The sequence below is a fragment of the Saccostrea cucullata genome, unplaced genomic scaffold, assembly GCF_032062105.1.
Source record: "Saccostrea cucullata isolate Sc308-1 unplaced genomic scaffold, CSIRO_AGI_Scuc_v1 ctg837, whole genome shotgun sequence".
NCBI lineage: Eukaryota > Metazoa > Mollusca > Bivalvia > Ostreida > Ostreidae > Saccostrea > Saccostrea cuccullata.
Window position 1 is genome coordinate 3,285 of NW_026929710.1, and position 271,182 is coordinate 274,466.

Sequence of the window (271,182 nt, forward strand, 5' to 3'; positions counted from 1 at the left end):
CGCAGGTAACCACACCCAGGCAGGAACGTGTGACCCCCCCCCCCCCCCCCCTTCAGCACCTCATGCGATTCAGAACTTGCTGTAAAAACTGCTGCTACAATTGCTGGATGAAAAAATCAGCATAAAAGTGCATAAATTGTTCGCAAGAGACTGAGGAGCTGGTATTTGTCACGACATTCGTACACTGGAAATCCACCAGCGCTTAGACGTCGCATAGGACATATGGATTACTTTAGACGGTATGCCCCAAATATTTGGAGTCGTCGACCATGACATAAACTTCACTTTTCTACTTGCAACACATGATATCTTTAATTATTATAAAAACCCTCTTAAATCACTTTTGAAAACATAAGGATTAAACTGAAAACTTAGATTATTATACCCGCACTTTCTAAAGAAAGTTCGGGTATATTGTTGTTACTCATGTCCGTCCGTCCGTCCGTCCGTCCGTCTGTCACACTTTTCTTCCCTGAACTCCTCCTACATTTTACACGGTAGCTTAATCATCTTTTAAGAGATGGTTGGTGGTGTCATGGAGATGTGCAGTAAGGTTTCGGAATTTTGATTTTGCCCCGGGGGATCAAATGGCGGTCGAAAATGACGTTTTTTATGCAAAAAGCCCCATCTTCCCTGAACTCCTCTCACATTTTACTTAGCAGCCTAATCATCTTTTGTGGGATGATTAGTGGTGTCATGTAGATGTGCAGTAAGGTTTCAGAATTTTGATTTTGCCCCGGGGGGTCAAATGGGGGTCGAAAAATGACGTTTTTTGTGCAAAAAGTCCCGTCTTCCCTGAACTCCTTCTACATTTTACTCAGCAGCCAAATCACCTTTTGGGGGATGATTAGTGGTGTCATGTAGATGTGCAGTAACGTTTCGGAATTTTGATTTTGCCCCGGGGGATCAAATGGGGGTCGAAAAATGACGTTTTTTATGCAAAAAGCCCCATCTTCCCTGAACTCCTCTTACATTTTACTTAGCAGCCTAATCATCTTTTGTTGGATGATTAGTGGAGTCATGTAGATGTGCAGTAAGGTTTCGGAATTTTGATTTTGCCCCGGGGGGTCAAATGGGGGTCGAAAAATGACGTTTTTTGTGCAAAAAGTCCCGTCTTCCCTGAACTCCTTCTACATTTTACTCAGCAGCCAAATCACCTTTTGGGGGATGATTGGTGGTGTCATGTAGATGTGCAGTAAGGTTTCGGAATTTTGATTTTGCCCCGGGGGATCAAATGGGGGTCGAAAAATGACGTTTTTTATGCAAAAAGCCCCATTTTCCCTGAACTCCTCTTACATTTTACTTAGCTGCCTAATCATCTTTTGTGGGATGATTAGTGGTGTCATGTAGATGTGCAGTAAGGTTTCGGAATTTTGTTTTTGCCCCGGGGGGTCAAATGGGGGTCGAAAAATGACGTTTTTTTGTGCAAAAAGTCCCATCTTCCCTGAACTCCTTCTACATTTTACTCAGCAGCCAAATCACCTTTTGGGGGATGGTTGGTGGTGTCATGTAGATGTGCAGTAAGGTTTCGGAATTTTAATTTTCCCCCGGGGGGTCAAATGGGGGTCGAAAAATGACGTTTTTTATGTAAAAAGCCCCATCTTCCCTGAACTCCTCTTACATTTTACTTAGCAGCCTAATCATCTTTTGTGGGATGATTAGTGGTGACATGTAGATGTGCAGTAAGGTTTCTGAATTTTGATTTTGCCCCGGGGGGTCAAATGGGGGTCGAAAAATGACGTTTTTTGTGCAAAAAGTCCCGTCTTCCCTGAACTCCTTCTACATTTTACTCAGCAGCCTAATCACCTTTTGGGGGATGGTTGGTGGTGTCATGTAGATGTGCAGTAAGGTTTCGGAATTTTGATTTTGCCCCAGGGGATCAAATGGGGTCGAAAAATGACGTTTTTTATGCAAAAAGCCCCATCTTCCCTGAACTCCTCCTACATTTTACTTAGCAGCCTAATCATTTTTTGGGGGATGATTAGTGGTGTCATGTAGATGTGCAGTAAGGTTTCGGAAGTTTGATTTTGCCCCGGGGGGTCAAATGGGGGTCGAAAAATGACGTTTTTTATACAAAAAGCCCTGTTTTCCCTGAACTTCTCTTACATTTTACTCAGCAGCCTAATCATCTTTAAGAAGATGGTTGGTGGGGTCATGTAGATGTGCAGTAAGGTTTCAGAATTTTGATTTTGCCCCGGGGGTCAAATGGGGGTCGAAAATTGATGTTTTTTTATGCTAAAAGACCTGTCTCCTCTGAACTCCTCTTTCATTTTACTCAGCAGCTTAATCACCTTTTGTGAGATGGTTGGTGGTGTCATGTACATGTGCAGTAAGGTTTCGGAATTAAGATTTTGCCCCAGGGGATCAAATGGGGGTCGAAAAATAACGTTTTTCATACAAAGAGCCCTGTTTTCCCTGAACTCCTCTTACATTTTACTCAGCAGCCTAATCATCTTTTGGGGGATGGTTGGTGGGGTCATGTAGATGTGCAGTAAGGTTTTGGAATTTAGATTTTGCCCCGGGGGGTCAAATGTGGGTCGAAAAATGACGTTTTTTGTGCAAAAAGCCCTGTCTTCCTTGAAGTCTTCCTTAAATGTTACTCAGAAGTCTAATCATCTTTTAGGAGAGTTAAATATTTTGAAAATTATGTAAAACATCAACGTCAAGGGGTAACAAGATGTGTTTGTGAAATACTATGCGCCTGGCGTCAACAAAGTTCGAAAAAGATATTTTTAGCATAAAGGTCACAGTCAAGGTCACGAGATCATTTACCCTGATGTCATTTGAAAGAACTTTATTAGAGGAGTATGCATACTAATTATGAAGTCTCTATTTCTTATGATTCAAAAGTTATGACAAACAGTTGAAAAACATATTTTTAGCATATAGGTCACAGTTAAGGTCACAAGGTCATTGACCTTGATGTCATTTGAAAGAACTTTATTAGAGGAGTATGCATACCAAATATGAAGTCTCTATCTCTTACGGTTCAAAAGTTTTGGCCAAGGTTAAAGTTGACAACAGACAAACAGATAAACAGACAAACAGACAAACAGACAGGACAAAAACAATATGCGCCCTGAAAAAATTCGGGCACATAAGAAAACATCGCATGCTGGGAAACACCTTGAATTCTTATGAGTAATTTATGTACATGTCAAATGTGAGAGTCATATCTCATCTCAATCAAAAGTTATAAGCAAATGCAACATTTTTGAAAAGTAGGTTAGGCTTGATCACTTCAAGGTCAAGGTCACAGTGTTAAAGTCATGATTTATTTGGAAAGGTCTTATCACAGGTAATAATATACATGCATTATGATATGAATGCCCTAACTTTTCTCTTTCAAAATGATGAATTTATAACCATTTTATTTTTTTTGCAAGTTGGTCAAACTTCTAGGTCACATGTAAAAAAAAACCATGCCATTCTCACAGGTAAATATACTAATACATAAGTTTAATATGAATGTCTCTTCTCATTCACTAGATATGACCGTGATAACCAAGGTTAAATTTATTGAGACAGATGGACTGAGTCTGACATACAAATGTACATATTTCTATATGAATTGGGTAAAATTGGCCCAGTGGTTCTAGAGAAGTTAAAAATGTAAAAAGTTATCAGACAAACAGATGGACAACACGTCACGACAGACATTATATGCTAAGGAAACCAAAAAAGCTCAAATGAGTGTTTTGAAAGGGTTACAATATGGTTGGAGTATTTGAAAAGCTGTTTTTTTTTCCTGCAGAGATATGCATGACCAACATATTCATGTTTTATATTTTCTTTAGTGATTTGTTTGTTTGTTGTGAATACATCTTCCCTCTTATGGAGACACCACCAAATAATAATGAAGATAAGATGTGTTTGTGAAACACTGATGTCCCAGTATGGAAGCCTATGGCGAAGGTTGAAGTTTCTCAAATATATGTCAAAATCAAAGGTCAAGGTCAAAGGGTTCAAATTGTTAGTATCAGAAGAAAGTCTTGTCACAAGGAATGCACATGTGAAATAAAGAAATCCCTAGTAATTCCTGTTCAAAAGTTAATTGCCAAGGTTAATTTTTTTGTTTAAGTGGTTCAAACTCTAGGGTCAAGGTCAAACATATTTATACCTGTTGACAGTTCACAATGAATACAATATGTCATGATAAGTATGAAAGCCCTAGCACCTACTGATCAAAATTTAGGCAGAGTTTAAAGTTTGGTATTTTTTTTGTAAAAATGTGTATCCCATGTCAAGCGATCAGAGATAAAATTAATGGTACCCAAATAAAAGGTCTTATTAAATTGTCACAAGAAATAAACCTATAAAATGTGGAAGCTATTTGTATAGCCCATCCCACTTAAAACTTATGGGCAAGCTAGCTAGGATTTAATTTCTGCAGACTTATAGACAGACATACTATAAACACAAGAAACAAAATATGTATAATAATTAGTCAAATGGAAAAAAATATACTATTTAACTGGAATCACAAAATACATTGTTATTTCAGGGACAGGAAGTGGGTAGGAAGATTGGAATCCCCCCCCCCCTATGGTATTTGCTTTATTTAAACAAGACTATATACTGTAGCAAGTAAAAAATGACTCTTGACATCCTCTCCCTATAAACTTAGAAAACATTGACCTCACTATCATTGTTTTTTTATTTGTTTATTTGTTTTCATTTTTTTTCTCCGGCTTGTCACGAAATTCTGGGCTGGAATTTTTTGACTGAGATGTGAACCCCCCTCCCTACTCCCGAAAAAATTTCTGGACCCGCACCAGTATTGGCAGTAACTGAATGTCACATCGACAACGGGAGATAACTTCACAATATGAAATTCGTCTAGTGTGGCACGCGATGATCTTTGGCCCTTTTTAAACTTTAACCTAATCGTTTGGGTGTATTTTACCCCCCACTATACTAAAACTTCTACTTACCGACTCCCTGTGTCTCGTCAACTTCATGAAATATAAATCCAATTACCGGTATAACACAAAATGAATATTAATCCAATGCACACCAGACTGCAGCCATGTGCCATTTTGGCGAACCTTCGTCGATTCCATCACCTTATCAGATGAAGTGGGTATCGGCCGAGGTGTGCCAAATGGTGTTTAATCTATAAATATGATAATGGGTGACGCAACGTGATGTGATGAAGAAATTTACATGTTCACATGTATAGTACAAGAACAAATTTTAAATTAATTCATAACAAACGATATTAAATTTTAACAAACCTTTTCCATCTAGCCTATTCCAAAAAGTATGTGCTGTGTGATTGTGGTGTCGAGGGGGGGGGGGGGGGGTAGTAAATTTAAAAAAGTCCTATTAAGAGCATAACATATATCAAAATCTAATTTCAGACGCGGATCCAGAAATTTTTTTCCGGGTGGGGGGGTCCACCTCAGTCAAAAAAAAATCCTATCCCAGAAATTGACAATCAAAAAAAAAAACCTAAAGTAAATCTCACCCAAACGTCAAAAACCTATATCGTGGGGGGTGGGGTGGGGGTAGTGGTGACTTCTATTGCCGCAAATGTTTAACTTTTCATACCTATTTTACACATATTCGTGTTTACCAGGGGGGGGGGGGTGGATCTGCATTTTCCAAGGGGGGTCCATTGTAACTTTTTCCTTGTTTTAGTATATACATTTTTTAACCTTGTAAATTCCAGTGGGGGGGGGGTCCTGACCCCCCCCCCCCCCCCCCCCCCCCCCGACAGATCCGTGCATGAATTTACATCATTAATAAAATTCAGACTGGTATATAATGAATTAAGCATGTATAAAATAAATATAAGAGGTTCTGGATTATAGGTCACAGGGTCTGAGAATTTCATACTCAATTTGATGAATACATGTAAATTATAGAATTATTTTGACTATTTCTTTGGAAAGCCGCCCAATATGTAGGAGCGTGTATTTAGAGGCAAACACCTTATGGCGGGTATTACTGTCTCATGACAGCATCTAGTCATGTTATATATTATTAAAACTTTAAAAATATGATGAAAATATCTCTGATTTCTTTTAAGTGGTAATTTACTCCAAGAACATCATTTCTTTTTAATGACTTTTTAATACAGAATCAATCGTTTGTTCTTCTTTCTTACTAGCACTTCGATTGATTTTAACCCACTTTCTTCAGAAGCGCTTGGTTTTTCATATTAAAAGAACGCATGGGTGCTAATGGCTATTAGTCTTTAGCTCTTCACCCAAATTTCTGTTTCATCTTTGAACAGCAACAAAACAGTTTATCGTTATGTTGTTGATTCCTTTATTACTCAACAGCTTAAAGTCCTTATGCATAAAAAAATCATCAATGTTGAATACTGTTTATAACATTCTTTCTGTCAGTTATATTTCTGTTCCGTTTTCTAGGATAAACCTCTTCCAACTCTGCAAATCGTCGAGATATTGACAGTCTAATTTCGGAAATCTTTTATGTTTCTTTTCTTTGTTTTTTTTTTTTTTGCATCTTTGAACTGCCTTGATCAAAAGTTGAGAAATATTGTGAGATGGAAGCTTGGAGGGTGGAAGTTCAAGTAGTTGATTGTTCATAGGGCTGGGCAATAATATCGATATTTCAATATATTGCAATACAATGACAAAAAATATCGGATCGCAATACGATTTTGTAATATCGATATATTGGCAATATGCTTAGAGTAAGGAATTTTGTCATTAAATATAAAAATGGATTTATAAAAGTTTGTAATTAAACCAAACAGGAAGTCAAAAGTTGTTTGTGGGAACATTTCAGAGCATAACTTAAATGAATTCAACAAGATTTTTTTTCTGTGTTAGTTACTTATCATAGTTATGTACATTCTGCATGTAAATTAAAGTAAATATAGTAAGAAAATGCCATTTTTATAACATTGAAAATATTGCAATACATATCGCAATACAGTTAAAATATCGCAATATATCGCAATACGAAATCTCAGGCCAATACCCAGCCCTAATTGTTCATCATTATTATCTGGATTTGTTTTCCATCAGTTTTCTCCCTAGGAGAAGGTTAATTCCCGCTCTTTGAAGTCCCACTACATCCAGGCCCGCTGTTTTCCAAGTTCTGTTGATTTTGCTTTCCGATGATCTTCCTCAGTGCGCCGTACTTCACCTTGAACCATGGTGCGTCTCTCTGATGCTGCTGCTTTTGACTACTGCTGGAAGTGTGAAATTCCCACGCTCTGTCGCCATGGCCAGTGCTTGTGTTTCCTATCATACCTCGTGAGTATAGCATACTTGATCCACTGATGTTTTGCGGACCACTTTCTTCATGTTCTTGTCTGGATTCCTGCTCCTGCAATCCTGTCATCTGCTGAGTCACTAACGTCATTACCAAGCGGCATTTTGCTACCTTGAATTCTTCCACCACGGAGGAGACTGATATGCGTAACTGGGTTGAGTTGCTTTAGAGTCCAATCGATGTAAATGATGTTTGAACTCCTAGCCATCTCCTCAGATACCCACTAAGTTTCCTTTCCTTGGCTTCGACTGTAGTAGTTACATTTTCATAAATGAGGAGCAGCCACATAAGTCTTAGTAGGATCTCGTGCTGGTAGATCCATGCCTTATATTTTCCAGGTACGCCGCTTCCATTGACCCGTTTTTACCAAGCAAGGAGCTTCTTCTTTGTGTCCTCGATGCTATCTTTTTCTGTGAGGGATTCATTAAACCAGTACTTCCCCAAGCATTTAATGGGGTTTCCTACTATTGATGGGATATCCTCTCCTTGAATTTGCATCTTGATTTGCCTGTTGATAACCCCTTTCTTTAAAACGAGACATCTGGATTTCTATGGCTTTCTCCAATGCTGATAGGACCCATTTCCCCTGTATATGGGTCGTAGTTGTCACAGTGACATCATCCATAAAGCCTCTGATTAGTGGCTGATAAACCTCCTAGTCTATCCTTGGTCCACTTTTTTTCTCTTTCTGCAGTCCTGGTCAGTATCCCAATACCCATTACAAACAGGAATGAGGATGGGGCAGATTGTACATCCTATGACTATCCTTTTCTCTACTCGACAGTGAACCGGATATGCATTCCCCGAAATAGCTCTTGACAATCCCCTGAACTTTCTCTGGTATATGGTACCGCTTCATCTCCAACTCCATCAGCTTGTGGGGCACAGATCCATACGTGTTGGCTAGGTCTACCCACACTGCTGCAATTTTTTTAATTGCCGTTTTTGGCCTCCTTGATGAGTTGACTTATGATACTTGTGTTTTCTACGCACCCGGAGTACCCAGGTATGCCTGCTTTCGGAATAGATGGATCTATGTATCTTTTCTCCACCGTATATCCTGATATTCGTTTGCTATTATACTGACATGAACATTTTCACCTCCACCTTTAGCAATGATATTGTCCTAAACTGGTTGATTTTCCTCGAATTCTTCTCTTTCGATAGAAAACATCCCTCTGCCTCTTTCCAGCATTCTGGTATCGTTCCTTTTCTTCAAATTACTCGAAAAAGTTGCCACAATCTTCTCAGTAACTTTAATTTGGGCACCTCTTATACACTATGTATACACTGTAGTAGCCAATTTGGTCGCGGAACTGAGCCTGATCTTGCTCTTTTGTCCACCTCTTTGAATTCCTTCCACGTAGGCTCTTTTACATTTATCTCAACCTCTGGTCGATCCACTGTCACCTTATTAGGACACTGATCCAGTTTTTGGCATCAGTGATAAGGATAAGTGTTTTAAATGATTTCAAACCATAATCATGTACAGCTAGTATAGAAAAGTCATTGTACAATGTATACGGATATCTTCTATAAATCTGCTTAACAAAAGAGCGGCCACAATTAAACAAACTGGCAGCAAATTTATATAATGAAAATTGAAGTTTGTACAATGTACATGTATAAGCTTCATTGTTTTAAATTGGTTTACAAAATAGACTACAGTTTTATAAAGTAACATATAGAGAAATACTTTAAAATTTTATCTAAAGAATATAGTACAATATACCTCTCCCAAGATATTCTCAGTTTAAAATCATAGTACTACAATAAGATTTTGTCACACGAAAAATAGCATAAATTAATTGACACCAGTTGTCATGTATATAAAATTGAGCTCAGAGATCCCATATATTCTCTTGTTGTAAGGTTCAAAAGAATACTTCATGTTAAAATTGATGCATTTACCTATGTGTTTATATTTCATTGCACATCATTGCACATCTAGGTTTGATAATCAATAAAATTAAAATCTAACATCACAATGAATATCTAACTTGCATGCTAAAAATAGATTATTCAGATAAAGGCAACACCCGACAAACATGGCTGTCCATGCCACCAAAATATATCCATTAGGCTCTCCTCAAAATCACAATGAAATGTGTGGAACTCATGAATTACCAATTGACATGATATGTGAGGACTGTGATGAATTCATTTGTGGTGATTGTGCAAAATCTAATCATAGAGATCATGCCTGGAAGACTATATCCACGGCTGCCATCGAAAGGAGAAAAGGTTTACATAAATTTCTGAAAAAGATTAAGGAAGAAGATCTACATAACGTTGATGAGAAGCTAAAGAAGATTCCACAACAGATCACAGAAAATAAACAACTGTGTGACTCTGAAATTGAAAAGCTTCAGAAACATTATGATGAGATAATGGCCAGGCTAACAAAAATAAAAAATCACCATGAAAACACGATGAAAAACAATTTAGTTAAAAAGAATGATCAACTGAATCATGTGAAATCTGAATTAGAGAAGAAAAAGAGGGGAATTTTGGACACATTGAAATTTGTGGAGGAGAACAACACCACCATGTCAGATTACAGCTTGATTGACAACCACAGAGAACTGATAAAATTGTTGTCTGAATTAGCGGTTCACATGACAAAACATGAATATTCAGTGAGATTCACTAGAGGTGAAATTAATGAAGAATTTCTTGAATCTTTGGTTGGAAAGACATTGGACTTGGATAATATTGGTGCAACTCAAGAAAATAAATTTCAGCATGGAGAAAAAAGAATACTTTCTCTGGAGAAATTCAGTGAGGACCAATGTTACATATATGAACTTAATTCAAAATACATAGAAAAAGTCAATCAGCAAGGCACAAAAGAACATAGATTTAGTACTAATGCTAAAATAAATGACATATGTGTGACTGATAATAGAGATGTTTATTTCACTGACATCAGTAACAATTCTATCCGCTGTCTGTCACCATCAGGATCTGTCTCTACAGTCCTCAGTACAAATCCATTGGGACCAGTCGGAATCTGTCAGTCAATAGACGGCGGACTACTGCTCACCTTGAGAGACTTAGAATCAGATCTTTATAAATTAGATTCAAACAGCAGACGTTTGATGAGACACATCACAGTGACAGGTGACGTCATCCATGAGTATGAGTACCAGGAGGACGGTAAGACCAGACTGTTTACATTGCCAGTCAGAGTCGCACAGAACAATAACAGTGATATCTGTGTTGTGAACAGTACAAGTTTGACTTCAGGTGAACTAGTGATTATGTCTCCCTCTGGTCGTATGAAGTCTGTCTACCGTGGACAAAACCTGGCAGAGGACTTTAGGCCAGGTAATGCAGAGTGTGATTGACTCTGTAACATCCTTGTTCCTGATATTAACAACAACCAGATCCATTTACTGAGTCCTGAAGGGTTGTTCCTGAAGTTTTTGCTGACAGAGGATGAAATTGAATATCCATGCTCACTGTCCCTATACAGGTCTACACTGTGGGTGGGATACTTGAAAGGACATGTCAAAGTGTTTCGGTATAGAATATAGATTAACAATAATTATGTTAAATTACGTCTAACAAAAATTAACAAAAATTATAAACCCTTACAAGTAGGGTGCATGCACTTGTTATCAATATCTTTTCATTGTACTCAATACATTTTAATTTTGAATAAATTCTTAAATTATCAGATTATGCCACAAATGTGATTAAGTTTACTATACGAGGGGTCATCAAAAAGCTCGCGAACCTCTATATTTTCGAAACCGCAATTCAGATCAGAATGAAATTTGGCACACAAAGAGTCATACACATGTTCTACAAATAGCATATGAAACGAAATGTTTTCCTCATTGTTTTGACGTAACAATGATAAATGACGTCAATATATAGATCACTTGTGACAAAAAATGGTTGACTCAATCTTATTCGAGAAACGAACGGCCGTAAAGTTAAACGTATATCTTGAAAATTCCTTAAGTTTGCAGTAGTCTACAGTTTTTGTAGACTAAAGACTTGGCAGAAGTTTATCCATTAATTAGATTGGTTGTTTTAGATAAGGAATGGAGAATCTGATTTTTAAAAATGATGTTTGTTCTGATGCCCCGTGAAAGATTAACGAGACCATCGTTACTTTTATCGAGTTATTCCCCTTTGAAAGGGTCAAGAAGTTTACACGCACGTGAGAATTTTACAAAAAATAGAAATAATAGCAAAAAAAAAAACCCAAAAGAATATATACTGTCATCAACATGATTTTGCATGTTCCTTGCATTGCTATATTAAATATAACGGCGATCTTCACACTCTAAATCGTTGAATTGTGAACAATTTTAAACTAGTGTACACTTTATATTGAAAATATCTGGGAGGTCAACATTACAGCTACATCGTAAAAATTTCAAGTCATTACCGCTACATTTTTTTGTCGAAAACAACTCATTACCGCTACATATGGAATCAGACCGATCATTACCGCTACATTTTTTAGTCGAAAACAACTCATTACCGCTACAGTGGAATCAGCCAGGTATGGAGGTACGGAAAATAAGTTTTAAGTAGGTCAAACTCCAAGTTCAAGGTCAGAGGGTCAAAATTCCTAATATCAAAGGTCTTGTCACAAGGATTAAAAATGAATAATATGAAAGCACTAGCCTTTCTCCTCAAAATTTATGGTCAAGGTTTGGTTTTTTTAAAAAGTACGTCAAACTCAAAGGTCAAGGTCAAAGGGTCAAGGTTCTTGGTATTAAATGAAGGGTCTTCTCACAAGGATTACATACATGTATGTGAAGTATGAGAAAACTAGCCCTTAGCATTCAAAAGTTTATAATGGCCAAGGTTAAAGTTTTTACATTAGTACGGAAATCTCCGAGGTCAAGCTCAAAAGGTCAAGGTAATTGGTATCCAATCAAAGGAATTGCACAAAGAATACATATGTGAAGTATGGAACTCCTAGCCCTAACACTTCAAAAGATATGGCCAAGGTTAAAAAATTTAAAAAGTAGGTCAAACTCCAAGGTCAAAAGATCAAAGTTTTTGATATCAAATGAAAGGTCTTGTCACAAGGATTAAATACTGTAAGTCGTTTTAATTCCACGGTGTTAAAATTTCACGATATCTCAAAAAGTACCAATTGCGATGGTTTTAATTTCATGCTGCAAAAAATTAATTCAAAATTCCGTATAAGCATTTAAACGCTTTAAAAACAAATAATACAATTTACGATGGGTTTAATTTGGCGGAAAATTAACAAATCGCGAACATAGCGAAATTAAAACCATCCTGAATATTTGCCACTCTACAGTATGTAAAGTATGAAAGCACTAGTCCTTACCCTTTAAAAGTTAAGGTCAAGGTTTTTCTGTTTAAAAGTACATCAAACTCCAAGGTCAAGGTCAAAGGGTCAAGGTAATTGGTATCTTATGAAGTGCCTTATCACAAGGATTACATATGTGAAGTATCAAAGCACTAGCCTTACCGTTCAAAAATTATGGCAAGATTAACGTTTTTAAATATAGAAATTCCAAGGTCAAGGTTAAAAAGTCAAGTTAATTGGTATTCAATGTAAGGTCTTGCCACAAAAAATACATATATAAATTATAAAAGTCCTGGTATTTATTGTTCAAAAGATATGGCCAAAGTAAAAGTAAAAGGAGGGCTTGGACTTCCGTGTTCTACGGGCCCGTAGAAGTGATTATATATTATAGCCTCTTATTTATTACGATGGTATATATGTAATGATAAAACTTTTGTTGAATTGCCACAGATAAACACAATTGTACATTCAAAAGAAAATGTAAACCGTAAAAAATACCATCGCATACAAAAACTGGCACCCGATGTTACTTTTTGCTTAATTATAAACAAGATTTGTTAGTGAAACACTGATGCTACTGCATGGCAACATAGCGAAGATTAATCTTTTCTTAAATGCAAATCAAATATTCTGCCTGGTACTCAAAGTAAGGTCTTCTCACAAGAAATACAATTGTGAAATATGAAAGCCCTAGCTAGCACCCCCTGTTAAAACGTTATGGCCAAGGATAAATTTTTGAAAGGTAGATCAAACTTAAGGGTCAAGGTCTAAGGGTCAAAGTTGCTGGTTTCTAAAGGAAGATCTTATTACAAGGATTATATATGTGAAGTATGAAAGACTTAGCCCTAAGTGTTCAAAAGGTATGGTCAAGGTTATACTTAAAAAAATCGGTTTGTTTTTAAAAAGGAGGTAAAACTCGAAGATTAAGGTCAAAGGTGCAAAATTTTTGGTATCCAATGAAAGGTCTTTTGACAAGGATTACATATGTGAAGAAGGAAAGCTCTATCCCTCATGCAACGTTCAAAAATTATAGTCCAGGTTAAAGTTTTTTTTTTTTTAACGGGGCCTGGACACAGTTTCAACTGATTTTTTTAAACCAATCTTTATGTTTACAATTTCTACCTAAGGCATTATCTATCGATTAGCAAAAATTTGAACATCATTTGTTGATTAACAAACAAGATACAGGACTTAAAGTTCTTCATGATGTCAACAAGGCTCGTGCCTTGTTTTTGTTTACAAGGAATACACATTTGAAATATGAAAGTCATAGCTCTATTAAATCAAAAGTTATGGACAAAAGTTTTTTTCGGACAAACAGACAAAAAGACAGAAAGACATACAGAAAGACAGACGAACACGACAAAACCTATATACCCCCGATCCATCGATTACAGGGGCATTAAAATTTGAGGTGAAATATAGTAAATATTTTTCATGCAACCCATTTTGTAAGTCGGAATTAAGAGTTGTGGTCCCCTGTTTTCGATGTCTTTGTGAGTAAGATGTCATTTTTTATGGAATATTGTGACAAATATGAACACTCTATCATATGTCATTCAAAATTTATCATCAAAGTTGATTTTTTTAAAATTAGATCAAACAGGAAGGTAAAGGTCAAGGGGGTCAGAAATATTTGCATTCTTTGAAAATATCTTGTACAGGTATTGTACACGTCAAATATAAAATCCGTATGTCTTCTCAATAAAAGGAATAAATGATATATAAGGAAAAAATAACAATAGTAGGTCAAACGTCAAGGTTCATAATCAGGAGTAAAAAATCATATGTGCAATGTATTTAAAAATGTCTTGTCACCGGTAGTCATTTTTAAATATGAAAGCCATATCTCTTTTTATACAAAAGTTCTGGCCAATTTAAAGTAATGTTTTTGAAAAGTAGGTCAAACTTCAAGGTCACTGGGTAAAAAATCATGGTGTAGATAGAAATATACTGTCACAGGTAATACAATCTGTTAAGTCCTAACTCTTCTCATTCAAAAGATATGACCAAGGTTAAAGTTTTTTTTTGTGACAGACGGACAGACTGATGGACGAACAGACGAATGAGATTTAATGTTCCCTCGCTTTCGCGAAAGCAGGGACAATAAGATAGTAGGGGTGATTAGGTCTGTTGAACAACAGTTTAGAAATAGCTTTTAATTCTCAGTTGTAATTGTTCCTGATTTCTGTCATTTGGTTCCAAATTTTTTTATGCGCCCGAATTTATTCGGGGCGTATATTGTTTTTGTCCTGTCTGTCTGTTTGTTGTCAACTTTAACCTTCGCAATAACGTTTGAACCGTTCGAGATAGAGACTTCATATTTGGAATGCATACCCCACTAATTGAATACTTTCAACTGACATCAAAGACAATGACCTTGTGACCTTGAATGTGACCTATATGCTAAAAATAGATTTTTCGAACTTTCGCTATAACGTTTGAACCATAGGAGATAGAGACTTTATCTTTGGTATGCATACTTCACTGATTAAGTGCTTTCTAACGACACCAAAGTCAATGACTTTGTGACCTTGCCTGTAACCTATATGCTAAAAATAGCTTTTTGGAACTACTAAGTATGTTGCCGCCGGGCGCATAGTGTTTCACAAACACATCTTGTTTTACGTCTAGTGTTGTTTTAAGTTGTACTTTTCGTAAGACTGTTCACCCAGATCTTATAACTATTATAAGAATAAACTACACATATCTGTTGGGCACACACACACACACATCTAGGATCAGGGGTGTGAGGGCTGGACCCACTTTCTTTCAAACATAACGTTTTACTTTTGAAAATGTTCATTGAAAAGCCTGTTGTCCCCCACGTGTGATGCAGCATAGTCAATTATTAGTAAGAGTAATGTAGTAGTTTGTGAATAAATTCGTTACTAACAGAACTTGGAGCTTAACCCACCCACCCCCTTCCCCGCACGAAATCTGTTTGAAAAGTTTGAAAATTCGCTTTTTTATGGCTTGACATGTTTTCCAAGTAAGTTGAAATATGTTCTTTTGACACCCCCCCTCCCCAAAAAATTGTTAAAAACGTCCCTGCATGTATATGTTTTTAAGGACAGATGATACAAACAAATTTTTTCTTTAAAAAAGATTTAATATCATGTCACAAGTTTAGAAAAGTGGATGGTTCTTAGAATTTATTCTCCGAAGAGCTGAAAAATGAAATAGACTTGGAAAATATTAGAAATATTTCAATAAAAAACAAATATAGACAATTCTACCACGGTTATTGAAAACTTCAAAGGAAGCCGCCGGACATTATTCTCCAATAAATCACGAACGTCATCAAAAAATTATCAGATCAGAAACACGTATCAAATCTGAACAATTCAAATGCATGTTTGGCTGTAGAATGAAATACTTGTTTAGACCGCATCGATGTGTCGTCTTTTGCAGTAAAAACACTGTAAATAGCATTAAGTTGCTGATGAATGTCGGTTTTTATAGCTAAGCGGGGCTATTCCACGGACCTCCCTACACATTAAACAACGTGATTTTAGCAGTAAAACAAGAACATTATTTTGTTTTTGTATATTCATTTTAACTGATCAATACATATTACGAACAAATTTGTAATTTAAAAAGACTATTTTTAATGCAACGAAAGCTCAAATCGTCTGCATTCCATATATAGGTAAGTCAACAAAATTTCTCTCTGGTGTTAAATAGAACAGCGTAATCGAGACATGGTGACCTAATTCGTTTCTCTATAGAGGAAACAATCAGCCGTATTTATCGCCCTTGGTAGAATAGAAATAAAGTCCTTGTTGTCGTGAATGATGCAGAATAGCCTCCTCGGTCTCGAAATGTTGTTTGAAATATAAAAGCCTCGGCTAACGCCTCGGCTTTTATCTTTCAAACAACATTTCTCGACCTCGGAGGTTATTCTGCAACATTCACGAAAACGCGGACTTTATTTCTTAAATATAGACATTCAGTAAAGGTTTACAGGTGAAAACAAATTTCAGAATATGTTATCTTGGCGCTAAAAGTGTAATATAAACTTTAGAAAAATATACCAAGCCAGGTGAATTTTAAGAGGAAGATAAAAATTACAAAAAATTAGCAATATCACATAGGCTGATTTTTACCATTTAGCAATTCCTAATAAAATTCACCTGGCTTGGTATATTTTCTTAAGTTTATATTACACTTTTAGCAATGTTAACATATTCTGAAATTTGTTTTCACCTGTAAACCTTTAAATAATTAATTAGTCAAATTAGTTGCAAGATGGCTTTTAGATCTAGTGGATATCCACTTTAAAACTGGAAAAAAGGAAAATATATTCATTTTATTATTCTCTATTACGCACAATATATGGTACACTGTATATGAAGGATACTGGATACAGCAGTACGTTACTGTCGTTATAAAAACGTATATCTAATATTAATGAAATGGCTTTATTACAATGAATATCAAATAAAATCTAAAACAGATTTTAAAAAAGGCTAAAAAATACAAAATTACAAATTAACGAAATTCATTTATTTTAAATATATAATTCTGCCTTTAGTTATCATTTCTCAAAAATTAATTCTTGAAAAAGTTTCTTGATTTTGGTCTACTTGACTTCTACCAAATTTTATAATAAAATAAAAATTTTAACTTAAGCTTAAGATATTTCATGATTCCGGGCCTACGAGTCTTAAAGTCATATTAGACCATGCTTCTAGACAGTTACTAGACATGAAAAAAAAACGGTGGTAGGTGGACGGAAAATGCGGAGATGTTCACCACTAACAAAGTCATCGACTCCATCAAAAAAAGTTTTAGGAGCAAGTCCATTCTCAAGTAACTATAAGCCCTACCTGAACCAAACTTGCATGGATGATGCATTTAGGGATGGACACTACCAGACATGCTTCGGATGCTGGATCTGAACTATATTTTCCAAATGAGTGAGCAGGTTCAAGTTTTTGGAGCAGGTCCATTCCCAAGGAACTATAAGCCCTACCCGGACCAAACTTGCATGGATGATGCATCTAGGGATGGACACTAGGGATGGACACTACCAGACTTGCTTTGGATGCTGGATGCTGGATCTGACCTACATTTTCCAGATGAATGACCAGGTTAAAATTTTGGAGCAGGTCCATTCCCATGGAACTATGAGCCCTACTTGGACCAAACTTCAATGGTTGATGCATCTAGGGATGGACCCTTTCAGACTTGCGTCGGATGCTGGATCTTACCTACATTTTCATTCCCAAGTAACTATAAGACCTTTCCGGACCAAACTTGCATGGATGATGCATCTAGAGATGGCCACTACCAGACTTGCTTCGGATGCTGGATCTGACCTATATTTTCATTCCCAAGTAACTATAAGCCCTACCTGAACCAAACTTGCATGGATTATGTGTCTAGGGATAGACACTACCAGACTTGCTTCGGATGCTGGATCTGACCTATATTTTCCATAAAAGAGACCAGGTTAAAGTTTTGGGAACAGGTCAATCTCAATGAACTTGAAGTCCTTGAAATCTGCAGTATTTACAAAGTTATGAATATTTGTTTACACTATACATGTTTTTCATGCTACAGGCGTAGAAATGTATATATATGCCATGTAAGGGGATAAATACTAAATATTAAGAAAATATGGTGTGAGATTTGCATTACATAATTTATTGCATCGGTTTTTGATTTCGGTGAACGGTGTTGCCATAGTTTCTAAAAATAGAACATTCTGTGAAATTCCTTTAAAATGCTACTCCTCCAGTTTGGTCTGATTTCAATATAACTTGGCACAGATGTAGACTATACTAAGATACGTATAATTCTAATTATTGCTGCCTGTTGCAAAGTTTTAAATCCAAGTGCTATTTTTCTTTGTTATATCTACAGTAGTCCTCATCAGACGTTCTCTTTCTAAATTGGTAGGTGCCCCTGTAGGGTGGAAATGTAACTATGAATATTACCACTCCTGACTTATTGAAAAGCCTATCAAGATAGGAGTTACCTTTAGTTAATTTCTTGTCACGTATATACCAGGATTTAATGCTAAATTAGTTACAGTATGTTTTATGTATATTTTAATTTAAACATATCTTTTTTTCAGGGTGTAAAGAAAGCTGTCAAGAAAGCATCAAAGCCAGTTTAAAAAGGGCAAGTAATAGACTGAGGTTCCAGAGAATGATCTTTGTACTAGACTTGATATCAACTGCTTTATAATAAACGTGCTTATTTTAAATCTGTGGTTCTTGGTTGTTTTATTCAATACTATGCGTTGCATAGTTGTTTCCTGGACAATGAAAAACTCAGAATCAGTTTCTGAATGATGGAGAAATGAGATTTAGAAATGATTACCGGGGGTATTTCCTTAAATCCGTTGGGGAACTGCAGTTGCAAATGCAACGTCTTAAGCGAAATTCAAATTCATTTCAACAATAGATGTTATAAAGTTCTATCGACAAATGTAACTTAATTAACCTTAAGAAGGGATTTTGAAATGGAGGTCATATTCGTAGGCAAGGCAGTGTGTTAAAACTGTGAATATATAAGGGTTTCTTTAAAAGTATGTTTGCCTTTTCCCAATTCAGGGTAAACTAAATAGGTTGGTAGGTAGGTTGGAATTTTTTTCTTCCAAGTTAAAAAAAGTTGAGTCGGACCATTTTTAGCTCTACTGGTCAGAGACCAACTTCCGCAGGACTTTGCGTGGCTCCCACTGTTGAAAGTTTACTACAGATGGCATTGTGTCAAACACTGACCTCAACAGGAATGAGCTTAACCTTTCTCCACAGTTCTGCTCAGGTTAATTCATCCAGGCCCCCTGTTTCCCAAGTTCTGTTGATTTTGCTTTCCGTTGATCGTTCTTCAGTGCGCCGTACTTCACATTGAACCATGGTGCGTCTCTCTGATGCTGCTGCTTTTGACTACTGCTGTAAGTGTGACATTCCCACGCCCTGTCGCCCATGGCCAGTGCTTGTGTTTCCAATCATATCTCGTGAGCATAGCATACTCTCTGCTTGACGTTTTGCGGACCACTTTCTTCATGTTTTTGTCTGGATCCCTGCTCCTGCAACCCTGTCATCTGCTGAGTCACGTAACGTCATTATCAAGCGGCATTTTGCTATACCTTGAATTCTTCCATCACAGAGGAAACTGGTATGCTTAACTGGGCTGGGTTGCTGTAGAGTCCAATCGATCTCCTCAAATACCCACTAATTTTCCTTTCCATAGCTTTCCATGGCTTCGACTGTAGTAGTTACAATATCATATATAAGGAGCAGCCACTTAAGTCTTAGTAGGTCCTCATGCTGGTAGATCTATGTCTCATATTTTCCAGGTACTCCGCTTCCATCGACCCTTTTTAACCAAGCTCCTTCGTGTCTTCAATGCTATCAGTATCTTTATCTGTGAGGGATGCATTATAAACCATTTCCCCGAGCATATCATCGGGTTTCCTTCTATTGATAATAAGATCTCTCCTTGAATTTGCATCTTGACTTGCATATTGATACACCCCTTCCTCAAACCGAGACATCTGGCCCGGGGGCCATAAAACTTAGCTCACTCTTGATCTCAGGCTCACTTTTTCTCAAGGGAATATATAGTGGAAAAAGAGACTGAGATCAAAAGTGTGCTCGTCTAAGTTTTATGACCCCCAGGCCTGAATTTCTTTGGCTTTTTCCAATGCTGATAGGAGTCGGCTTGCCTATATATGGGTCGTTGTTGTCACAGTGAGATCATCCATAAAGTCTCTGATTGGTGGCTAATAAATCCCCGAGTTTATCCTTGACCCTCTTGTTTCTATTTCTGCAGTCTTGATCACCATCCCCAATCCTTTACAAACAGGATAGGAGAGATTGTACATCTTGTGACTAGCCCTTCTCTGCTCTATGTCAGGATGTGGTGTAGTCATCGACAGTGAATCGTATCTGCATTCAACCGAAGTAGTTCTTGACAATCCCCTGAACATTCTGGTATATGGTACCGCTCCATCACCTACTCAATAAGCTTGTGGGGCACAGATCCATACACGTTGGCTAGGTCTACCCAAACTGTTGCAATTTTTTTTTTGCCGTCTTTGGCCTCCTTGATGAGCTGACTTATGACTTGTGTGTTCTACGCATCCGGAGTACCTAGGTATGCCTGCCTTCTAAATAGATGGATCTATGCATCTGTTCTCTACCATGTACCCTGATATTCGCTTTTCTAACAGTGACATGAACATTTTTACCTTCATACTTAGCAAAGATATCGTCCTAAACTGGTTGATTGTCCCTGTGTTCTTCTCTTTCGGTACAAAACATCCCTCTGCCTCTTTCCAACATACTGGTATCGTTCTTTTTCTCCAAATTACTGTGAATACTCGAAAAAGTTGCCACAATCTTTTCAGTAACTTTGAGCACCTCTTATACACTATGTATGGTATCCCATTTGGTCGGGACACTGAGCCTGATCTTGCCTTCTTGACCACTTCTTCCAATTCCTTCCATGTAGGTTCCTTAACATCCATTTCAACCTCTGATGAATCCACCATCACCTCATTAAGGCAGTGACCGATTGGTTCTTCTTTCCATGGGTCAGAGTGAGTATCATTTAAATACTCCTCCACTTCTTCCTTTGATCTTTCTTCGCCTAGAAGCTCCTTTGTAATGGGTTCTTCACAAACCTTGCCCTGCTCTTCTCTCTTTTCTGCTTCCTCTGTCTCAACATTGCTCCGCTCATCGTATAGCCTTGATAGCTCTAACCTGATGTCATCCAACAACTGTGCTATTCCTGTTTTTTCCCAGTCCTTCACCCTTCTAAACTGTTCAGTTCGTTTATTTCTTGCCGACATATTCTAATCCTTTGCTCTTGCCTATTTAGGATCTGCTCTTTATTATTTCTTGCCTTTCCTTCCACCTTTCCGAATGTTGCACACCATGTTGTAAGTACCTCTATTTTTCTCTCTACATTCCCCTGCATTGTTGACTCAAGGATCATGCTGACAGCTTCATTGAATTCGAAGCCACTCCACACCGCGTCATCATCTCTCGGTCATGATTGACTTGGCCTCTTTGTCCTTGCCGTTTCTTTGTGTCTGCTGCTCTGGCTATTTCGAAGACCGAGTTCCTCCATCAGGTCGCCGCTGCTGTCCTGGGACGACTCAGACACGGAGAGGTTCCTGGCTCTGTGTGTTGTGGCCAGGATCATCTTGCGTCTCACCAGTTCGGTGCGCTGTGTCTGGGTTGTCACACTATCACATAACTTCTTGCTTGGTGTACCTTCAGTCCTCCAATGTTCTTGCAGACTTAACCATATGTACATCTGGCTTCAGCCTTTCCTCTATCTAATGTTAGTAATGCACCATTCTTCTTACAGTTCATGGGTTGTTCCTTGTCGTAACCGTTCGAGCCTCTCACCCCCTCCCCTCCTGGGAGGCTCTGGGGGTGTTGATCATTTCGTTCCGTCGTAGGTAATTTCGGTGTCCCCTCACAGGGACTGTACAAAGGGAAGCTGCCCCTTGGAACCCGTATCAACACTATTCCTGCATGTCAGTCACCTGTCTCTCCAGTGTCACCGGTCTTCTCCAGTCTCAACCCAGGCTTTCCTGCCAGTCACTGGTTTCCCAGATTAATAGTATTAACTTACAGAAGATAGTTTTCTGCTAATGTACATGACTTATAACTGTCGCACTTAACGTACAATATTTTCAATACCGGGTATATGGATGCTGATCAGATAAAACTGTTGCTTGTTTTTTTAACTTCTAAAATAAAACAATTTCTCGGATTATCAAGAAAATTGTGGTAAAATCTGTCAAGAATTGTTGTCATATCAGTGATTTTACAAAATGTTGTTATATACCCCCCGCTTGAATTAAAAGCGGGAGGTACATGTAAGCTATATAAGCAAATACGTACCCCACGTCTGAAGGGTGTCTATTGCAATTCCACAAGATAATTGTCACAATTAAGCCTTGGAGCTCCTTTTAATTCAAAAGAACTTACAACTAGGACGAAAATTTTATAGTTGATTGTAATATCTTGCATAACTATTGATTCTATTACAAACTGGCCGAATATATAGATATCTTTTTAAATTCTTTTTAAAAGAAATATATCAATTTTAATATTAACGTTAAAGAGAAAGTTATTTGCAAAATTAGATATTGCTCTTGGTTGTGATTTCGTTTGTAAAACGGGACCATGAACGCTTACGTCCAAAACAAAGGCTTTTAGTGTAGATTCAAAACGATTTTATCAATAATATGTACATGGCATGCATAAGTTAAATTACAGGTGTAAAATTACAAGATACATGTATGAATATTCGATTTACTAGCTTCCTTATTTTTTTAATTCGCTACTTTATAAAATTTTGCTTGTTTCCTTGTCCCTGATAACATGCTTTATGTTAAATTAAAATTCCAACAATCTTTACTAATTAAAAGTACATAGAAATTTCTTTGAAATCATGTACTTTCACAACACTACTCCTCCTACAGTTTTTTGTCCGATTTCAATCTAATTCCATTTTACATAAATGTAATTGAAATAGAATCATAGTTTATAATTTTAAAAAATGGATTCAATATCTAATTATTGTTTGCATTTCATTTTAAAACTTTGTACAAAACTTTTTTTTTACAATAAAAGGGAGATCACTCTTGAAGAACATTAAATAATTTTTTAACTATGATAAACGTGTTTGAATTCTAGGTGTGACTCTCATTTATAACAATCATATAAAAAGTGGAATGCGTCAATCAGTTGAAATCATCGCTGGATGATTAATATTGATCGGGTTCGAGATTCATTCATCGATCATTCGGAACTCTCTAGACTTTACCTTCGTCACATTGTCTCCTTCTTTTACCGTCGGTTACCCGCCATGTCGGAAAGCGATTCAGACGAGGGGATCAAAAATTCCACCTGGGTCCCTTACAGAGACCGAGATGAGTGGAAAGACATCTCCCCAATCCCCCAGGACGACGGCCCCGGGCCCGTGGTGCAGATTGCGTACTCTGACGAATGTAAGTAAAGTGTTATTTTATCTGAAACATGGTCGCGGGTCGTCACCTGGGAATAGCGGCGTTTGTTGTGGTTGATGTACATGTATGGAATCCTCTTGGCTTACGTCCAGTGGCTAAGAATAGTTTAATAGGGATTGTTTTTGATTTACTTTAGACTTATCTAATGAAAAGTCAAATAAAAATTGAACATGATTTAATACTGGCTACTGCTGTAATATACCTTATTTATTTGCAGAAGGCAAAAAGGAAGGGGGAGGGGGGGGGGGGGCTATTGTTTCTACTCTACAAGCTAACCATTTCCATTTGTCAGTGTCCATAGCATATCCTTGGTTACTTTCCAAAGGGAAAATTGTGGACAATAAAAAAGCTTTTCAAATTAATATAAATATAATTTCAAGAAAAAAAAATCATCCTATTTTTACTATACTGGTGGTTTTATTCATGGCAGTTAGGTCAATGTACAGTGTTAATTTTAATTTGTTGTAGTTTATGAAACATGATTAAGTAATAAGTTGAATAGGAAAGGTTATAATCTTGATTTAGTAGCAATCCAAATCCCAATTATCAGCCAATACCTGGATACCTGACTTCATTTATTATGTATATTCTGGTAACGTATCTGTGATTAATTGAGGAGTACTCTGTGGTATTATTGGAAGGATGGTGAACTTCTTCCTCTTGGTTTCAATTTCCATTTAGTTCAGTTCTCAGCTTATAATTGATTTAACATGTTAAATTGATCTTTAACAATGAAGTCATCAACTAACATGTTTTGAACCTTATGGTTAATTTTCCATAAGCTTGGTGAGATGAGAGTGTTTTTATTCTATGTGTTCTATATAAAAACAGTGGAGGCTTTATCAAAGTTAAACATACAGATCTGGTTGAACTTTCATCATTGCTTGTACAGTGTTCAAATTCTGCATTAGCTTAAATACTATGTAATATAAAATGCTATTTATTTTTTCCATGGGCGACTTTTTAGGTCACCTGAGTAAACTCAGGTGACCTATTGCTATCACTTTTCGTCCGTCGTCGTTCGTCGTCCGTCGTGCGTCGTGCGTTAACATTTGAACATTTTCAGCTTCTTCTCTGAAACCACTGAACCAATTTCAACCAAATTTGACATATAGCATCTACGGGTGAAGGGGAACAAAAATTGTGAATTTCATGGGCCCTGCCCCCCTGGGGCCTGGGGGGTGGGGCAAAAACCACTAAAATTAATGCAATCTTTAAAAATCTTCTTCTTTACTCCTGGACATCAAGCAGTTAAACTGTTTGCATGATTGTAATCAGCATTGAGTCCTCTACCAAAATTGTGAAATTCATGGCCCCGGGGTCAGGGGTTCTGTTGTTAGGGTGGGGCTAAATAAGTATATCGTGAAATTTCATGAATTCTTTGAAAATCTTCTTCTCTGCTCCTGGGTATTGAATTAACTAACTAAGTGCATAGTTATGATGAGCAAGAGTGCCTCTACCAAAATTGTGAATTTTATGGCCCCAGGGTCAGGGGTTCTGGTGTTAGGGTGGGGCTCTATAGATTATATAGTGAAAATACATGAATTCTTTGAAAATCTTCTTTTCTGCTCCTAGGTATCAAATAAACTAACTAAGTGCAAAGTTATGATGAGCAAGAGTGCCTCTACCAAAATTGTGAATTTTATGGCCCCAGGGTCAGGGGCTCTGGTGTAAGGGTGGGGCTCTATAGATTATATAGTGAAAATACATGAATTCTTTGAAAATCTTTTTCTCTGCTCCTGGGTATTAAATAAACTAACTAAGTGCATAGTTATGATGAGCAAGAGTGTCTCTACCAAAATTGTGAATTTTATGGCCCCAGGGTCAGGGGTTCTGGTGTGAGGGTGGGGCTCTATAGATTTTATAGTGAAAATACATGAATTCTTTGAAAATCTTCTTCTCTGCTCCTGGGTATTAAATAAACTAAATAAGTGCATAGCTATGATGAGCAAGAGTGCCTCTACCAAAATTGTGAATTTTATGGCCCCAGGGTCAGGGGTTCTGGTGTTAGGGGGGGGGGGGGGGGCTCTATAGATTATATAGTGAAAATACATGAATTCTTTGAAAATATTCTTCTCTTCTCCTGGGTATTAAATAAACTAAATAAGTGCATAGTTATGATGAGCAAGAGTGCCTCTACCAAAAATTGTGAATTTTATGGCCCCAGGGTCAGGGGTTCTGGTGTTAGGGGGTGGGTTCTATAGATAATATAGTGAAAATACATGAATTCTTTGAAAATCTTTTTCTCTGCTCCTGGGTATTGAATTAACTAACTAAGTGCATAGCTATGATGAGCAAGAGTGCTTCTACCAAAATTGTGAATTCGATGTCCCCAGGGTCAGGGGTTCTGGTGTTAGGGTGGGGCTCTATAGATTATATAGTGAAAATACATGAATTCTTTGAAAATCTTCTTTTCTGTTCCTGGGTAATAAATAAACTAAATAAGTGCATAGTTATGATGAGCAAGAGTGCCTCTACCAAAATTGTGAATTTTATGGCCCCATGGTCAGGGGTTCTGGTGTAAGGGGGGGGGGGGGGCTCTATAGATTATATAGTGAAAATACATGAATTCTTTGAAAATCTTCTTCTCTGTTTTGGGGTATTAAATAACTAAATAAGTGCATAGTTATGATGAGCAAGAGTGCCTGATTGTAATCAGCATTGAGTCCTCTACCAAAATTGTGAAATTCATGGCCCCGGGGTCAGGGGTTCTGTTGTTAGGGTGGGGCTAAATAAGTATATAGTGAAATTTCATGAATTCTTTGAAAATCTTCTTCTCTGCTCCTGGGTATTGAATTAACTAACTAAGTGCATAGTTATGATGAGCAAGAGTGCCTCTACCAAAATTGTGAATTTTATGGCCCCAGGGTCAGGGGTTCTGGTGTTAGGGTGGGGCTCTGTTGATTATACAGTGAAAATACACTAAATCTTTGAAAGTTTTCTTCTCTGCTCCTAAGTATTAAGCAGATGAACTACCTATGTAGTTATGATGAGCAAGGGTCCTGATCTTCCAGAATTGTGAATTTCAAGGCCCCAGGGTCAGGGGTACCATAAAGGAGGGGGGGGACTGTACTTATATACTGAAACTGGATGAATTGTTTGAAATCTGCTCTCTGGTATTTATCAAATATTTTTGAAAAGCAAGGGTGCCTTTTCAACAATTTTTGCAATGTGTGGATCTTGGCCTAAGGGTCAGGGGTTCATATGTGATTGGGGCATTACTGATCATGCTGAATATTACTGATTACTTGAAATGCATTTTTTGTTCCCCTACCCTGCCTATGGGTATTAAGTAAACAAACTAAGCAACTGCTAAGTGTGTTATGATGATCAATGGTGCCTATTTCAAAATTGTGAATGCCATAGCATCTGGATTAAAACATGAATCAAATTCAATCACTGGAAAGTTGTTGCATAATGCTCAGGTGACCTATAAGGCCCATGGGCCTCTTGTTGTGTATAGAGATGGGATTTGTGTAATGCAATCAATTCCAGATTTTTAAAGTCACAGTAATCAGCAGTCTCTGCAAACATTATTTTTTTCTGAATGCACAAGATCAAACCAAACTTTGCAAGAGAAAAATCCTTACTAATGTAAGAAAGTGAAACACTTGAAAATGCAAAACCAAGAAGATCCTACGGTCCATGTAATTTCAATCACACTTGTTCATGTAGTTAACTTTGTGCAATATTTTTCATAAAACAAACGTTTTTAGGACTCCATATGGTTCAAGATAGTAAACTTAAATTTGAACCTGGAGACATCAGTTGAAAAATTCCAGTTTGGTGTAAAAAATGATGTATCGGGCTCAGCACTGTACATGTGAGATCCAATGGTCAGGTGTTTTTTCTGGAAAACTGTTATTAACATTAAAATCCAATGTTTTCTTAGTAAGAAGGGAGCTTCAAGGGCATCAAAGTCACTTGGATTGTGGTAATGCAGTTAACACTAAACAGAGTTTTTATTACTGATAACCATGTTAACTGTAAATAATTTCCTTTTTCAGTTCAAGATGTGTACGACTACTTCCGGGCCATCATTGCGAAGGAAGAAGTCAGTGATCGCGCACTGGAGTTGACGAAAGACGCAGCACGGCTGAATGCCGCTAATTATACTGTATGGTAAGTTAGACCATAGTAGCTACCACTCCAAGATTAAGTTTTCAATGCTGCTGACTAAATGGTAAATTTTGAATGCAGCCATAATGTAAAATATGATATGTTGTACTTGTAAGTGATGGAGATTTCCAGTTATACTGTCTGATCTGACATTGAAGAATGGTACTACTGTTTGGTAATGTTTAGTACAAAGTATGTTGTGTAGTTTTTGAATGCTGCTTATTCATACAACATACTACTTGAAAAATACCACTTTTATGCTGCAAAAAAGAAATCTGAAAAAAGTTAATGCTGTCAAATACAGATATTCCCCACTAGTGATCGGTTCATGATGATTGAAATCAAACATTTTCTTCTCCTTTACAAATGTTAAAAATGAAGTTTAAGAACTCTGTAGATATACTGGTATGTTGTAAACACAAGGGACTTAGGTTGTAGGACTGTTTTTCTTCAATTGGCAAGGGTTTTTTTTCTCTCGCAAGGGGAAATTTGTGATAAGAATGCAGGAATCTTGTATATTTATACACCTTTGATATTTTCTGTTTGTACGTCATTTAAAATGCCATTAGCATGTTAACTTAGTACACATGTCAGTATGGTATTCGGTGCCTAAAAATATTCGAAATACTTTTCCCCCTTACCATAAATATCACTGTTGGTGAAAAAAAGAATCAGTATGAAGGTAATAGATTTATATTACATGTATGTGACAACAGATCAGCAGACTTTTATTGTACTTAACTCCTTTATGGAGAGGACTCCCATTTCCTGATGAAAGTCTTGAAATATTGCCAGGAACTGGAGAGAAAATTCAATACCTTTCTGAAAATCAATTTTCTTCTTATGCTTCTCATAATTAAAGTGTCTTTGCTTGTGAAATTGCTCAAGTAAAGCTAAATCTCCCGTTTTTCTCCGTTAAATGATTTTTTGGGTGTATTGATGCTGTGTTGATGTAAGGTGCAATGTCCTTGTGACTCACTGTGAATTTACCAATAAATGGAAAGAAGAAATAAGTGGTCTTGCCAAAAAAGAGATTTAAAAATTTAATTTTTGAGCTGTTTACAATGTCAAAAGGTGACACGTTTTGGAATTAATGTGTGTGAAATCCTGGCACATGTCTGCAGTGTTTATATTATTTTGTTAAAGGTCATTGTTTGATTTTGATTAAAAAAAAAAGCACCTCTATGTGAATAGCCAAGTTCTTTTTGTGTGTAGATTAAAGAAAAAACATATTTCATGACGAGAAGAGATTAGCTTGGGTAGCTAGTAAGATATCAATGTATAAACTGAATCCTCAACCCAACCCTACATCTTTCAAGACTGGTTATAAGATTTTTTTTCTGAACTTTCAACTTCAGAAATCTGTTTATTTATTCATTCTTAGTTTCATACATTCTCTCAGTGACTTGCCTGTCTTGAAAAAATTCATAGACTATTGGACTTTTGGGAGAAGCACTGACTTTTACAGTTGACTGTTTACTTGAACATTTAAACCTGTATCATCTACAGAGGTACATAATTGATAATAGATAAGAAAACCTTTCTAGTGGTCATAGGTATGGTGTTAGGGGCACTGACAGGTGAAGGCCAGGAGTTAATGGTAGTTGTTTTCTTCAAGGACACCTTATCTGTGCTTTGAAATAGCCCATGATTTTTGTTGAATTAAATGGTGAGCTAAATATTTATATTGTAAAAGAGCTTCCGTACACTGTCTTAGTGTTAGAATAATTTGTCAACTGCTAAAGTCAGCGCTCCTCGCAAAAGTCCATTAGTAATTTAAACGTACCATATCAGGGACATCACTTCAACACGACATTCATATTATTCCAGATTTATTTGGATTTTTACCTGTACTTCTTTAGAATCCTATTCCTATATATATATAATATTGTATACTTGACATAAAAGGTCACAAAGGGGAGTCTTTGAATCAGACTGTTATTATTTATCTAGCAGAGTCAGGACAATTAAAAAGTATGTCTCTCATGACCATGATTACATCCAAGTTGATATACACATTTTATATAATTTTTTGTAACATTGATTTTGATTACTGCACATACATATAAACAGTTGAAACTTGAGTTGTACATTTCATGTAATGTGTAATTTTGTCATGTTTTTATATTCCAAGGAAAACACATTGACAGTTTTGCTTTAACAAAGAAATTACTTTTCTAAAAGTGATGTACACATTGTTCATTGGAGGATACTGTATCTAAATTTACTTTAAAAAGTGGGCTTCATATTTTAGCGACTTTGGTACAGACGATATATACACTAATTCAAGAATTCCGCTAAGAAATCATGTATTTTATTAATCATGTTAATATAATATTAACATGATTAAGAAAATATTTTGTGAAGTGTGTAGGGCTAATTTATGAATACCCCAACAATTTTATACGCAGTGATTGCAGTAAATATTGAAAACACCAATTTATGTACACACGTATAGTATAAAGTCATTATTTAGTGTTAAGAAATGATTAGAAACATTTAGAGCAACTGAATAGCTTAGTTTTGACATGCAGTTTGAAATGCATCAAGGCAATCTATTTCAGTCCAAATACTTTTCAGACTATTTACAGAATTTTTTGATTGCTTACATCTTCAATATCTTCTACAGGCATTACAGGAGAATTCTCTTGAAAGAGCTGAAGAAAGACTTGAAAGAGGAATTAAAATACATCACAGATATGATTGTCTCCCACCCCAAAAACTACCAAGTCTGGTGAGTATCAACTATGAATTCTGGTTAAAGCTGCTCAGCTTTATTCCTTTAGGGGAAAAAATTACAGATGGATGGGAGGTTATGATATATTTTGCAGCCCTAATATGTAATAACCCTTTGGTAAGAGACAGATAAATCTCCTGGATTACAGTAAATTTTAGAAAACATTTCTCCTGGGTGAAAGAAAATAAACTTTTATCATATGTTGATGTTTATAATACAGTGAAATGTCTCATTGCTTTTGTTAGGCACCATCGTCGAGTGATTGTAGAATGGCTTCAGGACCCATCACAAGAACTCGAGTTCACCGCCCAAATCCTGAAAAAGGATGCCAAGAATTACCATACCTGGCAACACAGGTGATTAATCGTGCCTTCTGATTGGTAGAATGTAGTTTTGACCCCTTGATCTCTATGCTAATGGTTTATGGTCCTCCTATGACCTTTAAATGTGAATAACCTATTTGACCTTTTTAACCTTTGACCTTACAGACAGTGGGTGTTACGTGAGTTTGCATTGTGGGACAGAGAGCTGGATTACGTGGACTCGCTCCTACAGGAGGATCTTAGAAACAACTCGGCCTGGAATCAACGATACTTTGTCATCAACAACACGACCGGGTTTACTGAAGACGTGGTTAATAAGGAGGTCAGGTGAGCTTTCTAGGGAGGACTGTGTCAAGGTCACACTGACAATAAAATAAATAGGACAGCCGCCAGCTTCTCTCTTAAAAACTGGACAGAATTCTACATCGTCCTTTGTCATGATTGTTGTATACATATAATTTTATTGGCATGCCACTCAATTTAAAGAAAAGTACTTTGGAATATTTCCATAATTAGTGACAGGATAGAGGCATTCATGTATTGATCTGGATCCAAAATTGTGTATAAATTACTGAAGCAGTTCTGCATATTTTTCCTGATGAAACAAAAGTTGCAACATATTCTCTGTTTTGTAGGTACACACAAGAGTTTATCAAGAAGGCCCCTAACAATGAAAGTTCTTGGAACTATTTGAAAGGGTAAGACAGATGTCATTGAACATGTAAATATTTTGCTCAGCTATTGCTTTGTTACTTTAAAGCTTTAAATTCTGCTCAGTTTTATATCTATGTTATAAATAAACAGTGATTGGGAAGGGCTTGCGCCACGCGCCATAGTCGCATTGAAGTGAAAAATGGCGCATTAAATCAATCAATCATGGCGCCTAGGTGCGCATTCAATTTTTAGCGATGTTATTTGGAAATATTTTGTGTACGACTTTCTTTCTTGTTTTACTTTCGTTTTAAATGCAGTCAATTTAAAACAACAAATCTTATTGGTTGAAACCTGTCAAAAAGTACTTCCGGTTAAACGAAGCACTTACATGAGGTACAATACTTCATTCATTTGTATGGTAAGGCCGTTCCCTTTCCAAAACTGTCGTAATTTTAACACAAAATACGGGTCAGTTATATTCTAAGAAAGTTCCTTTAAATTTACTGCATTTCATACGTTAAAAATCGGATTCGGTTAATTAAAAATGCGTTTTCTCTCGTATTTCATATTTGTTTGTCACTTTGTTATTTCTTAAAATGGCCCTTCAGATTATATTGATGGCCCATTCATTTTCGAAATGGCCCATCAAAAATGTTGACAGTTGTGCCATAGTCCCATTGACCATTTTGGCCTTCCCAATCACTGAATAAAAATGAAAGGGAGGATAGATCTTTGTACATTATATGAAAAAGTCCACTGTAAACTGAAAGTTTTCATTGTATTCCTTAAGGCTGTTGATGGAAGTTTAGAGATCTCCATACCTGATTATTTATCTGAGTTGTTTAATGTAGGGTTCTGATGGACTTTGAGCTGTATAAGTACCCCGGCCAACTGGAGTTCTGTCAGCAGCTCTGTGATGACCGCTACAGATCTCCATACCTGATTATTTATCTGAGTTGTTTATTGTAGGGTACTGATGGACTTTGAGCTGATGACCGCTACAGATCTCCGTACCTGATTGCCTGTATGATTGACACATATGAAGAGATGCTGGAGCAGAACTGTGGAGAGCAGAGGGAGGTTCTGGAGAAAGCTGTGTCGGTATGTTAATCATCTATTGGTGTATCAATGTAGTAATGTGTTTATGCTCTGCTGAAATGTAAGTGTGTGTATATCTGTGATGTATCTGTATCTACAATGTTTACCTTTTTACATTGACCGTTTCATTGTTGTCCTCTGAGTCTGTACATGATATTTTAAACCTTAGGGGTCATGTGCCACCCCTCCCCCCCCCCCATTCTCCCTAAATTTACAAGCTCACAATACTTTATAGCCCACAATTTTATCTCCACTTTGGGGAGAAATCTTCAACCCTTTTGCATGTTAATCTCAAAAAAGTAAACTTTGCTGTCCACAATCTTTCAATTCTCTGTCAGACACAATTTTCTGAAGTGTTAAATTTTTCTCTTTCCAGCTGTGCCGGTCATTAGCGGAGGAGTACGACACTATTCGATCACAATACTGGGACTACCTCTCCCGCGTGTTGTCCAATAAATACGGCAGTGAAGACGTCACCGCGCAAGAGGCGTCATGATAATCCGAGTCATGACAGTGTTTTGTCATGACAACCAGAGACATTATAGCAAGGGAAAGATTAAAGAGTTTTTAGGATTAGTTTTATACAAATGTACATTGATGAACAAACACTTCTCCTCCCAGTCTGCTAATAGGAAAACTTCATCTCTGCCCCTCTGCTAGATTAATAATTGTTACTTCTAAGGTGATGACCATTTGATTCTGAGGGCTGTGGGTGCTGGCAGATTTGGAAATAAATAATCCATCCTCGAAATATTGAAAATGAGTAACCTGTCATCAACTTGACAAGAAAATAATGTGTCCCTGACCATTGCTATCCCCCCCCCCCTTCCCAAGTAGAGTTTTGGACTTGGATGTTTCTTTTTCTTTGCTTGACAAGCTTTTTTTTAGTGAAGTAGAAAAAAAATAATCTGTCCTTGATCTTATTTGAAATAAATAATCTGTCCTTCATTGACATGAAGGTAAAAAATCTGACTCGGAAAAAAAAAATAGCCTAGCGCCCAACCCAGAATCAAATGGTCATCTCTTAAGATACAATTTATTTTATATACATATTTGTTGTATTTTTACGAAGAAGGGAGGGCATGTAGTTTCCGTTATTTCTTCACAACCGTTGCACATACTGAAATGAAATTTGGTATAAGTTTATGTAAATATTAGGTCAAATACTGATAAACCGTTTTTGATTGAGTTATGCCCCTTGTACTTAGAAAAATTCCACTTATTTGCAGTTTGTTCATTTTCTTTCAGAGGTTGCAATGAAATGAAATTTAGTATACAGATATATCAGATAAATATCTAGGTCAAGTTCTGTTGTGGGTACGATTGCGTCCTTTTTGTTAGAGTTATGCCCCTTGCACTTTGAAAAATTCCACTTATTTGCAGTTTCCGTTCATTTTCTTTGCAGAGGTTGCACATATTGAAATGAAATTTAGCATACAGATATATCAGATAAATATCTAGGTCAAGTTTTGTTTTGGGTACGATCGCATCCTTTTTGTTAGAGTTATGCCCCTTGGACTTAGAAAAATTTCACTTAATTGCGGTTTCCATTCATTTTCTTTGCAGAGGTTGCACATATTGAAATGAAATTTAGTATACAGATTTTTCAGCTGAATATCTAAGCAAAAAAATGTTTTGGGTAGGATCGCACCATTTTAGACAGAGTTATGCCCTTTTGTACTTAGAAAAATTCCAATTTGGGGGGAGGGGGGCATAAGTGTTTTACAAACATCTCTTGTTATTTTTGAATTAACTACAAGGTTAAAGATGAATGTTGGTGTGATGAGACCTATACTGTAGTCAGATTTAAATTGCTCAATAGCAATAAATAATTTACCTGTAAGGAAATGAATATCATGATTAATAATTCTAATAATGTATGGGTAATGATGAAATTCTTTTCATAGATTTACAGAGTATTAGGAATTATTGTAAATTGATTCAGGTTTCAGAAAAATCATAGTGCTTTAGAGGTGCTAAGTTTAATGTTACATGTGATGTAACTTTGTCTTCTCAATAGATGCGTATTCTCCTACAAAGCTGTATGTGTAGAATTTTAGTATAAACATCTGTATCTTGCAATGTAAATGAACTTTCTATGTTGGAATGACCATGATGGAAAATGTGTAATTCAGTGATCAAATTAGCAAGATTAATGGTGATCATTTTATATATTAATTGTGTACATTTCAGAATTTACCAAGAAAGACTTCTATGCTAGGTGGTACATGTGCATAATAATTTTTTTTCAGAATTTTTGCTAAGGTATTTTAATTGTGATTTTATGCTCTATGTACATTCCACCCATCCAACTGCCCATTAAAATAACTGTGTACAAATGTTCTACATTGTTTAATACCCCATGCAAGCTAATTTTGTACAGCATAATAGCACAATAAATAAAGCTCCTTGGAACCATACAATATGTTGCTTGTCATTTGTTTTGAAATGTTATTGTTATTTATAAATTTATTTTAACGAAAGGCCTTAACCATGGAACCAGATTAGTGCCATAATCTTGAAGCCTAATTAGTGTCTTTATAATTATGGTGCCTAACAGATGTACTTGGTGTTTTGATACCTAACAATGGTGCGATGGCCCTAACTCTTGGAGCTTAATGACCTAACAGGTGCCCTATAAACTATGGAGCCTAATGTCCTAACTATGGAGCTTAATGTCATAGCAGGTGCCCTATAAACTATGGAGCCTAATGTCCTAACTATAGAGTTTAATGTCCTAGCAGGTGCCCTAACTACATGTGTATGGAGTCTAATGTCCTAACAGGTGCCCTATAAACTATGGAGCCTAAGGTGCCCTATTCAGGCTAATGCCCTAACTATGCAGCCTAATGCCCTAACTATGTAGATTAATGTCCTAACTATGCAGCCTAATGCCCTAACAGGTGCCCTAACTATGGAGCCTAATGCCCTTACAGGTTCTCTAATCATGCTGCCTAATGTCCTTACAGGTGCCCTAATCATGGAGCCTAATGTCCTTACAGGTGCCCTAATCATGGAGCCTAATACCATTAAAGGTGCCCTAATCTTGGAGCCTAATGCCCTAACAGGTGCCCTAACTATGGAGCCTAATGCCCTAACAGGTGCCCTAACTATGGAGCTTAATGCCCTAACAGGTGCCCTAACTATGGAGATTAATGTCCTAACTATGCAGCCTAATGCCCTAACAGGTACCCTAACTATGGAGATTAATGTCCTAACTATGCAGCCTAATGCCCTAACAGGTGCCCTAATCATGGAGCCTAATGTCTTAATAGGTGCCCTATCTATGGAGCCTAATGCCCTTACAGGTGCCCTAATCATGTAGCCAAATGCCCTAACAGGAGTCCTAATCATGGAGCCTAAGGTCTAACAGGTGCCCTAAGTATGCAGCCTAATGCCCTAACAGGTGCCCTAACTATGCAACCTAATGCCCTTACAGGTGCCCTAACTATTCAGCTTAATGCCCTAACTATGGAGCATGAATGATGCCCTAACAGGTGCCCTAATCATGGAGCCTAATGCCCTAACTATTGAGCTTAATGCCCTAATAGGTGCTCTAACTATGGAGCCTAATGCCCTAACAGGTGCCCTAATCATGCAGCCTAATGCCCTAACAGGTGCCCTAATCATGGAGCCAAATGTCCTTACAGGTGCCCTAATCATGGAGCCTAATCTCCTTACAGGTGCCCTAACTATGCAGCCTAATGCCCTAACAGGTGTCCTAATCATGGAGCTTAAGGTCTTAACAGGTGCCCTATCTATGGAGCCTAATGCCCTTACAAGTGCCCTAATCATGCAGCCTAATGCCCTTACAGGTGCCCTAATCTTGGAGCCTAATACCCTAACATGTTCCCTTACTATGCAGCCTTGTTACAACGCACTTTGGAAAATTGGATTTACGCACTTTGAAAAAAATTTTCAAAGTGCGTTAAATTTGGGAATACATCAACGCACTCTGAAAAAATAACATTTCTTTTCAAAGTGCGTTGAAATCGACCATATTAACGCACTTTGAAAAAATGTGTTAGGCTAGGTCAATATTCATGCAAATCTTAGTTATGATAAATAATTGAACCTGTTTGATAACTCTCCATTGATGATAAGCTCACTTCAGGATTTGAAAGTGAGCGATTTTGATTTTTCCTTGCTTTGAAAATTCTTTCTCTCTAAAATGTTTTACTGTACTTATTTTTTTTTTTCCAGTTTGCATGAATTTTATTTAATTAAACTAAAATTTATTGAAAGTTTTCAACGTTATACCAGTTATGCAAATACATACATTTGGTGTAGCATAGAAATCGGTGCCGGAAGGGCGGCTTAGGCACACGTACAAATGTTTAACAAAGGTATACATAATATAGGCATTGAAAATTGGGTGTTACCTTGGGGGCTTGGGGGTTCCACTTTCAATTTGCTACCGACGGCTATGTACAGTATATATAAGGAAAAAAAGTTAAAGCTGACAGACCTTCTTCTCGTCTTCTCCTTGTTCTCATTGAGGTTAATTATAAATGTGTACATGTAAATTAAAAAATAGTTTTTCGAAAGATATAATTACATGTATATATTACAAATTGATTCTCTCAGTTACTAAAATCTTATTCAAGAATTTTTGGTTTTATACATTATAACGCACTTCAAAGTGCGTTGAGTGTGTCCCAAATTTAACGTACATTGGTACAATTATAAATTTGTAATACATAATAATACATTTGTGATGTCTTTTAAATACAAACAAAATGTTTTCAACCTGAAAAAAGGAGACATTCCGGGATTTTAAAGTTGCTTACCGCACTTGGTTCAACAACTATGGCTGAATTTTGGGGATTTCCCGTGTGTTTGTAGGTTAGAAAAACAACAAGCCACGAAACTCGAGGACTTAGGATTATGGTTCTAATTTACCTATAATAAGGCCTAGAATTTTTGCATTGAAAGTCAACAAGGAATGAAATAAGTAAGTGTAATATGTTTTTGTGTAATGTATTTGTTGCGAATCGCAGAATGACTTTTTTTTCCTACTTTCGATTTAACTGATGATGAATAGGCGTTTCGAGGGGAAGTAAAACTTAAAGGTTTGATTAAAAATATAGAATTTGAGATTAAATTCACAACTTATCATGTTGATTTTTTAAATAAAAATAACATTTTAAATTTATTTGCAAGTCTAATCTCGGCAAGATTCGTAGAGACTTTTTGGTCTGGGGTAGTACATGCATGTTGTTGTACATTGTTCAAGTTCGACTGAATTTTTAGTCTCTACGAATCTTGCTCAGATTATTGCTTATATTGAGAGTTTTACTAAATACTTTTTGTTTTCGTTCCTGGTTATGTGTGTATGTGTCTTTGTATAAATAATGCATTGAACACAATTTTATTTGTAGAGAGTCCTTCAACAGTGGAGTTAGATAAATTTCTGCAGAATGTCAATGTATAGAGTGAGGGTGTGTTCTTATTGTCCTTCGGAAACCATTTTCTACTGCACCAGCTGTGGCAAGGATCTGTGTCGTCCGTGTAAGGGGAAACATATGATAGACCTAGACTGTTACAACCATGACGTGGTTCTATATCGTGAGAGGTACGGCTACTTCATCTACCCCGAATACTGTGAGATACACAAGGACAAGATCTACAACAGGTGGTGCGATGATTGTAACTTTCCTTTTTGTGATGTGTGTTATGTAGAGAAAGGAGGCGAACATAGTGGTCATGACGTTCAGGATCTGGACACGGTGTATAAAAAATATCGAGAGGAATACAGGAAGATTATAGCTGAAATCAGATGCGAGGTCCTGCCAAACAACCGTGCCATTCTGGCCGGAATAGAGCCAGACATAGCAGCGTGTGAGACTGAAATCGCAAACCTGGAGGAAAAAATGAAAGAGAAAGCAGAGAGGTTGAAGAAAATGATTGATGAAGTTTTAGCCAAGGATTGCCCCAAGAAGTTACAGCAGCTGGAGAAAGAGTTGATTGATAGATTAAACCGTCAGTGTGAGGATATGGAGAAACATATTGCCTACCTCCGAGATTTAGTCTACAAGTACGAACACTCCGCTAACAAACCTGCCGAGTTCCTATGTTTTCTCAGAGACAATCCCCTCACGGACATAAAGGACATTCCAGACAGCTGTACAGAACTTCCCATCCTGAAATATAATGAAGAGGTCACCAAAGAGGATGTTATTAAATTACTGGGGGAAATTAAAATTACGGAAGTCGGAATCAGGCAGGCCCAGAACGAGCACATGCTAAAGATGATACCAGAGGTCATTTTACTGCGATCATTCATGATCGAGGGTGTTAAGTCAACACGCCACATTTCAGGTGTGACGTCCAGGAAAATCTGGGTCAGTGATAGAAATAACCTCATCTTGGCTGACGAGTCAGGGAAAACACTGCATCAAGTGAAAGATAAGATTGATCGAGAATCGGGAGCACATACTGCCAGGGAGGAAGAAGAAGAGCTGATCTACATCGATAAAAAATTAAACGTAAAGAAACTGTCCAAAGACAACAAAACAGAAAACATCGTTGTCAAGAGGGAGGATAATTGGGAGCCACTGAGTGTCTTCTGTACGCTGGAGAAAGGGGATATCTTGGTGGCCATGATGATCCACTCTCTAGCCCAGGCCAAAGTGGTGTGTTATGACAAAGATGGGAAGGAGGAACAGACGATCCAATATGATGACAAGAGTGATGCCTTGTATAACATCCCACGATTTATCACAGAGAACCACAATGGAGATGTGGTGGTGTCCAACCACATGGAAGCCAGCGGTACCGTGGTAGTCACAGACAGCAGCGGAAAACACCGCTTCTCCTTCACGGGTCCGCCCAAAGAATCCGGATTCAGACCGGGGGGGATATGTGTAGATGGATTGGGGAACATCCTGGTGTGCGATGAACATACGAACTCCGTTCAGCTGATAGACAAAAATGGCCAATTCCAGCGGTATCTGCTGACGGAAAACGATGGGATTGTAAAACCTCGTAGTCTGGGTTACTGCAACAAAGACCACGTGGTTCTGGTGGGCTCAGCCTCCAGTGGTAAAATTACAGTCCACCGACACCTCAACAGGCAGGATTATCTGGCAGGTAAATCTCAGGGACCATCTGTGACATTAATTTAATAATTCTAGTCCTTCCTTAAGTTACAGTGTTAGAAAACTCAAAATATCTAAATATGTGTATCCTGCACATCATTACATGTACTAAATGTATGCTTTGGAAATATACAAAGTAACTTTGCTTGCAGCTGCTTCCATTTTATACATGGTATACCTATCACAAGTCATTTAAGACAAATATTTATTGGCTAAGAAAAATTTTATTTATAAATGGTTCATCATATTAATGACATGGATCAGGATGTACCAGTAATAAGAATTTACAAATCAATGCATGATTTAAACTGAAAAAAAACCCAGAGAAATGTCTTCGTTTCGTTTTAGTACCTTTACTCTCAGAAGAAGAACTTGAAAGGAAGAAGAAAAAGAAGAAGAAGAAGAAGCCTGAGACAGATACTGCTCTATGAGAGGTGTTCAGCAGAATGGATGGTGTTCAGGGGTCGGGGAAGTTGTTCTGGAATTTTAGTGGGATAATGTCTCAGCATGGGAGTACATATATTTCAAGTCAAAGACATGTAAAGCTAAGATACAAGACATTGATATACATGTACATATCATATACATTATGTTGTAAGAAAACTCAAGGAATTGATACTACAAAAAAGCACTAGTTTAATCTGTAGATGTATGTGTTATCTTATGTTATGTCAAAATGTACAGTCAAACCTTGTTACCTCTAACTTTGAGATATCCAAACGTTCAAGATACATGTACCTTAATATAAGTGGAAATTTTAGCGAGAGACAAATTTAGCGATTTGACCTTAAAAATGGGTACTTTAATTAATCTTAGCAAGATTAGATGTAATTTTAGTGATTTTAAAATGCCCACTATAGAAGCTATTACAAAAATAAAATGCAATTAATTTTTAGCGATATTTAATTTTAGCGATCTCAAAACCCTTGCTAATAATGCCAAAATTAAATCCTCGCTAACATTTCTGCTTATACGATATTGTATTATTGAGTATAAAATTCTTTAAGAAGAGTGGGTTGACAAACTTTACTTTCAATTCACTTCTGTATTCGATATCAGATGCATTCCAGGTGGCAGGTACCAAGTTCAACTATATTACTTCTTTTAAACAGAAGAACTACACTGTACATGTATGTGATTTATTTCTGTTTTAATTTTGTGAACTGTAGTATGAATGGACATGAATTAAACTTGTTTGTGGATTATTCTGTGTATTAAAAAAATTATACTGCATTACTGAGCATATATGTTGTATATATTATTATAGATATATTGATTGTGTGAGTTTGTTTGAAAGTGTTTTTGCCAAATATTGTACAGGCCATTTGACATGAAACAAAGTTTCACAGCCATGTACATTGTATTTTAAGATTTGTGTTGGTGTTGAAGGGCTTGTAGTCATAAGCATCAAAGAAATCATATATGTTTATACGACATTGTTGATTAAGTATTGCTTGTGATAATGAATTGTTTATACCGGTGAATTTTTACATTGATTTACAAACATGCCAAATTTTCTCTGTCTATGATATGTCATGTCATGTCTTTATTATAATTTTACGAAACACACATTCTGCTGTTTTAATAACCAAAACTAGTATGATATAATTCAGCAATGTGTTATACATGTATTTATGCACGTTGGTGATTATAATAAAGATGGTTGGATTTATTCAAATATTTTACTTTAATTGTCAGCTAGTAAAAAGATTTTTTTTCTGAACCCATTCAAGGAGAAATGATTAACCACACTAGAGGTTTGCTATCATATGTATCAAGCTCTGGTCCAAATTTTGCAGCATAAGGTCAATCAGGCTATTATAGCATATACTATAGAAGTGGAACACATTATGATGTTTTTAATTTCACTATGTGTTCACGATTAAAAATTTTTGGTGAACTTTAAATCATGGTGATTTTTATTATACCCCTCATAAACCGCTGCACAGAATTTCGTCAAACTTTGCAGATATTTAGGACATAATGTGTAGATGTGCATATTACCAGGAAATTCCGATTCCAATATTTTTTTTTTTTTTGAATTTCCGCACTTTTTAACTTAGACATTTGGCCATACCTGGAATATAGAGATGAACAGTTTGTCAGCGTAACTCCTCATAAACCGCTGCACAGAATTTCGTCAAACTTTGGAGATATTTAGGACACAATGTGTAGATGTGCATATTGCCAGGAAATTCTGATTCCTTTATTTTTCTGGGAATTTTGGCACTTTTCAAATTAGATTTTTGGCCATACCTTGAATATACAGATGAACATTTTGTCAGCGCGACCCCTCATAAACCGCTGCACAGAATTTCGTCAAACTTTGCAGGTATTTAGGACACAATGTGTAGATGTGCATATTACAAGGAAATTCCGATTCCATTATTTTTTCCGGGAATATCCACACTTTTTAACTTAGGCATTTGGCCATACCTGAAATATAGAGATGATCAGTTTGTCAGCGCAACTCCTCATAAACCGCTGCACAGAATTTCATCAAACTTTGCAGATATTTAGGACACAATGTGTAGATGTGCATATTACCAGGAAATTCTGATTCCTTTATTTTTTCCGGGAATTTTTGCACTTTTTAACTTAGGCATTTGGCCATACCTTGAATATGGAGATGAACAGTTTTTCAGCGCAACTCCTCATAAACCGCTGCACAGAATTTCGTCAAACTTTGCAGGTATTTAGGACACAATGTGTAGATGTGCATATTACCAGGAAATTCTGATTCCAATATTTTTTTTTTTGGATTTTCCGCACTTTTTAACTTAGGCATTTGGCCATACCTTGAATATAGAGATGAACAGTTTGTCAGCGCAACTCCTCATAAACCGCTGCACAGAATTTCATCAAACTTTGCAGGTATTTAGGACACAATGTGTAGATGTGCATATTACCAGGAAATTCCGATTCCTTTATTTTTCTGGGAATTTCGGCACTTTTCAAATTAGATTTTTGGCCATACCTTGAATATAGAGATGAACAGTTTGTCAGCGCGACCCCTCATAAACCGCTGCACAGAATTTCGTCAGACTTTGCAGATATTTAGGACACAATGTATAGATGTGCATTTTACCAGGAAATTCCAATTCCTTTATTTTTCTGGGAATTTCGGCACTTTACAACTTAGATTTTTGGGGATATCTTGAATATAGCGATGAACAGTTTGTCAGCGCAACTCCTCATAAACCGCTGCACAGAATTTCATCAAACTTTGCAGATATTCAGGACACAATTTAGATGTGCATATTACCGGGAAATTCCGATTCTTTCATTGTTTCCGGGATTTTCAGCACTTTGAGTTTTGGGGGAGCGTGGGGTATGTGAGCTTGCTCACTTTTTCTTTCATTTCACTTCATTTTTACCTAAAACAGGCACAGAACCTGACTATTTATAAAACAATTCTCCATGAAATTAAAATTAAAACTACCCTGATAGTTAACTTTTCAACAAACCATGAAATTTTTTACGACTTCGATCTACAGTATTTGTGCTAGGCAGCCAGTGATGCTTGGTATCACTATGGGAGCCTTTATATAAATACATAACTTTGATGTATATAGGACTGCGCGGTAGAATACATAGTAGGAATTATTTGCATTTTCAATACTCTTGGAATACTTAAATGTGCATTTTCTTGACTTAATTTAATAATTTATCGTAAAAATATAACATTTATACGCCCCCCCCCCCCCCCCATAGCTGCAGATCTGTAGCGTTATGGTTTTATAGATGTATAAATTTGTCTTTGACCACAACGCTACAGATCCCGTAATACAAAAAGTGCAATTTATGGCCCAATATTTTTGCGCACTTTTGAGGAGAATTTCTCCACTTCCTAGCATCGGTCAATCAACTACCTTTCATTCCCTAGTTCTTGACACATTCTGTAGCCAGTATGTATATTTTATTAGGTCTCCTGAGTTTTGGGTGACCTATTGCTATCCGTTTTCGTCCGTCGTTGTGCGACGTTTGTCGTCCATCGTGTGTTAACATTTGAACATTTTCAGCTTCTTCTCTGAAAACACTAAACCAATTTCAACCAAATTTGGTACACAACATCTATGGGTGAAGGGGAACAAAAATTGTGAATTTTACGGTCCCCGCCCCCCCCCCTCCCCCCTGGGGCCTGAGGGGTGGGGCCAAAATTACTAAAATTAATGAACTGTTTAAAAATCTTCTTCTTTACTCTTTAAGCAGGCAAACTGTTGGTGTGAATGTAATGAGCATTGAGTGCTCTACCAAAATTATGAAATTCATGACTATGGAGCGCCAAATTCACAAAAATGAGCAAAACATAGTTTCACAGTCGATAAACAAGGTTTATCGCTTGTAAACTATAGATTACGGACTATAAACTATAGTTAACAACGTTAATCTATATTTTACATTTGTAAACCAAAGTTAACGCGACAATCTATGTTTCACAACCGTAGAACTATACTTAACACCGAAAACAATCATTTGCGATTGCAAAACATAGATTATCTGATACAGTTTCACGATTTTTAAACTATAGTTTACAAACCGTTAACTATAGTTAACGATCTGATAAATATAGTTTCACAGTTTGTGAAGCTATGATTAACAACTCCTAACCATAGTTTACGATTGTAAACTATATTTTACAAACGTGAATATATGTTTATCAACAAAATCTATTGTTAACGCTTATTACAGACAGATAAACTTAGATTAGCATTCGTAAACAATAGTTAACAACCGTTAAATATAGTTTTACATATGAAAACTATACTTAACGAATCGTTAACTATAGTTTACGGTTTATAAACTATAGTTTACAGTCGATAAACCTTAAGTTTATCAATTGTGAAACTAGATTTAGCTCAGCCTCCAGTGGTAAAATAACAGTCCATCGACATCTCAACAGACAGGATTATCTGGCAGGTAAATCTCACAGATCTTCTGTGACACTTTAATATTTATTAATAATAATTCTAGTCTCTTCTTAAGTTACAGTCGTAAGAAAACTCAAAATATTTAAATACATGTATGATGTGTATCTTGTACATCATTACATATCAATGCCTGATTTAAATTGATAAAAACCTTAGAAATGCTTTTGTTTCTATTACAGTTCCTTTACTATCAGAAGAAGAACTTGAAAGGAAGAAGAAGAAAAAGAAGAAGAAGAAGCCTGAGACAGATACTGCAGAATGAGAAGTGTTCAGCAGAATGAATGAATGGTGTTCAGGGGTCGAGGAAGTTCCAGCTTAGGATATTTCTGCATAATGTTGTTCTGAAGATTTAGTGCAAGAATGTTTCTGGGTGGGAGTACATACATTTCAAGTCATGTAAAGCCAAGATACAAGACATTGATATACATGTACATATCATATACATAATATATACGTTGTAGGAAAACTCAAGGAATTGATACTACAAAAACACTAGTTTAATCTGTAGATGCATGTGTTGAGTGTGAAGTACTAGTACTTTACTTTTATATGAAATATATTTTATTACAAGACTTTCAATTAATAAATGCAATTTGTACAGACCATATGTACATACTTGAATGTCATCTGAATTTTTTTTGTCTATTGAATGGCAGGATTCCAAATTAGATTTTTTTATATGGCAAGTATTCATTGTTCTGTATTGGATTAGTGGAAATTGAGTTCTATTGTCATGATTTGTAGTCTGATTTCTTTAATATACAACTTAGTGGGAACTTATATCAAAATGTTTCCAGTCCATAGACTAAAAGGATATACTATAGTCCATGAATAATTAATGATGATGTTTGTATTGATTTTGATTCTTCAGGTTTGTATGATTGATTGATTGTTTAGGTTTTATGCCAAATTAGTTATATTTCAGCCATGATTCAGCAGACAGATGAATATTGTCTGCAAGACGTTTTTTTTTAATAAATATTATTACAACCATATTGTTAGTGATTGTGTCCATATGTTGGGTCAAAATGTACAGTCAAACATTGTTATCTCTAAATCTGAGATATCCAAATGTTCATGATACCGTATGAGTGGAAATTTTAGCATGAGACAAATTTAGCAATTTGTCCTTAAAAATGGGTACTTTAATCTTAGCAAGATGTAATTTTAACAATTTTAAAATGCTCACTATAGAAGCTATTACAAATGAAATGCAAGTAGATATTTTATTTTTGTGATCTTAACACCCTCGCTTGCGAAAATTAAATTCTCTCTAACATTTCTGCTTATACATGTATGGTATTGAGGAAAAAATTCTATAAGAATGAGTGGTCTGGACTTCCAATTCACTTCAAGATATCCTTTTGTATTTGAGATATCAGTTGCATTCCAGGTACCAAGTTCAACTGTACACATTACTTCTGTTTATACAGAACTATACTGTACGTATGTAAGTGAATCATTTTTGTTTTAACTTGTGAACTGTAGTATGAATGGACATGAAGTTTTTTGTAGATTTTTCTCTGTATTCAAACATTTATTTTGTATTATTGAGCATATATGTTGTATATATTATTATAGATATATTGATTGACTGTGAGTAACAGCTTGTCTGAAAGTGTATGGCCAAATATTATACAGACCATTAGACATGAAACAAAGTTTAATCGCAGCCATGTACATTGTATTTCGAGATTTGTGTACGTGTTGAAGGACTTGAAGTCATAAGCATCAAAGAAACCATAGTTTATACGACATTGTTAATCATTGCTTGTGATAATGAATTGTTTATACCGGTGAGTTTTTACATTGATTTACAAACATACCAAATTTTCTCTGTCTATGATATGTCATGTCTTCATTATAATTTTACAAAACACACATTCTGCTGTTTTAATAACCAAAACTAGTATGATATAATTCAGCAATGTGTTATATTTATGTTTGGTGATTATAATAAAGATGGTTGGATTTATTCAAATATTTTGCTTTAATTGTCAGGTAGTAAAAAGATTTTTTTTTTCTGAATCCATTCAAGGAGAATTGATTAATCACTTGAGTTTTGCTGTCATCTGTATCAAGCTCTGGTCCAAATTTGCAGCATAAAGTCAATCAGGCTAATTGGCATCCAACATATACTATAGAAGTGGAACACATATACTATAGAAGTGGAACACATTATGATGTTTTCAATTTCACTATGTTCACGATTAACAATTTTCGGTGAACTTTAACTCATGGTGATTTTTATTTCACTTCATTTTTACCTAAAAACAGGCACAGAACATGAATATTTATAAAACAATTCTCCATGAAATTAAAACTACCCTGATAGTTAACTTTTTGACAAACCATGAAATTTTTGACGACTTCTACAGTATTTGTGCCAGGCAGCCAGTGATGCTTGGTATGATCACTATGGGAGCCTTAATATAAATACACAACTTTGATGTACATATAGTACTTCGCGGTAGAATACGTAGTAGGAATTAAGTATTTGCATTTTCAATACTCTTGGAATGCTAAATTGTGCATTTTCCTGACTTATTTAATTAAAATCAATGAAATAATTTATCGTAAAAATATAACATTTGTACGCCCCACCCAGCTGCAGATCTGTATAGCGTTATGGTTTTATATGTAGTTATACAAGTCATGTATTTGTCGTTGACCATAACGCTACAGATCCCGTAAAACAAAAACGTGCAATTTACGGCGCAATATTTTTGCGCACTTTTGGGGAGATTTTCTCCACTTCCTATCACTGGTCAATCAACTACCTTTCACTCCCTAGTTCTTGACACATTCTGTAGCCAATATGTATTTTTTTTTATCTACCTTCCAACCATTTAAAGTTGTCTCTGCAGGTAATAAACTCGCTTGAAGTGAATTTTTAGCAATCTAACAAATAATTTTAATCAAGCGAATATATCACTTGTAGAGACGACTATGAAGGGTTGGGAGATAGATAAAATATACTGATTAGTTAAATAATGTGCCTCAAATTAGAGAGTGAAAAGAAGTTAATTGATCGATATGCTGGAAAGTGGAGAAACTCTCCCCAAAATAGCGCAAAAAATATTGCGCCGTAAATTGCACTTTTTTTTCAATTATATAGGATCTGTACATGGTCAAAGACAAATATATAAAACCATAACGCTACAGATCTGCAGCTAGCCCCCCCCCCCCCTGCATGCATTTAACATTCAGTGTCACAAACGGTTCTTAAATGTACATCTTTAAAGTACAACAGGTCACATGCACCCAGTGAAGTGCGGATAATAACCCCAACCCCCCACCCCCCTAAATTCTCAAATAGATCTCAAAATTATATCTCAAAAAATATAAATTTTCCCCGTCAAAGCACACCTACGAGGGGTGATCAAAAAGTTCGCAAACTAATTGAATAACTTCCATACAAGAAACAATATTTGGTTTTAATGTATATATAAGAAAAATTATACAATCTATATTTATATCTTTCTCATTTTTCCTGGTTCAAATGATTATCTCATGTGTACAGTGTAGAATACACCTGTATGTCTACGTTTCAGTGTATTTTAAATAAATTTAAAGTCCGACTTGACAACCTGTTACCTAATATGCACACCAAAAACTAGGTCATTCAGGCAGGCAACCAATCTCTACCCAGAGTTATCGTTCCACTTAGCGAAGCGAACGACAACTCTGGGTAGAGATTGGTAGGCAACACCCGACAAACATGGCTGCTAGTGCCTCAAAAAAATACCCACTGGGCTCTCCTCAAGAACACATTGTAATGTGTGAATCTCACGATTCACCCATTGATATGATATGTGAGGACTGTGTTGAAATTATTTGTTCTGAGTGTGCCAAAAAAGATCATAACAATCATAATTGGAAAACTCTAACCACGGCAGCAACCCAAAGGAGGAGGGGTCTATTTAAATTTCTGAAGAAGATCAAGGAAGAGGATCTGCCTGGGATTGATGAGAAGAAACAGAAGATATCAAAACAGATCAAAGAAAATAAAGAACTGTGTGACTCTGAGATTAAAAAGCTACAGAAACATTGTGAAGATATTATAAACAGGCTGACAGAAATCAAAGAACACCGTGAAAAAATACTACGAGACAATTTGGTTAAAAAGAATGATCAACTGAACCATGTGAATTTTGAGTTAGAGAAGAAAAAGAAAGGAATTGTTGACACAGTGGAATTCATGGAGGAGAACAACAGCACCATGTCAGATTACAGTTTGATTGACAACCACAGAGAACTAAATAGAATGCTGTCTGAATTGGAGGTTCATTTGACAAACTGTGAATATTCAGCGAGGTTCATTAGAGGTGAAATCAATGAAGACGTACTTAAATCTTTGGTTGGAAAAACTTTTGATTTGGATGATATTGGCTTAACTCAAATAAACTCATTTCAATATGGAGATAAACCAATATCTGTTTTGAAGGCTTTCAGTGAAGACCAATGCTACATCAAAGAATATCAACCTAAATATACTGAAAAAGTCAACACACAAGGTACAAAAGAACATAAATTTAGTATTTTCCCTAATGACATGTGTGTGACTGATAATGGCGGTGTTTATTTCTCTAACTATATTGACAAGTCCGTCAGCCGTCTCTCACCATCAGGATCTGTATCTACAGTCATCAGTACAGATCCACTGGTACCAGCAGGAATCTGTCAGTCAGTGGACGGTGGACTACTGGTCACCTTGACAGACAAGAAATCAGATCGTTACAAATTAGAGTCACACAGCAGGCGTCTGGTGAGACACATCACAGTGACAGGTGATGTCATCCATGAGTATGAGTACCAGGAGGACGGTCACACCAGACTGTTTACATGGCCAATCAGAGTCAAACAGAACAGTAACAGTGATATCTGTGTTGTAAACTGGACAAGTACCACTACAGGTGAACTAGTGATTATGTCTCCCTCTGGTCATATGAAGTCTGTCTACCGTGGACAGAATCTGACAAAGGACTTCTGTCCAACTGATGTAGTGTGCGACTCCCTTTGTAACATCCTTATTACTGACATGAACAATAAACAAATCCATCTGCTGAGTCCTGATGGGAAGTTCCTGAAGTTCTTACTGACAGACAATGAAGTGAGCTGTCCAATCAGATTATCAGTGTACAAGTCCACACTGTGGGTGGGATATAGGGAAGGACTTGTCAAAGTGTTTCAATATAGAATGTAAATATAAAATACCTTTAAATTACTTGAAATTAGAAGTTATTTGAAATCATGTCTTGAAAAAATCATCTAACTGTATAAAATTAAACAACACCTTTTCTTCTTTCTTTTGATATTAAATCAATGCTCATACCTGTATGAATATTCATTGCAATCACTTCCCATAATACACATTGTTAGATACTCGTGACATTACACAATGCTGGTCTTAAATTGTACAGGTTAAAATCAATACCTCACATCTTGAAAGAGGCCTTAAGAGGGTACATAAAACAGAAAATGAATCATCTTTTTAATGGTTTAATTACAATTTACAAACAATCTTCATTAAAGTTTGAAAGTCTTGTAATTTTAAATTTTAAAATAAATGTACATCATTACATGTACCATTTTTGGCAAATTCACAACATAGTACCGGTAAAATACTTGCAATTGGTTTCCATCATGATACAAAATCACCTTGTTCAATTCAAACACTATTGATCTGGGTGGTGGATATCTCCAAAAACATGGACATGATAAACACAGATAAAATTTTCATATGCATGATTACAAGCATTTCCCTGACCAGCCTTTCTATAAATCCACAGAAGACCCATGACATTGACATAATTAACAACCTAAAATGTCGCACATGAACGGGTCAGGTCTTCTTCTTATGATTTCTCATTCACTTCACCCCACAGAACGGGAATACTGTCCTGAACACATTGACTTTGTTGGTGTGTCTGTATGTTGTATGATTTTAACAGTCATTATTTCACCCCATGACCATCATACGTGGCGCGATGCTCATTGACATCAGCTCTTGGAAGAGTAGCTTACAGGCGTACGGAATACGAATCTGTGAGATCTGAAAGGACAGCATCAAAATGAAAGTAAAAATCACAAAATGAAAGTAAAATCACAAAATGACAGCATAAACAAAATCAAAGAATTTACCGGTATTTTGTAAAACATACACAGGATACATTCATTCTTTTTCCTTATGGTACAATGACAGAAACATTTTGTATTTTTACAAAATATTTTACACAAAATTATACGTTCAGAACTTGACAGTTTTGTAATTTACAGCCAGCACATGAAAAATCTTAATTACATCTTGAATTTGTTCCCCCTTAGACCTCACAATCAGACAACCATCGTTTCTTTTACAAGTCTACATCTAAAGTGTCTGTGTATATATCCTTACCTGTGTCTTGTTTTTGCAGCCTCTGCATTCAAACGTTTGGTTCCTTAGGTTTGCTATAGCAATGAGGCCACAGAAGTTACACACATGTACTCTGTAGGGATCTGAAGCCTCAAAGAGTCGCTCTCGCAGGAACTGGGCGGCACCGTGGGCGATCTGACAGTCACGCTCCATTTCACCAAATCGTAATCCTCCATCTCTGGAAAAATTAATAAATGATTATTCTGTAGTTCCAGTATAGAAGAACTCTATAATGCTACAACAAAATACATGTATATGTATGTACATGAAGAATACTGATCTATTGATAAAAGTTCCTGTTAATATCACCAACAAAAAATTACACTAACTTGCATTTTATTATGCATACATGTGACTGCAAAAATCTATGAATTGTCTGCAGATGGCAAACAGTCATTAATGTACAGATAGAAAACCATGCATGCAAGAAAATGGTTGAACTCCAAAATACAGCTCAAGTGAGCTAGTAGTACTGGAAGGTCTAAGATTAGTTCTAGATGGCTGTTTATACCTAGCTCTGCCTTCCATGGGTTGTCTGTTCAGGATCTGTAGCGGCCCTCGAGCCCGGGAGTGGATCTTGTCGTCCACCATATGCTTCAGTCTCTGGTAATAAGTGGGACCCAGGAAAATCTGAGCATTTAGCTTCCTTCCTGTGAATCCATTGTACAGCACCTGGGAAAATCAGAAAAATCTCGATAATTACAACCTTACCAAGGACTTCAAACCAGGGATAAGAAACAATGCACAAGTATGTGTCACAGATCTGCTGGAAAACTATGAAATTTAATTAATTTTTATCACCACCATCCAATGAATCGATAAAGTTTAAGTAACATTAATACTATGTCATCAACTGACTAGTTTATATTGTCAAGTAAAAATTTCTAGTAATAAGCTATATCCCATGACCTAGTTTTCTGGAAGCGACATTTCTACTGACCTCGTTCCCTCGTAAGTGGTAGCCGTACTGATGTAGGAGGTTGGAGACTTTCTGTACATTGACGGCATCGTTGAATGGCGTGGCATCACCTATCTCCCCCTTGTTAGCCGCCACTTTCCCCTGCAGACACTCGATCAAGTGACCGATGGTCATACGACTGGGAACAGCGTGGGGGTTAATGATGATATCTGGAGTGATTCCCTCACAGGTAAACGGCATGTCCTAAAGTAAAAACTTAGAGTCAATTATACAAGTTTTGGAGAAGTAATACACACACACAATTTTGTGAATTTTCAAACTGCACGAAGATCATCCAAAATTGCGGTTTGCAGTGTATTTTTTTTTCAATAAATTGAATAATCATCATTAAGTTTGAATAAATTTTCAAAAGGAAAAGTTGAGCTATCACTATTATTAATAACCCCCTTATTTTGTGGTAAGTTTACCTCCTGTCTGTATGTGATCCCACACGTTCCCTTCTGTCCGTGACGACTGGCAAACTTGTCCCCAATCTGTGGCGTCTTCACTGTCCGTACCCTGATTTTGCAGAACTTGTAACCTTCCTGATTCAGAGTTATCATCACCTTAATAATAAATGAGATGCATGTAAACGTGAACACATCAGCCACACACACAGAATCTGCTACCACACAGCTAAAACCAATTTTCACTTCCCCCATTCACAGAAACAAGATCTTTATTATTTAAGGGTAAATGATCAATCATTTCATTATGGTAGAAATATTTTAAGAAATTTAACTGTAAAGTTAATGTACATTTTATTAAAATAAACTTTTAACAGAAATTTTACCTGCTATTCTGTGAAACACTGGTGTAAATGAAATGTAACTTTTTACATACTCACTAGTACATGTATCAAGTTCCCACTATCTGTAATGTAGTTACCTGGTCTATGATTCCCGTTTCACTTCTCCTCATGAACACACTGGCGTCTCGTTTTGTGAATCTCTTTGTTGTTCCCTCCAACTGTAATGTAAATGTACATTTAATATACTCAAATAAACTTTAATTAACATTTTCCAATAATACCATAATTTCATTTCAAAAAACAATAAGTATTAATATTTTGCATACTAAACTACAACCTATCCCATGTTTTCTTGCCAAGAGGCAAACTTTCCATAATTTTGCCTACAGTCAAGATGTATTCCCAAATATTTTACCTCATCTTCATTGGCAGGAAGTGTCAATGTCTTTCCTATCAACACGTCATCTCCTGAGACTCGTATTCCAGGGGAGATTATTCCATCCTCATCAAGTTTGTCATAAACTGCTTGTCTCATACCTGCAAAATTAATATCAAGATTTGTAAAATGCTATTCATGTGCCTCATATTTTAAGTGTATTAAAGTAGAACCTACAACCAAAATATACATTGACTTGGTTACAATATTTGGCAGAATAGTCTACTTTTTCAAAATTTTTCACTTGGGACTTCTTTTTCTCGAACAACATTTCAAGTACAAACAAATTGTCTAAACTGAAAGTTCCAAACGCGTTTTCTTCATGTATTACAAACTCAAATGCCGTCCACCTTAGAATATCTCTGAAGATTTCTATGGCCCCATAAAGTCCAAAATAACGATGTTTGACTTTACAAGTACATCTGCAGAAATATTTCAGAGTGTTGATAGATCATCTATATGTACCAACCTTGGACACTCTCTCGCGTTGGTTTCTCAAATATCTCCTCCTGATCTAAGCCTTTCTTGGATTCTGAGTCTTTATAGGAACGGAAGAAAAATGATCTACAATAAAGTGAGACTATTTACAATCATGCATCCTTCAATGCACAAACAGGTCAACTACCATGACATAAGCTGAATGATATAGAAGCTAATACAATGGCTTCCACAACACATCTACTTGTAAATCATGTTTGTGAATAACTCTATGACCTGAAGAACACACAAAAGCCATTAACAATATACATGTATCTACATCATTTATCAGCTGTTTATGATAGCCTCAGTTACCTGAAGAAGCCTCTCTCAATGGCCGAGGCATTAATGATGACAGAATCTTCCTGATTATATCCTGTGTACGACGCAATGGCCACGATAGAATTAATACCTACAAACACACAAACATCACATATAAAATGACTATATACGATGTAGATTAGACTGTTGTATAATGCACACTGTAAAATATGCTTACAGAAAACTTGCTCTTAATAAATTTTATTTACCCAAGGTTTGAAACATGTTGTGAAACAAATGAATAAAATCAATCAAATTTTGCACAAATCAGAGTTTTTTCGTCCTTGGGATGGCATTATAACCGTGTTTTACTTACTGTACGTGTTAAGATGTCACCTACCTGCGGGCAGCTCTCGGAATCGTAGATATTCCATAGATCGGGTGGTGACTAGCGGTTTCTGGGGGTAGAGGAGTCCGTGAGCCAGGGTGTCCATTCTGACGTGGAAGTTAGTGATGTAGACACCCATGGCTTGTTTACCCATAGCAGACTGGTAAGTGTTACGAGGAGACTGAAATAGCAAGCAGACTGAAACCTGCAGCACTATCATAAACTACAGCATATGATACGCTTTTAAAAGTAATTTAATCTTCCAAAGGAAATCGGACAGGTTTTTACATAAATCCCCCCCCCCCCTTTTCTCCTACACTGCACAAATCAGATCAAAGTTAATTGAGATTTATTTGTAGTAAAACTAAATCAACATCTGAACCTCTTCAATCTTGTTAATGTTAAACATCTATCATTTCCTAAAACCTGATTCACAGTTACACCAAATCTTTTCTATTTTCCCACCATTTTTTAAGACTAACAAGAATGTCCACTGACCTGGTTATGATCCGGGAATGGGATGATGGAGGCGCAGACTCCCAGGATCATGGCCGGGTGGATCTCACAGTGGGTGTAGGTAGAACAGTACTGGACGTCCTTGTCCGAGAGGTCATCAGGGGTCATGGCCAACATGATGGACTCCTCCTCTAGAGGGTCAATGTACTCTACAACACCACTGGCCACCAGGTCCTGCCAGCTACAACAGAGAGATGTACATATAGAAAACCTACAGAGACTTATACTCCACAACACCACTGGCCACCAGGTCCTGCCAGCTGTAATAAAGAAATGTACATGTAGCAAACTTTCGGACAGCTTTTTGTTGGACAAGACAGAAGTTGATGAAAGCAGGTCTTGGCCTTTTATCAGTTAAATACAGAAAGCTTATAGACAGCTACAGCACCATAACTAGCAAGTTTCTGGTCAACCACGACCTGTTCAACTTGCATATATATAAGGAACTTTATATATTGAATTTTGCTTTTTAAAAGAACATTGCACCTAAAAACCTTAGCATATTACTAGCAAGTACAAATGTTCAGTAATACAACTAGCTCCTAAGTGCCATTTTAAAAGCTGCTGAATTTCAAAGATCAATATCCTACTAGTGATGGGGAATCGGAAAAAAATCAGAATCGATTATCGGTAATAATCGGCTGGGCATAATCGATTAATAATCGATTATAATCGAAATTTTAAACTCTAATGAAATTAATATAGAAAAGTTAAAACTTATTCAGATTTCTGTCAGACTTTTACAAAAAATCATTTACTTACATAAAATATTCAAAAATATTAATTGAAATTTCTTTTTTAAAATGTGGAAAACAATATTTTGTTTACTTTGAACAATATTGGACTAATGAATCAGAAGGGAAATTTATTTTTTTAGAAAGTCCATGCAATGGGTATTTTACTGGTATTAGTCCTACCTATCATTTAATACATGTATTTATTTCTAAAAATTAGTTTTAATTAGTTAAAATTGCAAGTTTTAAAAGTAGTTATCCAGATGTAAAACATATTTCTGATTATGATTACGTTTAAAGATAGACTAGGCTAATTATGTTTTCCTTTGTATTGTTAAACCTTGCAATATCACCGTTTCCTGGTATTAGTCTTACCCCAAAAATCATGGCGGTAAAAGTATCAACAAGACACAGAATCCTTCCATGTTTTCAACTTTCATCACTACTTTTATGCTCTTTGCACTTGGATTTGGTAATAAAATTAAAGTATGACAATTTTATTTTTTGTTAGCGATGTCGGCGACATTTATTATATAATCGATTAGTAGCATCGAAGAGCTTCTAACGACCGACAATCGATCGTTGGCGACAATCGTTACATCACCATATCCTACATTAATGATCCGCTGAATCCTTTGTTTTTTTAGGTACCCCTCACCTGTAATTGTTATACTCTCTTTGTTTGAGTTGTTTTATATGGCTCTGTTTTAGCAGTAGTTTCTGATTCTCTACAATCAGCAGAGGACGACAAATACGACCAGCGTCTGTGTAGATACGGATCTCTCTGTCCCTGATATCTCGAATCATAGACACCTGAAAACAAAACAAGAACGTGAAAAGTGTTTATCTTTTGAATTCTGTCAGCACCGCACAGTATCAATTCCATATTAACATGTGGAATATTTTGTGTGATTTTCAAAGATTTCATGATGACCATATTCTGTAACATGGTTAAACTGAAGGGTTAATAGCAAACCCTGAAAGTTTCTACTTGTTATACATGTTATATATCTAAAAGACCCTAATGGTCTGAATTTCATGTACACTCGGACCCTTACTGATTTGATCACAATCTACAAATACTGTATAATGCCATCATCTATTAGGCATTTAAAAAGCATGCTCTATCAAATGATTAATCAATAAAATTGAATCATGCCAATTTCTAACAGGATATGACACTTTGTAATACATGTCTCTCAATAGGATTTCTGCAGTCTTTACCTCTGAGACAATGATGTCCATTTCTCGGCGGAGTTTACGGAGAGTGTTCATGAGCTGTTCTGGATCTCGATGAATGCCGACCCAACAACCGTTCACAAAAATTTTGGTTGCGCTACAAAATTATCAAATTAATACACTAAACAGGTCAGGTAACACAAATCTAACAAACAATTCTATATACAACTAGCATACAGTCTTGCAAATAAAAATCTATCTTTAAGAATGAAAAAAAAAACACTGGCAATTATAATACACAACATTTTGTCAACAAGTCCTTATGTATAACACTTTTCAATGACTACTGTCCAAATTACCAATGGAACCTGCTCTATAAATAGACCCAGTTACACTTCAGTGCCTCGTGGTCACTGGGTGCCACCCTATAGAACCACTTACTCCTGAATGGCTGAGGGAGCCACCTCCTCCAGATTCTCCATGCTCCACTCCTCCAAGAATTCCAGGATAGGAGAGGGCTGGGAACCCACAGAAATGTAGGCCATCAGGGCCAAGTTCTTCACCAGGCCTACAGCACTTCCCTACAATAGAGACAAAATCAAGATCAAAATGTACACATAAATGTAGAAAAAACCTACAGCATTTCCCCCAAAACATAGAAAAATCAGGATTAGTATGCAAGTTTAGAATAAAATTTTGAAGTTTTATAAATGAATATATGCGAAAACAAGCAATTAAGAAATTTCATTAAGCATCATGTAGTTAAATAAGAACAAATTCATGGTATTTTTTTTGTTTTTGAACTTTCATGTATGTCATTGGTACATCCATAACTTTATAAAGCCATACTGAAAAGTTTTAAAATTATCTCTTTCTACATTCTGACCATTTTCTGAATGTTTATTTTATCAGAATACTGACCTCTGGGGTCTCGGCAGGACAGATCATCCCCCACTGTGTGTTGTGTAGCTGTCGAGGTCGAGCTAGCTTTCCATCTCGACCGATCGGTGAGTTTAGTCTCCTCAGATGAGATAGAGTGGAGGCAAATGTTAATCTGTTTAACACCTGAAACAATACACAAGATTAAATGATTTTATATTTCTTTAGCTACTGCAATCCTGATTTTATTTCTAAAATGCAGATGATATTACAAAGTCAACATCATTCTTGTACATGTACATTTTGACGATAGATATACGACTCATGACCCCCATTTCTATACCTTAACATACCCCAAGACTGACTGTGGATAAGCAACTTAGACTTAACTACCCCCAACCTTCTGGCCTGATACTTCATCCATCCCCCCACTCCTTCCATTTTCCTGACCCTGGAGCTTACCTGTAAGACCCTTGCTCTGGCCTGGTGACCCTTCATTTAACCCCCTCCGCCCATTTTCCCAACCTTGGATTTTTCTTGCAAGACCGCTGCTCTGCTGCTCTGGCCTGGTAAGCCCCCCCCCCCCCACTCCCCCAATACCCTGACCCTGGATCTTACCTGTGAGACCCCCGCTCTGGCCTGGTGAGCCTTCTTCTGGTCCCCCCAGTTCCCGGTGGCCAGGGAATACTTCAGTCCATCTGTGATAATCCTAGTCTTTATTGCCAGCTCCAGATTGAAGTCTTTTCCTCTGTCAATGAACTTCTGGGCATATAACCTCACCTCCTTCATCAGATTACGGAACAACCTACAAATTACAGAAAAATTATTATAGGCTCATTTGTACATGTATTGATAAAGAAAACTTATAACCGACATTTGGGAATTATTTCAGACACAAGAAAACTACTTTACAGCAAGTATTATAAATACGGACATTTTGTTGTTTTTTTTTACTTAACACAGGTGTTTTAATCAACACTGCAGAAAGCTTTCTCTTACCCTCTGAACAAGAAAGCGAGAAGGGGACCAGCCAAATCCAGTCTCTTGTTACCATAGTGATCCCTGTCGTCCACTTCTCTACGACCAATGGCTGCCAGCAGCAATCGGTGAACCATGTAGCTGTAATTAGGTCAAATCATTACTGGACACACTCTCTTATAATTATATATCCTATGTGTACACAAGATTTCAAGTTTATTCTTCTTTGTATATCTATGTGTAACGATTTTGCAGTGCTCCAAGTCGCACTTACTTTTAGGTCGCTAAATGGCGACCTAAAACTTTTTTTGGTCGCCATTTCAGAATTTCTGATCGCCATTAACAAATTTTTCACTCGCCATGATGAAAACATGTGAATAACACAATTAAAACAATGAACAAACATCCACATGTGTTATGTTTTTATTAAATCAAAGATTATTGATTACTGTGACTAGAAATCTTTTGCTAGTTGAAGGATATATTTTTATTAAATACAACCACCCTTTGTATGGTACACAGAAGAACACACATAATCTGATTCTAAAATTAAAGTTTAATCAAAAGAAATAAAACTTTGACAGTTGTTTAGACAGGACTTTGCCAATTGTTTATCATGTTTACCTGTTTACTTACTACTAAGTATCTAGTATACCCATATCGCAGTCATTATCAATGCCGCCAAAACACTTAATTAATTGTGATGTGCAAGCCATTGACCAAATACTTTAATAATCAGGTCAGAGAAACTCTAGAAAGTTTACGACTTTTGGATGCCATTCTCTCAGAGACGTTATGTATACAGTGGAGCCTCATTTATCCGGACGCTTTGGTTCCTAGTCAATTTGTCCGGATATGTGAAGCATCCGGATACCTGAATCAGCAGCTAAACAAAACAATATAACATTTAAAAATTCCGTCCCGATGAAAAAGCGTCCGGATACTGAAGCATCCGGATATCTGGGGTCCGGATATCTGAAGGTCCACTGTATACGTTTCTGGTTCTATCAAACTTTACTATTACAGCATGCTATCATAACATTACGTGATCCAATTCCATACGATGCTTTGTAAAGTGTGTTAAAGTGTATATCTTCAAACATTGTATTGATAGAGAATCTTGAAAACGTAAATCTAGATCCCGATCATAAAAAAATGAACGTTGCCTGCCCAAATTTTCTAAGTCGCGAAAATGCGACTTTGTTTTAATTTCTAGTCGCAAATGCGACCGTTTTAGTCGCAACTTGGAGCACTGTTTTGGATGCAATAATTTCATAAATTTCACACAAATGTATGTATGCTTATACACATGTAGATTTTCATTCCAGTCATAAATTTAGTGACAACATATGTTCAATAAAATGACATCATCAATATTTATAAAGGGAAGATACATTTCTGCCTGTTGGCCTTACCCCAGGAAATACGCCTTCTTGGTCTCACAGAAGTCGCTCACTCCTACGTGAGGCAGCATCTCTTTCTGTAGAATTTCCCGGGCGTACTTGATACGTTTCTCCTTCGTGACACCTGGCCTTGCCCCCCTGGAGCCTATAAAGTTCAAGGCCACATTCTGTTCCTGGATCACAAAGGCCTCATCTAGGGAAGGTTTCACCTGTCAACAGATAACACAAAATTTATATACATTTATAATTCTTTTCTTTAAATCAAATATTTCTGGGAAATGATTTTACATTCTTTTTTCCTTCAAATTATATCAGCTTAGCTATTTCAACATTGTTTTCGTTGTTGAAATAAACCTAGTTATGAAAAAAATACTATGAATAAATTAAACTTCCAAAATTTTCCTGAACAAATCTTCTCTAAATTCTTATAAATTATTAAGCAGGCTACCAGAATTAAACCTTTTACTTACCATTTCCATCATTTCTGGATCATCAAAATCATAAATGATGTGTTCCAGGATGTCACGGTCAGACACAAAACCCAGGGCTCTGAACACGATGATGATCGGGATTTCTTGTTTGATATATGGCAAGATTCCAATGATTCTCTGTCCTATGGCACTTTTCTTGGCACCCTGAAATATGAAAATTGTGTCACATTGGAAGTACTGGTATATGTGTATTTGATTCTGTAAAAAGTAATTGAGAGGATCCATCATGGACAAATCGGCTATAAATTTAATGACAAATTACTGCATTTATATATGAATCTAAATATGCATGTTTTGGACAGATTCGAAAAATACATGAACATCAATATGCCTTGAATTTTACATTAAAATATACAATGTAGGCTAAAAATACTAAGCAATTGTCTCAATTTAAATCATTACAAGCCAGTATCCTACTTAATGATGGCCAAATTCCCTTCCCCACTATAGGGAATCATCTTGTTGGACTGCCCTCAGGGATTTATCAAGGCTGTTTTTACTACCGGAAAACGGTACCTTTCCCCTCTTGAAAAAGGTGCAAAAATTCCCCTTTTTCAGACAGAAAATTCTCCGATTAAAAGGAGAATATTTAAAACATCGTTCTGAAATTTTCCGTTTTTGTCCGATTGAAGTTTTACAGCTAATTTACCATCCTAGTCATTCAAACGCTTTTAAAAGAAAGAATATATTATTCAAGCTTTTATTTGATATTGATCGGTAAACATGTGCCAAGTCCATGATGTCTAAAGATACGCGTGCGATTGCAGAGTTAAAAAGAAAAGTGTAGATGAGTAAGATGGAGCTTATATCACTATGAATCGGAAGAATGGAGTAACAACAAAAACAATGTTAGTAGTGAAACATGAAAAACAGAATTGATTTGTGATAGATATTTAGAGAAAAAATTAAATAAAGTCCTGACCTGGTTAAATTTTTTTCGTGTGTGTTATTTAGTATTTTGCCTAAAAAGTGAAGTTTTTGTGGCCTTTGTAAAGGTCTACAAATGACCCTCAGAAGCTCTAAGAATGCAGGATTTTGCTCCATTTATTTAAAAATTTTCCGGGGGGGCATGCCCCCGGACCCCCCTATAATACTCGCGCCTCTGGCGCTCAGATCACGCCTGCGGCTCTCATTTTTCCCCTTTACATATAAAACGGTAGTAAAACAAAATAGCTAGATAAATCCCTGGCCCTTGTGTTTCACAAAGACCCCACCCCTGCCTCTAACCAGCAAATTGTTCCTAATCACACTGATGAAATATATTTACATTCCTTTATGTTATTTTCTAACTAAAGCATACCTTAGATACACTCTTTCCCCAAATTTGATTACCCCACCCCTTACAGCCATCATACCGACCTACGAGCTTACATAAATTACTTCCCCCCCCCCCACAAACACACACACCACCACCATAATCACTACGCATGTTGATCCACAGATGCACTAGATTTACATTTAAATGTTAACTCACCAAATGACCAATATCAAATTGTCCCTCATCACGCTGTTTATAATTTACACCTATCCCTAGTATACTTTGGCAGAACAGTGAAGACTAGATTAACACTTACCCCACCCCCTCTAGCCATCATGTTGACCCACAGGGTACTTGTGGGACGTGAGGAATGCTCCAAACAGGAACGGATCTCTGTCTTAAAGGCATACTTAGAGTCCTTTTGCTGGAAAACATACACTGTAAAAGGAAAACCATAAAAATTAGGAAATGTGCACATCAACAATATCATTTCATCACAATATTCTTTGCAATGTACACAGCTAAACTTTAGTACAGTACTTCAAACTTTGTTATCTCAAATACCATGCATATGCTAAAATAAGTTGGAAGTCTAAGCCACTTTCCTCTTTTGTATTTTAACCTCCAAACATTGAATCATTGATATTTCTTGGTTTTTATCAATCCAACAGAGTTTGAGATAACAAAGTTTGATTATAAATTATTCTTGACGTATTCAGACTCTGTTGTTCAGAATAACAGTCAGTCTTATTCTATACACATTTCAAATTTATACAGACTCTACCTGTGTTTGTAGCCATCTTTTCCTGAGCTATGAGGACTTTCTCTGACCCGTTGATGATGAAGTAACCCCCTGGGTCTAACGGACACTCGTTTAACTCCGTCAAGTCACGGTCGACAAGATTGTTCAGAAGGCAGTAGGTGGAGCGAAGCATGATGGGTATTTTGCCAATAAAGGTCTTTTGGTGCTGTGTTTCCACTGGATCCTCCCCTTCTTTGACTACTGTTTTAGTGATGTCCACGTACAATGGAGCCGAGTATCTGAATTAGAAAGTTTACAGTATATTAGAGCAATAATTGTAATAGCTAATGAAGATTCATCTCTATTTTTTACAATCTTGTAACTTTATTCACAAGAAATTAATCATTCATAAGATCAATTCGACATGTGCTTGATGTGTGTAATGTTGAAAAATATAGTGTACAATATTCCTAATTTTACCTGCACGGACATTTAACAATCCAATCAAAATAGAGAACCAACAATTATACAGCAATTCATACTTTATATCCATTGCTTAGTTATAAATATTTTTTGACTTACGTGAGGTTTCTGAGTCTAGCCTCGTTAGGCATCATGGGACTGGGAGCTCCGTCCTTCTCCCAGTGGGTAGGCTTAGACAGGTAAATCTGTTCAAACTTCAGCAGGTATCTCGGCTACAATAGAGTGTAGATCTATTAAATCTCATTCCAAAAGTGAATTTGCTCAAAGTCAAACATAAGCAGGGCCTTTATGATGTTGTTGATATTATAATATTTATTCCAGCAATTTTGCAGCCTCCTTCAGAAATATTTATCTTTTATTTTACAAACTTGATTACAAAACCTGAACATCATGTTGACTGGAGAGTCAAACTCAAATCAAGAGTTCAAACATCTTTATAAACCTAATTTTGTACTCTTCAGCAACTCAGATTTTGTTTCAGTGTTGAATATACAATACATGTACTTTTACAAATGGTGCCAGACTAACAAAATTCAAATATCATGTTGCTTGAAACCTCCTGTATTCCACTTTAATTTAAACATATAAACCACACTCACTGGAGCTTTCATGTTTGCAATAATGGATGTCAGAAAAAAATATTCTTATGCCGCAGCTGACCTAACTATATTCAGTCAATCACTGAATCAGTGAATGTGGGACAATAACGTTCTGATACATCTTACATATCTTGTCCCTGGCAAGAGTCAGTTATAGATACTTATTTTTCCATAACTTACCGGCGTTTCCACCATTCCTGACGTGTGTTGCGCCTCCGCTTGGAGATCTATCTGAGGCGAATCCTCCACGATTCGCTGAACGGACATCTGTATAAACTCGTCAAACGAGTCCAGCTGTTGTCGTACTAAACCTTTCTCATCAAAATAAGAACTGATGACGATCCAGCAAGCCTCCTGCCAGAGGTCCGCAGTGATTTCATCACCGTCGTCCTCAGCCTCATACATCATTTCTGTTATAAACAATATTCATGTAATGCTTTTATGTACATGATGTATGGAACTTTTCTTCACATAGTTCCCTTTCTGGATTAAAAGTTCAAGTCAATGGACATACATGACATAAATTATGGTTTTTTGATTAGTCTTTAGCAATGTTTAATTACCAATTTCATTTTACAGAGAGTACCTCGATCTACTTTTTGTAAGTTCTGGGCAATGGCTAAATCTCATAAATTGTTTGGATTGTAAATTAATACAACTGTGAACATATATAAAGTACGCTTCATGTTGAGTCTTAAAGTATTTTTCCTAATGAAATGTTTTGTTATTTTTGATGACATGTAGAAGAGACGCGCAGTTTTCGTTCACACCGGAAGTCGATTTTCAAAACATTACATTCCCGGCTGAAATCGTTCAAAATAATATTAAAACCTATTACCTTCCTCTTGGCTATACATTTTTGGTTTCTAGAGGGATCTAAAATTATTATCAATTGAGAAAACGTATTCGATTGCTGAATTTTAAGCCCGATTCATAGCGATTGTATTCCTCCTTTTTCCCTCTGTCTGTACTGTTCGCCCTTTCGAGCCAAACTGAATAATTCGGAACACCTCGGGCTCTAAATATCAAAACGTTTGGATGTTACGAAAACATTTCGCGAATCCATACGAAGCTACTAAATACCACAAACATTTATGAATAAAAAAAACTAACTAAAATCTTTGTTTACGTAAATTTAGTTATTAGTGTAACTGTTTTTCTTTTTAACTTTTACATAAAAAATATAAACATTGCAACATTGACGTATAATAAATTAGGCCAACATAATATGTATATGTCTCTGAATTCTCCAAATGACGGAATGTGGTAAATTATTATTTATCAGTCATAGTAGAACACACAAAACAAAGTTGAGAGAACTGCATAATTTAGATCTAATTAGACCTACAAAAAAAAAAACTAACAAGCAAAAAAAAAAAAAAAAAAAAAAAAAAGGAAAAATATGTCCGTTGTCAATCATGATAATCCTATTTCGTGTGTGTGTGTGTGTGTGTGGGGGGGGGGGGGGTCAAATTTTTCTGTACATTACCAATTTTTTTCCAAACACTACCACTTTCCACACTTTTTAACCTCAATGCCAATATTGATTTTAAGTCTATCTTAATTCATAGGCGTCGGAACCCCATTTCCAATTAATAAAACTGTACGTTGCAATTGTAAACTAACAAAACTGAGAATTTCTGCACATCCTTTAGAAACGCACTAAATTTTTGTAGAATATGATATGTATATAATATTTATTGTATAACTGAAATATTTCAAAATATGTATTTTGTTTATAATACATGTAATTGTCTGATGTGCCATATGGCATAAGGAAATAAAGAATTGAATTGAATAGTATAATATAACATGTAATAAACTTACAAACTTGTGATAAATAGATCCTATTATTTAGCTAATTGTTTTCGAAATTCTAAATATAAATCCTATATCTAAAAATTCTAATCCATGATAAATATATTTTCCTAAATGATTTACACCTTCGGGATTTGTACTACAAAATAGTTGTATTAGTTTGAAGACACTTGGTTTCCGGGAGTATGTTAATGTTTGATGAAATTTTCTCTTAAATCATGAAAAACTGGACAAATTAACAAAGTATTAAATTCATCTTCGATATCATTTAAATAACATAAATCACATTTCCATTTACTCCTTATTAAATTGCCATATCTTCCAGTTTCTATCTTTAAATTATGTGCTAAAAATCTTAAACATGTAATTGCTTTTCTGTATTTTACATAAATAGGTTTCCTTAAATAACATTGCAAACAAAAACAATCAACTAAATGCTTATATAACATGCATTTTGGTGATCTACATATTTCAGATATAGCCCTCTGTTTAAAAACATGACACAATTTATATAATATGGTATGTTACAACGCACTTTGAAAAATTACGCACTTTGAAAAAAAAATTCAAAGTGCGTTAAATTTGGGACCAAGCTAACGCACTTTGAAAAAAATAAATTCCTTTTCAAAGTGCGTTAATATCGACCATATTCATGATATTAACGCACTTTGAAAAAAAAATGTTAAGCTTGATCAATATTCTTACAAAGTATCGGTTTGATAAATAATTGACCCTGGTTGGATAATTATTTTTATCATAATGTTATTTAAGAACCTGAGATATTAATGTTTAAATATTTTAGGTTTTGATAAATGTTATTAAAATGAAATTGGTCATTTGGAAAAAAAAAATGGAGAGATGATTGTTTAATATCATTATTTTGATTCTTTTTAAAATTTCTAGTCTGTAATATGAAGATGTAGGAGAAGGGGGCTAAAAGTGTACGACTTAAAGCATAGCATTCATCCTAAGAAAAAAGGGACAATTTGATTTTTCAAAACTATGAAAATTCTTTCTCTCTCGTACGTTTTTCTGTTCATAAAAAATGTCGATCTAGTTTTCATCTGTTTAAGTTTCACAGTTTTAAACGTTATACCAGTTATGTAAATACATATAAACATGTTTGGGATATAGCATATACTAGTAGACATCGAAACCGGGCGAAGGGAAAGGGGAGGAGCCTAAGCCCCCCCCCCCCCACTTAATTTGGAAAGATGTATGATCATATAGGCATTGAAAATCCGGCTTAATATTTTTTGGGTTTATTATACTCCCCTCTCCCGTTTTATTTGTTACCGCATACTTTTTTCTTTACCTTACCATTATTTTTTAAACATTGTGTCCCCCTGAATTAATCTATTAGCAAATTAAAGCAATACAAATTTTCTTTACAGATACAAGATAAAATATGGAGATAACGAACAGTATTCAAGCAAAAAATTCTTTTTTAACAATGTAAATCGGAGGCAGAGAAAACACGGACATCCAAAAACTCCTGAGGCGGGATCAGGTGCCATGGAATAGTAAACATCCCTGTCAACCGGTCACTAAGCCATGTGAACTTTGTCATGGTATCGGGTAAGCGGAAAAAATCAGTAGAAAATTCAGTGTGTTAATAATGGTCTAACTAATTAATAAGTATGAAAAACGTCAGTCAGCATTTGACCTAATGATCTTAGGTTACTACTATCGGCTTTTTCAATAAAATATAGAAATATAAAACAGTGGTGTCTTTTATTTCAAGTTCAATGGGATATATATGTAGAATCGACATATGAAAGGAAGTAACTCTGACGCATCATTTGATAAATCTTAAAATCGAGTTGAAAGCCACAACATATGGTTTCGAATTCTTTTCTTGTATGTTTTTAATAAATTCTGCTTCATATGAATACAAAAATATATCTGTTTACAACGGGTGCAATTGGTACCCATGGGAATTCCAAAAGATTATTAAAAGACCTGCTTGATCTCCAAAAAAACTACAAAGATATTGTCAATAAGAAACAAAAGCTTCTTTTTAATGCCAACTTCAGAGTACTTCTGTGTACAATCAGGATGTTTTTAAAACAAAATGATTTTGCAAATGACCAATACTAGTAACAATATGAGTATATTAATGAGTTTTATTAATTAATAAATCACAGGGAATTTAGTATATGTGTTGAAAAGTCGTACGTTTTAATATTATTTCAAGTTTTCTAAGAGTTGCATTGAGTATCTAAGTATCTACACTGCACTTATCAAATATGTTGTTGTACATTAGGCCGGAATTAAAAAATATCAGTCTTTGTTTCCCCTAACCCGACCCTGAATTCTCAAGTTGGGTGGTAGGTAGGTAAACAATTTTATTTTCTGACAGCAGCTTTGAAAATACATTCTAAAATTTAATGGAAAATTACCTTTATAAATAAGAAAAGTACAAAAGAAAGCGATTTGTGAACAAAATGCTAAGTATCGTACATATGCCGTTTAAAAGCAAAATCCATGATTAATTAATTCACGACTGTTATTTAGTTGAACTTGCGAAATATCTTACGCCATTACATTTATATAAATTGAATAAAATAGACAAGATTCTCAAATATGCAAAGAACAGACATACGAGTACGTTTTTTCAAACCTTCCATCAGCCTTCAGAGCTTATAGACGATCAATGTACTTTTTTGAGGGCAATGAAATTTGCGGTGGTTCGTGAGCATTTTGCTTTGGAGTTAAGAAGTAAGTGGCTTATTTTAAATCGCAGGTTCAAATCCCAATGAGTAACGTTGAATACGGTCTTTCAAAAGGAACCACAAAACATATGTCCAATGTCGCAGAAGATGCTGGCTCAAAAAAGATCCTCCACTGCTTAATGGCAAAAAAAGGTGCTGAGTACGTCTAAATTTGGAGCAATGGGGGAAATGTTTAGATTTCGTCCTAACAAATCTCGAAGGGATTAAAAGCAAAGAAACAACCAAACTTCAAGGGCCTAATTAAAGAAAAATACACTGGACGTCTCAGGAAGCTGAATCATGATTTCAAAACTATTTGGAAAGAGTATGTTAACAATATTTAATTGAACCAAACCGAATCTACAAATGATATAAAAATGCTATATACAATGTCATAGTCTCGAAGTTTAACCACTTAATAAAGGCATGAAGAAAGGACATCTGAATTATATTTATCAGGATGAATAATATGCAGACATATTTACAACAACTCCTATGGTTCCATAATGGCATATAGTAAACATAGGAACATAGATGAACTGGTTATTAGATCAAAACTCAAATTAAATAAAATGCAGTGAAATTGAATGATGTGTTCACTAGGTGGGCCCCTCATCTACTCATGGGGCGGGCCTTACCATGTATTACGTACCATAAATTCAAAGACAGGTTTGTTTGTTTATTGTTTAACATCCCTTTCGAAAATATATTCACTCACATGGAGACGCCAAGACACCTCCGAAACACTCTTAATTAGTCATGGTAAATTTTATTATCGAATTGTTTCAAGAGTGAAGAATTCCAGTTAGCTAAAGGCATAAGATTGAGACGTCGCCATTGTTTTATGAAGAGCTAATGCCCTGTAATCACATCTGGACGTCATTTTGTTTCCAACAAATGCTTGAAAATCACAGTAGAACAATGTCGGCCGTTCTGATAAAAACTGATTTTGATGAAATTGTATTTTATAAAATTTGGTTAACAATAAAAAAAAATATTTGAATCATCTTATTTAAAAAAAAATTTCAGTCGGCCTGATTTAATTGGGTCGGTCGCGTTAGGGGAAACAAAGGTATTTTTTATTTTGGCCTTACAACTGAAGTTTCTCCTTCACTGCTATTAATATGGTATTTGAATTGAATTGAACATATTTTATTGACAAAGTCAAAAGGACAAGACACATGTTCTACAACTTCAATAGTCTTCTCCTTATACAGAATATCATAAAATTGTCATAACACAAGTACAATTATTTTCAGCAACAAAATAAGTATTAAGTAGTGTCAAAGACTGAAAATACTTTATATGCAAAATTTAATTCTGTAATCTATATAAAAATTTAAGATTTTTTAAAAACAAATCTACCACATTCTTATAAAATAGATAAATTTCTACATTTTTTGGATCAGAGAAAAAAAAAACAATTCATAGCATCAAATGGACATCTATAATGTACAAACTATACAAGTTGTTGAATGATAATAAATTACTCTTCAGAAATGTCTTGCTGTTGCATATTTTTTACAATGTTAATATTTTAGTGAGGAGGTAAGAAAGAGGCATTGTAGAACATTTACTGGAATCTGATATGTATCTTTGTTTGCAAGGATTTTTATGCAGTTTTGGAATCCAGTATAAGCATGCCAATTCAATTAAAATTCATTTTGATTTTTGGAAATAATAATAAATAAAGATATTTAAACCTGACATATGGTTATGAAGAATTTCCTCCTCAGAAAGGAAGCCATGGGGAAATTTGTTGGAAGGAAACTAGTATTGCCGGTGCAACGTTGCTTGGTTTTGTATGGTTTTTTATTGTTTAACTTCTCTCTCGAGAATTTTTCTCTGAATATGGAGACGCCGCCACTTCCCGGCGAAGAGCTTCAAATTTTGTCCTATACTCGGCACTCTGGGCCATTGAGCAGGGAGGGATCTTTGTTTCATGTTCATAACGTTGTGGAGCACTTCAGACTTTTCTGAATTATTATACCTACATTATACGGCGATTCTTACCTGTTGCCTTTACATGGTCTTCTCTTAGATCCTATAAAATGCTGGTACATTACATAAAGGTATGATTATATAATTTTTGGTTGTTACGCATCATTTGATTGGATAAAGAATAGTTTAAATCATATAAGCTGTGTTGTATGTGCTTTAATGACGCATCAATTCAATTCTTTACTTGGAGTATTTCGTGATGCCATATGGCACATCAGACAATTATACATATATTCAAATCTTTCAGTTATATTAAAAAATATTTACATACATAAAACGTATCAATCCGCTTGATGTTATATTCAAAATATGTTCAATTTGAAGTCATTTTTGAAGAGGAAATGGTCTTATTTTTTACACTTTGTGATGATAAATAAAATTAGAAGGAATGTATTTCATAGCGATCCAAGTTATACTAGTATAACCTGGTTTTAAGTTACTCTTTTTATAAACCCGCACTATGCGGTTTATAAAGCTTATAAAACTACCCCAACCCAGGCTACACAGTATAGCTTTGGGTAGCTATTAAATTCATTCCCTAAATAATTATATGAATTTAATTTTTATTCTTTGAACTTTTTCCTTGTACAATTCACTTCAACAGCTGTAAGTTTAAGGACAAGCAGAATTTTATTGGGTCACATGGAGATGTTATTTAGAAGTTAATTTGTAGATACAGAAATACCTTTACAAAGTACTCGTTCTCGGGAATGTCAATAAGTGGATATGGATAACACACAGAGCCCGTTAACATTTTTCCTCCAATAACACAGGGGATGCTTACTCCTCCAGGGCAGCTCATTCCACCTCTGATTTTTGAGGTCCAAGATAGTTCTACTCCTAGTTTGTATTGTTTCAATGGTCATTTGAGTTTGAGTACTGCTCGTTATCTCAATATTTTTTTTTGCACACTTTATCAAGAAGGCACTAAGCCTAAAACTGACAAAAATGTTATCAGAATAAAATAAACAAACAGTTGCACTTTGAGGTTTTTTATTGACAACTATGTAGCACACGATTCCGTGTAACATATTACAGGCTGTCCTTCTACAGATTCTAATCAGATTCTGTCATCACTTTTTTTTTTCATTTTCTTTATTGCTTTAAATTTTTATTTCATCCTGTGCTGACATAACGATAACTTTGGAATCATCATTTCGCGCCACTTGGACCACCACCGCCACCATCTCCACCACCGCCACCATCACCGTCACTGCCACCATCTCCACCACCGCCACCATCACCGTCACTGCCACCATCTCCACCACCGCCACCATCACCGTCACTGCCACCATCTCCACCACCGCCACCATCTCCATCACTGCCACCATCTCCACCACCGCCACCATCTCCATCACCATCATCGCAAGTGGAGTATTCTCTGCAGGAACAGCACTGAGGTAGCTCCAAGGTTTCCAGTTCAAATCGACACTTGTCCACACAGTAAACCCAAACATTAAAAATGCGGGATCGATCAGGCAGACAAGCACTCTTTACGCGACCATTCTTCGAGCAACCCCTGTAATTTAGGAATTTATTGTTTGATTACGTATACATAAATAACATTGCGTTGAAATATAATTTAAAATTATTAATTACTTAATGCCAAATAATAGTAAAGAAGCTACAGCAAAGCGGAGCACACCTTCGCCAAAGAGAACAAATCTAAGAGACCTATAGATTACAACATACCCGCGCAAAAGTGAAAACAAATGACAGTGTGTTAAAGGTAGCTCCGTAAAACGTTCTTATATTTTATCTTCTCACCAGCACACTCACTAACATCGTTTTGAAAGTATGTATGACACAAATTTTACTTACATTTTCTTTCCACAGTCTGCGTAAGTTATACATTGCCGATGAGGAAATACTACATAGCAAGACTTCCCACGTCTGACTATCCTTGTGACATATTTGAATTTATGCGGGCAAACGTTTTCCAGACCAAGAAATCTCCTAAAAAGATTTTTTTTTTCTGTTGAATTTCAGACAGCATTTTGAAGTTGTGTTATAAATACAGATCAAATAAAGTTTCTATTTATCAAAGTTTTTCAACAGCAATTTTCATTATTTAAGAAAGCTAAAATAGATTAAATTTCATTTTATTGCACTATACATGTAGCATTATAAGGTATAATACAAATAAAATCGCCTTGAAACTCACAGAAAATTTGTCTACCAAATGAGGAATTCTGTCTTTCTCGGCCAAACATAAAACTAATTTGGTTGATAAACTTTATACAATACCGGAGTGAGTAGTATTTACCTGTGTTTACAATCACGTGACTTTTTCTCTACAAACTCCATTATTCCTGGCCTTCGTTTCAACGCACGAAGAATTTTTCTCCTGAAATGTATGTAATGTTTTTTTTTTGTTTAAAGGCGAATGATCAATATTTTTAGCTCTACTAGTCAGAGACCAGAAGAGCTTATGCGTTAGTAAGGTGTCCGTCTGTCTGTCTGTCTGTCCGTCTGTTTGTAAACAATTTTTCAAACTGCTACTCCTCGTACAGTTTTGGTCTGATTTTAATATAATTTGGCAAAAAAGCAGACTGCATTAAGATACATAATTAAGTGCATCAGTTTTAGATTTCGCTGAACGGTGTTGCAATTGTTACTAAAAATAGAAATTTCTGTGAAATTCTTTTAAAACGCTTCTCTTCCTACAATTTTGGACTGATTTTAATATAATATGGCACACAAGTAGACTAGACTAAGATGCATATTTCTATTTATTGCTTCCTGTTGCAAAATTTTAAATCTAAGTGCTACTTTTTCTTTGTTATAGGTAAAGAGCAGTAGAGCTAAAGTCGCATAGGAGACTTCTGATTTGTTATCTTCAGTCAAAAGAAAAATCAAGAATAAGATAAGGAAATCAGTGGTGCAAATATATCCTTTGGATCCATTTATATATTTCTCTGCATCTTCACTTCCATCTTGATTTCAGTCTTTACCTTCAGTTGGTGTAATTACGGATTACAAAAATGTAACACAAAGGACTTAAACATCGCATAAAATCAAGAAATGGACCATTTAATTTAATGGCGCTTATTATAAACATTATAAATTAAAAAGAAGTACAATTACCACAAAGTTCAATACATCTGTTTTATTTAAAAAATAATATCTTTCTTTGGTTTTTCGTACGGAAATTAATGTCGTAGCAGGTTATGTAATTTTTTCTGCAATTGCTGCCACGTTAATTCCCGTACTAACAAACAAAGAAATTTTATTGTCTATATATACATTGTACATTTGTATTGAAAATCATTCAACGAAAAAAAATAAAATTTGCTAATTATTGTTCTAAGATGAATATGTCATTGTATGTAGAACTGATGGAACAGCCATTGTTCAAGAAAATTTCACACTTTGGCTTGCTCAGTGTTGTTCATGCACTGATTAATGACCATGATCTTCATAAGAAATAAAGGCAAAATATTCAGTTGATGTAAATATTTCTGAATATTTTACCAGAAGACCCCTAATTGTTTTCTTTAAAGAAATATTTTAAAGTGGCTTTTTACACTGTGATAGTTCAAACCATTTGCATAGCACACAATGAAACATTGTTCAGACTATTTTCTATATATAAAAAAACATAGATTGTTGCCAAGGAAATGACCTCTCACCTGATTTTCAAAGACTGACATTCATATCGTATACCCAGACAGGGCTTTGTGGGTTTCTTCGTCCAGCATTGTTTGTCCACGTCATATCTTCCTCTACCGAATTTTATTTCAGGTTTCGTCACTCTAGCATCGCAGAGAGTAGGACCAGAGAGGACTGTTATGATTAGGAACCAAAAGCACTGAAAAAGATTAATGTGAAACATAAAAGTACCATTGCAATATTACATGGATATATTTTGAATAAAAAAAGAGACGACAGTTTATTCTTGCAAGCCATTCTTCTTTGATTGAAAATTTAAATGAAACTTAAAGACAACGGTTAGGATACTTCGTGAAAATTATGGCATATGAATTTGCTATACTTTACATACACGTCAGGCTTGATTATTATAAAATGTATATTTATTCTAAAATATGCAAAGCTTTGGAAACTTTGGAAACTCGCTTGGCTTTTTGCACATTTTAGATTCATATTGTTACATTGTATTATAGTTTAACGAGACACGAAATGTGTTTAAAGTTTAGAAAGTTATTGTTTATTAAAAATAACTTTATTTATTTTATATCAATTCAAAAAATTACGCCATGTTTTACATTACAAACCTTTTCTTCAACTAAATAAAAAATCCTTCTTTCTACGTAATTTACTATAGAAATTTTATAATATTTTATTTTTGTATTTTTTAAGGACAGACGATACGTTCCTAAAATTAAAATATAATTTTTTCCGAGATTTAGTCATTGAAGTTATGCTGCTTCCACAAGCTAAGTTACAAATTAATGAGGTATTTTAGCAGGCTTTTCTGCAGGACACCAGATGATGGTGTTGCCTATATAATCTTTTTGGGGAAAATTTAAATTGCCAAAATAAGAAGTTTTAGCCTTGTTAATTTTTCAAAGACAATCAGAAACCAGTTTAGAAATCACGAGATAATCATGATTTTAAATATCTTTCATTATTTCAAATATTTCGATATATACACAAAACGGATTTCTGAGGAACGTATCGTCTGACTTTAATGTCAACATTGTACACCATAATCATATTCTAAAAGTGAACCAAATTTCAAATGATGAAAGATTTCAGCAAACAGAAGAATACGTCAATAAAAGTTTACCAACGTTTACCTTCATGAGGACAGGGCTTACAGTTCCTCGGAGGCCAATGACACTATGCATTTCATAGGTACGTTTTACATAAAAATATATATTTTAATAAATGTACTAAATTTTTATGCTTCAAATTTGTAAAACAGTCACGAATCAATTTTATCATTTTTACGGTTAAAACACATATTTACATAAAATTTCACGATTACACATTTCAGATAAAGAATATTACGACTTATAGGAAGTGATTTTCCATTTCATCTTTTTGTCTTTTTATGTTGTAATCTTATAACAAGTACACTTGCACTTTTTTATTTTAGATATATAGCAAAGAGTTTAACCATAAGATATTTGCTGAACAGATATTTACTCATTGATTATAAAATAATTTATACGAAACAGATATGGTAGACTCTGTCAGTCCATGACCTTTTATTTCGAGTTCATTTAGATAGATCCGGTCGAAATAAAAACAACATATTTATTGAAAAATAATTCTGAATTGTTTCTGCTGTGGATTATGCTTTATACGTGTGTTTAGATAGGTCTGCTTATAAAGGCAATCTGTTTAAAATCAGATCCTTTGATCCGCTCACATAGATCGCTACACAAGGATCTGAAGAAACCACATTCAGGGTCATCTCCTGGTGACCTTTGAATTATCCAATCAAATGTTCACTTTGGAGAATTGGAAAGTATCTCGGAATTCAGATACAGAGGTGATACACGTATGGAAAAATCGTGACCTAGTTTCTTTAGCCTGAAGATTTAGATGTACCCTTCGCTCTGCTCCTAATTTGTATTGCTTGAATGGACTTTTGAGCTTGAATGCTGTTCGTAAATATCTTACTATATATTTCACCCTGCAATGAACGACCAGTTCCTGTCTGTTTACAACTGTGTCTTTTTAAATAAGACACTGACTTTTACAGTTGACAGCTTACTTGGACATTTAAACCTGCGTCATGTACGGAGGTACAGAATTGAAAATGGATAGGAAAACATCCACTGAGGTGAAAGTTATTGTATTCGGGGCTTTGAAATAATTTATCAAACAAAAACTTATCATTGGCGGTAGAATAAAATTTATTTAGATACTTTATTCACGAGAATTAATATATCCTTTTATTTTCAATAACTTAGGAAATGAAATAAAGAAGATGCAACATTCCAGTAGGAAAATTTGGCAGGATTTAGTCAAGACTGGAATGGAGGGTGTTGAGGGTAGGAATGTTGCCGTTTGCCTCGTAGACAACGTAATACGATATTTGAAATAACCCTTTATTATGATTTTGTTCATTGTTGAGATCAATATTTTTTTCACACAAGAGCTCCCGTATTTTTCCTGGTGTAAAACTAAGCCTTCAACTGTAAAAGTCAAGAAATAAGAGCTAGGGAAATTCCATAATTGAATATAGTTTTGAAAAAAATGCGTTTAAGAACTATTAACATTAACATTATGATTAAAAATTATTAAGCGTAAGACTGTGATGACCCTGAATGGTTTCTTCAGATCCTTGTGCAGCGATCTATGTAAGCGGATCAAAGTATTTGATTTCGACATTTAGATATATCGACGATGTATTGTCAATTAACAATGGTAATTTCCATTCCTATGTCGATACGATATATCCTGGTGAGCTTGAGATAAAAGATACCACAGAGTCTGACACTTCTGTTTCATACTTGGATATTTTATTTGAAAAAGACGCTAATGGTAATCTAAAAACCAAACTATATGATAAACGTGACGACTTTAACTTTTCTATCGTCAAATTCCCTTACTTATGCAGCAATATACCTTCATCACCTGCATATGGAGTACATGTATATATCTCAGTTGATTCGATACGCAAGAGCATGCTCTACGTATGAACAATTTCTGAAACGAGGTAAATTATTGACAAACAAGTTGAAGAATCAAGAATATCAGCAGTCTTGTTTAAATTCATCATTGTAAGTCAGCAACCTTGTCATCAAATACGATTTATCATTGAGTCAATTGCTGACTGACGTTTTTCATACTAATTGCTAGTCCATTATTTATACACTGAATTGACGACGGATTTTTTCTGTTATTTCCTGATCATGACAAGGAGCACACGGCGGGTGTGACCGGTCGGCAGGGGATGCTCACTCCTCCATGGCACCTGATCCCAACTCTGTTGTTTTGGGGGTCTGTGTTTGCTCTGCTCTGCTCTAATTTTGTATTGTTTTATGGATTTTGAGATTGAATACTGTTCGTTATCTCCATATCCTTCCTTTAATCAGATTGCTTATAAAGAAACACAAATATTGCTAATGGAAAGTCCGGAAGATAATGAATTAGACCCTTCTCTTCAAAGACAACATAGATATTGTCACTGGTAGATTGAAGATGGCCTGACTTAAGATAACGAATAGTATTCAATCTCAGAGATTCATTCAATATATACTATCGTTATTCTCGATCATGACATTGGAGCACATGGCGGATGTGACCGGCCAATAGGATAAGCTAACTACTTCATGGTAACTGATCCCACCTCAGAAGATTTAGATGTACCCTTTGCTCTGCTCCTAATTTGTATTGCTTGAATGGACTTTTGAGCTTGAATGCTGTTCGTAAATATCTTATTATATTTCACCCTGCAATGCACTACCAGTTCCTGTACTCTACATGTACCTAGGCACCAGATTTCACCCCCAGGAATTTCTATACTCTAGTCTATTTACAGCTGTGTCTTTTTTAAATACATCTTATTAATGTATCAAAGTGACTGCTATTTTCATTTTATTCATTACGTGTTATGTCACGAGTAAGAGGAAAATTCCATAATTGAATATAGTTTTGAAAAAAATGCGTATTACTTTAAAGTTAATACTATTAACACCAACAGTATGATTAAAAAATATTAAGCGCAAGACTGCCTAGACTTGATTTGAAATAAAGGGGTCGATTCAAAAGTAATGTCACATATTCAATAAAATCTTTTGTAATTAAATGTAAATATCACACGCAAAATTTTAGACTGTTATAGCTGATATCAAATTTTATTTCTACCTCCACTTTTATTTGGTTATATAAGATATATATTTTTAAATCATTCAGGTGTTCACAAGTTTTATCTATCGTCCCACGAAAAGAATGTTACATGTTGTTTTTGGAGCACTTTTTCAGAGTTTATCTGTATATCGTTTAAAATCTCACTATTGCTCGTTTCATTTTCTTGATTGTTAATTCTCTAAAAGAGTCAAAATTGTTAAAAAAAATTTTTAGAAAAAAATTAGCAATAAATGATGGTTATTTAAAATTGATTACACGAGAGTTGTGACATTACTTTGAGATGACCTTAGTATAATGTGCAGAATATCTTAAAATCAATAAAATATGTGAATACCTGAGTAGGTGTTCGCACTATTGATATAATCAAAACTGAAATCAACTTGTAATTTTTCTCCTCTTGTAAAATATATCGGTAAAATCCCACTGACCCAGTGATTTATTTGCGATATATGTATCTCATAGAAGGTGAAAATGACATATATGCTAAAAATTAATTACAATTAATTTTATATTTATATTTTTTACTTTTATGCAAAATCGTCTATTAATTTTATTATTTAATGTATATATCTAAGACTAAGTTTTAATAGTGTTTAATACATGCAAGCCAGTTTTTGAGATAGTCCAATATTCGTTATTTTGCAAGAATGAGTTAATTGCGGGAAAAATCACGTAAGATTGTAACATTTTTTACCATATAGGTACATGTAACATAGATAATTCTTAAAATCATCGGGACAAACTCAGAATAGGACTGCGCTGAATAAAAGTGATTGGAAATATTTTTTAATACCATGACAAAAGTTGTATACCGCAAACTTGTGCACATGTGTAGATATTTTTCAAATATTATCCATTTCATTTGCTAATATTATTCTTTCCAAAAACTCAATATATTAGATACAGATTTTACTATTTACGTATACTTTTCCCTTTACGGATTTAAGTGTTCGCTTGATCATGATAACTACGGTACCACGGAGTTGACCGGTCTACAGGGGATGTTTAATTCTCTATGGCACCTGACCCCATCTCTGATGATTGAGAGGTCTTTGTTTGCTTTGATCCTGATTTGTATAGTTTGATTGGACTTTTGAGTTTGAATTATTTATATAAGAACATTAAATGGACATTGAGACAGTCTCGATCAGCTAAAAATTTTCAAATTTGGTTTTTTTTTTCTTTTATAAGTACAAATATTTAACCAAGGTCTATCTGGGACCTTATTCACAAAGCCTCCGTAATTTCCGCAGTCGCGGAGCGTTTACGGAAGGATTGCGGAAAGTTTACGGAAAGATTGCGGATGGTTTACGGCGTATTCACGAAGCTTCCGTAAACTTTGCGAAATTTACGGAAAGTTTCCGCAAGTGAAACACGCTGAACGGGCACCTGCATTGTACAAAAAAAGAGTCATGAACATATTAAAACTTTAATAGTTTTGAGCGTGTTTTGTTTATTTTTTTAATCAAATATGTTGCATACTCCAAATTAAAGAATCAAAACTTAAATGAGTAATATCCTTCTAAGAAAAAAAAGAATAAGAAAGTATTTTATCACGTGTTTATATTTTAATAGTGAACAAAAATAAAGCTTTCTAAAGGTTATTTATAACAATTAAAATCAAAATATTCATACTGTTGTGATTATTAGTTAACTAAATGCGTAGTCGGGGGGGGGGGTGTATTTTTTTTTTAATATACACTATTGAAACTGGTAATCATTTAAATAATAAATGAATAACCAGCAATTTACAAATAATGAATAAATAATAAACGTTTTCGGCGTAACATATATATTTGTACATAGGTTTAGATCTATAGATTCTCTTGATACCTCTTTTGTCCCGTGAACCTATTGTGACGTCATGACTAAGAAAATGACATCATTGAAATTCTGACAATTAACGCTGAAATTATGGAAGATAGAAAAAAGAAGCCGCGTTTTAGTGAGAAAGAAATTGAAATATTAGTTCAAGGAGTTAAAGAACGTTCAGATGTCATCAACTCAAAATTCAGTGACATGATCAGCAATACAAAGAAAAAGCAAGCGTGGGTGGAAATTTTGGAATCTGTAAATGCTGTCTCATTCTCAAAGAGAACTGTCGACGAAATTAAAAAGAAGTGGGATGATGTAAAGAGGGGTACAAAGAAGAGAGCTTCTGCCGTCCAGAAAGAACGTTGTAAAACGGGGAGTGGAAAATTGGAGATTATACCTTTAAGCCCAATGGAAGAAGATATTGTGTCTGTAATGGGAGAGGAGAGAATTTTTGGATTCAGCTCGTATGTAGACACCATGATTCCACCTGTAAGTAAGCCTAATTTCATTCCGTCATTTTTGGTATTTACTTTAATCTAAAACAATATATTTGTTTCGAGACTTTCAACAATTTTGAACGATGTTCACATACTAAATTTCAATATCTGCATATACACACATAAAATCATTTTTACAGTTTTTAAAAATAATGACTGTTTTATAAACTTGTACATAGTCTTAAAAGTTATTAATGTCATTTTGATTTTTTTGAGAGACAAGATATAAGGTGTGTATGTGTTGGGAGGGGGGGGGGGGTTACATGTCAATAAAGGAAAATATGTAATACTGGGGAAGCTTACAGGTTACATAACCTATATAGGTTACACGAATTGTCGCCTATAATCTCTTTATTAGTAGCAATTATAATAAGTCAGAATTTGAGTGTACATATCGGTGTTTTAATTTTTTCTCTGCGTTTTCTAATATACAATTCTAGTAACTTCCCCAGTCATACAGAGGGCGTGATTTCTACATTGATCCTTGTTTCCGCTTTTTTTTTTTAGCTCACCTGAGCCGAAGGCTCAAGTGAGCTTTTCTGATCACATTTTGTCCGTCGTCCGTCTGTCCGTCCGTCTGTCTGTCTGTCTGTCCGTCCGTCTGTAAACTTTTCACATTTTCGACTTCTTCTCAAGAACCACTGGGCCAATTTCGACCAAACTTGGTACAAAGCATCCTTGGGTGAAGGGGAATTTAAATTGTTAAAATGAAGGGACATATCTCCTCGCAAGGGGAGATAATCAAGAAAAGACAAAAATAGGGTTGGGTCATTAAAAAATCTTCTTCTCAAAAACCACATGGCCAGTAAAGCTGAAACTTATGTGAAAGCAGCCTGGGGTAGTGTTGATTCTAAATTGTTCAAATCATGACCCCCGGGGATAAGGCGGGGCCAAAATGGGGAATCAAAGTTTTACATAGAAATATAAAGGAAAAATCTTTGAAAATCTTCTTCTCAAGAACCACTGGGCCAGAAAAGCTGAATCTTATGTGGAAGCATCCTTGGGTAGCGTAGATTCTAAATTGTTCAAATCATGACCCCCAGGGGTAGGGCGGGGCCACAATGGGGAATCAAAGTTTTACATAGAAATATAAAGGAAAAATCTTTGAAAATCTTCTTCTAAATAACCACTGGGCCAGAAAAGCTGAATCTTATGTGGAAGCATCCTTGGGTAGTGTAGATTCTAAATTGTTCAAATCATGACACCCAGGGGTAGGGCGGGACCACAATGGGGAATCAATGTTTTACATAGAAATATATAGGAAAAATCTTTGAAAATCTTCTTCTCAAGAACCACTAAGCCAGAGAAGCTGAAACTTATTTGGAAGCATCCTGGGGTAGTGTTGATTCTAAATTGTTCAAACCATGACCCCAGGGGGTTGGGCGGGGCCACAATGGGGAATCAGTCTTTTACATAGAAATATAAAGGAAAAATCTTTTAAAATCTTCTTCTCAAGAACCACTGGGTCAAAAAAGCTGAAATGTATGTGGAAGCATTCTAGGGTAGTGTAGATTCTAAATTGTTCAAATCATGACCCCCAGGGGTAGGGCGGGGCCACAATGGGAAATCAAAGTTTTACACAGAAATATATAGGAAAAATCTTTGAAAATCTTCTTCTCAAGAACCACTGAGCCAGAGAAGCTGTAACTTATTTGGAAGCATCCTGGGATAGTGTAGATTCTAAATTGTTATAATCATGACCCCCGGGGGTTGGGCGGGACCACAATGTGGAATCAATGTTTTACATAGAAATATATAGAAAAAATCTGAAAATCAAAGCAGAAACTTACATGGAAGCATACTGGGGTAGTGTAGATTTCAAATTGTTTAAATTATGATCAGTGGGGTAGGGTGGGGTCAAAGCTTCTCAGGTGAGCGATGTGGCCCATGGGCCTCTTGTTAAAATATGCATCTACTAACGGTTAATTTATGTACCTTCATTCTGAGATGATACTGTAAATACAATTATAGGGATAGTATGCCCTTAAAACTTCTGTAGAAACATGAGTTATAAATCTTCATAAAAAATGCAGATTATAAATATTGATTTTATTATGAATTTCCCACCTATAAAATATTTATATATATAATTTTTTATGACATTATATAAGCAGAAAATATCAAGTTTATCATGTACCAAATTCCACTTAGACACCAAGCAAAGCTGTTTCTGGAGAGAGTCCACCACAAGAAGTGCAAGAGGTGCAGACGACTGCAGAGGGAGGCATCAGTGAAAAAGCACCAGAATCTGCTTTCTGTGCGAAGAAAATGAAAAGGCGGCCTTCTCAATATGAGGCTGATGAGAGGTGATTTTATTTACTAGTATTTGAATAAAACCTTGATTGCATTTTTCTGAGTAGCATCCCGTCCATTTTCGATAGCAATGAAGCAACGGCACTTGTTTCTTCAATATTTTTAGCCCATAGTATATTATAATTTTTTTATACAATGGGTTAATTTAAAAAATATTACAGAAACAAGCGCCTGTGCGATGGAAGTCAATAACAGTGTAATTGATGCAAATCACCTATGGGATCTTACGTTTTAAGTTTTCGTAGTTAAAAAAATAAATGTCTTCTCCAGAAAGTAATCTCATGTGCCCTGAAAAAAAAATATTATAGTTCTTTTCAAAACCTTCATTTATTTACAAAGTAAGTAAAATGCACTAGGCACAAGTTCCAAAGTTGCAATTTTTTTTTTTTTAACGATTAAAACTTCAGACTCCTGTGTACAAATATAGATGCTCTGAAATTGACACTGGCAATACCAGTCTAGAACAGGATATATACATATATATATATATACATGTACATGTACAATCGGAAGTTTAGAGTTTTATTGTTTAACCTGCACTTAAATGTACAAAAAGTTACAGTAAGTCGGGTTTTATGAAACCAAGACTATGACAGTTGAATTTCTAAAATTGTGATAAATACATAGCTTTTCTAATCTTCCTTCGTGGATCTGTCAGAAAACTCGGAAAATCGCGGCAATCTCGGATATATTTTTCGAGCTCTCCAGACTGAAGGGCCCGAATTGATGCTTTTGGTAAAAAAAAAAAAATAGTAACACAATGGAAATCTTTTAAATAGGTACTCATTGGCTCTTCTGACCTTTGATTTTTCACCTCGAAATTGAAAGCAAGGCAAAATACAGAATGTTGTTTTGAGTTAAAGAGTTATCGATTGTCGATGTGAAGCACACTCTTATAGATTTACTATTCTAAATTGTAACCCCCCCCCCCCCCCTCCATGCAACAATTTGTCTTTTTTTTAATTCTAATGCAGCAAATTAAAATTTGGTTCAGATATCTTCTTCTGTGTTTTATTATGCTATAGCGCTACCTCACCCATCTTTTTAAAAGATAAGCTTGTCTTGAGATAATTATACGTTAGTACGAGTTTTTGAGCATACTGAATGATTGTTCTTCGGTAGCTTGATACTACAGAGAGAACTAATCAAGATTCAGAGGGAATGGCTCGATGTGGAGAAAGAGAGACTCGGCATCGAGAGGGAGAGGCTTCAGATAGAGCGTCGACGCTTGGAGATGGATGAGCGGGCCAGGGGATTTTCCGCCACATGTAATAATTCAGAACGCAATGCATCGGAATTTCAACTCTTCAACGGTGCATTTATGCAAATATGAGGAATGTTAATGTGCATTTGATAAATCTTTTAATTCATATATCCACTGTTTTCTTTGATTTGCATGTACGTACAAAACATAAAGTTCCATTCATTATGAACAGCATATATGTAAGATGTAACTGGTAAATACAATGTATTTTTCCAGAAAAAAGAAATTAAACAAATGACAAATAAGTTCTAGACATCGTAGTTATATCTCTGTTTTCTTTTTGATCTACAAAGAAATGCAATAAAATTAAATAATACATACACTTGCTCCTATTTTAATCACTTTCTGCAACTTCTTTACATCTATTATCTCCTTCATGTTTATTTCACAATAAAAATAAAACTTTGGTGACTAAAATTCACCATTTTTTCACAGAATAAGAAGAGATCTCTGTAAACTTTCACCTAATTTCTAAAAAAAAAAAAAAGGTTCCGGTGTTTAATTAAGTTTGAAAAAGTGGGGGGTGCTCCTGAAATTTACATTCCGATATCTGTATATATGCCGAGCTTCTAAATATTGAAAACATTACCTATTACGCAAAGCTACCAATTCAAATACCCGGCCAGATCAAATGTCATCGCACAAATGAAATCAGTTTAATTTGTATTTTTTAAGTACCTAAAACCTGTCTCTTATCAACATTTGTCTAATCTCTTGTCCTGAGTGATCTTGTACATCGCCTGGCATGTCATCATCATCATCATTCTGCTCATCATCGTCCTGCTGGAACTCCACGGGGAGACCTCGATCTTCACAGATGTTGTGAAGCACTGCAGTAGCTGTGATTACTTGTACAGCTGTAGCTAGGCATATGGTTAACGGTCCACCTGTGTTACAGTTTTTTACACATGTTATACCGATTTGTCTTTACGTGAAGTCTAAAACTCTATTTCTGTCCTCATATGATGTCACAGATTATTCTATTTATTAAACACTGCTTGTGGTAGATAAATTTATCAATATGTAGATATACGGACCGAAAACTGTCCATATTTTTAAAAATTCTTTTCTATTTTCTAAAATTTATATTCATAAATTCATCCAATTTTTTTTCTTTTTTGGTGATAATTTACATGATTTTTTTTCGACCATGTTAATCATATGAGATAATATTTTTATCTTTCATGGCATCAGGCAGATAATTCCAAATGCAATAAAACATTCTGTATATTTTTCTTAAGTAAGGCCACACCAATAAAATTTTTTGTTCGTCGGACCCGCGCGCTCGTATTTAAACGAAACAAGACAAATAATATTATATAATTTAAAATTTCCCGCACCATTGGAATTTTGTGCTATTTTCTGTTCTATTTCCGCTCTATTTATCGTATTTTTCATCTGCTTACTCTGTAAATCAGAAAAAGATATAATTGTCCGCTCAAATTTCTTCACGCTCCGCCTAAAAAATTTATCTACAAAAAGTAATAATATTATTATTTAACCGCTAGCCCGCTCGTACTTTCTTTCATCAAATGTCCGACGAACAAGAAATTAAATTGGTGTGGCCTACATTAAACTCAGCTTGAAAATTGTTAAGTGCGTTTGTCATAACATTGTGTTGAGGGGACAGACAGCCAACAAGTCGTCAATTTAGAATACATGTAGGTACGTGTATGCTGGGAAGTTCAAAGATGTGACATGTGTCATGTTGTGAATTTTGAATTTACCGGGTGGCAGTAAATACAAAATTTACAACATGACAACTTGTAAATTTTGTATTTACTGACACCCGGTAAATTCAAAATTTACAACATGACACATGCATTAATATTTTATTTAGAAAATACCTCGAGAACAAAGATTATGTTATTCACGTAATACTATTGATGATGAATTTTATTTCTTTCTACAGTGTAGCTTGAATATACAAGCAAGGGAAAAACTTTTTTAAAAATATGTTAGATAATTGTTCCTCATTCTACATCAAATCACCTACACAGAAACTTGAATATATACTAAGTCCAAAACTTGAAGTTATAACGGCTGTTTGCACTTTTATAAAACTATCACTAGAATTGAGAAATAAAAGGTCCACATCGGTGCAACATTTAGGAATGAATTTCTATATGTATATATACCAGTATGCGTAAATACAGCAAAATCAAGGGGGGGGCAAATGTGCCCCCTCTCTTCAAATGGGGATTCGGTAGGGTGTGAGGGTGAGATATAGAGGGAGATAAAAGGTTAGCTATGAGTCTCACGTTTTGCTTTACGTTGGATATCCAATTTAACAATATCTTGATTCAAAGAGAAAGAGAAAAGCAATGATTAGACATATTGATATGGAAACATCCTCCAGGTCACGTAGACTCAAATTTGTTCAAATCACAATGGAAATTAGAAATGGATTGCTTTTTCATATTCATAATTATGTTGATTACAATATACATGTATATAAAATTTTCTTTACACTTAGAATATAATTTTATTCACGCCAGACAAGTGACTTTCCATATATTGTGTATAAAACGTGTTGTTATGACTATTATATAACCAAATTTTATGAGGAAAAACAAGCCTTTTAGAAAATCTCATGCATGCTTGTTATAAACTATAGTATACGAACCAAATTTGTGAATGCAAAGCCACCGACTCTTCCATCGTCCGAACGTATCTTCAATTCTCTGTCTAGCTCTTTTGTGCGCAACATTGAATGCCCTGTCAGCTGGTGTACTTGGAGCCCGAAGAGGAGTGATTAAATATTGTCTCAACGGGTAGGCCTGGTCGCCCAAAAGATGGCCAACATAGGGCTGATTTTTAAACCACTCTTTCAGCGAACAATTATTCCAAACATATGCGTCATGTGTGCTACCAGGCCATTGAACAACAATGTTTGTCAGTTTTTTCTTATGATCACAAACTCCCTGAACGTTAATTGCGTGGTACCCTTTTCTACACACATACGCGTCTTCCCTTTCCGATGGTGGTTTAATTTGGATAAGCGTTCCATCAACGCATCCCAATACATTTGGAATATTAAATTCGCACGAAAAACCCTGTTTGATTACAAGCTGTTCTGCTATTCTCTCAGGAAACTTGATGAATTCCCTTGCCCTATTTGATAAAGCTTTAGATGTTTTGTAGACTATTCTTGAAACAGTTGGCTGGCTTACCCCTGCAATGTCGGCGACTACCTGTTGTAGGGATCCAGTGGCAAAGTACCTCAGGGCCGTCAAAACTTGTAGAGAAGCCGGTATGCTCTTGGACCTCATAGTGGGTGGCTCCAAGTCCTCAGCCAACAAATCTATAATATCTAAAATACAATATCTTGGCATGCGGAATCTTACGATTAAGTCTTGATCGTCATACATATCCAAAGGATGTGTCCGGTCCCTGAAGACCCTTTCTCTTCTTAAATTTCTCTTGTTTAATCTTTGGAATATGACTTGGAACGCCATTTCGTAGTTTCTTGAATAACGGGTATGACGTAAAATATTACGTAACAATCGTTTTATACGTAACTTAAAAAACTGAGTACTCTTTATGTGCAAAAAAAAAAAGATTATAATAAATAAAAGTAGATCGGGAAGAAAGTTTAATCAATTGTATAATTTAATTATTATTTATGTGTTTCCATTTAAATGTTAAATTATTTATTCTTAAGTATAATTAATTTATTTTTATTTCATAAATATGGGCTTTGCCCTTTCCGCAACGTTTACGGATGGTCATGACGTCCCGTAATGTACCGCCGATTTTACGGAACGTTTACGCAAAGTTTGCGGGTGCGGTATTTACGGAGACGTCGTGAATAAGAATTTTTCCCCTGCGGGTCAATTCCGCAAAGTCTACGGGTCCGGTAAGTTTACGGAGGCTTTGTGAATAAGGTCCGGGACCTTATTCACAAAGCCTCCGTAATTTCCGCAGTCGCGGAGCGTTTACGGAAGGATTGCGGAAAGTTTACGGAAAGATTGCGGATGGTTTACGGCGTATTCACGAAGCTTCCGTAAACTTTGCGAAATTTACGGAAAGTTTCCGCAAGTGAAACACGCTGAACGGGCACCTGCATTGTACAAAAAAAGAGTCATGAACATATTAAAACTTTAATAGTTTTGAGCGTGTTTTGTTTATTTTTTTAATCAAATATGTTGCATACTCCAAATTAAAGAATCAAAACTTAAATGAGTAATATCCTTCTAAGAAAAAAAAGAATAAGAAAGTATTTTATCACGTGTTTATATTTTAATAGTGAACAAAAATAAAGCTTTCTAAAGGTTATTTATAACAATTAAAATCAAAATATTCATACTGTTGTGATTATTAGTTAACTAAATGCGTAGTCGGGGGGGGGGGTATTTTTTTTTTAATATACACTATTGAAACTGGTAATCATTTAAATAATAAATGAATAACCAGCAATTTACAAATAATGAATAAATAATAAACGTTTTCGGCGTAACATATATATTTGTACATAGGTTTAGATCTATAGATTCTCTTGATACCTCTTTTGTCCCGTGAACCTATTGTGACGTCATGACTAAGAAAATGACATCATTGAAATTCTGACAATTAACGCTGAAATTATGGAAGATAGAAAAAAGAAGCCGCGTTTTAGTGAGAAAGAAATTGAAATATTAGTTCAAGGAGTTAAAGAACGTTCAGATGTCATCAACTCAAAATTCAGTGACATGATCAGCAATACAAAGAAAAAGCAAGCGTGGGTGGAAATTTTGGAATCTGTAAATGCTGTCTCATTCTCAAAGAGAACTGTCGACGAAATTAAAAAGAAGTGGGATGATGTAAAGAGGGGTACAAAGAAGAGAGCTTCTGCCGTCCAGAAAGAACGTTGTAAAACGGGGAGTGGAAAATTGGAGATTATACCTTTAAGCCCAATGGAAGAAGATATTGTGTCTGTAATGGGAGAGGAGAGAATTTTTGGATTCAGCTCGTATGTAGACACCATGATTCCACCTGTAAGTAAGCCTAATTTCATTCCGTCATTTTTGGTATTTACTTTAATCTAAAACAATATATTTGTTTCGAGACTTTCAACAATTTTGAACGATGTTTACATACTAAATTTCAATATCTGCATATACACACATAAAATCATTTTTACAGTTTTTAAAAATAATGACTGTTTTATAAACTTGTACATAGTCTTAAAAGTTATTAAAGTCATTTTGATTTTTTTGAGAGACAAGATATAAGGTGTGTATGTGTTGGGAGGGGGGGGGGGGGGTTACATGTCAATAAAGGAAAATATGTAATACTGGGGAAGCTTACAGGTTACATAACCTATATAGGTTACACGAATTGTCGCCTATAATCTCTTTATTAGTAGCAATTATAATAAGTCAGAATTTGAGTGTACATATCGGTGTTTTAATTTTTTCTCTGCGTTTTCTAATATACAATTCTAGTAACTTCCCCAGTCATACAGAGGGCGTGATTTCTACATTGATCCTTGTTTCCGCTTTTTTTTTTAGCTCACCTGAGCCGAAGGCTCAAGTGAGCTTTTCTGATCACATTTTGTCCGTCGTCCGTCTGTCCGTCCGTCTGTCTGTCTGTCTGTCCGTCCGTCTGTAAACTTTTCACATTTTCGACTTCTTCTCAAGAACCACTGGGCCAATTTCGACCAAACTTGGTACAAAGCATCCTTGGGTGAAGGGGAATTTAAATTGTTAAAATGAAGGGACATATCTCCTCGCAAGGGGAGATAATCAAGAAAAGACAAAAATAGGGTTGGGTCATTAAAAAATCTTCTTCTCAAAAACCACATGGCCAGTAAAGCTGAAACTTATGTGAAAGCAGCCTGGGGTAGTGTAGATTCTAAATTGTTCAAATCATGACCCCCGGGGATAAGGCGGGGCCAAAATGGGGAATCAAAGTTTTACATAGAAATATAAAGGAAAAATCTTTGAAAATCTTCTTCTCAAGAACCACTGGGCCAGAAAAGCTGAATCTTATGTGGAAGCATCCTTGGGTAGCGTAGATTCTAAATTGTTCAAATCATGACCCCCAGGGGTAGGGCGGGGCCACAATGGGGAATCAAAGTTTTACATAGAAATATAAAGGAAAAATCTTTAAAAATCTTCTTCTCAAGAACCACTGGGCCAGAAAAGCTGAATCTTATGTGGAAGCATCCTTGGGTAGTGTAGATTCTAAATTGTTCAAATCATGACACCCAGGGGTAGGGCGGGACCACAATGGGGAATCAATGTTTTACATAGAAATATGTAGGAAAAATCTTTGAAAATCTTCTTCTCAAGAACCACTAAGCCAGAGAAGCTGAAACTTATTTGGAAGCATCCTGGGGTAGTGTTGATTCTAAATTGTTCAAACCATGACCCCAGGGGGTTGGGCGGGGCCACAATGTGGAATCAGTCTTTTACATAGAAATATAAAGGAAAAATCTTTTAAAATCTTCTTCTCAAGAACCACTGGGTCAAAAAAGCTGAAATGTATGTGGAAGCATTCTAGGGTAGTGTAGATTCTAAATTGTTCAAATCATGACCCCCAGGGGTAGGGCGGGGCCACAATGGGAAATCAAAGTTTTACACAGAAATATATAGGAAAAATCTTTGAAAATCTTCTTCTCAAGAACCACTGAGCCAGAGAAGCTGTAACTTATTTGGAAGCATCCTGGGATAGTGTAGATTCTAAATTGTTATAATCATGACCCCCGGGGGTTGGGCGGGACCACAATGTGGAATCAATGTTTTACATAGAAATATATAGAAAAAATCTGAAAATCAAAGCAGAAACTTACATGGAAGCATACTGGGGTAGTGTAGATTTCAAATTGTTTAAATTATGATCAGTGGGGTAGGGTGGGGTCAAAGCTTCTCAGGTGAGCGATGTGGCCCATGGGCCTCTTGTTAAAATATGCATCTACTAACGGTTAATTTATGTACCTTCATTCTGAGATGATACTGTAAATACAATTATAGGGATAGTATGCCCTTAAAACTTCTGTAGAAACATGAGTTATAAATCTTCATAAAAAATGCAGATTATAAATATTGATTTTATTATGAATTTCCCACCTATAAAATATTTATATATATAATTTTTTATGACATTATATAAGCAGAAAATATCAAGTTTATCATGTACCAAATTCCACTTAGACACCAAGCAAAGCTGTTTCTGGAGAGAGTCCACCACAAGAAGTGCAAGAGGTGCAGACGACTGCAGAGGGAGGCATCAGTGAAAAAGCACCAGAATCTGCTTTCTGTGCGAAGAAAATGAAAAGGCGGCCTTCTCAATATGAGGCTGATGAGAGGTGATTTTATTTACTAGTATTTGAATAAAACCTTGATTGCATTTTTCTGAGTAGCATCCCGTCCATTTTCGATAGCAATGAAGCAACGGCACTTGTTTCTTCAATATTTTTAGCCCATAGTATATTATAATTTTTTTATACAATGGGTTAATTTAAAAAATATTACAGGAACAAGCGCCTGTGCGATGGAAGTCAATAACAGTGTAATTGATGCAAATCACCTATGGGATCTTACGTTTTAAGTTTTCGTAGTTAAAAAAATAAATGTCTTCTCCAGAAAGTAATCTCATGTGCCCTGAAAAAAAAATATTATAGTTCTTTTCAAAACCTTCATTTATTTACAAAGTAAGTAAAATGCACTAGGCACAAGTTCCAAAGTTGCAATTTTTTTTTTTTTTTTAACGATTAAAACTTCAGACTCCTGTGTACAAATATAGATTCTCTGAAATTGAAACTGGCATTAACAGTCTAGAACAGGATATATACATATATATATATATACATGTACATGTACAATCGGAAGTTTAGAGTTTTATTGTTTAACCTGCACTTAAATGTACAAAAAGTTACAGTAAGTCGGGTTTTATGAAACCAAGACTATGACAGTTGAATTTCTAAAATTGTGATAAATACATAGCTTTTCTAATCTTCCTTCGTGGATCTGTCAGAAAACTCGGAAAATCGCGGCAATCTCGGATATATTTTTCGAGCTCTCCAGACTGAAGGGCCCGAATTGATGCTTTTGGTAAAAAAAAAAAAAAATAGTAACACAATGGAAATCTTTTAAATAGGTACTCATTGGCTCTTCTGACCTTTGATTTTTCACCTCGAAATTGAAAGCAAGGCAAAATACAGAATGTTGTTTTGAGTTAAAGAGTTATCGATTGTCGATGTGAAGCACACTCTTATAGATTTACTATTCTAAATTGTAACCCCCCCCCCCCTCCATGCAACAATTTGTCTTTTTTTTAATTCTAATGCAGCAAATTAAAATTTGGTTCAGATATCTTCTTCTGTGTTTTATTATGCTATAGCGCTACCTCACCCATCTTTTTAAAAGATAAGCTTGTCTTGAGATAATTATACGTTAGTACGAGTTTTTGAGCATACTGAATGATTGTTCTTCGGTAGCTTGATACTACAGAGAGAACTAATCAAGATTCAGAGGGAATGGCTCGATGTGGAGAAAGAGAGACTCGGCATCGAGAGGGAGAGGCTTCAGATAGAGCGTCGACGCTTGGAGATGGATGAGCGGGCCAGGGGATTTTCCGCCACATGTAATAATTCAGAACGCAATGCATCGGAATTTCAACTCTTCAACGGTGCATTTATGCAAATATGAGGAATGTTAATGTGCATTTGATAAATCTTTTAATTCATATATCCACTGTTTTCTTTGATTTGCATGTACGTACAAAACATAAAGTTCCATTCATTATGAACAGCATATATGTAAGATGTAACTGGTAAATACAATGTATTTTTCCAGAAAAAAGAAATTAAACAAATGACAAATGAGTTCTAGACATCGTAGTTATATCTCTGTTTTCTTTTTGATCTACAAAGAAATGCAATAAAATTAAATAATACATACACTTGCTCCTATTTTAATCACTTTCTGCAACTTCTTTACATCTATTATCTCCTTCATGTTTATTTCACAATAAAAATAAAACTTTGGTGACTAAAATTCACCATTTTTTCACAGAATAAGAAGAGATCTCTGTAAACTTTCACCTAATTTCTAAAAAAAAAAAGGTTCCGGTGTTTAATTAAGTTTGAAAAAGTGGGGGGTGCTCCTGAAATTTACATTCCGATATCTGTATATATGCCGAGCTTCTAAATATTGAAAACATTACCTATTACGCAAAGCTACCAATTCAAATACCCGGCCAGATCAAATGTCATCGCACAAATGAAATCAGTTTAATTTGTATTTTTTAAGTACCTAAAACCTGTCTCTTATCAACATTTGTCTAATCTCTTGTCCTGAGTGATCTTGTACATCGCCTGGCATGTCATTATCATCATCATTCTGCTCATCATCGTCCTGCTGGAACTCCACGGGGAGACCTCGATCTTCACAGATGTTGTGCAGCACTGCAGTAGCTGTGATTACTTGTACAGCTGTAGCTAGGCATATGGTTAACGGTCCACCTGTGTTACAGTTTTTTACACATGTTATACCGATTTGTCTTTACGTGAAGTCTAAAACTCTATTTCTGTCCTCATATGATGTCACAGATTATTCTATTTATTAAACACTGCTTATGGTAGATAAATTTATCAATATGTAGATATACGGACCGAAAACTGTCCATATTTTTAAAAATTCTTTTCTATTTTCTAAAATTTATATTCATAAATTCATCCAATTTTTTTTCTTTTTTGGTGATAATTTACATGATTTTTTTTCGACCATGTTAATCATATGAGATAATATTTTTATCTTTCATGGCATCAGGCAGATAATTCCAAATGCAATAAAACATTCTGTATATTTTTCTTAAGTAAGGCCACACCAATAAAATTTTTTGTTCGTCGGACCCGCGCGCTCGTATTTAAACGAAACAAGACAAATAATATTATATAATTTAAAATTTCCCGCACCATTGGAATTTTGTGCTATTTTCTGTTCTATTTCCGCTCTATTTATCGTATTTTTCATCTGCTTACTCTGTAAATCAGAAAAAGATATAATTGTCCGCTCAAATTTCTTCACGCTCCGCCTAAAAAATTTATCTACAAAAAGTAATAATATTATTATTTAACCGCTAGCCCGCTCGTACTTTCTTTCATCAAATGTCCGACGAACAAGAAATTAAATTGGTGTGGCCTACATTAAACTCAGCTTGAAAATTGTTAAGTGCGTTTGTCATAACATTGTGTTGAGGGGACAGACAGCCAACAAGTCGTCAATTTAGAATACATGTAGGTACGTGTATGCTGGGAAGTTCAAAGATGTGACATGTGTCATGTTGTGAATTTTGAATTTACCGGGTGGCAGTAAATACAAAATTTACAACATGACAACTTGTAAATTTTGTATTTACTGACACCCGGTAAATTCAAAATTTACAACATGACACATGCATTAATATTTTATTTAGAAAATACCTCGAGAACAAAGATTATGTTATTCACGTAATACTATTGATGATGAATTTTATTTCTTTCTACAGTGTAGCTTGAATATACAAGCAAGGGAAAAACTTTTTTAAAAATATGTTAGATAATTGTTCCTCATTCTACATCAAATCACCTACACAGAAACTTGAATATATACTAAGTCCAAAACTTGAAGTTATAACGGCTGTTTGCACTTTTATAAAACTATCACTAGAATTGAGAAATAAAAGGTCCACATCGGTGCAACATTTAGGAATGAATTTCTATATGTATATATACCAGTATGCGTAAATACAGCAAAATCAAGGGGGGGGCAAATGTGCCCCCTCTCTTCAAATGCGGATTCGGTAGGGTGTGAGGGTGAGATATAGAGGGAGATAAAAGGTTAGCTATGAGTCTCACGTTTTGCTTTACGTTGGATATCCAATTTAACAATATCTTGATTCAAAGAGAAAGAGAAAAGCAATGATTAGACATATTGATATGGAAACATCCTCCAGGTCACGTAGACTCAAATTTGTTCAAATCACAATGGAAATTAGAAATGGATTGCTTTTTCATATTCATAATTATGTTGATTACAATATACATGTATATAAAATTTTCTTTACACTTAGAATATAATTTTATTCACGCCAGACAAGTGACTTTCCATATATTGTGTATAAAACGTGTTGTTATGACTATTATATAACCAAATTTTATGAGGAAAAACAAGCCTTTTAGAAAATCTCATGCATGCTTGTTATAAACTATAGTATACGAACCAAATTTGTGAATGCAAAGCCACCGACTCTTCCATCGTCCGAACGTATCTTCAATTCTCTGTCTAGCTCTTTTGTGCGCAACATTGAATGCCCTGTCAGCTGGTGTACTTGGAGCCCGAAGAGGAGTGATTAAATATTGTCTCAACGGGTAGGCCTGGTCGCCCAAAAGATGGCCAACATAGGGCTGATTTTTAAACCACTCTTTCAGCGAACAATTATTCCAAACATATGCGTCATGTGTGCTACCAGGCCATTGAACAACAATGTTTGTCAGTTTTTTCTTATGATCACAAACTCCCTGAACGTTAATTGCGTGGTACCCTTTTCTACACACATACGCGTCTTCCCTTTCCGATGGTGGTTTAATTTGGATAAGCGTTCCATCAACGCATCCCAATACATTTGGAATATTAAATTCGCACGAAAAACCCTGTTTGATTACAAGCTGTTCTGCTATTCTCTCAGGAAACTTGATGAATTCCCTTGCCCTATTTGATAAAGCTTTAGATGTTTTGTAGACTATTCTTGAAACAGTTGGCTGGCTTACCCCTGCAATGTCGGCGACTACCTGTTGTAGGGATCCAGTGGCAAAGTACCTCAGGGCCGTCAAAACTTGTAGAGAAGCCGGTATGCTCTTGGACCTCATAGTGGGTGGCTCCAAGTCCTCAGCCAACAAATCTATAATATCTAAAATACAATATCTTGGCATGCGGAATCTTACGATTAAGTCTTGATCGTCATACATATCCAAAGGATGTGTCCGGTCCCTGAAGACCCTTTCTCTTCTTAAATTTCTCTTGTTTAATCTTTGGAATATGACTTGGAACGCCATTTCGTAGTTTCTTGAATAACGGGTATGACGTAAAATATTACGTAACAATCGTTTTATACGTAACTTAAAAAACTGAGTACTCTTTATATGCAAAAAAAAAAAAAGATTATAATAAATAAAAGTAGATCGGGAAGAAAGTTTAATCAATTGTATAATTTAATTATTATTTATGTGTTTCCATTTAAATGTTAAATTATTTATTCTTAAGTATAATTAATTTATTTTTATTTCATAAATATGGGCTTTGCCCTTTCCGCAACGTTTACGGATGGTCATGACGTCCCGTAATGTACCGCCGATTTTACGGAACGTTTACGCAAAGTTTGCGGGTGCGGTACTTACGGAGACGTCGTGAATAAGAATTTTTCCCCTGCGGGTCAATTCCGCAAAGTCTACGGGTCCGGTAAGTTTACGGAGGCTTTGTGAATAAGGTCCCTGATGTTCATCAAAAATTAACGTCAATTGTCGTAGATGGAAGACTGATATAGAGCTCCAAACCTTTGTTTTGTAAACAAGGTAAGTGTCATGTTTTTGTTTACATAGATTAATATACTACTTTGTGTTCGCTCAAAGCAGATAATTTCAATAAAGAAATTTAATTTAAAATTTATTTAAAATACGATTCTACAGTTTCTAATTATTTGCTGAATTTCATTTGTTATAAATATTATATTAACAAATGATGTTCAATTTTTGCAGTTCATTTGGATTTTATTTCATTTTAAATATGATATTAACAAATGATGTTCAACTTTTTGCAAATCAATAGATAGTGCCTTAGTTAGAAATTGTAAACCTTAACATTGGTTTTAAAAATCAGATGAAACTGTGTCTATTTTGCAGATACCACAATTTCTTAAATATATAACACTACAAATGAGGGACTTTTCTTAATGGTAGAAAATATTTCGTGACGAGACACATTTTTCTAAATGACTAATCCGATGTATTTTATTTTTGTTCTTTTTTAATTACCAAATTGAAAACAAAAAGATTATTTATCTTGATAATTTCTTTTTTATTATTTGTTTATTTATGCTCTGGTGATTTGAGAAAAGGTTTTGCCTATTTAAAATGAATAAGTCCCCTTAGTATACGAAAATCAATTGTAAAAGTACAAATAGTTTGAAAACAAAATATCAACATTAAAAATCTTGAAATGCTCAGTATAATAATAATAATTCAAACTATTTCCTAAATGTGTTTTATGAAAATAGAAACTGCATGTGTGTCAGAAAAAGTATGCCAAAACATTGTTTTTAGTTTTCTGTTAAATTTAGATATGATTGATATGATTTTTTCTCTCGCTTGTTATTGCAGATATATTGAAGACAGATAAACATGTTAGAGTATGGGACATTGAATATTATATTTGTATATTTTGTTGACAGTAAGTTTGTCAACAACACAAAAAAATCAATCAAACAATGAAAAAGAGAAAAATGGAGAAAAAATAAATAAATAAGAAGAGGAGGGAAAATGAATTTTTTTTAATATTAAAAAATATTTTAACTTTAGAAATAATTTGATTTATTGAAAAAGATGAAGTAAGATATTAAAGGCTTTGGCCTGTTTCACAAAGATTTGTTTCTATCCCTTCTCTCCGTTAACATTATCCATTCGTTTAATATTAAATATCCAGCCACCATATTCAGTTTCTTCCTAAGACATCTCTTTTCCTAGCTGTCCTAAAGTTAAGAATTAATTTGCGAAAATCTGAAGATAAAGACGAGGTTTTTGAGAAACAGATAGGCTAATTAATGAACTAAATGAATTAAAGACGAGGTTTTTGAGAAACAGATAGGCTAATTAATGAACTTAGGAAAATGTTCGTTTCTGAGATATAACTTAAGCCCAAGTTAGCTTTGTGAAATGGGTACCAGCTGGTCTATAGGTAGAGGGGGAGAACTCAAATTTATACACTGTAAAAATGGAACCCGAAGTTCAACTTCAAACTATCATTCCAATTAAACAAGAATTAGGGTCCCGAGAAGTATATATAAAATCTGATGTCTTAATGTCCTATAGAAAAAAAAATGCCCCAATTTTTAAGACACAAATCTTAGCAGAAACAACATTTTGATTTTCTCCTCAATCAAAGCATTGACGCTGAAAAAAAAAATCGATAAAAAATCTCACGTATGATTAGAATTATCTCTCTTGGAAAGAAATGACCATTGCATTATACAAAGGTATTTACACAAAGCAAAAAAAAATTTATTAAATCAGTCTTCATAACTGCAAGAGCAAGTAATGTAATCGTCAACACAGGTGCAATTCTGGCTAATTCTGTTAATATAAATTCTTTATTCAAAAACGAAAGTACTCCAGGAGATGCACCTTCTTTGTTGTTGCATAAAATCTAATTGGTAGCTTCTTTTGTCGCTAAAGTTAAAAATAGTAGTCTCGTTAAACCAGACGTTCAATCGGCTGACACCGTAAATCTCCGACAAGACGCTCTCGGCTGTCCCGGTGAATCTCTCTCTTACGGAGACAGCCAGGCGTCTGGTAAATCGAAACTATTTAAATAGTGTTGGGCTGCCATTTAAAAAAAGATTGAGCAGGTAAGTACTTCTTACTCTATATTTAATTCGTTTTTACAGTAATAGGACTATGCCTTGTGTATTAAATTCATAATGATTTTCTTTTTATTAAGATTATGAATATAATCATTATTATGCTTATTATTGTTTCCATTATTTATTTTAAAAACCAAATTATAAGGATCAATTTGCAATCTGGAGCATTTAAAAAAAACAAATTTTAAGGACCTATAATTTTTTTTACTCATTGTGTGTATTTTAAATCTCGTCAAAATCAAAGTTTCATTTAGTTTAGATTTCATTTATATTAATGAAATCTAGATTTTAACAAAGTAGAAGATATGACTCGGTGATATAAATAACTAGGGTACATGCAATACTAAAAACAGCAAAGGGGAATTCCAAATTCAGAGTAGGGAATTCACAATGTTTTCGTGTCTACTTGATCTGAAAATTTCATATTGACTCTTTCATACCTAAACGCTGGTTTTTTCTCATTGTGTATTTTTTTCCGAAAACTATTTTACATTTTTCATTTTTTTTGGGGGGGGGGGGGTGGATTATCAGTATTATTGTCTCGATATAGAGCATAGAATGAATTAATAAAGTAATAAATAAACCAGAGAGAAGGTGCTGTTATTATATCAAAACTTTCATGTTGAAGAGGAAAGCACAATTTAAATTCCCCCAATCCCGTTGACAACTTAATTCAATGAGAATACTTAATTCTCATTATGTAGGAACAATGCATAAAACGAATTGACACATTGAGTTTCATTCATGATAAGAATTCAGCTTAATATTTATTCATAATATTATCTCAAAATGAAGTCCACTGATGCAAATAATACCAGAAAAAGTTAATATATTTTGTCCTATTTTGTAAGATAGAAAAAATTCTTTTTTATTGCTTTCAAGAACATTAATCTAAATAGAAATAATTTTCAATTTAACCCTGATCATGTATATACAATGTATTATTAGGTATTTATATGGCTGGCACTTCTGGACCGGAAATGCCGGAGGACAAGGCAGATGAAGACGAGGCTGTGACCCAGTTTCTGATGAGTATTGGCCTTGACTGCCTCACAGAACTGTTCTCCAAACAAAAGATTACCATGGATATTTTAAAGGAGATGACTTCAGAGAATTTGAAGGAGGCTGGAGTACAGGAGTATGGTTACAGACACAAGATTATTAAAGAACTTAACAAAAGAAAAGGTATGTAAACATGCATTTAAGAAATAATTAATGGATCATTTCTAAGTTATTATCGGATATAGTAGTAAACACGGGTTAATCCATGTGATCAAATCTTATACAGCCAAAATGGCTTTAATTCAGATTCAATCAGTTAACAAATATTTGAGTAATATATTTTCAAACCCACGGCGATTTTTTTCGAATCTCAATGATAAGATGTGACTTTGTTAATCACGTTTACCACTAATGGTGTGAAAATATTTTGATCTATTATGACCTAATAATGAATTAATGGCCACATGAAAAATCCGTTTATTATACAAGTTTTACATTGTTTAATATATAAACGGAAACGTTTGTAAATGTTAATATTTCAGAACAATGATCACATGAATGATAATAATAATGATAATGTTTTAGGGACTTCGGCGTCTGTTCAAAGGTCAATATATCAACGAAAAAGAAAGGCAATCTTTGAACAGCATAATATGATACCCAGCAAGAAACACTGCAAACTTGGTAATAGTTTTTTTATTGATCTAAGAATGGCCCAAGGCTTTAAAATCTCGATCGTTTTTGTGCCTCTGTCTATTTATCTGCAAACAGATACATAGATTTATTTCATTAAAAGTCAGGCCAGTTTCTATGCATGATCCTGTTACAAAGTAATTTAATGTGAAAGGACACGAGTTTGATCAAATTTAAATTTAAGCAATTTCAGCTTAAGGTTATCCGATCCTCAGGTTCTGAAAATCAGGCATTGAGTAGTTGAAAATGCTCACAAGGATGTCTCTAAATGCTCAAATTAAAATGTACTCAAATTCTTTAAAATTCATCTTCAAATTTAATCATATTATATAGGGAAAATTGGTAAATCTCGAATAATTTTTCAGGCAATGCGATTTGAACTACCTACTGCATATTTTCTAATTGATAATTGATCAAGAAATACACTTAAGGAATAAAAATCATAGGCATCCGGGCTTTTAAAGAAAATTGCATGCATTTTCAATTATTTGGACTTTACTCTCTCCTACTTACTTCCATTGTTTCAGAATGCATAGAGTATGAAGTGTTTCCTTTCAAAGAAAACACTGCAAATCACATCTAATTTCACATAATGCATATAAACATTGGTAACTAAGGCTAAATTAAAAGAAATTTGATTTTTTTTAAATATGCAAGTTCTACTTCATTTTATGAGGTACAAATGTTAACCTTTTTAAATAACGTTTGTTAAAACTTTAAAGAGCATTGAATCATGCGTAGAGGCATAAAATGAAATTTGTTGCATGAAAAAAATTCAATTTCAAGCCTTATTTTAATACTTATTGCATTAAATTATAAATTAAAGAGTTATCCTTCCTGGCTGAGGATCGTATATCCTTAACACATTTAGATTGTGAATGTAGAGATGGGTCACATATTTAAATGAGGTATTTCTGCAGATATTCTTTCAGAGTAATTTAACTTTCAGATATGCTTATGCCCCTCACAATTTATTTTTTCCCCTTTATAATATGAATACTTTGGTAGGAAAGTATTTTCCATTTAAGCAGTTTTGTCAATGAATTTGTTGTTTGCCTTGAAATTATGCCCTTCAAACCTTTTTGAATATATGTATTTCGTCCGCTCAATAATTGCTGCTCAATGTTTGAAAAAAATATACACATTCAGTCCAGCTTTCTTATATGTTGACTGTAAGCAAAATCATTTTTCACATACATGCATGCTCAGACTAGTATTTTTCTGTTAAGTTGATGAACTTGATATATCAATAGATGATTAGAACATAAAAAGAGAGTTTTTTAAAATGATACTTGTATACATGTATATGACTTTATTAATTTATTTAGTATATTAATTTATTAATTTGCCTATACAGGGAACACTTTTTATCAAAAAACTGCGCCGTACCCGAAGAGAAAATCCGTGAAACCAGGAACACAAATACCACAAATCCATCAGACGGCAGCTTCGACACAGACATCCTTTCCTTCATCTCAAAATAATTTGTCAAGTACGAGGAATTCAAATAATCATGGGTTGATGCAAACCATGGCTACTCAAAACATCCCACAAACAGTTTCTTCCAACAGTTTGAGTAATACTAATTCAATATTTCCTGCCACTAGTAATAGTCAAATTGCTACAAGAAGTACCAACCAATCGATGCTGGTAAATATCCAACCAATATCAGCAGGTAATAGCCAAGGCACGAGTCAGTCAATTACATTACCCAACCAGTCCTCTGTCAGTCCATCAGCCACAACTTGTATCACTACCTCATCCTCCTCCTCAACATCGACTTGTTCAAGTTGTACAACAATGTCTTCATCTCCATGTGCTTCACACTTAACCCTTACATGTAAGTAATAAAACAACTGTTCGGTTAATCATACAGTCAAAATTTCAGACCAATGTGAACCAAACACGCCACAAAACATGAAGATAAAGATCGACAGGAGGTGCTCACTTATCCAAAACACCTTTTCCTACCTTTGATTTTAGAGGTTTAGGTTCGTTCTGCTTACAGTTTGTATTGTTTGTATGATTGTCTTTCGTTATCTTCACATTTTTGGAACAGATGACAATGATGACGCCATTACAGAGGACGAAAATAGGTTCTTGAGGTTTTTATTGTTGGCACAACTGGGTACTGAAGCTATGAGGATGGCATTTGACAATACTGTTCCACCACCCCACCTGGCTTCTCATCTACAGACTCATATACGCAAACTAAAGGAGAGATGTACTTCACAGCAGATGAAGGTCCTTTTCCCAAGTAAGGAATATAAAATTCAATTGAAATTTCCCAAATTTATTAGATAAGAATGTCATAATTTGCTTTTTTAAAGGACAGATTTAATGCAAAAACATGTATACTAATAATAAGCTTCTTTTTTCTGATCTGAGGACAGATTTTATGCAAATATACTCCGTAATAAGATTGATTGATTGTATATTGTTTAACGTCCCTCTCGAGAATTTTTCACTCATATAGAGACGCCACCACTTGCCGGTGGAGGGCTACAAATTTTGTCCTATGCTCGGCACTCAGGGCCTTTGAGCAGTGAGGGATCTTTTTCGTGCCAACACCTACTGCGACACGGGGCCTCGGTTTATACGGTCTCATCCGAAGGACCGGTCTCCACGTCCCGCAGTGGGATTTGAACCCGCGACGTAAGGATTGACTCCTTACTTCGCGACTCTAGAGCAGACGCTCTAACCACTGCGCCACACGGGCTCCGTAATAAGATATAAAGTTTAAAAAAATTTTATTTATAAATGTTTACTCAACAGAGCATTAATATTTCATTTCAGCCTATCTGGTATCGACGACAAACTTCGATACAACTTTGCTCTACACTCTTTTCCGTAATACAGTGAGTGTTAAGGCGCCCTCTAACGGTTGGGGAAAAGATCCTCGCCCTCACAGCACCTCTCTTACTGATGATATAGAGCGAGTAAGGATACACAGAAACTCCATCTGTCATGGGAAGACTTCAATGGATCAACTGACTTTCCAAAGGAAATGGTTTGATTTATCAGAGGTGAACGTTTAATTTATCTTCGACCTTATAAAGATAACCTTATGCAGTTTTCCTACAAGCCACGTGTTATATAAAATCCGTTGAATAAATCATTTTCTCAGTCAAGTAAATGTCACAAAAATTCAATACCATTTAACAGAAACATAGACGTATCTACTGTTTTCATGTACATGTATTATAAATTTGATAAAATACTTCTACATTATCTGGTGATCACTTGAAAATTGATTATTTTCTTTGACAATTTTTAGGCAATTTCTCGTTTGAGTAATGGAAAATTGAAAAAAGAAACTTCTTCTTTGGAGACGAGAAATTTTGATAAGAAAGCTAGGAAGAGTATCATGGATGACTTTGATCTCCTACAAAATAGAGTCTCAGAGTTAGAGCAGACTCATATACCAGCGCACATAAAAGGTACGTTCTCTTTCGTAAAATAAAAATACAGTCACAAAATTATTCAAGGTGGGAAATTAAGAAACCAGACCACATGGGGATAAATAGTAAACACTTTGTTATGATCCTTTTAGATAATGTTATATTTAAAAAAAAAAAGGATGCATCTGGAACATAAGTTGGGATCGAGGATTTGGAATGAAAACAATATTTTGAATATTTTCCTATTCTTTTTTTTTTTTTTTTTTTTTTTTTTATTTACAGATTCTAATACATACTTATACAATACAAATATACATTTTCTGTAAATTTTTTATAAGAGAGAGAGAGAGAGAGAGAGAGAGAGAGAGAGAGAGAGAGAGAGAGAGAGAGAGAGAGAGTAGAGCAAGAGAGAGAGGAGGGCGAGAAGGGATAGTAAGAAAAAAATTACAAAAACAGATTCTTCCAGGGTTTCCAGGCTTCGTCAAAAGTCAACTGATTATTGTTTTTATATGCAATATACTTGTTTATTTCATACATATATTTGATGGAGGATATCAGTCCATTCAAGGAGAGGTATTTACCACTACATCTCATTCTGTAGATAAAATATTTAATCTGAAGAGCAATGAGATATTTTATTTTGTCTAATTTTGCAAAAGATCCCAATATGAATTCTTTTTTCAAATATACAACATTAATATGAATCTTTCTAAAGCAATAACTATCAAAACTATTCAATAAGTCTTGTACTACTTCACATTCCCAGAAGATGTGTTCAATAGTTTCTGTCTCAGTTTCACAAAAAGAACACTTGTATGAATCTATTTTCTTAATTTTATGTAAAAAGGAATTTGTTGCTAATATTTTATGATTAATGCGGAACTGAAACCACTGAAGTTTTGTATCTTTTGTGAGCTTAAAAGGAAATGAAAAAACTTTTTCCCATTCACTATCATTCAAGTTAAAAATTCTATTCCAGCTAGTCTGACCTAAAGGCTTGATATCATTGCTTTTCAAAATTTCATATAAATTTCTTGATTTCTTCGCATTTAATAAACGGAATGTTTTTTGTGTAATATATGGCATATAAACAGTTGGCATAGAAATAATATTTTTGATTTTCATCCATTCTCTAATAGCAGCTATAAGTCCATTGTACTCAAGAAAGTTTGTATGGATTCCATATTTCAATTTAAACATATTTACATCCATAAAGGAACCGTCCTCTCTTAAGAGATCATTTACGAAAAATATATTATTTTCAAACCATTTCTTATAAAAAATTGGGTTTTTTTTTACCATTCAGAATATTTTTATTAAAAAATAGTGGTTCCATGGAGGCACTTGCTTCTAGTTCTGGTAATTTAAAAAAAAAATAGCCAGGCTTCTAAAACTTTTTTCCAAAACATATTTTTTACATCTTTAATTTTCTTGAGAATGTATTCTTCTCCACAAAAAACTGTTTTTTTTAAATCTAAAGTTAGATATGAATATTTACCTTGCAGTATGACATTTTTCATCCATACAAGTTTCAGAGACATAATAAACTCTTTAATACTAATCATCTTGAAACCGCCATCTTTAAGATCTTTAATACAAACTCCTTTTTTTAGTCTAAAATCTTTAATTTTCTTGAGAATGTATTCTTCTCCACAAAAAACTGTTTTTTTTAAATCTAAAGTTAGATATGAATATTTACCTTGCAGTATGACATTTTTCAATACAAGTTTCAGAGACATAATAAACTCTTTAATACTAATCATCTTGAAACCGCCATCTTTAAGATCTTTAATACAAACTCCTTTTTTTAGTCTAAAAGCATTACTCCCCATTACAAAAGAATAAAAGGTGTTTTCTAAATCTTTTATATATAAATCAGTGGGATTTGGAAGGGAGGCAAAAATATGATTCAATGTTGGCAATAAAAGTGTTTTCAAAACTGTTAATCGTCCTAGTGGTGTGAGATTCCTATGTTTCCAATGTCTTATCATTTTCTTTATGTTTTCTAACTTTGAACTGAGATTCCTCGAAAGTATCTTCTGCAAATCTATATCAAATTCAATACCAAGTAACCTAAAGTTTTTCTTTCCCCACTCAAGAGATTGATTTTTACATAAAACCTCATCACTACCTTTTTTGCTACCTATCCATATTACTTGTGTTTTATCGTAATTTATATGTAAGCCGGACATTTTTGCAAAATCTCTAAGGGTACCTAAACTTGATTGTAAAGATTTCTCACTGCCATCTAATATAAGAGAAGTGTCATCAGCGAGCATCGAGATTTTCTTTTCCCCATCAATAAAATATATACCTTTGATGTCTTTGTTGTTTCTTATCTTAATAGCAAGGATTTCAGCACATATCAAGAATAAGTATGGGGATAGTGGGTCTCCCTGTCGACACCCTCGATGCAAAGAGAATGTTTCAGATAAATTTCCTCCCTGATTTACTGCTGATGTAATGTTTGAATAAAATAAACTGACCCATTTCCTCATAGACTTTCCAAAATTAAAGAATTTAAGTGATTTTTGAATAAAAGCCCAAGAGACAGAATCAAATGCTTTTTCAAAGTCAACAAGAAGAAGAAGACCTGGTATTTTTTCTTCTTCTGTGTATTGCATAATGTCATAGATTAGTCTAATGTTTTCAGCTATATGCCTGCCCTGTATAAAGCCTGTTTGATCAGGATGTATAATTTTATCTAGAAACCTTCTAATTCTATTTGCTATTGAACCAGATGCAATTTTATAAACTGTGTTTAAAAGAGAGATAGGTCTCCAATTTTTTAACAAGTGTTTAGGTTTGTCACCCTTCGGTAAGCAGGTAATGATTCCATGTCTCTGAGTTACACTTAAGATATCATGATCATATGCATAATTAATTGATCGGACAACAAAAATGCCTATAAATTTCCAAAAGACCTTAAAAAATTCTGAGGTAAAGCCATCTGAGCCAGGTGATTTATTTGATTTCATCCTAAAAAGTGTTTCCCCTGCCTCCTTCATTGTAATTTGACCTTCTAATGACCTTGACTCTTCATTGGAAAGCTTTTCAATATCTGAAAAATTCATTTCCTCCTGAAGGTTAACATTTTCAATGACATCATCTACATTTCTATATAAATTTTCATAATATTGTTTGGTTGTTTTTAAGATATCTGACTGATTATAAACTGTCTCTCCATTTTCTAATTTAATTTTTGGAATAATTTTACTTATGAAATTTCTTGACTCGAGATTACAGAAATATTTTGTCGGTTTCTCCCCTTCTTCTATCCATCTTGCCCTTGACCTTATATATACACCAGCCATTTTTTCTTTTCTAATATCTTCCAACTCTTTCTTTTTTTCTTCAAGAGTTTCATTATTGCTTGTAGACCCCTGTGCCAATTCCTCCAGGGAACTTATTTCTTTTATAAGTTTTTCTTCTTTAAAAATTCTGGATTTTTTTTTAAAAGACGAATATGAAATACATTTCCCTCTAATTTCCATAAGAAGTGTTTCTAAAAATAACTGGTCATTGACTAAAAATACAATATTTTCATCTTCAATAGATTGCAAGTTATCTATATTGTATACTGGAACTGCATACTGCTCTTTAACCCTTTGTATCACCCCCTTAATTGAGTTTAAAAATTCTTCATCATATAAAAGAGAATTATTAAATTTCCATAATCCTTTGCCTTTCTTAAAATCATTGAACTTTAAACATAAAGTAATAATCGAGTGGTCGGACCTATAGCTAGGTTCTATAGAACTTGTTGTAACACTTGACAGTAAGTTCTCCGATACAAGAAAAAAATCTAATCTACTTTGCTTAATGGGACTTTTTTTTCTCCAAGTATATCTCAAAGCATCTGGATTATTTTGTCTATAAATATCAACTAAGTTGTTATCTTCCATAAGCTCTATAACCCTCTGTCTTGCATTAGGGTTATTTATATGTTTATAATTATAGTAGTCTAATTCAGGATTTAAAACAAGGTTAAAGTCACCACATAATATAACATTTTCACAATTAAAATCATTAATGTACTCATGTAATCTTTCATAAAAATCAGGGTTATCATTGTTTGGTCCATATATACAACATAAGAGAAACCTTTTTTCATCAGCAGTAAAATCTAAAAGAAGAAAATTACCATCCACGTCTCCTTTTTCCTTAGACATTTTAACCTCAAAATTATTATTGAATAGAATTGCTATACCTCTTGCATTTGATGAAAAAGAACTAAAGTAACAGTCAAAACCCCACATGCTTCTGATTTCATTTTCTATTTCAGTTGTAAAATGAGTGTCCTGAAGGCAGTAAATATTATAATTCATTCCTCTAAGATAATTAAAAACATCTCTTCGTTTGCTGATATCCCCCAATCCTTGACAATTAGCTGATAATATTTTCAAAGACATGATGGATAATTAAGAAATTTACCTCTGACGGAACCTGGAGCTTCTGTACGAATCTTGAATAAACACAGAATTGAGTTGTAAAGAGAAAGATAGAGTAGAAAGGAAAGAAGTAACAGAACAGGAAAAAGTTTGTAAAAAGCATTCAAACAGTTCAAAAATTGGCTAGCTCGAAAATTGTCAATGGGCCATATTCGCGTACAGGCAAAAAAGTCACAACCGGAATTTAATATTTTAAAGTAATAGCAAAAACTTCGACGTCAATGGACCTCAAAGTTCCGGAATAATCACATGGATGGAAATTAAAATTCCGGGTTGTCTAAATAACACTTTACACTATTTGATTTTTTCATCAAGATTGTCCAACAAGTCAAACTTCATTCGTTTATCGTTCACCAGTCCATAAACACTTCCATTAAAGTACCACGCATTGTCTATTTTTGGGTGGTCTTTTAATCGGTTTATGAGGATCCCATTCAGTCTCGTCACATCGTCTGTCAGCCAGATCTTCCCATCTGTATTTTCCTATTCAGTTGAATGGAATGCCTACTTATATTTCAAAACATCTACGTATTACACCTTTAATGGGCTAATATGTTTTTGATCAACAAATATTAATTGATTCGAAAATACATATTTATACTAAAAGATGGATTCTTTCATTCGTTAATATATATTGTTTGTCCAGAATACTTATATTCCCCAAAGTTTTCACTTCTATAAAAAATAAAAAAAGAGGGAGCTGGGTTGAAATTATTTTTTTTTCAATTTTATGTCGACGAGTGACAACTCCATGTTCAAACATTTATCAATATACAATATCTTAAACTTTGTGTTTGCAGAAAAGAAGAAGTCACATCAGTTTGATTTCAAATTAAAAATATCTATGTGAAGAAGAATCAAAATTTTACCACGATATTTATATATTCAACGTGAAAGTATCCATTTTAATATTTAATTTTTTCACAGTGAATTATCAAATATACACGAAAAAGAATGAATATATAGCAACCACAAGTCAAATTTTAAATTTAGTATATACCACTTGTGTTATATATCAAATCAAAGCTTATAAAAAATTGTTTAAGAAAAATATAATTTTGAAATTTTCTGGTCAAGCATTGTTACTAAAAATAGATTGCGAAATGTAAAGGTATTGTTCTAGTGTGTGACCACTTTTCTGAAGAAAATACCTAGTAGCATTGAGGTCAAAACTTAAGGTAATGTATTCAAAATATAATCTCTCTCTTCTTATTTCCTTTGCCCAGAATCCGAGTTATTAAAGTTCAATTGCATCAAACACCTAGATTGACTTGAATCATTAGATAGTGAGAGTCGTCTTCCAGTATAATTAATTGGGTTACATGGGACACGCAACGTTACGTTGACGTTATGCTTATAAAAAGACGTCAACAAATCCAATCAATAAAAATGATCACAAATTAATTTAAAACAAGATTTGTTTGTAAAACACTATACACCCGGCAACGACAAAATAAAAAAAAACTTTTTGGCACATATGTCACAGTCAAGGTCACAAGGCAATTGACCTTGGTGTCATTTGAGAGAACATGATTAGTAAAATATGGATACCAAAAATGAAGTATCTGTTTCTTGCGCTTCAAAAGTTATTGCAAAGGTTAACTAAAAACGAAAAAAACTATTTTTAACATACAGGTCACAGTCAAGGTCACTGGGTTTTTGTCTTTAATTACTAGACTGTATTTATCCTTTTGTAAAATTAATCTTTGTGTTGGGCACAATGCTTGCAATTACAAAATTCCGTGGCGGATCAAAGGGGGTCGTATCCGCCCCCTAAAATTGTCAAAGTTAGCGTAAATCATAGTTTCGTCGAGAAAATATAAAAATGTCTACTCGGTTAACCTCAATTTTTCCTACAAAATCTCTAGAATTCAGCTTAAACCAGATTACCCCTGCCGATTATGGGCGCCCCCTCTAACTTTAATTCCTGGATCCGCGCATGGGATTTATAGAGAGTTGGAGTGATAAATACTTATCATATAAGGAATCTAAAAATCATGAATTTTTTATATAAATTATCAAAAACAAAAAATTTGTATTTTAAATTCTTCATACGAATACATTTAATATGATGCGGAGAATTGGTAATGAACTGGTATTAACTGGGAGCGTGATGTAAATCTTAAATTATTCCGATATGTAAGTGGAGACTAATAATCTGAATAACTAAAAAAAACTAGAAGAATATAAGTCATAGATATGACCGCAGCATATGATAAATTCTGAAGAAAAGGAGGGGGAATTTAATTTAAAATTCCTTTGAACATTTAGTTAAACATGTAGATCATTCCTAATGTGTGTTAAAGGTTGTCCGAATTTTTTGTGAATTATTAAAGCTCTCTCTCTCTCTCTCTCTGATGTAAAACATTTGATTTGCCCCGCTTTTGAGAAAGCGATCGAGGTTTCTTCAAATCTTATTCGTCTGTCTGTTTGTCAGTCAGACTGTAAATCTGTTTGTATGTAACAAAAATTCAACCTTGGTCATCTCTTTAGAATTGGAACAGAGAAGAGATAGAATTGTATATTATTCATGTGTTTAAACTGTGACAAGACCTTTCTAAATACACTACAAGAAACCTATATATTGTCGCAAGCGTCAAAAATCGGCCGCAAACCCAATTAATTGTTCCTTTGATATAGTAATAAGAAACTGAAATTTGCATGATCTGTTTTTAAAATTCCTTACATTTATCTATTAAAATATCCTCCTGACATAAAACACGTGCATGCGACATTGCCGATTTTCCTTGAACCTTGACGTTTGACATACTTTTCAAAAATGCAATTTTCCCCTTATAACTTCTGATTGAGATTTATATAATGCTTTCATATTTAACATGTTCATTGATGTGATTTCTGACCCCCTTGATCTGGACCTGTATGTTTGACCTAATTTTCAAAAAATCAACTTAAGTTATAACATTTGGATGACATATTATAGGGCGTTCATATTTGGAACAATATGCCATAAATAATGTAATATTACCCACATAGAGACAAACAGCCGGTAAAACAAATTAAAGATTTTGTCTATACACGTACATGTATAGTACATCGGTACATGCAGCACTTTCATCCCCATGTATGTTCATTAAATTAGATGTCAATGTCTAAGACATTTGATATACACTTTAAATTTTTTTTCATCACGTAAATATTATAGGGCGTTCATATTTGGAACAATATGCCATAAATAATGTAATATTACCCACATAGAGACAAACAGCCGGTAAAACAAATTAAAGATTTTGTCTTTACACGTACATGTTTTATAGTACATCGGTACATGCAGCACTTTCATCCCCATGTATGTTCATTAAATTAGATGTCAATGTCTAAGACATTTGATATACACTTTAAATTATTTTTCATCACGTAAATGAAATTTTTCATGAGTGAATTCTTCAATACTGTTTTAATAACCAAAAAGTACAATCTGAAAAGAGTCAGAAATGAAAATTTTAAAATATCAGAAATGAAAACTAAAACATGTCGGCCATGAAAAGTTGAAATATCGAAAAATTTCCAATCGGCAATCCTCGGCTGACTCCGCTAGGTTCCATTCAAACCTCCGAGGTGCGATATATGAGCCGCCCGAGATGCTCCAAGTGAAAAATACCAGAAATGAAATGCAGCTGGGGGACCACAATTTTAATTTCTTTTTTTAAATTTTAGACCTCTTTGATGCATCAGTAATATTATTTTGCCTATTTGATTATTACAATTCATCCATCTACCTATCCATATGTTCATATTCTACATAGGCATCGAAACCGGGGGGTGGGGGTGGTAAGGGGGGGGGTATAGGGGTCTCAACTTCCCCCCCCTTTTTTTCAAAGATAGATATTTTTTAGGCATTGAAAATTGTGGTTTACCTTTTTTGTTGGTTTAGCCGCCCCCCCCCCCCCCCACCTTCAATCAGCCACCCCACTTTCAATTTGCGACGTTTATGCCCTAACATGCATGTAATTTATTGTTAGTGTTGTAATCAAAAATACTTAGAAATTTTAGAAATAGTATTTACCAGTCAAATATAATCTAAGTAAAATAATAAAATCTACACAACGTATTAGATTAAATGCATATGATCTATATCCATGGAAAACGAATCTAGAATATTTGTAGGCCTTATTGTCTCTTGAAAAAAATGAGCACCTGGCAAATACTATTTTTACATTTGTGTTGTATATAAAAATAATAAAAAACATATATATTAAGTTTCAATAAAATGCCAATGTAAGGATATAAACTGTATATCAATGGGAAAAAAAATCATATGAGACAAGCTGAATGAACATTATAAAAGAAGATATCCCACGTACCAAAAGTACAAAATTTTCTGTGACATGAATTTTGTAAACACGTTCTTCTGGAATTTAGCATATCATACAATAAACTTATTTATTCATGAACTCAATTGAATTTATTTACATTTCTTTTAATAAAAAAAATCAGAAGGCTATTGTATTTTTTTCTTTACACTAGATACTTATTTTCTTACATATTTATTTTTATTTCTTACTCATGATTTTAATTTTTTATTGCTTCAAAATTATAACGTCAATTTTACTTTATAGAAGTTTTCTTTTTCAGTCCTAATCATCGTTCCTTGTTTTATATTTTTGACATGTTTAATTAGTATTTTTCTTAGATAAAAAATTATTATATTTAAAATTACCCCTTCGGGTACCCCATTAAAAAGACATCGAGAGTTATCCCCCTCTGAATATTTCTATAGTTACAGTAAACAAACTACATTACAAAACAATTTCCAGGAATCGTGGAGGGCGTGAAAATGACGTCAAATATCATTCGCGCTGGCTATATGTTGTGTTGTTATTTGAAAGATCGCTTCTTAGCGCCGATGCAAGGAAAATAAATCTACACAGTTTCTTAAAGAGGAGAATATTCTCTTTCGATCTATTATTGTAACACATATGCAACCGGTTCGTCAAACGAGTGAAAAAACTCTCCGAAAAATGCTTACATTTGACTTTCCATAATCATAGCAATATACATATCTGGCTAGTCGTGTTTGGTATCATTATATTCAGAATAATCAACTGTATCTACCATTGTACAAAGAAATCCGAATATATCCTCTGTTGTCCTATAAACAGCGAAATAAAAGAATGCGGTTTTTATGACGCGCTAAAATCGTGACGTTTTATTTCAGAACATGCTTGAACATTTTATAGGAATTAAAACAAAAAACAGCGATAAAAAATTATAAAATTATAATTTTTAGATTGTTTAACAATTTATCTTTACAGTTCAATTAATTTTTTTGAAGTTAGAGACACGAAAGTATGTTAAATACGCTTTTTAAAACTGGTAGTTTTGTATACTGTCACATAGCGCAACGTAAAATGACTTGTGGTTGCTAGAATATATTTAAACATATTAAACCTTCTGAAAATGTGTAAATATTTCTTTTTCGTAACTTTTATTTAGAACGTCAAACTGAGGAGATAAAAGTGTGGGAGGAAGATGATGAAGTGTTCTGTGAGACTCGTGCCTTTAATGAGTTTGAAGAGATGATGAATATTCATAATATAGTCACCATTATAGGAGGACCAGGTACAGGAAAAACAGCAAAGGCACGCCATCTAGCGATCAAATACAAAAGCGAGGGATGGGAGATCATCCCGGTCATTTGTTTAGAGGATATCAAAAACTTTGGACATTTCAGTGTTAAACAGCTTTTTTTGTATGATGATCCAGCTGGTGTGTTTGGGTTTGATAGGTCAAGATACAATTCCTTAGTAGATTTTACAAAAATCATTAAGTCCTTATCAGAAAAATAAGCAAAATTCATTTTCACTTGCAGAAAAGCAGTGTTTAATGAAGGTAGAAAATTAGACCTGTATATTTTTCAAAATACGATTGATATCGAGAGCAAAGGAATGTCCCTTACAACAAATGATATGAAGAAAATGCTCACAATTCATTGTGAGAAAAGCAGAGTTGAAAAGTCTGTTTATCAATGCTTGTCATTTAAATCAGGATTTTTGATGTTTCCTTTGCTTTGCAAACTGTTTTCGAAAGAAGTCCAATATCAAAAAGATGGAGGACGATTTTTTGAAATGCCTAAGCAGTGTTTGGTTGCAGAGTTTGAGAAAATGAAGCTTCTAAATAAGACTCACTACGCTTCGTTAGCTCTTTGTGTGTTATCTCAGAACAAGCTTAACATACATGATTGGAAAGATACTGAAACATTAAATCTTATGGTCAAACAATTTAGGATAGAGGGATCCTTGTCTGAATTGCAAGTATGCGATGCTTTAAACGAAATGAATGGGACATATGTCATCAAAATTGATGAAATGTACTCTTTTGTTCATGACGCCATATTTGAAGTAATGGCATATATGTACGGGAGAGAATTTCCCGAAATGGTCATATCTAAGATGAATAGTGGATATATTTCTAGATGTGTGAGGCTGAAACCCGATGCACAATCAAATCTTAATTCATTTGTTATCATTCCAGAACAAAAATACCCTGTTCTTGCTAAAAGACTTTATGATGACATCAAGGATAAGCAATTTTATGATGTCTTCCAAAATAAATGTTTGAAAGAGCAATCTTTTTTACATGTCTTCATCAAATATCTGAATACAAAGTCAAACGACGATTTATATGAAAATTTTCTAAATAATATTGATTATGTCCCTCATCTCATCGCCACAGAATTTATTGATAAAATTGAGGAAGGACGAAAATACATTTTTGAAAGACTAATTGTCGGTGAAACATATGCACAGGTGATGACGGATTCCTTTATGGCTGAAGATGAAGAAATGCCTGAAAATATAACAACATTTAAAACGAAATATCAGATCCGGGCCCTTAACTGGGTAGTTGCTTACGGTCACGATGTTCTTTTTGAATTTCTTATGGATAGGATCTCTCTTAATGAGATAGCTAGGAAGGAAATGTCTTTGTTTTCCTCATATGAACAATCTCATCTTCTTGTTTTGAGTACTTTTAGTGCAGATTCACAAATTACAAAAAAACTAATTGGATACTTAGATTCCAACTGTATTGACCAAAGTCCTAGTGGTAAATTTGACCCTTTAAATATCCACATGTGTTATACACCTCTTACCGCCGCATGCGTAGGAGACAATTCTGAAACAATAGATGTCTTGCTTGATGCTGGGGCAGATATCAATAAACGTGATGACATGCCTGAGGGAGATACGCCGCTTACTTATGTTGCTAAACATGGAAATATAAAGATTGTTGAACATTTGATCATGAGGAATGCTAATATCGACAAGGTTAATGGTTGCAATAAATCACCCTTATATTGCGCGTCTTATTTTGGTCATGTCAGCACAGTTCGATACCTGGTTGCAAACAAGGCTAACGTTAATATATGTGATGCTTACAATCAGTCTCCCTTATTTGTTGCTGCCGAAAAGGGTTTCATCGAAATAGTAGACATCCTAGTGCAAAATGGAGCAGATGTTACTATTTGCGAAAATAATGAAAATAAAACAGCATTATATCAGTCTATCAGTAAAAATCACTTAGACATTTCAATGTTGCTTCTAAAATCGAGTGTTTATGACACATTACTGAATTCAAATACCATTGATTTGATATTAAGAGAAGGAGTAGATCTCAACGTTCTTGACAATGAGGGTAGAACAATGCTACAATGGGCTATAAAGAAAAAAGATATTGTAATTTGTAAGAACTTAATTGAACATGGAGCCAAAGTGGAAAGTCTCTTGGAAAATGAAATACATTCCCTTTGGTCACACGTCTTAATGTCTCACAATTTTGATGACTTGAAGTTTGTCGTGAAAAAGTTTGGTCAGCCCATGCGCTCTGATATTCCTTGGAAAGAATTTCATTTATCGAAAGCTTCAGCTGAAAATAATTTTGAAGTAGTTAGCGTTCTGCTAAACCTTAATTTCAGTTCTCCTTACGAAGGTCAGATATTGCAGGAACTCTTTACAATTGCAATACACAGAGGAAACATAGAATTTGTGAAAAAAGCTTTGGCAAGCCAGGTAGAAATTGTTAACAAATGCGAACCATCACTTTCCTTATTTGGTCCAAAGAATACAACACCATTGAATATAGCCATACAACATGGACACACTGATATTGTTAAATATTTGGTGGAAAATGGATCATATGTAAATATGCCCGATCAAACAAACAAACCATCATTTTACAGAACATTTGAGTGTAGAGAAAATGAAACTGTTGAAAAAATGGCGCAAAATAAAGTCAACATTAGTTTTCCTAAGGGATTTGAGGACGAAATGCCTTTACATTTTGCAATAAAAAACGGACACACAGAAATTGTCAAATATTTAGTTGAAAGAGGATCAGAGACAAACGCTCTTGATTTCAGAAGAAACACTCCACTTTTTTACGCATTAGAAAACGATAAAATCGAAATTGTTGAATTTCTTGTTGGACATGGGGCTGAAGTAAATGTTCCTGATTTTTTGAATGAGACGCCGTTATGTAAGGCATCAGAAAATGGACAAACTAAAATTGTTGAATTTCTTGTCGGACATGGGGCAGGGGTTAATTTTTTTAATTTTTGGAAAGAGACCCCCTTAAGTAAGGCATCAGAAAACGGGCACACTGAAATTGTTGAATTTCTTGTCGGAAACGGGGGAGAGGTAAATGCTTCTGATTTTAGGAAAGAGACGCCCATATGTAAGGCATCAAAAAACGGGCACACCAACATTTTTAGATATCTAGTCGAACATGGAGCAAATGTGAATATTGATATTTCTGAAGGGAGATCCCTTTTATCTATGGCATCTAAAAACGGGCACACCGAAATTGTTGAATATCTAGTCGGAAATGGAGCAGAGATAAATGTTTTTGACTCTAGAAAAGAGACGCCCTTATACAAGGCATCAGAAAACGGGCACACCAAAATTGTTGAATTTCTTGTCGGACATGGGGCTGAGGTTAATGTTTCTGATATTTGGAAAATTACGCCCTTAATTAAAGCATCAGAAAACGGGCACACTGAAATTGTTGAATATCTTGTTGGACATGGGGCAGAGGTTAATGTTTCTGATTTTTGGAAAAGGTCGCCTTTATTTACGGCATTGGAAAACGGGCACATCAAAATTGTTGAACATCTAGTCGAACATGGGGCAAGGTTAATGGTTCTGATAATTCTGGACAAGGACGCCCTTATGCATGGCATCAGAAAACGGACACATCAATATTGTTGAATATTTAGTCGAACATGGGGCAGAAGTTAATGTTTCTTCCTCTGGGGAAGGGACACCCTTATACAAGGCATCCAAAAACGGGCACAGTGAAATTGTTGAATTTCTTGTCGGACATGGGGCTGCGGTTAATGTTTCTGATTCTTGTAATGAGACGCCCTTATGCAAGGCATCAGAAAACGGGCACACCAAAATTGTTGAGTATCTAGTAGAACATGGGGCACAGGTTAATATTTCTGGTTTTGGGAAAGGGATGTCCTTATGCATGGCATCAGAAAACGGTCACAACAAAATTGTTGAATATCTAGTCGAACATGGGGCAGAGGTTAATGTTTATTATTCTTTGAAAGGGGCACCCTTATACAATGCATCAAAAATAGACACACCAAAATTGTTGAATTTCTTGTCGGACATGGGGCTGAGGTTAATGTTTCTGATTCTTGGAATGAGACGCCCTTATGCAAGGCATCAGAAAACGGGCACATTAAAATTGTTGAATATCTCGTCGGACATGGGGCTGAGGTTAATGTTGGAAATGGACGCCCTTATTCATGGCATCAGAAAACGGTCACACTAAAATTGTTGAATATCTTTTCGAACATGGGGCAGAGGTTAATAGTTCTGGTTCTAGGGAAGGGATGCCCTTATTCATGGCATCAAAAAACGGACACACCAAAATTGTTGAGTATCTAGTCGAACATGGGGCAGAGGTTAATGGTTCTGATTCTAGGGAAGGGACGCCCTTATGCATGGCATCAAAAAACGGACACACCAAAATTGTTGAATATCTTGTCGAACATGGGGCAGAGGTTAATGTTTCTGATTCTGAGGACGGGACGCCCTTATGCATGGCATCAGAAGATGGACACACCGAAATTGTTGAATGTCTAGTTGAACATGGGGCAGAGGTTAATGTTTCTGATTCTTGGAATGAGACGCCCTTATACAAGGCATCCAAAAACGGTCACAACATCTTAGAAATTGTTGAATGGTTCTTCTCGGACATCATGGCATCAGAAAAGGTTAATAATTGTTGATATCTTTGAAATGGGGCAGAGGTTAATGGTTCCTTATACAATGGCATCAAAAAACGGTCACAACAAAATTGTTGAATATCTTGTCGAACATGGGGCAGAGGTTAATGTTTATGATTATTTGAAAAGAACGCCCTTATTCATGGCATCAAAAAACAGTCACAAGAAAATTGTTGAATATCTTGTCGAACATGGGGCAGAGGTTAATGTTTATGATTATTTGGAAAGTACGCCCTTATTAATGGCATCAAAAAACAGTCACAACAAAATTGTTGAATATCTTGTCGAACATGGGGCAGAGGTTAATGGTTCTGGTTCTTGGGAAGGGATGCCCTTATGCATGGCATCAGAAAACGGACACACCAAAATTGTTGAGTATCTAGTCGAACATGGGGCAGAGGTTAATGGTTCTGGTTCTTTGAAAAGAACGCCCTTATGCAAGGCATCAGAAAACGGTCACAACAAAATTGTTGAATATCTTGTCGAACATGGGGCAGAGGTTAATGGTTCTGGTTCTAGGGAAAGGATACCCTTATGCATGGCATCAGAAAACGGACACATCAAAATTGTTGAGTATCTAGTAGAACATGGGGCAGAGGTTAATGGTTCTGATTCTTTGAAAAGAACGCCCTTATGCATGGCATCAAAAAACGGTCACAACAAAATTGTTGAATATCTAGTCGAACATGGGGCAGAGGTCAATGTTTCTGATTCTTGGAAATGGACGCCCTTATGCATGGCATCAGAAAACGGTCACGCCAAAATTGTTGAGTATCTAGTAGAACATGGGGCAGAGGTTAATGTTTCTGATTCTGAGGATGGGACGCCCTTATGCATGGCATCAAAAAACGGTCACATCAAAATTGTTGAGTATCTAGTAGAACATGGGGCAGAGGTTAATGGTTCTGATTCTTTGAAAAGAACGCCCTTATGCATGGCATCAGAAAACGGTCATTACATAATTGTTGAGTATCTAGTCGAACATAGGTTAATGGTTTTTCTTTGAAAAAACACCTTTTGCAACAAAAAACGGTCAAACAAAACATTTCATGGGGCAGAGGTTAATGTTTCTGATTCTTGGAAATGGACGCCCTTATGCATGGCATCAGAAAACGGTCACGCCAAAATTGTTGTGTATCTAGTAGAACATGGGGCAGAGGTTAATGTTTCTGATTCTGAGGATGGGACGCCCTTATGCATGGCATCAGAAAACGGTCACGCCAAAATTGTGAAATATCTAGTCGAACATGGGGCAGAGGTTAATTGTTCTGGTTCTTTGAAAAGAACGCCCTTATTCATGGCATCAGAAAACGGTCACAACAAAATTGTTGAATATCTTATCGAACATGGGGCAAAGGTTAATGTTTGTGATTCTGATTAAGAGACGCCCTTATTTAAGGCATCAGAAAACGGACACACTGAAATTGTTGAATATCTAGTAGAGCATGAGACGGATTTGAAAAATTCTAAAGATTTGAAAAGAACCCCCTTATTTAAGGCATCAGAACAAGATCACAACGAAGTTGTTAGATATCTAGTTGGACATGGGGCAGACGTGAATATTTCTGATAATTAGGAAATGACGCCCTTAAGTAATGCATCAGAAATTGGACATCTCAAAATTGTTGAATATCTGTCAAACACGGGGCAGAGGTAAATGTTTTTGATTCTTTGAAGAAGATGCCTTTATATAAGGCATAAGAAAACGGACGACCCAAATTTCTGAATATCTAGTCGACCATGGGGCAGACGTGAATATTTCTGATTTATTGAGAAAGAAACCTTTAAGTAATGCATCCAAAAATGGGCACACCGAAAATGTTGAATATCTTGTCGAACACGGGGCAGACGTTTATGTTTTTGATTTTTTGAAAACAGAAAACGGAAAACAGACTCAAGTAAATTTTTACTCATTTTTTTTCGGATATAAGACAGTTGCAAGTGTTTATTATTCAATGAAGGAATTGCTACTACCTAAAGCAGTTGAAACAGTCTACACCAAAACTGTCCAGTCGAACATAGGGCAAGAGTAGATGTTTCTGGGGCGAAAATAAGCGATTTTGATTCCAGTGAGGTAGCAACAGAGTCTAAGGCATTAGCATACAGACACAGATCATGGTAAGAAGCACACGGCGGTGTGACCATTTCGTCAGATACATGTATCCTTACTCTTCTTGGCATGTGATCCCGCATCTGATATTTTGGAAGATTCATGCTTGCTCTGCTCCAAATGTATTTTGTTGCAGTGGACTTTTCAGCTTAATAAATGTTTGTTATCCTCATAATTCTACGGTGGCTGGTATAGGACATGGTACGAGATTTTTTTATTATTAATTCGTGGCCATTCGTCGCCACGAAAGCTAATGAAATAAAATTCGTGGCCATTCGTGGCCACGAAATTAAATTCGTGGGAACGAAATAAAAATTCGTGGGAACGAAATAAAAATTCGTGGCCACGAAATAAAATTCGTGGGAACGAAATAAAATTCGTGGCCACGAAATAAAAATTCGTGGCCAGGAAATAAAAATTCGTGGCCACAAAATAAAATTCCTGGCCACGAAATAAATTTTCTGCTATATAATGTCATATTTAGCTTCCTCTCTTGTATGTCATTCAAGATGAACGGACTTATTATTATCATTCAACTGGACTGAGCCAAATAGATTTATGGGTTATGGGTATTGAATAACATGCCTGAATCATCATTTACTATTGAATTTGATTTTTGCATGTAAATTGCATGAAGAACCTGATGTACGAATAAATACATAGGCGTAGTCACAGGGGGGGCAGCGGGGGCACTAGCCCCCCCACTTTCAGATCGGGGGGGGGGGCAAGAGTATGTCTGTGCCCCCCCACTTTTTAATGAAGAACGAAATCACAGCTATTTTTCCCCAACATTACCTTTACTATTGGAAATATTCATTGAATGGACCCCCCCCCCCCACTATTTGACCCTTGTATAGTTAAAGTTATATCGAAGAATTGTGGAAAGAAATTGGATTTGAAAGTAACTTGAAAGTAAGTTGGCCATTAACCCCCCCCCCCCCCCCCCCCCCCACGAAATAGGATTTTCGAGTTTGGGGAACTTTCTGTTTTTTTTTTTTTTTTTTTTTTTTTTGCTTGTCAAAGAAATTCTGGGAGTTGAGCCCCCCCCCCCCCCCCCCCACTTTTATTTTTTTTTTTTTTTTTTTTTTTTTTTTTTTTTTTTTTTGCTTGTCAAAGAATTTCTGGAGTTGAGCCCCCCCACCTTTAAGTTTGTGACTACGCCTCTGAAATAGTATTAATACTGATCTCACTAGTTCATCATTTTCCCCTTAACAATTACATGTACCTTTCTTGAAGTAAACACACTTTCATTTGTATGAAACAGTTGAGTTTTATTTGAAAACAATCATGACAATATATGAATATTGCTCTAATTTTTAAGATGTCACGTTCCCGATAATAGGGACCTATTCTGCCACTAATTGTTGAATAAATAAACATTGAGTGTTTGACTAAACAAGCCTTACAAGTACATTCTATTTATTGAAACATCTAGCAATAAATGTGTGAAATACATTAAAAAATGCACTGGACATAATTTAAGCTATTGTAAATAACATGTATTCTCAGCTTTTTGTCTGCAGATCCGCGCACGCGTCTATGGACACATCTAAATTACGAACCCGATCTGTCAATACACTAGATGCTTTATCTTTTATTTCGTGGCCACGAATTTTATTTCGTTCCCACGAATTTTATTTTGTTACCACGAATTTTATTTCGTGGCCACGAATTTTTATTTCGTTCCCACGAATTTTTATTTCGTTCCCACGAATTTAATTTCGTGGCCTCGAATTTTATTTCGTTCCCACGAATTTTTATTTCGTTCCAACGAATTTTTATTTCGTTCCAACGAATTTTATTTCGTGGCCACGAATTGATAAAAAAAAATTCTTATACCATGTCCTATACCAGCCACCGTATGATTCCATATCTACATTTGCTGTGAATTTCTAGAAAGCCAACAGTGAAATTGATTTGAAAACCATTTTTGTGTAAACTCACAAGTAGAAATATACACGGAGAAACATGCGCTTACGTGACGTCACAATGAGGCTACAGCGACGTCAGTAAAAGTATAACGATATGGGACAGCGAGAAACTCGAATATTGAGTATAACTTTGGTGCTTCCAAATTTGTAAAATATAAATATTAGGAATCTTTTTTTAAAAGTATAGTGTGAATTATTGGTGTGAGAATCGCACAGACTTGTCACGACGGCATATTTCATGAAGCGCTAGCGCGCTTCATGTAATATGCCTACGTGATAAGTCTGTGTGATTTACACACCAAATACTCACTCAAAACTTTAAAATATTCCTTAATTGATTTATTGATAATGCATTAACTTTCTGAGTAGTGACACAGCGCACAATGGCGTAAAGCAGTTTTTTTTTATAGAGATGATATCATTTATTATTTAGCTGAGTATGTAACAAATGTATATAAGTGAAGCAGACTTAAAATATTGTGCAAGTATTGTATAAATTTTGTCGAGATGCAAATATTAGTGATTTGTCCTTAAATATTTTGAGTGATAAGCATTTTAACGATTTTATATCATAAGCTGAAATGATAGATCTTACCTTCCATACTGAATGAATTTTTATTTTATTAGTGATACTAATTTTAGCAATATATCACTTCAATAATAATGACAAATATGTAGGCACTAACAACCATCAATGAAAATTAACTGATTTATAACTTCGTAGCTGTCTATTATCAGCAATCATAAAAACCTTGGAAGATTGTTGAACAAAAATTAGAGAAGATATTTAGAAACAAGAAGAAAGATTTTTTTTATCTGGTCCTTCAGGAAAATTTATGGCTAATCTTTTAACAAGCAATTAAACATTTTTTTCCGTATATTGACGAGTCATTTTGATTGTAAATTAAGAATGATACTTCTTGAAAAAAGATCGTATATTTATCCTTTGATTTGAACATGATTTATAAATATGAGTCATTGGTTGTGGACCCAAGATAGAATAGCTGAGGTAGTCCTAGATTAAGGACACAACATCTTTATTGTTAGAGATTATAATGTAACAAATAGCATACTATTATTCTTGCTTACGTGTAAGATGGGTCATGTTTGGAACTTATACGAGTAGGATGACATTATTTTACTAGTAAGGATATAAAACAGATGAACGTGCCACCTTTTTATAAGTCTTTTTACACGTACTATTACATAGATATTTTGCAACTGCTAAAGTAAAATTACAGTACTCTCTTGTTAAATATTTGTACATGATACAATGCGTTGATCTCTTGTAAATATTGTAAATGTTACAGTGCGTGTCTCTCTTTTGTAAATATTGCATATGTTAAAGTGCGTTACTCTCTTGTAAATATTGTATATGATACATTGCGTTACTCTCTTGTAAAATATTTGTACAAGATACAATGGTTTGATCTCTCGTTGAATAATTGTTCATGATACAATGCGTTACTTTCTTGTTGAATATCTGTATATGATACGGTGGGTTACTTTCTTGTTGAATATTTGTATATTATACAATACCCTACAGGTTACTTTCTGTCACCATAGTCATTTAATTTATTTTGTTAATTATAGTTGTTCTCTATCTATAGCTACACCTTATTTTATTCCTTTTTATTCTTTTATACATATTTTATGTTGTTTTAAAGGCTGATTACACAATTTTTTTTAAAATCATAAAACTAACACCTAAAGTCATTTTTAAATGAATAAAATGATTAAGTTTATTCGCATAAATAATAATGATTTCTTGTTTTAGATTTAACAACTCCATTTCAAAAATGGAAAACAGGTTTTTTTTGGATTTTTAAGGGTAAAAGCAAAAATGTTGATTTTTAAACATTATAGAAAGTTTACAATTTCTTAATATTTTAGAAATATTATATTTACAACCATGATATCAGTCCAGATCTAGATGTCCTTTTTTATGCTTATATCATACATATTTGTCTCAAATCATATTCTATTTTTCATTTTCATAGACATTCATGTGATTCAGTATTTTCTTCTCATGAATTGAGATGAAGGCAACAGAGTTGCGTGAATATTTATGAAATTTATACCATTAGCTAGCAGATAAAAAGAGAGCTACAAAATACTATCTAGAGATATATGTACATGTTATATGACTATCGTAACTGTAATATGCAAGTAAATAATATTAAATATTTTATTTTATATTGCTCTAGTGTTTTATATCGACGAAAAATTCCGGATGTTCTTAGATAAAGGATGTCTTGTGGATTAAAGCATCATGACTCTACGACCATCAGACCTCAGTACCTACTTTTATATTCTACGTTTGAAAACCCCAATTTATGATAGTCACAGTTTACTTTCTAAGGATGAGATTCTTGAAAATCACATATTATTTATACATACATATAATATGTATGTAAACATAGTCTTTTAACATTCAAGTCAATGAAGGTGCATTCTAGCTATCCTACATGTAATTGAAACCTTAAGGTTTCGTCAAAGGTCAACATGTCTAAAAAAATATTTTTACAATTGCTCCAAAACTATGTGTGGTATAAAGTCAAAACGTTTACAGTTTTTAAATATATCACTGATTAATAGTATCACTTGATAACAAATATTTTGAACCAACTCAACGCACATCAATATATTTTACCATGGAGATACTTAAAGCACTCCAAATCTTTATCTTTCCAATACAAAGGTGTCGATAACAAACGGGGGAGGGGAGCAATAAACCTAAAAAGGGTACGCTGCATTTTCAATGCTTATACGATGTATATATCTTTCCAAAATAAGTGGGGGGGGGGGGGTTTGCCCCCATCCCCTCCCCTGGCCCTTCGCCCAGTCTCGATTTCTATGCTTTACTCAAAGCATTCATATAATTATGTATTTACCTAAATGGTATGACGTTGAAAACTTTCAATAAAAATTAGTTAATTAAAACTGATGAAAACTAGAAATTTTAAAGTACAGTAAAACGTATGAGAGAGAAAGAATTTTCATAGTTTTGAACAATCAAATTGGCCCCTTTTTATTATGATCAATGCTAAGTTATGCTAAATGCTAATTTTAACGCACTTTGAAAAATTTTTTCAAAGTGCGTAATTTTTCAAAGTGCGTTGTAACAATGGTTTTCACTAAAAGCACAGAATTAATGAGGTGTATTTTTTGAAAATACTGTAGTATATGCATTTTTAAGAAGAATTTTTCTCAATTAATATTATTCCAAGTATTTTTTTATCAAGTGATACTTTCTATTTGTTAATCAATAAAAAAAATTATAAACTGTAAAAGTTTTGACTTTGTACCTTACATAGATTTGGGGCTATTGTAAAAATAAATTTTTGGACATGTTGACCTTTAACGAAACCTTAACTGTATAAAAGCTTTACAAAGATACATTGATGGGTCCAGGAAGTGCTCCACCATGTCCCTGATATTAATCGTTGTCAGTGAGAAACTTAAACGCGATTCAGAATACCCAAATGAATTGAACTGAAAATTGAAGATTACAGAGTATGCCACATCTGCTTCTTATTTAGATGCTTTACTCGTATACTAGCTAAAGACGTCAATAGCCAACCAAACTATCATACAAATACTCTTCCAAAATCTTTTCCTTATTTACCAGTATTTATTATTTTAAATTGGTATTTTACAAATTCTGTGGTCATTCAATGACCTTTCCTTCTAGAAAATGACCTTGTGTGAAAACGAATCTATCATTGGGTCGTATTTTGATAGGCATATTTCCTATCAATTGTAGGCCATTGCTTTATATCATTTTGACTACAAATAACTCCGTGTTCACCTATCTAACGAGGTTGGCTCCTGTCTTAAACTTTTTTCCTCAAGTATATTTTTAGTGTCTACACACAGGGCTTAATTAAAAGTCAAATCAAAAAATGGATGTAAATATGCTTCTTTTGGCGCTACAGTACATTAGATATGACCTTTTTGCACTGAAATTATGTGTTAATCAAAAATTACATCTTCGACGCTATCCCTCAAATATTTTTATCCAAATGAAGCATGAAAAAAAACTGTAAGTCTATTTAAAAAAAAAAACATTTAAAATTGTGACTAAGAAAAGGTTTGAAATTGCTTTGTATAATCAATTTTCCGTAAAATCAATTATTTGACCACCGAAATATAGCTGAAATTTTGCCCACTCGGCGTAAAACAGCAAGAAATAAATCATTTGACTTTTCTGCACTCACAAAATGTGATTTTTCTGGAATTAAAAAGTAAGCAAGAAAATCATTTTAAAGTCTTAAACTTTTGCTGAACTTAAGCAGATGGGTCAAAGTTATATGAAATGTTCAGGAAAAAAACATCAAAAGTGATGGTATGTGATGTAATCTTATAGATTTTACTTTAAAAAGTGTAAATGTGATGTTAAAATTGGATCAATTTTTTTCCTGGACTTTCAGAATATATTTACTATAATTGTCAAATCTCGTTGAAAGAACTTATCATAAATATTTGATTAGATTTTCAGAACCAACATAACACACTTCACTGAAATAAAAAATCATCGTGTGCAACCAGCATGGACAAATAGGAACCGAAAATCAACAGCAAGTTACAGTATATATTTCAAAAGAAAAAAAAATCATTTTTCTAAAAAAAAACCTTTCGCCACAAAATGTAGTACCTGGCTTAATCCTACTTGAATGGAATTTAATTGCTTTTTTCCATCGTATATAGTTCAATTTGCATTGTAAAATCAAAATTCAATGTTAAAGCTTAAAAATGATGCTGAATTTTAGAAATAAAGGTCCAGACTAAAATCTGCTCAAAAGCTCAGGATCGAACATCCTTCAATATATAGAAAGGTCAAGGTGAATGTGATTTGTCGACAGAGGTTGCCTACTCCTTATAGGAACCTGATCCCATCTCCGTTGTAACAGAGTTACGTGTTTGCCCATTTCATTATTCATACTCCATACGGGCTTTATGAGATTGATATCTGTTTGTTTGACTAACTTTTTTTATTCAACTGTCTGTTTATTTCACATTTAATGCTGAACTTTTTTATACCTTGAAATGGACATTACTAACAATCGACACAGTATGACGCGTAAGCGTTTTCAATATTCATAAATCCAAAGGGATCAGATTTGCACTTGAAAAGACTGTTCTTTGGGAGCTGCGCATGGTTCAAAATAATTTGATTATATCCTTCTTGGAAAAAAAACTTTATTACATAAAACAAGGAAATTTACAAATAACAAAGCGTGCACTTAATTCAACAAAAGAACATAAATGTGACATTCTAAAATCAGAATACATAGCAGTGTGCATGTTACGACAGAAAGTTTATGAGAGAGAAGGCATGGTTAAAAATTCATCAAATTCTTCAGAACTGCAAGAGCAACTAGTATGATAGTCATCACAGGTGTCATTCTGGGTAGCTCTGTGAAACAAAAAAACTTGTTATGATTCTAAATACATAAATCGATGAATCAGGCAATTTGTTTTTTTTTTTTAGAGATAAACGTTTGTATTTCATTCAAAAAAATGAAGCTTATCAAAATCGATATGCTTTAACATTTTGCCAAACGATTTAGAAGTAAAGTTTATTGTGAGGACGCTTTTTGCATATAATCAGTAAAACTCTGCAGATATAAACCCAACTTATTTTCAATTAATATGCACATATATTTTGATCTTTAAGTTTCGTAGTGTTTTAAAACAAAATGTAGTGAGTTTTTAAACAAAATAGTTATTAAGACACACGTACAAGATCCTTCATGGATATGTTATTTTATTGCAGTTGAAAACAACGCTAATACTGAGTGACGAGTGTAAATTATGACGTATACCTGCTCCAGCCTTGGCCATACAGGTGTTGATGTGTCCGGCAGGACATCCGGCCCACGCCTCGTCTTCGTCACTTCCGTCGTCACATTCCCCGGAACAATCGCAGACGAATGCCTGCTCCACACACGTCATAGCTCCTGAGAAACAGCCGAAATAACCAGCGGGGCACTGAAATACATTAAAAGTTTAAGTATAGGACAAGACTTTCCAGATAATCTCAGATTTTCAATTTACTGAAATTTACTGAGTAAAATCAGTTTTTAAGGAGTCCATTTTCGAAGACACTTGAGCATTTGATAAACAAAATTATTTTCAAGAGTAAGTCTGAAAACTATGACGTTAAAGAGCTCTACCTGTCCACTGTTTCCATTGGTTGGTGGTCCACACGTGGTCATTGAACAATCTGTTAATTCACTGGAATCTCCCAGACAGTCCTGGCCGCCATTGAGCGGTGCTGGGTTTGTACAGGTCCTAGACCTGGACTTCTGACCGTTACCACACGTGATAGTACACGTGCCCCAGTCTGACCAATCACTCCAGCCTCCATTTACTGTTATCAATTTTAAAATATCACTAACATAAGTAATGTATTACGGATGATGCAAGATATGCAAAAAAAAATACATTCGCTGATGATAAAGCAGTGATTCCCAAGGTATTTTAGGTATAAAACGCTTGATATGTGGTAAACTTGTATATTCCATTGCAAATTACTGGGTAGTGTTAGGTCATATCTTGGCTTTTTTAAGAAAAATTAAAAGTTCCATGAAAATCTGTCTCATTTTAAAATCAGTTATATCTTTGCAATCTTTGAACAAAAAGTATTTAAAACATCCACACACGACTGTTCGGCATTGCAAAATTATATCAACCTACCCTAATATAAGAAATGTTCTGTTTTTCTAAGGTGAAATTGGCAAACTAAAACAAAGCAGGAAACTGACCAGCACAAGCCTGTGTGTTACAGTCTTGAGTCTCTGAAGTGTCACCGGAACAATCAGCGCCGCCATGCTGTGGTGCGGGGTTTGTACAAGTTCTGGTTCTACCCTGACTTCCTCCTCCACATGTGACAGAACACGTGTCCCAGGCGGACCAATCAGAGAAGCCTCCGTCAACTAAAGAATATCGAAATTTAATGTTATTTAATACTCAGACATATTTAGTGAGATTATAAAGAGTGAAGCAATGTCACTTAACATGCAAATCCTTACTTGCACAGGGCTGAGAACTACAATTCTGAGTTTCTGAAGCAACACCAAGATTGGTACAGTCTTCTCCGCCATACTGTGGTACAGGGTCGGTACACGTACGTGTGCGTGTCTGTGTTCCTCCGCCGCACGAGACTGTGCATGTGTCCCAAATAGTCCAGTTAGTGTAACCTCCATCAACTATAAAAAAGGTAAGAAATACATGGTTCCTGTTCGATGCATTATCATTTACTACGAAATCGTAACATTAAACAGTTAATCACTTTTGATGATAAATACATGCCAAATATGCAAGTGAAAGATAAGAATATCACTTCAAAGCAAAAATTCAAATTTTTTTCATTGCATGTATCATTATTGTTTCAATGAAAACTATTATGAAAAATTCCATTTTTTGTTATCTTAAATATTTTTTCTCAAGCCAATGGTTTCACAGTTGTTAAATTCACATGAAATACATTTCACTGTATTTTTTTCTGAACTTTTTGAACTCTTTTCCTTCTGAAGAGTAATTTTCTTATAACATACTTGGACAGAAGTCTATGTTGCAGTCTTGAGTTTCTGTCAGGTCACCAGTACAATCTGCACCGCCATATTGTGGGATCGGATCGGTGCACGTTCTAGTTCTACTTTGACTTCCTCCACCACACGTGACAGAACACGTGTCCCATGCGGACCAATCAGTGAGGCCTCCATCAACTAAAGAAGTCAATTCATAATGGGGTTTACATGATTAAAGAAATATATGAGCTTCATTTTTCATAATTTTATTTTGCTGTTAAAACGTGCTATTATGATAAAGTTACTTGTAGTTTAAATATATATGACCAATTAGACAAAAACAAAGTATTTTTTAGAAGTAAGATTTCTGAATAGTGGAATGTGTAGTATTAAATAAGAAATCAATACTGATCAGAATGACAATAATGTAATTTTGCTTCAATCAAAGCATTTCAATAGTTCTTCCATCACAAATACGAACAAAGAAGTTTATAAATGTTATTTTTTCCGACAATAAAAAAGTTAATTACAATTTTGCAGCCAAAAATTCTGACTTCAGATTTTCATCTCATATTGATTTAGACATCTTGAATACATCTTTGGATTTTACATGGTACTCCAGTATAATGTCTAGGCATATTCTGATTTCTTACTTCCGAAAAGTACATAATAAATCGTCTGTAAATCAATTCTTTTACGCTATGCAGAAAGTATCATAAGGAAATTTTCATCAAAGGACTTAAAAAGGAGCAGAAACATAAAATACAAATCTTTTTTAAGTCGTTAGATAAAGCAAAATGACAATGGTACGGCTTGTAACTTTTTTCATCAACCCTTACTAGGACAGGCCTGTGTGCTACAGTCTTGAGTTTCTGAAGCGATACCAAGACTAGAACAGTCAGCTCCACCATACTGTGGTGAGGGGTCGGTACATGTGCGAGTGCGTGTTTGTGACCCTCCTCCACACGTGACTGTACACGTGTCCCAAACTGTCCAACTTGTGTATCCTCCATCAACTGTTCAAAGAAAATAATATCCTGTGCTTGGGTGATCCAAAAAAGGTTAGGTCCTTACTGATTTTTAAAATTCACCACTACCGTTTGATGTTTTGGCCTCATAAGGAAGAATCCAAGAAAAGATCTCATGGAAAAATATTTCGCTAAAATTTTACTTCCTTAAATTTGCTTGCGGATATTCAGAACATACTTGGACAGAAGTCTGTGTTGCAATCTTGTGTCTCTGTTAGATCACCGCTACAATCAGCGCCGCCATATTGTGGAGCTGGGTTTGTACAAGTTCTAGTTCTACCTTGACTTCCTCCTCCACACGTGACAGAACACGTGTCCCATGATGACCAATCAGAAAAGCCTCCATCAACTAAAGATGACAGAATATGTGGTCTCTTTATAAACTTGCAAATACAATGTGAAATGGTATTGACATATTCAGTAGAGTAGCCAAAACGCGGTGTAATCAGTCCATCTTATTCAGGTTACAATCAGAAACATCTTTCTGATTTCAAACAAATTGCAGAACCAAGATAGCACTTGCTTGCAGCTGTTTCTCATGTCCACACTATTGCTGTGACCAAATCAAATCACTTTAACCTGGCTCTTAGACTAAAGCTCAATCCTCTCTATTTTTATTACACGTGTTTTAACTTAAGCAGTTTTTTTCGGTTGCCCATGCCACTGTTACTGCAGTAAAATAAAGGAAATTTTATGGCAAGACTGACCAGTGGTCGTGAATTATCTCCACATAGAGAACTTTCAGTTCTCTAGGCCTTCAGTCAGCTTGATAGCACAAATCAACAAGCACGTAACAAGAACAGAGTTAGGAAAAGTGCCTGATAGAAGATATCCCCGACTTTTGTACGTGGCAAAAGGCACAATGGATTTATAGTTGGTGTTGCAATTGTCCGAGTCCAGCTCTTTGGACAGTGTTTTAATACAGTAGAGTTGTCGATTAATTTTCTTCAATAAGAGAGCACTATGTGTATTTCCAAGATTGGGAATCACATACGGACAATTCAAGGAACATCTCAAAGCTACAAATCAGGTAATTGTTAAAAGCAAACAAATTCACTAAAGCAGTACATTTACCATGCGGGTAAGAAATTGTTTGAAACTATATATTTAGGTTCATTTCATATGAGGAAATATTTTGTGAGACTCTATATTGTAATTAGAAACATATTGTCTTGGAAAGGAGTAACAGCATGGTACGAGTAACTTGTCCAACAACTAAAGGGAAAAAGGGAATTTGGTTTGATTCTTATACTGACATTTTAAACTAAAAATTATTTGATAAGTCCAACTGGTGAATAAAAGAAAAAAGTACTTGGTACTTTAATTTGGAAGTTTTCTCAACCGCCCCTGTTTATTTATGAAATCTTATTTCATTGTACAAACCTTCGTGACATTGAACATACTTTAACTGATACTGGAGCAACATGTGAGAATCCGATAACAACCCTTCAGTTACATAATTGCTGTTGATATGAATGAATGAATGTTTAGCAACATTGAGTAAAATTAAAGCTTTTCAAGTTAACATTGTTTGAATTAAAAGGGATGATACATGAACTGCTGTAAAAGCATCTCTTAGTGTAAGCTGCAAATTCATTCTGTCTGTGTTTCATAAAACAACAACAAAAGTAGTCTACACCAGTCTTACTTGGACAGTTGTTGGTGTTACAGACTTGTATCTCAGCATCCACTCCCGTGCAGTCCGCTCCTCCATACTGCGGGACAGGATTAGTACAATTACGGTATCTCTCCTGGGATCCGCCCCCGCATGTCACGGTACAGGTATCCCACTGTGTCCAGTCAGTGTAACCTCCATCAACTGAATAAAATTAATTTCATTAATTACATCATTAGCCATAATTATGACAATTTTTATTGAAAGAATATCTTCATTTCAATCCTACAAAAGGTAAGTTTTAATCTGTTATATATCATCTTTTATCGTTAAAATCTAAACATATCGTTTATACTAAATTATAATTAGCCCACTTAAGAAAGTCGTAGCATTGTCTCAACTACCAAGAGGATTTATAATTATAATGCATATTGAGGACATACTGGGGCAGTTTTGTGTGTTGCAGTCCTGGGACTGTGCAAAATCTCCGGTACAGTTAGCGCCGCCGTGTTGAGGGGCGGGGTTGGTACATGTTCTGGTACGCCCCTGGGATCCGCCCCCGCAGGACACGGTGCAGTCATCCCAATCTGTCCAGTCCGTGAAGCCACCATCAACTGTTCAATTAAACACGATCAAAGGTTAATGGTGTATCCTTCAAAAAGTATATTTAGGTTTCGATTAATTTAAATTTTATTTGTCTTATTAAACAGAAGGTAGGTTTTGTTGTCCATTTCAATCTTTTTAATAGTGGAGATATAAAAATGCCTTGATATTACGTTAACGATATAAATTACATGTATTTAGTTCATTAATACGGCACCGGTGGTGGGCAAGGATAAATAATGTTTTCATTTTTTCGGGCGAATGAGAAATTTAATACAAATTTGAATTTCTAATTTGTCCGAACGAATTTTTAATTTTTTCGTTTAAAGGTTTTTTCCTGCCCCTCCCCCCCTCCGAGACGCCACAGTATCGTAAATTGATGAAACTTCGTAAAAACTCTTACTTGGACAAGCCTGTGTGTTACAGTCCTGAGATTGTGATTCATCTCCAAGACTGGAACAGTCTGCCCCACCGTACTGTGGTGCCGGATTCGTGCATGTGCGTGAGCGTGTCTGTGAACCTCCTCCACACGTGACTGTGCACGTATCCCAAACTGTCCAATCTGTATAACCGCCGTCAACTACAAAGGTTGCATTAATTTTAGATAAACTGTGGGTAAAAATAACACAATTCAAATTTAAAGGTAATTCGAAAACTAATATATGTACTTCAGTACATACTTGGACAGAAATCTGTGTTGCAATCCCGACTTTCTGTTAGATCACCAGAACAATCGGCGCCGCCGTACTGTGGTGCGGGGTTTGTACAAGTTCTGGTTCGGCCTTGACTTCCTCCTCCACACGTGACAGAACACGTGTCCCAGGCGGACCAATCAGAGAAACCCCCATCAACTACAGACAAATTAAACTCCAATATAATCTCTTTACATATAAAAATATAATATTTTAGGATGGGTAATATACTTTTATTAAAGATGAAGTGAAATATATTACTGATTTTTGCGAATACTCTTGAAGAATTGTAGGCATGAGACAAAGAAATGTTTCTTTTATCAAAGGTAAATAACTGCCGTAATTAATGTGTTATTTGACTCACTAGGACAGTTCTGTGTGTTACAGTCCTGACGTTCCTCGCTATCCCCGGTACAATCCGCCCCGCCATACTGAGGCATGGGATTGGTACAGCTACGGCTTCTGTTCTGGGATCCGCCACCGCATGTGACGGAACATAGATCCCAATCACTCCAGTCTGTGTATCCACCATCAACTGTATGACACAAAATATACATCATAGATAAAATTAAACTATACTATGGATGTTGTTTATATATACGGTATTTTGATTTATACCTTTCTATGGCTTTTTTCATATAGATTATACATAGATTACTCAGACAACATCTATAAAAGGTATATCTCTGACAAATGAAATTCAACAATATCTTGCTTTATACCGAATAAGACATTTCGTATATTATTTTTAACTCTTCTGTCCACCATTCGTCTATCAAAACAACCTCTTTAATACTGTTTCAACTGATCAACTACCTATTCTAAATATATTTAAATAAAATTCATAATGGAACAAACTACAACGGTAACGTTACAACAAACGTACTTGGACAGTTATGTGTATTACAATCCTGTTCTTCCGAAACGTCATCCACACATTGAGCTCCGCCATACTGAGGAACCGGGTTTGTGCATGACCTCAATCGACCTTGAGAACCTCCGCCACACGTCACAGAGCACGTGTCCCAGGCGGACCAATCCGTAAAGCCTCCATCAACTGAAATTTGCACATTGAAATTGTTTTCTTTATTAATATCTATAAGCTTATAACTTCCTTTATAATTGGAAATCAGTCTTGAATGACGTTTTCAATGGAAATAATGATGACAAAACCAAAATGACCACGTATTAAGAATCATCAATCGTACTTGGACAATTCTGGGTGTTGCAGTCCTGAGTGTCTGTCAGATCGCCGGTACAGTCAGCGCCGCCATATTGTGGAGCTGGGTTTGTGCATGTTCTTGTTCTGCCCTGATTTCCTCCTCCGCACGTGACAGAACAGGTATCCCAGGCGGACCAATCAGAGAAGCCTCCGTCAACTGTTTATTTTAAAACGTAAATTTGAATTCAAACTTTAAATTTAAATATTATCCAACTCGAAATTTATTATTGTAAATTTTTATTCAACCCAAATATAAAGATATTAAAAATATTTTTTGATAGTTATGAAAAAAATTAGCAGGTTACAAATACATTCCATTTACAGTTGCCTTAAAAGTGATTAAATAAATTAGGAATATAACTTTACTTGGACAATTTTGTGTGTTACAATCCTGAGCCTCGTTATCAGCTCCCACACATGCAGCGCCACCATACTGCGGTGCCGGATTTGTACAGGTTCTAGTTCTGCCCTGGGATCCGCCACCACATGTGACGGAACAAGTATCCCAACCGGACCAGTCCGTGAATCCTCCGTCAACTAAAGGGCAAAAAATTAAGTATCTTACTATTCTAAAAATGTCGATGATATTTAATTCAACAAAAAATGTTTCAAATTTTTTTTTTTTTTTGGTGGCAACATTTACGTCAATTGAATTTTATTTACAATTAAATATTCGAGACTGTCTGCAAAAATTTCGTTCTCAAGTTCAAGTTTCAAGTTCAAGTTTGCAATCATAGCATATAGAGTCTACATCAATTACAATTTCTTTATGAATTATTTTGTCATTTCTTGAAATACTTAATCTTTGTTTTGAACATATTTTATTGACATGTCAAAGGGATTGGACACAAGCTCCAAAAACTTAGATAGTCCTCTCCCATACTTAGATAGTCCTCTCCCATATATATTTGATAAAATATAAAGATGTAATTTTTTCTTTTTCTTTAATAACATTTTTATTACCCCTTGTGATAAACTTCAGTTTATAATAACGTCACAAGTCCGACGTCAACCTACCTATCAATTGCAAAATCGGTTAAAAATATATATAAAATTGTAATGACATTTTTATACCTATAATTTCTTAATTTTGTTTAATTTTAGGAATTAAGAAATATTTAATTGCTTCATTTTAGATTGCCAAAAATGAATTTGCTTAATATATTAGATTTTCAATAGAAGTGACAACATTTAAGTAAATCGATTTATTTTCAATTAACATCACTTACAACAAAAACTTAAATGTCTTTATCATAATGACAGAATAATTATCTTTCGAAAACAACCTCTTGTTTAAAAAATCAAAGCTATTAAAACTATTGTTAAATGTTTACTGATATTAATTTGTTAAGTGTAAGTATAAAACTGACAATTCTGTAGAACCGTAACCGTATTTGCCAGAATAGAATCTGAGGAAAGGGGATATCCCTTTTACACCATGAACAAGAAATCAGAACTCACTAGGACAATTGTGTGTGTTGCAGTCTTGGATCTCGTCAGGATCCCCACTACATGTAGCACCGCCATATTGTGGTGGCGGATTTGTACAGGTTCTGCTTCGGTTCTGTAATCCTCCGCCGCATGTCACGGAACAGGCGGACCAATCATTCCATGATGTATATCCTCCATCAACTGTGAATAAGTATTCCTTCTTTAATACATGTAACAATAATAATGCTGACTTTTTAAAAATATTTTCTGAAAAATATCAGCTGGAAATTACACCGTTTCTGCTTGATATTTTAATTATGATAAATCAAAATAGTTTTTTTTCCTCACGAACCTAATATTTTTTTTTAAATTCAATACGTTGAATATTTTCCTCGTTTTTTTCCCTCTCTCTCTCTCTTTATCTTTTTGAACATGAACTTGTTAAGCTTATTCAATTTCATCTTTCCAACAGTTTTGCATTAAGGAATGCAATTTTAGCCGATAATACACGTTAATAATAGTTAACAGAAAATTGATCTCAGACTTTTTGTTAACTTACTGGGACAGTGGTGCTCATTACAGGTCTGTTCATCAAACTTGGTCCCTGTGCAATCAGCACCTCCATACTGAGGGGCGGGGTTTGTGCAAGTCCTTGTCCTGCCCTGTGATCCGCCTCCACAGGTCACAGAGCATGTGTCCCAGGCCGACCAATCAGTGAAACCACCATCAACTAAGATTATCATATAAACAGTGTAAACTATTCATTGTAAACGCTCTTCCATTCTGGAGGGTTGTCAACACTTGACACAGTTTAGAATTTGAAAAAAAAAGATTTCAAATTTTACAAGTTATCTTGTTATCATAAAACATTTTTACACTGATTAAAACTAGGTTTCTTTGAAATAACTACAAAACAAGAATTAAATATTTCCAAGACATAGGACTTTGGAGAGCTGCATTACTTGGACAGAAGTGGGTGTTGCAGTCCTGAACTTCGCTCTCGTCTCCAATACAGGAAGCTCCACCGTACTGAGGGGCGGGGTTTGTACACGTTCTCGTGCGTCTCTGTGATCCGCCACCACAAGTGACAGAACACGTGTCCCAGGCCGACCAATCGGTGAACCCACCATCAACTAGAAATAACAGGTTTTTATCATTTTAAAATAAAAGGAGATGCGACAGCTTCCTCAAGAAAGTTGGTAACATGTTAAAAGACTACAGCAATGCAAAATAGCATAAAATTAAGACAAGCTGCGTTGTACACGTTCTATATTAGGAATTGATCGTACTTGGACAGTTATGGACGTATTGCAGTCATCGGTCTGAGAAGAAGGTCCTGTACAATCTGCTCCGCCATATTGTGGGGCCGGGTTTGTGCACGTTCTTGATCGACCCTGACTTCCTCCACCACATGTGACAGAACACGTGTCCCATGCTGACCAATCAGTGTGACCACCATCAACTGGAGATGTAAAATAGAAAATTTATTGAAACTTATTATTACACACTATACCGATGAATGCATAGGGCTTTAGGAACTTTGAAAATGTATACATATGAACAAAACTGTATCCTTACTTGGGCAGTTCTGTTCATTGCATGCCTGACTTTCCTTGCTGTCACCAGAACAGTCGGCGCCGCCATACTGTGGAGCCGGGTTTGTGCAAGTTCTAGTTCTACCTTGACTTCCTCCGCCACATGTTACAGAGCACGTGTCCCAGGCGGACCAATCAGTGAAGCCTCCGTCAACTATTGAGATAGACATTTATTTATATTTACACGCTTTTAACTGTGTTAAGAATTATAATTATTAATATGAAGTATTGTGAGTACATACGATGGAAGACAGGCAGATATCATACACTTTGAAGAACATATTTGAATTGCTTTTGACTTAGCAATGTTATCATGATATTGCAATGAATCTATGTGCTGAGTTTTCATACTTGGACAAGCTTGTGTGTTGCAGTCCTGATTTTCCTTGTTATCACCGGAACAAGCTGCGCCACCGTATTGCGGGGCTGGGTTGGTGCAGAAACGAGTTCGCTTTTGTGTGCCCCCACCGCACGTCACAGAACATGTGTCCCATTTGGACCAATCGGTGTAACCTCCGTCAACTGGAAGTAAATTCAAATTTGTATGATGCTATATCTTATTGGATAATTTTTATCATACAACAAACATGACCTAACGTAAATAAAGAATTAACAGATATTCTCTAATCATGTGATTTTTATATAATTATTCGTCATTAAAACACTGTATATAGGAAATTATATTTTGGTCTATTATGATCCAGTATACATTTTTTGTAAAAAATGTACTAAAACTCAATTTACAGTGTATTAAACGCATATATGTATCAAACTTATATAAAAAAGTTTTTTTCAAGCTAATGAAATCAAAATGATAAGAATTTAAAGAAAACAATTTTTGATTTGTTCCTTCATACCCTTAACTTTTTCCTTTTACAGCACTGCAAACAATGTTTTCAAATTCAGTCTTAGAACAGCTCCTTAGTCATTTAAAAAATAACAGTGTCCACTTACTTGGACAGAACTGTGTGTTACAGTGTTGTGACTCTTTGTTGTCGCCGACACATGGAGCCCCTCCGTACTGGGGACTGGGCTTAGAACATGACCTTGACCTGCTCTGAGATCCGCCCCCACAGCTGACTGAGCAAGGTTCCCAATCAGACCATTTAGTGTATCCTCCGTCAACTGAATCGAACAAGTATTCAAAATTAAAGTACATTTAAATTCATTACATATAATTTTCAGATTTTATATAATTTAAAAAAAAAACAACTGATGCATTTTATGGTTGACAAAGCAAAAGAAATTATTTTTTCTTCTAGATAACAAAAAATAACAAAGTTAGATTGTAAATTTTTATCAGTTTTTAACGTTTAACTATAACTTGTAACAATAGCCATCCTTTGTAAGCGATTAAACACGTTTCACATAATTTACTACATTTTGTTTGTAGTTAAAGGAAATGCACTCTCTACATACTTGGGCACTTGTGGGAGTTGCAGTCCTGAATTTCATCAGCTACACCGACACAAGCTTTCCCGCCGAATTGAGGAGCAGGGTTAGTACACGTCCTCTCTCGCTCCTGTGATCCGCCCCCACATGTTTGAGAACATTGGGTCCAGTCTGCCCACTCAGAGTAGCCACCATCAACTAATAATAGGATCAAGGTCAATAAATTAATAGATGCTTTAAGAAAAAATTAACAATAACATGTCAACTTTTATCATTAAAACCCAAAAAAATATTTTTCATATCATAACTAAATTTGAATAAATTATATATTAACTTGGACATTCCTGGGTGTTGCAATCTCTGTTTTGTGTAGGATCCCCACTACAAGACTTTCCGCCATATTGTGGGGCGGGGTTTGTACAGGTGCGTGATCGACTCTGGGACCCGCCTCCACATGTTACTGAACACGTGTCCCAGTTACTCCAAACGCTGTACCCGCCGTCAACTAAAAGACACAATCCGTTTATTATTGTTTCTAAAAATGCTCTTTTCGCTAATTAGAATTATAGATTATAGATACAGAAAATAAAACATCAATCTAGATAACAATTAGACATTAAGCTACACCTTATCAGAAGAGAGTGCCAAATGCAGCTTAAAAACAATAGCACTGTTTATTTAAAAAAAATATTACAACAAGAATAAATTTCAAAACAGGACAGCATACTTGGACAGTTCTGGGTATTGCAATCTTGGCTTTCCTTCAGGTCCCCAGTACAATCTGCACCGCCATAACGAGGCTCGGGCTTTGTACACGTGCGTGTTCTTTCCTGGGATCCGCCACCACAGGACACGCTGCAGGTGCCCCATTTACCCCAGTCAGTAAGGCCTCCATCAACTAAACAGATCAAGATGCATCATTAATATTACGATTTACATAAATTTCCAATTTCTTACTGGGTCGTTTAAAATTGTCAAAGGTAAGTTAACTTTGTACCTTAAGTTTTGCAAATACTTTTTTTTAAATAGATATATTACATGTATCATAATTTTAGCGTTTTTTTACTACACGTTTCTCTTTGTGAATAAATTTTAACTATTCATTTTACTATAAAGAACATAAAAGGAGTTGTATTTACTTGGACAGTTTTGTGTGTTACAGTCCTGAATCTCAGAATCTGCACCGGAACAGGAAGCTCCGCCATGTTGAGGGGCGGGGTTAGTACACGTACGAGATCGCTTCTGCAGTCCACCTCCACAGGTAAGAGAGCATTTCTCCCAGTCAGTCCAAGCAGTGTAGCCACCGTCAACTGATCATCAACAAAGTATTAGATTCTCTCTTTTGAAATGCATGTATTACATATAACATCTTACCACAATGCATAATACAAATAAACTGATATATCTAGGATTCCTTACTGGGACAAGGGTGGTCATTACAATCCTGAGCATGGTTCAAGTCACCAGAGCAGTCTTTGCCACCAAATTGAGGGGCGGGCTTGGTACAGGCGCGAGTTCTCTTCTGAGATCCACCTCCACATGTCACAGAACACGTATCAAACTGGGTCCATTCAGTCAGACCACCATCAACTGAAATGCAATATTTTTTGTCAAAGTTTTCACATTTTTTTTTCCTGTATTTTGGAATATTTTTAAAAAGATAATCATTGAAAAGTGGCACACAACCAATAAATACTAAAGCAAATTTTTTTAATCAACTCTGCCGAAATCAATATACGGTGGGCAATAAATGGTCTAATTTCCAAATTAATCGAAGGACTTCTATAGCAAGGTTATGCAGTATAAATTTTACGTCTGATGTCTTTTTTTAAGGTATATATTGTGTAAAAAAAACTTTATATAAATGTGTGTATCATTAATCGTACTTGGACAGTTTAGTGTATTGCAGTCTCTAGCTTCGGTTGTGTCCCCTGTGCATGGTTTTCCGCCGAACTGTGGCGCTGGATTTGTACATTTCCTGCTGCGTTTCTGTTCACCTCCTCCGCATGTGACTGTACAAGTTCCCCAATCCGACCAATCGCCAAATTTGCCATCAACTTTTTAAAAATATAAAAACATGTCCTTGACCTATTTTTACTAAAAAACAATCATGCATAATGCTAATTTAAAAAACGTTCTCTATTTTGTAATGATGGCCTGATGTAATACAACCGCAGATACTTAGAATACTCGATCCCTAAAATTGGTAAGACCTGATTTTTGAATTTATATATTTATTCATATTTTCTAAAATTATTCTTACTGGGACATTCCTGTTGGTTACAGGTCGTGGTTTGTGAGGAAGCCGCCGTGCAATCTTTCCCGCCAAATTTAGGGGCGGGATTTGTGCAGGTGCGGGTTCTCTGTTTCGTTCCTCCACCGCATGTCACTGAACAAGTGTCCCATTGACCCCAGCCGGAATAACCTCCATCAACTAGGATGTACCAAATGGAAGAAGAAAGGTCAGAACATACAGATATATTTTAGGATTTAGTTAGTATACTAAGGGAGAGTTGTTTTTAGAGTAGGAGGAGGAATGAGATTAACTAAAACTAACTTGGACATTCCTGTGCGTTACATTTGTCTCTCTGAATGTAATCTCCGGTGCAGTTCTTCCCGCTATATTGTGGTTTGGGGCTGTTACACAATCTTCCTCTGGCACGTGATCCGCCACCACACGAGGCAGAACACGGAGTCCAGAAACTCCACTTACTGAAACCACCGTCCACTGAAACAGTTCAACATATTGAGGACTGATACCTTACCATATTTGAAGTAAAGGGAATCGAAATAATAAAAAAAATATGCAGCTTTGTATGGAATCCGGATAGGGCCACGCAGTTCACTATCGCATCATCGCACCATCGAGGTTTAGGTCGATAGTGCGATGAAGAGATAATGCGATGACGATGAGGCGATGGTGCGATAGCGATGAAGTGATGGTGCGATAGCGCGATGACGATGATGCTATGGCGCGACAATGCGATGACGATGGTGCGATAATGCGATGACGCGATGGTACGATGACGCGATGGTGCGATAGTGATGACACGATGACGATGGTGCGATAGTACGATGACGATGATATTCACTATCGCTCAATCGTGCTATCGCACCATCGCCATCGCATTATCTCGCCATAGCATCATCGTCATCGCGCTATCGCATCATCGCTTCATCGTTATCGCACCACCGTTTTATCGTTATCGCGCCATCGCATTATCGCGCCATCGACCTTTAAGTTGATGCTCGATGGTGCGATAGTGAAGTGCGTGGCCCTATCCGGATTCCATAGCTTTGCAAAGCATAATAGCTTTATTAAAAGATAATTGTTCGTCTAATACCCTTTCCATCTGAAAATATCAAACATCTCTTCAGAGAATATTTTCATGGCTGGATTTAAACCACCTAACCTCCCCCTTTACGAGTTTTACAATTTATTGCCTCTCTTTCTCATCGTTGAAACCACTTACCGGGACAGTTGATATTTTTGCAGGTTATGGTGTACCCAGAGCTTCCATCACAGTCTTTGCCGCCATGAGCTGGGGCTGGATTGGTGCATGATCGGCGCTTAGTCATTTTTCCGAAGCCACAGGTCACTGAGCATGCGCTGTAAGGAGTCCAGTCGGTCCAACCTCCATCCACTTTAAAGAATAACACGTTTGATGATGTAATTTGACAGTTTTGGTGGATAAAACAAAAGGAAATGATTTTATATATGAAATACCTGGACATTATGAGATATATGTATCCGAGGCATTTCTCGTTTGGGATCATCGCTTGTGCATAACTTATTGGTAAACTTCTAGATCTATGCGTAATCGATGTATTTTTTGGTAAAAGGTAAGAGGACATTTCTGAATAATAATGTATAGCGCAACTTTTTTGGCATGCAAGTCATATGGTTTTCTGAATAATCAAGTAACCACGATAATTCTTTGTTCATTGATAACCAAGATATTTCAGGTATATAACTTATCTAGAAATTTCAAAGTATAAAGTTACCAGTTATTTCTACTTATAAAAATAACAATAATTAAAGAAATTTAAACAAAAAAAAAAATTCTGGAACAATAAATTACTAGGATCATATTTTACACAAAGGAACATTTTTGAGTATTAAAAGGGCATTTCTCCCAAATGCATTAATTGCAAATTCAATACTGTATATACAAAGAGAGATGCCGGGACATTACTGAGTAAATTAGTTACTGGGACATTTCTGAATAAATAATTAACAAAAACATTTCTGATGAATAAGATACCGGGACATTTCTAATAAATAGGTTATCGGGACATTTCTGAATAAATAATTTACAAAACATTTCTGATAAATCAGTTAACGGGATATTTCTGAACAAATCAGTTACCCGGACATTTCTGATAGATAAGTTATCGGGACACTTCTGAATAAATAAGTTACCGGGACATTTCTGATAGATAAGTTATCGGGACACTTCTGAATAAATAAGATACCGGGACATTTCTGATAGTTAAGTTATCGGGACACTTCTGAATAAATAAGTTACCGAGACATTTCTGATAGATAAGTTATTGGGACATTTCTGAGTATATATTACCGGGGTATTTCCGATAGATAAGTTATCGGGACATTTCTGATAAATCAGTTACCGGGATATTTCTGATAGATAAGTTATCGGGACACTTCTGAATAAATAAGTTACCGGGACATTTCTGATAGATAAATTATCGGGACATTTCTGAGTATATGTAACCGGGGTATTTCTGATAGGTAAGTTATCGGGACATTTCTGATAAATCAGTTACCGGGATATTTCTGATTAATGAGTTACCGGGACATTTCAGAATAAATAAGTTGCAGGGACATTTCTGATAAATAAGTTACCGAGACATTTCTGAGTATATGTAACTGGGACATTTCTGAATAAATCAGTTATCACGATTCTTCTGAAGAAATAAGTTTCCGGGACTTTTCTGAATAAATCAGTTACCCGGACACTTCCGTGTATATACCGGTAAGATCAATTTTACGGGACATTTTTGAATTATTTAATTACCGGGATATTTCTGAATATAACTTTCCGGGGTATTTCTGAATATATTAGTTACACGAGAAAATGTCTTATTAAAATAGTAGTTACCGGGACATTTCTTATTACATAAGCTACCTGGGCATTCATTGAGAATGAAACATATGGAGATAACGAACAGTATTCAAGATCAAAAGCCTATAAAACAATATAAAATAGGAGCAGATGAAAACACAGACCTAAAAAAATCAGAGGTGGGATCAGGTGCAATGAAGAAGTGAGCATCCTAGCCGTGTGCTACTAGGACTTTTCAAAGTCTTAAGTTTCCAGGTCCAGGTTCTGAGTATATAAGTTACCGGTAAATTTCCAAGTAAATGAATTACCGGGCGATTTCTGAGTGTTTCGTTACATGTCCACGTCTGAATATATAATCTACCATGATATTATTGGTTGTAAGAGTATTCCGGGTTTTATTCAAGCGGAACATATTTTCGTGTCATTTACCGGCACATTTCTGTGTGTTGCAGTAGCGGCCGTCCAGATCTACCCCAGCGCAGTCTTTCCCGCCATATTTAGGTGCTGGATTGGAGCACGTCCTCGCTCTCGTTTGCTTCCCAGTTCCGCATTCCTTGGAACACTTCGTCCATTTACCCCACGATCCCCAGTTCCCATGTACTGTTTAAATGAAATTTCGATTTTTAATCAAAGTAAAAGTAAAGTTGGACTACAAGTATAAGAACGAACGTTGATTTTTTTTCAAATCAAAATAAAAGGTGAAAAAATATTATAAAAGGCACTGGGAAATTACCTTTTGACCCTTACATGTATCAAGTTTCATTGTTAAGCTACACATTTTAGATTCATCATTTGAAAATAATTTTGGATTTTGGATTCGTTTTGAAAAGAAAACATTTGATACAATTTGACGTATGAAACGTATACCTGGGCAGGCCTGTGTGTTACAGTATTGTCCGTCGATGTCTACTCCCACGCAATCCTTTCCTCCGTTCTTGGCCGCTGGGTTGTTACACAAGCGTTTGCGGGTTTGTTTGCCTGTCCCACAGGGATTTGAGCATGTTGTCCAGGCGCCCCATTTACCCCAATTACCGTTTACTGTGAAATACAAATACATTTTTATACAATCACTATTATATAGATTCTACATCTCTACATGTCTCATTTCTTCACTTTAAAAAATGGAGGCGAAAACATGCAATACACAAAATTCTTCATTGTTAGATGACAATAGAAATGAATAAAGCAGGATTTATCTGTAAAATCTTAATTTTAATTGTTTATTTACCAGCGCAGCCTTGGGAATTACAAGTCTGAGTTTGTGTGTAGGATCCAACACATTTCTTGCCACCGTCTTTTGGAGCCGGGCTGTTACACAACCTTCCTCTGGCCTGAGTTCCTCCACCACAGTTCTTGGAGCAGGGAGACCAAGAAGACCACTTGCTGAAGCCACCATCAACTGAAAAAAGGATATAGAGATAACGAACAGTATTCAATATCAAAGTTCATAAAACAATACAAAATAGGAACAGAGCAAACACAGACCTCCGAAATATCTGAGGTGTGATCAGGTGCTGTTGAAGAATCAACAGTATTTAACTTATCAGTTAATTTTTATGCTATTATATCAATATTTGGAGATAATGTGAAAATTATAAGGTCCTTCTACTGAAAGAAGAGTAAGTTGTGAACTTCAAATGTTTTTACGAAAAACAATCAAAAGTATACTCCGTGTTTGTTTAACCTATTTCTCTAATTTGGCTACATTCATGCAAGAAATAAAAATGTTTTATTGTTTTTCTTTAGGTGAATTTGAATAAAACCTTCTGTTTTTTTTAAAACTCCAAATGATAGTCAAACTATATTCAATGATATTATGACGGTTGTAAATTTCCTAGACGACGATAAGTACTGTATGTGAACAATTATTATAAGATACGCGTAAATATGATCTTACCTGGACAGTTGACATTCTTGCAGACGACAGTGAAGCCAGAACTTCCATCACAGTCTTTCCCGCCATTTGTGGGGGCGGGGTTGTTACAGTATCTTCGCCTTGTCATCTTACCATAACCACAGGTCACTGAGCATGCGCTATACGAGCTCCAGCTGCTCCATCCGCCATTAACTGTAAATGATACCGGGTTAGATAAGTTGATATATCAATTTTCATTTAAACTTTCATACAAGGACTTGCAAAAGCAGGTCGTGATCTATGGAGACCTAAAATACTGAACTACGGTTATTTTGAACACGTGACATATAATTAACATATTGATAATATGGATAACTTTGGTATTTAGTCTGCAGCATTTATCTTTAAATGTAAAAGTTTAGGTGTTTTGGCTGTATCGATGTTCTATAAATAATCGTGATAGGGATATTTGCATACTTACCAGCGCAGTATTTCGTTGGATAACACGTAGACGTTGATTTAGAGCTACCGGAACAGGATGTCCCGCCATACTTTGGTGCGGGATTTGAACAAGTTCTTGTTCGAGTTCTGGTTCCTTTGCTGGAGGAGCTTGTCTTACAGGCCACAGAACAGCTGGACCACGAGGACCACGCGGCCCAATTACCATTAACTTCAATTCAGGAAAATAATTACACATGGTAAGCAGCAGTGTATGGATTTTTTTAATGTTTTTTTATCTATGCAAAGTTGGAAACGGAAAAAAGGTTTGTAGAAACTTTACTTTTTATATTACTTATAAATGTTTAGATATTATTCATTACATGACACCGAAAGTCAATCATTGGTTAAAATATGTATGTGCGATTCAATGTATCAATGAATATTATATTGGTTCTAAATTCTTTAAATATATTATTATATATGCTTTAATATGAATGAAGAGGAAGTGTCCAATTCAAAATGAACTTTTTAAAATTAAATAACATACTGGGCACTGGTTTGGCACAATCTTCATTTACTTTTCCATCACGATCGTCATCTACAAACAGAAGATCTAACTAAGCTTCTTCATTGATGCAGGTCGGACAACCATTTACATGAAATATAAGTGTTACTTTTACCAATAGGGACTTTTACATGATATATTTGGTATAGGATTTATGATTGACCTCTGACCTTTGTTTTTGTTTTCTGTTGTACAAATTTCCTCATCTATCTTGCCGTCACAATCGTTATCAATACCATCACCGTCTACAGATTTGGTTGGCGTGCAGGGCTATTTAAAGAATATTGTTTATTGTTAGTGAAGCATGTGTCAAACTGATAAAAATTGTCTAATAACTTTTTTGTATCAGATTGTATTACCCTGCCATTAAAAATTTCATTTTTGTCCTTATTTCTTTACAGAGAAATGGAAATCATAAATCTTTTTTTAACATAGATGAAAACGTACGGCGTTAACTTTTCCCATTCTCATCCCAGTGCTAAATCCATAGGTCTCGTATCTAGCTTGCCCGTACAGGTATCCTCCAAAAATAGAGATGGGTGACGTGTGCATAACGGTATGTGATCCTTGGGATACAGGTACGTAACCACCCACTAGATCCGTGCCTGCGATCTTATTATACTTAGTAGATGACGGGAAGGCTTTCCCATCCAAACGAAGACCTTTGACCTCTGAACTCTTGGCAATGAACATGAAGTAGTTATTATAAGAACCGAGTGAGTACTTTGGTGTGGCGAATGTGTAGTCGGCGCCATATTGCTCGATGGGCGGGATGATCATCATGGCAGGGTCAGACAACTCTGATGATTTCTGCTGTGACTGCACGAACTGGACCACCATGATGGGCTTTGTCGACTTGATAAAACAGTACGCAGTGGATGGAATTTTTTTCAGAACCACCTGGCCAGCTGTAAGAGTGAAAGAAGACTTGTATCCGCCGGAAATGGTGACTGTTGTTCCGCTCTCACTTCCGATAAACTTGAAGTAGTCTCCGACGGTTCGTTTGGGAATAGGAGCTGTGGCAAACTCCTTACCCCAAGTATTAACCGGAGTCATCTGTTCCACTAGATGATCGGATGATGTACCGGTACCGATGTTTGTTTTACGGTTTCCTGAGAACACCGCAACCGGTTTATTTGCGACAACCCTAGTACCGGTGAAATCACCTTTTGCGGTCGTGAGCTGCCAAGTACCATATTTGTCTAGTTTTTCTGTGACTGTATTTCCCTTATAATACTTTTTACCACCATACGATACATATCTAGACCCAAGACTGCTGCCAAAATTCACACTAACTGACGTTCCATCATGCGCACCGACCACCAGAAGTTGGGACTGGTAGGTAGATGGGTACCAGGAAACTACGTAGTAATCATTTGAAATGACGTCAGTAGGAAGGGCGACAAATCCATCACAGGAATACAGTTCTTTGTTGATTCCGTAAACCACGACCTCGTCCGTGGCCCGGATCAGAATACCTTTCGTGCCTTTAGCTGACCCGTCCATCCTGATATTCTGGTCAAGGAAGAGCTGTTTGACCTGGCCCTTGGAGATGGTGAAGCTTGACCGGATGTAGGGCTTAGAGGACTTCGGGGACTGGACACTCACACTGACCGATTTTTTGGAGCTGGTTGTGATAAAAAGTTCGACTTTCATGTTGAGGTTAATGTTTTGCATGAAGCCGATGATAAATTCTGTACCCCTGTTGTCTGGTGCTCCTATAAGTCAGTTATATAATAAATTTTATCTATGAATTATATTATTTTGAGATTACATTAAATAAAAGAATATGACAAATCTAAACGTAATATCTTTCTTTGTTAATAGTGTCAACTATTTTAAGTATTCAGTTAACATTTTACAAGATGTCGTAAGATGTCGTACTGTCTTACCTTGCAATGGTACTGTCACTGAAAATAAAAGATAAATACCTACTTATAGTTGTTGATTTGATGTAAACTAGTATACATAAATTATGCATTTGAAATTCATAATAAAATGAGAACCCTTTTTCTGAGGGTTTTGTAGTGGATAATATTTGTTTGCAATGTACGTTTTACAAACATTCAGATTAATAAACTGTCAAATTTGTGCACAAAAAAGTCAAAAGAATTACCTAAACTCTTTGGCGTTTTTATTGGAACTGAAAAAGAAAATGCATGTACGTCATCTTTCAAAAAACAAATCATATCATTTTCCTCTCCCATAATTGTGCGATATAAAACTCTTTTTTAAAATGAGAACATAAATAGCATGCGCATGTCAATTTCATGATCATTTCCCACGTTTCTTATCGTAATTTGTCATTTACGTAGTGTTTAATAGACAAAAAAATGATTTTTATGGAAATGAATAAGAATTATATGATTTAAAGCTACATTTTTTTTCAAACCTGGGCAGTCCTGAGTGTTACAATAGCGGCCGTCCACGGACAAACCGCTGCAAGATTTCCCGCCATTACTAGGCTTAGGATTGGTACATGACCTTGACCTAGATTGTTTTCCAGTTCCGCAAGTTTTGCTACATGACGCCCACGATCCCCATGACGACCAGGCACCGTTTACTTAAAACAAAAAATGTTCTTTAAAACAATCTCCATTGAAACTGAATTTAAACAACTATTTTGTACAATGAAATATACTATACACTTGGTTACACATAAATATGCGTTTATGAATGAGATATATAGGTCTACATATACATATGTTTGTAAATATTTATTCTCCTAAAATTCTACTCAAATAACAGAAAAAAGTCCATTTTGTAAGGAACTGTTATGGAAAAGCAAGAATAATTTCATTATGACATCGAAATACTGTATCTGATATCAGAACTATTGTGAAAACTGTTTGAATCAAACAACATGATTCTTGAATAAATCTGTGGCAAGTCATCAGACAGATATATTTTTTATTTATTTTTCTTGATAATTTCTGGGATATATGAACCTTTTACTCCTCCAGTACAAAAGCCTTGATTTTTATGGGGTGCTTAGAGTTTTTTCTTTCTATTGTTTTGTTTTTTTTCTCTTTACTCCCATTCAAAACACTTACCGGCGCACCCCTGGGAATTACAAGTTTGAGTATCCAAGTATGATCCCACGCATTTTTTGCCCCCGTCTTTTGGGGCTGGGTTATTACACAGCCTACCGCGGGTACGAGATCCGCCCCCGCATTTCTTAGAACAGGCAGTCCATGTTGACCATGCACTAAATCCTCCATTTACTGAGAAATGAAAAATAAAATACAAATTTGTAACAAGCAAATTTTAAATTAAAATCTGTAAAGCACCGAATTCAATTTTTGATTGTAGTTTGCTCGGACAAACTACAATTTCAAACGTTTTAAATACTAGTATCGAAAGTTGTAGTTTTTACGAAAAACTTAATCAGAAAAATACACATAAAATTTCAATGTTGCTAAGTAAAAAAAAACCATGTAGATTCTTCTTTTGCTTCTTTCAAAGTAATCTATAAAATCGTCGATGAGATCGTAAAAAAAACTTTATTCGGTTATAACTAATATCTGCCACCCAAATCAAACTTTGACGGAGAAATATTTAATTATGTACTTAAACAGGGGGATAAATACTGACTTCAAAGCACTGAATATTTTCATAAGCAATGACGTCATATGTTTGAAATGACGCCATGAAAATGACGTAAATTTAAAATTTTCCATGATTTCTACAGAAAAATGTATATATTCAGTCGATATTTTGAGTAAAAATCACCGAGCGCAGGTATGATTAGGCTCAATATTTTTATATAATGTGTAGAATGATAATATCAATGAAATATGTAAATATTGTTTCTGAGCAAACTTGCGCTCTATAAATTTTAAAGCTTAAATTGTTGAAATTTGTCCATTTTGTCCTTTTTTTAATTTTTTTAAAATGATATAAAATCGGACTAGTTTGTGACGTCATAAAAACAAAAATTGTCAATAAACTACTTTGAAACTATAATATGTTCTGTTTATTCATATTTCTTATATAATTTACATAATTCAGCACTTTTCAAGAATTTTTCAAAATTTGACTTTTGAGGGGGCAAAGATATGATACCGCATATAGTTCTTTATGTTGTATCTCAAAGGCATTAATTTTTCTTCCAGCACATACACAAAACTCCACCAAATATCATCATACCTGGACAGTTGACATTCCTGCAGACGACAGTGAACCCAGAGCTTCCCACGCAGTCTTTGCCGCCATTAGAGGGCTTGGGATTGTTACAGTATCTACGCCTAGTCATCTTCCCGTAACCACAGGTCACGGAGCATGCGCTGTACGAGCTCCAGCTGCTCCATCCGCCATTAACTGAAACCAAAACTAATCATTAAAAATAAGTAAATGCATATGCTGAGGAACTTTTGAATATTAACGTGATAATGATAATGATGATGATGTTGTTGGTGGTGGTGGTTGTGTTGTTTGTGTTGGTGGTGGTTGTGTTGGTGTTGGTTGTGGTGGTGGTTGTTGTGGTGGTGGTGGTTGTGTTGGTGCTGGTTATGATGTTGATACTGAAGAAAATAACGGTGTAAATGACAGAGAATCCTAATGATTATTATAATGGTTGTAGTGGTTGATCACACACCTGCACAAAACTTAGAGGGAATACAGGTGGAAGTTATTATGGAGCTTCCAGAACAGGATTTGCCTCCGTATTTGGGTGCAGGATTTGTACAACTTCTTTTTCTGGTCCTGATTCCGATGCTTAAATAACTTGTTTTACATGAAACGGAACAACTCGACCATGACGACCACGAGGTCCATTTACCATTTACTATAAATCATAAAATGTTAGGAGAGAATTAAAATAAACGACTATATTGCTTGATCTTCTGTCTCTTGATCTTAAGTAGTAAAGTTTATATATGGTATTACTATATAAAACATTGTTTTGTTTTTTTTTGTCATAATTTTGAATTATTTGACATAATAAGATATCCAGATTCTTAACATAAATTTGAATGAATTAATTTGAATGAACATAGTTTCTTTTCTGCTTTCGTGACATGTAAATTCTCATCATTTTATGATACCTTTTTATAAATTCTATGAATAACGATATACATACTATACATGATTTACTGTGTGTGTGTTTGTTTTTTTTTCGACAAACCTGGGCATGTCTTTGTGTTACAGTAACGCCCGTCCAGTGACAAACCACTACAGGATTTCCCACCACCACTAGGTTTGGGATTGGTACATGACCTTGACCTTGTTTGCTTCCCTGTTCCGCATGACTTGCTACAAGACGTCCACGATCCCCAGGATGACCAGGCATCGTTAACTACAAAAGAAGCAATTCCATTTCAAAACAATCACGATGATTCCTTTAAAACACATAGACGTAGAAAAGACAAGGATGCATTTAAGATTTCAGAGAAGAAAACCAATTTGAAAGTTCTGTGAATCAATATTTCGTTCCCTGACACTTCTTTTACAGTTGATAGCAAAAGAAGGATGAAAAAAGTAAGATAAGGGGAGCAATTGTGATATAATTTTAGCTCTGGGGGTTTATATGTGTTGGCGTTAACCATAAAGACCCTGCCCTACTACGGAACTGCAGCAGCATTACCTACCGACGCAACTCTTGGTGTTGCAATATCGGCTCTGGCTAGAGGAACCGCTGCAACTTGAGCCCCCGTTCTTCGGCGCCGGGTTTGTACATGACCGTTTCCGTGTTTGTTTACCGGTTCCACATGCCTTGCTGCACGAAGACCATGATCCCCATGACGACCAGTTACCATTCACCCGTGTCACTTTAAGAAGAAAAAGGATGAAGCCAGGGTTATACAAAACAAACAAGATGCTTATTAGGGTAGTGTTTATCTGTTTATCGACTGCATAGAACGGTTTTGGTATTTTGTGGTAACACCGCGAGTTGCGACAGAAAAGTACGAACTTGGCTTAAGTTACATAAAAGATATACATAGTTGAGAATGCTTCATCAAGGAATGTGTATATGAGGGGGAAATCGCAAAAAACAAAATGTATGACAAATTAACCTTTTTTCTAAAATAAAAATTGATATAGAATGACTGTAAACGTAACTTTTTTTTTTATCACCAAGTAGTTTTTGTATTCATACGCCCAACAGACTTTGCATTAGTGATTGGGTCTTGTGCGTTATGTGTTGCTAGCACTTGACTTGTATAAATTAAATGCAGCGGAAAGCATAGTAAATGTTACTAATCTTGTCATGCATCATTGAAAAGAGCGGGTTTTTTTTTGGCTTTTTATCGAATGAAATCGTTCAAATGAATTGTACATTATTTCGTTTTCTTTTAATTGTTGGATTCCGATGCATAGACTGTTCGCACACTCTAATTTCTCACACTTTAAACCAATTCTTACTCAAAACATTTCAGGCTATCCAGACAAAAGGAAACATGTAAAATCTGTAATAAATGAGACTCTTTAATACTGTGTCAACAGAGCCTTTCCTATTTTAGTAATACCCTTTGTATTTTCTTTACTTATAGAGTTTTGGAGTCCAAAAGTTGGCAATCCCAAGACTTAATTTACTGTTTATTTGAAGACTTTAGAATGGGTTTTTAAAAATAATAGATTTAAATTTCTGGTCTGTATGAGCAATGAATTTATTCTAAACAAAAGAAAAATTACAGTACATTCGGAGGAAAGGGGGTGGGGTGGGGGGAAGGAGTAATTTATAAAATTAAAATTAGATAAAAGTCGCTGCAGAGAGTCACTATATGGAGAAATAGTTGCCGTTGACGCACGACCTCTGACGTTGTGTGGATGGGGGATACATGTATTATATATACACAAGACATTTAGCACTGTATTTGATTCAGATGCTTTCCGTCAGTAGCTCTGTCAATAGAATAATGTTAAATTTAAGTTATGTGCCTTGAATCATATAGGCCTAATCATATGTTTCAATGACGTTAGGTGAAAATGATGTAAGCTACATGAGTCCAATCCTGTTCTGCAATTTTTAATTGTTTTGCACAATCTATTCACTGTAATAGAAATATTTTTTGCAAAACATGTATCATGCTTTATATTTGGATAGTTTCGTTATTTAAAGAAAAAGTAATTTCCAAGCCTTCGATAATATATATCCCACCAATTTTCAAAGGTGGGCGCCTATAATATTCAGCAAGGGCGTCCGAGAAAACATGGATTGATTCCTGTAGTTTGAAATTCATCGGCCTTACTGATTGTTCCAGAAGACAAATAATTTCAATTTTGGAATAGTTTGAAATTGTTACAACGTAGAATTTTCTGTCCAGTTATTCTTTTAAAAAATAGAAGGGGGATGACCATTTGATCTCTATTGGGGAAGGGGGCTAAAGGTTCATTGATGTAAATAAGAAAGATGTGTTTTAAACAAAAATGAATTAATTAACTTCTCTTAAAAGAAAAAGGCGTATATCCGTTTCGGAAGAGCTCATAATTCTTGCACACTGACACAGGGAAAACTAACATATATACACTAAGCAACTGTATTTAAATTTTCATGTATTACAGTAAATTAATGCAAGGCGGTGTAGTTAGCGTTTAAAATCATTCAGATATTTGATATTTCTTTACAGGTAATAGTAATTGTGAATAACTTTTATCCCAATATTTAAGTGCTGTTTGTGTAAATAGTGTGTACCTGTATAAATTGCAATGTCTTTATGTGTATTGATATCTTTTTAAAAAAATCTTTTTCCTTGCACTTACCTGGTTAAGAATAAATTACCGGGAAAGTTTTGATTCCGGATATGAATTGTAGCGGTTTTTTAAGGTTGTCATTTTTCAATGGACTTGCATTTTTTGAATTACTTACCAGTCCTTCTTCCAAATAAAGCTGAAATTAAGAAACAGAGAAAATTAGATTTAGTGAAATACTTTACAGAGTAACGTTGCGTGTATCAAACGGCATTATCTATTCGATTTTTTTTTTTGGTTAAAACTAAAATAAGTTGATTTGTAAAATGATTTAAAAGCATATTCACTGCCAAAATTAATGAACCTTGAAAGGAAATTTTACTTAAAAGTTGAATAGATACGACCTTTTTTGAGATACCCTGAATTGTAATAAAATTTCTTTGTTTCATTCAAATGCAATCGAAATTTTTCCAAATTCAATCATTTCCGTGATCAAATAATGATGCCTTTATACATGTACTTAGAACGTAAAATAAACTGCGAATACTTACAATTCCATGTTCTGGAAATAGAGGAGAAAATTGCATCTAAAAGAAAATAATAAATTGCCGATAAAATAAAATTCTGTATGGACCTATGGGATTAAGTATACCTACAATTGCTGTATACTGTAAACGTTTAAATAAATTGGCGCATTGAAAGCTAAGGACCACTCCCTCTTCAAAGGATTAACGCATTTGAAGCTAAGTCTACTGTTTTTAAGCACCCTTTCTACGCAGTGCAAAATGTTATTTTGTACGTTGAGCTTATCTATTTAATTTTCAATATATGGTACATGACATTTACCCCAGGAAATATTTTCAAATACTATAAAATCACATATTTTCCTGGGGTCAAATTTTCGTGGTTTGAGGAAAAACTCTTGCTTCGTGGGGATTTGATTTCGTGGACTATTGTTAAATAGAAATGTATGTTACATTTTACATTTCGTGGTGGACATGAATTTGTGGGTCTCTTCATACCTCGAAAACAATGAAAATTAAACCCCCGTGAAAATATGTGATTTCACAGAATAACAGAGTATCACGCAGTAAACAGGAATCACTATTGTTTATTACTACGGAGATAATGCTTGTAAATAACATATTCAATTAATTTAGCTTCGTCTTTTAAAATGTTAAGAATACTTGAATTAATTACAAATTTAGGAATACAATGTTAATTTCCATTTATTGGAATTTATATCTAAGGGCAGATCACTCTAATTTGCAGAAAAATACCATAAAATCATAACTCTAGTGTGCAGTATAGAGAGGGTTCTTAAAGATAATGATTTTGAAATAATTTATTCTCGTCTGGCTGAAATAGTGGACTAGGGGCATTGCAATTTAAGGCGCTATTTTAATGTGATAAGTACGTTAACAGTAGTCTAGAAAGGTTTCAATGGTCCTGGAACATGCCGCGTATTTTAAATCTAAGCTCAAAACTATTTATTCTATTGTTTTGAATTTTCTTGCTTTCTTTCATTGTTTGATTTAACATTTTCGTTTAACAAAATGAAATACATGTACCAAAATTCTTAACTTTTAACGACCAGAAAGTTTTATCTACCCACAGTAAAGTAGTCTACGTTCTTGGAGTTTTGATTTTTCCTCGAAGGTCCTTTATATTCTGATGCTTTCAGTAAGTTTTGTGCCCAAAATTCCCATTTTATTTTTTTTTTAAATCGGAAAATATGTATATGAGTAAATCTGTAATGTCTGATTACTCAAGTGATTTGAAAAAAAAAATAAATTTAAAAAATCGAAAAAGATACTTGGATAACTAAAGTGATTTGAAAGAGATAGATTAAAATCAAATCATGTGCATGAAAAATATCTTTAAATATTTGCAAATTATTATCTAATTGCAAATAAATTTAATTGCAATGTATATTCGTATATAAAAAGTAAGAAACTGTTATAATAATCTTTTTTAAATGTAATCTTTAGTGAAATGGTCGAAGAAAACAGAGAAATAAAAAAGGTTTTTTTTTTTAAAGAAAATATTTGTACTAAAAGATTATTTTAAAGGCAACTGAATATACATATATACAAAAAAGTAATAAACAATTAAATTTATATTTAATAATTAGTCCTTACCAGACTCCGGAAGAAGGGCGATGCAAATCACCAAGAGAAGTAAAAATTTCAGCCCCCCTGAAAAATAAATATCCAACAAAAATCATGAATCAGAACCGTTCTATATCCTTCACACACGTACACTTTTATTGGATAATATTACACTCATTAATAACACGGATGCATTCTTCACCACTAGCACAAATTTGTTGAATCCAAAACTTGATATTTGAAAACGAAAGAGCTTGTATTTTAAAGACATTTGATTATAAATTATCATTCACTTATGGCAATAATCAAAATACTTATTAAATGAATAAAACAAATAGAATTTGCAGTTTTGTGATTTTTCTATGCAAAAAAAAAAAAAAAAAAAAGATAACCCATAGCCCTCTTCGTTGAGTTGACTTGGCTGGAGCTCTGTGGGACTTTGAGTGGGTCTCGTTTTTATAGTAGATTTTCGGAAATAACAGAGTTATACTTTTATAGATAGATAATGCACTGACAATATTGAATCAAGGCATTATAAGTTTAGTGTATTGGACCGCTGTTTATTATACTTATTTGTTCAAAACTTTATAAAACGGATAAGATTTAACTTTAAGACAGACTTTTAACTTAAACTAGAACGTTCTCGTGTGATTTTGAATATGAAAAAAAATGTTTTCAGGAAATCTATCTTTTAAATGATTTACCCCACCAGGCATTTAGCAAACACAATGTAACGACAGTCTTCCTAAACATAGTATCAGCATCGGTTGCCATTTTGTAATGCCAAAACTGCCTAACCGAGGTTGTTTTTGAAGGTTTATAGATAAATACGTTTTGATGTTTTCCATGTTCTTTCACGAAGTTATGCGTAATGTGATATATAATCTTTTAGAAAAATATATGACGTACATTTCTCAAACATTATACGTTTATTGACTGGGATCGAAGGCAATATGCTTTTGTCTGACCCAAGAACCAAACTGTATGCCTAAGACCGTTAAGCTGAAGGCAAACAGTTTGGTTCGAGGGCCGACGAAACGTATTTTGCCCGAGTAAATAGTCAATAAATGTAATGCTATACCTTTATTTATTTATCTTGTTTTATATTTTCTTACTTCATAGATGTCGAACACCAACGCCCGAATGCAAATGAGATTTATTTGACCCCGCCCATTGTGTGACATAAACGGTCCAACATCTTATCGACAGCTCCAACATCACACTCCCCGATCAATCATCGAAATTTTTTATGATCGCCGAGAAAAACATTGGGAATGTTCTATAGACTTTAATTAGTATTGGTTTATAGAGGAACCAATCTTTAAAGGTATAGCAGTACAAAAACATTTCAATGCATTATTATTTGGCAAAAATTTGAATTTTATTAGATAAGTGTAAATATAAAAACTAAAAAAAAGATTTAGAAAATCAAACCAACTATGTTCATTTACATGTATCTTTGTACTTTTGTACCCTAGGAAATAAAAAAAGGCCGAAAACTCTCTGTTATTAAGTTCCTTTACATCAGCAGGAGGGGTGCCGTAATTTTCAAACAACGTGTACGACTTAACCTTGTTTTTATTATTGACAAGGTTCTTGGAAAAAATATAGCAGAAGGGAGAAGCACAATTTTACCTTCGGGATTATTTAAAAAAATATCTATGGTCGTCAGCGAGGCGCAGTGATTAGAGCATTTGCTCTATAGATTGATACTTGACGTTGCGGGTTCGAATCCCACTGCGGGACGTGGAGACCGGTCCTTCGGCTGATACCGTATAAACCGAGGTCTATTGCCGCAGTAGAATACCTCACAGCTCAAAGACCCTAAATGTCGAATACAGGTCTAAATCTGTATTCCCAAAGGAAAGAAGTCACCGTGCACATGGCGTTTCTATATGAGTGAAAAAAATTCTAGAATGAATGTTCAACAAAGAAACAAATGAAATACGTGAAAATAGTCATTTGAGATTTGTCACCCTACTTTTCGTTATTATCATTTTTTTCTAAATCAAAATCTTAGCGTCTGGACTGTTAAAATCAATACAGTTTTTATTATTGATTGAGAATCAATCAGTTTCACGTGTCTGACCTATATCCTTACAGTCCGGTAGGAATTATGTCGCTTACGGGATAGTAAAAAAAATCTCAACTTCATAACAAAGGCTATTGTACTTTTAAAAAGCTTTAAATATTTAATTAAATACTATTACCGCTACTTATCGGATTTAAAACTATTTTTATCTTAATATATGCGAATTTAATCAAAATGATAATTTAAATTTTGTAGTTCGTTCTAAATGAAAAGCAATAATTCTAGAATATCCTTGATAACTGAACATGGATGCTAAATTTTGTACAGAAAACATGTAAGGAGATCAAGTGTATGAAGTTTATTTTCATTTCATATATATGTATAAATATAATCCTATCATAAGCAGGGCTTAGTCAAGAATTGTGCCAAATACCTATAACAAAAATGTGATCGAGGTTAATCGCCTTGTTTACAAAAGATATAGAAAAGGAGCATTGAAATCTTATAATTCTCAGGGCAAACTATTAAGGTTAATACTTCGTGTTCTTTCACCTGACATATTGTGTTCGTAAGATAATTGTGTGTTAAGGTCATCCAATAAAAACACTCCGCTGGAAATTTAACACATATAACTTTAAACTGTTTCTCGATTCACTATTAATTCACAGTTTACTGGATACGGTACTATTGTGACGCACGCTCAGAGTTTCTAAAATCAAGATTTAAACGGTTGCCTTAAAAGTCTCTTATTATATAATCTTTGCTGTTTTTGAGTCAGTGCATATGTACCTGAGGTGTACTATATTTAACGAGGCCAAAGGGCAAGCCAAATATGGTACTTTTGAGAGAAGCTTAAATTTTATTCGTGGGTTAATCCAAAAATAATGTTACAATTGATATATAAAATATTTTAATGTTAAAATACACAGCTATTCATTTTTTAATCATTAATTGACCAAATTGTTGCAATTAAATATACCACAAAAAAATGCACCACAACAAAAGAAACATCAATCGCTTGAATCAACAATTCTCTAAATTTGCCTCTTTTATCAATTGATTAATTATTGCGAGATATTAACATTTGAACTTATCTGTTAGTCCCATACATGTATCTTTTCAAGTTTACGGATATGTATTTATGTGTGTAAATTTGTGTGTATGTCTGTCTGTTTTTTGAGACAGATTCAAAGTCAATTTTTTAACTTAGCTATGTTCATTGTATGAAAAAGTAAACTCTTGAGTGTTTGGTTTTTGAAGTACTGATTGCATTTTGTACGTTCTTTTGTATTTGCTTATTTTTGTGAACCTTATAATTGCATGTAGTTTTAGGAATATTTTGGTTGATATTTTGATTTGTTTCTACTACATGTTTGGATTGTTGATCAAGATTTATTTGATCAATAAATTATAATTGCAACATAATGGTGTTTATGTTATGTTGAGGTAAAGGAAGGAGGAGGCATAAATATATTTGTGGGTACCTAAATAACGTAAGCTCCCTATTACAGACAAGACATTACATTCAGTAGAGGAATAGAAGAGGTCATTTATTTAATAAAATAAATGACAGAATAATCAAACAAGACATATGTATATCTACATAAAAATAAGAAAATGCAAAACACAATATGACAAAATCACCAAACAAGACATACTATTAAGTAAACAACAAATATTACAAAGCAAAACATACTTAACATAGATCACCAACGATTATGCTATTTTGAAGCATTTTCTTAAAAATTTTAACAGCATAAGGCTTTTTTTCGTTTCATTTGAAGGAAATAGAAAATTAATTTAAAGAAATGAGACTGAATAAATTGTTAAACATTTTGTTAGAATTTAAAATTTTTGTAAGCATATGAGGTATTATTAGACTGTGATGATCTCCCCTTTCTTTTCAACCTCATACATACACACAAAAAGTACACATTGCATCCACGAGTAACAAAAAAAACCCCTTTTTTTAAGTGCCATCACACTGTCTTGACTGCTAGTGTGAACACTGCTTTACTCATTATTTTTTAAATTTGAATGTTAAAGCAATATTAAAAAATCTGAATCACAAAACTCATTAATTAAAAACAGAACTTTGCTGTCTCAGGGGTCAAAGAATGGCATTTAACCCTTAAGTACTGTACGCTGATTGTATAGATTAATTAAGATTAAGAAATTGTAAAGTCATTAATTCCTCGAGTATATATATAAGTTGACCTTCGATCTAAAAAAGAGGTAATATATCCCCATGTACTTGACAACTTAACATTGGAAAATGGGTGAGTTCTTATAGAAATGAATCTTTAGAAAAATATTTAAAATTCTAAATATTTTTTTTTCTTCTTTTTGATGATTATTTAAAAAAAAACCTCAAGACTACCTATAATACTTTCAGTTTTGGAACGAAATTAAATTATGTGTATTTTCCAAAAATCTTGTAACAAAAATATAAATAAATAAAAAGAAACTAGCAATTTTTCTATTTAATTAATTTATCGATATACTAGACGATTTCACACGTAGTATATAGTTTTTTTAATGGTATTCAGTGCAGAGAAGAGAAAGCCCGTATTGTGATGAACGATTTTTTTCTATCCTTTTACAAATATGATTTTGACAAATAAAATCTAAATTTTTTTCATGTGTTAAAAAAAAAATTCAGTAAAATAATCGAAAAAAAAGAGACCTAGCTGAAAAAGTAATACTTAATAGATATTTAGTAAAACTGAACTGCAGAATAAATTATTAAACTAACTTGAAATAAAATGCCTCAAAAAAAAAAAAAAAAATTTATCTAATAGAGAAAGTTTAAATTTTCGTTCAGTGTTAATTTTCTACAATATTGATTATATTTTTTTTAAATCTAGATTTTTTGTGTGCATTTAAACTAAGAATTATCAATAAAATAAACATTAAAAAACAAGCGATCTGAAAAAATAACACTTAATATATATATTGCAATTTAAATGAAAGTAAACTGCAGAGCAAACACGTATTCTTTTTTGATATGTAAAATGCCTCAACCTTAAAATATGATTTTTCTAAATTAAAATATGATTTTTCTAAATTAATGGAGAAATTTTAACGTTCCATTCAGTGTTAGATGCTTCTTATTTTGTTTGAAAAAGTTTAACTTTGACATGTTTTTTTATTTTTTCTTTTTACTTTGAAAATATATTCTCTAATTTACCAGTAATGAATATAGGACTGTAGAAAATAATCGACTTTGTTGCCGGTTTACACCGATTGTAGATTACTATATCATTCTACCTTTGTTAAAAAAAAAATTATTAACATATTTCATATCCCCTGCAAAATGCTTTTAAAACGTCGACCGTAAAATGCCCTTTATGAATTGTACACTGTTTGTTGTACTTTGATATCTAAATGTTTTTCGTTATATGCTTTTCTTTATTTTCATTAGGGGCTCTCCTTCCAAGCCTGCTATTTCTGTCCTTTGTTTGTCTGGGCTCGCCATCAGGTATTTTTTTTCTTCATGAAACTGGTCTTAGTCTAAGTTTTAGATTTTAAAAAAATCAGGTCAGTTTGCAATTTTATAAAGAAGATGGGGGAACACGGCATGCAAAATGCTAAGAGCTTTAAATGAATAAAAAGGCTATTTATTAGATTGCGAACCTAGCTTTAAAAGCGAAGTTTTAAATACTAAAAAGTATGAAATCATGACAAATGACATGTTTGTGGAAAATTCTTTTGGCAAAAATTATTTTGTGTTAAAAAAAAATCTATAGATTTCAAGGGATTTAGAGCCTACATGTAAGTTATGATAATCCTGAATAGCATGTCTAACTTGGATTCAGGCATCCCAATCGACTTTACGTAGCGGATTTACCGAACCTCAAACATGTTTACGGTAGAAGGGGTCCTTGATCTAGAATTATCAATGTTTTTCTTAAGCCAAATGTCAATTTTTTTAAATATAAAACTTTTATCTTTCTCTGGGTAATCTTTAATTAATCTGCAGTAAATTTCATAGTATCAGAAAACGTTATTTTTTTTAAGCTCATAAATAAAAATAAATAAATTGATTAATTAAATTAATTGTAGGGGCCCCGGATAATAGAGGAAAAGAATTTGTAATAGGCTTCATGGAAAACATTGCCTTAAGCATCAAGGTGGAATTATTCGTGACGACATCACGCACAAGACCAGTGTCTGTCAAAGTTGACACGCCGAAATCAACCAGTCCGAGGATTTCAGAAAGTTTTAGCGTGGTTGCTGGACAGGTCAAACAGCTATTCTTCGATCCAAAAATCCGAATGTCTGGAAGCTCGAAATCCAACAAGGGAATCCGAATTGTTGCCTCTGATGAAGTTGTCGTTTATGGTGTTAACAAGGAGAGGTACTCCTGCGACGGGTTTGTTGCTCTGCCCATTGACGTATTATCAGAGGAATATTACGTAGTCGCGTGGTATCCTCCCAGCTATCAGTGCGAATTGCTTGTAGTTGGCGCGTACGACGGAACAAAAGTTAGTGTTAAGGTTGGAGAACATGTGGGAAGTCGGTACATTTATTACAACAGAAAAAGGTATTACAAAGGTAACACGGTCTCTGAAACCCTCAATAAATACGACACGTGGCAAGTAGTAATGACTGGAGATCTGACCGGGTCCTACGTTAAGTCATCCCGCCCAGTGGCAGTTTTCTCCGGAAACAAGAAGACACGAATAGGAAGGGGAAGTTCCTCTGACCATCTGGTGGAACAGATGACACCAGTGAAGACATGGGGTAAGGAGTTTGCCACCGTCCCCATTCCACTAAGAACTGTTGGGGACTATTTTAAATTTATTGCCAGTGAGGACAACACGAAAGTGACCATATCTGGTGGGTACCGCTCCTCTTTCACCATCTCCCGAAAGGGGCAAATGGTGCAGAAGTTGATCTCCTCCAAGGCGTATTGTCTGGTGAAGGCATCCAAACCCATCCTAGTGGTCCAGTTTGTTCAATCTCAGCAGAGCTCCCGGGAGCAGTCTGATCCAGCCATGATGATTATTCCGCCAATGGAACAGTTCGGAGCAGACTACACTTTCTCCACACCAAAGTACTCCCTTGGGTCTTACAACAATTACTTCATGTTCATCGTGAAAAAGAGCGAATACAAAGGTCTGCGGCTGGATGGTAAAGCATTCCCCTCCAATACGCGATATAATACTATATCCGGCACGGACCTTGTAGGTGGCTACATTTCGGTAAAGGAAGGTTCCCACACAGTTCGTCACACCTCGCCAATTTCCATCTTTGGAGGTTTCCTGTACGGACAGGCTAACTATGAAACCTACGGCTTCACCACAGGAATGCGAATGGCTAATGTCAATGCTGTATGTACACAAACATATTTAGATGAAGTGCACCCCCATGCTTCTACCTTTATTGCTAGTTTTGCTGCTGTACTTAGTTTTCTTAATGATATTAATTGGTTAATCAAATACTGGAACATAAGTAGAAAACAACAAAGCATATTAAATACAACAAATACAACTCAATATATACTACTCTTAAGTCTGTATCATTGTGACTGCGCTAAATAAAAGCACGAATAAAATTGTTTTGATTCTCGTGATCCTTATAAATTTTTGTAGGTGTGTATCAAAACGCCGACTAGAGTTGGAGACGGTATTGACAACGATTGCGACGGAAAGATCGACGAAGAACTATGTACTCCTGAAAATAGGAGAGCGGGTAGGTATATCAGAAAGTTTTGTGCACTCTTGAAAAAAGAGAAAGGGTGGGTAAATCAGAGAGTGTGATCGTGCACTTCTGAAAAAAAGATCAAGGGAAGGTATATCAGAGAAAGTAATTGTGGACACCCGAAAAGATTTTTTTACACTGGACGGTTATGCAAGAAATACGTATCTGTAAATGGTTAGGATTTGGATGGAGTCAACACATGTATAGGTATGGCAGCGAGAGCTGCTTGGAAACATTTGATGGGAGGAAACCGTGCAAAGGAAATTAAGTATAGTTCACAAGATACCGATCATAAAGAAAGAATGGAAAAGATAATGAAGGAAAAAACAGGATTTTGATAAAAAGTTTAAAAAACAGAATAGAAAAGTGACGAATTAGTGTAAATGACATGGAAAGACGTTGGAAAAAGAGAAATCAAACGTAAAGGACAGTGGGGATCTAGTGAAAAAACCCTTTATGATCGCTGAAATGGAAAGTGAAAGCAAAGAATAAATAAATCTTAAATTCGGTTCATTAAAAGTGACATGAAAAAAGAACCGTTACGATTAGTAAAGAAGAAAGTGCTAGCTATTAAGTCACAATTGAGTAATACAAGGAAAATGAAATTATTAAGGACGAAGAAATGAACAGAAAAGAGACGAAAGAGTGAAAAACATTGAGTAGGATAGTTATTATTGTAGACTTTGGTTGCACTAACAAGCGTAAGGATATAAAAGATAAAATTGTGTTATGATGTACGAATGTCCTCCGCAACAATTTGTGAAAAGGACAAGGGTACAGTAAAGAGATCATATAAAACTTTTTTAAAAGGATAATAATGACATTCAGGAGGTTATTTTGGACAATTCTTCTGTTTTAGATGATGACAGAGACGGTAGATTTGACGAAGATTGTGCCACACCCCCTCCAAGTAAGAACAAAAATACACTATTGCAAAATTTTAATCCATCAAAAATACATGTATAATTACATTAAAAAAATCTATATACAAATCAAATCTTAATTTTCTGCTAATCTACTTACATGTAGACGTAGCATATAAACTTTCCACAAATCACTGTTTAAAACAAGACCATATATTGCTGATTTTGTTCCTCCCAGTTGACGGGAAGTGGGGATCCTGGGGTTCCTACGGCTCCTGCTCCTTAAAGTGTATGTCGTCCTCCTCCAGCCGGGGATTGAAAACCAGGAAGCGGCCCTGTAACAATCCCGCGCCTGCGTATGACGGCAAACAGTGTGTCGGAAGTGAAACCTCCACTATAAGTTGTACCGTCTCTACATACTGCCCAGGTAACCTCTTTTACTTTCACCGTTGCCTCAAACAATTCTCTATTGCTAGCTGTTATCAGAAAATCCAATACACTACAACTAGGACTAGTAACACTTCTACATGTCAGTATATACTGTGAAGCAACTATTGTTCGCGTCATCTTTTATTCGCAATTCGTCAGTTTGAAATCAATCCGCAACAATTGATTTTCTCGATGGAGGAAACATTTTCTACAAATTTCAAACAAACTAAATGGTTTGCAGCGATAAATACTGGCGATTTAATGTAGGTCGCAAAATTTGCGATTATTTCTAGCGCGCAAATAAAAGTTAGGTAACAGTATTATGTTAAGCAATAGTAAGAGTTATATATACATCAACAGTGAACGGTAACTGGGGTTCCTGGGGAAGGTGGTCGACCTCCTGCTCTAAGACCTGTGGAACAGGGGTGCAGACCAGAGTTCGTCCCTGCAACAATCCATCCCCCAAATATGGCGGGAAAACGTGCTCTGGAACCTCCACTTCAACCAAATCCTGCATCACAAAGTACTGTCCAGGTCAGTAACTATCGATATATGTTTCAAGATTTTGCTTTCCTTCCAATATTCAATAACAATGTCCAAATTGAACAGTAAATATTTTTTTTATTTTAAATATCTAATTATAAGATTTAAAACAACTTTTTCAGTAAATGGTGGCTGGGGTAGCTGGTACTCCTGGGCAAGCTGTTCTAAGAACTGCGGAGGAGGAACCCAGTCCAGATACCGATACTGTAACAGACCCTCCCCTAAATATGGCGGGAAATGTATCGGGGACTCCAGATCCACACGCTCCTGTAACACCCAGGGATGTCCAGGTGATGATCGGGTTTCCCATTACTAGGAAATGGTGTATCTAAACCTTAGAAGCTAATGATGTTGACTATAATCCTGGCATGAGGTCTTTCGATACATGTTTCCCATTCCAAAGCAAAAATATCTATTTTCTTCCTTAATTTTTTTATATAAATTTATTTGGCAGAAAAAAATTAAAATAAAATTATTTGTGATGAAATACTAGTAATCGAAAGATCTCTTTGAATATTCTCGGTAAAACAAGGCTATTACCAGTTCACGAATGTTTGCAATAGAACGATTCAAAGATTTCTTAGATGCATAAACAAAAAAAAAAAAAAAGAATTTCACGAAATTTATCATTCAATCATAAATCAATCAAATCAATTTAACAATAACTTCTCATTGATCAGTGAACGGGGCCTGGAGTAAATGGGGATCCTGGTCGTCCTGCACCAAGACCTGTGGTAGAGGACTGAAGACAAGGAGGAGATCCTGTAACAACCCTGCTCCTAAAAATGGAGGGAAAAGCTGTAGTGGATCCTCGTCCTACTCCTACTCCTGTAACACACAGTCCTGTCCGAGTAAGTTATCGATACATGTGTAATTCTACTGTACACTGTACACATAATCGTGTCCAGTGCAAGTAAGATATTGATATATGTGTAGTTCTACGCCTGTTCCACAAAATCCTGTCCAAGTAAGTTATTTTAGATAACTATATATATTTATGTGAATATACGCTTCAACACATATATCAATCCAAGTTATCTGTTGTTGCTAGAAATTTTCCACAACAAAAAAGGTGATGACGATTTCTATTTGTTGACAGTTGACGGAGGCTGGGGGTCTTGGGGTTCCTGGGGAAGTTGTGACAAGAGTTGCGGGGGAGGTACATCTAAGCGCTATAGGAGCTGTTCCAAACCCTACCCTCGGTATGGTGGAAAGACCTGTTCTGGATCATCTTACCTCTCACGAAGCTGTAACACGGGGGCCTGTCCAAGTATGAATCAACGATTTCATCTATGTTTTTTGAAATTAAACCATTATGTTATAATAAAGAAGTGTCTCGATATTGAGATAATCCACCGTCATTAATACAATAGTTTTGACTTCTACCATTCTCATTTGCTTCAACATTCCTAATATCATAGCATCATATATTTACTCAACATGATAATTTCCACTTAAAAGTTAACGGCGGCTGGACAAAATGGGGATCTTGGGGTTCCTGCTCTACGACTTGTGGTTATGGACGTTCGTACCGGAAGCGATCTTGCACAAACCCAACTCCAAAATATGGCGGCAAGACTTGTTCCGGCAGCTCCTCTTACTATAAATACTGTAGACTGGTGACATATTGTCCCGGTAAGTATTGAGTGATCAACTTAAATCTGTGTATATTTTACTTTGTTCTTGCAAATTCAATTAATTCATTTTTGAGATGCTTTTTGCCGAACGTTTCATTTTTCAATACAGTGTTTTCCAAGTTCCTTTCTGAAAACATTAAGCGGCGATCTTTATAAATTGATATTTTTCTTCATTCCTGTTGCCTCGTGCTTTATAAGTTGAATTCTAAACTCAAAAACAGAATTCGTTTCATCGGTTGCAAGACGCCAGTGAATTTATTGGTTGAGGATAGGATAGGCATGGAGTTTTAATTCTCCCTATATACCTCGCGGCATACCAGTCAAGTTATCAAAGAGGAGAAGAGCTTCTTTTTTGCAATGCCAATATCGTGAGATTTACATAGGGAATTTTTCGGTTCCAGTGGACGGAGGCTGGGGACGATGGGGATCCTGGTCTAAGTGCACCAAGTCCTGCGGGGGAGGATCCCAAACCCGATCCCGATCCTGTAGCAGTCCTTATCCCAAATACGGAGGAAAGTGCGTCGGAAACTCAAGTGACAAGCGCTCCTGTGGAACATCTTCATGTGCAAGTACGTAAATTGTCAAAAGCTCGATCACTAAAAATGAGTTATGAGAGTTACGTAAGGTATTCGAAATTTAATTTTTATATGAAGGAAACCAAGTTATCAATTTAATTGGCTGATGTCCATCCGAATCACAACGATCTACATGCGTACACACAAATTTTAAAGCAGAAACAAAACCTGATCTTTCCTTTATCGTTAATAATGTTTCAGGAGTTTGTCTTTGATTTTCAGTAAACGGCGGCTGGTCTAAATGGGGATCGTGGGGCTCCTGTTCAAAACCCTGTGGAACTGGAAAGAAAGCGCGCACGCGTACTTGTACTAATCCTACACCAAAATATGGCGGCAAAACGTGCTCTGGATCATCCTCCGATGGAGCATATTGTAATACCCAAGCCTGTCCAGGTTAGTCAAGTGTTCTTTTCAAACATTGGAACTATATAACTATTTGTTGATCATACTCGTTATTAATAATATACAGTAATACATGTCATACTGAATATACACATATGAAGTATGATCAATGGAAAAAATCAGCTCGAATAAAGTCATTAATATATGTTATATAACATTTTTAAACATCATCTGTGTATTCATCATGTTATTTAATTGTACACATGTACGTTGACATATTTCCAAAATTCTTCTCCTGAGAGTGAAATGTTTTCAGTATGCTGATAACCTTTGTTACAAATTTTAGGAATTTTCATCCTCAATTAAAATATATATTCCTCTGTATATCAAATGAACAAATCGTAAACGTTATTCTCGACTTTTTAATTTTTGTTTACGTTTTTACTGCCTCTGTGAATTTCGAACCCGACGCATTTAATATGCAGAATGATCGCACGCGAGGGAACATAACTGTGTTCGGGGGGGGCAACATAACTGTTTCCGGTGGAACATAACTGTATCCGGCGTGATTCGGCAGTTTTTCAGGGCATATGGATAAAAATATTATATTTGTGATATAATGGGAAAACTTCTTCAAAAATGTTATATAACTATTTGTTGATCATACTTGTTTTCAATAATATACAGTAATACATGTCATACTGAGTATATACATATGAAGTATGATAAACAAAAATAATTTAGATTATCGTTTTCAAATTTCCATGTACAAAATTTGTAAAAAGTTGTTATTTAATTTTACATGCAATTGTATTTTTACTTCTCTGATGAGTGTAAAACGTTTGTTATTAAACATGAATAAAAAGAAACTGCATTAAGTTTAAAATATATAACTAGTAAATAAACTTTAATTATTTTTATTCATTCATAGTTTTTGTTACCTTTTACTATCTTTTCCAAAAGTCCATGGTGGATGGGACGATTGGTCTACGTGGACGCGCTGTTCTCGTGCTTGTGGAGGCGGAAGTCAGACCCGTGAGAGATCATGCACAAAACCAACACCGAGATACGGCGGAAAGAAATGTTCCGGAAGCGAGGATGATAAAAGAAGTTGCAACACTCATAACTGCGCATGTACGATGGCTCTGTAAACAAAAATAATTTAGAGTATCTTATTTCAAATTTCCATGTACAAAATTTCTAAAAAGTTGTTAATGCCTAAACATGCAATTGTATTATTTACATGTATGATGTACGTGTAAAACGTTTGTTATTAAACATGAATAAAAAGATAAATAAGTATCTAAAAAAACTGAAATAAACTTGGATTCGTTTTTGAATTCATTCAATATTGATAAAACAATTGTAATTATAATGTTGAATAGATAATGCTTTAATTATAACTATAACATACTCATTCCTTTTTTTACCGTGGTTTCAGTCGTTCAAAGATTTAGGGAGAATATGGATCTGTAGGATATAAATATATGAATTTGATGCTGAAAAGGGGGTACCTGTTCTATCACAACGATACCAACTGAGCTGATATGGGGGTGGACATCATGATCAGCGATTTTTTAAAATTAACACTCGTGATCCGACAGTGACATAAACATAACATTCCCGTCTGTCAGTCCTGTTTATCTCCTTTTCATTCATTCATTTTTTATTTCCGGTTTCTTGTAATCATAATTTAGCTAAAACGGAGTAGAAGTATCTGTTTTCATTGTTTTTACAAATAGTCAAGAAAGTAGTTCTGATTGAAAAATTCATCGAAGTGTAAACTTTTTCTTGAATTTGTTCTCGTCCAATCAAAACACAGGGAATCAATAAATAAAATTAAGATTGGAATTATTCAATATTGATAAAACAATTGTAATTATAATGTTGAATAGATAGTGCTTTAATTATAACTATAACACACAGTGGTTTCTGCCGGAAAGTAAGGTGGGGCACCTGTTTTTTGGTATTACCGACCCCGCCCCTATATGAAAATGCAACACACAGGCCATGTATTTATATGTAAATGTAGAGAGAAAAAGAAGAGGGGTTTCACCCCTTTAGTTTTGACAGTGTTGGCAAAAATAAATTTATTTGAACTATATAGCTAAAAATTGTGATGAAGAAATCTAAATCACTATTTTTTTTTGTTTTAGAATTTTCTTTGAAACGGAAAAACAATGTGAAAATATTGAGAATTCAAAAATGAAGTAACAAAGTACTTTCTTAAATGAATGAAAAGTTGCTTCCTTGGTTCACGTTACGAAGAAGATTAAAAGAAATAATGTTTGACAAGAATGCGTTTTACTCCGTATTCTAAGGACACCAATAGATAATATAATAGGCTCCGTATGAAATAAATAAATATTCATGGGCTTGGTGCTCGTCTATATAAACAGGATAAATTAAGCCACTTTTATATCTATATGAAAAATGCCCAACACCCAAACCGTGTTTGAAGCGATATATTTGTTGGCAACTTACGTAAATAAGAAGAGATACTCAAAAGGACTACATGACTTGACAAAATCAGATTCAATAGGTTTTGCAAATACAGTGAACGACATATCATTTTGAGACATGTTTGATTTTTTTCTAAATAGTTGACGGGGGTTACACCAAATGGTCTTCCTGGTCCAAGTGCTCAACAGCCTGTGGGGGCGGATCTAGTACAAGGTCCCGCTCCTGTACAAGCCCCGCCCCCCAGTTTGGCGGCAAATCGTGTTCTGGTGCAGCTGGCGAGAAGAAAAACTGCAACACCCACAACTGCCCAGGTAAGGAATATTAATTACGATTCTAATTGCACGTGCAAATATTTAAACTATCATTTTATAATTACGACGTTTGTTGTTGAATTTTATTACGATATTTTATAGTACACGGCGCCTTTACTTTGTGGTCCTCATGGACGAAATGCTCACAGGCTTGTGGAGGTGGAAGCAGATCTCGATCCCGATCCTGCACAAACCCCGCCCCACAATATGGCGGAAGATCCTGTTCCGGTGATACTGACGAGAAAGAGGATTGTAACACTAAACCTTGTCCAAGTAAGACTATATTAAAGCGCTGAAATCTCCTACGACAGAAAGTGAAAAAATAATTTCATCTTAACTTATTCATCTTACTTTTGCATGGTAAACGAATTTCTGCAACTTTGGAAAGAATGAAATTCGTTTATGAAGTGAAATTTTTTCTGGTCTTTAAACAGTTGATGGAGGCTATACCACATGGACTTCCTGGACCACGTGTTCTGTCACGTGTGGAGGTGGTTCGCAGAAAAGAGGCCGATCTTGTACAAACCCGGCCCCTCAATATGGCGGAGCTGATTGTTCCGGGGCTCCGTCTGAAAAACAAAACTGTAACACACAACATTGCCCAAGTACGCTATAACTTAATTCATTTCTATCGCCTCTTTAAAAATGTTCAGGATTTCTGAGAAAAAAAAGAATTCACATATAATGCTGTAATATATGAATTCCTGAAAAATATATATTGAAAAAGGAAATTCCGATGTCTAAAGTTTTATGAAACTTGTCCTTGCCAGTTGATGGAAAATACAGAACATGGACCGGATGGAGCAGCTGTTCTAAAACTTGCGGAGGCGGATCAAGGAGTAGGATCCGCAGCTGTGAAGATCCCAAACACGGCGGGAAACCCTGCTCCGGTCCCACTTCAGAGAAAGAGGACTGCAACACGCAGAACTGTCCAAGTAAGAAAGAGCCCTGTTAACTATAAGTTAGAGAAAAGTTTACGAGAACTGAGACATAAAAATTTCAGGCTTTTTGAAATTTGTTCCCTATCAAGATAAAAATATACAGTAACCTTATCTGAAATATTTTCTGTTTTGTTTATTGTCTGTTCACGTTAAACATAAAAGTCATATTGATGTAGATAATTTGCAATCAGTTGTAAAACATGTTTCGTTAGCAGTGTTAAAGGTAAACATTTATATCTTTCTCTTCCAGTTGATGGAGCCTTCACATTATGGTCTCAGTGGGACAGGTGTTCGGTCACGTGCGGGGGAGGTACACAGAAACGAGGCCGAACTTGTACAAATCCCGCGCCTCAATATGGCGGCGCTGATTGTTCCGGTAATAAAGCAGACGAGAGGGACTGTAATACCAATCCCTGTCCAAGTAAGTATGCATGTACCTCTGAAGGAAAGACAAAGAGTTATGTTTCATGGCTCGGTAACAAGGCCCATAAACAATTATATACTATACATATATTGCATGATAGTGAGGGAAATATGAAAAAGAGTTACGTTTTATGGCGGGAATTATTTATTATAACAAGCAAAACCTTTGAAATAAACATAACTTTCATGCTCTCAAATTCACTTTCATTTTGAACAAAACATTACTAAAACTCTTTGGTCAACACACATCATTAATTTTATATACAGGTTATTGTAGTATTTATTGGCGGGAAAATTTTGTGTTTTAGTTTTGTTTTGATAATATATCAGATAACGCGTTGTTTAGAATATTTATAATGAGGTATAATAATAGTATTTATTGGCGTTTTGTGTTTTAGTGTTTTAATATATTTAGCATTGGATTTCTTTTAAAAAGTCAAAATATATCATGTATATCTGAAATTCTATCTTAATTCTATCAAAATAAATAAAACTGATTTGAACTGTTGCTGTCAGTTGATGGCGGTTTCTCTCGCTGGAGTAAGTGGACAACGTGTTCAGTGACTTGCGGGGGTGGATCCCAATCACGTGAACGCACCTGTACTAACCCCGCCCCTCAATATGGCGGAAAAGACTGCACAGGGGACTTAACTGAGGATCAAAGCTGTAATACACAAAATTGTCCAAGTAAGTTATTTTACTTTTCTTAAATCATTTATTTATCATTTTAAAATCAAATATATTTGGAATTTTTATTGTAATACATTCAGGCATGAAAATTATGCAAATAAGGGTTTGGCAACGCGTGCTAAATTTCAATGCTCTGTTTATATCTTTACGAAAACCCTGCATCTAAAAATAGGGACAATCATTAACTACTGAGATACTTGTAAAGACCAATTGAAGATATTTTTTTGGGATATCATTTGTAACTCTTTTTCTCTGTATCAGTATATCCGGGACTTATATAATTCATAATACTAAATATAGAATATAACTACTTACAATTAAAGTTGATGGCGGATACACGGATTGGACAACGTGGTCGTCATGTTCAAACACGTGTGGGGGCGGATCACAGGAAAGAAAACGCTCCTGTTCTAACCCCGCTCCTCAATATGGCGGCGCTCAGTGTTCCGGAGCACCTGCCGAAAAACAGACATGTAACACTCAGGAATGCCCAAGTAAGTTCATTTTTTTAATATATCCATTTAGGTACTTGAGTAATATGAGAATAGGCTTGTTTTATGCTATCGTTGGTACAGTGTACATGTAATAAAGGTATGTATAATCAGCTAGGTGTACATAGATCTACACAAAAATATTTCTCATGGACCACTTTCAGTTGATGGTGCTTTTACGGACTGGAGTAGGTGGTCCACGTGTTCAGTCACGTGTGGCGGTGGTACCCAGTCCAGGGATAGGACGTGTTCTAACCCAGCACCACAATACGGTGGTGCTGACTGTACCGGCCCGAAATCACAGGACCAAAATTGTAACACACAGAACTGTCCGAGTAAGTGGTACACGATCAATTCGTGTGATGTTTTCAATTACAGTAAAATTATTTTCAAAATCTGTTGGGAAGTATAATCAGATGTGTACATAGAGGCAATTTATGACGATGATGATTAATATGTTTGTTCTGTGTATATCTATAAGCACTTCGTACTATGTACAAACATCCCCATATAAACAATTTATGACTATGAATAATGTATTTATTAATTTATTACGGAAAACATTAATAAATTTTGTTCCCTCCAAAATGTTTTAATTTAAGTTTTTATTTTTAACAGATACTTTGTTCAATATACATACAGGTGTTATCATTCTGTTAAAAAAATATATCACCTACTGTATCCAGCTTTGAATAATACCCATTGTTATCTCCTCAAAACATTATATGGATTGTCTGTAGTTGATGGCGAGTGGGCGACTTGGAGTAAGTGGGATACCTGTACAGTCACCTGCGGTGGTGGAACTCAGACACGTACACGTGCATGCTCCAACCCCGCCCCTCAGTATGGCGGCGCTTCCTGTTCAGGAACGTCATCTGACACGCAGAACTGTAACACACAAAACTGTCCGAGTGAGTAAATATATATTTTGCACATGTATTTATGCATTTACATCTCGTATCACTACTTATGAAGATTAATTTTTATGTTTTGTTACATGTGTTATTCAAAAAGTTCTAAAACAATTTTCAGTCGATGGTGCGTTTGCTGATTGGTCGACCTGGGGAGTTTGCAGCGCCACTTGTGGTGGAGGAACACAGACACGTGACCGCACTTGCACCAATCCATCACCGCAATATGGCGGCGCTGATTGTGCCGGCAGCAAACAAGACTCACAGGATTGTAACACACAAAACTGTCCAAGTAAGACAAAAACCTAAGTAGGTTGGTTCTGGATAATAGATTGAAAACTAGTATGATGAATATAAGACTAATAGCACAGATGCATTGGATTAATTAGAATTTAATACATGTCAATCATTTAAATCGAATCTATTTGTAAACTGTAAACTGTACTCATCTGGAATATCTTCACAATCAATGTATGAGGATCACCTATATTATTTATTTCGTTTCTACCTAAAGTTGATGGTGGTTTGTCCCTTTGGAGTTCTTGGAGCACGTGTACCGCGGCATGTGATGGCGGCACACAGGATCGAACACGCACGTGCACAAATCCCGCCCCACAGTATGGCGGGAAATCATGCACGGGGTCAACCTCAGAATCTCAGAGCTGTAACACCCAACCTTGTGTCGGTAAGTTTTGTTTTCAAATCTTTTTCAGCAAGAACTTTGAAAAGTGAATATTTACACGAAGGGCACATGTATTCAGTTCAAGACTGGTTTCTTCAGGACTGCTTTTTTGACATGTATATTGAGGCAGAGATAAAGAATTTATTTTCATGTTTATAGATGAATAACTCGAGTGTGTTTTCACTGAGAATATTTTAATTTTTCTGATTAAATGCATGGATAAATGATTGCCATATGAACTAAAAAATTGGAAAGAAACATTCAATCTCATATCTATTGTCTGTTGTTGCCGTCGCTGTATTTCTATAGTAGTATACACTGCAGCATATTTATAATGTAGGCATTTGCTACAAAGTTGATTTTTTAAGCAAAAACCTTTCTGTTTTCAAAGTGAATGGTGGATGGGCTAGCTGGGGACCTTGGGGCACGTGTTCCGTCACGTGTGGTGGCGGTAAACATTCCCGAGCCCGAACCTGTACCAATCCTACACCAGTTAACGGAGGTCTCGATTGTCCCGGAGATTCCAGCGAATTAGGGGATTGTAATAATCAAGCCTGCCCGGTTCCAGTCGCCGGACAATATGTGCAAGTTAGTTAGTTTATTAACGATACCTGAATATTTTATTTCATGGCTATGTTTTTATAAATCGTCATCTACATAATTATGTAGATATATACAGCAGCTCTGACTTCGATAATCAAAATCGTCATAGCTCCTTCTATATAACAATATGTGATTTGTATTTCAATGATGTTTATTTATTTATTTAGACATTTTTACGTCATATTTTTGAGAACTTTTATATTTTCCTATACGTGCATTTTTAGGGTATAAAAATGTTAAATTTAAAAAAGAACCTGGTGTTGGATTTTTTCCGCACTTATTATTCATAACTTCTTATTAAGCTCTGTCCAGCTGGTTGGTTTACCTGTGAATCAGGCGGCATCACGTGTATAGACGCCTCCTTCAAATGTGACTGCTCCAATGACTGTGACGATGGAAGTGACGAATCAGAGACGTACGCTTCCTGCCCCGCCGGGTTCAAGGACACTTGCAAAGCCGGGTCAGGTGAGTGTTTAATGACGCAATAACAACTTACACTATGAAATAATGCAATCAGTTGAACATGTACTAATAATACATGGTTATCGAAAATAAGTTCGAAGCTTATAAAGAGCGTTACTGTAATGGCAGTGAAAACACATTTAATTGAATGTGTCTTTTTCAGCTCGAGTTTTCTCGTCTCCACTGATATTGCTGGCTACTCTTCTCAGTGTAGTGTTTGCTTACTTCATTCACTAGAAGGATAGATGGAGTCCGGACCCCGGCTAACAAATACCAAAAATGCATCTTCATTTCACTTACCAAAAAATAAATGAATCTTTTACAGATGGATTCCTGTTTTCATATGTTTCATTATTATTGTGTTAAATTTTTCGAAAATAGTGTATTTAATTTCTGTGTGAATCATTTATATTCATTAAACGCAGCAAATTTGAAAACTAGATTGTTTTGTATTCTTTTTGTTGCTAAAAAATTGAAATAGCAAAAGTCAAGGACAAATATTTACTTGAGATTAGGTTTATAAAGAATAAAAATGAGTGTGTCTGGTATCGAGACGAGGAAGGACTGGCTGTCTCATCAAATTTCTATTTTGGTTATGGCTTTATGACAATCAGTTTGTTTAAGATGTATGGTTTTCAGTTTTTGTATTTGACAAAGATAGAGGGTTATTTGTTGGTCTGCCCCGACCTTAAAATATTTCTTTGATTCTTCAATCCTTGATTGATAGTTCTGAAAATGATAAATACAATTCAATTGAAATCACACATTGCTATCTTTATTGGTTGATGAATACTTTGACGAATGCTATTCAAAATACTGTCTACAAAGGTGTCGGAACGGGGGGGGGGGGGGGGGGGGCTAGGACGGGCTTAGCCCCCCCCCCCCCCCCACTTTTTTTGTGCAAAAATAGATATTACATACGCATTGAGAGTTGGGATTTACCTTTTTTAGCTCACCTGAGCCGAAGGCTCAAGTGAGCTTTTCTGATCACATTTTGTCCGTCGTCCGTCCGTCTGTCCGTCCGTCTGTCTAGCCGTCCGTCCGTCCGTCTGTAAACTTTTCACATTTTCGACTTCTTCTCAAGAACCAATGGGCCAATTTTAACCAAACTTGGTACAAAGCATCCTTGGCTGAAGAGGAGTTTAAATTGTAAAAATGAAGGGCCAAGTCTCCTTACAAGGGGAGATAATCAAGAAAAAACAAAAATAGGGTGGGGTCACAAAAAAATCTTCTTCTCAAGAACCACTGGGCCAGGAAAGCTGAAACTTATGTGGAAGCATCCTTGGGTAGTGTAGATATTAAATTGTAAAAATCATGACCCCTGGGGGTTGGGCGGGGCCACAATAGGGAATCCAAGTTTTACATACTGATAGAAATATGTAGAACAAATCTTTAAAAATCTTCTTCTCAAGAACCACAGGGCCAGGAAAGCTGAAACTTATGTGGAAGCATCCTTGGGTAGTGTAGATATTAAATTGTTAAAATCTTGACCCCCGGGGGTAGGGCGGGGCCACAATAGGGAATCCAAGTTTTACATAGAAATATATAGAACAAATCTTTAAAAATCTTCTTCTCAAGAACCACTGGGCCAGGAAAGCTGATACTTATGTGGAAGAATCCTTAGGTAGTGTAGATATTAAATTGTAAAAATCATGACCCCGGGGGGTAGGGCGGGGCCACAATAGGGAATCCAAGTTTTACATAGAAATATATAGAACAAATCTTTAAAAATCTTCTTCTCAAGAACAACAGGGCCAGGAAAGCTGAAACTTATGTGGAAGCATCTTTGGGTAGTGTAGATATTAAATTGTAAAAATCATGACCCCCGGGGGTAAGGCGGGGCAACAATAGGGGATCCCAGTTTTACATAGAAATATATAGAACAAATCTTTAAAAATCTTCTTCTCAAGAACTACTGGGCCAGGAACACTGAAACTTATGTGGAAGCATCCTTGGATAGTGTAGATATTAAATTGTTAAAAAAATTATGTTTTGTTACATGTGTTATTCAAAAAGTTCTAAAACAATTTTCAGTCGATGGTGCGTTTGCTGATTGGTCGACCTGGGGAGTTTGCAGCGCCACTTGTGGTGGAGGAACACAGACACGTGACCGCACTTGCACCAATCCATCACCGCAATATGGCGGCGCTGATTGTGCCGGCAGCAAACAAGACTCACAGGATTGTAACACACAAAACTGTCCAAGTAAGACAAAAACCTAAGTAGGTTGGTTCTGGATAATAGATTGAAAACTAGTATGATGAATATAAGACTAATAGCACAGATGCATTGGATTAATTAGAATTTAATACATGTCAATCATTTAAATCGAATCTATTTGTAAACTGTAAACTGTACTCATCTGAAATATTTTCACAATCAATGTATGAGGATCATCTATTTTATTTATTTCGTTTCTACCTAAAGTTGATGGCGGTTTGTCACTTTGGAGTTCTTGGAGCACGTGTACTGCAGCGTGTGATGGTGGTACACAGGATCGAACACGCACGTGCACAAATCCCGCCCCACAGTTTGGCGGGAAATCATGCACGGGGTCAACCTCAGAATCTCAGAGCTGTAACACTCAACCTTGTGTCGGTAAGTTTTGTTTTCAAATCTTTTTCAGCAAGAGTTTTGAAAAATGAATATCAACTTAAAGGGCACATGTATTCAGTTCATCCCCTACTTTATTCACAGATATATTGAGGCAGAGATAAAGAATTTATTTTCATGTTTATAGATGAATAACTCGAGTGTATTTTCACTGAGAATATCTAACTTTTCTGATTAAATGCATGAATAAATGATTGCCATATGAACTAATAAATGGGAAAGAAACATTTAATCTCATATTGATGTCTGTTGTTGCCGTCGCTGTATTTCTATAGTAGTATACACTGCAGCATATTCACAATGTAGGCATTTGCTACAAAGTTGATTTTTGAAGCGAAAACCTTTCTGCTTTCAAAGTGAATGGCGGATGGGCTAGCTGGGGACCTTGGGGCACGTGTTCCGTCACGTGTGGTGGCGGTAAACATTCCCGAGCCCGAACCTGTACCAACCCTACACCAGTGAACGGAGGACTCGATTGTACCGGAGATTCCAGCGAATTAGGCGATTGTAATAATCAAGCCTGCCCGGTTCCAGTCGCCGGACAATATGTGCAAGTTAGTTAGTTTATTAACGATACCTGAATATTTTATTTCATGGCTATGTTTTTATAAATCGTGATCTACATATGTAGATATATACAGCAGCTCTGACTTCGATAATCAAAATCGTCATAGCTCCTTCTATATAACAATATGTGATTTGTATTTCAATGATGTTTATTTATTTATTTATTTATTTTGAAAAGACATTTTTACGTCATATTTTTGAAAACTTTTATATTTTCCTATACATGCATTTTTAGGGTATAAAAATGTTAAATTTAAAAAAGGACCTGGTGTTGGATTTTTTCCGCACTTATTATTCATAACTTATTATTAAGCTCTGTCCAGCTGGTTGGTTTACCTGTGAATCAGGCGGTATCACGTGTATAGACGCCTCCTTCAAATGTGACTGCTCCAATGACTGTGACGATGGAAGTGACGAATCAGAGACGTACGCTTCCTGCCCCGCCGGGTTCAAGGACACTTGCAAAGCCGGGTCAGGTGAGTGTTTAATGACGCAATAACAACTTACACTATGAAATAATGCAATCAGTTGAACATGTACTAATAATACATGGTTATCGAAAATAAGTTCGAAGCTTATAAAGAGCGTTACTGTAATGGCAGTGAAAACACATTTAATTGAATGTGTCTTTTTCAGCTCGAGTTTTCTCGTCTCCACTGATATTGCTGGCTACTCTTCTCAGTGTAGTGTTTGCTTACTTCATTCACTAGAAGGATAGATGGAGTCCGGACCCCGGCTAACAAATACCAAAAATGCATCTTCATTTCACTTACCAAAAAATAAATGAATCTTTTACAGATGGATTCCTGTTTTCATATGTTCATTATTATTGTGTTAAATTTTTCGAAAATAGTGTATTTAATTTCTGTGTGAATCATTTATATTCATTAAACGCAGCAAATTTGAAAACTAGATTGTTTTGTATTCTTTTTGTTGCTAAAAAATTGAAATAGCAAAAGTCAAGGACAAATATTTACTTGAGATTAGGTTTATAAAGAATAAAAATGAGTGTGTCTGGTATCGAGACGAGGAAGGACTGGCTGTCTCATCAAATTTCTATTTTGGTTATGGCTTTATGACAATCAGTTTGTTTAAGATGTATGGTTTTCAGTTTTTGTATTTGACAAAGATAGAGGGTTATTTGTTGGTCTGCCCCGACCTTAAAATATTTCTTTGATTCTTCAATCCTTGATTGATAGTTCTGAAAATGATAAATAAATTCAATTGAAATCACACATTGCTATCTTTATTGGTTGATGAATACTTTGACGAATGCTATTCAAAATACTGTCAACAAAGGTGTCGGAACCAGGTTGGGGTGGGGGGCTAGGACGGGCTTAGCCCCCCCCCCCACTTTTTTTGTGCAAAAATAGATATTACATACGCATTGAGAGTTGGGATTTACCTTTTTTAGCTCACCTGAGCCGAAGGCTCAAGTGAGCTTTTCTGATCACATTTTGTCCGTCGTCCGTCCGTCGTGCTGTCCGTCCGTCTGTCCGTCCGTCTGTCTAGCCGTCCGTCCGTCCGTCTGTAAACTTTTCACATTTTCGACTTCTTCTCAAGAACCAATGGGCCAATTTTAACCAAACTTGGTACAAAGCATCCTTGGCTGAAGAGGAGTTTAAATTGTAAAAATGAAGGGCCAAGTCTCCTTACAAGGGGAGATAATCAAGAAAAAACAAAAATAGGGTGGGGTCACAAAAAAATCTTCTTCTCAAGAACCACTGGGCCAGGAAAGCTGAAACTTATGTGGAAGCATCCTTGGGTAGTGTAGATATTAAATTGTAAAAATCATGACCCCTGGGGGTTGGGCGGGGCCACAATAGGGAATCCAAGTTTTACATACTGATAGAAATATGTAGAACAAATCTTTAAAAATCTTCTTCTCAAGAACCACAGGGCCAGGAAAGCTGAAACTTATGTGGAAGCATCCTTGGGTAGTGTAGATATTAAATTGTTAAAATCTTGACCCCCGGGGGTAGGGCGGGGCCACAATAGGGAATCCAAGTTTTACATAGAAATATATAGAACAAATCTTTAAAAATCTAATTCTCAAGAACCACTGGGCCAGGAAAGCTGATACTTATGTGGAAGAATCCTTAGGTAGTGTAGATATTAAATTGTAAAAATCATGACCCCGGGGGGTAGGGCGGGGCCACAATAGGGAATCCAAGTTTTACATAGAAATATATAGAACAAATCTTTAAAAATCTTCTTCTCAAGAACAACAGGGCCAGGAAAGCTGAAACTTATGTGGAAGCATCTTTGGGTAGTGTAGATATTAAATTGTAAAAATCATGACCCCCGGGGGTAAGGCGGGGCAACAATAGGGGATCCCAGTTTTACATAGAAATATATAGAACAAATCTTTAAAAATCTTCTTCTCAAGAACTACTGGGCCAGGAACACTGAAACTTATGTGGAAGCATCCTTGGATAGTGTAGATATTAAATTGTTAAAATCATGACCCCTCGGGGGTAGGGTGGGGCCACAATAGGGAATCCAAGTTTTACATAGAAATATATAGAACAAATCTTTAAAAATCTTCTTCTCAAGAACCACTGGGCCAGGAACTCTGAAACTTATGTGGAAGCATCCTTGGGTAGTGTAGATGTTCAATTGTTAAAATCATGACCCCCGGGGGTAGGGTAGGGCGGGGCCACAATAGGGAATCTAAGTTTTACATAGAAATATATAGAACAAATCTTTAAAAATCTTCTTCTCAAGAACACCTGGGCCAGGAACGCTGAAACTTATGTGGAAGCATCCTTGGGTAGTGTAGATATTAAATTGTTAAAATCTTGACCACAGGGGTTAGGACGGGGCCACAATAGGGAATCCAAGTTTTACATAGAAATATATAGATAAAATCTTTAAAGATCTTCTTCTCAAGAACCACTGGGCCAGGAATGCTGAAACTTATGTGGAAGCATCCTTGGATAGTGTAGATATTAAATTCTTAAAATCATGACCCCTGGTGGTAGGGTGGGGCCACAATAGGGAATCCAAGTTTTACATAGAAATATATAGAACAAATCTTTAAAAATCTTCTTCTCAAGAACCACTGGGCCAGGAAAGCTGAAATTTTATGTGGAAGCTTCCTTGGGTAGTGTAGATTCTAAAGTTTTGAAATAAAAAAGGGAAGGGGGTTGTTGGGCATGATAGGTACAGCAAGAGCGGGAATCTGGTAAAGATCTGCATCACCCAAGTTACTCAGGTGAGCGATGTGGCCCATGGGCCTCTTGTTTGTTGGTTTACCCCCCCTTTTCGATTAGCCCCCCTTTCAATTTGCTTCCAAAGCCCATGGTCTATAGTTAAGCGGATATTTAATAGCCTTTTTATACATGTGCACTAATGTAAGACAGAACAGTAAACTTGTTACCTTCTACCATCAGCTCGTATATCCACATTGTCTGAGAGAGGTACGAACGAAAACTCTGCAAAGGGTATTGTAAAATTGTGACAAGCTAAGTGTGACGAACTCGGATAACAAAGCACTAAGTTATTTCTAAGCAATATATATATATGTTTATTCACCAATCAAGGGCCCACAGGGGGCATGAACAATTATTACAAAATGATAACATTGATTACAATTCTATATTAAGGATAATGTAACATGACTTGTGATTAAGTTTGACATTGAGAAGTGCATCACCACACTGGATCAAAAGCATAGAAACCATAGAATGATAAAAGAAAACACAATAAAATAAAAATGATAGATATAAGGTAAATTAAAAAAAAAAAAAAAAAAAAAAAATCTTGTAGTAATGACAGTACTCTAATATAAAACTAGTGCATCTTGAATACAAAGGGCACCAGGGGATGATACCTCTACACAGCCAGTCTGGCAAACCTGTACCCTAAGTATTGAAGATGGTCATTCAAAAAAAAAAAATCATTTAAGTATTAACAGAAATAGTAATTTCAATTAATAAGTACTTAGCATATAATTAGAAACTTAATGCAAACTAATCTCTTGGAGTTAGTTCAATAGATATTTGACATATGCATACCCACATACACAAACACACACTTACTGTTACACAAATCCATGCATACAAAAATAATAATTTATATACAAATATATGTATGTATAGTATATATTATAAACATACACTTATTGTTACACATATCCATGCATACAAAAATAATAATTTACACACAAATATATGTATATATATAAACAAATGGTACTATCCTGTATAAATGTAAATCTGTGATCTTGAAGGTAGCATACAATTAATGTAAAGAAAAGGTAACTTGGATACAGAGGGTACCAGGGGACGATGCCTCTGCACAGCCGATTATACTGGCAAACCCGTACTCTAAGTATTCAAGACACCCATTTTCTGACTGATTCTGTACATTCAAGAAGGGAATGAGGGGACACATTAAATTTCAAAAAAAAAAAAAAAAAAAAAAAAAAAAAAAAAAAAACAAACAAACAAACCAGGTTTACTAATACTTTTCATACTTCAGCTCTCATAATCATTTTACTGACTTGAATCAGTATTTGCACATCCTCATTAGTCATGAGCCAATTTAACTTATTTTCACTGTCCAAGTTGTGGAAATTCTTACAGGAATTGTTTATTAATTCATACAAGACTTTTCTTTCATCCTTAATGTGATTACATGAAAAGAGAAAATGTTTCTCATCATCAACTGTTTTGTTATTGCATCTATTGCAGTGTCTTTCTTCTCTAGGAATACCTATATATCGACCCCTTTCAATATTAAGTCTGTGAGCTGATATGCGAAAACGAGTAAAACTTCTCCTCTGCTCAAAATTCTTAATTAAATTAAGATACTTTTCTTGACCAAAATTTTGTTTGAAAGTGCTATAGCATCTCAGCTTTTTATCAGAGTGTGATTTAAGTTGAGAATTCCACTCTTGTATATAATATCTAAATAAACAATCTTTAAGTTCACGTTTGAATTTGTGCATTTTGACTGAAGTTAAATCACGAATACCCTCGATATTGGTAATAAGAAAATTAATGGAGCTGTACCAAGAAGGGATGTTTTTCTCAAACAATGATTTGGATTCACAATATGCATCTTTTAAAATTGGGAAAGAATGGCCTAGATTTTCAAGCCTATACCAGTACCTTATCATTGATCTTACAATGTCAAAGTGCAGGGGAAATCTACCTAAATCAGACAATACAGCAAAATTAGTTGCAGTTTTATGCACACCTAGTACTGATTTACAAAATTTCAAGTGGAGTTTTTCACAGAATAAGTTGGAGTATATTTTATCAATAGTACAATTGGGTATGCTATTTTTTTTTGTAAATGGATTAAAACAACCCCAAACTTCAGATGCATACAATAAAATAGGTTTAATTGTATGGTCAAAAATATGAATAGTGGTTTTAACCTCAGGATTCAGGGAAATGAAATTTTTCCTGAGTTTAAAAAATGATTTTAATGCTTTTTGATAAAGCTGCTTTTGAGCAAAGGAGAAAGAACCCGAAGAACAAAATGTCACACCTAGATATTTGTATTCAGACACACATTCCAGTTCGACATCATCGAGGTAAAATTTTGTTTTGGAGAGTCTACCTGCTTTGTTAAAAACAACTATCTTTGTTTTAGATGTATTTACACAGAGACACCAATCGTTACAGTATTGCTGTAGAATATTAAGTTCTTGTTGTAAACCTTCCGCTGTGGAGGAGAGTAGAATTATGTCATCAGCATACATCAAACATTTAACTGAATTTGAATTTAAATAAACAGGGTCAGTAGCTGAGTTCAGGTAATCTGGAAGATCATTAATAAAAATTTTAAATAAATTGGGACTGAGATTGTCACCTTGCTTCACTCCCAAAGTTATTGGGAAAAGTTAGTAATCTTATTATCGACTCTGACACAGGATTTACTTGATGTATACATACTTTTCACTACTTCATAAAAATTTGTTCCTACCCCTATTTTGAGGAGTTTAATTTTGATTCCTGTGTGTATAACAGTATCAAAGGCTTTTTGAAAATCAACAAAGCAGGCATATACTCTACCATCTTTAGTATTACAGTACTTATCAATAATTGTCTTGAGTATATACATATGGTCTGATGTTCTTGCTTTTCGAGTGAAGCCGATCTGATAATCACTTATTATGATGTTTTTCTAAAAATTTATCAAGTCGAATGTCTAGTATTTTATTGAATAACTTTCCTATTGCATTTGTAACTGTAATGCCCCGATAGTTGTTTGGATCAGAACTATCATTACTTTTATAAATAGGAATAATGTACCCAGAAGACCAAGGTTTTGGATAATATCCAAATGTAAGGCAACAGTTGAATATTTTATAGAGACATGGTAGTAAAAAAGTTTGACTACATTTGATCATATGGTTTGAAATATTGTCAAGACCTGGGGCTTTTCCATTTTTTAATTTTGAGATAGCATTTGAAATTTCTGCTACAGATATATGATTATCAAGTTCACTAAAACATTTACTTTTTTCCAGATTGGTAAGAATATTATCAAGCTGTGCCAGACGTTGAGCATACTTGGGTTTTGGTTGGTTTAGATTTTGGAAGTGAGAGACCCAGGTGTTTGGATCGATTGCATCCGAGCTGTTCGTGTTTTCAGTACCTTGCAGCTTATCAATAAGATTCCAATAAGATTTTGGGTTTTCTTCATGTAGAGTTTCTAACTGTTTTAGCAGAGATTGTTTATACTGTCTGCATTTGTATTTCCTTGTTTTGGTATATTCTCTATACAGTTTGTAATAGTGATTTCTGACAGCGGGATCTTTGGGGTATTTAGTATATATTTTTGCGTAGCTAAATAGATTTCTTCTCATAGAATTCAAGTCTGAATCAAACCATTTTTTATGGTTTTTGTTTGTCTTTTTGCATTTTTTTTTGCATTTTCTAAGGGACTTATCTGCAGTATTAATAAGGATATTAGATAATTCTAATGTAGCATTATCAATTGTTGAGGGAGAATTAAGATTAGGTCCATTTAAAAGATTATGTAATTTTCTTTGAATGTCCTCTGAATTAAGAGCGGCTTCGAAGCGAGCAGAAGAATCATCAGACCAAATGTAGTTAGGAGATACAGGACTTGAATTGACATCATTCATATCAGATTTAAGACAAAACCTGGCAGATAGTGACCATTGCAACAAACAGTGGCAATCAGACAAAGTAGGTAAAAATTCTGATACTCTAAAATACAATATTTGGTTTAGTATTTTTTCTGAAACCAACACGTAGTCAACTGTGCTACATCCATTTGGTGTAAAACATGTATAATTACCAACTGTATCTCCAAAGGTACGACCATTTAATATTCTCAATTGGTTTGATATACAGAGATCTAATAATTCTTTGCCTCGATTATCTAATTTAGAGTCCATGTTAAGTCGATTAATAATTTGTAAGTCAGCATTGTATCTTGGATCAAGAGGAATAAAATTATCATCATCGTTTTCAATGAAATCAGGTTCTGTAGATACCCTTGCATTGAAATCTCCGCAAAGTAGAATATTACCAAGTGATTTGTAATGAGGTATGTCTTTTTCAATACACTCGAGAATATCATAGTCAATACCTTTGGAATAAGATGAATTTTCCGGGGGGTTATATAGTACACATATGAATAAATCTTGGTCAAAATTGAAAAAATTTTTCTCTAACTTAATCCACTGAAAATCCGATTTTGTATTTTTTAGAATCTTTATATGTGGTTTAAATTCACTTCTACATAGCATGGCTAACCCCCCAAAAGTTCTGTTGTTATGCTTTGATGCAGACCTACAAACAAAATGACAGTAGTGATTTCCTATCTTATGGATACATTGATCATGACCAACATGAGTTTCGGCCAGAAAAACAATATCAAATTTTTCTATCTGTTTGAGAAAAACTGGATCATTCAGTTAGTTATATGACTTGCTCAAAAGACCCCCTACATTCCAGAAGCCCATTTTGACCGATGAATAAACAAAAGATGACTTCATAATCAAAAGTTGAATAAAAAACAAAAAAGTATATATATACTAGGCTTCAAGTATTAAACCTTTTATAAGGTATTTATCTGAACACTAAAATCTAATGTAGACATTGACCTAGCTGCATATTTATATGTTCTCTATATTCAGTGGCAAATAAAAGCACATGAAATTACTATAAATCAATTAAGCATCTCTTATCTGAGAGTGTTAATAATAAGGAATTAAACTCAGAAGCCAAGTTTTCAAGAACTAGACAACACTACAATGTTTTACATTTTACAACATAACATTAATACTTTGTGTAACCCCGACCTCGACCTCTCCTGTTGTTGTGGCGGAATCTAGATCTGGATCTTTCCCGATCTTGGACAGGAATGTTATAGAAAGTGTGAATGGTTTTTTTGATATTGGCTGCTAATAGCGATGTTCCTTTAACTGAAAGATGATATTGGTCTTCTGCAAGAAATTCAGGGGTTGGATTGCCGTCTGTAAGCATGTTACCGTGGTCGCAGAACAACAACATTGGTTCCTCAGACAATCTTTGTTTCAATATTGCATTGGTAATTTGCCCATTGGTATGGTACTCAAGGTTGTCCAGTCTTGGCGTGGCCAGTGAGAGTATTGTGATAGTGTTTTGCCATTTGGATTTAATTGTTTGAATCAAGCTCTCTAGGACATCAACACAGGCCTGTGGCTCCATTTTTGTCAGTTCATTGGTAAGTGGGTGAAGAACTAATATGTCTGGGTGTAGGTTACAGGTTTGGATAAAGTCCCTGGTTTCTTTCATTGTATATTTTATTATTTTGGTGATCTCCGCAACCGGGGTAAGTTTGTTTTCATTGATTCCTTTCACGTTAGATGTCCCAATGAGTAAGATGTTAGGTTTCGCTGCTGCTGTGTCATGCTTTGGCTGAAGATCTCCAACATTGGAGGAGCTCACTGCTTGAGAATAAGACATGGGAGTTTTAAGCTGTTTCTCCATTCTCTCGAGCGTTTCGGTGACATCCATTTTAAATTTATTAAGAGATAGACAGACATCTTTAATCTCTTCTAATTCTCTTGCACACTGATGTAATTTCTTTAAACAGGCATCATTGTTTTGATTGATAAGGGTGACCAAGTAGTTCATGTCCTTTCCTTGGCTGGCCTCAAGCTTGCCTATTGCATCAGTCATGGAACTTTCAAATCTGTGTAGGTTTACTAGATGCTCATCACTACGTTTATCTTGGCTCTGTGCTTGAGCTGCCGTTTTTACTAGTGTTATCTCATCATCAGTTTCGACAACTCTCGACTCATTGTTTGATGACTGATTTTCTGTTTCCGTGTGTTCTACCGATGAATGTGGAAGTTTCAAGTGAAGAATTTGGCCGAGTACACGTTTCAGGATTGGAAAGTGTTTCTCAACGAATAACATGTACTTGCTGCCCTGGGCTCTGATGGTTCCAGTTGTAATAAAAAATGTTACATTGTATGCTAGGCTATTATCCTTCTCTCTTATCTCAATCACAATAGAATTGGCGCTATCATTGGAATCTTCCCAGATTTCAGGTTCATCATACCATTTAATAATGTAGCTATCGCTTTTCCCCAGGTGACCATAGTAAAAGCTATCGAGAGTCTTAATCCACGGGTAAATTCTTTGTAAATTGGTGTGGAAAGCGACCATATTTGCACCCTTTTCGTAAGTTTTCAGATCAACTTCTTCAAATAGCGAGTTTCTTGCTTTACCCGTTCTCTTGTTGAGCTTTTTTGGTAAGCTGGTCAGGGGATATTCATTAATAATTCTGGTCCACGATGAGTCGATAGGCGGTATATCTACAATGTCTGCCATTTTGGCGCGAATCAGTGACAGTGCTCTCTGTCAGACGATAATTTTTAAAATTCTACAATGTTTAAATATTTAAACTGCCGATCGAGTAAAACCTGTAGCACACTTACAAATACAAGTCAAAATTGCAGAAAAGACCTCAAGAATGTTGCTAGAACAATGTCAAAAAGACTTTAGTGTTCACGTTGTTTTTAAAGTCCAACCATATCGGATCTCGAGCCCGAGTTGTTATGTTATGACGTTTCGCTTGAAATCGTTGAGACACAGGGTCACCATTGTTGAATGTGCGCAATACTATATAAATCTTGTGAATAATTTTTCATAGCAGTTATGTCAATTATTTCATTTAATCAGCGTTAAGTCACTGTTTTGGTTCTGGGTTTAACTAGTTAGAATGATCTAACTGTGTCTCGGTACAAGCCCTCACCACAGTTAGAATACGTCCCATATACTTGCAATGTAGCAAATCGGAGCGGATCCGCTCCGAAACGATTTTGAAGAATATAAAAGGATTTGCACTGGAAATAACTACCAAATTAATCAAAACAAACCTTTCTGAGATTGCTTATGCCTTTTATCCCAGAAAATAATCCATCTAAAGACGAAAATCCAATTAATTTTCTCAACGTTTTTTTCTCGCTTCAAATTTACCTGCCATGTTTACATTCGGAACTCTCTAGATTGTTCGTAGTAAATGCACTGAGTTATAGTGAGTACGAGTTATCGCCCATGTTTCTTTTGCTACATCACGAAGACATGGAACGAATTCTATCGTTAACCGGGTCCGTAGGACAATATCATTTTAACGATAGAACGTTCTATCTAGGGTTTAACTGGAACGATGTTCTCCGTAACATAAATATTTTGATGGTGAACACGCATCTGCTATGAGGTGTCTCTGTTTGGTCTCATTTCTGTTTTCTGGACAATGAAGCGACAGTCAGTGGCCTATGCAAGAACCTAAATTTTAACATTGTGTAGTGAAATTCCGTTGATCGAGTTAATAATTATTTAATAAATACAAAAATAGTCTTTTAAATCCAATGTTATTTCCTGTGTTCGGAAAATGCTTCAAAACGTTCAGAGGATCTAAAGCAGCAGATGTAGCGAAAGTATATAAGCGGGCTTAATTATTCGAAGGTGAATTGCATTCAGCTTAAAGCTGTCACATAGGGAAAAGAGTACCAATTAATTTCCCATAGAACTCTATACAAACCTTATGCCCTCCCAGTAATTTATCAATTCCCTTTCACACAAATCTCTGATATCATTTGAAAGTTCGTTCTAAGCACTTATTAAAATCACGGAAACAAATATACCGTTCCGCGGCGTTTATAGGTCAAATTTGCAGTTATTTAGAACTTACAGCGATCGGCAGTAAATGACACCCTGTCAAAAATTCCAATCCCCACTCCTACAATCTCCCCTGGTATTTTTATAATTTCTGTAATATTTCTTCATTCCATCATTTATTCCAAACATTAATATTTTTACTTTAAAATGAAAATATTTACAATACCTGAATTCAGCCAATCAGTTAATGCCTACCCATTTAGTACTCTGCTTCATCTCGTTCAACCAGGAAATGATGTAAAAATCTGGGCCTTTTGGTACTCTTTTTCCATAAGAAGAAGAGACATCGCTAGGTAAGGTATTTGTTTATCTCATTTTTGGTGTCTCGAAGTACTGCAGAATGTACATTTAAGTGACATAAATTCATTTCTGAAAGGTTCATAAGAGACTTTTAGAGAGTAAAATATAGGAGTGTTTGAAACCCAATGTTTAAAACCACAGATGTGGCAGATACATTTAGTACTTAGGGTTCCAGACTAGATTGACTCAGAACACATACATATTCAGCAATCAAGGAAAATTAAATCAATATCGAAGATAAGTTAAGGGGTCCCGACCCTCTGCTATCAAATTTCACTCAGAAAATTTAATATTTCTAATGTTGATTTTCATGAACAACAATAACATTTGAGCCACATGGAAAATAGTTTGATGTAAGAAGTGCAGCTTATTTTTTCAGAAATGATTTTTATTTCAGATCAGGATATCAGAAAACATCATGAAGCGATGCTTCCTAAGTCAGAAAATTACAATGTTGTATGTGGTTGTAAGAAAAAATACATCTGTGAGGAGGAGTTATCTTTCTTCAAAAATTTTCTTCATATAAAAAAAATGTCATACTTATAAAAAATTCTGTATTAAGTACTTGAAACATTAAACCATTATTAAAATGGACTTTTAAAAAATACAACTTGCTTTTGAAGTAGGATTTAAATGTTTTATTGTTAAATATAATAAAAAAAAATTAGTAAGAGATTGGCAAAAGAAATAGAAAGTAATGTTTCCATCATATGTTAGATTTCATCGAATTGACTACTCAGAGGTTTAAATTAGGAAATTCTAAATAAAAAAAAAAAACTGTACTACTATATTACATTATTTTGTACTCTGACTGTCTCTGAGAGTTGTCTGTCATATCAGAGGGTCGGTACCCCTTAAAATCGTTGTGTTGTTGATTTATACTGATTGTGTTCTTTATCTATTAAATCCAATCAGTCACCAAATGACATAAAGAAAAGTATATATTATATCAGATTCTATACTTCATTCCTGGTCTTTATTTAATGACCAATTATCGAAAACAACAACAGTTTTTGCTCAACATTCAATGTAAAAGATAAACAAGTAAGAATGTAACATCACATATATAGCCTAAGCATTCCCACAACTAGCTACCATAGTTAGAATTAAGGTGAAATTTGAAAAATAACAATGAATATCCAAAATTCATATTACCGAATGAAAAATATCATGATAAAAAACTTCAACAAACATTGAAGAGAATCTTTTTATATGCAACAATGTTCAGATTCATATAAAATCAAATTTGAATCAGTTCAGAGTGATATAGTGCGCCATGTTCTCGTTATACCTACACAATAACGAATTTTGTAGACAGGGCTGACCTTTAAGTAAGGGACAAGTCCTGCCTCTGTCCTACCATACAAAACTTTTAACTGCATGCACGATTCTTCCATCTTGGTTGTCTTGCCTTGGCCTTTTGATAACTTTGTTCTGTCCTCGGTGTACATGTATTTTCTGTAGTTTTTAAAACTATAGTACACTACCAACCTAATGTCGAGTTCAAATTTGATTTCATATGAAATCTTTGGATATATAATGCGATAAAATTCTGTATGATACGAGTCGGTCCTCCTCTTCTGCTTGTTACAACATTTGATACAGTGCCAACATCAATAAGAACAGAACCATGAATGGTGACGTCACTATCTCCGCTGAAATACGTCAACACAATCAGTATAATATTTATATTCTGAGTTCTGAACCAATAAATGTACTCTTACAATATTAGAAAAAAAATTGAAGACATAAACTTTACCAACCTGAACCGTTTTCTGCACACATGGCGATCACCGCACCAGAACATCCGGCGTAACCGACTGTTTCGTCACTTCCGTCGTCACAATCGTTTGAGCAATCACAAACAAATGATTTGTCTATACACGTGATGCCTCCTGACTGACACGTGAACCAACCTGTGGGACATAACTGAAATAGAACAATCACATCGAGTGGTCTATCATAATGATTAATTGCATATGTATACACAATTCATTCTAACCTCCAATTCCATTGTATGTCAGTCAGTGTTCATCTTTGCTATTGCTAGCTAAAACATGGATAATATATCTCTTCTCTTCGTCATGTATTTCTGACTAAGTATAATCAGATCTATCTAGATCTGCGCCTCTAGTGCCTGCATACTCGTTTGTAGAAGTTAGTTCCGTTTTACCTGCGCGTTCTGCTTCTCTAAATACCTTACCTGTACATAAGTTCCCGCAGCTGGTGTCGGACAAAACTGACTGTTGCAGTCTCCCAGTTCTTTCAAAGACCCGGAACACGATTTCCCACCATTAGCCGGTTTGGGGTTGGAGCATGTGCGAGCACGTGATCTTTTCCCGCCACCACAAGACACAGAGCAAGATCCCCAGGCTCCCCATGTACTCCACGCCCCATCAACTGCGAAATTACAATATAAAGAGGTCAATGTACATGTATCCTCATCTCATAACGCCCTACGTTATCCATCGAAAGTGTCATTTGATTAAGTTTTATTTTTTTATACTTCTGTATAATATACATTCGATGAAGTTCGTAGAAGACATTTTGGGGTATTGTATTGTTTTTATTCAAATGAATGTAAATGCAAGAATCCCCCCCCCTAAAAAAAAGATATGGGAAGTAAAACATCTTTTTTATTATTTAAATTTATTTCAATTGAATTGTTTATCTCCGGACCAAACTTACTGATGCAGACTTGTGTGTTACAGTCTTGATTCTGACTTGTTGCCCCTGAACATGGTGCACCGCCATATTGTGGAGTTGGATTAGAACAACTGCGCGTGCGCACCTGTGTTCCTCCGCCACAAGTTACGGCGCAGGTACCCCAGGATCCCCAGTTAGAGAAACCACCATCAACTAATCAGAACAAAAATAAACAAAAGGGCACAGATTAAAAATCAATTAAAGACATTATACTTTTAGGATGTTACGCTACATACATGATCACAAATTTACCGCAGAATTTTGCCATAGCATGTAAGACATACAAAAGCAATTCAAGAAATCCGTTTAATCTTACACCTGCGGATTGAAGAGGAATAATGCAGATTATGCGAATACTCCCCCTCTCATTTCGAGCGGTAGGTTAATATTAAGGCTGCTTAATAATATGCATACTTGGACAGTGCTGAGTGTTGCAGGTTTGACTGGATGTTCTTGATCCAGCGCAGTCCAGTCCTCCGTATTGAGGGGTGGGACTAGAACAACTTCTTGATCGCCTCTGTGTTCCTCCCCCACACGTTACCGTGCAAGATCCCCATCTCGACCACGAATTCCAGGCTCCATTGACTGAAATTCATTGATTACATCAGATTCTCAAGATTTGTAATGCATGTGTGTATGAAATTTCAAAACATGGCTTTTTGAGGTAGTCTGTGCTTACTTGGGCAGTTTTGTGTGTTACATCGTTGAGTGTCGGAAGAGAACCCAGAACAATAAGCTCCGCCATATTGTGGAGTGGGGTTACTACAAGATCGGGATCGGGATTGGACTCCGCCTCCACACGTCTCTGTACAGGTAGCCCAGGATCCCCAGCCGGCCCAGAAACCGTCAACTTAAAATACATATATACATGTACATTTTACGATTCATGTTTTTTTTTCTTTCAGTTTACCTACTACAGATACAGATTGATTAGTACAGGATCCCAGTATCATTCCGCCACTGTTATATCGGTAAGTATTAATAAAATCTTGCTTTGGCCTATATCACCATATATGCATATGAGAAACTATTCTGTGATAAAATTTGTCTCCAGTCATTACCAACAGTTCTGTTTACAGGAAATTTTTCGTCCCGTTTTATTTCGCGTCTTTCGTCTATGTCAATCAGATTAAAAACGGGTGAAACTAAAGATGACATTAGTTAAATACAACAGTACTACAGTTACTGGTCTTACTTGGACAGTGATGTGTGTTGCAGCTCCTTGAAGAAGTTGTTTGTCCCACACAGTCTTTTCCGAGGTACTGAGGTTGGGGGTTGGTACATGACCTACTTCTGACCTGAGTCCCTCCCCCGCAGGTCACGGTACAGGACCCGTATCTCCCCCACGAGGTCCAGGCTCCATCAACTGGATAAGATGAAATACATTGAACATACTGACGAGTCCCACAATGCGGGTAACCAATGGAAATAGAAAAAGTTTCAAAAATGTAAGTAAACTTTGCAGATCTCATTTGTTCAATATGCATAGGTCCTATTTGAAAAACATACTTGGACAGAAGTGGGTGTTACACTGTCTAGAAGAGCTAGAAGATCCGGGACAGTTCTTTCCTAGATATCTTGGTGCCGGATTTGAGCAGGACCTGCTTCGTCTCTGTGTGCCACCACCACACGTAACTGTGCAAGATCCATAGGATCCCCAAGACGCCCATTTGCCATCAACTGTGCAAAAATTCAAAAAAGATAGATGATTTGCATGGAGTGGGCAGATTGTTGTTAAAACAGAATAACGTAGATCTTTGTTATTGAAACTTCACAAAATTTAACTTCACATTCATTTTCCACACTCAACATACTTGGACAATTGTGTGTGTTACAATCTCGTGAAGAGCTAGAAGACCCTGGACAGTCCTTTCCCAGATATTTTGGGGCCGGATTTGAACAGGTCCTGGATCTTCTCTGTGTGCCACCGCCGCACGTGATGGAACACGATCCGTAGGATCCCCATGATCCCCATTTACCATCAACTGGGAAAAGGAATTTTAAAATTATTTTTAGAGGTAAGTTATTAAAAAAAATTGTTTGTAGATCTAATGAATGTAATAACATCATTATCATAACTACTGAATTCGAAAAGAGAAAAAAAACTGAACGTTATGAGAAAGTAACAGACATATCACTGAATAATGAACGGTTGAAAAGCTAAATCAGTATGTTCTTGATAATTTTTTTAGATTATATATCTCTATTCGCCAATGATCATGAACAATTTTATCATTTTAAACCTTAAAAAGTGGGTGAAGATTTTGGAAATATACTAGTAAGTACTCATTGAAGTTATCACAAAAAGATGCTAATAAGGTGTCTGAGCAAGTAGGTCTAAACCTTACTAGGGCAGTAGTGTGTGTTACAACTCCTTGTTGAGGTAGTGGATCCAGAACAAGATTTCCCGCCATATCGAGGGGCGGGGTTAGAGCAGGACCGACTTCTGGTTTGTCTTCCTCCGCCACAGGTCAAAGTGCATAACCCATAAGATCCCCACGATCCCCACTTACCGTCAACTGGAGAGAAACGTATGATGATTGATTGTATGTTAACGATTTTTACCTATGACATTTACTCTTCTGGAGAAATTATCGAAAATAAAGATTCTAGGTCCTCCTCAGTGATCGATAAATAAGGAAAATAAGAAAATCAAAGTACAGAGTATACTACATGTACCTATACAGAGTTTATCAAGATTCAAGAATGACTTTTTTGAAGAAGGTTAGGGCGAGATAAATGAAAAATGAAAGCATGAAGTTTCCTCTTTGAAACTTGGTTTGTATGATGTTTTAATATAATGCTCTGCCTGTCATCTAATGGAAATGTTAACAGGGCTATTTCTGCTGTTCCTGCATTTTGTGAACCAAGCTTTCTTTAAAAAAACATTGAGTTGATAGAAACATACTTGATCTGATACATTTATACCATTTCATGATACGTTTGCTATCTTACTTGGACAACTAGCTGTGTTGCAGCTGCGAGACGAAGTCCCAGAACCGGCGCAAGATTTTCCGCCATATCGAGGGGCGGGGTTGCTACAGCTTCTGCTTCTGGTTTGTGTGCCACCACCACAGGTCAAGGAACAGGAGCCATGCGAGCCCCAGGAACCCCACTTTCCGTCAACTGATAAAATAAGATAATTTTTCCCATGTTTACCCCTTTATCCCTTGGATAATATCATTGGATATTTTTTTCATATCCCACAGTTATGACGTCACAATGTGTTTATTATTTTTGCCTGAGTATGATAAATCAAAATAAGTGGATTTTTTTTTTAAAAACTGTACAACATTGATTGATGGTGTATTAAACACGGGATAAAAAAATTTTTCTCATGATTTGAGGTTTTATATCATTTTTATCCAAAGAAGAATACTAGCTCCTAGAAAATTTCGATGGTGAATTTTTAAAATTGTCAAATTTTGCAAGAATGACTTCCTATGTCAAAAAATAAATGACTAATTTTGCAGAGGTGTTCTAAATCACTCACTAGGACAGTTGTGAGTGTTACAACTTTGAGACGATGAAGTGGATCCAGAACAAGATCTTCCGCCATATCTAGGGGCGGGATTAGAGCAAGAGCGACTTCTTGATTGTGTCCCTCCACCACAAGTTTTAGAACAGGACCCGTAGGATCCCCAGGATCCCCATTTACCGTCAACTGAAATAAATGAACAATAATAATTAGACTCGTTTGAGCTTGTTCAAGATTTGCTTGATATTCTTCGATATCTTTATACCGTTATGAGCTCTTTTCAAATACGTGTCTTGTTAAAATCTAAAAAAAAAAAAAAACAAAGATGGTTAGAATGAATTTTCAGAAAAAACTTACTTGGACAAGCAGACAAAGTGCAAGTTGCAGTCGATGAAGTGCTTCCAGGGCAGTTACTTCCGCCTCCTGCAGGAGCAGGGTTGTTACAGGATCTTGAGCGGGATTTCGAACCACTTCCGCAAGTCACAGAGCATGCACCATACGACCCCCAGGATCCCCACTTTCCATCCACTAGAATTAATCATTGATATATGAATTACTTTCTGCAACAAATATTTTTTAAAAATGTTATAATTCGAGTCGAACAAGAAAAAATATGCGAAACTTTGAAATTGTATCTTTTCAAAAGAGTTCGAAAACATGATCTGTTGAATTAATAATGATGATGATCATAGACTCATACCTCTGCATGGATTGGTTGGTGAGCAAGTCGAAGTTTGAGTCCCTGAACCTGCGCACTGTTTTCCATCGTAAGCAGGAGCCGGGTTGGAACAGCTTCGGGTTCTGGTTTGAGTTCCAGATACCCTACGAGACGTTGGCTGACACGTCACCGAGCATGCGCTGTAGGAAGTCCAACTAGCCCAGTTACCGTCAACTAAAATCGATATAAATGGTCAGTCAACATGCTTTTATAGAATCAAATACAGACGTTTTTTTTTCTGTGAAATCTCAACGAAAGACTCACTTGGTGGAGGTTTAGCGCAGTCTTCATTAATCTTTCCATCGCCGTCATCATCTGTCAGCAAAAAACAAATGATGTGGCTAATTAAATAAACGACATAAATGAAGTAGCAGTAATAATAGACACGTGTAATAATCGTAGACTTGAAAACTTGAGTATATTTTGTCTACACTGTAATTCTGACCTTTGTTTTTGTTTTCTGGAGTACACAATTCTTCATCAATCTTGCCGTCACAATCGTTGTCAATACCGTCGCCCGTCACAGTCGGCGTAGGAATACAAATCTTTAAGTACACATTAATACTATACGCTGATACAAATAGCGCAGTTCAAGTTTTATTCAGGTTTCTTCCTCTCGCACACAATTTCATTTTTAAAAGTTATAAAAACATCATTTTCACTTTTAAAAACGTTGAAATAAATAAATAAATAAACATTTTCTGTCTCATATGATAAAGAAAGTTAAAAACAAAACTTTCGACTTACAGCATTTACTTTGGCCATTCTCATGCCAGTGGTAAACCCATATGTTTCATAAGGAGCTTTTCCGTATAGAAACCCTCCAAAAATAGCAATAGGAGACGTGTGACGAACTGTGTGAGTCCCCTCAGGTATAGAGATGTATCCCCCCACTAGAGTCGTCCCAGAGATCCGCTTGAAGGCGGTGTTGGTGGGAAAAGCTTTGCCGTTAATTCTCAGACCGGACGCTTCCTTTTCCTCAACAATGAACATGAAGTAATTTTCATAGGATCCGGCAGAATATTTGGGCGTAGCGAACGTATAGTCAGCACCGTACTGTTCACATGGAGGAATGATCATCATGGCCGGGTCAGATGGTTCAGAGGAACTTACCTGGGATTGGACAAATTGGACAAGCATGATAGGTTTGTCTGCCACTACCCTACAATAGGCTTTGGAGGAGATGAGCTTCTGTACCACGCCTCCCGCTTTAGATATTGTAAATGATGACGAGTAGCCACCCGATATCGTGACTCTGGTGTTATCCTCGCTGGCAATGAATTTAAAGTAATCCCCGACGGTTCTCTTCGGAATTGGGACAGTTGCGAACTTTTTACCCCAGGTGTTGACGGGAGTCATGTGTTCTACCAAATGATCCTGAGAATTGCCTATGCCTATTTTTGTTTTCTTGTTTCCAGAGAAAACGGATATCTTTTTATTCGAGGTGATTTTACTTCCGCTCAGGTCGCCAGTGGTGATAAGCTGCCAAGTGTCGAATTTGTTCAGATTCTCTGTTATGGAGTTGCCTTTTTTATAATTCTTTCTGTTATAGGTAACATACCTACTTCCCATGTATTGTCCCAGTGTAACAGTGACTTTCGTGGAATCTTCTACCCCGACAACCAGTAACTCACATTGCCTGTATGGAGGGTACCACGTGACAACATAATATTCATCGGATAAAACATCAGTGGGAAGGCCCACAAAACCATCATTGGAATAATGTTCTTTGTTAACGCCATAAACCACAATCTCGTCCGAGGCGGTGACCCAGATACCTTTCAAATGAATAAGATGCATATTTTGAAATTAACATTTTAACTTATTAACCTTTTGACTATAAATGTAATGATTCTAAAATTGGGATCAAACTTGTATACATGTAAATTGAGAAAATCAACCAAAAAAAAAAAGACAGAAAAAGGAAAGAAATTAAAAATAGAGATATTTCAGAGTTACCTTTGCTGCCTTTCGCTGATCCAATCATTCTTATTTTGTAATTTAAGAGGATTTGTTTAACTTGACCAGCTGTTATAGAGAAGGAAGCGGAGATTTTAGGGTTGGAACACTTTGGGGAGTCTACTTTTACACTAACTGTCGTCGTACGGGCGGTGGTGATGAAGAGCTCGCACTGGAGATTACCTCCCATGATGTAGTTATCCATAAAACCAATGACAAACTCTTTACCGCGATTATCAGGCGCTCCTGAAGAAAAAAATTGAATAGATAAAAAAATAAATAACAGTGTTTTAACAATAGCAGTCATTTGTCAATTCATATTAATTTCATTATTTACATCCATATAATTGCAATTATGTGATATATTAAGCTTATATTTATTATCCCCCTCCCACATCTCCTCGCTAAAGGAGAAAAAAACGTTTGAAATTGGACAGTAACTGTCTTCCTTTTTTATGCCCACGGCCATTAAGCGAATATTCTGGGGTATATAGTTTTTGTCGTGTCCGTCTGTCTGTCTGTCAGATTTGTTTGTTCACGAAGAGTTTAATCTTGCATATAACGTAGGATTTTGTGGAGCAATGACTTTCATATTTCATAAGTGTATTCTTTGTGACAAGACCTTTCTTTGGAAACCACCAAATTTGACCTGTTAACCTTGACCTTGGACATTGATCCACTTTTACACAAAAATTCCAAACTTTTACTTTTACTATAACTTTTGAACATTAGATGCTAGGACTTTCGTTCTTCAAATATGTGTTTTTTGTGCCAAGACCTTTTATTGGATAAAAAACAACTTTGACCCTTTGACCTTGATATCTGAGATTGACGTACTTTTAAAAATATTAACCTTGGCCATAACTTTTGAACGGTTAGGTGTAGAGCTTTAATACTGCATATATCATGTATTATATAATCCTTGTAACAAGAACTTTTGAAAAACAACAACTTTGACCCTTTTAACTTGACCCTGGAGTTTTAACTAACTTTCAAAAACACACCCTTGGCCATAACTTTGGACAGGTGGTGCTACGGCTTTCAAATTCACAATTTTGTATATTTCTTGTATTTCTTGCTCTCTACCTGCTTACCTAAAACTGCAGTGGTGCTAGCCAAAATGGCAATCGCCAACAGAATCAGGCCGCCTACAATGTCAGAAATGGTAAGTATCTTGTAATTGATATTTACATTTTAATTAAAATTTCATTTTAATAAAATTCCACTTCCTTGGTCTTACCAAATGAGCTCCAAGGCTAGGTGTTTCTTAGGGTTTAGAGTAAAATGAGGAAAGGAAAAACCAATGCGATGAAGATCTTTAGGGGTTTTTGTGTTTGAGTTTTACAATAAAAAAATGTTTCTGGGGCGAATTACATTTAACTTGTGTTGATTCCAAACTATTCCAATTATTTTGTCTACATCATACCAAAGAAGCTATGGATCAAGCGATTTCGTTATCTTAAACATATTTTGTGGCTGATATATTTCTATTTGATCTAAATTTCCATATATATAATAGAATTTATGTAGCATGGAAAATGCATATACATTTAGAATGTTCTTGGCACATTATCAAACCTTCATTAAAACATACCTAATTTTTTTCAAGTTGTAATTAAGGTATGTCACTCGTCAGTTTTTTAGAAAAGTTAATGCAGATCCTCTTGCTTCAAAACTTTTTACCAAAATTCAATTTTTATAACATATTTAAATTCAACAATGTTAATGTTTTAACATTCAACGGAAAAACTGCTCGAAAAGCCACAAAGAAGCAAGATTTATGAGGGCTATTTCTTGTGGTGGAAGGATATTTAGCAAATAATTCTGCAAATCTGCACATTTATTAAAATTTAATGTCTTTGAACTTAAGCCTTACATACTTTTACTCGCAGAATATTTTCCATTATGATATTGCTAGGAATATTTAATATAGGTATTAATTTATATTTTTAGAACAAATTTTACACCTTCCTTCAACAAACTTTGCCAAAAAATAAAAATATGTCAAAATAGTCTAGATAAAATCTATAAGATTTTTCGCCCGAAAATCACATATTTTGACCAATATTTCAAAATTAACATCACTGACCCCACTTTTTCTTTCATTAATTTAAAGTACTCGATATTTGTGACCGATCAGCACTTAAGTCGTAAAAAGCTTGATTTAAGAAAAGGTTTTATTGCCTATTTAGTTTTTAATACCCCAAATGTGTTACTTTTTAGTGCAAAAAGGTCACACAATAATTTACGCGCATTAATTTGTAAGATTTGTTCAATGATAAATATTATTCAAACAATTTTACTTAAAATAAAATTATATTTATTGCCATGGTTACATCTGATAAAATATGGTAAAGGTTAAAGTAATTTGCCAAAGCGTTAAAGTTTAAGTGCATAAAGGTCAACTTAATTGTACCGTAGATCAGTAAGATGCACACTGACCCCCTATTTTCTCTGCGATTTTGAGTCGCACTATATGAGTACTTATCCAAAATATACTTCTCAAAAAATCCTTGATTTAACAAATTTCACGAGTGACATACCTTTAAATAGAATATGAAATTTGTTTTACCAAAACTTTCTCTATTTATAGCTCTTTTAATTTTTTTTATTATAATAATAAGTTTATTGACTTTACAAAAAAGGGAAAATATTTTATATCACACAAGATACATGCAATACTTATTAGAAACATGACAAACTTATTGATAAAAAGTTAAGCAATATTTTCGAAAGGTAAATAAACAAAATTTGATTTTTTTTTTATAAAAGCCAATTTTTTTCGTTAAAAATTGAGATTTTTCAAATAGAAAATTAATAATTGTGAAGAATTCTTACCCATTGCACCGTTCTCTTACGTTTGGGGATATATAAAGCCCGCCGCTAAGATATCATAAGATGTAAAGCTCTCATAATATTAATCTTTTAATCATGAAATTTAATTAGGTCAATTTCCAGTAACTAGACCAAGTGAAATCCAAGTCTCATTCTATGAGCGGGAAAGGACTGGAAAAAGTCGTGGATCCAGAAATTGAAGTCGGGGGTGGGGGGGGGGCATAAAGTAGGCTGGAGTTCTATCTGGGGGCGCCCTGGGGATTTGCGAGACTTTACAGTGAGGTATACCGAGTAGACATTTTTTTTATATTTTCTCGCCGAAACTGCGATTTACGCTTACCTTGACAGTTTTAATTTAAGGTAGTGTGTGCATCCCCTTAAATCCTACACTGGGAATTAACATTGTTTGCATTCCTCAGTGCTTGAACAGTATTTGTACACTCTCTCCCCCTTTCATTTTTATAGTCTTTCATTAATCACCGAAATAGGTTGTAAAAGTTTATGAACCTGCATATTCGGACAAATCTGCCAAGAAAATATAGCCTAGTACTACTACCGTATATAAATGTGTATCAGTCGGTCCGCCTATAAGTAGTTTTTAGCTCACCTGAGCTGAAAGCTCAAGTGAGCTTTTCTGATCACCCATTGTCCGTCGTACGTCCGTCCGTCCGTCCGTCCGTTTGTAAACTTTTCACATTTTCAACTTCTTCTCAAGAACCACTGAACCAATTTTAACTAAACTTGGTACAAAGCATTTCAATGTAAAGGGGAATTTAAATTGTAAAAATCAAGGGCCAAGTCTCCTTCCAAGGGGAGATAATCAGGAAAATACAAACATAGGGTGGGGTCATTAAAAAATCTTCTTCTCAAGAACCACTGGGCCAGAAAAGCTGAAACTTATGTGGTAGCATCCTGGGGTAGTGTAGAATCTAAATTGTTCAAATCATGACCCCCAGGGGTAGGACAGGGCTACAATAGGGAATCCAAGTTTTACATTGAAATATATAGGATAAAACTTTTAAAAATCTTTTTCTCAAGAACCACTTGGCCTGAAAATCTGAAACTGATGTGGAAGCATCCTGGGGTAGTGTAGATTCTAAATTGTTCAAATCATGACCCCCGGGGGTAGGGCGGGGCCACAATAGGGAAATTTAAGTTTTACATAGAAATATGTAGGAAAAAATCTTTAAAAATCTTCTTCTCAAGAACCACTGGGCCAGAAAAGCTGAAACTTAAGTGGTAGCATTCTTGGGTAGTGTAGATTCTAAATTGTTCAAATCATGACCCCCGGGGGTAGGGCGGGGCCACAATAGGGAAATTTAAGTTTTACATAGAAATATGTAGGAAAAAAAAATCTTCTTCTCAAGAACCACTGGGCCAGAAAAGGTGAAAGTTATGTGGAAGCATCCTGAGGTAGTGTAGATTTTAAATTGTTCAAATCATGACCCCCGGGGTAGGACGGGGCCACAAGAGGGAATCCAAGTTTTACATAGAAACATGTAGGAAAAAAGTTTAAAAATCTTTTTCTCAAGAACCACTTGGCCTGAAAATCTGAAACTTATGTGGAAGCATTCTGGGGTAGTGTAGATTCTAAATTATTCAAATCATGACCCCAGGGGTAGGGCGGGGCCACAATAGGGAAATTTAAGTTTTACATAGAAATATGTAGGAAAAAACTTTTAAAATCTTCTGAAAAACCACTGGGCTAGAAAATCTAAAACTTAAGTGGAAGCATGAAGCATCCTGGGGTAGTGTAGATTCTAAATTGTTCAAGTCATGACCCCCAGGGGTAGGGCTTGGTCACAATTCGTATTACAAAGAGGGGAAATCTGTTAAAGAACAGCATGGCCAAAGTTTTTCAGGAAAGCGATGTGGCCCATGGGCCTCTTGTTATTTTTTGTAGTTAATTTTGGGTTATTGACATTGACCCGCTTATAATTGAGTAAAATATTTTCCAGATTTGGTCGACAATTTTAAATCAATAATGTGATGTTAACCTGCTTTCAGTCAATATTTCTTTTAAATGTTTAAACCTGCTTTCAGTCAATATTTCTTTACAAATGACCAGGATATTTAAGTATATATATTTGTATCATTAACAGATACATGTAAGAAATATACAGTGAAGATTTTAAAAAAAAAACTTTGAAAATTAAATATTTAAATAACCCAAAGAATGAATTTATGATTTTATATTAAGACTGACGTTTAATGATAAATTACGGGACTCTTTAAAAAACACTACCCTTGGTCATCAATATAAAAACGCAATCTTTTCATGAATCGCCTATAAGTCGGACATGGAGTTATGGACCAAAATTTCACTCCCAAAAACCCACTTTTAGGCGAGACTGTAAGGGGGGGATATTTTTTTCACAGCTGATAGATTTATTCTAGAAAGTGTGTTTTAGTTATTTTGATTGTCAATTAATTATAGCTGATGACACGAAGAAATACTTCAAAATCCCAAGATTACTTCAGGAATAGAAGTAGATAAACGCATCCTTATTTATTTTGTTTAAAAAAGTATCAATTTAGTTAGCTTTTTTTCTTAAATGTTATAAAGCAACTTCATTTACATATTTTACATTTATTGACCGAGTTGGAGGGCAACATGCGTTTTGTCGGATCCAGAACCAATCTGTCTGCCTGAGGCCTTAGGCCGTTGCCAGACAGTTTGGTTCGAGGGTCGACAAAACGCATTGTTGCAACCACTATTGAAATAACGACCACTATTGAAATAATTATATCAATAGTGGTTGAGAGTACATTTCAATAGCAAACATGGTTAGTAATCACTATTGAAATACGACCACTATTGAAATAATTATTTCAATAGTGGTTGAGAGTGCATTTCAACAATAAACATACTAGATAGTAACCACTATTGAAATACGACCACTATTGAAATAAGTATTTCAATGGTGGGTGAGATTCATTTCAATAACAAACATAGGTTGCAAGTTTCAACCACAATTGAAATAATGTTCACAAGATTTCAATATACACATGTAGATTAGATTATTGATTTCAATAATGCTTTGAACAATGAATCAAATATATATTGAAATAATTATTTCAAAAGTTGCTGACGCGGTGAAACGCGGTAAAACTTTTCTTTCAATACTGGTAGTATTTCAATAGTGGTTAAATAATTATATCAATAGTGGTTGAGAGTGCATTTCAATAACAAACATAGTTAGTAACCACTATAGAAATACGACCACTACTGAAATAATTATATCAATAGTGGTTGAAAGTGCATTTCAATAGCAAACAAAGAAAATAACCACTATTGATATACGACCACTTTTGAAAAAAATTATTTCAATGGTGGGTGAGAGTGCATTTCAATAAAAAACATAAATAGTAACCACTTTTGAAATACGACCACTATTGAAATAATTATTTCAATAGTGGGTGAGAGTGCATTTGAATATAATAACCATAGGTTTCAACCACTATTGAAATACGAGCACTCCTGAAATAATTATTTAATGGTGGGTGAGAGTGCATTTCAATATGGTAACCATATGTTTCAACCACTATTGAAATACTACCAGTATTGAAAGAAAAGTTTCACCACGTCAGCAACTTTTGAAATAATTATTTCAATATATATTGGATTCATTGTTCAAAGCATTATTGAAATCAATAATCTAATCTATATTGAAATCTTGTGAACATTATTTCAATTGTGATTGCAACTTGCAACCTATGTTTGTTATTGAAATGAATCTCACCCACCATTGAAATACTTATTTCAATAGTGGTCGTATTTCAATAGTGGTTACTATCTATGTTTGTTGTTGAAATGCACTTTCAACCACTACTGATATAATTATTTCAATAGTGGTTGTATTTCAATAGTGGTTATTACGTATGTTTGTTATTGAAATGCACTGTCAACCACTATTGATATAATTATTTCAATAGTGGTTACTGACTATGTTTACTATTGAAATGCACTCTCAACCACTATTGATATAATTATTTCAATAGTGGTCGTTATTTCAATAGTGGTTGCAACAACGCATTTTGCCCTAGAACATGTGTCTGTTTTTGTTAAACCTTTCATTTTTTTTTTTGACATACATGTAATTTGTACTATCTTCCGTGATTTAGAACCAGGTCTGTCACTTTTGAATACCAAATGAAAATGAAATTAAGCTCCACCTATTATGTGACGTAAGCGGTTCAGCATCTCTCGGACAAAATGCTTTTTGTCGACCCTCCAACCAAACAGTTGGGTTTTTGGGCCCGACAAAATGTATGTTGCCCTCGAATTTAGTCAATAAATGTATAGTATTCATAAAACGGATATTTTTTTACCATAAACATCAAAGATGAAAGAAAGAAATGTGCACGCTAATTGTATTTTTCAGGAATTTTTTCTAAAAATTAGTTTAGACCAGCAATTCCAATATTCTTGTAGTATTCCCATAAGTACCAATTGTGTTCCGTTATTAGCAGATATATAATGTTGTATTCACATTAAGCAGAATGTGTTCAAAATCTCAGATAAACAATTTGGAGATAACGAACAGCATTCAAAATCAAAGTCCATAAAACAATACAAAATAGGAGCAGAGTAAACAAGGACCTCAAAAACATCCGAGGTGGGATCAGGAATCATGGAGTAGTAAGCATCCCCTGCCGACCGGTCACACGCGCTCTGTCCTTTGTTATTTATATGGAAATAACGGAGAAATCTGTTTTCAATTCGGTGTATAAATAATGGACTTACAATAAGTATAAAAACATCAGTCGGCATTTGACTTTCATAATAAATTGTATTTGCTGACAAGGTCATTGTACTGACCAGAGAACTTAAAAAATGATGACTTTAAACGAAACTATTAAAAATTCTTGTTTCATCAAATTGTTTGTCAATAATTTACCTCGTTTTAGAAATAACGTATCGAATCAACTGAGATATATAAACTCCATCTGCAGGTGATGAAGGTATATTGCGGTATAAGTAAGGGAAGTTAACGATTATAAGTTAAAGTCACCACGTCACATACACTTTGGGTGTAGATTACTATTGACATCTTTTTGCAGTAATATATCCAAATATAAAACAGATGTGTCCGACTTTATCAGGTCGGAGAGAATACTTGAAATCGGGTATTATCCGTGAAATCGCGTATAATACTCGATATTAGGGTATCGTTGAATCCGCGAAATCGGGTATTCCGTGCAACTTTCTATAAAAACTAAAGAATAAAGCAACGGCGCATTATGCTAGTAACTGTTACTTGTACATCAGTATCTTGTGGATTTATTTTTATTAAACTTAATTCATACGGTTGTCAAATAAGTTTAAAATCACACGACAAACATTGCTGGGGTAACAAAGAGGACACAATGGCGTTATTATTTTTCAATATAATTTCTAAAAACAAATACCTACACTTCGTTTGTCTTTATTTCCCATTAAAGTATTCCATATACTTAATTTTCTAATTTGTGCACTATTCCTAAAACGTGAAATTTTAAGGAAATTAAACGACTAACGCCGTGTTATGTATTTTTACTGAAAAATGAAATATTAATTATTCCTAACAGTTAGAGAGTACAGTATAAGCGAGTCATAATTGCATATCTCTGCCATAATAGAATACCAACGTTATTATAAAGAAGAAAATAAAATAAGATTAAATAAATACCCACGGGAAAACAGTTTGAAAATAGGTAATTGAAGGTGAGTATCTTTTTTTATGTCAATTTAGCATGAAATTTTTATTCAAAGACACCGTAAATTTTTTGGTTGCATTTTAATCGATACAAGATATGCTGTTTTACCTTTATTTTATGCATTTGTGTGAAAATTGAGAGCGAGAAGTCATATGAACAGGATTTTCTTGTTTTTTTTTTTTTTTTTTTTTTTTTTTTTTTTTGGGGGGGGGGGGTATAAATAAAAGTCAAATGTGTACATCTTTTCATGAGCTTATAATACATTGAATTTCTCAATATAGATCGAGGTACAGTCATATTGAAATATGAATTACATAGTCAAGTTTTCACATTTCTTATAGTTTTACGTTTATGAACATGTTAATGAACAAACTGAAATAATGGAAATAATTGCCTTGGAAACTCTTGTCTTACTTTTTGGGAATATAATTCCTCATCGGACATCAAAATTTCATAATAATCGTAGCCACTTCCTTTCTTTATTATACTATTTGGTAGACAGGGTAAATTTTACCTCTTTACCTTCTATATTTTTTTTTATATCTTTATCTTATACCTCATTATAATATGCTAATACAACGCACTATCTTATTGGTTCTAGACAATATTTCACATTTTTCTTTTAGTTATTTTATCTGCGGTACTTATTACTCAAGGCAATAACTTTTCCTAATACTCATCTGTAATGAAAAAATGTGTTTAAAAAATAAACATGAATTCTAGTTACTTGTAGTCTCATTTTGTGTTAGAAAAAAACAGGTTGCTTTTTGTTTACCTACAATGTATATGATTTTTATTTGATGAATAAGTCTTCCCTACGATTAAAAATATATGACCGAGTTTAACCGACCGTGACATTCAAAGAGAGGTCTCTTGGACACATGTAGAACACTGTCGAAGTTGTTTTGTCAGAGGTTATCAAGAAGCCTTTAGCCCCCCCCCCCTTTTGAAGTCGCCAAGAAATGGTAAAATATTGATGACTTAGTGAAATTAAACGATCAACAGTTATGTTCTCTCATAAGCTGTATTCCTGAAACTATGACTGTCTCTGCTAAAATGTTGAAGACATATTCTGCAAATATGTTTGAATGATAAATAAAAAAGAAAAGATTTTCAAAGAAAGAGAAAGAGGGTAACCGTTCTTTTAGCCGAAAATTTAGACATTTTTATCATTACATTATTTATACATTCATAAATAAATTTGATTTTATGCACAAGATGAATGTGAAAGTAATTAATGACGCATAATTAGGTTCGATAGACAATCCCTTGTTTATACATGGCATCATATCTTGTGTGTGAAATGTGTTTCCGTATAATTTGATTCATTTACAAATTGTTCATGTTTGTCGTGTTGATGTGGAATTATTATAAATTCCCGAATTCTGATACTTTACAATTCTGTTGTGTTGGGAATGAACATTAGGAAGATGCATATATTTTCAACATAAGGAAAAATATAAAGAAAATCGAACGCCTTTTTGTGTGTAGATCGTGAAATGTACTGAGCTCCACGGGTATTTGTTGTCCAGAGCGCATTAATCTTGACGCCCAAATTCTTACTTGGCTAGTGATACCTTTAGAAAACATGTGTATCTAGATGAAAGTTAACTTGGCAACATGCACCATCCCATTGTTTAAGTTTTATTAGGTGATTGCACCTTCTATACCCGATTTCGCGGATTCAACGATACCCTAATATCGAGTATTATACGCGATTTCAGGGATAATACCCGATTTCGAGTATTCTCTCCGACCTGTTTATGGTATCTTTTATCTCAAGCTCACTGGGATACATCGTCTCGACATGAGAATGGAAATTACCGATGTTAATTGACAATACGTCGTCGATATGTCCAAAGTCAAGTTGAAGGCCACATCAAGTGTTTTCTTTTCAGGTATAAAACTTTGGACAAATTCTGCTTCATATGACTACAAAAATAGGTCTGCTAATAAGGGGGTGAATTTGGCACTAATGGGAATTCCAATAGATTGTTGGAAGACATTGTCTCCATAAACCACATAGATATTGTCAATCAGAAACTCAAGCATTTTGTTATGTCAACTTCAGAGTACTTGTGTGTACAGTATGACTGTTTTTCAACAAATAAATTTTGCAAATGACCAGTGACAAGGTAAGTAAATTTACCAGTTTCAATTTTATGAAAAATGCAGCTGTCAATGATATCAAAAAGCCTGGACCTGAATTTATCATGGAAAATTGTTGCGTATAAAGTTGAAAAGTAGTTAAATCTCGTTTATATTTATATTGTCCAAACGTCTTTGGAATTTTTAATTATCTACTTCTAGTTTACACCACTTCTTGAATATATTAAAAAAGAAGAAAAAAACATTTGTTGCTGACTTCAACTCGACATTTAGATATGTCGACGACTTGTATTGTTGTTTAATAATAGTTATTAATATTCTTATGTCGATGCAATAAGCTTGAAGTAAAAGATAGAGTCTGAAATTTTTTTACTTTAATGGTTATCTAACAACTAATTCTATGATAAAAGTTATCACGACTTTTAATCGTCAACTTCCCTTACTGATGCTGCAATATACCTTCATCATCTCCATACGGGATTATAAATCTCAGTTTGTTTGATACGCAAGTTCATGCTCTATGTTTGAACATTTTCTAAAACGAGTTTATACATGTTAGTTAAACAAGAATTTTCAGCAGTGTTGTTTAAAGTCATAATTTCGTAAATTTTATGGTCGATACGATGCACTTTTCAGCAATTACAATCTAAAATTACATCGAATGTTGACTGAAGTTTTTCAAACTAATTATTACCATTTAATAATAATACACTGAATTGACGGCAAATTTTCCTTTTATTCCCTGATTATGACAAGGAGTACACGACGGATGTGACTGGTCGGCCGGGGATGCTCACTCCTCCATGGCACCTGATTCCACCTCTGATATTTTGGAGGTCCTGGTTTGCTCCGCTACTATTATGTATTGTTCAATCGAGTTTTGAGCTTGAAAAGTTTTCGTTATCTCCATATGTATCATGTTTAAAAGCATATTAAATGAAAGTACGAAACCTGTGTGCATGCCTTTAAAACAGCACTCTATAAGAATCTCTGTAAAATTTTCTTCAATGCTGATATTTGCCATAGCCTATAATTCTGGGCATTGCTCAGTGCAAAATTCTTTTAGTATTCTTCCTTCTTCCGAGCTTGCTGGAACCGTCCCACCGGAGTAAATATGTACCGAACAAATCTCAAAGACCACTGGTAGTTTGAGACACGCCTCTAATTTCAGTCGTTTCCTGTAAGCCTTATGAAGAAGAAACTTTGCTTACGCTTAGCACATACATAAGGTCACTGGGTTAATCTACAGTCACAACATTCCACCTTCTTACAAGGAAAATCCCTGAAAGAAGATTTAATTTTTGGCAAGTTTTCTGGTTAAATTGAGTATAAAAACTTGGCAAAACCTCAAGCATATGTTATCAACTATTACCCCGTGGAAGCAAAGTGTTCTAGACAAAATGTATGACACAATTATTTAAAATGATGATGATTACTTAAACGCCTTAATGCTCTCTTTGGTGGATTAATCGATATTCATTCAGTAAAAATATTGTATATAATTGATTATGTATGAATATATATGCAATTTATTGATTGAAAGATTAAGCGATTAATTTGTCAAAATGAAAACAGAAAATTTATTATGTCTATTTGTTTTAGTTTGTTATTTTACTGTAATGCTTAAAAAAATTAAGTATAGTTTACAACCAAAGTAATATTTGCATCAAATACAAGCGCTTGCATTCTACTTAAAGCTCCTTTGCACAGAAGAAGTAGACCACAGGACTGCTGAGTAATAGCGAATTAAAATTGAGAAGATTTACATCGTTAGCATACATTTTAAGGGATTGACATAATTGAAGAATTAAAATTTAATAGATTTAAATTGAGATTCTTTCTCAGAGACCGGTCGAATTGTCACCGTGACTGTATCGATTTAAGATGAGATTACTTAACCTTTTCGTTCTCTTGAAGAAAATGACTTTAAATTTTGTGATTCATTTGCCAGTGAAAAACATAGCCACTGTTTTTGTTTTCTGTACATTATAAAGTTAAACTTTCTCTGATATTGAGATTTCCCTCAATAAGATTTATTTTTTATTTAACTTACTCAAAGTCAGTGAACCAGAGATGAAGACAGAAAATTGCATTTCATTTATGATATTTTTTTCAAGTGTCATTCATTTCATTAGGGTGGTCTTAGGGTGGTCTTTTCTAATTTCATCTTACGTCTCCATATGAGTGAAAAATTCTCGAGAGGGACGTTAAACAATATACAATCAATCAATCAAATTTCATCTTCGCTTCGTGATCGGGAGGCCCGGGTTCGATACTTGTTCGCGGCGTCGCGTCATACCTAAGACGTAAACATAGGTAGTGACTGTTCCTTCGCCAAGCGCTCGGCACTAGAAGTGAAAGTCACGGGTCTTTCGGATATGACCTTAAAAACGTAGGTCCCATGTTACGGTAGGCGCTGGCACGATAAAGAACCCTCACTGCTCAATGGCCCTGAGTGCTGAGGCTAAATTTGAAGCTCTTCACCGGCAAACGGTGACGTCTCCATATGAGTGAAAAATTCTCAAGAGGGACGTTAAACAATATACAATCAATCAATCTAATTTCATCTGGGCGAAATGATTTGCATATTAATATATAAATATACAAACACATATAAAACATATGGTTACCAACAAAAGCTAATATCTATATTGAAAACAGAACAGCGTTGGTCAGCACTGTACTGTATTAATGTAGAATATTTAGCAGTCAAATTCAATTTAAAAAAAAAAGATTTAAGAATTGGTATGAAAAACGTCTGCCTAAGGAATCCACATTGATACTATGACGTTATTATAACCATCAACCATAGAATTTATACAGATCTGTTGATATCGGTTATTACTGTATTGAAAATAAAAGGATGCTTTTTATATAATATTAACCCACAAGTAGCTATGGATTATTGTATTACATGACAATAATCTACACACAAATATATACTCTGAAGTTGATAGTTATTACATGCTGGAGTTCTTGATGGACATGTACAACATTTATGTAGTCTTTGGATACCAGGTCTTCCAGCAAACTGTTCGAAAAACAATTGAATATTGCACTTATTGTGCTTGTTTATTAGGTAACTCCTTTCTTTATAGTCCTACGAATTGTATTCAAAACCATCTACATAAAGGAAGAAAACGCACTTGGTGGGACACTCAGTTCCACATTCAGGTATCTTGACGACGTTTTATCAATCGACAATGGTTAATTTAATTTAAATGTCGACTTGAGATATCCCAAAGAACTTGAAATATACGACAATATCCTTATAATTTAATTTTAAAATAATTAAACAACTGTGGATGTAAAATTGTGCTGCTTTTTATGAGTTCAAATTTGCCGCTCAATAATACATCCCTAGTAACGGAAGTGATATGAAACAAGGGGAGGTAATAACTGATACACAGATCTAGCAGCCATGATGTTTGTTTACAAGAGGTAAGATCGAGCTACTGTTTGATGTTAAAGGTACAGTTATTAAATCTGGAATTTTCCATGCATCCCAAGGACTGGAAATGAGGGGATTGCATGGATACAGATGATTCAGCTGGTTGTCAAGGGGGTGTGTCCCCATACCAAACCAGGTTATTGAGAAATAATTTGCGTTCCTTTTTGGAAATCAACCAATGAGAGACTAGAATACAAACAAAATGAAATTATAATAATTTACTACACTTCATCTGGCAAATCTGATTTTCAATGATTTTTTTTATGTTAAAAATTACAATTTTAATTTTAACTACAATAGAAGATTTATCCTTTAAATTTTCTAAAACCTAATTAAAACTTTTTAATTTTTCGTTCGTTTAAACAATTATACCACACCGACATCTGAAACAAAAGGTTTTAAAAATGATTTTAAAAGTTTATCATAACCAATTAAAGGGATAAACAGATTAGTTGCAAAAGGGTTCTAAAGGTCGAAGGTACAATCTAAGATACTTTAAAATTAAATCAGTCCAGGGGTTCTAAGTATAAAGGTATTGGTGCATTTGTTTATTTGAAAGAGGGGGAATGTTTTAAGGTCAGTGGGGTGTTGATTGTCGATTCGCCAAATACAAAAGGTGAACTTCTATTATTAAATCTACAAGTATTTATCCTGGGACAAAACAAGAAAGAAAAGGTCGGGCAGAAATGTGTTTCGTTCATCGGTTTACGGAATTATAAATCCTATTAAGGAAATCACATTAGACTGCTCTGGAAATCTAGTTATATCCAATTCGCTATTCTGTTTTCAAAATTTTTTTTAATACATGCTATTGAGAAACAACACAAGATTGTCTCTTCTAAAGAAATAACATTAGGGGGAAGTAGTAAAATGTTTTAACTGAATGCTTCCCCTTTTAAACGTGATCAAGAACTGATTTTTGTCCACGTCTTTAGATGTAAATTACAAACATTAGTTGTATGCTCGTCTGAATTCATGTTTTATAATCCAGCATATTTGTCTAGTTTTCGGATTTGTGAGGTCAACTATAAAATGTATTTAATACAATGTAATTAATTCCCTTCCACGGCGATTATGCATTATTTCCATATGCTTCCATTAAACAACCCTTTTACAATCAAAAGAACAAAAACAAATCAGGTCTATATTTACATTCTATGTCGAGCATTTGAGACGTCTAGCGCGTTTACATAATAATTTGTTATATCAGAAAATCTACATAGATCATTTTTTAATTAACAATACTCTCTCGAAATTCTTCCTCAATTTTCAACAAATTATAAGAAGATTGGTAATATATAAAAATAAACAAAACTCAAACCTTTGTCCAAGTCAGAATTTACTAGGATTATTTAGTGTGTGTATAAAATAATGCCAATATATAAACAAACATACAAAACAAAAACAGTTAACGTAAATAGGAACTGATGAACACATAGTCTGTGTTTATATCATTAAGACCATTCACTTACACGTGACAATTAAAATGGAAAGGGTGGAAGTGGACAATAAGACACAAGGTTAAGTATACAATCATATTATATATTTGAACTATCTTAAATTCTTTTTAAATAGACTGCATAATATACACAGTGATTTGTGTTTTGAACGCAAATTAAAGTGAAAGGAATTGAATATAACTGAAATTATTATTTGTAAAAATATAGAATGTCTAAGAAAAATTAACAACAAATGTTGATGATCATTATTCAATGTCATTAACGCCAACCCTGTTTTAATGAGATTTAAAAATAGACATGGTTTGTTGAATTCAAAGTACTTTCAAAGTATAAAATGTCGAAGAGAAAAAAGAAACAAAAGTGTGTTTCAAAACTTTAATAAATTAATAAAAGAAAAAAAAACTATTAAATATGAGAAAAAGAATACGTTAACAAAACAAGAACTTGTTATGCGTAAAGGAAAAAAAAATTAAATGTTAAAACAATGCAAATTATCCAACAATTGATGTCTTCCTTTCTGAATTTCAGTTTTATGAATATGCCTTAATGTAATCCGTTCCAGTACTTCGTCAGATGATGATGTTCGAACAATTAACAATGACTTCGTGCTGATGAAGATGAATCCACAGTATATAGCAGCTATATCCTCTGTATAGTAACTTTACACATTAGACAGATTTGGTCCGTGTATCTGTTGCTCCGGGGAACAGTTAATAATTGGTGTTGTAAACCAAGGCCAGCAGCAGGGCCAAGAAGGCAAGGGGTGACATCAACAGAGTACCTTTTAAAATGAGAAGGTATTATTTAGTGTTATTAAGTAAAGAGTCTATCAATAGCTTAAGGATATGTTTTATGCTGTTAGCGTCAAATATTTCCACTTTTTACATGGGTTTTACTTTTTGTAGAAAAAGGCAGTGCAATAAAGTAGTACATGTTCTTATAGATTAAAGTTTTATAACTGAGGTGCCTCTTTTCTTAACTTTAGCTAAAAAATGTTAATACGATTTTAATACAATCATAGTACAAAAGCTCTAATATGCAAACTTAGCGAAATTAATCATGATGAATATTTTTGATGTCTAAGATAAAAATGACGTCATCGAAATACCTATAAAAAAGTAACATATATCACTCAATAACATAATAAAGTATTGAATTTAAAAATTAAAAACATACCAGAACTATTTTCTGCACACATTGCTATAACTGCGCCAGAACATCCGGCATAACTGGTTGTTTCGTCACTTCCGTCGTCGCAGTCGTTGGCGCAGTCACACATGAACGTTTTGTCAATACAAGTTATACCACCTGATTGACAGGTAAACCATCCGGTAGGACATAGCTGTAATGATACACAAAAGAAAAAGTCTAATATCAATCTTTATTTAGTAGGAAAAAAACCAATTTTTATCATGCAAGATATGCCTAGTGTCACAATATTTGCCCTTTGACTGATGTAGTGTATTGGAAAAGTGTATGTTTAATTTTTCAATTGAGCATAGTATAAAGACTATTTATCGTTACCTTTAAGTAGACTTTGTATTTGTATATCGTTACCCGTTAATAGCTACTTTTTTATTGCAGCTTGTATGTAGACTATTTGCATGATTTATTCAAACCTGTGAGAAGTATACATGTACTTTTTGTTCTTACCTGTACATAGGCCCCGGCGGCTGGAGTGGGACAGGCTTGGCTATTACAATCCTCCAAAACACTGGCATCACCGGTACAACTTTTACCGCCATTAGCTGGTTTAGGATCGGTACAGGTGCGAGCACGTGACCGTTTCCCGCCACCACAAGACACAGAACATGTTCCCCAGGCGCCCCACTGACTCCAGGCTCCATCGACTATACGAAGGAAACATTTCATTGCAATAACGTTAGCCAACATAACTACCAAGATGTACACTTTCTCAATTTTTAATGCAAGGCTTTTAAAAAAATTAATCTGAAATTTAGTGTATACAGTAACATTCTTGAATTTGTATAACTATGCACGGGATTTGCATGATATCTAGATAAATCTTTTACATCCTCTGAGAATATATTTGAAAACATGTACAAATCTTTTATATAAAACTGTTACATCTTGAATTACTGAATGGATTATTTAAAAAAGTCATTTATAAATTGATTAGTTTAATTTGTGTAGATGAAATCAAAATAACTGAAAATTCATACTTACTGATACAGACTTGTGTGTTACAGTTTTGATTCTGACTTGTCGCCCCTGTACACTGTGCGCCGCCATATTGTGGAGCAGGATTAGAACAGCTGCGCGTGCGCACCTGTGTTCCTCCACCACAAGTTACGGTGCAGGTGCCCCAGGATCCCCAGTTGGAGAAACCACCATCAACTAATTGTCAAAATAAAAACGGGTAAGGTGGTCCGTTAATGTGATTATACCTGTTATTCTCCTAACTTGAAAGAACGTTTTATATGTCACTTTCAAATACTTGAACAGTTGAAATAATTTTTGATATTAATATCAATATTTTTAAATTTACAAAATTTCATAAAAACAAACTGATTTTTGACTTACTAGGACAGTTCTGTGTGTTACAAGACTGACTGGATGAGGAAGAACTGGGACAGGACAGACCGCCATATTGAGGGGCGGGGTTAGAACAGCTTCGTGAACGCCTCTGTGTACCTCCCCCACAGGTCACCGTACATGTTCCCCAGGATCCCCACGATGCCCAGCTTCCGTGTACTGTAATAATTATTCCATTAAAACGGTGATCCAAATGATCTTCATACACTAAAGATTGTGTATAACATTCAATTTATTCACATATGGGGAAAAAACTAGGTAATTGATATATGGTAATGATAAATGTATCGCTTACTTGGGCAGTTATGTGTGTTGCACCTTTGAGTAGCGGAAGAGAACCCAGTACAATAAGCTCCGCCATATTGTGGAGTGGGGTTACTACAAGATCGGGATCGTGATTGGACTCCGCCTCCACATGTCTCTGTACAGGTAGCCCAGGATCCCCAGCCGCCCCAGAAACCGTCAACTGTGAACAAAAATTGGTAAGTCTTTTCATTCTGGCATTTTCACGCTCCATAGCTTGAACTCAGAGCTTTTATATCTCTTATCAGGCAAAGTCTTGCCTTTAACACTGATGTAAATGTTATTCATTTAAAAGCTGATTCTTTTTAATATAAAGTAATTTTTCTCACGCAAAATTCGGCTTACTTGGACAGTTATGTGTGTTGCAGCTTCGCGAGGATGTACCAGATCCAGCACAGTTCTTTCCTAAGAACTGAGGGGCGGGGTTTGTACACGTTCTGCTTCGTGATTGGACACCGCCACCACAGGTTAAGGAGCATGAGCGGTAGGAACCCCAAGATGCCCACTTACCATCAACTGCAAAAATATAAAAATAATATTTTTTGACTTTGTCGTTTTATCATAATTGCTTTTAATTCCATTTTGATATAAGAATTCATTTCATGAACTACGAAAAAATATTGCCTAATATATATAAGTTGAAGCATAGAACTCACTAGGACAGTTATGTGTGTTACAGTTTCGTGTAGATGTGGTTGACCCCGAGCAAGACTTCCCGCCATATCGAGGGGCAGGGTTAGAGCAGGACCGACTTCTGGTTTGTCTTCCTCCGCCACAGGTCAAAGTGCACGACCCATAAGATCCCCACGATCCCCACTTACCGTCAACTGAAGAGAAATGAATGATATACTGTAAATGTATTATATTTAGCGTGTACGATATTTGGCGGAAATTGAATTTTGAATAAGTTAGCGTACACTTCATTTAGCGCATTTCTTCATATTCTTATTTATGTGTTTAGTTGCGAGACATTTAGCGTTGTACTTGATTTAGCGGTTGTTGCGTACCGCCATGCCGCTAAAAAGAATACACCGCCAAATGTAGTACGTTTACAGTATTTCTTGTAGAGTAACGTACTTTAGAAATGACATTTACTCATGTGGAGATATTATATCAGCAAAACGTATGAGTCTAGCTATATGGTAAGAAACACAGATTACACTGTTTTGGGGCTCATGATGAGGGATTGAAGCTATATGTATAAATTGTTAATGCTTTATGATAGGAAAAAATATCAGTAACAAAGGGAATTTTTTTATGAACTGGCTTGGGTCCAACTCACGACCTGTCGCATGCGCACAAGGAATATTAAACTACTGATTTGTCTATGTACAACATGTATGTCGATCAAATTAATTTTCTTACATCATATTCAGAGAGAGAATGAAGCTTCCACCTGGGGTCATAAAACATAAACAGTCAACTTTAAACTGATGGAAATATTCTCTGATATGTTATTTGATATCATATAATAAAAATTTGAACAATGGAAATGCTTGCATACATGAATTCACCCAGAAGTTAATTAACGTACTTGGACAATTATGTGTGTTACAGCTGCGAGATGAGCTTCCGGATGAAGAACACGATTTCCCGCCATATCGAGGGGCGGGGTTGCTACAGCTTCTGCTTCTGGTTTGTGTGCCTCCACCACAGGTCAAGGAACAGGAGCCATACGATCCCCAGGACCCCCACTTTCCGTCAACTGATAAAATTTATTGAACCAAATTATTTAGTTTTCTATGGATAAAACTGTAATATAATTTGCAAAATTTAATGCTGAAATACTGAAAAAAAGACGAAACAAATCGATGGAATGTCATTTTTATGTACATTGAACAACGCTAGACTAACTCCGAGGTAATGGAATGAATTAAAGGTTTATTTAACTGATGATCAATAAACTCACTTGGACAATTGTGTGTGTTGCAACTTCGTGACGATGAGGTAGACCCAGAACAAGATCTTCCGCCATATCTAGGGGCGGGGTTAGAGCAGGAGCGACTTCTTGATTGTGTTCCGCTACCACAAGTTTTAGAACAGGACCCATATGATCCCCATGAGCCCCATTTACCGTCAACTGAAACAAATGAAGATCTTTTTCAGATTTTCTTAGTAATCCTAGATATACATGAACATATGTACACTGATGTCTTAATATGTTCAACTGTCGTTAGAGTATCACTTACTTGGACAAGCAGACAATGTGCAAGTTGCAGTCGATGAAGTGCTTCCAGGGCAGTTACTTCCGCCTCCTGCTGGGGCAGGGTTGTTACAGGATCTAGAACGGGATTTTGAACCACTTCCACAGGTGACGGAGCATGCGCCATATGACCCCCAAGATCCCCACTTTCCGTCAACTAGAATTTGAAAAAGGAAAAATGATTACAGTGTACTACAGGATCTTTTCCTATAGCCAGAAAAAAATTATTGCATTCTTTATTAAATGTTTAAAGGAAATCAAAACAAAAAAGTTTGTTTTTCTTTTTATAAGCAAAAAGGGTGGTTCGTGGAAAACTTCACCCAAAAATTGTACGAGTAGTTGAAATTTTTAAGTGATTATACGTAGATTCATACCTCTGCAGGGATTGGTTGGCGAACACGATGATGTTTGAGTGCCTGACCCAGCGCACTGTTTCCCATCGTAGGCAGGGGCCGGATTGGAACAGCTTCTGGTTCGGGTTTTAGTTCCAGTCACCGTACGAGATGTTGGCTTACATGTCACTGAGCATGCGCCGTAAGATGTCCAACTAGCCCAATTACCATCAACTAAGATAGAAATATATGTTCAGTCAAAATCAGTATTTGATTTTGATAACCAAATGAGGACTCTGCAATTTCAACAGGAAACTCACTTGGTGGAGGTTTAGCACAGTCTTCATTAATCTTTCCATCACCGTCATCATCTATAAGTAGAAATGAATAACGTCATTCAAAACTAGAAAACGTCATAAAATAGTTTTTTAAATAAGATTAAGTTGTGAATTCTTTTTAATACTGGGAATAAATATACTAAAGACAAAAGAACAAATCAGCAATCAAGGAAAACTCTTGAATATATTCTGTTTACGTTTAGCTGTTGAACTCTAACCTTTATTTTTGTTTTCTGGTGTACACAGTTCCTCGTCAATCTTGCCGTCACAATCATTGTCAATACCGTCACCTGTCACAGTCGGCGAAGGAATACAAATCTAGGCAAAAAACATTATACTATGAATAAACAGTTTGCGTAGAAATACAAATCTAAGTGATATAGCATACAATATGAATATTCAGTATTAAAACAAGTTTTTACTTTAACTTTATTTTTATTTGAGTCTTAAACATTTTGTGCGGATATGTTTGAAAGGAATATGTCATTGAAATCCTTTGCCGTCTTTATAGTACATGCTTTATGAAATATCTTCAGTATAACAATTAGGCGTGGAAACTTGTGTGTTCAAAATCAAAATTATATTCGTTTTCCTATCCTCTACAAGCAAAAAGCAAGTACTTACAGCGTTAACTTTGGCCAATCTCAAACCAGTTGTGAATCCATAGGTTTCGTAATTAGCCTGCCCATACAGGAAACCACCAAAGATGGCGATAGGTGAGGTGTGTCGGACCGTGTGGGTTCCCTCTGAGATAGATATATAACCTCCAATGAGATTGGTTCCCGAGATTTTGTTGAATTTGGTGTTTGTTGGGAAATTTTTTCCATCGATTCTCAATCCGCCTGCTTTGCTTTCTTCTATGATGAACATGAAGTAGTTATTGTAAGAACCAAGTGAGTATTTTGGAGTGGTGAAAGTGTAGTCAGCACCGTACTGTTCAACAGGGGGTATAATCATCATGGCAGGGTCAGATTTCTCTGAAGAACTCTGCTGGGATTGGACAAATTGGACCACCATGATGGGTTTGTCTGCCACAATCTTGCAATAAGCCTTCGAAGAGATCAGCTTCTGAACCATGTATCCTGCCCTGCTGATTGTAAATGATGAGCTATATCCACCAGAGATCGTCACTCTTGTGTTGTCTTCGCTGGCAATAAACTTAAAATAATCTCCAACGGATCGCTTTGGAATGGGAACTGTAGCGAAGGTTTTTCCCCAAGTGTTGACGGGAAACATTTGTTCTACCAAGTGGTCAGAGGAACCACCACGCCCAATATTGGTCTTCCTGTTCCCAGAGAAGACAGACACAGGTTTTGTTGATTTGACGTAACTTCCGGTGAGGTCACCACTCGTGACCAAATGCCAGGTATCGTATTTATGGAGGGTTTCTTTTACAACGTTTCCTTTATAGTATCTTTTGCCGCCATAAGTTATATATCTGCTCCCAATGTGTTGAGTTACAGTTATACTGACGGAAGTGGAGTCCTGCACACCCACTACTAACAACTCACTCTGCCTAGAAGGAGGGTACCACGTGACCAGGTAGTACTCGTCGGACAGTACATCTATTGGTAGACCAACAAAGCCGTCGCAGGAGTACTGCTCCTTGTTAACCCCGTAAATAACTACTTCGTCCGAGGCCTTAACTCGTATGCCTTTACTAGATTTAGTAGATCCTGCCATTCTACAATGATATATTGAGGATTTCGTAAGCTTTTGTTTTTTATCTGGGAAAAAACAAGTAGGTAAGCAATGTTCTTTTCAAATAATTTACTATCAGTTATATTTATATACAGTGGAGCCTCATTTATCCAGACACTTTAGTTCCTAGTCAATTTGTCCGGATATGTGAAGCGTCCAGATACCTGAATCACCAGTTAAACAGGACAAAATAACATTTAAAAATTCTGTCCTGACGAAAAATCGTACGGATACTGAGGCATACAGATATCTGGGGTTCGGATATCTGAACTGTACTAGTAATGCAAAAATATGCGTCTCGTCTTTCTCTGTCTATACAAAACTTCTGCAACATTACCGTATTATAAGTTCAAAAACTGTTGATAAACAAAAGTAAGGCAAATATTTAAAAACTATTTATCTTTTTATTTCAAACCTTTATCTTTAGGTGAAATATGTATGGAGATTGCAAACAGTATTCAAGCTCAAAGATCCATTAAAGAATACGAAATTGAAGCAGAGTAAACACGACCTCCGAAATATGATAGGTAGAATCAGGTGAAATGGGCTAAGTAAATGAATATTTAGCATTAAACCTGATGCTTGGGTGGAAGAACAGCTGTTTGACCTGTCCTGCAGTGACGGTGAAGGACTCGGAGATCCTGGGGTTGGTACATTTGGGGGAGTCCACCGTCACGCTGACCGTTGTGGTACGAGAGGTGGTGACAAAGAGCTCCACTTTTATATAGACGCCATTGTTTTCCATGAAACCAATGACAAACTCAGTTCCTCTGTTATCTGGGGCTCCTGATGGAAAAATATAAGAATTATAATTATATGGTGCCAACAGTCATCGACTGTATTAGAATTTTAATTCCATGTTAAAAATAATAATTTTGTTGCCAAATTAGGCATATAATTTGCCAATACATTAAAAACACCTTTAATTCAAAAATCGACAACATTTTCAACAACAAAAACCTGTAATTTATCGATGCAATAATTTTATGATATTGTGAAATTCATGAACCCTAACTCTGAAGTCTGTAAAACAACACCTAGAAATGTTGAGTGCCAAAAAACATTTTATTTGATAATTTTATAGTTTAACTTTTTATATAAATGATATAATTAATCTTTAAAGTAAATTATTGAAATTTACTGAGATCTGTTTTTCCGTAATTTTTAAGTTCTCTCCTAAAATTAAAGCGAAACCCGAAGAAAATGCAACGAACAGAGAATATAATATTCAATTAATTTATAGCGATATATTAAAATTTTCACTCTGGAAACATATTTTCTCTCCATGTTTTCACTGGTGCTTTGCACTTACGAAAATAGAAGAAAACATTCCTTCACTTTTGAATTAAATTTCACTTTTAATTTCAATTTTTACTATCATCCAATTTAAGGCATTGTCTAATTTACTCAACTTTTGATATAATTTTGTTTGATTTTTGCTTATTTGATAATAACTAAACATAAAAATTCCAGGAAATTAAAATTGATTTCCTTAATTTTCTAATATTCTTTTTCTTTAATTTTATATTAAAAACATTTAATGATTTTTTTTAAATACATGAATATAGGAGATTGAAATTCACCTACCTAAAACGACGGCTGCTAACGCTAAAAGCGTCACTACGCTCCGTTTTAAGCCACCTTGTAAATCAATGCATCACATGATTAGTTGATTTATCAAACAGGTACAGATACCAAAATTTACTTAAAGTTGCAATAGTTCATTTACTAAAGCTTCTCTAATTTTCACTTGTAGAATGAGAATGTTATCTTCAATACTTAACGATAATTAATATAAATTGTTTTTCCTTTTGTAAACCTTTTTTTCTCCAATTCTGTTCCTTTGCATTTCTTTTCTTTTCAACATGTACTGATAATCTCCCATGAAGTTTTTTTTTAACATTTAGTTGGTCATTTCTAATATCTGTTCTAAAACGATACTTATTTCTGCATTATTTAAAAAACACATTTCAATCCAGTCATCACGAATTGGATTGACCTAATTCAAAAGAAATAAAATATATCAATTTTGCCTTTCCCAAAATTGATTTCGAAAAATATTGACACAATATTACTCATGAGCCCTTTTTTGATTTAAAAAACCCATTTTTTTTTAAATAATATTCACTTCTTTTTAAATGCATATCCAAACCCAAATTCCAGATTTTGAAAAGAAAATGAAACACATATATAATACTACAAAGGAAAACAATTTTGTTTCCATATTTATGCTCAAAAGTTAAAGAATTTCGTATAATTTTAACTTCCTAAATTTGTTCAAATTCGTTTTAAAATTTTCATATTTTTCTTTTTCACTATATAAATATAAACATAGCATATATTCTCTCACCCATTTCTACAAAAGGTCGTTGGTTACTAAAGGACGGAGAAATAATTTTCCTGTTTTATACACAAGATTAAAGTATTATGATTAAAATGTGTAAACGATAGAGCTGACACGCTAAACTTTACTAAAGGCCCTACTGACGATTAATGTCAGGTTATTGGTAATTAGTACAAAAGGGAAAATTGGCAAAGAAGAAATAATATGGCATTCAAAATATGGTGAAATATGATTTATAAATTGTACGTTTGACATATTTTTAGCTGACTTAATTAATCAAGTTTTATAAACGTGCATGGCCATGAATAGACTAATTTTCATATCAATCTTTGGTCTTCATCCATATAAATATAAATTTAATACGTCCTTTTGACAATTTGAATCATGAGAATTTCTGGGAGCATTTAAGATTCTTCACCTTTTTTTATGTTTTTTTCTCTCTCCGTTGGATGTTTAGTTTAACTGTTTACTACACTCATTTCTTAAGAACACCAGTTTTTATTACTTTTAGAAAATGTTTTCAAATGTGAATTTCCATTGCGAGCAAATTTATTTTCCATTTATAAAACAATTCAATTTTTTAAAAAAGAGTTAAAATTTAAAAAAGTTTGATATTGAATTTTAAAGTTCTAAATCTCTATGTAAAACATTTGAATTTGAGATTTTGATTTGGATATTTAGAAGTTGAATAGGAAATTTTAAGATATAAAAAGTGCAAAACGGTATTGAATGTAGAAAGTTAAGGATATTGTTTCCTTAATACATTTTACAGGATAATTTATAAACTTTATATTTTCAACAGTGTTTAACAATAACCTCTGTAGATATTTCCTTCAGATTTTTTGGGATTTCTGTTTCCCATATCTTTAATTCTCGTGATCGTTACTATCATGACTCATTATTTATATAATTTAAATATTCTGCATGATGTACCCATGATGCACCTATCAGTAAGATTCCTGAAATAAGTTTAAAAGTATCTTGTTTAAATAAATAGTTTTGTATCCTCGTAGAAAATTATACAAACTTGAAACTTTAAATTTTATAAGAAAAATTAAAACTTTAAATTATACAAACATTTTCCGAATAATTAAATGATCTGTGAAAAAAATTATACCAGTAATTTTTCTTCTCAAAACTAAATTTGTCTTTTATGACATTTTTTATCTTTAAAGGTGATAGCGTTTTTAATTAATTCTGACGTGGTTCCAAAATGAGTATGACTAACTCGCATCATTTCTACCTAATTTAAAGGTCAACGAATCAGTTAAATATATATATTTAAACAGAAATACATGTATATAGTATGGTTCAAAGGGATTTTTTGAGCCTCTCACCCCAATACCTAAATACATTAAAGGTTAATATATGTTTCACATCTGTACAGTCTTGCTAATCTTGGAACAAAAGAAAACAAATAATCCGAGATAAGACCAGTCCTTGTAGATTTCGTTAATCTGTTTATGATATTAGAGATGGTTTAAAGGTTAATATTCAAGAATACTCTAGAAATCAATTAAGTTCAATTAACTTTGAAAAACGCAATTATTTAAGTACACCACCGTCATCGTTTGAAAGAAAAAAATAGTCTTCAAAAGATCTTTTTTTTTTTTGTTTCAATTCATATCGTAATTCAAAAAAATCCACCCGTTTATGGCCTTTAGACAAATAGGATTAGATATTTATATTTGATAAAATTTAAAAATGTTAATATACGCTGCTCCTTTGTATAAGACCTTATAATGGTCCCGTGTCACTCGAGATGTACATTCACCAAAGTCTACTGGTAAAAACTGTCGTTGAGGTCCTAACCTACTGTTTTTGTCCTTTGCCATAGAGATTTATTCCTTTGAGATTTCCCCTGCCACACTGGAGTCTGTCCCATCCCATTGGGATCAGTCTCCCAATGTCAAAAGTGTGATAAAAATATCAAAATGTACTTCAAACATTTTAATTTACAACATTCATTTCATCAAAATTTGAAATGGAAAGAATGCCTCCTATAAAGCGCATGTACGAGGGGTGATCAAAAAGTTCGCAAACTAATTGAATAACTTCCATACAAGAAACAATATTTGGTTTTAATGTTGATTATATTTTAAATTAATCCTCCCCGATTTTAATGCACATCAACCAACGTTCTGCGCATGCGCGAATCACGTGATATTGGCAGTCACGTGACCCCCTCCGTAGCGTTCTGTCACAAAAGTTAAAAGATTTTTCCGAGTTTTATATTTCTTTCCATGTGAGTTAATTTTTATGACAAGAACAGTTAATTTGTCAGAAATGGTCATATCTCGGCAACAGAATGGGTGGATAATAACATCCTTTCCAAAAATAAGCATGGCGACCATTAAAACACAAATCTTCTGTCTCAGGAGAGACCTTTATTCAAGGTGGATAGAGAATGGGTGCATCCTTTTTATCATATCTAATATGTTTAAAATCTAAAGTAAACGATATCTTAGGTATTTAATACTTATATCATTGTTCAAATATTCAACTATATTTCAAAGTGCTAATTGGAGGTCTTTGATAGCAAATTGCTTAATTAAAAATACATATCTTTTCAAACTTGCTTTCACTGGGCAAGATGACAAGTATCATTTTTAACCATCAGCCTTCCTTCACTAAAACGATTAATCCAATCATTAATTGAATTTATAGGAACTCATTTATCTCAATAAACTGTGTAAAAATTATTATATGATAATGTAGAGGGATTTTTAAGATATTACAATAAATTGTACAGTCGTTTGGTGAACGAGGTCGACTGAGACAACCATTTTTCGTCACAAGTGACCTAAATAGTGACGTCATTTTCACATTGTGACGTCACAAACAAGGAGAGAAACTTTATTCAGCATATGTTATTTATAGACCTTGTGTATGGCTATGTGTGTACCGAATTTCATTCTAATCTGAATTGTGGTTTTGTAGATATAGAGATAGTTTGCGAACTTTTTGATCACCCCTCGTACAAGCTTTAATTATGTACATGCGTATCATATATTATGTATTAAGGAAAAGACTGTACAATATATTGGCATTCAGAATCCTGTCACCATGTATTTTATCAAATGAAAATGGAATTACAATAATAAAAATTAATAATGGATAAAGTGAATTATATTATACATGTTATATATATCACTTAAAACAGGCAATGAGACTCAATACATTATTTATATAATTCATCAAATATTAAGTTTTAAAACTAAACAATAAGACTCCCAGACATTCATAGAAATATCTTAAGAGTCAGTGTTTTATTAATATCATTAACCTGAAAGCCTGGCTTAGAATTTAAAAAAAAATAAAAGAGTCATTTCCCTCCTCATTTCATAGGAAGAAATATGGAACAAATAAAACGGAAACAAAAGTACAATACATGTTTTAAAAATGAAAAACAGTATCAGTTCTATGGTTTTGTATTGATGCATATCTTCTAACAATCATAAGTTTTCTTTTGCTGAAGCCATGTAATATGTGTTTTATCCGTTCCACCAGTGCTTCGTCATCTGCTGTTACCAGAGGACTTTTAAATAGTCCAGCAATTGATGAATTTTTGATTGATATGAATATACGCTGTACATCTGCTATTTCTGTTTACAATATACAGTTCCCGTCGACCGGGTACACTTAATGGCATATGTTGAAAATCAAAGCTATCAGCAGGGTAAGCAAAGCCAAAGGAGACATCAGAAGCGTACCTTTTAAAAAAGTATAATAAGTTTTGAGACAATATGAATATTATATAATAAAAAATATATCGTAAAACAGTTTATATAAAATTGAAAGTGTAACACATCAATATGAGAATTTACCGGAATTGTTTTCTTCACACATTGCTATAACAGCACCAGAACACCCAGCATAACCTGTTGTTTCGTCACTTCCGTCATCGCAGTCTGATGCGCAGTCACACATGAATGTTTTATCTATACAGGTTATACCGCCCGATTTACAGGTGAACCATCCAGTAGGACATAACTGTTATGGTAGAAAGAGCAATGATTAGAGAAGACATGTGATTGTTATATCAATATCAGTATCATATTTATTTTACAGCTGTTATTTTAAAAGCAACCATAGTGAAACATTTTCAAAATATGTTCATTAAAAGGAATTAACGGTTATTTTTGAGAGAGTGCGTGAGGGTACTTGCGGGTCTGTGAGAGTGAGAGAGACAGAAAGGAAAAGACAGAGAGAAATACTGTGAAACATATTAATGAATTGAAAAGAAAATCCTTTTCAGAAAACCCTTTCTTTGATTCTACGTAATATTGTAAAATCTATGTGCATATACATTTTACATCAATTAAGAAATGTTCGTAGACTTAAACAAACTATAATTATTATCATTTATAAATAGACTGTCCTTTATACGTAGAATATAATTACATTATGTTATTTCATATTTTAAAAAATCATCTTAACCTTAAGTAAACTACTACGCAATATTGTTACCTGTATGTCGAGTAATTATTTCAGTACCATGACTGAAACCACATATTTATTATAAACTATATCTGGACCACGTTTTATCATAACTTGTATGTTGGCTGAATGTGAATATTAATTGGTGTATCTACCTGTACATAGGCTCCGGCGGCTGGAGTGGGACAGAATTGACTATTACAATCCTCCAACATACTAGAATCACCGGTACAGCTTTTACCGCCATTAGCTGGTTTAGGATCGGTACAGGTGCGAGCACGTGACCGTTTCCCGCCACCACAAGATACAGAGCAGGTTCCCCAGGCACCCCACTGACTCCAGGCTCCATCGACTGTTCACAACAATGAATTTAATAATTTGATATAGTGGTTAGAGATTTGGAAAAAAAAAATATCGGTCAACATTCAACAAACGTATGCTTTCTCAGGTATCCTTTTTGTTTACGTCTAGGATAAGTTAAAATGTACAAAATACTATTGATGTATGAAATAATTGTTTGATTACTATTAAACGAGAACCAATCATATGTATCCGATTACTGAGTTCCCTAAGAACATTATTGCAATACGCAATTATAATTTCTACCAAGACACATTGCAAATTTTTGTTTTTCAAGAAAAGTCTTTAAAACAAGAGCATTAATCTTGCACTGTTTCTGATTGCGGGTATTTCATGTTCATACTTTAAATTGGCCTATATGATTTGATGAAATAATGTAAGAAAATAAGAAAAGAAAATTGAACTTACTGATACAGACTTGTGTGTTACAGTTTTGATTCTGACTTGTCGCCCCTGAACACTGTGCACCGCCATATTGTGGAGCAGGATTAGAACAGCTGCGCGTGCGCACCTGTGTTCCTCCACCACAAGTTACGGTGCAGGTACCCCAGGATCCCCAGTTAGAGAAACCGCCATCAACTAATTGGCACAATAAAACGGGTTTATTGGTAATATTTATGTTACTATCTGTTAAATCTTATTATCAAATCCATTTTTTCTATACATATTTATTTTTATGGAGACTTATATGAACTGGTAGAAAAAAATCATTTCCTTTCAATATCCATTCATTAATATAACAAAGAAAATCGACACTTTAGTGGAATAGAAGATGACTTACTGGGACAGTTCTGTGTGTTACAGGACTGACTGGATGTGGAAGAACTGGGACAGGACAGACCGCCATATTGAGGGGCGGGGTCAGAACAGCTTCGTGAACGTGTCTGTGTACCTCCACCACAAGTCACCGTACATGTTCCCCAGGAACCCCACGATGCCCAGCCTCCATTAACTAAGAATTAAAATAGAGAAAAATGATTTCCTCTAAAGTGAGCTCAATTTAATTCATTTCTACAAATGAAAATATTAGCATCTTTTAATACTTACTTGGGCAATTGTGGGTGTTGCATCTTTGAGTGTCGGAAGAGAACCCAGTACAATAAGCTCCGCCATATTGTGGAGTGGGATTACTACAAGATCGGGATCGGGATTGGACTCCGCCTCCACACGTCTCTGTACAGGTAGCCCAAGATCCCCAGCCGCCCCAGAATCCATCAACTGTTGATAACAATATCATGCTAATTAAATCAATTCACTTTGACGTAATCTAAGACTCTGTGACTGCACAAACAGAAAAGTGGTTAGTTTATAGTTTACAAGTTACTATTGTTAATACGAATTCAGCGTACATTATAATACGCCATTTTTGACTTTTACCTTATTTTTAAAGCAACATTTCTGCATTTTTGACGAACTGTATCCTGGTGACATACGAGGGGCGTTCAATAAATAATGTCATTAGCTCGATTACATACAACATAGTAGTCATATGACGTAAAACTTGACTTTCTCTCATTAGTGAATCTTTAATGAATTTATAACAGTTTATGTGACCACTTTTCATCACATAGTTTTATCGTGAGAAGCTGGGAAACAAGGGCTACTCGAGACACTGCATTATAAATGAATGGTAAAGAATCAGTAAACTAGAGTAAAAATAAAAGCAACATTAAAGCTGCTGTAAAACTTGTTAAAAATCCCAAAGAAATATTCACTGAAATATGTGATATTTACAGCAACGGATGCCTGTTTTATAGACAAATTAGCAGGTGGATTTCAAAGATAAAAAATTATATAATGGGCTTCAAAAATGGGTACCCTCCTTGTCAACAAAAATTATAACAACTTATGTACTGTTTGCCATATTTCAACAAATAATATTTGATGTTGTATGATTGACTTTAAGACACAAAGCAAATTTGATAGACATCATATCGGGAGTAGTTTACACTGTTTTAAAGAAATGTTTGACAGTAATTAAGCTTGGTACTCTAAGGTCACCCTGTATTTTGAAAAATTAGTGAAAACGACAGCGTGTACAAAAGTCTTAACAATAATTTATAATATCAGTAATTTTAATAATCCACGTTTGTTTTATATTCAAACAGATATTGGAACATGAATCTATTGCTTAAAACCATTAAAACAAAATTTACCATAAGATGTACTTGATAAAAACGGCGAAAGTCTGTTAAGAGCAAAGGTAAGCAAGATCACAAAAACAGATTTATATGCAATTTTCTTAAATATTAGTGGTATTATTGTTCAAATTCGTATTCGGGGAGACAGTTTAATATCTGGAGGTGTCTAGAAAGCAGTTTTTTTGCAAAGAAATTGAAAGGTTTATCAGAGAAAGGACCCAGAATCAGGAATCCACTACATTGAATTTCTTCACGACAGCTTTTAAATCCGCACGCCCTAAAGTGTAAAGGGGTTTACGGGATAAACAGAAAGTTAATGTTTTTCACATTAACAATATTTGCCAGATCTTTGACCTTTTGACTTGTTTCTATTTCCAAACTTGAATAAAACACCTTTCAGAAGGAAAAAACAAGTCCAGGAAATCATTGGATCTGCCATTTTCCAGTATACTAAGGGTCATACCCAAAAATAAGTTCTAAAAACAATCAGAAAATGGATAAAAAATGTTGCGGACATGTGTTTGAATTAAAATAGATTAATAAGTAAAATCATGAAGACTAAATCATTGAAAAGCGCCGTTTGCTTCTTTCTGAGCCCTAATGACATTATTTATTGAACGCCCCTCGTAATAAACATTTTTCATGGTGAATGCGTTAGTGTTCAATATAAAATACAAGTCATAAAATTACATGTAGTATTTGCCAAGCATTGTATATATTGATACGTTTTTTTTAAGGCTGCTTACTTGGACAGTTATGTGTGTTACAGCTTTGCGAAGATGTACCAGATCCAGCACAGTTCTTTCCTAGATACTGAGGGGTGGGGTTTGTACACGTTCTGCTTCGTGATTGGACACCGCCGCCACAAGTCAAGGAGCATGCTCCGTATGAACCCCAAGATGCCCAATTACCATCAACTGCAAAAGTACAATATGAGGTACTTCTTTCCATTTTAATCAAATGGTCTTCTTTTAAAAAAATATTTCAGGAATTTTTCACCGAGATAATGGAATGAATTAAAAGTCTATTAAAATGGTGATCGATAAACTCACTTGGACAATTGTGAGTGTTACAAGATTGAGATGATGAACTAGATCCAGAGCAAGATCTCCCGCCATGTTGAGGGGCGGGATTAGAGCAGGAGCGACTTCTTGATTGTGTTCCGCTACCACAAGTTTTAGAACAGGATCCGTATGATCCCCATGAGCCCCATTTACCATCAACTGAAATAAATACATGTAAATAAATGTAGAGGAAATGAAATTTACCTCTATAATTTAAATCATTTCATCAGTATTCTCTGGGTATGTTTATCCACTGTTTTCAGAAAAAAAATCATGATGGTATACATATATGTAGTCATAAAGGTACAATGAAGGCACAGTGTAAGTATTTAAAGAGCTAGGTGAATGTAAGATTGTTTAACTTACTTGGACAGGCAGATAATGTACACGTTGCAGTTGATGTAGAACTTCCGGTACAGTAACTTCCACCTCCAATTGGAGAAGGGTTGTTACAAGATCTTGCGCGGGATTTCAAACCACTTCCACAGGTCACAGAGCATGCGCCATATGACCCCCAGGATCCCCACTGTCCGTCAACTTTAAATAGTTTAATACATTCTGATTGACATTTATCTAAGTAAACTCAAATATGGATAGGTTTTCGGGTTTTGAGTTGTTCATACTAAATTAAAACCAAACATTTTAGAAATTTCTTGTACCATTTTGTTATACTTGTAACTGATTTATTTTAGCATTTAAAAAGCATTTAAATAGAAATTAACATACCTCTACAGGGATTGGTTGGCGAGCAAGATGAGGTTTGCGTCCCGGAACCGTCACACTGTTTTCCATCATAAGCAGGGGCCGGATTGGAACAGCTTCGGGTTCGGGTTTTAGTTCCAGTTACCGTGCCAGAAGTTGGTTGACATGTCACTGAGCATGCACCATAGGAAGTCCAACTTGCCCAGTTACCGTCAACTAAAATAAATAATTATGTATATCCTAATTCAAATATTTTTTTGTTTTTACAAAAGAGCTGCTCTGTTTCGATTAAAACTATAGACTTACCCGGTGGAGGTTTAGCACAGTCTTCGTTAATCTTTCCATCGCCGTCATCATCTGTAAACAAAAGAAAATGACAAATTTCATATCAATCTTATCATTCAAAGCAAATGGTCATAAGTTAAAGAAAGATGCCTTGCCGTTGGTGTAGATTTATATTTAAACCTACAAATGAACAAGAGGCCCAGGGGCCACAGCGCTCACCTGAGCACATTGGCTAGGAAAAAGCACATATCAGATCAGAACTGAAAGTTTACTGGGGGGGGGGGGCTTCAATTTTTCCCCCAGGGGTTCATGATTTGAACAAACTAGAATCTACACTACCTGAAGATGATTCCATATTAATATCTCTAATCATAGCTTTGAATTACTTGAAAAGATGATTTTAAAAGGTTTCCCTATAACTCCCTATGTAAAACTTGGGTCGGCCATTTTGGCCCCATCCTAGCCCCGGGGGTCATGATTTGAACAAATTTGAATCTACACTACCTGAGGATGATTCCACATGAGTTTCATCTTTCCTGGCCCAGTGGTTCTTGAGAAAAAGATTTTTAAAGATTTTTCCAATATATATCGTATGTAAAACTTGGGTCGGCCATTTTGGCCCCACCCTAGCCCCGGGGGTCATCATTTGAACAAACTTGAATCGACACTACCTGAGGATGATTCCACATGAGTTTCATCTTTCCTGGCCCAGTGGTTCTTGAGAAGAAGATTTTTAAAGATTTTTCCTATATATTCCTATGTAAAACTTGGGTCAGCCATTTTGGCCCCACCCTAGCCCAGGGGGTCATGATTTGAACAAACTTGAATCTACACTACCTGAGGATGATTCCACATGAGTTTCATCTTTCCTGGCCCAGTGGTTCTTGAGAAGAAGATTTTTAAAGATTTTTCCTAAATATTCCTATGTAAAACTTGGGTCGGCCATTTTGGCCCCACCCTAGCCCCAGGGGTCATGATTTGAACAAACTTGAATCTACACTACCTCAGGATGATTCCACATGAGTTTCATCTTTCCTGGCCCAGTGGTTCTTGAGAAAAAGATTTTTAAAGATTTTTCCTATATATTCCTATGTAAAACTTGGGTCGGCCATTTTGGCCCCACCCTAGCCCCGGGGGTCATGATTCGAACAAACTTGAATCGACACTACCTGAGGATGATTCCACATGAGTTTCATCTTTCCTGGCCCAGTGGTTCTAGAGAAGAAGATTTTTAAAGATTTTTCCTATATATTCCTATGTAAAACTTGGGTCGGCCATTTTGGCCCCACCCTAGCCCAGGGGGTCATGATTTGAACAAACTTGAATCTACACTACCTGAGGATGATTCCACATGAGTTTCATCTTTCCTGGCCCAGTGGTTCTTGAGAAAAAGATTTTTAAAGATTTTTCCTAAATATTCCTATGTAAAACTTGGGTCGGCCATTTTGGCCCCACCCTAGCCCCCTGGGTCATGATTTGAACAAACTTGAATCGACACTACCTGAGGATGATTCCACATGAGTTCCATCTTTCCTGGCCCAGTGGTTCTTGAGAAGAAGATTTTTTAAAAATGCCATTAATTTTTCTCTAATTCATAATTATCTCCCCTTGGTAAAGGGTGTGGCCCTTCATTTGAACAAATTTGAATCCCCTTTACCCAAGGATGCTTTGTGGCAAGTTTGGTTGAAATTGGCCCAGCGGATCTTGAGAAGAAGTCGAAAATGTGAAAAGTTTACAGACAGACGGACAGACGGACAGACAGACAGACGGACAGACAGACGGACAGACGGACGCCGGACAAAATGTGATCAGAAAAGCTCACTTGAGCCTTCGGCTCAGGTGAGCTAAAAATCTACGACAAATTTCTTAATAATATTGATTTTTCACCTTTATTTTTGTTTTCTGGAGTACACAGTTCCTCGTCAATCTTGCCATCACAATCATTGTCAATACCGTCACCCGTCACAGTCGGCGTAGGAATACAAATCTAGGCGATATTCTTTGCAATGTGAATACTTAAATAATCAGTTAGTTTAGGAGTATGAATTTAAGCGACATTACATGTAATGTGAATAAATAAAACAGCAATTAGCATAGGAATATAAATCTAGACAATATACCGGTATTATACTATGAATATTCAAATAAAAACATACTGTTCGTCCAACGCGATTTCCTAATATACACTTTGTTTAATGCAGATAATATTATTATTGTAAGAGGTAAAGTTTTTAGAATTTAAGGCCAAGATCTAGTAAATAACTTTAGACTAATTTCTTGGCGCTTGTTCCATTATGACGCCATAATCAATTTCAACTTTCTTTTTCCCGTACTTTACATCTTTAGCAGAATTATGTAGAAAATGGGTGTTTCCATGACATTCAATTTAATTTGAAATCATATGAAAAGTTAACCGAATACCTATATTAAATTTGATATTGATTTAAAGAACAGGCCATGAACATACTGATTACCGTTTTCTGAAAGAGTGTAGGCAATTTGGATGCATTTCCTATGGCGAATTTGAAAAAAAACTCCCATATTCATGACTGGTTTTCTTATTTTTTTTAATGAAATGACAGTTTAAAATACAGTTTTTCATCTTATTTACCTTCAATTTATGCCCAGAAACACCTTATTTGACCAAGCTAAAGTTGTAAAGCATCAATAAAGGAATTTATGTTTTAAATTTGATAAATGTAGGCACCCTTCATTTACTAAATCTTGACCTTAAGATAATAAGTTAATTTTTTCCCTTGCAAAAACACCCAAAAACAGCATACTTACAGCGTTAACTTTGGCCATTCGCATACCAGTTGTGAACCCATATGTCTCATAATTAGCCTGCCCATACAGGAAACCACCAAAGATGGCGATAGGTGAGGTGTGTCGAACCGTGTGGGTTCCCTCGGAGATAGATATGTAACCCCCAATTAGATTGGTTCCCGAGATTTTGTTAAATTTGGTGTTTGTTGGAAATGCTTTCCCGTCGATTCTTAATCCAGACGCTTTGCTTTCTTCAACAATGAACATGAAGTAGTTGTTGTAGGACCCAAGAGAATATTTGGGAGTTGTGAAAGTGTAGTCAGCTCCGTACTGTTCAACAGGGGGGATAATCATCATAGCAGGGTCGGACTGCTCAGAAGAACTCTGCTGGGATTGGACGAATTGGACCACCATGATGGGTTTGTCTGCCACAATTTTGCAATAAGCCTTAGAAGAAATTAGCTTCTGGACCATGTATCCTGCCCTACTAATTGTAAAAGATGAGCTGTATCCACCAGATATCGTCACTCTTGTGTTGTCTTCGCTGGCAATAAACTTAAAATAATCTCCAACGGATCGCTTGGGAATGGGAACTGTAGCGAAGGTTTTTCCCCATGTGTTGACGGGAAACATCTGCTCAACCAAGTGGTCAGAAGACCCACCAGATCCAATTCTGGTTTTTTTGTTCCCGGAGAAGACAGACACAGGTTTTGTTGATTTGACGTAACTTCCGGTGAGGTCACCACTCGTGACTAATTGCCAGGTATCGTATTTATTGAGGGTTTCCTTTATGGTGTTTCCTTTGTAGTATTTTTTTCCTGCATACGTTATGTATCTACTCCCCATATGTTGACTTACTGTTATACTGACGGACGTGGAGTCCTGCACGCCCACTACTAACAACTCACACTGGTAATAAGGAGGGTACCATGTGACCAAGTAATACTCGTCAGACAGTACATCTATTGGTAGACCGACGAAGCCGTCGCAGGAGTAACGCTCCTTGTTAACCCCGTATATGACGACTTCATCCGAAGCCTTAACTCGAATCCCTTTACTAGATTTACTTGATCCTGCCATTCTACAATAATATATTGAGAATTTCATCAGCTTTTGTTTTTCATTGTGCTTTTAATAATTCATACAAAGTCTGTTAAGTTTAGAAAGATGGTTTTTGGGCTGATCATGTCTTCAAATCAGAAATTGTAAGTCGAGATTTAAAAAAAAATATATTTCTTTTGAAAGACACATTATATCACTATTGAAATGAGTATTCAGCATTGAACGTACCTGATGTTAGGATTGAAGAATAGCTGCTTAACCTGTCCCGTAGTCACGGTGAAGGACTCGGAGATCCTGGGGTTGGTACATTTGGGGGAGTCCACGGTCACACTGACTGTGGTGGTACGAGAGGTGGTGATAAAGAGCTCCACTTTTATTGAGACGCCATTGTTTTCCATGAAACCAATGATAAACTCAGTTCCTCTGTTATCCGGGGCTCCTGATGGAGTAAAAGAGAAAAAGGGAGGTATAAATCAAACAAGGAAACAAGAGATGTATAATAAACATGTCGACTTTATTGGAAATTCAGCCGAAAGCATGTTAATATTTGTGGCGACTTTTGCGAAATTAGGCAAAAAATGAATTAAACGATAATAAAGAGGGATTTCTTATAATTACAAAATTTCCCTTATTCTCAATGTTAAATTACGTGACTTGTATTTCGCGTTGTAACAATTGTATACTGTAAGTCGTTTTAATCCCACGGTGTTGAAATTTCACGATTTCTCAAAAAGTACCAATTGATATTGTTTTACTTTCATGCTGCGAAAAATTAATTTAAGTTTCTTTAAAGCATTTTTAAAAACTAATGATAGCATTCACGATGGGTTTAATTTCGCAGAAAAATGATAAATCGCGAACATAGTAAATTAAAACCATTGTGAATATTTGCCATTCTACAGTATTCAAATAATATAAAGCGTATCCATTGCTTACCTAAAACGATTGCCGCTAACGCTAGAAGCGCTGCCACACTCCGTTTTAAGCCACCTTGGAAACAAAATTATTTTAATTTATTATTTGATTCATCCAAAATTTATGTAATTATTCGAAAAGAAACAAATCATGAAATCATAAATCAATGACATAAAAATTTTACTTCCCGTTTATAAACTAACGTGCTCATTTCAATTTATTGAATCAGAATTTGCTTCCATCTTCACATAATTTTTTTCACTTCAAATTTTGCTTTTTTCGCTGCTTTTCCAACTTACCGGTTTGTTTTCTTTGTCATATGTAACTTTTCTTTTAGCAATTCAATGGGTTATTTTAAACGAAAAAAAAATCATTTGGAAATTGCAATTTTTATTTCTAAATAATAGCTATTAAAATCCAATAACACCAAATCTCTTTATCAAAAAAAAAAAAGATATAAGATTTTAAATTAGATTTTACAGATGTAATTTATTACTATTACCGACTCACTGTAGCTTAGAACCTCCTTATTTAAAAAAATCTTTTTATTAAATATTTATCCCATATTTAAGAAACTGCAAAGTAAAAATAAAAGTATAATAGTAAAGAAACTTAGACGGGCCTACTGTAGGATTTGCCAAATTATTGTTCTCTTTTTTTTAAAAAAACATTGTGGTTAATTATATCTTCGCATCTTCATTTCCAGCAATTTCAGTTATGCATACAATTTAAAACTTTAAACTCTTAACATTGATACAATTAAAAATGAAACAGACATTTTGTTCATCAATTTCAAAGTTTTCAGTGACGCTTTATCGAAATAAATAGTTCTCACCCATTACACAACAGGTCCTTGTTTAATGAAGAAAACAAAAATATATTTCCTGTTTTATACGAGATTAAAGTATTATAATTATTTAATTATGTGAACTTAGATCCGAAATAGTATCATATTGAAGGTCTGACCAATAATTTCCATCGAACATTGCCACGAATGATTCAGCAAGTAGGAAAATATTTGGCATTCAAATTAAAAGGTATTTTTTCCAGAACATATTAAGAAGTCATTCACTTGTTTTAGGTTATTTAAAAAAATTGGTCAAAAGTAGATAGAACTGGTTTCTGCTGGACTTGAATACTAATCCTAATAATGTTTCAAACTCAGGACTCCCTGTCAACCTCTACAACAATGGTTAACCATAAAGGAACACCATATCGTCGACGTCGCTAACACAACTATAATTGATAAAACTTTGGAACAGTCTTAGTGAAGATGTAAAAAACTCTCCTTCATTAGCTATCTTTAACTCATAGCTTAAGAATTGGGGAGCAAATAATAAACCTCGTAGATACTTTAACTTTGGTAACAGAAAAGAAAATATCTTGCATTGTCAGTTGCGAAACAATGCTAGTAATCTTAATGCACATTTAAAAAATCATTTTTTATCAGATATTCAATCATGTCAAAAGTGTGGATTTCATACTGAAGATACTGAACATTATTTTATCAACTGCCCATCGTATAATGTTGAAAGAAACATATTGGTAAAAAAATTAAATGATATTGATGTTGTTTTTGAACTCGACGCTCTACTAAGAGGAAAATGTCAATACTCTTATCAAACAAATTGTAAAATATTTTCATATGTACAAGAATTTTATTAAATCTTCGAGAAGACTAAATTAGGGACACTGTTATATTAAATATTCTATTAAATGCGTAATTTTTTTTCTTCAAATATTTGTATTATTTTTAAGCTGGAACAGTATGTAAATAATATGTATACAGTTAGGGGGTTGTCATCTTTTTTGAACTATAATATTGATAAATAATACTTGACTTTGTATCTTTATTTTTCATTATAATTTTATTGATTATCATGTTCATGTATTATTACCTACTATTGTATCTTAACCAATTATACAAGGAGAGGGTGTACATAGGCATTGCCTGTTGCCCAATCCTTACTGAATTACTCAATAAAATATGTTTAAAGTTAAAGTAATTGATACTGATCTATAGTTAGGACTCTCATTCTCAGTAAGAGCCCCAGTATTTCACTGACATGAACTATATGATGGAAATAACGATTAGTATGCGAGCAAAAAAGTCCATTTAACGTAGAACCTAAGACGGAAAAGTCACAAGATTTTCAAACTTTTCAAAATGAAAAATTAGCATGTTCTTATTAATCAGTTAAAAGCACATATCAAGTTTCCTTATTAAATATATTACAGCCTGTGAAACTTGGAATGGTTATTACAAACTGCGACTTCACATTTTCAATTATTTTTAGGGGTACTTGTCATAAAAAAAATATTAAAAATTTCAAAAATACATATTAAAACATCGTCGCTCGTAGACTTTATAAACTAAATAGTATAAAACAGTATTTCTCAAAAATAAATTCTTTTTTATTCAATTAAAATAAAAGTCCACATTTTAAAAACAATATATAGGCAAATGAACTCTATTATTTTTAGTAGATTATCCGCACTAAATTTGTAATTATTTTTCATAAGGCTTCGTCAGAATAATTCCAGTTTTTAAGATTAAATAAGACTTTTGTTGCACGTTTCTTGTTTTAATTGCTTCTATATTAATTCTCATGTGCATTCACTTATGTGAATAAAATTTTGTATAAATAAAAAAAAATACTACATCAATCTAAATGGCAATATGATGTGTTATATTGATGCTTTTGATTCACAGAGAATTTCTGAGTATCAAAAATCACCTGCAGATGGCTCGACGGATTTTTTTTTCAAAATGATTTGAGGTTTAATACTAATCCTAATAATGTTTCAAACTCAGGACTCCCTGTCAACCTCTATAACAATGGTTAACCATAAAGGCACAACATATCGTCGACGTCGCTAACACAACAGTACTATAATTGATACTGATCTATAGTTATCATAGAAATAACGATTAGTATGTGAGCAAAAAAGTCCATTTAAGGTAAAACCTAAGACGGAAAAGTCACAAGATTTTCAAAATGAAAAATTAGCATGTTCTTATTAATCAGTTAAAAGCACATATCATGTTTCCTTATTAAATATAGTACAGCCTGTGAAACTTGGAATGGTTATTACAAACTGAGATTAGGGTTGGCCTTGTACCCACACAATAAATTAGGGTTAGCCTTGTACCCACACAAGAAATTAGGGTTAGCCTAGTACCCATAGAGAGATTAGGGTTAGCCTTGTACCCATCGAGATATTAGGGTTAGCCTTGTACTCACCCGAGAGATTAGGGTTAGCCTTGTACCCACCAGAGAGATTAGAGTTAGCCTTGTACCCACCCGAGAGATAAGGGTTATCCTTGTACTCACTAGAGAGATTAGGGTTAATCTTGTACTCACCGAGATATACGGTTAGCATTGTACCCAAACAAGAATTTAGGTTAGCCTTGTACCGATTGAGAGATTAGGGTAAGCCTTGTATTCACCCAAAAGAATAGGGTTAGCCTTGTACACACCCGAGATTAGGGTTAGCCTTGTACCCATCAGAGGGATTAGCGTTAGTCTTGTACCCACAAAAGAAATTAGGGTTAGCCTTGTACTCAACAGAGAGATTAGGGTTGGCCTTGTACCCACACAAGAAATTAGGGTTAGCCTTGTACCCACACAAAAAATTATGGTAAGCCTTGTACCCACACAATAAATTAGGGTTAGCTTTGTACCCACACAATAAATTAGGGTTAGCCTTGTACCCACCGAGAGTAGCCTTGTACCCAAACAAGAATTTAGGTTTAGCCTTGTACCCATTGAGAGATTAGGGAAAGCCTTGTACCCACCAGAGAGATTAGGGTTAGCCTTGTACCCACCCGAGCGATTAGGGTTAGCCTTGTATCCACCGAGATATAAGGGTTAGACTTGTACCCACACAAGAAATTAGGGTTAGCCTTGTACTCACCAGAGAGATAAGGGTTGGCCTTGTACCTACACAATAAATTAGTGTTAGCCTTGTACCCACACAATAAATTAGGGTAAGCCTTGTACCCTCACAACAAATTAGGGTTAGCTTTTTACCCACACAATAAATTAGGGTTAGCTTTGTACCCACCGAGAGATTAGGGTTAGCCTTGTACCCATTGAGAGATTAGGGAAAGCCTTGTACTCACCCAAGAGATTACGGTTAGCCTTGTACGCACCCAAGAGATTAGGGTTAGCCTTGTACACACCCGAGAGATTAGGGTTAGCCTTGTACTCATCCGAGAGATAAGGGTTAGCCTTGTACCCACCAGAGAGATTAGGGTTAGCCTTGTACCAACCCGAGAGATAAGGGTTAGCCTTGTATCCACACAAGAAATAAGGGTTAGCCTTGTACCCACACAAGAAATTAGGGTTAGCCTTGTACTCACCAGAGAGATTAGGGTTGGCCTTGTACCCAGACAATAAATTAGTGTTAGCCTTGTACCCAGACAATAAATTAGGGTTAGCCTTGTACCCACACAATAAATTAGGGTAAGCCTTGTACTCACCCAAGAGATTAGGGTTAGCCTTCTACACACACGAGAGATTAGGCTTAGCCTTGTACTCACCATTGCGATTAGGGTTAGCCTTGTACTCATCCGAGAGATAAGGGTAAGCCTTGTACCCTTCAGAGAGATTAGGGTTAGCCTTGTACCCACCCGAGAGATAAGGGTTAGCCTTGTACCCACCCGAGAGATTAGGGTTAGCCTTGTTCCCATTAAGAAAATACGGTAAGCCTTGTACCAACCAGAGACATTAGGGTTAGCCTTGTACCCACCCGAGCGATTAGGGTTAGCCTTGTACTCACCCGAGAGAAGGGTTAGCCTTGTACCCATCCGAGAGATTAGGGTTAGCCTTGTACTCACCCGAGAGATAAGGGTTAGCCTTGTACCCACCCGAGAGATTAGGGTTAGCCTTGTACCCACCCGAGAGATAAGGGTAAGCCTTGTACTCACCCAAGAGATTAGGGTTAGCCTTGTACACACCCGAGAGATAAGGGTTAGTCTTGTACCCTCCCGAGCGATTAGGGTTAGCCTTGTACTCACCCGAGAGATTAGGGTTAGCTTTGTACCCACCAGAGAGATTAGGGTTAACCTTGTATCAACCCGAGAGATAAGGATTAGCCTTGTACTCACCCGAGAGATTAGGGTTAGCCTTGTACCCATCCTAGATATTAGGGTTAGCCTTGTACAGGCCGAGAGTATTCTGTCAACTGTCGACCTGTCAACCGTCAACCCTGCATATACAGTTACACTATGTACTAAAATTGATATGTTAAAAGTAGATTTCTGCCAACTGTCGACCTGTAAACCGTCAACCCTGCATATACAGTTATACTAAAATAAATTTGTATCATCTGTCGACCGTCAGCCCTGCATATCCTAAAATAAATTTCTGTCAACTGTCGACCGTCAACCCTACATATACTAAAATTAATATAATAAAATTAGAGTTCTGTCAACTGTCGACCGTCAACCCTGCATATCCTAAAATAAATTTCTGTCAACTGTCGACCTAGGTGTCGACCGTCAACCCTACATTTACTAAAATTAATATGGTAAAGTTGGATTTCTGTCAACTGTCGACCTGTCGACTGTCAATCCAACATATCCTAAAATAAATTTTCTGTCAACTGTCGACCGTCAACCCTACATATACTATCATTAAATATGATAGAATTATAGATTTCTGTCAACTGTCGACCTGTCAACCGTCAACCCTGCATATTCTTAATCAAATATCTGTCAACTGTCGACCTGTCAACCATAAACTTTACATATACATTAATTTATACTTAAATAAATTCTTTCGATTGTCTACATAAAACTCTGTACAATATATAAAACAGTGTACAATATAAACACTCGAAATATTTAAAAACTATGTTCATACGCGGATAATTAATTTTACAAATAAATTTCATCACGAACTACTTTTCCGTATACTCCTGTTGAGCCCCACCTAAGACGGAAAAGTCACAAAATTTTCAAACTTTTTAAATTGAAAAATTAGCATGCTCTTATTAATCAGTTAAAAGCACATATCATGTTTCCTTATTAAATATAGTACAGCCTGTGAAACTTGGAATGGTTATTACAAATTGCGACTTCACATTTTCAATTATTTTTAGGGGTACTTGTCATAAAAAGAATATGAAAAATTTCAAAAATACATATTAAAACATCGTCGTTCGTAGACTTTATAAAATAAATAGTATTAAACAGTATTTCCCAAAAATAAATTCTTTTTTTTTCAATTAAAATAAAAGTCCACAGTTTAAAAACAATATATAGGCAAATGAACTCTATTATTTTTAGTAAATTATCCGCCCTAAATTTGTAATTATTTTTCATAAGGCTTTGTCAGAATAATTCCAGTTTTTAAGATTAAAAAAGACTTAAGTTGCACGTTTCTTGTTTTAATTGCTTCTATATTAATTCTCATGTGCACTAATTTATCGTCGAACGTGTATCGAGTAGCATATTGTATGTTTCAAAGTTGTACACATTGTAAACATTGTCAATGCGTGAGTACACCTCAGAGTTGGTTGCTTTTTGTACCGAGGAATCGTCATGTGAAATTGTCTTTTCACTGACAGTACAGCACGGGGAAACTGTAAACAAACGAACCTTTACAATGGAGAGGGAAAACCTCTAATCTTTATCATTGTTAGTCATTTGTATGTAAATGTGAGCTTGGATTAGTAGATAGTAATGTACATAATGCATTAATCGTGTAAAATGCTTGGAAAAATGCATCACGTTTTTCCGAGAGCGATTTAAAACACTAGACTTTTAGAAAAACACATGTAGTATTTAATGTAGTTACATGTACCCATAAATGCATCTTATTGAGTTGATTGGTCGATTTGTCAGTCATGTTGGTTCCTCACTGAACAGACGTCACAGAAAATAGTTTCCTCGACCTGATTATTCTCGCGATGCTTTTCCTGCGCACATGCGCAGATTTAGCATAAACGTCAATCCTTCATAGATATGCATTAGAATATCATGTTTTTCCCGACCAGTACTTTATTAATACCAATTAATATTTCGTTGAATTTGCCAGAATGCTTCTTTTTTATAGCTTATCATACTTCAGAAAGTTTTGTTTGGTTTCAGCTGCGCAAAAATACTGTTTAACACGGCATACATATCTTTAATAAAAAAATAATAATTGAAAAGAATCAGGTAAAACACAGTGATAAATTTCTCCAAGAAATTATTGGGAATCTTTACGTAAAATGTTTAATTGAAAAAATAAACTTGAAAGATTCATGAAACACCGACAAAGTCCAATAAAAAAGAACTACGTTAAAAAGAACCATTGCCTGGTCTATTTAGATATGGTTCATGTTTATTTAATCAGGTGAAATCGAAATCTGAAAAGATTACAGGATTTTAATTTTTAATCCTATTTATAAGTATTGGGTGATTCGGTCACAGGGTATTGGCGACCTTAATAAAACGTTAACCCAAAAAGTGCAAGCCAATTCTGAGACCAATCCTTGTGGAATTGTAAACTTATTGTTTAATCTTCAGAGGTGAACATAATTACTTGTGAAAAGTGTCAGTAACATGACTTAACACGGAGTATTTTAAGATGAAACATTAATTTCTTTGTTATATGAAATTCTACAAAATAGATTAACGGATCATTTGTTCCAAAAATACTTGTCATAATATTTCTTCTAAACATTCTCTGGTTTAGAATAGAAAACAAACTTGTTTATGGGGAAAATAAATATTTCATTTAAATCGGTCAAAATAAACATTCTCAAGTTTTAAAAAGTAAGAATAATCTTGTTAATGGGGCATTTAAAGTATACACATTTTGACTAGCCAAAATTATTTCAATGAATTTTCTTGATAGCTCAAAACAGAAGTTGAAAATAGTTGACAGAGAGCATTTTAATGACCAGTTATATTCAATTTAAATATCGTATTATACACGTATCAAAATTAATATTTTTGAACATAAAAACTACCTTCCTGTGAAAAGATTAAAAATCTTATAAATGAAGAAATTAAATTTGATAAAAATATTTTGACTAGTTGAAAACCCCTCTTAAAAAATGACAGAAAAGAGGACGACCATTTGATTGTGAAGTTGTAGGGGGCGAGGGAGGAGGATAAATTTGGGAAACAGACTTGTAAATTTGTTCTCAAAAAATAATAAAATAACACTCTACCCCTATTGGCCTTAGTGTGGTTGCTGGACTTGTTTTAATGTAGTAAAAAAAGTAAATACACTCTCCTTGATTATTTTGTAAATTTTGTCTGTCACTGGCATAAAAAAATACATGCTGTCTGATTCGAAAAAATATCCAGATTAATGTCTTAAAATCAAATGGCTGTCTACAAGTAAATATACAGTCATGATACAAATAACAAATAAAAATCTTATTAAATAACAAAGAAGCAACAAATAAATCACGAAACAGCGTAATTTTCTTGGAGATATTTCTGAGAATCAGTTAATGGTGTCCATTTAAAATGAAAGCCAACAGCAGGGTCACAAAGGCTAGAGGCGACTTCAGGAGGACACCTGTAAAGAAATATTTTAAAAAGATATCAGTAAAAACAAATTGTAACTGTCTTATTCTTTAGGCATTTTTATCATATTATTTACTATCTATTGATAAATTATCAGAATTTTTTTTTAAAAGTGATAAAAATTAGCATCATTCATGTACAAAAAATTATTATTGATAAGTTCATTTTTCTGTAACTTTTAGGTCATTTCAAATAAATCAAGTAAGTTTGGTTTTAATCCTTTATAAATCTTTTTCGTCCTTTTTTTTTCTTTTACGGACAGATGATACAAACAAAAAATGATGCCTGGATCGGTATATACTTTTGCCCTAATTTCATTGCAAATGATGCAAATAACAATTTTCTAGAATATAAAGATATTGTAAACCTTCTGTGATGTTCAAAATTCTGCCCTTCTGAAATCATCCCTATTATTCTATACAATATTTTTCACTTCCAATCCCAGTTTTGTGAAATGTTGATTAAAAAATTAAAAATTATACAGTGAAACTTATTTATTTTACTCATTTAAACATGACCCAAGTTGTTATTTTTAAATTTTTTGACATAAATCTGTTTGAATCATCTGTCCTTAGTCATCTCCTACAAGCTTTCTCTTTAAACGCAAAAAATTGCTGTTAAAAATAAAAAGATATAAATTATTGTTGTCTTTATTGACGTACTGGCACTATTTTGCGCAGCACACTGCCCCAGAATGACGTCAGAACATCCTGCATAAGTTGTTGTTTCGTCACTCATGTCGTCACAGTCTGGTGCACAGTCACACACGAACGCTCTGTCAATGCACGTGATTCCGCCAGACCGGCAAGTAAACCATCCACTGGGGCACAACTGTGAAGAGAAAGGAGTAAATTTTCATTTAGAGTAAATACATTGAATAGGAAGAAAAGAATCACATATAGTTTGAGGTATAATTTTACATCCACTGAATATATTTTTCCAATTCTTTTTCTTTTGAAAGGCTTGTGTCAATTTCAATCCATTAGCACTGCACAAATTAGAAACAATGCCATATTGACAGAGATAAGGGTAATACACTTAGGGCAGAGATACTTCCATTTTCCAGTAATTGTTTTATGGGTATTAGTTTAAGTCTTACGAACCTGTACATATGCTCCGGCAGCGAAGGTGGGGCAGGCTTGGGCGTTGCAATCATCCAAATCGCTTGAACCACCGGAACATTCTTTACCGCCGTTTTCTGGTTTGGGATCGGTACAGGTGCGAGCACGTGACCATTTTCCACCACCACAGGATACAGAGCAGGTTCCCCAAGGGCCCCAGTTACTCCAAGCACCGTCAACTGTTCACAAAGAACCGTGGAGAAAATTTTATTTGCTGATTTGACATAGAAGTGATTAATTTGACGAATATACGCCATTTATAAATTTCTTATCCTTAGTAGAGAAATTTACTTACTGATACAAACTTGTGTGTTACAGTCTTGATTCTGACTTGTCGCCCCTGAACACTGTGCACCGCCATACTGTGGAGTTGGATTAGAACAACTTCGCGTGCGCACCTGTGTTCCTCCGCCACAAGTTACGGTGCAGGTGCCCCAGGATCCCCAATTGGAGAAACCGCCATCAACTAATTGTCAAAAAAGCAATAAAATTGACATGATTTGTGTTAATTGTTCTCTATATATCTTTTATACAGATAATCAAGATGCAATTGCTCATAGGCATTCAAAAGAACATGAAGGAAACAAATCCTTTCAAACAATAAATTAGCAAATAGAAGTACATGAATGTTATTGTTACGGTAGTTAACTTACTGGGACAGTTCTGTGTGTTACAGGACTGACTGGACGAGGAAGAACTGGGACAGGACAGACCGCCATATTGAGGGGCGGGGTTAGAACAGCTTCGTGAACGTATCTGTGTACCTCCCCCACAAGTCACAGTACATGTACCCCAGGAACCCCACGATGCCCAAGCTCCATTTACTATGAAAAATATTACTCTGGTTTATTTGATCAAATTAATGACATTAAGATATTGGATTTAAGAAAATGGATTTAATAAAATCAAAGGCAAATGAATTGTATCTCAAAAATTTTTTTTTTATCTGTACCTAAGAAATAAAATTTAATGGCATCTCTTACTTGGACAGTTGTGTGTGTTACATGTTTGAGTGTTGGAGGAGAACCCAGTACAATAAGCTCCGCCATATTGTGGAGTGGGGTTACTACAAGATCGGGTTCGGGATTGGACTCCGCCTCCACACGTCTCTGTACACGAAGCCCAGGATCCCCAACCGGCCCAGAATCCGTCAACTGTTGAGAAAAATATCACGTCTTAATGAACTAGATTAATTTTTGTGTATTTTTTATTACAAATCTTGATAACGTAAAATATTTAACTTCTGAAAATGTCATTAAATGGTAGGAACGAATTATTTATTGGAAAAAAGCAACTAGCTAAAAACTGTATGCTTAATACACTTCCATTTACATTGTAGTACGTACTTGGACAATTATGTGTGTTGCAGTTTTGGGATGAGCTACTAGATCCAGCACAGTCCTGTCCTAGGTACTGAGGTGCGGGGTTGGTACACGTTCTGCTTCGTGATTGGACACCGCCGCCACAGGTCAAAGAACATGACCCATAAGATCCCCATGATGCCCAATTTCCATCAACTATTTTAATGCACAACGCAACATTAAATAGTTACTAATAAAGAATAAAAACCTTAAAATATATATTTTAGTCAATAATTTTACATAATTAATTAACTTACTTATTTTGAACATCCAGTAAAATTAATACAATAAAAAATCTCAATCTCTTACTCGGACAGTTATGCGTGTTACAGCTTTGAGAAGAACTGGAAGACCCAGAACAAGATTGCCCGCCATGTTGAGGGGCGGGGTTAGAACAGGAGCGGCTCCGGCTTTGTGTTCCCCCACCACAAGAAACAGAACAACTTCCATAGGATCCCCACGATCCCCAATTCCCATCAACTGAGGAGATTATTACACACCTTTCATTAATATTTATGCTTAGATCATAGAAAATTGGGGAACAATTAAATAAAATTTATTATTCCTTTCAGGAACTTTTCTGATAATCCGAAAAACGTAACATTCCAATGCTTAGTAAGTCATCATGGGGACATACACGTAGCTATTATTTAAATTGGCCATTTGTTTCGCAACGTCGTTGGCTGTCATTGAAAAAAAAATAAAACGATAAAACGTTTAACTACTTTTAAATTCATTTGAAAGATATAAGATGGGATAGCTTTCATAGTAAAACAAACGACAATACATCGTGAATATCGTTATATCAACTAAAGAGCATTCTCTTTCATCTAATGAAATGCTGAAGCACTATTAAATGAATACTAAAAAATGAAGAGAGAAATGAAAAAAGGACCACCAAGCTATATGATGCCTACTTGGACAGGCACTCAGTGTACACGTGGCTGATGACGTAGAACTTCCTGCGCAGTCGTTTCCACCTCCTGCTGGAGCAGGGTTGTTACAGGATCTAGATCTGGATTTTGTGCCACTTCCACAGGTCACAGAACATGCGCCGTATGACCCCCAGGATCCCCATGCAGTTACCATCCACTATATTTTTTAATTGAAAAACGTGTGAAAGTTTTAATCATTTATTTATTTGAGAAAAAAAGCATTTGCATGCCTTAACTCCTATGAATTTCAATTTTAATTCTTTATCAAGCATTTCTCGATATTATATGTTTAGACTATGAGTAGCTTAAATTGGATAGATCTTCAGACTCAAAGGTCGCACCTCTGCAGGGTGTAGTTGGAGTACAAGATACAGTCTGACTTCCGGACCCCGAACACTGTTTTCCATCATACGCAGGGGCTGGGTTGGAACAAGTTCGGGTTCGAGTTTGAGTTCCAGAAACAGAGCCCGACGTAGGTTGACACGTCACTGAGCATGCGCCGTATGAAGTCCAACTTGCCCAGTTACCGTCAACTAAAAAGGAGAACATCTGTTATAGAAACCGATAAGGAAGACAAACTAGCCCTTTGACCATCAAAATAAAATGAAAGAAAATGAAGGGATGAGTCATGTTCCTTTTAATACGAAAGAGATGAGAGTGGTTGACTTACTGGGCGGTGGTTTGGCACAGTCTTCGTTTACCTGTCCATCCCCGTCATCATCTGACAATAATACAGTTTTATTGTTATCATTAGAACATTATCATATAAAAATGTTGTTATCAATCAGCGTTTCACTGCTTTTGCATAGTGATACATTCAATGAAAATATAAAATGAGCAGGATGTAAAATATTAGAGCGAAAACAACAAAAAAAGATATATAAATCATTTATACACTTCTTTGCTTTTTCGAGTAATCAGAAGCGACATGTTCCTTTGACATGCATTGTAACATTTCCGGACACCTGCGTTATTGTTTTCCGGTGTACACAGTTCCTCATCAATCAATCCGTCACAATCATTGTCAATACCGTCCCCTGTCACAGTAGCAGTAGGAATACAAACCTAATTATAACCAAAAAAAAATCACTTTGTTATCAATGGTGTCAATACGTTTCATCATCACCATCTATAATTTACCTCATATATTTTACTTTCTACACATTCCTTATTAGGGATGTTGTTTTAATATAAGCTGATTATAATATAAAAGCAGTTGAAAATTCATCAGTATTGCATCTAAAAGACCAACACTAGTATTGAATTTAAAGAAACTGATTAAGAGACTTCGTTTGATAAACTTACTGAGTTGACTTTGGCCATTCGCATACCAGTTGTGAATCCATACGTTTCATAATTAGCCTGCCCATACAGGAAACCACCAAAGATGGCGATAGGTGAGGTGTGTCGGACCGTGTGGGTTCCCTCGGAGACAGAGATATAGCCACCCACCAGGTCGGTTCCAGAGATTTTGTTGTAGTTTGTGTTCGATGGAAAAGTCTGTCCGTCGATTCTTAGTCCGGATGCTTTGCTCTCTTCAACTATAAACATGAAGTAGTTGTTGTAGGATCCTAGCGAGTATTTAGGCGTACTGAACGTGTAATCTGCACCATATTGTTCAACAGGGGGGATAATCAACATGGCGGGATCGGACTTTTCCGAGGAGCTCCGCTGAGATTGGACGAACTGGACAACCATGATGGGTTTGTCTGCAACAATTTTACAATAAGCCGTGGAAGAAATCAGCTTCTGGACCATGTTTCCGGCATTACTTATCGTGAATGTTGAGCTGTATCCACCAGAGATCGTTACTCTAGTGTTGCTTTCGCTAGCTATAAACTTGAAATAATCTCCAACGGTTCGCTTGGGAATGGGAACTGTAGCGAAGGTTTTCCCCCAAGTGTTGACGGGAAACATCTGTTCAACCACGTGATCAGAAGATCCACCCGAACCAATCCTGGTCTTTTTGTTTCCGGAGAAGACGGACACGAGTTTGTTTGATTTTACGTAACTTCCGGTGAGATCGCCACTGCTGGTCAGCTGCCACGTGTCGTATTTGTTGAGTGTTTCAGACACCACATTTCCTTTGTAGTATCTACTTCCACCATAGTTAATGTAGGTACTCCCAATGTGTTGACTAACTGTTATACTGACGGAAGTAGAGTCCTCAACACCCACTATCAACAATTCACACTGGTAAACAGGAGGGTACCACGTGACCAGGTAGTACTCGTCAGACAGTACATCTATTGGTAGACCGACGAAGCCGTCGCAAGAGTAGCGCTCCTTGTTGACCCCGTATATAACTACTTCGTCCGAGGCCTTGATCCGGACGCCTTTACTGGACTTTGTGGATCCGGCCATTCTGAAATCGAAAATAATTCTTTAAAAAAAAATGACAATTAACAAGGCATAAAGTAACCTTTTTCTGGATATTCTCAAATCTTGGAGATTGTATTTTAACTCATTGGAATTAATCTTCATAATTATAGTATACATGTGTTTTGCACTGTACCTGATGTTGGGATTGAAGAACAGTTGTTTAACCTGTCCTGCAGTCACGGTGAAGGACTCAGAGATGCTGGGGTTGGTACATTTGGGGGAGTCCACTGTTACACTGACGGTAGTGGTGCGGGAGGTGGTGACAAAGAGCTCCACATCAATAGAGACCCCATTGTTTTCCATGAAACCAATGATAAACTCGGTTCCTCTGTTATCTGGGGCTCCTGATCAGGTGAATAGGTAGAAAATATCAAAAGAAATAAAATATATATATACTTTATGAAACCTTGAAACATGCAGGAAGTATGCATAATTTTACTTTTTAACATTGTGTTGTTAAATAAGTCTGATAAAAATTTACCATTTACTTTAACTTTCAGAACTTATCTGCCTGTAACATTTCAGAATGTATTTACCTGATTTATTATGCATTGTTATATATACAGATGAACTGAAATGATGAGACCTGAATAAACCTGAAAAATGTTATTATACTTACGAGAAAACCATGCATATTTTGTTGATCTCTCCATTCTTTAACATTGAACTGTACTCACCTAAAACAGTGACTGCGAAGATCAGAGGTAACAGAAGAGGAAACACCCCTCCTTTTAGGCCACCTAGTATAAATAAATTTCTATTTTATCCATCAACAATATGACGAGATAAACACAACAATGAAAATGACGAACACTGGTATTTTCTATGGTCTTGTGTTTAACTCACATAAATCTCGTTTTCTAATATGAAATCCTAAAAGTCAGAATCCCATGAATGGTGGGATTTTTTGTCCTAACAACTATCCCAACTTTCTCCCATAGGATAAATAGTGTCAGATCGAATATTTTTTTTATAAGATTTTTTTTCTCCCACACGTTTGTTCGAATAAGGTAAATTGACGACAGATTTTTCCGTTATTTCCCAATCATGACAAGGAGCTCACGGCGGATGTGACCGGTTGACAGGGGATGCTCACTCCTCCATGGTATTTGATAACACCTCTGAAGTTTTGAAGGTCCGTGTTAGGTCTGCTCCTATTTTGTTTTGTTTTACGGATTTTTTAGCTTGAATACTGTTTGTTATCTCCATATTTTTCACCCCACGGAAATTGACAATGAGCGTTTTTCTCCCATATATCTTTAGACATGGGATATATCTCATGGATACTGATGAGTGAAATATCCTTATAATTTATTATGGAAATAATTATAATTGAATAAAATGTGTTCTGTACGTGTTAATATTAATTGTTTCAAAAAGTCGTTTGAGAACTGTAAGCCACCACTAGTTGCCAATGTAGAGCTGCAAAGACGTTTTTTAGATGTATATTTTACAAACGATTTTCTTAATTAAAAATAGATGATATTAAAAAATGTACAAACGATTTTAACGAATCGAACAAACCAATTTTTAAATCGGACAAACGAATTAATATTCCTTCAAATGATTTTTTTAATTGTAAAACGAATTTTTAAGTCGTGCAAATTAATTTCTATGTCGTACAAACTATTTGGTAAGTCTAACAAACGAATTTTCCAAATCGTTGAAAAAAATTCTTAATTGTACAATCGAGTTTCTATATCGTTTAAACGATTTTTTTTATTGGACAAACGAATTTTAAAATTCATAAAATCGTAAAAACGAATTTCCGAATCGTTCCAATGATTTTCTAAATCGTACGAACGAATTTCTTTTCAGTACAAATGAATTTATAGATATTACAATTGATTTAAAAATTCGTACATATATTTTCTACATCACTCAAACGAAACAAAAAAATGTTCAAAAGATTTTATGCGTTTTTTTTTTTTGTTTTTTTTCAAAATTGAAATGACACTTATCCGCATTCGTAATAATATAGTTCCCTAAAAGTACATTAAAATTTCTACCCATTTTGTCGTAAAATCCTAGCTCAAGAGGACAAACGAGAACAATATCAACAATTTATTTCCTAGTTTTCCTTTTCACTTGTGAATCTGAGAATTTCTAGCTTGATCTCACAAAATAATATCCTATTTTACTCCTAGTAATTCATATTTCTGCCTTATTTCTAAGAGAAAAAAAATCCTCTCACCCATTTCGCCGAGATATCTGTAGATGCTTTATATTTAGTAATGATATTTCTATCTTTATATATTAGATTAATGTTTTTCGATTACCCTGCGATAATCTATGACTGGGACAAACCCTGAATTATTTTTTAGGCTTAAATCTCCCATTATATTCTTTAATGTTTTACAAATAATGACATTTATCGAAAATAAAACAGCAAGAACTATCCAATGACAGGACAATGGGCATTCAAAAATATCGGTCATTGCTTCCTTAGTGTGAAAGCACTCTGTATTTAGCAGCAATTTAAAGGATTACAATTCACATAATGAACAAGTGCTTCAATAGAGCTAGACTAAATTATTCAATTCTTTTAGTTAAGTAATGGAACTTTTAGTTTAAGTTTGAAAGCATTCTTCACCCCATAGGGTGCTTCTGATACCTGTACATAAATCTATGAATGATTCTTAATTAGCCATATGTACCATCGTCTCAAGCCACGGTCCGGAGTCCGCATATAGCTCTCTCCTCCAGAATGGGAGAGGATCGTACATTTTGGCCGTGGTTTGCGACGATGCATATGTACGGGCTGTTCAATAAACTATGTCCTCGGAAAGAAACAACAACAACAAAAAAAACAACAACGCTTTTCTTGATTAAGTCTTAATGATTTCCCTTTTAAAACACATGTCCGTAACATTTTTATCAAATTCCTGGTTGTCTTTAGATCAGATTTTTGAGTTTGGCCATTCATATACTAGAATATTACAGAACCTATGATTTCCTAGACTTGTTTCTTTTTTCTGAAAGGTGTTTTGTTTAAAAGTTTGGAAAATGAAACAAGTCAAAGGGTGAAAGATCTGGCGAATATTGTTGGTGTGACAAAACATTAACTTTAATTTCTATTTATCCTAAAAACTTCAGAGCGTGAGGGTTTGGACGCTGTCATGAAGAAATTTAATGTAGTGGATTCCTGATCCTGGTTCCTTCCTCACATAAACCTTTCGATTTTTTTTTTTTTTTTTTTTTTTTTTGGCAAGGATTTTGCTTTCTAGACTCCTCCAGAAATCGAACTGCCTCCGGATCCCTAACAAGAATTTGAACAACAAGACCACAAATATTCAATAAAATGGCATCTAAAACTGTCTATGTGCTTTTGCAATTCTTACTCTTGTTTTATTTATTTTTTTGCTACTGATAGTTCTTTGTATGGATTTTAATATTTTTTTTTAACTTCCCGCTATGTTCTAACACTTTTGCATCTTTAAACTGTTAAATGGAAAGTAAAACTGAAATCAGTGCAGGTGTCCTTTGCTGACTTAACACACAAAACAGCCAAAAGTCAGGTTAATGTACTGGTATTTTATTATAATCCCCTCAATCCTTAAAATCATAATTCAGTCGATCAATGGGTAACATTTCTTTAAGGTGCATCGAGTCAATAATCGGTTCACCTGATGAGGGCTTATGTTCCGTTTAAATCCTTGTCTCAAGGACGCTTTAAAAACCTGTTAAGGGCGGTACGTCACACGTTAGCTTTTTGGAAAATTTTCAAAAGAACCTGAAATATTTAAATCAAAAAATTCAATTTTATAGCATATTTCATTTCAATGATACAAATATATACAGCATTCAATCAGAAAGTTGTCATGTTCTAAATTTTGAATTTACCGGGTGGGAGTAAATACAAAATTTAGAACATGACAAGGTCTGAATGATTCTTTTCCACCATAATGGAAGTTATCTTTGCTTTGATGATAGCCTAAGTCCAGTTGTTTCCTTTCTCTTTGTCGGGTTCTTCTACGTGTTTTCTATCATGTTTTCTTTGTTATTCCATGTCGCCCCTGTCCCTCCGATGTCCACATTAATGCTATCCTGGAATGGCCATCTGTTCTTATTCTTAGCAGTTAATTATCCTATCGATGGCTTTTTTTTTTTTAAATTTTACTGATCTTTTCAAAGTTTTCTACTTTTCCTACTCTTTATTTTCAGATTTTCAATGGCTAAAATATCCTCACAATCATTCTCAATTCTGTATGGAGGAAGATTTCATTTCCTTTGTTCATCTTCCATACAACAGAACAGATGTTATGTTTGACGTGAAGAAAATCAGATTGGTCCTTCATCAAATATAATATGCTGTTTTACCAAATTTCGGGGGGGGGGTCTTTTGTAGGCTACTCTAGAATGACCCTCTGCATCCCCCGTGTTGGTCCCTCCTTCTTGATTAACAATTGCAACTAGACAGACAACGGTGTCAACTTCTACACTGATACATGTAGTTCAATTAGTATACTAGTATCTCAAATGTTCATCACTGGCACAAACGTTTAAATTTATGAATTCAAATTTCGCGATACTACTGAAGGGGTACATTAGTCGGTAACTCTGACTTTTTTTTTGGGGGGGGGGGGTATGACCATGAAGTAACGCCTTTCATAAATGGAGACAGAAAATCCAACCTTTAGCATATTTTTATCATTGCATATATGGTTTTACAATTGACACTTGTTAGTATTGCACCAGTGCCCTGCGATTACATATTTAGTTTATTCTAAGTTCTTTTGTCGATTTAGTGACGTACATAAATAAGAAAGCTACTTATAATAAATACACATGTACTAAATTAAGGTTACAGAGATTCGACGATCGTTGGGTTCAGTTTAATAAAAAAGATGACCGCTTTACTTTCGTTGAATTTGGCATTCTTTCACTTTTGAGGATTTACTTATTCAAAAACCACTGGGCAGCTCAGTATATATGATTATGTGAAATACTATTAGTGTGTTTCTAATATAGAATAAAAGATACTAGATTCTTGTAAATCAAGAGTCAAATCCCTAAATATGTTATAGATATGATATGAGAATTTAATGATATTAAAAGACAACTGATTTTTTAATTAAAAATGGAACTCATAAAGAATCTAAGACAGCTGATATTCCTCTTTCATCATTTTTTAAAGTCATCATTTCGCAAGTTCTATTTTACAATGACGTTGTCAGCAAATACAACCTATTATTAAGTGGAATGTTGATTAGCTTCTTATACTAATTGTTGGGTTATTATTCAAACACTAAATTGTCTACGGATTATACCTTTATTTTTCGACATCAAGGATGTGAGCGCTTGATAGGGGATGCGTGCTCCTCCATGGCACCTGATCCCACCTCTGAAAAATCTTTATAGAGATCTCTGTTTGTTCTTCTCCGAGTTTGTTATGCTCCAGTGGACTCCAGCTTATATAATTAATGTAAGTTATTTTCAGTTTCATCTCTATGAAACTCACACAAAGCATCATAATTATAATGTTTTCTATTAAGGGATTATCGCAGTATTCTCTGACTAAATTAAATATTCAAAGTGTATTTGCCTTTGTATGTCTGACATGCTCAGACGTACGGAATTTAAAATATATTTCTCTATCTTTCGCGTAAATGTACACGTTTAATAATGGTACACCAAGTTTGACATCTCGCAGAGACTATATTCTTAGCGGAATCAGAAAAAAAAAATTTCTCACTCTTATTGAATGGTCAAAACATTTTGTAACTACTACTTTACCATATATGTGAGAATAGGAAAAATTTAGAATTGTAATTTTTCACTTTTTATTAATGTTGCCAGCCACAAAATATTAGAAGGTTTGACATGTTTAAAATAAAAAATGTATATGTAGTTGTACCATCTGAAATGCAATTCAAAATAACAACATTCTTCATGCCACTCAACAATTGCAGCAATTAATATACACCACTCACAATGCGGGAACGATAACTCTAGAAAGAAAATGGGATTCGTACCCCGCAAGCTCTAGCTGCAGATCTGTAGCGTTATGGTTTTATATATTTGCCTTTGACCATAACGCTACAGATCCCGTAATGCAAAAAAGGTGCAATTTACGGCGTGATATTTTTTGCGCACTTTTGGGGAGAATTTCTCCACTTCCAGCATTGGTCAATTAACTACCTTTCACTCCCTAATTCTAGGCACAATATTTAACAAGTCTGTATATTTTATCCATCTCCCAACCCTTTATAGTCGTCTCTACAAGTGATAAACTCGCTTGATTAAAATTATTTGTGAGATCAATTGATAACATTCACTTGAGCGAGTTTATTGCCTGTAGAGACAACTATAAATGGTTCGGAAGTGTATAAAATACACAATCATATTGCCTACAGAATGTGTCTAGAATTAGGGAGTGAAAGGTTTTTTAACTGACCGATGCTGAAAAGGTGAGAAATTCTCCCCAAAAGTGCGCAAAAAATATTGCGCCGTAAACTGCACCTTTTTTGCATTACGGGATCTGTAGCGTTATGGTCAAAGACAAATATATAAAACCATAACGCTACAGATCTGCAGCTAGAGCTTGCGGGGTACGAATCCCATTTTCTTTCTAGAGTTATCGTTCCCGCTACGTTCCCACATCATTAAAAATTCTCGGCTGAATTTTCAAATTATTTAACATCCTTCATCAGTAAACCTGAAGTATTTTTTAATCTATCATCCACAGAGACAATTTTTTTCCCCTAATGTTCTTAATCTGAAAAAAAAAAAAAAAAAAAAAAAAAAAAAATTAAGAATAATTTAATACACCGGTATCTGCGTACAGATTTAAGTAAAAAAATTAATTATTTACTGATAGTTAAACCACGTTTTTATTTGTATATAAATATCAATCTGTTGTTATAAACATTATTTGATAAATGTCTTATTAGAGGATTACGAATTTCACAAAAAACATCAAGAAGACTATTAAATACCGATTTAAATTCATTGATCTACTCACTTAATTTAAAACTTTAAAGTGATTATGATTAAAATACACGAAGAGAATTTAGATTTAATTTATTCTAGACCTATGGAAAAGTGTATAATTTTTAAACACTTACTAAGGAATTTTTATTTTTAATTAGTAATGAAAATTGTAATCTAAATTCTATTTTAGTTTTATCTTTCATCGAACATCTAAAAATTAATGTGGGTTATATTATTTTTTTTTTCTTTAGTTCAAATAACAGTTTTATTATGAATTTTTAATTAAAAAACACAAATCATCATCTGAGTTTGCGGAGACTGTGTATATGTACATGCTCAACCACAGCCAATTGTTCCCGTTAGGTAGAAAGCCCTCTCAAACCACATAGAATATACTTAATAACCTTATAGAAAATGCTGACTGGGAAAATCTTATTTGTAATGCAGAATCAACTGACGAAGCTACCGAAAATTTTTCAACCAAATATTTAGATCTCGTTAGGGAATGTGTACCGGAAAAATCAGTATTAATAAGACCTAAAGACAAACCTTGGTTTGATTCACTATTAAGGAAAACCCATCGGGAAAAACATAGATTGAGACGAAAAGCACAAAAAAGTGATAAACAGAGTGACTGGGATAATTTTAAGCATATAAGAAATAAATTTAATAACATGAAAAAACATGCTATTGAAAATTATCAAAATACTCTTGAATTACAACTTATTGATTCAAGTAAAAACAACTCTAAGCTTTACTGGAAACTTCTAAGAGAAACTTTTAAAAGCAAATCAACCACAGACATCCCCCCTTTACAGTACACATCTGCATCTGGTGATGTTAATTTTGCTTTTTCTGATGAAAATAAGATACAGGTACTCAACACTTTTGCTTCAATTACATGTGTTGATGATGAAACGACTGAATTACCTAAAGAAAACATTGAGTGTAATAGTGCTTTTGACAATATCTTTATTTGTGAACAAGAAATTATTGATAATTTATCTACATATTACCTGTCAATAAGACTGTATGAGCCATAAAATGTTAAAATCAACAAAATTATCTGTTGTTAAACCTCTGTGCTTATCATTTAACCGTTCATTGAAAGACTGTGTTTTTCCAAAAAAATGGAAATTAGCTAATGTATTCCCTTTGTTTAAAAAAGATGATCCTGCAGTTTTATCTAACTATAGACCTGTTTCATTGTTAAGCTGTGTCAGTAAAGTGATGGAACGTATTGTATTTAAACACTTGTACAACTATTTTCACTCTAACAATATTTTTTATAAATACCAGGCCGGTTTCTTACCTGGTCACTCTACTGTATATCAGTTGTTAGAAACATATGATAACATTGTTAGAAACATTGATGAAGGCAAATCCTGCTGTATGATTTTTTGTGACTTATCTAAGGCCTTTGACCGTGTTTGGCACAAAGGACTCTTATGTAAATTAAAAATGTATGGTGTAAAGAAAGATATGTATAGTTGGTTAAAAAGCTATTTAGAGAATAGAACGCAAAGAGTGATATACAAAAACCTGGTATCCCCTACTGAATCCCTTTATGCAGGTGTTCCACAAGGCTCTGTATTAGGTCCATTGTTATTTTTAATTTATGTGAACGATGTAGCTGACAAGATGTCAAGCTTTTGTAGACTTTTTTCTGATGATAACAGTTTGCAGTATGCATCTAAATGTGTCAAATCTATAGAAGGTCATCTGAATAATGATCTTTTATCTCTTGAAGAGTGGTCTAAAAAATGGTTGCTAAAATTTAATCCCTCTAAAACTAAGGTTGTATTTTTTAACACAAGAAAAAACAAAGAATTTCCAAAACTCCTTTTCCAGGATAGCCAATTAGAATATGTTCAAACTCATAAGCATCTAGGGGTAACGTTTTCATACAACTTAAGTTGGTCATCACACATTGAAATCTTGCTGTCTAATGCATACAAAAAAATAGGTCTTTTGAAAAAACTTAAGTTTAAAATAAATCGAAAAAGCCTTTCACTTCTGTATGCTTCATTTATCCGTCCCCAACTTGAGTACGCTTCAGTTGTATGGGGTGGTTGTCTATCCATCGATTCTGAAAAATTAGAGAAATTGCAACTACACGCAGCTCGGATTGTTACTGGACTAACTATGATTGCCTCTAGAGACTCTTTGTATTTTGAAACAGGCTGGGAACCACTCAGCGACAGACGCAAGATCCAAAGATTAAATACCATGTACAAAATTCACAATCATTTAGTACAAGATTACCTATCTGAGATTATACCTGATATGCGATGTAATGCTTCTGCATATACAACAAGAAACTCACAAAATTATAGTATACCTGTATGTAAATTGCAAACCTACAAATCATCATTTGTACCAACTGTAATAAATGAGTGGAATTCCTTACCGCTAAATACCAGACTTTCGAGCTTTTTGTCTGTTTTCAAAAGTAAAATTAAACAAAAAATAACAGAAGCTCCGCCATATTTTAATTTTGGTAATAGACGCAACAATATACTGCATACACGGCTTCGGCACAATTGCGTGCTAAACGCTGATCTTTATAGATGTAATATAATATCTAGTCCATTATGTTCCTGCGGTAAGGTAGAAAATACACATCATTATTTTTTCTCGTGCCCTAACTACAACGAGGCTAGGAAAGAGTTTTTAGATAAGTTTTTGAGATTTAATAAAGTCCATATTGTTGACATTCAGACTTTACTCTGGGGGGATACATCACTCAGTATTGCTGAAAATGAGTATCTATTTTCTATTGTACATTCTTATATTCAGCATTCTGGTAGATTTAACTGATTGTACAGTTTATTTTTTTAAAACTATTTGTATAAACAATAATGTAGCAGTCTATATATGTCCACAATGAGAGTTTAATTAATTTACTTGTTATTTATTTTGTACAAACTGTTGAACACTTCTAATTCATCCTGTTATAATATATCATGTAGGGAGAGGGCGATTTAAGTTTTTAGAACTTGTGCCCAATCCCATTGTATATATTTTGTGCAATAAAATATGTTCAAATCATAGAATATACAAAAAATACACAGTGACAGGTGTCTTCGCGGCACGTGTCTCCACCTGTGGCACGTGAGGACACCTGTCACTGTGTATTTTTTGTATATTCTATGTGATTTGAGAGGGCTTTCTATACTTAAGGGGAACAATTGGCTGTGGTCGAGCATGTACATATATACACAGTCTCTGAAAACTCATTTTAAATTCAGGTGATGATTTGTGTTTTTTAATTAAAAATTCATAATAAAACTGTTATTTGAACTAAAGATTACACAGGCCCGTGGCAACGGTTTCAGATGTGAGGAGGGGGGGGGGGGTTGCCAAGAAAAAAAAGTGACAAGCAAAAAAAGAAAAAAAAAATCTATGTGAGTTTTACCTAATCAAATTTAAAATTAATTTGTGTTTTCGGTCAGAGAATATTCACTTTTTTCAAACTTTTATCAAACAGAAATTCGCTAACGTTATATTAAAGGGGAATTAAAGTAGATTCTTTAAATTTGATACCCGTTTGCAAAATGTCTATCATCGGGAAAAAAGGTGTTAACCTCAGCATATATATGTGATTTTTTAAGTTAAAATAAAAAGTGGGTTGAAATTAGTATGACGCATAATTTCAGAGTTTCCCTATTTGGGATACATTGCGGGAAACTGCAGATTGAATGCTGCCATGTCGAGAATCAGCAGAGAAAGCACAAAGGCATGTTTCCACGGTTTCCTATCTTGGGAAACTTACGGGAAACCACAGGTTGATTGTTTCCATGTCGGGAATCTACATGGAAACTATTGAGGCATGTTTCCACGGTTTCCTATCTTGGGAAACTAACAGGAAACCACAGGTTGATTGTTTCCATGTCGAGAATCTATGTGGAAACCCCTATATGGTTTCCATAGAATGAAAACTATATGGAAACTACTGATGGCATATATGATTCCCATATGTTTTCCTCGGGTTTCTGAATTTGAGAAATCTGGCTTTTTATCCTGTGGGTGATTATTTGTGTAAAGAAACATTATCAGGTAGTTTACATTCTAGTTTGTTCAAAGCATATTCCAATTCAAGGGAACGACAGCCGAAGCCAATTTGCAATCAAAAGGTATTATATTACATAAGTATAAAGAAAATAGTTTTAAAAAAATTTCCCGGGAACACTTGACTGTAAATTTTGTTTGTATATGTACCTCTTGCAGTGATCTGGTTTTGAGTAAATAAAGAATTGAATTGAAAAAATTAAAAATCTCCTAAATAATGGTAATGTCGTTATAAGTCATGTTATTTCATAATGCAATTTCAAGCATCCTCATGCAGGTACATGTATTGAAGTTTCAAATTAGATTTTAACCCTCTTCCCGGTGACGGGACAACATGCAGTATAATATTTCAACTTAATTCTCAATATTGAACTTATTTTCTGCTTTTCTCCAGCCAAAGAGCTCAGGTGAGTGATATGGTTCATGGGCCTCTTGTTTAAACGTTATAACTTTAACATGTTTAAATTAAACCCATAAAATTTAAAAGTTATGACTTCAACTTAAAAGTTTAACCAATTGTTTCTTTCAAAAGATAACATGTAATATGAAACACATCACTTCTGGTAACCTTGAAATTTTCAAATTGTTTATCGCTTTCAATTTGCCGAGTTTGTTATCTAAATCTGGCTAATGATTCAGACACATAGAATTTCTATATCGAACATAGACACTCGTATTTGTATATGTTCCACAGCAAGGTCAAAAGGTTTTCATTTCTCTTTATCCCCTTTACTTATCAGAAGTAAGGGAGGAGTCGTTACGGACAGATCTCTTATCTCCGGACAGGGCTCTCTAAATCCTCACATTGTTTGTGTGAAGGCGGGGCTAGCGTTGTGTCATTGTACAAACTAAACTGGATCGTAAAATATGTCTTCGTCAGTAGTTTCCCTGTGGTCAAGAATGGAGCCTTATTAAATCAAGTGGTAACATAACATTTGGTATGAAATTTCACAGAGGAAAGATAAGTTCACTGCAGTCTCGATCAATATTATAAATTTCATCTTAAATTAATTGAAACTTTAAGATAATTTCTTCCCTGAAAACTATTTCTGGAGAATACATGTATATGTTTATTCTCTGTTCAGCCTGTTATATTTTATTTCCTTGAAATATAGAAAAGATTCAGATTACATAAATGATGATAAACAGAAACGTTTGACGTTATCTTTACATTTCAATTTATGTCCAATACTTTGAAATGTAAGATATCGGAGTCGTTGAAAAAATGCTTAAGATATCAAGGAAAACTTTTTTGGTTTTGCTGAAGCTAGCATTATAGTTTATAAGAATTAGTTTTTGAAAGACAATTTTTCTCAGGAGACTACGATTATTATGTGACTGTATAATATATACATGTATGTGTTGGTGTTTATTTGTAAACATACAACAATCTCCAAGGAGACCATTTCCCTTCACGACAGGCTAAACAAATAGCATAAAAGCATAAAAATTAAATAAAACTTGGTTATATGTTTCTGGCCCCGTGTGAAGCCTTTGATGATCTGTTTAAAGTAAACAGTCAATAAATCAAAATTCTGCGTTGTTGAGGATAATGGTCTCTTGAATTTTTCAATAACTGATTCGGCAACATTTAATGTTTGTTTGAATTATAATTTCAGGATAACATTTTATCTTACTAATAAAACTTTTAAAATACAGAAGACAAATTAGAGTTTGGAGATCAGTACATTACTAATGACAAGTCACAATAGAAGAGCTAGAGGGTTTATATGGGAAAATATGGTTTAATTTTTCCTACTAAATTAATGTAATCTTCTTTGTGAAAAAAATCCTCCGACCCAATATTTTTACCATGAGTCGGGAGAGGGCAAAGAAACATTATTTTAAAGACGGTCTGATGCCGATACTAGAACTTTGTCTGCTACATTGTATATATCTCTCAGTTACTAACTACAGACGATAACAGCCAACTAAAGGGTAATTGAAGTGCATGAAATTTTTACCTCTGTCAACTTAGTTTTGTAAAGATATTCCTTTGTCACCTACATAATTTATGATATTTGTTTCCCTCGACTGATTTGATGCGTAAGAACATGCTCCAAGCCAGATCAATTTTTAAACGGAGGCGAGGTACTGACAAATAAATTGATGCTACAATGATTTCAACAATCTCGTGTAAAGTCATCTTGCCGTAAATTATCCAGATTGAGTTGATTTTATATTGTTTTATGAACGTTTGATCTTGAATACTGTTCTTTATCTCAATATGTTTCATTAATGATCTTGTTTTCAAATTGAGCCATTTTCAACACGCTGGGATGTATTGTCGGGTCATTACTTTCATACTAAATACAATCTGATCAATGCATGGAGCTCAGAAAGAATTAAAAACATTCTGAGTGCACACACAAGTCTGAAGTTGCTATCAAAAAGATGCTTCAGTTTCATGGTTGACAATATCTTTATGTTTTTTTTTTTTTTGTTTTTTGCAATTGTTTTTGAGAATAGGTCTTCCAACAATCTTTCAGATTTCCCATTTGTATGTTTATAGTATACACTGCGGCCCGCAATTAGCAGACTTATTTTTATACTCATATGAAGCGGAATTCGTTCGAAATCTTATACGTGAAGAAAACACTTGCTACGGCTTTCAACTCGACATTTAAATATTTAAATAAACCATGTTTATTTCTATTCCTTTGTCGATATGATATATCGCGGTGAGCTTGAGATAAAAGATATATACCACGGACTCTGACACATCTGTTTCATATTAGGATATCTTACTTGAAAAAGACGTTATTTAGTCTAACAGCCAAGCTATATGATAAACATGATGACTTTAACTTTCAATCGTCAACTTCCCTTACTTATGCAGCAATATACCTTCATCACTAGCATACGGGGGGGGGGGGGGGGTTATAACTCAATTGATTCGATAAGAAAGAGCATGCTCTAAGTAGGAACATTTTCTAAAACGAGTTAAGTTATTGACAAACAAGTTGATGAAACAATAATATCAACAAGTCTCGTTTAAAGTCATCATTTCGTAAGTTTTGTGGTCTATACAATGACCTTGTCAGCAAATACAATTTATTATTATACCTCCAATTAGAATGAAAGAATCTGATTGGTTGATGAGGAAACAATAAAAATTAGCTTATGACCCATTCTTGTGTCACATGACCATTTATGACTTGATTGTTGCAGGAGTATGAGGTATTGACCGGTCATTAATATTATTGACCGCAGAACCTGACCTGTGCATTAAAAAAAATGGCGGAACATATTACCGCTTCGTTATTTCTTCACGTTTACCATGTTTACTTTACTATTTTTAGATAAAGTCTATAACTCATTAACTTTACGTTATTCGTTAGAAATAAGATATAGACTATAACATTGTGTACTACGTCATTTCCCATGTGTGATTTGTCGTCTGTTTACGAAAACGATGGCTGGTGAATCAAGATTTGCAACTTTGAGTAGTGAGGAACTACAAGCGATCCTAGAGAACCGCGATAGTTCTAACACAAAACAATGTATAGATTCAGCGAAACGAATTTTCATTACATACTGCACTGAAAAGGGACTGATAGTGGACAACGTACTGCAAAAAACAAAAGGTGAAATTGCTGAAATTCTGATCAACTTTTACGCTGAACTCAGAAGAAAAGATGGTGAATTGTATAGTAGATCTTCCATGATCAGCATCAGGTTTGGTTTGCAGAGATTTTTCCAAAAAATTAACTATGACATTATTAATGACCCAGATTTTCGTCTATCAAACGAAATGTTCAAGGCAGTTTTGACAAACATCAAACGAACTGGAAAGGGAACCACTCAGCACAAGGAAGTTATCAGCGATGCTGACATGGCAACATTGTATAGCAGCGGCGTCCTAACCGGAAAGAGTCCGCAGGGGTTGCAGTATAAAGTTTTTCTTGATGTGATGTTCTACACATGTAGAAGAGGAAGGGAAAATTTTAGAATTATGAAGAAAACTGATTTTGTTTTGAGGACAGTTGGCCAAGGAAAGAGATATTTCTAAATATTGTTCAGTATGAAACCAAAAATCACAGAGGAAGTGATGTTAATGACTATGATGCATCATCAGCAAGAATATATGAAATACCAGGTAATAATACTTCAATTACAATCATTTAAAATAAAATTCATGTAAACTTCAGTATTAACTAATTTTAGATCATAATCTTCCTGAATTCAACTGCTTTACAATTTTTTCATGTTAATATGTTCATGTAGGTGATGAGAAGTGCCCTGTGTCTAGCCTGGAGAAATACCTTGCAAAGCTGAATCCAAATTGTGAAAGTTTTTGGCAGAGACCGAAGCGCCATATCAAAGATTCGGATGCTGTTTGGTATGATAATTCTCCAGTAGGTCATAACACTTTGGGAAATTTTATGAAAACAATTTCTATGAAAGCTGAACTCTCAACTCTGTATACAAACCACTGCATACGTGCCACGTGTATTACTAGTTTGGATCAGCGTGGGATAGAAGCTAGACATATCATGTCTGTAAGTGGGCATAAGTCAGAAACTTCGATAAAAAGCTATTCAAGATGTGTAAGTGAATCCAAAAAGCAGCAAATGTTTGATGTTTTATCGTTTGTGGTTTATCCATCACCAAAGCTAGGGCTAGAAAACCCAGTAGTTCCAACACATTTTAGTACCGATACTTCAGAAACTCAGCTCTTGGATTTAAATAACTGTGAATTTGAGACTGTCAGTACCGAAAAATTGCTTTCTGAAGTCCTGGTTGATGAAAATAGTTCAGATTTGTTTGTTCCAGAGGAAAAAGAGAATGTTAAAGTTGACAAAATGCCTCAAAACTCTTGTGGTCCAGTATTTAGAAATGTCGGACAAGTGCATATTCACTATTATGTAGGAAAGGAACAACAAAAGTAAAGATAATGTAAAGTTCTTTATTGGACTTTTGTAATCGTTAACGGTTGTAAGATGTGTTTTTCGCATTTCAATTGAACAATCAAATTTGAAGTTATTGTTGCTAAAATTGATATTTCAGAATATGCATTATTCTGTTGAAACTGTTGAAATAAAATGTTTCATGTGTTCAAATTTTTCATTATCATTATTGTCGGTATAATAAAACAATTGATCACCCTTTATGAGGTCAGCATGGTGAAATGATGCCCCTTGACCTGACCCACTCGATGACCTGACCTGACCTCGGCCGTTGGCCTCGGTCAGGTCAGGTCACCTCGTGGGTCAGGTCTCGGGTCATCATTTCACCATGTTGACCTCATAAAGAGTGATTAATTGTATATCATTGAATCAAATGCTGACTGAAGTTTTTCATACTAATTGTTGGGCCATTATTTACACACTGAAATCGACGGATTTTCCCGTTTTTTCCGATCATAACAAGGAGCACACGGCGGGTGTGACCGGTCGACAGGGGATGCTAACTCCTCCATGGCACCTGATCCCACCTCTGATGTTTTAAATAGCTTCAAAATTTATATTGTTATTGGATTTCTAAGCTTAATACTGTCCATAGTTATTTGTCTCTTATATCTAGTTTTTGTTCATAATCAATAAATACAACTGCTTTCATAAAAGAGAAAGAGAGTATAAAGGACCCCGTCCACCCTAAACCAGAAGTCTCTGTCGAGACTGTAGCTCTACTGGTTTGTACTTATAATGAAGGAAGAGAAAAGTAGCAATTTGGACATAAAACTTTACAATAGCAATAAAAAGAATAATGATCCTTGATTAAGTCTCTTTTTTGGCAAGACTGCAATAAGACTACAACTGTAGGAGTAGCTTTTAATAAAATTTTGCAGAATTTTCTATTTTAGTTACAATGGCAACATCGTTCATCAAAATCAAAACACAAAGCTGATAATTATATATCTCAGTGTAGTCTACTTGCATGTCAAAGTATATCAAAATCAGACTAAAACTGTAGGAGAAGTAGCATTTTGAAAGTATTTCACATTTATTTCTATTTAATTAGTAACCACAGCAACACTGTTCATCGAAATTAAAAACCGATACATAGAATTATGTACTAGTATCTTAGTGTAGTCTACTTGTGTGCCAAGTTATATTGAAATCAGAACAAAACTGTAGGATAAGTAGCATTTTGAAACAATTTCACAGAAATTTTTATTTTTAGTAACCAGGGCAACACCGTTCATCGACATCAAAAACCGATAAACAGAATTATGTATCTTAGTGTAGTTTAATCTTGTGTCAAGTTATAATTTAAGTTATATTTCTAATTTCTAAAAAA

At 35.0% G+C, this 271,182-nt stretch overlaps 20 protein-coding genes across 26 annotated transcripts; 13 read left to right on the plus strand and 7 right to left on the minus strand.

Annotated features, from left to right (window-relative positions):
* Positions 1-9,302: 9,302 nt before the first annotated feature.
* LOC134281936 (uncharacterized) lies at positions 9,303-10,604 on the plus strand. The gene has a single exon (XM_062764371.1). The coding sequence runs from the start codon at positions 9,303-9,305 to the stop codon at positions 10,602-10,604; it is 1,302 nt and encodes a 433-aa protein (XP_062620355.1).
* A 12,770-nt stretch (positions 10,605-23,374) lies between these two features.
* Positions 23,375-33,141, plus strand: LOC134281948 (protein farnesyltransferase/geranylgeranyltransferase type-1 subunit alpha-like). 2 transcript variants are annotated; one of them, XM_062764385.1, is made up of 9 exons: positions 23,375-23,549; positions 27,575-27,689; positions 30,316-30,420; positions 30,669-30,779; positions 30,912-31,073; positions 31,382-31,444; positions 32,252-32,339; positions 32,415-32,501; positions 32,875-33,141. In XM_062764385.1, the coding sequence occupies exons 1-9, from the start codon at positions 23,408-23,410 to the stop codon at positions 32,992-32,994; spliced, it is 993 nt and encodes a 330-aa protein (XP_062620369.1). In that variant the 5' UTR covers positions 23,375-23,407; the 3' UTR covers positions 32,995-33,141. The 2 variants fall into 2 exon arrangements, with proteins under 2 accessions (XP_062620369.1, XP_062620368.1); XM_062764384.1 differs by having other exon boundaries at positions 32,252-32,313; positions 32,389-32,501.
* A 2,238-nt stretch (positions 33,142-35,379) lies between these two features.
* On the plus strand, positions 35,380-35,823 carry LOC134281937 (uncharacterized). The gene has a single exon (XM_062764373.1). The coding sequence runs from the start codon at positions 35,380-35,382 to the stop codon at positions 35,821-35,823; it is 444 nt and encodes a 147-aa protein (XP_062620357.1).
* Positions 35,824-37,323: 1,500 nt separating this feature from the next.
* Positions 37,324-45,736, plus strand: LOC134281949 (E3 ubiquitin-protein ligase TRIM71-like). 4 transcript variants are annotated; one of them, XM_062764386.1, is made up of 3 exons: positions 37,324-37,452; positions 37,880-39,590; positions 44,709-45,736. In XM_062764386.1, exons 2-3 carry the CDS (start codon positions 37,919-37,921, stop codon positions 44,789-44,791), a joined length of 1,755 nt encoding a protein of 584 aa, XP_062620370.1. In that variant the 5' UTR covers positions 37,324-37,452; positions 37,880-37,918; the 3' UTR covers positions 44,792-45,736. The 4 variants fall into 4 exon arrangements, 3 of the variants coding, with proteins under 3 accessions (XP_062620370.1, XP_062620372.1, XP_062620371.1); XM_062764388.1 differs by lacking the exon at positions 44,709-45,736 and adding an exon at positions 39,947-40,073; XM_062764387.1 differs by having other exon boundaries at positions 37,357-37,456; positions 37,884-39,590.
* Positions 45,737-48,250: 2,514 nt separating this feature from the next.
* LOC134281938 (uncharacterized) lies at positions 48,251-49,735 on the plus strand. The gene has a single exon (XM_062764374.1). The coding sequence runs from the start codon at positions 48,251-48,253 to the stop codon at positions 49,733-49,735; it is 1,485 nt and encodes a 494-aa protein (XP_062620358.1).
* A 280-nt stretch (positions 49,736-50,015) lies between these two features.
* On the minus strand, positions 50,016-64,480 carry LOC134281951 (DNA-directed RNA polymerase II subunit RPB2). Its single transcript, XM_062764389.1, has 24 exons — positions 64,316-64,480; positions 63,658-63,887; positions 62,978-63,090; positions 62,438-62,694; positions 61,970-62,091; positions 60,375-60,539; positions 59,917-60,113; positions 58,523-58,642; positions 58,142-58,328; positions 57,566-57,709; positions 57,086-57,225; positions 56,690-56,801; positions 56,124-56,278; positions 54,714-54,912; positions 54,228-54,396; positions 53,882-53,978; positions 53,559-53,653; positions 53,069-53,190; positions 52,791-52,871; positions 52,331-52,468; positions 51,885-52,106; positions 51,456-51,616; positions 50,927-51,122; positions 50,016-50,584 (listed from the first exon to the last, which is right to left on the minus strand). The coding sequence occupies exons 1-24, from the start codon at positions 64,332-64,334 to the stop codon at positions 50,492-50,494; spliced, it is 3,534 nt and encodes a 1,177-aa protein (XP_062620373.1). The 5' UTR covers positions 64,335-64,480; the 3' UTR covers positions 50,016-50,491.
* Positions 64,481-71,123: 6,643 nt separating this feature from the next.
* On the minus strand, positions 71,124-74,817 carry LOC134281931 (uncharacterized). The gene is made up of 5 exons (XM_062764367.1): positions 74,771-74,817; positions 73,643-73,821; positions 72,277-72,357; positions 71,832-71,966; positions 71,124-71,529 (listed from the first exon to the last, which is right to left on the minus strand). The coding sequence occupies exons 1-5, from the start codon at positions 74,774-74,776 to the stop codon at positions 71,163-71,165; spliced, it is 768 nt and encodes a 255-aa protein (XP_062620351.1). The 5' UTR covers positions 74,777-74,817; the 3' UTR covers positions 71,124-71,162.
* A 4,828-nt stretch (positions 74,818-79,645) lies between these two features.
* On the plus strand, positions 79,646-80,283 carry LOC134281932 (nuclear apoptosis-inducing factor 1-like). Its single transcript, XM_062764368.1, has one exon. The coding sequence runs from the start codon at positions 79,713-79,715 to the stop codon at positions 80,151-80,153; it is 441 nt and encodes a 146-aa protein (XP_062620352.1). The 5' UTR covers positions 79,646-79,712; the 3' UTR covers positions 80,154-80,283.
* Positions 80,284-82,016: 1,733 nt separating this feature from the next.
* Positions 82,017-83,913, plus strand: LOC134281939 (myb/SANT-like DNA-binding domain-containing protein 4). Its single transcript, XM_062764375.1, has 3 exons — positions 82,017-82,031; positions 82,262-82,416; positions 83,546-83,913. Exons 1-3 carry the CDS (start codon positions 82,017-82,019, stop codon positions 83,754-83,756), a joined length of 381 nt encoding a protein of 126 aa, XP_062620359.1. The 3' UTR covers positions 83,757-83,913.
* A 452-nt stretch (positions 83,914-84,365) lies between these two features.
* LOC134281940 (putative nuclease HARBI1) lies at positions 84,366-86,503 on the minus strand (the record flags this gene model as incomplete). The annotated part of the gene is made up of 2 exons (XM_062764376.1): positions 84,366-84,574; positions 86,314-86,503. Coding segments are annotated over 2 exons (399 nt in total), but the record flags the coding sequence as incomplete, so codon positions are not given.
* Positions 86,504-88,206: 1,703 nt separating this feature from the next.
* Positions 88,207-88,729, plus strand: LOC134281934 (nuclear apoptosis-inducing factor 1-like). Its single transcript, XM_062764369.1, has one exon. It carries the CDS (start codon positions 88,274-88,276, stop codon positions 88,712-88,714), a length of 441 nt encoding a protein of 146 aa, XP_062620353.1. The 5' UTR covers positions 88,207-88,273; the 3' UTR covers positions 88,715-88,729.
* Positions 88,730-90,578: 1,849 nt separating this feature from the next.
* Positions 90,579-92,477, plus strand: LOC134281941 (myb/SANT-like DNA-binding domain-containing protein 4). The gene is made up of 3 exons (XM_062764377.1): positions 90,579-90,593; positions 90,824-90,978; positions 92,110-92,477. The coding sequence occupies exons 1-3, from the start codon at positions 90,579-90,581 to the stop codon at positions 92,318-92,320; spliced, it is 381 nt and encodes a 126-aa protein (XP_062620361.1). The 3' UTR covers positions 92,321-92,477.
* A 5,727-nt stretch (positions 92,478-98,204) lies between these two features.
* On the plus strand, positions 98,205-113,996 carry LOC134281952 (uncharacterized). Of its 3 annotated transcripts, none has more exons than XM_062764390.1 (8): positions 98,205-98,270; positions 99,234-99,470; positions 99,873-99,971; positions 101,338-101,820; positions 102,040-102,237; positions 102,777-103,006; positions 103,258-103,420; positions 113,287-113,996. In XM_062764390.1, exons 2-8 carry the CDS (start codon positions 99,242-99,244, stop codon positions 113,637-113,639), a joined length of 1,755 nt encoding a protein of 584 aa, XP_062620374.1. In that variant the 5' UTR covers positions 98,205-98,270; positions 99,234-99,241; the 3' UTR covers positions 113,640-113,996. The 3 variants fall into 3 exon arrangements, with proteins under 3 accessions (XP_062620374.1, XP_062620375.1, XP_062620377.1); XM_062764391.1 differs by having other exon boundaries at positions 101,338-101,655; XM_062764393.1 differs by lacking the exon at positions 101,338-101,820 and having other exon boundaries at positions 113,287-113,995.
* Positions 113,997-114,326: 330 nt separating this feature from the next.
* LOC134281942 (ankyrin repeat domain-containing protein 17-like) lies at positions 114,327-118,090 on the plus strand. Its single transcript, XM_062764378.1, has 4 exons — positions 114,327-116,908; positions 117,009-117,279; positions 117,477-117,575; positions 117,962-118,090. The coding sequence occupies exons 1-4, from the start codon at positions 114,603-114,605 to the stop codon at positions 118,088-118,090; spliced, it is 2,805 nt and encodes a 934-aa protein (XP_062620362.1). The 5' UTR covers positions 114,327-114,602.
* Positions 118,091-118,130: 40 nt separating this feature from the next.
* LOC134281943 (ankyrin repeat domain-containing protein 50-like) lies at positions 118,131-119,093 on the plus strand. Its single transcript, XM_062764379.1, has one exon. It carries the CDS (start codon positions 118,131-118,133, stop codon positions 119,091-119,093), a length of 963 nt encoding a protein of 320 aa, XP_062620363.1.
* Positions 119,094-127,336: 8,243 nt separating this feature from the next.
* Positions 127,337-146,391, minus strand: LOC134281955 (SCO-spondin-like). The gene is given in 37 exon segments (XM_062764396.1): positions 127,337-127,547; positions 127,957-128,122; positions 128,308-128,504; positions 128,899-129,069; positions 129,166-129,342; positions 129,691-129,861; positions 130,503-130,679; positions 130,870-131,040; positions 132,340-132,510; positions 132,750-132,920; positions 133,313-133,489; positions 133,590-133,760; positions 133,966-134,136; positions 134,488-134,658; positions 134,810-134,980; positions 135,190-135,360; positions 136,285-136,455; positions 136,814-136,984; positions 137,217-137,387; positions 137,544-137,556; positions 137,559-137,716; positions 137,833-138,003; positions 138,201-138,371; positions 138,804-138,974; positions 139,269-139,439; positions 139,576-139,746; positions 139,969-140,139; positions 140,381-140,551; positions 140,661-140,831; positions 141,128-141,298; positions 141,505-141,675; positions 141,799-141,969; positions 142,715-142,885; positions 144,758-144,928; positions 145,196-145,366; positions 145,557-145,727; positions 146,226-146,391. Coding segments are annotated over 37 exon segments (6,036 nt in total). The 5' UTR covers positions 146,332-146,391; the 3' UTR covers positions 127,337-127,470.
* A 196-nt stretch (positions 146,392-146,587) lies between these two features.
* LOC134281944 (uncharacterized) lies at positions 146,588-152,945 on the minus strand. Its single transcript, XM_062764381.1, has 10 exons — positions 152,774-152,945; positions 152,315-152,485; positions 151,575-151,694; positions 151,339-151,509; positions 150,243-150,413; positions 149,082-149,099; positions 147,637-148,913; positions 147,360-147,459; positions 147,172-147,222; positions 146,588-146,853 (listed from the first exon to the last, which is right to left on the minus strand). Exons 1-10 carry the CDS (start codon positions 152,943-152,945, stop codon positions 146,588-146,590), a joined length of 2,517 nt encoding a protein of 838 aa, XP_062620365.1.
* Positions 152,946-163,067: 10,122 nt separating this feature from the next.
* Positions 163,068-166,818, plus strand: LOC134281945 (IgGFc-binding protein-like). Its single transcript, XM_062764382.1, has 6 exons — positions 163,068-164,297; positions 164,559-164,658; positions 165,527-165,577; positions 165,769-165,957; positions 166,320-166,493; positions 166,625-166,818. The coding sequence occupies exons 1-6, from the start codon at positions 163,068-163,070 to the stop codon at positions 166,816-166,818; spliced, it is 1,938 nt and encodes a 645-aa protein (XP_062620366.1).
* A 25,920-nt stretch (positions 166,819-192,738) lies between these two features.
* On the minus strand, positions 192,739-200,774 carry LOC134281953 (SCO-spondin-like). The gene is made up of 18 exons (XM_062764394.1): positions 200,537-200,774; positions 199,325-200,355; positions 199,023-199,122; positions 198,842-198,892; positions 198,560-198,751; positions 198,217-198,387; positions 197,875-198,045; positions 197,337-197,507; positions 196,730-196,900; positions 196,196-196,366; positions 195,891-196,061; positions 195,577-195,747; positions 195,061-195,231; positions 194,796-194,966; positions 194,364-194,534; positions 193,879-194,075; positions 193,439-193,604; positions 192,739-193,330 (listed from the first exon to the last, which is right to left on the minus strand). The coding sequence occupies exons 1-18, from the start codon at positions 200,739-200,741 to the stop codon at positions 193,263-193,265; spliced, it is 3,720 nt and encodes a 1,239-aa protein (XP_062620378.1). The 5' UTR covers positions 200,742-200,774; the 3' UTR covers positions 192,739-193,262.
* Positions 200,775-216,787: 16,013 nt separating this feature from the next.
* Positions 216,788-254,266, minus strand: LOC134281954 (SCO-spondin-like). The gene is made up of 24 exons (XM_062764395.1): positions 254,069-254,266; positions 252,859-253,918; positions 236,748-236,847; positions 234,882-234,932; positions 234,600-234,791; positions 234,240-234,410; positions 233,862-234,032; positions 233,556-233,726; positions 231,716-231,886; positions 231,450-231,620; positions 231,077-231,247; positions 230,487-230,660; positions 221,528-221,716; positions 221,140-221,310; positions 220,860-221,030; positions 220,485-220,655; positions 219,607-219,777; positions 219,296-219,466; positions 218,943-219,113; positions 218,636-218,806; positions 218,279-218,449; positions 217,745-217,941; positions 217,268-217,433; positions 216,788-216,872 (listed from the first exon to the last, which is right to left on the minus strand). Exons 1-24 carry the CDS (start codon positions 254,236-254,238, stop codon positions 216,802-216,804), a joined length of 4,764 nt encoding a protein of 1,587 aa, XP_062620379.1. The 5' UTR covers positions 254,239-254,266; the 3' UTR covers positions 216,788-216,801.
* Positions 254,267-271,182: the final 16,916 nt, after the last annotated feature.

Excerpts from the sequence above, each read along its gene's own strand:
- LOC134281941 (XM_062764377.1), top strand. Across the intron at positions 90,979-92,109 it reads CAATATGAGGCTGATGAGAG|CTTGATACTACAGAGAGAAC; the intron begins GTGATTTTATTT and ends GTTCTTCGGTAG.
- LOC134281951 (XM_062764389.1), bottom strand. Across the intron at positions 57,710-58,141 it reads CCAGAGCGGGGGTCTCACAG|GTGTTAAACAGATTAACATT; the intron begins GTAAGATCCAGG and ends GTATTGTTTCAG. Across the intron at positions 56,279-56,689 it reads TGGACATCATTGTCTCAGAG|GTGTCTATGATTCGAGATAT; the intron begins GTAAAGACTGCA and ends TTTTGTTTTCAG.
- LOC134281952 (XM_062764390.1), top strand. The coding sequence starts at position 99,242 with ATGGCTGGCACTTCTGGACCGGAAATGCCGGAGGACAAGGCAGATGAA. Across the intron at positions 101,821-102,039 it reads TTCACACTTAACCCTTACAT|ATGACAATGATGACGCCATT; the intron begins GTAAGTAATAAA and ends TTTTTGGAACAG. Across the intron at positions 103,421-113,286 it reads TATACCAGCGCACATAAAAG|AACGTCAAACTGAGGAGATA; the intron begins GTACGTTCTCTT and ends ACTTTTATTTAG.
- LOC134281948 (XM_062764385.1), top strand. The coding sequence starts at position 23,408 with ATGTCGGAAAGCGATTCAGACGAGGGGATCAAAAATTCCACCTGGGTC. Across the intron at positions 27,690-30,315 it reads GCCGCTAATTATACTGTATG|GCATTACAGGAGAATTCTCT; the intron begins GTAAGTTAGACC and ends TATCTTCTACAG. Across the intron at positions 31,074-31,381 it reads GTGGTTAATAAGGAGGTCAG|GTACACACAAGAGTTTATCA; the intron begins GTGAGCTTTCTA and ends TCTGTTTTGTAG.
- LOC134281934 (XM_062764369.1), top strand. The coding sequence starts at position 88,274 with ATGGAAGATAGAAAAAAGAAGCCGCGTTTTAGTGAGAAAGAAATTGAA.
- LOC134281938 (XM_062764374.1), top strand. The coding sequence starts at position 48,251 with ATGGCTGCTAGTGCCTCAAAAAAATACCCACTGGGCTCTCCTCAAGAA.
- LOC134281945 (XM_062764382.1), top strand. The coding sequence starts at position 163,068 with ATGGAAAACATTGCCTTAAGCATCAAGGTGGAATTATTCGTGACGACA. Across the intron at positions 164,298-164,558 it reads GAATGGCTAATGTCAATGCT|GTGTGTATCAAAACGCCGAC; the intron begins GTATGTACACAA and ends AAATTTTTGTAG. Across the intron at positions 165,578-165,768 it reads TTGTGCCACACCCCCTCCAA|TTGACGGGAAGTGGGGATCC; the intron begins GTAAGAACAAAA and ends TGTTCCTCCCAG.
- LOC134281953 (XM_062764394.1), bottom strand. The coding sequence starts at position 200,741 with ATGGATAACTACATCATGGGAGGTAATCTCCAGTGCGAGCTCTTCATC. Across the intron at positions 198,046-198,216 it reads CACTTTGTCTGCTTGTCCAA|TTGACGGTAAATGGGGATCC; the intron begins GTAAGTTTTTTC and ends CATTTATTTCAG. Across the intron at positions 193,605-193,878 it reads CTGCGGGAACTTATGTACAG|TTATGTCCCACAGGTTGGTT; the intron begins GTAAGGTATTTA and ends GTTCTATTTCAG.
- LOC134281943 (XM_062764379.1), top strand. The coding sequence starts at position 118,131 with ATGGCATCAAAAAACGGTCACAACAAAATTGTTGAATATCTTGTCGAA.
- LOC134281936 (XM_062764371.1), top strand. The coding sequence starts at position 9,303 with ATGGCTGTCCATGCCACCAAAATATATCCATTAGGCTCTCCTCAAAAT.
- LOC134281931 (XM_062764367.1), bottom strand. Across the intron at positions 71,967-72,276 it reads TCACGTGATTGTAAACACAG|GAGATTTCTTGGTCTGGAAA; the intron begins GTAAATACTACT and ends AAATCTTTTTAG. Across the intron at positions 71,530-71,831 it reads GCAGACTGTGGAAAGAAAAT|GGGTTGCTCGAAGAATGGTC; the intron begins GTAAGTAAAATT and ends CCTAAATTACAG.
- LOC134281954 (XM_062764395.1), bottom strand. The coding sequence starts at position 254,238 with ATGGAAAACAATGGGGTCTCTATTGATGTGGAGCTCTTTGTCACCACC. Across the intron at positions 221,031-221,139 it reads CACATTGTCTGCTTGTCCAA|TTGACGGTAAATGGGGCTCA; the intron begins GTAAGTGATACT and ends CATTTGTTTCAG. Across the intron at positions 219,467-219,606 it reads TAACACACATAACTGTCCTA|TTGATGGTAAGTGGGCATCT; the intron begins GTGAGTTCTATG and ends ATATTTTTGCAG.
- LOC134281942 (XM_062764378.1), top strand. The coding sequence starts at position 114,603 with ATGACGGATTCCTTTATGGCTGAAGATGAAGAAATGCCTGAAAATATA. Across the intron at positions 116,909-117,008 it reads GTTTCTGATTTTTGGAAAAG|GACGCCCTTATGCATGGCAT; the intron begins GTCGCCTTTATT and ends ATTCTGGACAAG. Across the intron at positions 117,280-117,476 it reads TAGTAGAACATGGGGCACAG|GTTAATGTTTCTGATTCTTG; the intron begins GTTAATATTTCT and ends CATGGGGCTGAG.
- LOC134281949 (XM_062764386.1), top strand. The coding sequence starts at position 37,919 with ATGTCAATGTATAGAGTGAGGGTGTGTTCTTATTGTCCTTCGGAAACC. Across the intron at positions 39,591-44,708 it reads CAGGCAGGATTATCTGGCAG|TTCCTTTACTATCAGAAGAA; the intron begins GTAAATCTCAGG and ends TTTCTATTACAG.
- LOC134281939 (XM_062764375.1), top strand. Across the intron at positions 82,417-83,545 it reads CAATATGAGGCTGATGAGAG|CTTGATACTACAGAGAGAAC; the intron begins GTGATTTTATTT and ends GTTCTTCGGTAG.
- LOC134281932 (XM_062764368.1), top strand. The coding sequence starts at position 79,713 with ATGGAAGATAGAAAAAAGAAGCCGCGTTTTAGTGAGAAAGAAATTGAA.
- LOC134281944 (XM_062764381.1), bottom strand. The coding sequence starts at position 152,945 with ATGGTAACTGGTCGTCATGGGGATCATGGTCTTCGTGCAGCAAGGCAT. Across the intron at positions 151,510-151,574 it reads ATCATCATTATCATTATCAC|TTAATGGCGGATGGAGCAGC; the intron begins GTTAATATTCAA and ends TTTTGGTTTCAG. Across the intron at positions 150,414-151,338 it reads CAGGAATGTCAACTGTCCAG|TAAATGGAGGATTTAGTGCA; the intron begins GTATGATGATAT and ends TTCATTTCTCAG.
- LOC134281937 (XM_062764373.1), top strand. The coding sequence starts at position 35,380 with ATGCAGCCTAATGCCCTAACAGGTGCCCTAACTATGGAGCCTAATGCC.